Source organism: Amblyomma americanum, chromosome 1 (genome assembly GCF_052857255.1).
Source record: "Amblyomma americanum isolate KBUSLIRL-KWMA chromosome 1, ASM5285725v1, whole genome shotgun sequence".
In the NCBI taxonomy this organism is placed as follows: Eukaryota; Metazoa; Arthropoda; class Arachnida; order Ixodida; family Ixodidae; genus Amblyomma; species Amblyomma americanum.
Genome location: NC_135497.1, coordinates 157366036 through 157636994, shown reverse-complemented (window position 1 = coordinate 157636994; position 270959 = coordinate 157366036). Strand labels below are relative to the sequence as shown.

The 270959-nt window shown below is 47.2% G+C and overlaps 8 protein-coding genes, 2 non-coding genes and 1 pseudogene across 10 annotated transcripts; 5 read left to right on the top strand and 6 right to left on the bottom strand.

The window, feature by feature from the left end:
- Positions 1–13786: 13786 nt before the first annotated feature.
- On the bottom strand, positions 13787–20716 carry LOC144136599 (uncharacterized). Its single transcript, XM_077669076.1, has 2 exons — positions 20588–20716; positions 13787–14377 (listed from the first exon to the last, which is right to left on the bottom strand). The coding sequence occupies exons 1-2, from the start codon at positions 20648–20650 to the stop codon at positions 13967–13969; spliced, it is 474 nt and encodes a 157-aa protein (XP_077525202.1). The 5' UTR covers positions 20651–20716; the 3' UTR covers positions 13787–13966.
- Positions 20717–57147: 36431 nt separating this feature from the next.
- On the top strand, positions 57148–57296 carry LOC144116696 (U2 spliceosomal RNA; annotated as a pseudogene).
- An 18615-nt stretch (positions 57297–75911) lies between these two features.
- Positions 75912–75984, bottom strand: TRNAR-ACG (transfer RNA arginine (anticodon ACG)). Its single transcript has one exon. It is a non-coding gene; the product is annotated as a tRNA-Arg (tRNA).
- Positions 75985–79267: 3283 nt separating this feature from the next.
- On the top strand, positions 79268–79340 carry TRNAR-ACG (transfer RNA arginine (anticodon ACG)). The gene has a single exon. It is a non-coding gene; the product is annotated as a tRNA-Arg (tRNA).
- Positions 79341–86428: 7088 nt separating this feature from the next.
- Positions 86429–89061, bottom strand: LOC144136591 (uncharacterized). The gene is made up of 2 exons (XM_077669065.1): positions 88915–89061; positions 86429–88434 (listed from the first exon to the last, which is right to left on the bottom strand). The coding sequence occupies exons 1-2, from the start codon at positions 88924–88926 to the stop codon at positions 87259–87261; spliced, it is 1188 nt and encodes a 395-aa protein (XP_077525191.1). The 5' UTR covers positions 88927–89061; the 3' UTR covers positions 86429–87258.
- A 2558-nt stretch (positions 89062–91619) lies between these two features.
- On the bottom strand, positions 91620–95296 carry LOC144114435 (uncharacterized). The gene is made up of 2 exons (XM_077648178.1): positions 95075–95296; positions 91620–91954 (listed from the first exon to the last, which is right to left on the bottom strand). The coding sequence occupies exons 1-2, from the start codon at positions 95277–95279 to the stop codon at positions 91620–91622; spliced, it is 540 nt and encodes a 179-aa protein (XP_077504304.1). The 5' UTR covers positions 95280–95296.
- A 9504-nt stretch (positions 95297–104800) lies between these two features.
- Positions 104801–252977, top strand: LOC144136587 (uncharacterized). The gene is made up of 2 exons (XM_077669050.1): positions 104801–104863; positions 252321–252977. Exons 1-2 carry the CDS (start codon positions 104837–104839, stop codon positions 252819–252821), a joined length of 528 nt encoding a protein of 175 aa, XP_077525176.1. The 5' UTR covers positions 104801–104836; the 3' UTR covers positions 252822–252977.
- On the bottom strand, positions 116458–121404 carry LOC144114021 (uncharacterized). Its single transcript, XM_077647457.1, has 2 exons — positions 121256–121404; positions 116458–119847 (listed from the first exon to the last, which is right to left on the bottom strand). The coding sequence occupies exons 1-2, from the start codon at positions 121277–121279 to the stop codon at positions 116761–116763; spliced, it is 3111 nt and encodes a 1036-aa protein (XP_077503583.1). The 5' UTR covers positions 121280–121404; the 3' UTR covers positions 116458–116760.
- On the top strand, positions 143720–144624 carry LOC144116387 (uncharacterized). Its single transcript, XM_077651154.1, has one exon. The coding sequence runs from the start codon at positions 143767–143769 to the stop codon at positions 144622–144624; it is 858 nt and encodes a 285-aa protein (XP_077507280.1). The 5' UTR covers positions 143720–143766.
- Positions 191660–193396, bottom strand: LOC144136582 (uncharacterized). The gene is made up of 2 exons (XM_077669038.1): positions 193277–193396; positions 191660–192600 (listed from the first exon to the last, which is right to left on the bottom strand). Exons 1-2 carry the CDS (start codon positions 193286–193288, stop codon positions 191857–191859), a joined length of 756 nt encoding a protein of 251 aa, XP_077525164.1. The 5' UTR covers positions 193289–193396; the 3' UTR covers positions 191660–191856.
- Positions 252978–263217: 10240 nt separating the features above from the next.
- LOC144136576 (uncharacterized) lies at positions 263218–266049 on the top strand. Its single transcript, XM_077669025.1, has 2 exons — positions 263218–263388; positions 264445–266049. Exons 1-2 carry the CDS (start codon positions 263377–263379, stop codon positions 265771–265773), a joined length of 1341 nt encoding a protein of 446 aa, XP_077525151.1. The 5' UTR covers positions 263218–263376; the 3' UTR covers positions 265774–266049.
- The last annotated feature ends 4910 nt before the right edge of the window (positions 266050–270959 follow it).

The following is a 270959-nucleotide window of genomic DNA, read 5'->3' as shown; positions in this document are numbered from 1 at the left end:
CCTGCGGAAAAGCACGGCTGCGATTTTCAGTCACGACACCATGAAGTGCTTTGACGAAGTTTGTATGCAGGAACAAGAAAATGGTGGCCAAACTTGTTCCGCGGCTTTTAAAATGAGAGCAGAAGATATTTCGTGCTGAAGTCACATCGGACTTGCTGGACACTGCTTATAAGTAGTCACGTTCTCCGGGAAAAATCGCGAGGAAAGATAAAAATTCAGCCTGTACTGCCTTTGACTCTTACACGTAGGCGCCGCCCGTCCGCTAGCGGCCACTGACATCTCGACCTCAGAAGCAAGAAGCAGGCGTGAGAAAGCTGAGTGGCGTGCAGGCCATGTTGACAGCGATTTATTTGTGTGCATACCCTGATGGAGTTGAAGATTTCTAGTATAGCATCAAGAAACCCGCCGCAGTGACTCAATGAATGCTGCTTTCTGTTGCTGAGGGAAAGGTCGAAGGTTTGAAACCGGCGACGAAGGCCCAATTGCGACGAAGGCGATGTGCAAAACTTCCTTGTACTCAGACTTTGGTGCACACTGAAAAAAGCGCGTGGTCAGCAGGTTTCAGGAAGCCCAGCAAGTTAGTTTGCACCGGGAAACACCAATTGTTAATTTTCTTTAGGCCAGTATACAAAACGCACAAAGTGTCAGAATGTTTGGAAATTGTAACATCTAAAAACCCTTATGCGATACAGCGCGAGCAGAGACAAGGACGAAGAAAGACACGACACCACAGCCCTGTGGTGTCGTGTCTTTCTTCGTCCTTGTCTCTGTTCGCGCTGTATCGCATAATGAATTACCAACTAGCCTGACTGCCACTCTTGCTAAAAACCCTGATTTGTAAAATTAGCACCCGAGGGATTCTGAGGCCACATATGTTTTCGAAGATTCACATGCCGCTAGAACACCACAATAAGTTGATTTCTTTTTCAGGGGTGGTAACCTGTACCTACATAGCTCTGTCGAAGGACACGGTGTCAGGCTCACTGTTTTGAGAAATATTACTTACTGCGATGGCTAGTCAACATAAGAAAGAACCCTACTTGCAATATGTGGAAACTAAAAACGTCTTAAACAATATCACGGCTACCACTATAGCACACTCTGAGAAAAAGCTGCAAGTTCGACATGTACATTTTTTGTCAAAAGTATGCAGCCCAAGGGGTTTCCTTCCAAGCCGTATGGCGGGGCTCTTTAGCACATTTGGCAATCCTAAGCTTTGGACGGTTGAGGACTTAAATTTATCCTGCCTTCGTGAGATTAGGGTCCCTGAGTATGCGGAAGGAGCCGCACTGCAAGGCTCAGAAGCTGACCCCTTGGGCTGGATACATTTGACAAAGACTCTACACATAGCATCTGGTAAGGTCAAACACAGTCTGCTTATTGAAATGTACGAATGAAACCTGGAGTCTGTGTTATTATTATCATCATTATTTATAATCTCTTAAGGACTCTGGTATGGGCATAACAGAAGTGAGGGTGGATACAATAAAAACTGGCTCGTGGTCATAATAATATTTTAAAAAAAACACCGATAAAATCGCACAAAAGGCAGAGCGGGGTACCTACAGAGGACGAGGTGAGGACAGGACAAACGCCACCTATAGCAGCACCATGGCTGATCGATAGAGGGAATCCACTAAGCAAGGCCCAAACTGCAGGAAGGAGGATCTTGAAGCGGATGCAGAAAGAAGAAATCCTGGACTTTTTCCATGGCATTCCCTTTCGATTACATCTTATCCTGAACTACCAAAGTGCCATCGAAATCTTATAAGGTTCCAGGTAAACGAGTGTGATCTAAAGCCTAATTGAAGACAAGAGGGACAAAAAAGAACACCCGTGTATTTTCACGTGCGTAAGTGTTATCAAGGCATTCGATCGTGCGGGTACGTAGAGACCTGCGTGGCAAATAAAGTTATTCCTCTTTCTCAAAACAAACCGTTTTTAAAGCACGCTCAAGACAACACGATGTGCAAGCCCGTAGCAATCCGTGTAAGTGAGAGTAAGTAGTTGTTACAAAAATAAAACTAATGTTCGTGAATGCTGTAGCCCAGCAGAAGAGCCAGACGGCGTGGGCCAGAAGTCATCCCTTGAGGAGAGGTCGGGTTCGTCTTTTGTTTTAGCGGTTATGAATTCAATTCGATCACGATACGTTAAGTCAGAAATTGAGATTGCAGGTACTTCGCCCACAATACTGTATTAATATGAACACTGTCGTGCAAGTGTTTTGGTTTATGATTTGTGGAAGTTTAACGTCCCAAAGTGACTCAGGCTGAGAAGGACGCCTTAGTGAAGGGCTCCGGAAATTTCGACCACCTGGGGATCTTTAACGTGCACTGACATCGCACAGTACACGGGCCTCTAGCATTTCACCTCCATAGAAATTCTACCGCCTTGGCCGGGATCGAACCCGCGTCTTTTGGGTCAGCAGCCGAGCTCCATAACCACGGGGAAAAGCTCAGGAACACGAGTTATTTTAAAACGTTTTTTTTTACACTGTTTTTCATCTGCCACGTACTACACCATTGGGCTAGTCCCGTTAGATTGGGATGCAACTGCATCAGTGTTGCTAGTTATTTTTCAGTAGTTAATACAGTCTTCAGCGTAGCGACGCATTTACGAGGCGATCGGTGCTACTCATTTATGAATGTTAAATATATGAGCCCGAGCGCTCGTCTTTGCATGTAAGCCCAAGCACAGCAGTCGCCAGCAGCTGTCGTTCAGGCTCGTGCGCAAAGGGATGGTAGTGCGAAGTTTGCTGTGTTTTGTGCCAGCCCACGTGTATGCTTCCGTGGCATGCTTTCTTTGACGACGGCATCTGGTAAAACATTGCTGTTTTTCGGCAATGCACATGTCCCGCCTATTTCGTTGCTTTTTTTTTAGGCCGCCATGTTTATTTATGGTGGTGGGGGATTAATTAGCGCCGGGAAAGGCTCTCTGGTATCCGCGCTTACGAAAAGCGCGGGGTTTTCGACTGCGGGGGCGAGTTTACGATGGCTATTCGTTCGGTATAACCGAGTTGTGCGACTATGGTCTTTCTTTGTATCTGAGACGCAGTGCCATTCTCCTAATACATAAGTCGAAGGTAGAAACGAACGCTTTCGCAACAAACAAGCTTTTGTCATACCTGCGGCCGTTCTAAGTTGTTCGAGCTGTATTTTTGCGGTGAGAGGGGCCTCATTACCCTTGACCGGAAATTTCTTTTAAAACATAACCAGTATTCCCACACTTTCTGGACAGAATTCTTGTATGGCCGGAATTTCTTTGCAAGACCGTGTACCGGATTTCCCAGCTAACTTGAGCCAAGGGTTAAAAAATAAATTATTAGAGACAGGCGAGTGAAACCAATTGCATATTGCTGACAGGCATCTTGCGCACCACAGACATTGTTTTGTTGCGCAATTAATTAACAGCTTAATTAAGTTTAATTATCTAATTAATATTGACTTTACACAACTATTTACATTTTAAGAGTTAATTGTCGAGCACCTTCAGAAACTGCCATTCCATCATTTACGATAAGGAAACCCTCCAGCGTGTCTTTTTTTCCCACCTTCAAAGAAAACCCGCGAAATACAAAGTGAACCACGTGACTAACGCACTTGCGGGCCAAGAGCGTGCTGCTCTCAAGTGTGGTTTGAGCAAACGAAATCGCCTGCAGCCTTTACTCGACGGCACCGCCCCAGCGGGAGGCCGATATGTTGGCGGTGGTTTCTCGTCTGCGTCAGCCGGTGGCACACATGATGGTTCGAGCTGCACCATAAATTAAAGAAAAAAGATGGAAACATTTCCCTGTGCTCCTTGGTTTCGATGTCTGTTAGCTTCCTACCTATGTATGTCATAACGAGCACCTCATTTCACTTGTCTTGTATGATCGAAGGTACATGAAAGACGTCAATTTAAACATTTAAGATGCTTTAAACACTGCAGAGCACGCCATCGGTAGACGAGAGTAGGCCCAGAGATGGGGTAAAGCGCGAGCGCAGCTCTTTAGCCGGCACCCGCTGACAGCCAGGGCCACGGCTGAGTCGTCGTGTCTAACGGGAGGCGCGTTCCATCATGCGCGCTCCCACTGCCTCAGCGCCCGCGGCACGTGATGGGCGTGACGGCCTTCTTAAGGGGCGCTCACATTAGCGGGAAAACGCGCAACGCCGGGCGTTTCCCGCGTGCCGCTTCCCGCCCAAGCCGGTTTTTCTCCCGCGGACAGCCTGCTCTCCCGTCCCGCGGAGCGATGGGTTCGGTACCTATTTTTCCCGTGCCGCTGACGAGAACAGCCAATGGGCGCCGACCGTGAACCGTGACGTCGGTCCCAGTTCAGTGACCCCGTCGGCGGAGGCGGAGGCTGCGCGCGTCCGGCCGGCCGGCCCCGGCCGGCCGGGGCACTCGGCGGCTGCTTTGCCAGGGCGACGGGAGGGGAGCTAGCAGGGTGCGCTTTCCAGTCTTCTCTAGTGTCACGTGACTATCCCCTTCTCTTTCTGCTCGTTCGGGTCCTCCCTCAGCGCCTCCTCTCTCCACATTCCAAGACAACCGCAGCGAGAAAACGCGCGTAGTGTGAGCGTCATTCCGAGGAGCTGCGAGGCAGCGTCGACGTTGACGCTGTGCCGGCGCGGGAAGCTTCCCGCTAGTGTGAGCGCGCCTTTACCCAGCTGGAGCCCGTCGGAGATGAGGGGGGTGACCAGCAGCTGCCAGCCGGTTACCAATTTGGCTGGCCGAAGGCGAGACAGCCGCACGCGAGGTCCGCGGACGGGTCCCGCTGCCAGCGTGACGACGAGCGACCGCGTGCGGGGCCCGCGGGTGGCCGCCCCCGGCCCATTATTACGCAATGGGCCTCGCGTGCGTCGCACCGGCCAGCAAGCGAACGAGGCCAGGCATTCCGCCGTTCCGACTCGTAGAAGCGTGCCATCAAAACTGCCTTCCGCATATCAGCACCCCGCGGGTGCGCAGCCGCTGCTGGCAGCAGTACGCGCGTGGGAGCCCGGGCGCCGCCGTTCTCGGGAGCGGGCGTTTCTCTCCGCTTTTGTCGTTTTCATGTTCCGCGCGCACCGCCGGCGCGTCGCGAAGCAGGGAGCTCTCACTTGGCTGACGAGGGCGTCGCCGTTGTCGAATACTACTGACCGCGGAAAATGCGCGAGGGGCGTCGATCCGCACGCTTCTGCGTGTTGACTCCTTTACGCCCGTCGGTATTTTGTGATTTGGCTTTCTATGCAGACGAAGGGCTTTTAAGAAAAATAAAGCGGTGCCCGAGAAGTGCAAGGAAAATCTGACGCCTGCCAGTGGTCTGCAGTTCGCAGTTACAGTTAGCGTCTCCCTGCTTGCTGGTGATTAACACAAGCTTGTCACGGCTTCGGTGGTGAATTTGTGTCGCGCGGTGACCTGAAATGGGGGCGTTGGCATATCGTCGATGCAGCGATTTAGCTAGTTCTTGCGGACTGCTTCTGTCTGTTCGTTAATACGACGATCACAATGGTAAGCTAGTTGCTTCCGGCACAAGAAAGGGAGGAAAAAAAGGAGCCAATTCGCAAGTTTGCGTTAAAATGCATCGTGAGAAATGTGCAAATGTGTCATACGCCCCCAGTGTTCCAAGTTCCACATATCTGAGAGAAGCTTACGCTTGCAGCGGTCTGTAACGACAGATATATTAGAAAAAAAAACACTGTTATATTCAGAAGATCCTTCTCCAAGACAAACATTTTACTGAAGCCTATTTTGGGAGGCTATTAATATAAACTGTTGCTGGAGACTATAACTACTATAACAATAGCAACACCGGAAGTGGTTCGTTTCTTATCTCCACTTATTACGGTAGACGTCCTGTCTGGCCGTATGGGACTCATTAAACGGGTGTTGTAAAGGGCAGTCTTACTGTTAATTGCAACACCAGGGAACAGCTTAAAACATTGTGAACGAGCAGCGCACTCACGAGGCTGAGAGAAAATGAATTGGGCGAGTTTCTCGGCGCGTCTTGTTCAGCGATAAGGTGGTGGGTGGTGCCGACTGAACCAATCACTCTGCAAGGTTCTATAGTTTCATTGTGATCGCAACACAATACTGCCTCAAGTTCAGTAATATTTAATGATGCTTTTGGGTTCGCCATTGGCATTGAGGGCATTGTGTTATTGATCTCGTACCACCTTGCCGGGGTCTTATCATAAATTATTTTGTCGTGCCTTTCATAAACTCCGCCTTTCGGACACGACTGTTAATTACGGCTGTCCTTGGCGGTTTTATACGAGCGTCCATACGGCGCAAAAATTCGGCCTCTAGCGCGGTGAGGCTTTTACACAAGAACTAGATTCCATGGCTAATCCGTGCCACACCTGGATTACCCTATTGCATCCTATGCGGCAGGGTGTTTCTTTATGCAGTAGACGCCTTTTCGTGGCTCTTCCACCGAGGCCCATGTACACTTCGAGGCTCTCGTATACGCCTTGTAAATACTTGGGTGTCCCTCTGTTATCCAGCCGAGGTTCGACCTGCATTGGCGGGGGGTCTTGTTCTGAAGCACATGGTATTACAGCTCTGGGACGTTGGGCAGTGAAACACATTGACTAGCGCAAGCACAGACAGGAACCAAAGCAAGAGTAAGAGACAGGACACACGCTAGTGTCCTGTCTCTTACTCTTGCTTTGGTCCCTGTTTGTGTTTGCGCTAGTCAATATGTTTCACTGCACAAACAACTAGCCCAAATGAAAGCCTGGGACATTGGCCCGTTTTGCGACGTCCGGCATCTGCGTACGCTCACCTATTCATTACATAAGCAAAGTTGGTGCGCAGAATTTGATTTACCTTTGCACAGGTGTTCTTGTACGCTTGTGGAGTCGGACGAACAAATTAAGTGGACGCGGGACAGTCAAAATGCGACCATATAATGCTTTTCATGCAATAATAAAAAAAATATTGTTGCCTCTTCTGAACGTAAAAGTGTGGTATATACCTTACAGACCGATAGTCGAGTGTTTGACGAAATCCCGTTTGTCGGAAGGCCGGTATGCTTTCTTGCAGGGCAAGCACTTTTGCGAATGGTGCATGTGTTGTCTCGTAACATCCGTCCCGCTAGCAGCGTCTGCTAGCAGCATTACACTGTGGGCATTGCTTTCGTAAAAAAAAACGCGAAGACACCACGGTTCCTTTGGCTCGCCGCTTCTTCGCCAAGCAGCAGTGCCATTAAGGACCCTGGCACGCGACAAATATATTTCGGGTTACTGCAACTTCTCCAATTTGGCATTCGAGGTCCGCTACTGCACTTAAGATAATCAAGCAATTGCATCGCCATTTCGGCTCACAAATATGACTCCAAGCCAAAGAGGCATAAATCCCAAGGCCGGAAGCTTGGCATTCCAGCCTATACGCGCACTATAGGCGCTATTATTCCACAACGAGTATAGATGTAATTGTCCTCGATAGCAAATCAGCTTGAAATTCCAGCCAAGTGGGGATGTTCTCCTGGCAAGCGTCGACGTAACTCATGGACGGAAGTTGCGCAATGCCCTGGAGCTCTGGCGAGGCGTACTTGCGGTAAAGATCAGGAGGGGTGAAGGGCTACCAGTCTTATAGCGTGTTCTTCAACAAGCAAAGAAAGAACAAAAGTAAGCCTGTTTGGCATGATGTGGTAACTCACTGTAACCGTGTGCCCTTTCGCCACCTTTCACAAGTTAGAAGGTGTGCTCTGTTTTTTTCTTCATATTACCGGTTTCACATTTCGCAGGCACTTCCGCGAACGAATGAGTCCAAATGCTTTCGAAACAAACTGTGCACTTAATTACTGGATGGCGCGCTACGAAGGCTGCCGCTGCATGGTACGTGACGAGTGTCGTAAAGGTATACGCCCTGGTGTAGTTACGCAGGTAAGCTAGGCGAAACCCTGGACACTGCAGTTTCGGTTACTAGCTTAACATGATGCAGAAAGAGTCGGCTGGTTGCAAGAATCATAACTTACCAATCAGGAACATAGTCAGGGCGTAGGTTTCAACGCGATAGATTGAAGGCTCCCGTTCTGCAACAAATCCGGTGCCGTCGCGGCATTGTGAGCGAAAAAGCAGGTGGCCCACCTGCCACCTAGGTCACGTGACCTGATGACGTCATCACAACCTGCCCACCGTGGTAGGGGACAGTTAAATTAACGATTGGTCACGAGAGGTTGCTCGGGAAGGGCATTCTGGATCTCACAAGCTATTTGGAACAGCGCACCTGCCGAGGCAGTGGCGCATCGCTTGACCGCTGCACCACTGCGTCAGGCGGAGCACGAGGACTTCTCGCGTTCCGTCAATGTAAAGTAGAGAATGATTAATTCCGCATGTATGGTCATGCAGGCAAAACCTACGCGACAGAGAAGGAGTACCTGTGTGGGTGGGATCGTAGGATAAGTGTTATGCGATGGTGAAAGAATAGTATTCGTGTCTGCGAACTGATAGGCTAAGAGAGCCCCAGGCCGCTGAAGGGACGCCTTAGCGCTATCGCGGCATACTTTTAAGGAGGAGCTGAAGTGTCCCCTCAATATTTTTGCTTTACAGTTCTTGTCGTGCGCACTTCGTTGAAGATGCCACACTAAAGCTGCAGCGCATTCAAAGAGTGCGCGAAATAAGCTGTAGAAAGGGACATAGTGTGCAGGACATTGAAAGCAGGTATCGACTTATGGCAGTATTCACATCACCTCCAGTTAAGGAATGTCACAGGGAGGATTGTTGTATATAAGGGTTTGATCCTTATTAGTGATCAATTCACTAGTCTGTTTATTTTATTTCGATCTTCATTTTCATTTTTCGATTTCACATATTCTTGGGTCTTTGTTCTTCATAGTTCAGCAGGCAGTTATTTTTGCCCACAAATTTTGGCCATTATGGGCAGTTGCAAACATTTTCTTATAGCCTAAACGCTCTGGTTTCCTGCATGCGATATCAGTAGTTCCATTATAATTTATTTGGCGAATCACTCACGTGGGTTTACCGCAGCAAGCAGCCATGTTGTAATATAAAACTTCCTTGATGAAGACAGTCAAAGATGTTAGTTACAGTATCAACTATAAAGAGCGCATATAAACATTTACGCTCTAGTCCAGAGGCTGCCTGTATTGTTTTATTTCTCTCCCTGCCACTTGAATTATTAAAGTGTGCTAAACGCTGACCATGAATACCGGATGCAAAAATAACTTCTTTACTTCATCCATTGAACGCGGCTGGGCAGATGGGTTTTGCGCAAGCGAACCTGGTGAACTACTTCGAGTACGTGTGAAGCACGAGCATTTTCGGCAATTATCGGTAAGTGCATAAAAATCGGAACTCCTGTTGTATTCTGCACCGCTAGGTGTTAAGCCAGAGAAAAGGAAATATGTCAGGGCTGGAACAAAGAAAGGTGACTTGGTTACAGCTAATGAAATGTTAAGGAGTTAGGTTAAAGGAGTAATTACTCCTTAGCCCCCACCTGAGCGCAGCCCAATACTAAGAAGAAAAGTTGCACAGCTTTGTCAGAAATTTCTCAGTTTAAGAAAAGTCTTCCTTTGTCCGGGGTACAGATAGTGGGGAATCGCCAAATTTGTAGCAGATTAAAAAAAATAAATTCACTCCGCTAGGCACATTTCCCTAAATACTTAGAGCTAAGGAGTTCAGGCACGATGACTATGAGAGGACTTCGCATTTCATTGATAAGTCGCAATAAGGCGCTTCAGCTTGCGTCGGTAGCCAAAGGAGCGGTTTTAGCTGTTGGTAACGGAGCTGCCATCGGTGTGTCATCGTAAATTAACGATCACTTACGTGAGACCTAATGGCTGCCTAAGCCCTACAGCGATTACGGTAATTACGCAGTTGATTGCTAGGCTGCCATTGTGATCTAATCTGTAGAACTGCAGGTTTTTATCCATTTTCATTCCTCTCAGCGTGCAATCTTATTAGTCCCGGCAGCGAAAACGAGCTGCCCATCAATAAAAAGAGTAATCTGAGTGCTTGACGTAATCTAATATACGATGGCGATGCAATCGAGTATCACGACGAGTTTAATCGAACAAGCGCTGTAGCTTCGTCCTAAAAAGTATGCGCTCCGTTAGATTTAATAAATATCTACATGGCGATATAAGAATTAACGGAAAACTTTCATCAAGGTGCAAAGGTAAGCAAAAATTAACAATTTCAACGAGGCAGAATGTGAACGGGGAGCATAAAAGGTGAAGAAAAGAATTAAGAAAGCAATAGGGAGAAAAACTGTCTGTAATACGACACTATGTCTGACAAGCATAATACGAAAAAAAGCTTTGTGGTCACAATTTTAACTGATGTGGTTGTTGATAACCAACTTGACAACTAAATTCTGTTTGTAGCTGTCGTTTTGTCGAGACGGCGTTTAGGGAATTTTTTTCAGTATCTCTCTCGTAGGTGGCGCTATCTTGAACAGTTCACTGGAGCCAACGTTCTTTTTTTTTTATTCTTTTCACGGAATAACTTACTCATCTTCCTTAGCGCAGCGTGCTCCTCTGCTCGAGTATGCCGGGGTGCTCATTTTTAAGCCATCCTCTGCTGTGCTGTTGCACGAAAGATCATGCCCTAATAAACCTGAAGAAAAAGATATGACTGGGTGCGCAATTCACGGAGAAGCTGAAGAAGCCATCCTCCCTCTGGTTTTTGTTGAAAAGATGGACCGTAAAGACAAAGGAACAACACGCACCTGAGAAATAGTTTTGCTTGTTCGTTGTGGCTCCAAACAGCTGTAAGTAATGCTGCTACGTAGAGCTTTAAACCAAGTGGACGCTTTTTCAGTTTTTTAACGCTGTCATCATGCGGCATTGGAAATACAGTTGAAAAGGCGCTCTCTTTTGCAAATTGCTCAGCAAAATTAATTTGAACTAAACTGGCACCATTGGAAGAATTCTTTTATATCTTATATGCGAAAGAACGAGCTAGAAAGCTTCTCAGTGATATACACAAGATTAAAACTGGCTTTATATTTTTGTATTTGTAATCCTGCTGCGAACTGCATCCCCTCTACCTTACACACCACTCACTGAATCTTGTGCCTTCCAGTCTCACCCTTTCTTTGTCGGCGAATAAAGAAAGTCTATCTCGGAGATGTTTAGGTTACATTTTTTAAACTTTTAATTAGGTTAACTTTTTATATGTATATTTTCTCTTGTAATCCATAAAATGCATAATGTTCCTTGTAACTGGTCACTAGGTTTCTGAATCTTAAACGCAGCATGAAGTTGAATGCACACGTGTGCAGCGTTCTTAAAATTTGATCAAATAGCGTTAATATCAGACAAGGCGTGGCCGACTTTCTGGCTCCATCAAGAAATTCTTCAGGTTCTAACTCTAAATTCCCTACGATAGGCACACCGTAAGCAGAATGAAAGTCATGTACACGCGACATTTTAAAAGAACCAAAACAGTGTTGTGGTCGGATAACCACTCTACTACTTCGCATTAAATTTACCGAGAATATTACTTGCAAAAGGAGATTGAAATTAGATTGACTAGTACCTTGAATCGACATAAAATTTAAAATGTTTCATAAATATTAGGAAATAAAAGAATTGCCACTGTTGAACGCGCTGACGCAGTACCGATTTTAAAATAAAAGAGTACAGTGTTGACTGCTTTTGGCAGGAGGTTTTTTGGCGCGACATATTGCTTTTTGCTGTTTGATAGCTCCGATCGGTTTGGTCGTTCTAAGTGAAAACGTTCAGCTTTAATATGCCTGTTACGTCCAAGGAGAGGAAGTGTGTGTCATTTTTCCTTCTTAGTGCACCGAGGCGTTTTGCGTCTCCTGGATGTCATTAGAGTATGCGTTGACTGTTCATTTAAACCTAGGTATAAAAGTTATCCGTGGAATAAGTATAAGCGCCATTAACGAAATTTATATGCATACAGGTGTCGATCAAAAGCAGAAAAACCTCCTTTATTCACTAGGCAGCATTGCTTTCGTGCTTCAACAGCGAGAGTCGTCTAACCACGCAACTTTGGCATTTTAATGAGTTGTTCAAGCCAACTATATAACTGGGGTAGTTAAGGCAAGACAACTAAGCTTTAGCGTTCATTCACAAAGAGAGGAAGCTGCCATCCAAAATAAGGCAGAAATACGCGCTGGCCTGCCTAGTTCGTTGTGCCCTTCTTTCCATCCTGGTACGAACAATATTTGCGGATGCGGCACTACGGTGGATTCAGACGGCAGCAGCAGCTGATACACATTCAGGAAAATGCGTGTTGAAGTATGTCATACATTAAGTGGTAACCTACGCTCTACTTTGGGTTCCTGCAGCAAATATTTCGTGTTATGAAGGAACTCGCGGACCTTGCGAGCCATTGATGGAGCTCGTTCGGTAGCAGCCTGGTTGTCTGTAAAATCTGTCATCTGACTTGATTCCAAAATATTGACTTAAATTCAGGGACTCCAGAACTTTTTTTTTGAGGGGATGGGGGGGGGGGGCAAGGCTTAGAGATTATTTTGTTATTTATTTATAATGCACATTTACATAATAAATTTTATATTGTTTATTTTTTAATGTTTAAAGATTGATGAAAACTCTCACGCTGTGGTGACGGCAATCCTGCAGTCAGGAAGACAACGAAAAGGCTCCCAAAAGAAACTGTTTAAGAAGCTGACTCGCGCCCACTCAGAACTGAGTGACTGGGCGGCGGCGATAGCCACAAGCGTGCTCAGCGGTCATCAAACTGAATGCCTGCTATTCTTGGCCACGCTCAATTTAAAGCTCTCAAGGAACTTGGAGATAAACACCAAAAAGCAACTACAACAATCTGGAAAATTGTGGAAGCATTTGCACGTCGCCATCAATGTAGGTAAGTATGATCTCACCTCACCTTACAAAAGAGAATGATAAAGCCGCGTGCCGGCGGTTCTGATTGCGAACGAACAAACGGGGCAAATATATTCACGGCAAAATAAAACGAATTGAAATGGGAAGCTTTATAGATGGGAAGCTTTACACACGAGGAGCGACCAATTGCATTAAAAAGTTTGTGCATAGTTTTTTTTAATTCTGCTTATCATGATCATGTACACGGGTCAGACAGTCGACTTCGGTTGGGACATGACTGGTTTAGGTTACTCATATACGAAATGCTTTACAACTGGCTACGAAGCCAAGTAGCTCAGCCCCACTGTGTTTTGCATTAAGAGTCCTAGAACTGAAATGTTTCGAGTGTCAGAAATCTGACCCAAGTGCAAGCAATCAATGGAGACGGGAAAAGGGGAGGGGGCGCTGGCCCCTCTAGAAAAATGTTGGGGGGGGGAGGTGGGCGCCCCCCCCCCCCGCCCCTTCCCCCTCCCCTGTTCCAGGGTCCCTGCTGAAAATGGAAGCCATTTGGGGTGAAGTTGAGATGACACGTCTGCTTTAATATGTACGTCAGTAATGCCGGGAAAAAAATGAGGCACTTTGTAGATAGCATTTTTTGGGATCAGTTTTATTTTGAATATAATGAAGAATAAAGCCTGAACGAATGCGGGCAAAGTTCGTGTCACGCGTTTTTAATAACTTGAGTGCTCGCGCGTATTGAAGTGTAATGCAGTATACGAGTGTGATGCATGCAACAACAAAAAAAAGCGACGACACTTTCAACTTTCATTCCGGTGGATGGATTAAAAAAAATATCAGTGCATACTCTTGTGGTATAAACACGACTAGAAAAGAGGGAACTGCGCCTTCACTTGCTGCGCACTGCCCTAAGCGTTCAATACATGCTGAAGCCCCACACAGACCTATATAAACTCGTGCCACCTTTTCGTAAGGTTCTGCCACGGACGTGTGAAACAAATATGATAGAAATCAGCATGCGGCTCCCGTCCTGATAAACACACAATGGCTACGCGACGGCGACGACTCTGCGCTTGTCCCTTCCAGCCAGGCGCCGCGGCTCAGTTGTTTTAGTTCGGAGAGAGGTTGGCGTGCTGACGAAGATTAGTTGGCGAGGCAGTCCACTGTATACAGCAGTGCTCCTGTACGAGGGAGTGGCTCCGGAGAGCGAGTTCTTCACTTTTTCCAGCCGTATCCAGCTTTCAGGCCACCAGCCCCTGGTCCTACGCCAGCCAGAGGCACGTTGGAGCCAACCAGAACCTGGCTCATACTGACGTAAGGTCGTATGGTGTGGCTCACGGTGGCCACAGGGTGGTGAAGGTAGGTGACCACGGGCCGCGCCACGTAGCCGACCCGAACGAACGGCTGCCGCACGAAGGACACCGAAGCAGCCAGCGGTACGGCAAGGGGAGCTCCCGGGGCAGCAAGGCCCAGAAGACCCGCACCGGAGCCTCCGCCGAAGCCCAGCTGCTCTGCTCCGAAGCCACCCAGGGCCAGGTCCGCGGCACCAAAACCTCCAGGTCCCACGTCCCCGCAGCGGCCCAGCTGGACCGCGACGCACAGCACCGCAACGCCCACCACGAACAGCTGCGGCAGCGAGGAACGATTACTCTCAAATAGTCCCTGTCACGTTATTTTTCATTCATTGTAGCCATTCTCGTGGCTTATATGAGTCACAAAGTCTCAATTTGGGTCGCTTAAAATCAAAAGCCACCAGTTGCCCGGTGCCCAATATGAGCGAATGGCGTGTTGTTTAAAGTGTGTATGTAACACACACACACACACACACACACACACACACACACACACACACACACACACACACACACACACACACACACACACACACACACACACACACACACACACACACACACACACACACACACACACACACACACACACACACACACACACACACACACACACACACACACACACACACACACACACGCACGCACACACGCGCACGCACGCACACGCACAAGCACACACGCACGCACACACGCACACGCGCACACACACACACACACACACACGCACGCACACACGCGCACGCACGCACGCATGCACGCACGCGCACGCACACACACACACACACACACACGCACACGCACACGCACGCACGCACGCACACACACACGCACGCACGCGCACGCACACGCACGCACGCACGCACGCACGCACACGCACGCACGCACACACGCACACGCGCACACGCACACGCGCACGCACACACACACACACGGCTGAACACTGACGTACGGCTCTCCGACGATTGCTCTCCGTGCTGGGTCGAGGCATGTCTATATAGGTTCCAGTATAAATGTCGCTACAACGGTTCGAAAGAGAAAGCATCAGACCCCGAGAAGCGGCATCGTCCATGTAAAATGCTTTACAAAACCCTTTAAATACTTGTAAATAGGGAGGACCCCTCAGGTTGTCACTTGCGGAAGGATGTCTTGACAGTCCGTGCAGTTGGGCAAAATCTACAACGGAACTTTACATGCTGAAGCTGTACCTGGTCTGCGAGGGAGTGGAATACTACGTACTATTTTCGCCAACCTCGTGTTTCTTCAGGTTAACCGGAATATTTACGCGGAAGTTTCTGCATCCAGCTTTCATCGAAATGCGGCTCCTGCGGACAGGAATTGAGCCGGTGGCCTTGCGCTCAGCCGTACAGCGCCACAGATTGCAAGCGACCGCAGCGGGTATAGGGAAGCGACCGTTTTCAGAAGCGCAGAGCAGGAAATCGGCCTTCTCGCGAATGGATGGAACCGCTTCCTGATCTGAATATCTGGAAGGAGCAGGAAAAGGAAGGGGAAGAGCTGCGAAGCAAACATGAGCGAGAGTATTAGAGAGCCAAGCTGCAACGCACTACGCAAGTCTAAACTGATTCGACTGCTTCGCCTGAAAAATTTAGCAAAAGCGCGTAAAGGCCAGCACGGACTGCTTAAGGTTCTACAAAACAAGTAGATTTAGAATAACGTATACGAGCATGCGATGTTGAAAGTGTGGAGAACAGGAAGGTATTACACTGTCCGCGTCTCTGAACCTTTAGAACGTCGCGACGCGTCCTGTGTCACAAGTACAGGCGCAACCAGTAATGCCAGACGTTGAATAAAACAGAAGGAATGTGAAGAATAAAAATGAACTAGTTTCGATTTTCGAAAGGTTGGGTTTGTGCAGGCTGTTAGGCCAAAACTAAAGGATTGACCCGCTCGAGCAGTGCGCGTTGGTGTAATGTTTCATTTTTCTTTGAAAAGCAGACGCGCCTATTTTTATTCGTTCATCATTTGCATGTTTAACTTTTCGCTCTTTCTTTTGCTCTTCTTATTTAACTTCTAGGGCAGTACGGTCACATGTCACGACTTCTCGGTTGCTTCAAACAAACATAACCTTTAATTTTACTATCTTCCAAATGACTTCCTTTGACGAATAAGAGAAGTTACTAAAATATGATGTATTAGGAGGAACTGTTCTTTTTTTTTTTTTCGCCTGAACGGGAATGTTCACGACCCGATTTTGTTCGCAATACTTCTACGCTTTTTTTCCACAATACACCCCCCCCCCCTCACGATTGAATGAAATCCGTGCATAGAATTAATTTTTTCGTTTTATTTTTCAATGTATTCAATTTACAACAGGTTTCAGTCCGGCCTAATCTTTAGCGATATTATTTTAGTTTATAATGCTGGCTGAGCAACTAGGATGTCGTGTGTCATGTTCTTGGTTTACGGCGAAATTCCTATTGCTACAAATACTCACTACAGACGTACAGGAGCGGACAGAAGTAAACGGAGCACGCTATGGACTTGTGACACTCATTACACGCTTCCGTATGAAAATGTGCAGGTGCGGATTCTAATACGCACATGTTGAATTACTTCTGCTGCGACAGGCGCCACTGCACTGAGAACAGAATAGCGTGCTGCGTTTACTCATACACGCACCTGTAGGTCTTCGCAGTTAACAGGTGGGACAATCAATTCAGGAAGAGTGCAAAGCGACCAGTCGGAAACATGGTCTGGAAATTCTACTGGCTGGACATGGGACTTTTGCTTTCATTTTTAAACATGTAAGTTTTGATGTAGTTATCAAGTTTCATTTCATTTAGCTAAATAAAATTAATATGATGCCGGGCTACCTACTAGCCGAACAGTTAACTCTTTTGAATTTGTAGCTAATACGCTTAAATGCCGTAAATGTTCGCCTAAGTGAAAGCTGGCTGAAATTAAATAAACATGCAGTCACTGATTCTCATGAACCAAAGTAGATTTTAAAGTTTTATATAGCTCCAAAAGGCATTAATTTCATGTATTTTACTGTAATTAAAACTGCGCGCATGCATTCTGTGCTTGACACTTTTGATAAATGCAGTAATTTTCTGCTTAGCTTTCATATTCATTATTGGAAAAGTAAAATAGGCGGTCTCTTCTTTCCTTTAGTGCACTTTTTGGTTTGGTACAAATGCTTGCCGATCGGCAAAGGCTTTTAACCTCTATAGATACATTAGTGCCACTCTTGATGTAATTCGTGATGCATTTCCTTCGAAAGAAGGTTTTCCTCGACTCTTTCCTGAAACAGAAGAGGCAAGCTCGCTAGCCAGTACATTAGGCTATCGTTTTATAACCTTCTAGTAATGGACCCCTTCTATCTACAAGCCAGCTATGCAGCCATTTCAAAATAAAGCAGATATGGAATCCACAAGTTTGCAATTGAAAGTATGAGGCCACAAATTTTTACGAGCTCCGCAGCTTTTAAACTGCAGTGTCGGATGCTTCGGAGGCAAAAAGTGCTGGATGTTTGCCGGAAGGATGAACGCTTCCCAATCTGTTCGCTGAACTGAAAGTTGCAGGGAGGGGAAATTCGTTCAACTAAAACACATCCGCAGTGAACACATTCAAAGTTGCATCAGAGGATTTCGCAAGAGATCATGTGAGCGAAAAGTTCTTTTAAGTGACCTCCGTTCAAATTGTATTTTAGTATAGTAACATAGGCCCCTGTTTTTCCTTGATCCTGACAAAATGCGCCTTTTTTCACCCCTGGAAAAAGAGTACACTGTACCCATATCGTTCACCGAATGGTTCATCTCCAGGGTATCTAGACTGCCGTGCACCGCTTCTCAGAGGATGCGACGACACTTTTCGTACGATTCATGCTAACTATACCTCGTGTGCATGTGCGGGACCGAAACTCCTACTTCAACGTGTGCCAGTCGCGGCGTCCTCCGTGGTGAAGTGGCAGTGGCAGGCCAGACGGCCGGGGACATAACGACTACACATAGCCGCATTTCAACGCCCTCGTTTCCTCCTTTGTGAGAAAGGCCATCGATGAATGACAGCTGCTGCGCACTCCGTTGACAAGCACTCCATTCACTGCATAGAGGCCCCGCAGTGTTGGCCTTGGTTGGGTGGCGCTTTGCCGCTCCGACATCGGTCGCGCGGGGCACCATTACGTATGCAGTCCTCAAAGGAGACCCCGTGGCGCTCTTGTCCGGCCACCGTTATCATAATGAACTCATTCTTGCGCAACAACGGTCCACTAGCTCCTGACTTTAGCTCAAAGCGCGGCCACCTTTAAGTTTCGCAAAGGGGCCGGTGGGGAGCAATTTGTCTTAGCTCGTTCGCTCTATGCTTGTTTTCTTTTGCCTAATATGCTGAAGCAACGTTAGTGACGGTTCAAAAGCCGGTACGGATAGCCCAGTGGGAGGCCTGGCTGTTATGACCGGACGGGTTCGAATTCTTGCAGATCAAAGACGCCATTTGCATACTCGACTGAGAATTAGCGTGTCAATTATCCCGCCTCCTGCGTGGGAGACCGACAATTTAGCTCAGGGTCCCTCCGAGCAGAGCTTCTTTTGCTTGCTTTTAGTAGACACGTTTCTCGGTTTATTTTTTCGCGTCGGGAGGTTTCCAATTTGCTCTAATTACTTGTGTAGGCCGAACGTGTGTGATTGTCAGGTCACCTTGCTTTATCCACCGCCCTATCTGTCCTTGCGCCGCATGGGCCTACATCCTCAATAATGATGCCCTGGCGGGCCAGTCTTTCTCGCCTGCCCTCAGCCGATCGACCTCGGTGGACCCCTGGCAACGCGACTGAGGCAGGCCAACTGCAAGCAAAACGAAAAGATACGAGGCGCATGCAACTATGCTCGTTCCAAGCCAACACAAGCAAGACAAACAACGCAACACGCAAAGGAAGACAGAAAGTATATATCTGATATGCAACCGATTCCCTGTCATTTCCGCGAGCGCGCCGAGAATGCCCGGGTGGATAAGGCAACCTTCGGTACGCTTTCGTACTGACCGTTCCTTATCGAGCTAGGTGCAGAACTACATGGTCTGACGCGCACCGTCATCATTTCTGAGACTGGACCACAGACTCTTGAGCGTAGCCAAACATTTCAATACACGTCGGGGTCAGACTGTAACATTATCGTTCCGTGTAGCCCAGTTGCAAACTTAGAGCGCCCTCGCGAGCAGCAGAGTTGGCCCACCGCTGCGAACGCCAAGGCTGAGTAGGCGCGTTTCTCCTGGAATGCGTGGCCCGGTCAGCGCATAAGCGCGAGCAACGGCCGCTGTGGGCGACTGATCGCCGGCACTTCGAAGCGGTAGATATTAAAATGGACTCGTTATTTATGCGTTAATATATTCCCGACCTGGCCACACGCGATAGGAGCAAGGGGGGCTACCTGGCCGGAAACACGCGCTTGGCTGTGAACAGCAAGTTCGAACTATCTCACATAGCGTTGGTGCAGCATTGGTAGCCGATAACGGATGCAGCGAGGCGTAAACCAGGGACAGGGAGGGGCATTTCATTTTAGAGTGGTAGGCAAAGATGTCCTTCGAAATAAAAGCCTTGCGTACTTTTAAATGCGGCACATGAGTGAGTGAAACAAACAAAAGTGCTGAGTGGTTGTGTCAGTCGTCCACTCAGTGGCATAATCCTGCTGCTTTCTGTGCATAAACACTGCTCTTAGCGAAATAAATGGACCCCTTTCACGCTCAGATTCCCTGTCCACGTGTGTGGTTATGACCTTCCAAGGCCTTGTCGACGAGGCTGAAACTAACTACAGACTTTGCGCTTCGGGCTCGCGAGCTCATCTACAGACGCAAAACTGGGCAGGGAGTGATTAAATCAGGAAGTGCTGGTTCCAAGTCGTGAGCTGTGCCTTTACAGTAGTTGCTCAGAATTAAACAAAATGACAGAAAAAGAACTCATGGACACGGAAACCAGGAAAATGCGGAATTATTCAGGGTAGCCAGCCATTATCTCAAAGAATACGGAATCATAAAGGAGCAGCGCGTGACACGTCTACGGCTGGCCGAATATCAAAGAACGCGACCGGCGTCCTTCCGCCGCCTCTTTTGTGGAAAATACGTGCTGCTAGATCCAGCATGGATAACGCAAAGCTGGCGTAAAAAGCAGGTCGCGCTGTCGCTTAACTATACTTGTCGGCGCCTTTTCCGCTCATGCCTTATTTCCCCGCAACACCTGTGGTTACCTTACACGCGACAACCGGCGAACCGGCTAGTCCCACTCGCAGAGCCATACCTGCGTACCGGAAGAAAGGTTTTGCAACTATCTTTTCTTCTGGTCACAAGCACAGGTGCTCACCCACAGCTATGCCGTCGGGATCGTCACTTGGCTACCGATCCCCACCCGCTGTTCGCGGTTCCATCCAGCAGGTACAAGAGAACGACAGTAAGCGTGGCAACCGAAACCACGCTGCCACAAAAGTCACCCGTTCCGAGCATACGAGCGCGAAGAGGTGCAGCGGCGGCGTATACTCACGGTGTTCCTCATAGTGATCGGAAGGAAGCTTCGTGTGGAGGCTTCCCGGCGCGCTGTTCGCATTTATAGTGTCCCGCTGCGTGCGGTGGGCGGGCACTGCTGCGCCGACCCCTGGGCACGCTGGGGCGCTCGGGGAAAGTTCGAGCGCCACTTTTCCAAGGGCCCCGCGACCCGTCTTTTCTTTTCCCGGTGGCTTTATCGTTCCGCTCGCGGAAGTCGAGCATGACCGCCGGCAGAGCCCTCCCGAGTCGGTGCCGCAGACGGTCGTCCCCAACACGGCGACGTGTGGTGCATTGATTGCCTTCAATGTCACGTCGGCGGTGAGAGGTGGCCGCGCACCCAAACAGATAGGCATCGAGCGGTGCGATACGGGCGTATTTATAGTGGGAACTCTCGCATCGCGATCTGGTACGCGACAGGCCGTGTTTTTCTCTGCCACAACAGTTTGCGCGGCGCGTGCTTGTAAAGTTTCCCGTCAATTATTTGGGCTCTCAGTGTCCTGCTCCGATGCCCAGAGCCTCGCGATGCTGACGATATCTGTGAAATGGCGCGTCTCCTTCACCGGCACCTTCATTCGCATGCTTATGAACTTCTTGCTCCTCTGCCTAGAGAAGAAGGGTTCGTATCAATTTCGTTCCTTAATATCTGACAGCACAAGCTTATAGAACAAGTGGGGGTTCGTATTCGAACCGTGAACGAGAAAACTTCCCGTCCGTTTTGTAAGCCTGCAATACACGTATTCCAAGGAAGGTTAAAACTGACAGCAGAGTTAACTACATAACACGGTAGCATATGAGCTCATGTTTTGTTTTTATCCGTCGCATACACTACGCTAACTGAGCGCCTTATCTTCTTAAATCTTTTTATCTCGTGGCATTTCAGGTGAAATGAATATTTTAGGCCGAATTTGTGAGCCTTTATTACGTAAGAGAGCTTGGTTCGCTGGTTCTTGGTTCCCTGCGAAAGTATTAATTATGCCTGGTACTAAATACACTAATAAAACCCCTATGATTGTGAAATTATATAATTTGTCAGAAAGAACACAAGCAATGCAACAAAAGCCTGCGAACATTTTCTTCGGTGGACAGTCATGGACAAAAGCTTGCGGGATGCGGATCGACAGAAAAAAAAAAGTCAATATATCGGTGATCAGGTAATGTAAAAGAGCATCAATTGGTCGAAATTAACCCAGAGCACGCCAATAGGGCGCGTCTTATAACCCACAGTGTTGCTTTGGCATAAAACAACCCATCAACCTGTTGCCTAGACTTGAGCGTTTAGTTTCTTTTTCTATTCTGATGCTTTTTTATGCCAGTGGTACTCTTGCACTGCAGCGTGATAGCATGTTTTCAAAGGAATTATTGTTTGCGTTGCTGCGCAACGAATTGAGCGAGAATACGACCTTCGACATAGAAGTCGGGTGGTTTAAAAACGACACCAAATTCAAGCGAGGCGCCATCCACGCCGGACAAGATCGGAGTAGCTGTAAACGAGCAATATAATATACAACATAGTCGCCCCAAACTCTGCTAATGAAACCAGACTTGCTCCTTCAAGAAAATAAAAAAACCCAGGTAGCTGCGTAATTTGCGAGATGCATTTCCTCATCAAATAGGAAATAAAGAGTAAGACAGTGGGAGGAGAACAGGTTATTGAGGGAAACACAAAGGCATCATAAACGATGCATTGGAAGATTAAGGTGGTAGAGTAATGCGTCAAGCGCCAGTGCGTTGCTGGCGCTGGTTAATAATTGCCAGTAACCCCGCCCAACACAGGCATGGGCGTAAGGTACCCCGCATAACAGTTTGGCGGCAGCTGTCGGCGCACTGAAGGTCGCATGCCGATCTGGCTTCGACGTCGGAGACCCATTTGGCAGCCAGTCCCGCACCGCCCGTTAAAGGGCCTCTGACGGCGATACGTCGCACACCTAAGCTCGTGCGCGAGGAAATTTGGAGGTCACGAGTACGTTGCGGTGACGGAGGGGCCTTCGACAATGCACGCTTGCAGGGACTGATATCGGCATTTTCTCGTGAATAACATACGCGTTATACAACCGGTCCTTGGAATGACAGCTAAACGGGTCACCGGCATTCCCCGAGCCGAGTGCAGAACAGAAGGCTGCCCGAAATCGACAGTGCACATTACTGGCCAGTAACAGACTAACTGTCTCTGCCGAAAGGCGGGGCAGTGTTTATTGTACGCTGCCCTTCCCGGTATTTTCGCTCGCGGCATTTCGTCCCGTCCACAGGCTCGGGGACTCGCCACAATTCGCCGTGTCTCAGTAGCAGGTTCACGTGAGAAAAGCGTTAATGAGAGTGTCTTCTCGTCTTCACGACCTGCGTGTGTTTACGCTGAAAAGTTGCATCTCTGTATTGCCAACTCGCCCAAGCCGTCACGCTCCTCAAAACAAACGCTGTTACTCAGATGATCCCTCCAGCTCACTTACGCGTGAGGAAATTCGCATTACGTGCCAGGCGCAGTGCGGAACGTCCACCGAACAAAGCAACTGCGGCAATGATTGTGAGAAACAAAGAAATTTCTCAATTTTCTGGTTGCGCCAAGCGCGACGAAGAAAAGTTAGGCTTGTTTGCCCCTGCGCCAAAAAAAAAATATCGAAAAAGGAAAAAAGAAAACGGGGAAAGGCAGCAAGATTGAGAAGAAGAGCATCCGCGGATCGCTGCCGTGAAGAGGGGGTTGGATTTAAAGGGACACAAATATGACCAGGAGGCGAAAAAAATTGAATGGTCACATGCATGACTCACGTGAACTAAAGTTCTACAGGAAATATAGCACAGGCGCTCCAATCTTCCTACGCACATTATATTTGTAAGATTCGAACCTACACATAAGCCCTAAGGGCGCCGTGGTAGAGGTTTGCATTGGCTTATGGTTTATGGGGCTTTAACGTCCGAAAGCAGCTCGGGCTATGAAGGACGCCGTAGTGGAGCGTTCCATATAATTTCAACCACCTGGGGTTCTTTAACGTGCACTGACATCGCACAGTACACGAGACTCTAGCGTTTCGCCTCCATCGAAATTCGACCAGCGCGGTCGTGATCGAACCCGCGTCTTTCGGGTCACCAACCGTGCACCATAACCACTGAGCCACCGCGGTCACAGGTAGAGGTTTGTGTATTATTTAGACCGCCTGGGCTTCTTCACCACGCAAAATGTCAGTCCATAAATGTCTTTTCATTCTGTCTTCCCCGAAGTGCGGCTGCGGCAGCCTGGTGTCAAATCTGCGACCTCGCGATAAACAATGGTAGCCGCCAAGTGGCGGCGGCAGGTATATTTACAGCGATAGCTGTACGGTCTACGTTCTTCGGCACGCGCGTCGGCCGTCTGTCAAGAAAACCGAGGCGCCTCATAGCGGTCCCGCCGCGAAGCAGCAATGAGAATGGGCCTGCACAAACGTTGGCCTGCACTCTTGTGTGCGCGCGTCGGGAATAAAACTTAAAACAGCGAAAAAAGAAGGTATGGCGGCCAGAAAAAAATTCAGAGGGCTCCTAAGACTGCTTACGTGCTGTGGAGGCGGCATCATTACAGTGTGTCATCGTGAGCATTAGACCTGGACGCAGGATGCGCAGTGATAAATAAAACGAAGACGCGCCTCGGAACACTGATTCCACAAAACGCCGAATCCACAAAGGTCCGAGTGAAACACTAGGACAGTTGGTTCGAATGCCTGTCGCGAACTAGCCTCCAACCTGACTAAGAGACGTATGCTATATGCAACGAGAAATCGTATGACACCATCCGCGACGCTGTGCGACGAACGGTACGAAAATTGGGTTTTGAGGAACGGAAGTGGCGCAGTTGCTGTCTCACATCTCGGTGGACACTTCAACAGTTAACAGAAGAGGTAAAGAGTCTGGGATGGCATACAATTGAAGGTGCATAAGCTGACGGTTAAAATCCCTTTTGTAAGCTAGCCTTCACCTTGATTAGCATATGTAAGCTATATGCAACGAGAAATCGTATGACACCTCCCGGAACGCTGTGCGACGAACGGTCGCTCGCAGTCTCGGCACGAATGTAGTCGGGGGATACTAGCGCCACATTGAGGTCAGCCAGTGTGGGTATATATAGGCTAACGGAACGTATATGATTATCTGAAATGGCGGTGCTCAGCTTGCTGTGTGCCTAGTAAGGCTGCTTTATTTATTTATTTATTTATTTATTTATTTATTTATTTATTTATTTATTTATTTATTTATTTATTTATTTATTTATTTATTCAGAATGCCGCATCGCTGGAAGGCACACAATGATAAAAAGTTCTCCATAATGTACATGAATACATGACTTAACAACAACAAACACTAAAATCAAAATTACTGGAAAACGTACAGAGAGTGCAAGAGCAATGTAGAACAATACAAAAAGGAAAAATGTGAAAACAAAAGACACTCCAAGAAACTCAATGAATAAGGCAATATCAGGTGCATCCATCACTTCGTTCGGGAGCTGGTTTCAGTCGTTAAACGTGTTAGGAAAAAATGAATATTCGAACACATTATAATTTCTAACAGAAGGTCTAATCTTGTTAGCATTGTCTCTCCAGCCGCCGCGGTGGATCAGTGGTTATGGCACTCGGCTGCTGGCCCGAAAAACTAGATTCGATCCCGACTGCGGCGGTCGAATTTCGATGGAGGCGAAATTCTATAGGCCTGTGTGCTGTGCGATGTCAGTGCACGTTAAAGAACCTCAGGTGGTCGAAATTTCCGGAGCCCTTCACTACGGCGCCCCTCATAGCCTGAGACATTTGGGACGTTAAACTCACATAAACCAAACCAAACCATTGTCTCTCCTAGAAAGAGACGTTAACGCACACTTAACTTCCTAAAGCTAGGCCTAATGCTCGGCCTAATGCTCGGCCTAATGCTAGGCCTGATGCATGGCCTAATGCTAGTCAAATAGAGGTTTGATTTCAGTGATGAAGGAGAATGCTTAAAATTTAGCTGAAAAAAAGTGGAGGAGACGGTAAGCTTTGCCAGTAACTAAGTTAATATGATTGGGCCAGTCAAGAGTTTCAGTAACCGCAACTCTGAGGTATTTAACTTGTTCTGTGCTTTTAAGTGCAATATTATTTACGTTATATGCACTGGGGAATTTTATCTTTTTTCTTGGTAAAGTGCGCATGATAAAATTCTCGGGTATTCAAAGTCATCTGCCACTAAATCATTAATATAAACAAGAAATAAAAGCGGCCCAAATATAGGGCCTTGAGGCCCTCCCGATAGCACGTGCATTGGAGCCGATGTCACCCCGTTCAGAACAACCTGCTGTTTTCGCATGTGTAAATAATCCTTTAACCAGCCGATAGTATTTCAGGAATGCAGAAGGAAGATAATTTTCAGCAGAGCAGATTGAGCGGGACGACATCAAATGCTTTTCGAAAGTTTGTGAAAAGTGCATCTATTTGTTCACCATGGTCCAAACTGGATGCAATATTATGGGTAAATTCCGTTAGTCGCGTAACGCACGAGAAGATGGAGCGAAAACCATGCTGAACTGAGGCAAAAAAAATGTTTTCTTGAAAATGCTTCATAAGATTAGAGCAGAGGACATGTTCGAGCCTCTGACGGACGTTAAAGATACTGGCCTGTGATTGGGTGCATGTACACGATTACCCTCGTTAAATATGGGAGTCACGTTGGCTGTCTTCCAATTTTCAGGCAGTTTTTGGATTTCTAGAGATTTTCTGAATAATATTACTAATAAAGGAGCTACCTGTCTTGAACAGCGTTTAAAATTGAGATTTGAAATGCCGTCGGGTCCATGAGCTCAATGCGGACTCACAACAAGGCTTGCACTCCGGTCTCGCTCACGAGAATGCTTTCCATTTGCGGTAATCGTGTCTCTGAAATGGCAACGCTACAGGATTTTGTAAACACTGAACGAAAATACTTGTTGAAAAATTGGGCTTGAGTTCTGTCATCTCTGATATAGGTTTCCATAATTTACGATGGCTAGGATTCCAGTACTGTCCTTATTGCTCTTAATATACCACCAGGATTGGTTTTGATTTTATCTGTCAAGGCTGATAGATATGCATTCTTCGTAACCTTTAATTCCTTCTTAAGTTTTGTGTCTATTTCTCTTAGCCTTGTGGGCAAGTAAGGGTTTTTTGTCTTTCGGTATAATTTATAAATGCGAGATTTGATGCCATCATCCTATTATCCCAGCCGTTGCTGGGATTTTCTGTACCATCTGCGAGTACACACACTAACACACGCTGCCGGCTTTTCTCGTAATGCGACAAGTAATGCTTTCGCATTAATAGGAGGCGGGAGGAGCATTTTGTGTGTGCACACTGAGAATACACAGCAACCGACAGCACTTTTATGGCGAGGCCACGTGTTCCTAAGGAGCGTGAAAACACGCAGCGCGCTTTTATATGCCAGAAAAAAAAAAAAATCCCGCGTTTCGAGAGGTACCCGTGGCGGGGCGGAGTCACTAGCCTTTCGCCTCACTCGGCAATCGTCGCAAAGCTGTGCACGGCGCGTCTAGCCGGTAGTAGACCACATAAACCACGCCTCAGAAGCAGGCATGGCAGTAATTGAATTACTGTAATGATATTACAGTAATTCAATTACTTTTGTAGTGGCCTGTGATTAGTGAAAGGTCGGCTGCGGTGGTATTTCGCGGGATGACTGCCGAATATGTGCTTCGTGTTTGGAGAGAGGTTGCTGTTTTTTTTTTACTCTCGTAAGTAGATTTTTTGTATGCATGAAAACGAAAAGTAATTTGAAAGTAACCGCAATGTAATGGGGGGGGGGGGGGCAATACTTTTTGCGAGCAGTAATTCGTAGAATAATTCAAATACATTTGCGTGATTTTAGGAAATTAATCAGTTCAGCAATTTAATTCCTCTTCAGAAGTGTTTTTGCCATGTATGCTTACAAGGGGTGACGGGGGGGGGGGGGGGGGGGATACGCTGCGCTTGTCTCGCGAGTGAGTCTTCTGAACAATTTGCAAGCAAAACATTCCTACGCATATAAGCCAACCGGGTTTCCATCCTCAGTGTTTTCATATCTTCTCAATTTATTTGCCCTGTAGTAGCCACCGTTATTCCAGACATTCATATATGCCACAAATTGTTCCTTGTGTTTGTTTCCTTATTAGTGCAACTTTCGCCACGACCTATCACTCGCCTAAGACTGACTTTGCAATTCAACTGAGTACGTTTCCACTCAGCCAGCTGTAGCTATCGCGTCACTCCAGGTTTAACCAGAGCTAACCACCGCCAATTTTTTCACTTCTTCCTACATAAATAAACATACAGCTTTGGTTAAAAATATGAAGCCCAAGTTGTTTGCCTCCGTGCAATGTAGTGGGGCTGCATTTGCATCGTCATCGTTCCAAATTTCTCTGTCTCCAGCCCTACAAACCTTGGGACTTCAAGGGTGTCAGAGGGCATCCACTTGACGGCCTTGAAATAAAACCCTTGGACAACGTATTTTTGACTAAGGCTCTACCAATGTATTCATTAAACAGGTTTTACGCGAAGCATAATAACATCACCAGACACCGGAAACTAGAAACTGGAAGCCCGAAATTCGTTCGCGGTCACAGCACCACTGGGTGCGTTCCAATTATCTGGAGGTCTGACAAGACGTCTAGTGTGACGTCTAGGAAGCCGTCTACGTGTCCACATATTGGAACTTATCTACTGCTCATGCCGCCTCGCGGCATAAAAATGTAACTAAAGCTTATGAACAGTTATACAGTAATTTCTCTTAAACTTTGCAATGACGGTCATTAAAAACACGCTTTCAACAGTTTGCACATTTTTTGCTGCGATAATTTTGCACGTAAATCAGACTGGCGGCAGCGCCTATCGGTCGGTCTACCCGTAGCAGTCGGTAGTGCCCGCTCTCTGAAGACGACACTAAAATATGTCATTATTCTTTTATTATTGATGCTGTTGTTGTTGTTGTCCTGAAGAGGATAATGCTCCTCGAGCGTGCTCGTCCAGACGGCCCTGCAAACATAAAAAAGGAATGCGAAAGAAAGCAAACACAAAATTAATATGCGCGAAAGGTGATACTGCAACAGAAAAACAAATGCGTGCGTTTAAACCTGCTGCCTGCCGTACGTGGCACTCGGCGACGGCGAAAACCCTAAATGCAGCAGCGAGCTTTAATCCTGCACGGACTAAAATCAATTCGCAGCATGCCGGTGTTCAGAGACTGTAGAGATAAAAAAGAATGTGCACGAAAGAGTTGATGCAGCTAATACAGCAACAGAAAAACACATTTGTAAACCGTTACGCCAGCCGCCTTAACGCCGGCGAAGAACCCAACGACAGCGACGAGTTTTAATTCAAAAAATCAAGGCGCTAAGAGCCGGCATCGTCAGATTATAAACAGACCATGTAAACAGACCGGCAGCGTCCACTGCTGTAGCAAATCTCACAACCGCACGATTCTCTCCTGCGTGAATCACTGCTAGGATTCGCACGTCAACGAAGACTGCTTAATTATCCACTAGTTTGCATACCAATTAACTTAAAGGAATGACTCACACTTCAAAGACGGTGCCTATTCATACTCCGGCTGCAGTCCGACGCCCGCAACAGCACGACTCGCTCATCCGCGTACATCAGCTCCGCCATCTTTAGAGAGGAAGTTAGCCTGCCTGCATCGATGTAGACTTCGGCGAAGCAGTCATCTTGGACGGCTTCGTGAGAAATGGAACGCGTCCCAAGATGACGGCTGTCTGGCTAGACGTCTAAGCAGCCGTCTACTCGGAGGTATTGGAACGCGCCCATTGAGTCGCTAGAAACTGCTCGTGGCCACTCGGAGCTCGGAACCAATGAGCACTCGGTGCGCGCGCTCTTGCCAGCCTTCCTCTAATCTTAAGTGCTTCCCGACGTGTCATGAAACAAGAGCCAACTACGTCGCGGGATCTGACACCAGCGGAGAAGAAGAGTGTCGCGGCTGCTGAACGGAAGCGGCGGTCTCGTCAGAACCCTGCGATACAAGAACGTGACCTCGCAGCAAAGCGCCAAGCGCGACAGTGTGATCCCCCAGCGAATGCGAAGGACGCTGAGCGAATGCGACGGAAGCGGCAGGTAGACCAAGAGCTGCGACAGCGAAAGGCTGTGAAGCCAAACGCGCGAAGCGCTGCAGAGCTGAGGTGAGACGCGCGATTAAGTAGCAGTAACGTTCCTTATTCTATCGCTACACGTACGCCGAGAGGTTGCCTGTGCGTGGCTGCGAGTTTTTTTTTGCGTCATGTTTTGCTCAATATACGAAATAATCTGTTAGATGGTGAGAGCGAACTCAGCGTTGAGGCAGAGCATGCTGACAGGGGCATAGGTACGTGACACGAGGGACATGCGCACAGGGTGCATTCGCTCTAGTGACACTACTGGTGCTCGCAGCACTAGTGCTATAGAACATTGTTCGCTATAATTCGCTATAATTAGCTGTAGAACGTCCTGCGTAGTGGGTGCCATTTTTTTTTTCAGGGACCCATATGCCTTGGCATTAGCATATCATGCTTGTGCTTTCGTAAGGCTTTCTGACGGGCCTAGTTGGTACATAATCATTTCTGATAGGCTGTGCACTAAAAAAGCCGTTCACAGAAATAAAAGGGGTAGAGACGACAGGAAAGAAGCTCTGGCTTTTTTACTGAGTTAATGAGTGGCTACATCGACTAACGTAGAGGCTAAGGACCTCGGCCCATATTGCGTGCGCATGAGAATTATGCCACACTGTGCCAAATTAACTGGCAGGAATAATTGTTTTGGGTTCTTGCGGTTCGTGTAATGAATGCAAACTTCGATGCAAGTCTTCGGTCAATCCATATAAAATATCGGCACTCAGGGCTTTGCACATCTACAGAGAAGCGAATCTCACAGAAATCGGATTACGGCCTCTCGACGTGTGTTCGAATGAACACACCAGGCGAGTCCCGCTGGCTGTCATTGTCTGCTTTCTGGAATAACGTTGCTCAGTTCTTCTGGCGTAGAGAAATGCGAAGCTGCGCTTTCTAGCTTAGCGTCCATTCGTCCCTAAATGTGGCCTCCATCGCAAGTCATTTTGATTCGCAAACTTTCAACGACAGCTATAGTTATTCCCCTCCCCCGAAAAAAAAGAAGAGTTAATTTGCCCTTGGGGGACTGGAAACGACGGACTTTGTGGCATTGTCAGCAGGCACTGTATCCATGGCAATGATGTCATGTGCGACCTAACTGTACGCGCGCCAATCAGCGTGGCGCATTGCAGTGACGTATATGTCATGCGTGACGCCCCTTCATGTTGACCTATCAGTGTAGCCTGGTGTTACGCTGGCAACGACTACGATCACACGAAAAGGATTGTTTACCAACTCTGGAGATTGCACAATGCTGTCGGCCTACTGTATACTTTACCGCTTTAAGGGGGGGGGGGGGGGGCTTTTATGACGGGTTCCGAAGAAGATAGTCTCGCATATGTGTCACGCATCGGGGAAGCCAGCACATACAAATGTGGCAGAGGTACGCAAGAGTCCGGGTAAAAGAGAAGTTCCAGGTGATGCGTTTAATTACTCGCAACACTCGCTTTGCAAATTCTGGCCAACCAGCTCAGCATATGATCCTTTTCCCAAAGTGGCTGGCACGAATTGGCGCATTGCTGCTGAAAGCTTTTTTGTGCCCTGTGGTCGGAAGTGCGGGCTCGATGACTAAACATGGCATATGAGGTTTCCTATTTCATTTTCGGCCCAATAGTTCGTTGTTGTTAAAAGTTGTGTTTATGCACTAGTTACCGCGGTGTGTCCCTGCTCACGAAACAAGCAAAATACGACAAAAGAATCGCATATCTTTGACAAGCTGGGTCAAGAGTTTAAAGTAAGTATTTTTTTTACGCCGTACATTCATTTATCGCGACTTCTCGTGCGTGTATGCTTAGTCTGCGAAAAGGTTTTATGGGCTTGAAATATATATTCTTAAACCGGCTTGTCAGAACCCCAGATTACAGAACGTACGCAGCCTGCGGCGAATTATTTCAATAATGTGACTTCGAGGAAAGCGGAACTCCATTTTTATAGTGATAAAATGTTTCCCGAGCAGTCGCAGCACTCCAAGAAGAAAAAGAGGAAGGAAAAAGTGACAATGGTTTGCAGTTCTTAACAGAAGGCAATCACTCGCGAAGCGAAAAAAGTAGTTTAAAGCCAGAATAAAGTATTCTATTTGGTCTTCCTATATTTCGTCTCTAACGCTACAAACTTTTCCAACAACAAAAAATAGATAAAGAGGAACCTCTCTGCGGTTAGGACCTCAACTAATGTCACAATAACAGGCGATGCATGGTTGCACAGACGACGCGTCACGCGTTGCCGCTGCGCCGGATATGATTACGCAAAAGGCGCCACACCCATGCTTGCGTATACAGCTTAGACTTATCACGAAGTCGCCACTGAACCCAACATAACAGCACTCAACGTAAACTTCCGCCTGCCCGCATTCCGAAAAAAAAAAGACAAGGAGGAGGGGGCAGTTTTCGCACAAGCGTGGGAGAAAAACTAAAAACGTTTTTTTTTTTTTGCGCCCCAAGGCGACAACGCTCCCCGTTTTCTGGTTTATCGGGGCCGTGTAGCACATTCATTAACGAAGGACAATGGCAGCATTTACGAGGAGAAGCGTTCTGACTTGTATCTAAACGGGTGGCAAGTGCAGTGGCTATCTCAAGGCCATCTGCGTCTTGTTCTTGATGTTGCTGCAGTTAAGGTCTCTGTCCTTACAGGTGTTTTATCATACCGCTGAAGGCTGCTAGTTAACGACCACAGGAAGCAGTGCAGTGAGTTTCGCGCCTTCTGCGCGATCCAAGAAGTCTTTATTATTTTTTTTTTGTGTGCCCTCGGCTTGGCACCTTGCAGAATATTCAGTTTACATTTCGGCAGTCGTCGAGCAGTACTTCGGAGTATTTTCTGACGTTTGTGAGAATTTCTTGCTTGAATATAGGCTGAATTTTCTGTAATTGCTGAACACTGAGGCATTTGAATATGTCACAGGAGTACCGTAGGTATAGCAACAAAAGAGCCTGAAACATCGATTTTTGAACATCCTGGCTTTATCACGAATACTAATGTTATGGCACGTAGGTGGTAAAATCACTTCCCTGTCTGTAGTGGTGTGGTAAATTGTTGGTGACCGTGAAAATGAGAAGCAGAGTAAATAAACCTAAATAAAAGCTCACGTAGATGGAGCCAAGCCGCAACCATAATGTATCCACACTAATAAATACAAAAAAAGCTTCTAGAGGCCTGTGTACTGTGCGATGTCAGTGCACGTTAGAGAACCGCAGGTGGTCGAAATTTCCGCAGCCCTTCACTACGGCATCCCTCGTAGCCTAAGTCGCTTTCAGACGTTAACGTCCCCCCCCCCCCCCCCCTATAGAAAAACAAATAAAAAAGCACAATTCTTGCGTGCTAAAGCTTCACCTATGCATTGAGGAACGCTACTCCGTATTAATTTCGACTGCACGAGGTTCTTTAACGCACACCGAATACTCAGTATGCAAGCTTTTTTTTTCATTTCGCCTCCATCTAAATGCGGCCACAGTGACCAGGATCAAACACACCACATTGTTCCCCCGTAGAAGTAAAACTGGTATGGAACGGTATATCAGGTTTAATGTCCCAAAGTGAGAAATCGGCAATGATGGCCGCCGTAGTGGAGGGGTCCGGATTTATTTCGACCACCTATGGTTATTTTACGCGCACTGATATCACACAGCGCATGGGCGTCTTGCATTTCGAATTCATCGAAATGCGGCCGCCGCGGCCGGGATTGAGCCTGTGTACTCGGGCTCAGCAGCCGAGCGCTCTACCGCTGGGCCACCGCGGGTGGTTGGAGTAGACCTGTAAAGAATGACGTCAATGAGATAGAACGGCCTGGAGAGTTAAATCCGCTATTGGGTAGAGTTAAAAGTTTTCTGATTTTTTTAAATATGAATTCTGATGTCTTGTAATGCGCTGCTTATTTTCTTAACTTCGATATTCTCGCAGGCAACGCCAGAAATGCTTATAAGAACCATTAAGAAAGTCTATTAGTTGTCACGTCATCCAGTCACTCTAGCGCACATGGTAAAGAGATTCATTGCTACTGGCTTTTGTAATGAAGCTTTTTTTTGACGCGCGGTCTTGCTCCCCTCCCCCCCCCCCCCCCAAAAAAAACAGAAAAAAAAAACAGGCGTCGTACGTACAGGTATAAGTTCCCGGTAGTCCAAGCTTGCAACCATGAGTTGAGCGGTGTGCTGTTCACCTAATTCCACCACCAGCACTGTACACCCTTCAATGTCGGGCGTCGCGCCTGCAAGCGGCGAGAAAAATCAGCCTTTTTGTTCATTTCGTGTTCCTAAAACTTGTGCTTTCAACTGGAAGTCAGCCGCCTCTGCGCTGCTTTAAAAAAAGTAAACATAAACCTTTCACGCATTCAATGTGGTTTAGACGGAGAGCAAATAACCAACTGGGAAAGTAGGGCGCTTGTAATCATGTTGACAATCATCTGGCTGGCTACTTGCAGAACGAAAGAGGGAAGAGTGAACAATGGCAAGGCAACGAAAGAGAAGTAGGGTGGCAAGAACGCGCCACTACTTTGTAATTGCTTGGCGAAGCGTATTTGTGTTTGTGAGTGCCTGAATCTGTCTCGAAGGTGGTAGCCGAAAACAATGGCGCAGTTTATAATTGCCGCACGTGGAGGCGTGCCGCTGATGCCGGTCGCTACTGGCGCAATGGCGTGCCCGTCGCATGAGGCCTATGCGTTGGTTACGCAAGGTGATATAATCTTAGTGGTTCCTTGACGAATAAAACGAATATCAGCGGTGCATGCCAGTGTGTGTTACGTGCCAATGCGATAACTAGGCGTACTGAACAGCATAGTGAGCAAGCAGGCATTAGAACATGAAACACTTAAAATAGGCGATTGATGTGAAATATGTGCACCGTGATAGCACATCGCTTGCGCCCCTGAAATGAACTTGCCGTTTAATGTGCGCACGTAATCAACTTACTCAGAAGTATTTTGTGTTTCTACTCACTCTAAGTTCGGAAATAAGTGCATTTTATTTATCTTGATTGCCACCAGTAGCGCTCCCTTGCAAGTAAATACACGCGTAGCCCCTGCGGTCGCCTTCCGTCCCGACGTGCTTTCTTTCGTCGTCGCCGCTTGGAATGACGAATGCCTAGGTCGGGTTTTCCCATTCGTGCGCCAGTGCTTGCGGAACACAAGGAAACCCAAGCGCGTCCGTGTGCCGGATCCTTGAGAGACCGCCCGGCGGCCGCGCCCGGGGCGGCGCCAGCCCCTGAGCGCGTCTGTGATCGGAGTCGCTCGGCGCGTTTCTGCTTCGCGCGCTTCCGGAAAAGTGGCGCCCCGAGACCCCCTGTCCGCTGAAGGGAAGGCTAAAGAAGCGAACAAAATCCGAATTGGAGCGGCCGCTTAATGTCCCCGAGTAGGGTCGCTCGCCACCGGATCATACTGGAGGCGAAGTTTCGGGCTCTTCCGGTGCAATTAGCTTTTTGGCTTGCAATCAAACATACCCACCTTCCTTCTCCACAGCGCTGCCCCGGTCTCGCCTTTAGCATTCGTGCCAGCGCAGTGCTTGGGACTTCAGCTACCTATCTTATTTTCCCTCCTTCTCTCTCTTTGCTTTGCGCCGCTGCAGGCTCGTGCTAAGTGGAGCCTCATTTGCCGGGAATGAAGTGTCAATTCCGTTCATTATGCGGCCGGTGTCCTATATATGCGGACAAGGTCGAGAGTTTTCCCACTGATTGTCACTGGCCGCGGTGTTCCTTTGACCCAGCATTTTTCTTCGCTTCTCATTTCTTTCTTTCTCCAAGGACGGCGTGCAGGTAAATCAGCATCCAAGCAGGGTATTTCATCGCGTGCACTTTTTTTCGCACAAATATGACTGGTGAATGGCGTTGCTAGAAATATGACAGCCAGCTGGAACTCCTGTTGTGTTTTCGTTTTCATTTGCCATTGCCCTTACCCGCATTGCACCAGCCGCAACACGGAGGAAGCCCCAGAGGCAGAAAATGCTGTCTCTCCCGAAGACGTAAAAAGTAGAGACCTTAGTGATGCACAGTTCGCAGCATGGGGAAACTCACTGAGGCGCTTCTCGCCGGCTCTCGGAAAAGTGCTGGCGAGAAGCTCCTCGGGACCATGGAACCCGCATGATTTCTAAGTTTCGTCGACGAGCTGCTGGTTCTCTCTTTTTGCTTACAAACCCTCCTTTTAAACAAAACTTAGCAGTTGCTCGATCTGCAAAAATTAATAGTTTTGAAAGTCGCGCTGTATCAAGAACGTTGTCGTGTCGTTCAAGATCGCTTCATGCTGTAAACTGAGCCATGGCTCTATCTGTATGAAGCCAGCGTGTATGTTTAACTGTTCCTCGCGCGCCAACCAAACCTTGCCGCTGTAGTCAACGCCGTTAAATAACAGCCCATATTTTAAGATTGGGATGCTACCTGCCCGCTGTGGACTGCTAGCGAGCGGGAATCTGCACCTCTACAGGATTCAGTGAAATGCGAGTTCAATTCTCACGCCATGCATCACCCGTCACGTGCTGTCGGCGTTGAAGAAACCTAGGCGCAGCGTTATTTTTTTTTATCAGACACCCTTAGCATACCGTGTACCGTGTTACCGGTACCTGTACCGGAGTACCGGGAGTCCGCGCGCAGCCAATGCGCATGCGCAAGTTGCCTTGACTGCGCCCGGTACCCGGCAGCAGCGCGCGTCTGCAGTATCGAGAGTTCGAGACCAATCAGCGCGTGTTCGCCGGCGGTGGGCCGGCTCCCGGTAATCCCCTAACGGTAACGGTAACGTGGTACACGGTATGCTAAGGGTGTCCATTATTTCAGGGCGTCCCCGAATTCATTCGTTACTCATTCGCACACCTTCGTTAGTACGCTACTACTATGCACTGATAAACACTGATAAACACTGGTAAACATGTGCTCAAGACTGCTTTAGTAGTAATTTGTAATCTGTATTTCGCAAGAGAAATGAGGAGAGGAAGCAGATGAAGGAGAGGTAGGGATGTTAACCGGACAGAGACCCTGTTTTATAGGGTATGTAAAATATTTTTTCCGAGAGACTGACATTTATTTGTCCCGAGCATTTTTGCACCGCTCCTCCTCTACTTTTCTTCTTCTGCTCGAGGCGTTACACAGGGCAATTAGGAAAGGCGAAAAGGGGAGAAAGAAGAAAATAAGAAGCAGAGAGAGAGAGAGAGAGCGTAGAAATGATATAGCTCGCACAGAAAAGGCTGTGTGCGCACATACAGTAAACGGCTTCTCAGAAGATGATAAAAGTCAGGAAGGCCCCTGTATGTGAATACTCTAAGCTATAATGACTAGTGACAGAAAAGAAAGGAATAAACGGGGCACTAAGGAGGAGCAAGTGGAAAGGGTTAGTCGCTGAATACAGCCACAATAACGAGCGTCTAAAAGCCGATGTGAGGAACTCCAAGATCTCTGGAGAGCAGAACGTTGCTACTGACGCAGTGTAGTCGGTGAGAATAATGGCCAGTTGTGTGTGTCCGTGTGCGTGCGTGCGTGTGTGTGCGTGCGTGCGTGCGTGTGTGTGTGTGTGTGTGTGTGTGTGTGTGTGTGTGTGTGAGTGTGTGTGAGTGTGTGTGTGTGTGTGTGTGTGTGTGTGTGTGTGTGTGTGTGTGTGTGTGTGTGTGTGTGTGTGTGTGTGTGTGTGTGTGTGTGTGTGTGTGTGTGTGTGCGTGCGTGCGTGCGTGCGTGCGTGCGTGCGTGCGTGCGTGCGTGCGTGCGTGCGTGCGCGCGCGTTTGTAATTTACGTGTGCTGCCACGGCCGATTTTTTTTCTCGCATTATCATTATAGCTTTCAGTGCTTTACTCTGGACATTGATGGATCTTTGCTTTTTATTAGTGTTCCAGTTTCTCTCAACTGAACCATCTCCGCGGTTCATTTGGCCTTGGCGACTCAAGTGCAAGTGAATGAGAGGACAGGTACCCGAATGAATGAGAGAGTACATAATTAAATAAAACAAACCAACCAACAAAGAAGTAAGTAAATAAAACACAGCCAGCTAGAGACCGTCTTACTTGAGTTCATTTTTAAACATTAGAGAGCAAGAAAAGTAGTGGTCTAATCATGAACACAAGCTTTAGGTATTCGACTTGAAAAAAGAAACAGCCGCAGTATTGAGTAACTGGGCAAAATAAGAAGCTCGAACTGTATCCAAACATGTATTAAATGGCGAAGTTCGAAGAAAAAAAGCAGACATAAACGCGGAGCGCAGCAGTCCATTGCCACACGTGTAAATGAGATCGATGCGAGTGAAGGTAAACGCGATGAAAGGATAAAGCTGGAATGTGTCAGGCCGATACTCTGCGATAACTGCGAGTCCACTGAAGCCAAGTGCGCGCCAGCGCACTGTAATGCAGACAAGCCAAATGGAACGGGAGGGGGGGGAGCGATCCTGGCGCCGCGGCCCGTGCGAGGCCTGGCCTATTCCCGATGCTAGGCCTGATAGCCGGCACGCACCAGTTGGCAGCGGCACACTCTTTCGCGATCGAAGTCAGGAGAGGCACACGCTAGGCCAATGCTCCAGGGGCTTTTATTTGGGTTGGCTGCTTGTGTATGAACGAGAATCGGGGAAGCACGCAGTACGTGGCCCTCAGAGACAAGTATAATTATCACTTTTTTTTGCCCCCTTCCTCCCCCCAATTTTTTCGTGAACGAGCGGCTGAGAGCCAATTTCACACGTTGTGGTATCATTTCAATAACACCGAGGGAGAAATGGGTGCGGAAAATTTTCAAGGCCACATCGTACTGGTTTATGAACACAGTGTACCACAGAATCAGAGAGCACAGGACCTGTCTTGAACGGGTGAATCTTGTGCTGCTGTGCGAAGAAAGCGAAGCGCGAATACTGCAACCTAGACGTCACGCTAACATGAATACTCATGCCCTCAGTTCATGCACTGCTGTCAGATCTCGCTTCGTTTGCTTCCCTGCGAATCCCTCGTGCACTGCGCTGCCTGGCACGTATAGTGCTGGGGCGCTGTAGTCAACGAGTGTGCTGCATGCCTGCCTTGTAGTGATATGCAATGTTCTAAAGAGTCATGCCGATGGAGAGAGCCCGTCAGGCGTGTCGCGAGAAGAGTCGCGTGAGAACGGAGGCCTTAGTGTCAAACAACAGAAATTATCGTTTCAGTTGGTTGAGCCGCGCCAATCACTGCTAAGCTCGAAAGCCAACCTGCTTTGTCGGTTTGCATCCGCGTCACATTGTGCCATTGCAATTGTAACTTTGTGAAGTGTATCTGCTATTATCCTACCACGCGTCTCTAACTGCATGCTTGACAGCTGACGCTCTGTTTCAATATAGATGGCGCGTGCCGTTGGCACGGAGATGTGGTCTCAGCTAGAATGAATGAAGAATGAAACAAGCCAAGTAAAGGTGTCAACAATTTTATAAACTCACTGTAAACAGCGATGTCGGCGTCAAATTTCGTTCAGCTTCCAAAAGCTTCTTCCACGCGCGGTGCCAGCACTCCCGCACTCTCTTTTGAAAGGAGTAACTTCAAACATAAAACGTGGCACGAAGGCGTTCATTCCCAATACTGTAGCATGGCAGTATCTATAGACACACGGAAAAACTTCCTTATATTCTCAACACATTCTTAACGCAGCCTTCACAATGAAGCGAGTCCAACAGTAAACATGCTTTGCGATCCCATATACCGCACTGCCGCCAGCTTTTATCAGCAGTAGACACTAGAATATCCTCATTATAATGTTTGTTTCGGCATTTACTTGCCAATATGCGCCTATTGGAAGATTTATACTGCTTGATTATATATCCACTTCACTCATAATTATTATGGAATGACAAGAAAATTTTTCAATTTTCAGATTTTATGAGGAACATACATTCATTTCGCAGAAAAAAATTCCACCCATTCTGACAATTAGGCACGCAATTTCTGACATGTGTTCATATGTACAAATCGCGACTTTTCACTGCTTTACTCAGTTATCTTTCTTCTGGTACGTTTCTGTGAGAAAAAATAATTATGTAAACGTTTGAGCTTATTTGTAACCCTTTAAATTTACACGCAACACAAGCGAACAGAAGCCAAAACTTTTCGAAGCCACACCAGCACTTCCGTGAAACGACAGGTGTCCATTTTAAAAGGAGTTTTCTGCGTACATTTCGCATGCCCGGCTCGAGATTATTCCGCGAGGCTCCTTGCAAAAAGGTTTAAACTACAGGATCCCGCCATTCGCGGCACGTTATGTCCCAGCAGGGACCGTAAACGACACAAAACATGTTTTCTACACATTAGTGTACACCGTGATCGAAGCGGTTGTGATCGCATTGACTCTAGCTTGCCGCTTCTCACTTGGCTGTTAGAGCAGATTAGCCTGTATAGTGCTGATCGGCTCTGAGCGCAAGCGCATGCACTCAAAAACGCAAATCACCTTGGAGCCACAGTTTAAAGTTAAATTCTTCCTCTGATGTGCAGATCAGCTGAAAGGAAAGTAACCCCCATACGCTAAGTTTTTATATTCTGTCCTGCGCAGTCCGCGTAGGTTTTATAATTGCCCTCCATGGTTAGCGCTGCGTGAAACAAACCGGGTAATGCCGCGCTTTCCGTCAAGGGGCACAAACAAAGGCGCTGGGAGAGAGGAGCTAAGATCGTTGCGATTACACGGCCACTGGTGGCTGCAGTGACTTGTTCGCTTGTGCAACGCCCATTTAACTTTACGACGTGCGGTTCTTTCACCGTCTGACTCGTTCCATAACGAACCGTTTCTCCGCGGGGGTGTGTACAGCGCGGCGCGTGCGAGGACGCCTGTGAAGCGGCCACCACCACGGCCACGCTCTGACGCACGCCGGCGATGAATGTGTACGATACGGCAGTCCCGTGTCTCTACGCATTTTGTAACGACTCGGCTCGCTCTCTCTGTCTCTCACTCACTCACACTTTGTGTGTACGTTTTTGCTCAGGTTTTAGTTTCAACAAAGGGGATACGTGCAAGGTTGGTATTTATTCGGTTTGACGTTGTGGATCATTCGTCTTGAGGTCGAAAATCGGATGATGTAGTCGCGTTTACCAGCAAATACAAAACTTAATGCTTCGCTGCCGCGAATACAAGACTGCTTTGCCGCACCTCGAACGCTTGCGAATAATTATTTGCCTCGTGGAACTAAAACGATTGCTTCACTGGGAAAGTGATCTGGATACGGCTTTGTCCTGATTCTCGAGAACGTCATAAAGGCTAGAAAAAAAAAAACAGGAATATGGCAATGTGAGTTTCAAGAACTCGAACCGTTACTTCGGTGTTGTGCTGTCTTGTTTAGATTCAATATTTGCCTTTCCTTGCGAGTATGAAATTGTTTCAGCCCGGGAAATCCTAATTATGCACATCAGTACATAATCTGCACAGTGGTGCAAGCCCTCCGTGCTGCGACTATTACTTGACATTTCCATGACTACAGCGCAACGACCGGGACGTAGAAGAATTAAGGACACAGGCAGGGACACAGGCAGGGTTTTGTGTCCCTGCCTGTGTCCTGCTTCTACGTTCCGGAAGTTCGTTGCGCTGTAGACATTTAATATCGAAACCAACTCGCCCAACAACTTACCTTGACATTTCCATGGGTGACATATCAGGTCGTCAGAATAAAGTTTTTGCTGCTGTCCAGCTCTCTAGATTGTCTTTGCTCTATTCACAGACCAGCGTCTAACCGATCAAGCTCTCAGCCGTTCGGCGCTTGCAAGTTCGAACGCTGTGAAGCAGGCACGCATTCAGAGAGGAGGAGGGGGGGCATAGCGGACTTGTAGCTTTATATCTCACTAAACATTTCTTCTTTTGCACCGATGCTTTTAAATATATTGCGAAACGCTTGTCCAAGCACATATCCGCGTCGTAAACATTATAGAATGCGAAGAGGCTTTGCACCACCTCGTTTTTAACACGTGTGATTTTTACACCACCAGGGCTCGGCGGTTGCCAGTGGTGACCATTGAATGACGATAGACAATCTTTCTAGAACATCATCTACGTCTTTCTGCGGATTCACCTATACTAATGATTTTGATGGACTGCTGACATCAATGTTCCTCGCAGTAATTAGACGAAATGTAAAATTAAAGATTTTGATGAATTGGAAAACGACAGATTTTTCTGTCGCAGAAGGTTAATGTTGGAATCGAGCCTGGTAATTACAACACAGATGTCACGGACAGCAACCGGAGCAAAGGAACATTGCGAATAAATGGCCACCTTACCTTGCGCATTTATTCTCTCTTTGTACTGCTCTCTCCCGCTTTTGAGTATCGACAGCGAGCTGCAAGAAGCGAACGGGACATGCACACTTCAATTCGTGCACCCCCGCTCGTGCAGCACATGTGGCGCACCCTCGACGCTGAGAACAATGCAGTGTGTTTGGCTCTTTTTCTTGAGAACGCGTATTTGCTGCGCTCATGAACAGGTTCTGCTTTCTCCTTGGCCAATATATATCCGTGTCGCATAGGGTTATGGAAGAGACGGAACTTCTTGTGGCCTGTATAGAACAGCATTCGGTCATGAGGCAGACACTGCAGGTTATTTTCAATATTATCAACTCATCTATTGCGTACACGTGGTTTGAAAACAGGCGCGAGCCAGATGCATTTTACGTCGTGCCTGCTGAACACTTGGATTTGCTGGGCTCTGCGCAAAGCGTTACTGAAGCGTTTTGTGAAGTTTCTTAGAAGACGGCGCTACAGACAAGCGGAAAGCCTTCATCTTGTTCACAGTCGCCTTCCAGGAAGGCTATGCAAGTTTTGGACATTTGTGCTGTGGCGTGGCGTATTATCAGCTGGGAAAAGAAAGAAAAAAAAACGATACCTAACGTAAGGCGAACAGGAGAGAGCCGAATTTTTTGTTTGAAGTGCCAGATTCATCTCTCCCTCACGAAGTAAAAAAAAAACTGCTTTATAGTTCTCCATATTGCAAAATGAGACACTTTTTCGTTCACTTCATTGCAGCGAGTGTAGGTAACCGAGGCGGCCTCTTTCCGATTTTAAGCCCATTGAACCTTGATGTCCTATTTTCATGCCATACTTCTAAATATATGAATACTTGCATCACGAGCTCCAAGTTCTTGCTGCGTGATTATGGGGCCTTAGGCACTGAAAGAACACAGAGGGAAAAAATATGTGAGCAAAATAAACGCTCCAGCTGGGCCCGACAGGGTTAAATGCGAGAGTTGGAGCACAGATCTGTGATATAGCGAAGCTACGCCGCCGCGCACACAAATACCTACAGTAGTCCCGAAGCTGCTTTCCCATATGGAGTCCAAACCACTGTCTTATGGGGTCCAAACCAGTGAAGACCGGTTTCCACGCGGGTAAGCAATGTTTTAAAATGAAGCGTGTGGTGCTACTGTCCTTCGAGAGAAGCCAATAGGACACGCCCTTCCGCGTTACTATCAAAGCCGCACTTAAGATAATGTCCTACATCCCTCGTAAATCACATGAGGAACACAGCGATGGCAACGGCAGACTCGTATTATGCATTCACGCTGAGGTACGACGAGCAGAACCGGTGCGAATGTGGTGCAGCAGACTGTTTTGAAGTCTCTTTAGCCCCTTGGTCACACACTGTTGGTTGGGCGAGCACCAGAGGGATCTGTAGTGCTTGAGCGCAGTTAATTTCAAGAACTTGAAGAATGAACCAAGCGTGCATGGCTGTCCGCCACTTCGTTGTACAAGACACCTATGTGCGAAGGTACCCCGTGGAAGCGTATAGAGAAGCCTCTGCTGTGCAACTGCTGCGCCAAGTATAGAGAACTGATGGTCAGCGATTCATAGAAGAACCAACGCTCAAACCTCTGACGGCCAGATTTCCAATTTCGTAAGGATGACAACAGGTTGAGCCGGAAAGACTTCACCTTCCTTAGCTGTAGCTGTATGACGAACTTGCCCAAGGGTAAACGGCTTTGGCGTCGCCGTCTAGTATGTTCTAAAAAAAACTGCCGCGTTGATCTGCAGACCACTGAGAATACGATGGCCGCGTGATCCAAGTGCGATGGGGAGAATGGGAGCATGTAACGGTGCGGCTTTCACTATGACTTTTTCGCTTTCTGTGAGGGCAATTAGTAGGGCATTTTTAAATTTTACTCTGCGAAATTAAGGCAGTCATGCTAAAACGACCCATCACTCTGCTCGTGATATTGGGGACAGTTTGGTCTTAAGTTGGAAGAACTCTGAGTGGCTAACCTGTCCTTTTGCTTTATGTAAACCGAAAGCTGAATAACTTTACATGTTGAAAAATGTTACATCTTAAAAGGTGCTTACCGCTTTTCACGAATGGAATATGACATCATCAATGTGGTTCACATATCTGAAAAAAGTGTCGGATTCGTTATTTAAATTATGACTTCATTGGTACGGTAATCGGAACCATTGTTTCGAAACAAAAAGTACAAACACAATTTTTATTCCTTAATCAAATTGCTATTATGTCCTTTTCACAACAGAATTCGGCATGCATTACATGTAGCGCCGCGAAAACGATACACCAGTGATAAATCTAGTGATAAGTGGAGCCGCCGTGTATTCTCTTTTCCTTTGTGATGACGAGTCTGGGCCGTAGTGTTTGTGTTATGACATTGTAGCTCATTTGTATCTTCGTGCTGGTCGAGCAGTAGCAACTATGACAAAGACTAACCTCCGAAGGCGTTAACTACGGCTTTCTCTGGAAACCGCTTGGACCGCTGCGTTGAACCCCCGTGCACTTTTGTCGTATACTGCCGAATTTCCTCATCGTTTTGCGCAAATGCATGCGCGTACGTGCGTGCGTGAGTGCGTGCCCGTCCGGTAAGCACGTTCTTATCCGTTCGGATATGTGCAATTAGGGCCCGCACGAGTTTCTGCCAACAGGTCTTTACGCAATGAGTCCAGGCCGGTGGCCGCGTAATTGGCACTGCAGTGACTGGAAGTGTTTTCGTGACACGAGGCTTTACCAAAGCGAACGCCGTTAATGCGTGTCCACGCAGCGATGGAAAATTTCCTCACCTTGCCCAGCAGGAAGGGCGAGGCAGCGTCATGAACGCTGCTGTTTCCTTTCCTTGTATTTACATCGAGGCAACTGTGCCGTTAGTAGCGAACCAACGTTGCTTGGAGCCCGACGCGAATGTTTCGCAAGTTAATAAGCCCACCAGTGAGTAAATAAAAAGAACATACAATTCGAGAAGTTACAGGTAGTATGCACAACTAAAGGTTGTCTCCTGATTCTTAATGCTTTGCATTCATTTACCCTGTCCGTGCACGCCCCAGTAGAGGTTCTGAAGGAAGACCATCACTGGAGCGGATAGGGGCACATCGATAGCAGCCCAATACTCGCATGGTGTTGCTCGCAATTTACCAGAACCTGAACTTTATTCTATTTGCTGCCCAGTGCGATGCGGCTCATTCTTCGAAAGGGTTAAACTTTGCTCGCGTTGTTGTGTGCCGTCCCTTGTTCCGTCTTGGTTTCGCGCTGTTTATGTCGTGTAGAGGAGCAGGCCCCTTCGGCGTAGTTGCTCGTGGAGCAGCAAAAAAAAAAAAAACTCATCATGCGCTGCACGACGGGTCCTGCCTTAGATATCTCGGCTCTCGAACATGCGGTGATTCATTGAAGGCCGCCTCCTCGTACTCCAAGAAGTCGCCAGTGGCTTTTACTACCTGCGGCTTTGCAGCCTCCTTCACATTGGTTGAGTCGGGCGTGGTTGGGTGCTTTTGTCACATTTTCGAAGACTTATTGAGGGACACAGCCTGGTTCGTGTGAGTTCTGGTAACGCCCCATCCAGGCTGTGGTCGTTGGGCATACGGGGACACTGCAGGGCCCTATCTTCTCGGACCTCCTGTTCAATATAGCCATGTAAGCAGTGCTGTAACGCCTACCTATGGTAGGCTGGCACCGCACGTAAAAACTCTTTAGGCAGACGGCATTGTTCAGGGGTCTCTCTGCTAAGAGTAAGAAATCGTTTTTATGGCGATCAGACGCCCCTGACGCCTAGCTGCCCAAACGCGAACTGAGGTCTTCGCGCCAAGCCCTTTGTCGTGCATATGGAACCCGCAAAACATCGCAACGGCGGATTTACACTGGGCGGCACAAATATCTTTTTGCGGAGCTCTGTGCACAACCTGGGCTTCAATATTGGTCGTCGCACCACCTTCCTACCGTTAGTCGAAACCTCTAACAGCACTCCGCTCGAATAACAGTTGATGGGCGCAGGCTCACTGTGCACGTCCAGAATTGTCCCCAGGCGACCCAGGCTGCGCGCGCGCCACCGTTGGGTGCCTCTCTCCACACTCCTACTCTCGTACCCTCAGGTAACTTGAGTGGAAAAGCTCCAGCAACGAATCGCCCTTCGCGTGTGTCTCGCCCTGCCGGGCAATGTCCTGTTGATTGGTCGGCAAAGTAACGGATGATTCGAAGCGCATCGACCGCATGCACCGTGCAAGAGGCGGCGGTCCCTTCCGGCAGTGTATCGGGCAGAGCCGCTGTTCTCAAATAGGAGCCGCGTTGAAAAGGATATGCGCGGCTGACACGCGCCACGCCACGCCACCACATCGATTGCTTACCGTAGCCTATATAGTGCCGAAAGCCGTGGTTCGTATGGAAATTATGGCCATCCGGGCTAAGGCTAAGGCACCACCTAACTGCGCTATTGAGCAGTTAGCTGGAACAGGGTGCGCGAAGAGTTGAGTGGATACTTTATCGCGCAGACAACTCCGTAACATGAAACACAACTTCCTTGGCAGCCCTTAACGGGGTCCTGCGCTTCAACGCAGCCGTCAGCAACATGTGTACCCTACTTTGCCTCTTTAGCAACGCCGCTTCCATAATGAAATAGCCTAGTACTGGACCTACGGCTTGCATTGAAGCCACTATCTGGGAAGCGCGCTGTGGTGTGACTCTCGCGCCTCGTTTAGTCGCCTTCAGACAAAATGTCTCGCATCACCGATATGGTACTAGATTCGGGCTCAAAAGAACGAGCTTGTCGCAATGGTCACCTCCCCTTAGTAAGCACGCATTGGGGGCTGGGCCACTCTGACATCACTGACAACGAACGCGCCGACCAGCTCGCTGCTGGGGTTCGGAGAAAGCCGATTACCGAATTTTCGCACAGCGCGGAAAACAAGCCTGCTTGTATGTCAACATTTCACCTTGCCTCCCCGGACCCTGGCATTGCGCAGCGCGACTGCATTGCTGATCTCTGTGCGTTTGCGCTCTCTGACAGGGCAGCAGCCTGCCGGACTGCTTTCTCTCTCCATGCAGGCTGCGCACAGATATTGGGACACAAAGTTACCCTGAGGTTCATCATGTCAAACTTGCGTCGCGTTTGCGGAGGATCAGACATGCTCGAGCATTTGAGAATGACCCTGATTTGATGCTGAGAGCTGGGTTCGCTGCGTTCCGCAAGAGATTGTTGCTGCCATTCCACGAGCTCAGCCTTCTTGCTGATAGTGCGCAGACGCTGCTCTGGCCGAGCGGATCATCCCGAACGCATCGCAAAGCGTAGTGCAGCCTGGCGTATGCCTTCTTGAGGAATGCGTACCTGACACCAGACTGCTGGCCTCTGCGTAGCTTGTATGCTTAATGTGGCGGGCTGCCAGATTAGCAGGGGAATGTCCTGTATCCACCCATCTGTATATCTGAGCGCTCCGCCCTTTGCGGGAAGTTACCACGTCCGGAGGTGCTTTGGTTTCTCGTCTCGCCCCTTTTTCGTTCTGTCCACTTTCCTTGCCCTTTCTCCTTCGTGAATATGGTTAACAGTTTAATAATAATTGGTTTTTGGGGAAAGAAAATGGCGCAGTATCTGTCTCATATATCGTTGGACACCTGAACCGCGCCGTAAGGGAAGGGATTAAGGAGGGAGTCAAGCGGCCTTTTTCTTCTTGCTCGATCATTAAGCCCTCTGTATTTTTTCTATACCATTGTTGAGTTCGGTTATTACGTAGTTCTGGCAATAAGCTTTATAATTCTGCTCCGTAATTTTTATGTTACGTCGTAGCTTGCTCTCCTTGATAAAATCGGGTAAACATAACCAATATATGTATAGCTGATCTGCACTGACATGGCGCACTGCAATTAATTCTCGGAACTCGTGATCAGCTCCACCGAAATAATGTGTCGTGGTGTGTCTCACTGCCAGTGCTGTGTTTCCGCTCCAAACTTTTTAAAAGCGAGTCTTCATCTACCCCAACATTCAACACCTCACGCGGCCGTACGTTTAACTGCTGCCATAAGCGGGTCAGTGCTGCAAGTTTTCTTTCTGTCCCCGTTTGCCGTGACACCCGCGATGCGCAGCTGACGCCTTCAACCTTTCAACCTCCAATTTATGATGGAATCGCAAAGAAAAAATCATAACCTCCATCTTATGCCAGCAAAATTGCCCACATTCAAAAGCCAATGCTAAAAATTGGTTTGCGCAGAAGAAATGTGAGAAATCGGCATCGGAGGAATCCGCGACGTTAGACATTTGGTTCATTTTATGCAACCACTCTGAGCTGTGTAAAAGACCAACACGGAGACAATTATTCGTAATTAATGCAGTGCAAACAGTTGTTGTTGCTTACACAGACGTACAGACTGCATTTGTAGGACCGGAATCGGTCTGGCCATTGCGACGCAGTCGCTTTCTCCATGTTATTTTGCAATGATATTTTTTCGGGACAGTTTTCGAGAAGTTCTGGGGACGCGACCATTTCCGGCAAAACACGCGTGTTGTAGCTTACTGGACTCTTAAAGGTGCACTAAAGAGGAATCTGAACTCGTCTTTTTACTGCGGGAACTCTATCTACACGTTCCGGGCATTCTTAGAAACTCGGCATTATTGTCCTGTGCGGCCGATTGCCGTAATTAAATCGGATTAAACGTCCCGGCTCCGGCACTTTTTTTGAACTCAACGCGGTAGGTAGGAGGAGTTAACCAACACGTCAGCCAGTACCGTGGCGGCTTGTCGCTCTCCCATCGGCGGAGTGATACGTAAATCAAAGAGTCCACGTGTATTTTTATTGCCGTGGGCCTAATTTGCGGCTATATTGTCTGTGAGTGAAAACTTTTATTCACAGAAACCGAAAAACAAAATAAAAGCGAAAGCGAAGCCGCCATGGGACTGGCTGACGCGTTGGTTGACTCCGCCTACCTACCGCGTTGAGTTAAAAAAAAAAGGCTGGAGCCGGGACGTTTAATCTGATTTGATTAAGACTACCGGCCGCACAAGATAATAATTCGAAGTTTCTAAGATTGCTCGGAACGTGTAGATAGAGTTCCCGCTTTAAAAATACGAGTTCAGATTCCTCTTTAGTGCACCTTTAAAGGTGCACTGGTGCACTAAAGAGGAATCTGAACTCGCATTTTTACCGTGGGAACTCGATCTCTACGTTCAGAGCAATCTTATAAACTTCAAATTATGGTCCTGTGCGGCCGATTTTCCTAATTTAAATCGTATTAAACGTCCAGGCTCCCGCCTTTTTTTGAACTCAACGCTGAAGGTAGGAGGATTCAACCAACGCGTGGAGTGCCTTTCAGCCAGTCTCGGAGGCTTCGCTTTCGCTTCTGTTTTGGTTTTTAGCTTTCTGTGAATAAATAATTTCAGTCGACGACAACACAGCCGCTAATTAGGCCCAAGGAAATAAAAATACGCGTGGACTCTTTGATTTACGTATCACTCGGCCCATGGCAGATCGGCAAGCCGCCACAGGACTGGCTCCACGCGTTGGTTGACTTGGAGCTCCTACCTACCGTGTTCATTTAAAAAAAAAGAGGCAGGAACCAGAACGTTTAATCCAATTTAAACAGAAAAATTGGCCGCACAGGACAATGATTCGAAATTTCTAAGAATTCTCGAAACGTGCAGTTTGAGTTCCCGCCGTAAAAAGACGAGTTCAGATTCCTATTGAGTGCACCTTTAACAACTTTTAATACACTCCATGTGTCAAGAAATGTGCAGCAATATTCCCCAGTGCAATGTGTTTCCATATATTTGCTTCTACAGATACTAAGCGCTGCAAATGTAAATTGTCACGAATTCGTGTTATATCGCAAATTATTTGTTTATTCTTTATTTATTTAGTATACCATACAGGGCCTGAAATTGCATTGAATAACGGTAACAGAATGCGATTTATGTACAAAAGGGATAAATACAAAAATGCAACGCGGAATGCAAGGCAAAAAAAAAACAGCAAAAGGGAAAGGATAGTACAGAGGAACTATACACCTTACAGGAAATCAGTAAATTAATCACCAGAACGAAGCTGTTGAAGCGTCTGCATGGTTTTGACGCAAACAAGCCACGTATAAGGGCCCATGGCGGGTATAAAAAGTTTTATCCATGAAATTTGTACCTTCTCTTACCACTGGCCTGGAAGTCGAACATTCACGCCTTGTTTTCCTTGACACAGGTGGCGCCATACATTGGAGCCAAACATTTCGGTTAGAAAGCGTTGGCTACTGAGGGCATATTGACATCAAGCTTTGTATACAAGCTCCATGCAGAAATGAGTACACGGCGTACAATCTGTGTATCGGGAATTCTCTACACTGGCCTTTAAAGGGTTAAATAATTGATATATATTTTTAAGGTGGTAACATTAGAACCCTCATCTCGGAAAAATATGTCCGGCGCCTGGTGCAACCAACTGCCACCTGCAGGAGGCAGGTGGCAAGTGGTTCAGAATTCTTTAGTTTCTTTTGATCATTCCAAAACGACCTCTACGAATTTTTGCTGGTGCTGAATACCGTCGTTTTGAAGCTGCGAATAATTCACTTTAGACCTGGCTTGGAGGTGGCTTTATTCTCGAGTGACGACTGTGTGCCATGAGTAAGCGATCAGAGGCAGGTCTCTTCCTTATTCTTTTCAGCTTCTGCGGGTATCCCTTGCGTCTAATGGTTTCTACGCGCACCAAATGGCGGGTACCCAGGTGACTCGAAGATGTGGGCGTCAGTGGCAACGAACCCGATAGGCGTTTTCGTACACTAACAGTGCAGAGTCCCTGGCTGAAAATGGTGTGCATGGTAGCACCCCGACGATGCTCCTTGCTAATCGGTGCGGATACTGACAACCCGGTGGGCAGGTTGCCATCTGCCACAGTGGCCAGGTCGTGATGACGTCGCAAGGTGAGATGACTTCTTTCGACCAATCATTAATTTAGCTGACACCTGCCGCGGAGGGTAGTTTTCTCTCAGTCCGGTGGGCAGATGGCCACCTGTCCACCATGGCAGGTGATCCATCTGCTTTGCTCGATATATCCGCCAACAACGACGCCGGACCTTTTATTGAGCGGGGCTCTTAACTCTGTCGCGTTAAAACTGCTAGAGCTCTTGGGTTACTACGTCGGATTTGTTCTCGCCACATTCTATCAGTTTTAAGCGTCATTATCGAGGCTTATCAGTCTACTCCCCTGAGAAGGCGGTCAGAGGGCGGGCACTTCAATACGCTTCTTCGCGGTCGTGGCTAGCTTACTCGGCTCAAAATAAAAGAAAATGGACACTTTTCCGTCGGTTTTCAGCCCTGATATGCAGGCAGGAAAGCATAGACTCTCAGCTGCTCGTGAAACGGCTCTCCCTGCTGCCTGCACGTGCATATACGTCCTGTCAGCTGCTGTGTACGGCGTAGGGGGCGAACAGTACGCCTTGGTAGCACTGGTTGGAGTGTTTTGTGCACAGCACCGAACGCACTTATGCAGAGGCTTGCGCATGGTCGAAGGCTGGCGTCGTTTAAAAATAGAGCTACGGTAAGCAGAGCGGTTGGCGTTGGCATTCCTGGCGCGCGCGGAAGGAACCGAGGAGCCGCGCTTCCTCCAGAGACCGAGCTCGGGGCGTCGCGGGCTCATTGCGTGATATTCTAAAATAAAGCTCTGGCGCCCGGGAAGCGCCAGCCGCGCGATCGGCCAGATAGACTCCGCTTGCCGAAAAACAGAACGCGCGCTCTGCTCACCGGCCGAGAGGGTGCGCGGCCCGCGCTAGGAAAACGGCTCTTTGCCAGAGCGGGTTAGCATGCCACTGCGCTCCGCTGTCGCCGCCGCTGAACGCTCGTCGTTCGGAAAATTCGAAATTAGACGGAGACGCGGGAACGGTCGCACTGAAAGCGGCTCTTCTGTGTGTGTGTGTGTTTTTTTTCCCGGAGGAGTGCGCTCAGTCGAAGACTTCCAGTTAATTACGCCCGGGGAAGACGCGTTTCACATACTGTGGTCGCTGTTTACCTTTCAGGTGCAGGAACTTAGGACACGTGGTCATCATGCTGATGCGGGCATGGATGTGCGCTAGTCTTGGGCTCGCTTCGTATGCAGGAGCAGAAATTTTATACAGGCCCTTGCTATGAATAGCGGGTTCCACAAAGTTTTCTTAGGTTGTAGTTCGTGCCTTCTGTGACAGGTGAAGTTTACTGGCGGACCAATTTCGCATGCGGCATGGCTCCTCACTATAGGTCCATTTTTTTTTTGTAATTTCGAAAAAAGACGCACAGACTTCCGCTTCACTTGCTATCTTAGTCTTCAAAAACACTTGGTTCAGGTGCCTCTTAAAGACTTAAAATGTATAATAACGCAGCGCAAGGAATTTGAGATTTTTCTTTCATTACACCAATCTACAACTCAAGCAAGGTTTCTATATATGCTGCATATCCTTGAACGAGCGGCATGCGCTCTATAATGAATGCTTCCTGTGCGGTTAAATTTTACAAGAGGCTGTAGTAGAGGTTCCTGAAATTTGAAACGAAGGCCTCAGGGGTCTATTATTTGCCTGAATGTTACTTTGCATGGAATGCAGTGGACGCGGGTACATCGTCATGTCAATGATAAATTCAGCGCCCCTTTTCTTTGACCGCTTAATCTTCCAGGCGTGCAGGCGCAAATAAAAAAAGCAAACCGCGTAAATTCGCAGCTGCTATGTTTGTTCGTGTGTATGGAGAGGGAAAGCGGAACTGAACAGTGATAGCGAGGGCGAACACAGTTGCTATGTTATTGTGTTATTAATGTGCCCTGCTTCACCAGAAGCCAAACTAGAAAACAATAGTGTCCAAGCTAGAGTGGGCATCAGGTTATCTGGGATCGAATGCACGAAAAGTGGTTCGCATGAAGAACGATTCGTGGCTAGCCCGTGCCTCGTGTATCCTATTGCTGGCTATTGTGAATGGCCAGGACGCGAAGCCGACCACCTGCGTAATTGAATTATTTCAACAGGGCAGTACGTAGCTCCACATCTGGCCTGGTACCCTTCTTCAATCTTTCACCATTTCGATCGGTTTCAAAAAATCAGGATTTGTACTCAATCAGTGGCGTTCGTCGTTGCGGGGCCTGCACGCCGCTTAAGAAGTGCGAAGATGGTTGTAATCCATTATCAAAGACAATAGCGCGCGAAAGGCGCTAAGAAAATTTTGAAACGCAGGCGCCATGTGAGACCATAAAAAATGGCAACGAAAGGTTTCATTGATCCCGTAAAGGGGTACATAAAACGCCTGGACGTGGTGGAACTGAGAGGCATTGAATGAGCGCAGGCGAAACCTGTAAGCCTAAATAAGCTAGGCAAGAGAAGTACAGCCCTCAACACAGGCTGGCGCTCTCCATTTGCAAGGCGCAAGGTTAGAGTCTGTAAATAAGAACCACAACATCCGCATGACGAAAATGCCCTTCGCGGTAATTTTGTTGACACCATAAAAAAACATACGTTCATCGGTGCACTGTTAGGTTGCTAGTTCAACCGCTGACTTCATGCACGTGCCAAACCCAATGTATGCAGCGCACGTGTGCAGTTAATGTGTGACCTTAAGCGCCATCACTGCGGCAGTTATTTTGTTTTCCGCATTTGTGAACTACAGCTTATGCACCAGGCTGCTTTACTTAATCACTTCGTGTGTGAAACCGCAACCCCATATGAATGGGCCGAACTGTACTCGGCGCGCCCGTGGCACCACTTTCCAAATTTGGTTCACCGATCGGAAAGTCTGATACAACAGACCTGTTGGCTGCACGCACCATCGGGAGCAAGAAGTATCCCCGATGACGGTGTCTCCATCTAATGGCGAGCTCGAGAGGAACGCCACCGATTGGAAGAAGGAAAAGGAATGCCGCACAATGCGGAACACGGAGAGAGGCAAAGGACGGCCTGGCCGGGCGCGCAGCGGCAGCGTTGGGCGTATGTCGCAGGCGGCGGAGGCACGGGTGAGGCGCGACCGGCCGTTCAGTGGGAGCGGGCAAGCTAGTGGCGTCAACGGTTCAGCGCCACGTGGACCGTTAACGCCACGCTGAGGTCGCTCTCACGCACTCCCAATTTATTGCGGTGGCCGGGAGAGGCGAAGCCCCAAAGAGCAGCGACGGCCTTTGTTCGTATAACAACCGCAGTGTCGGTGTACACTTGCACTCGGAACTCGCAGGCTAGTGCCGGCGGTGTCTTCAGTCCTGGCTATTTCTATGCTGGGGCGATGCCTCTCTGATGTTAACGCAATGATCCGCTGGGTTGCTTCCGTCGCTGTGTTTTTCCTAAGCATTCTCGCTGCTTCGGGGTGCCCTCAATGTCCTGTCCACAACAGCGTTAGCTGAGTGATGAGCTTCCCAGCAATAACCATCATGACTGAAAATGCGTCTTATCGTACGGAAAACCGGCGCGCTTCAACGCGGAACGCGCACTTTTGAGGTAAGCGTACCACGATGTAGTCGCCTCGTGGTGTCACTCGTTCGGGGCACTGCTCCTAATATTTTTAGCATTTTAATTATGTAATTTCTATTTTACTGACCCTCTCCTACATTTACTGTCCCTTCCTTTCCATTTTTAAGGGGAAGAGCGAGTTTACTTTTCCGATAAAAGCTTTAAAAAATTGCAAGAAGCGTAAGGTCATTACCTTATAATTAATTATTGAAATCTAAGTTTCAGTGCAATGAGATACTTTTTAGGCCATCCTACACAGAAGAATTTCGCAGCCTGCAGAAGCTGTTATATGTTCTGTTTATAGTAAGTACAGCAGTGGCTTCCCCATCTGCTTTAATGGCAGCTAACCAAATAAGACCGCGTAATTTACGACAAAAATCGCGAACTTCTACGTTCGCTCATTCTTGGAAAATTATAAATCCCTCCTTCGACTTACGTAAAACCGTGTTTCACCCCTAACACTCGCCACAAACACATTTGACACATTATAGCCATTGTTTTCACACAGGAAAACGTTTAAAGCTTTTTCTTTCTACAAAATATAGTTGACTGTAGCAGCTTACTGGACAAGCTCAATTGTTCGCTATTACAGCTTTAAAAGTCTGAAACCTTTAGCAGTCTTTAAAAGTCGCTGACTTTTGCGTTAAATGTGTCCGTACCTATTATATCTTACACCGTGTACGTCCAGCTCTATTCACGCCCTACTCTATTCCCTGTACATTTGTTTCTATTTCAACTTTTTTTTGAGTAAGGAATTTTAAAGAAGCCCTATTGTTACCAATTTTTAAGTTCTTTATTGTGTGATTACTGTTTTGGCTATCTTTCTGCGCTCAGAAAAAAGCGTGCAGCATTGCCTAAGTGGCAGTAAAATTAATCGGACGATATGCTTGAAAACAGATGGTGGTGAAGGCACATTTGTTATCGGATATCCAGGATACTAGTGCGCATGCCTCATAGTGTCTTGGTTGGTTTACACTGCTAATGGTGACCTCCCTGTGCTAGTGCACTGAAACTGAGCGACTCAGATTAGGAACTCAATCCGCACCTTTGTACTAACTCGCAGAGGAAAAGAAAAAAAAAATGCGTGTCTCAGACTGTACACCACCAAGAAATTAATCGCAACAATGCGAGAGCAGTTACATGGGTGGTATGAACGAGCCGCGGAGAAGCATGAATGTTACTGAGGGCGGTCCAAACATGCGAGCTCCAGAGCCGCTCCTTGAGCTTCCCATCTGTGAAACGTTTTCCAGCACACCAACTCTTGACGCCTTTGTCAAAAATATACAGCCCAATGGGTTTGCTTCTTAACCGTGTTGTGAGACTCAAGCAGGGGATGCTCTCACCGTCGAGACTTGGAACGTTGACACGAGGTGCTGTATATTTTTGACAGAGGCTTTACCTTAAATCGTGTGCTCTCAGTATCTTTTTTTTTTATTGCGGCCTCTGGCAGAGGCGTTCGCATATTTTGCAAAAGCACACTGAACGCTCTTTTGTTTCAGCAGCAGTCTGAACTCAAGTGCTACTGAGCTCCAGCTTTTTAATATCACCATGTTCAACTTCAGACCTTTTCTTTATCCGTCTGAAGCATGACATGTAGGTCCAGGTCAAGCTTAGGGCGGTAGTACACAACCTAATGGGAGGCCCCTGTCTGTAAGAAGTTCTAGCTCAAGAGTAGACTGGTTGCCATTATTGCGTTAAAATTGCTAGCTTAGCCGCAGTATGAAAATAATGCCCTATTCGTATATTCGCAGAGGCAGACTGCAATGGAGCCATATTTCTCATATTAATTCTCTCCTCGATGTGCAAAATGGAAGCGTCCGTAACTCACGTTGATTGATTCGTAAGCGTCGAGAGTACTTCGCCTTCAAAAATTCGCGAAAATATATAGTTTTCGACGAATTATAACAAACCTGGGCAGAATGAAGTGTCCTCGAGCCCTTGAACGAATTAGAGTTAAAACAATGCTTAGTGCTCCGTCCTGGGGCTTCATATCTCACACGCATCCGAGTAGCAGCGCGTTGTTGACTCCAGCATGTCTCGAATGTGCTTTTGTGGTCCCATCACTGCGTTATCTGCGTTCGAACTTATCACTCCCTCCTGCATTCACTTGCGTCCTTTGATTCACAGCGCTGATTTTACAAATATATTATCTAAGGGATTAATTTTCTGCAGTGATTTTTCTTTCAAAGCCGGCGTGTAGGAGCAGTGGAAAAGAGACGAAACTGCGCCTAGTTTGATGCATTTATACGCCTATTTATGATATGAACGGCTTTCCAAAGGATTGTCTTAACGAGGCGTCCCAGTCTAGAATATCCCCTTCATGACAGGTCGCTTTGCAGGAAGGAGTAAGTGCAGAGAAACGAAGAGGCTGTCAACCCTCTCCTTTAATATTTGCTCATGAGAACGTTATTTTTACGTTTATTGAAAGGACTAAATTACATTTAGAGATCAGCGCAGCAGCTTCGTGACCCCAGGATGGCTTTTGGTAGCCCCATCTCGTCTCCTTAATACTACCACACCCATTCTCCTAACAATATAGCGTCCTTAAGTGTGACGCCGTCCCTTAAGTCACTGAAGTCTGACACCGTAACGTATAAAGACACTTCAGTGTCTTTGACTTTCATCAGGTAGTGTTGCGCAGTGCATGGTTTAAGTGTCGTCGTGCAGTGGCACCTGTCGTATCAAGTACCTGAGAACTATCATACAGAAAGTAACTACGTAAAAATGTAAACGTTGCTGTCCGCGAACTTTGTAAATACATAGAAAAAATAAAGAAATAAAGGGCCGTGGACATGTTAAACGTTACCCCCATAGCCCTTTTAATTTATAGCGCTGTACGTTGCTGTGCACTGTACTCCATGCACATCATTAGCGTGTCACACTATGATATGTTGCTCAGTGGAACATGTCCCCGATTGTCCGGACCAGTGCAGTATCTGTTACGGGTCCAAGTTGGACTTATTTTTGGAAATGTGGCGGAGAGTTTAAAGGATGCTTCACTCCCGCCCCCGGTTGGCCCGGTATTGCACTACCTCCGGGATCGGCCTTGTCTTTAGCGCGTCTTTACTATCCTGTCTTTCTATCCCCTCTTTCAACTCTCCTTCTATCTGCACGAGGTAGCGATTGTGGCACGGCTTGAGCCAGTGAGCAGGCCTGTGCACTTTCTTTCTTCCTGGCGGTAACAGACAGACAGATGGGGCCGCGCAGTAACGTGTGGCGCGCGCCTGGTGTATTATTGCGTGACGGTATGTGATGATGCGTGATACTCTGTAGTGCACCTTATTATCTAACAGTGGGCTAGAGACGTGTGTGGTGCAACGGAATCCTTCTCTGAGTCTATTGCTCGTGCTGTATGTCCGGCCGCAGTTTTCGCCTCGCCTTTGCCACAACTCCCTGCTTTGAATATCTTTGTGTTATTTTGCCGATTACTGTACAGATCTGTGTAGAACTCTTCGGCGACTTTAACTATCTTATCCATATTGGTAATGAAATTGCCCTCCTTGTCTTTAAACACATACATCTGTTTTGTGCTTATGCCTATTTTCCTCTTGACCGTTTTAGGCTCCCTCCGTTGCTTAGAGCATGCTCGATTTTCTCCATATTGTACTTCCTTATGTCAGTTACCTTGCGCTTATTAATTAGGTTTGATAGTTCGGCCAGTTCTATTCTGTTTGCGGGGTTAGAGGCGTTCATGCTCTGGCGCTTCTTAATCAGATATTTCGTCTCCTGAGAGAGCTTGCCGGTATCCTGTATAACCATCCTACCGCCTAATTCTACTGCGCACTCCGTAATGATCGCTGTGAGACTATCGTTCATTCCTTGAGCATTAATATCGTTGTCCTCGGTTAAAGCTGAATATTTGTTCTGTAGCCAGATCCTCAATTACTCTACTTTCCCTCTTACTCGTTGATGGCCGTCTTCCTGATTGGTTTCTTCCGTTCCCTCTTCATGTTTAGACTAATTCGAGACCTTACCATCCTATGGTCGATACATTGCACCTGTCCGAGTAACTCCACATCTTGTACGATACCAGTGTGGGCGCACAGTATGAAGTCTAACTTTTGTTTCACTATTGGGGCTCTTCCATGTCCACGTTCCTGTTCTCCCGTTTGCGGAAAAAGATATCTATGATCCGTAAATTATTTTTCTGTCCGAAATCCACTACTACCCCTTCCCTGCTATATCCAAAGCCTATCCCATAGTCCCCCACTCTCTGGTCTCGAGCCTGCTTCTTGCCTACCTTGTCATTGATATCGCCTATCAGTACAGTGTACTGTTCTTACTTTGCACATTGCCGATTATACGCCTTTATAGAAGCCTTCGGCGATCTTATCATCACGGCTGGATGTAGAAGCCTAGGCCTGCACCACATTCAGTATGTTCCTCTTATTAAGCCTAATTACGACAGCTATCAACCTCCCGTTAATACTACAGTATTTCTCTATGTTGCCAGCTATATCCTTATTAATGAGGAATCCCACACCTAGTTCTCGTCTGTCTGCTAATCCACGATAGTATAGTGCGTGTCCACCTTTAAGCACTCTATAAGCCTCAGCTGCCCTTCAAACATCACTAAGCCTTAAGACATCCCATTTAATACCCGCAATCTCCTCGAACAGCGCTGCTAGACTAGCCTCACTGAATAAGGTCTAGAGTTAAACGTTGCCACGTTCAGTTTCCAAATGTGGCCTGTTTGGTGCCAGAGATTCTTAGCACGTTGCGCTGGGTCACAGGTCTGACCACCGCCTTGGTCAGTTGCTCTGCAGCCGCTGGGGACTGAGATCTGAGGGTTAACTGGTGTATTCATATCGGAGGCTCTGGGTGAGCACTTCAAGAGGTTGGCCCAATTCTTTTCTGGTGGATTGCTTTGTTGGCTGTGGTCACCGAGACCAGGCCGCACCCCAGGCGTGGTTGTATAATTTCATAGACACGTGGATTTTCGTTATCCGGTGGAGAATTGTGCGGCATCGGGATTTTAACCATGGTCCCCTTGCACCCGAGGCGGATTCTCTAACTCTACGCCATCGCTACACCTCGCTGCGCAGGACACGGTTAACTAGAGAGATATGGGAGATGCCTTTGTCCTGCAGTGGGCGTAGTCAGGCAGCTGCTGCTGCTGCTGCTGCTGCTGCTGCTGCTGCTGCTGCTGCTGCTGCTGCTGCTGCTGCTGCTGCTGATGATGATGATGATGATGATGATGATGATCAATTCAACAATCCTGAAGGCAGGTACCTAGGCTATACGATCGCATTGTTCAACTAAAGACTAGTTTCTTGCAGATGGAGAAGCATTTATTATAGTTTCCTATATTTTGCTGCTGTCCGGACGTCATCGCACTCGCCTATCACTGTTTCCAACGCCGGATACATAAACTCAGTGTGTACACTCATAAAAAGATGTTATTAATTTTTATGACGCTTTATCAATTTTTTATGGCACTTCTGTAACAACCGTCGTGAGGTCTGATGCAATTTGAACGAAGAGCATGCCATTGGAGAAAAAAAAATGTCGTCGTTAAAGAAAAATTGTCGGTCCTTGTTTCGATTATCGGTCCATGTATAACATCCAGTATTCGAAACGTACTCAGGCACACTTCAGTCACGACGACAGTTTTGTACACGCATTGTAAGGTGGTATGAGAATGAGTAGATTTTGCTAAATATTATCTACTCAAACTTGTATGTTTGTAAATCTGCTCAATTGTTGCCATGTGTGTCGTTATGCATATCGCTGCTTCCCTGCCTGGCTGGCATTTTGAAACATTCTCATTATTTTCGAAGTGCTCCCGTTTCACAATGCCCTATAATGCTATTCCCTCACTACGCTCACTATTTGTCAGTGCTGTGGGTGGCCTGCGAGAACATTCCTGGCCGAAATTCCTTAGCCGAGCCAGCTGGCGTACTCCGCGCGAGTGTGGGTTCCACGCGTACGTTCTCGTTTAGGTGTAAATGAGAAAAGCCTTGTGCTGTAACTGTCCTCTTGCTTGATTCACAGGGAGGCACGACGAGAAACGACGTGACTACCGACGCCTCCTTTCCAGATCTGACAAGTGTACTTCCCGAGGCCAGACACGCCCAATTTTTCTTCTTGCACCTGCCCGGCTTCTCAATGTGCGGCGCCACACGACGGCGGCGACAGGGCATCGTTGTTCCGGCAAATCGAGCGCAGTATACAGGAACGCGGGCCTGCGGAGCCCACGCGCCAAGAAGCGGGACAACCTGCGCCGTGATTTACATGCTCGCGCGCTGCGGCCTTCCGTGACTCGCTCACTTCTCGTCGTTATCTCGCGCGAGAGGGAGGCGGTGTCCGCTGCACGCCGGCCAGCGGGAGCCGCGGTCCGGAGACCACGCAGAACGCGCCGCGACCTTGCGCCGGCCTCGACATGCCGGCGATAGCGCGCGCGCGCTCGCGGGGCGGCGAAGGGTTCTCGCCGCCAGTGGCGTGGCGCCCATTCTGGGCAGTCGCCATCGCGCGCAGTTCCACTGGCCTGTCTTCTGGAGCACGTCCTTGTGGCTTGCGGCTGGCGCTTGCGTGCGGTCCGTGGGCTCTTCGCGAGGACGCCGACTGGCGTAGAGCCCCCGCCTGCCTACACGGGTCGCTGAGCGCACTGACGGCAGCGCCCGACATGGTAAAGAAGGTCCCGCAAGGTGCTTGGCGTGCGCGAGGTACTGGCCAGCGGGCGGCCACTGGGTTTTTTTTTTTCGCTGATGCCCAGAGAAGGAAAGAGCTCGAAATATGCGGTCACCTAACTGCACCCCTCACCCTTTTTCTCCTCTTCATCCTGACTCGTATAATTTTCATGGTGGGCCAAATGGGGCCCGATGTTCATTTTGTTTCGCACTCTTCCATAAGAGAAGCCTTTGGACTCCTCGGTTTGTGTTGCGCATGCTCAGTGGTGCGTAATGCATGCGCGAGTCTGTTTATGTTCTGGGCTTTGTATGCATATCATCCTCAAGCAGTCAACATGTGTGCACGTTCGCACACGCACATTTAGCACAGATGCACTGCCACAGCGGATGGCATCGCTTAGCTGGTAAAGCGGCTTCCCTGGACAGGTGGTGGTCCCGGGTCCTCGTACCAGGACGAATTTTTCTTCAGTTACGAAGTTATTAGCATAGCTACTAGTGCCTTATTTCAGACTCTTCATGTAGTGTATGTTGTTGTCGTTGCCTCTGAAGAAATGGCTACACTGAGAAAGGATCAGCAGTGTGCTGATGTCAGTGTACTTTCGCGCCATTGTCATCGCTTACACTATTGCTCCAACTGTTTTCCTCTGGCTTCCCTGTCACAACTATTCCATTATACCAAATATCTGCGTCATTAACGGATCTTGCCATGTTTGCCAGTAGTTGAAGCCTCTTTTTAAATTCCCTGTTACAGGCTGTCAAAAATGTCGCTTTTAAGTCGGAAACATGAAGGGGCTCGCTTCTGGACTGTTTAAAATCCACGTTATCAGCGTTTTCAGGCGCCAGACATGCATATGCTGTAAAAAGTTTGCACTTACGGTTAATTAGTGGCAGTATTCGTACTGCGGTAACTTAGAGCACTGCTTATCAGAGCGCAGCAGTTGAGCAGGGCAAATGGGGTAAAGTTAGAGAATTGAAGAAACAGATGAAGTAACTATTGCTAACTATTGCTAACTATTGTATAAAGTTTTTCTTCTGTCTTTTTTTTATTTTGTGTTTTTTTTTGCGCTGTTCTCTAACTTCTATGTACTGCCCCACTCACTCAATGCTCCAATGTAAAGGAGCCTGTGAGTAACTTGAATAATAATAATAATAATAATAATCACTGAGGTGACTAGGGGTTAAGCAAAATATGCTTATAACTTTATGTGCAAACTTGTGTGAAGATAATACTAACCATGTTTAAATGTTCACGTTGCCGTATATCTTTTGTAGTACTGGTGTCTCTGAACGCATTGTCAACAGGTTGCGCCATCTTGGAACTAATGCTCAGTATTGAATTTGCGGGGCACAAAGATAACGCCTGGCTAAGCAATCCCTAAGTAACTGCACAAAATAATCTGCAGAATAATAAACACGTATATGTTTTGTACATTTCATTTGCGAGTCTACATGCACCCCTTCTGGAGCGGTGCAGTTGGTCGGTTTCCGCCAACGTGCTTATATGGTCGTGTGTTGCCGCGAGGGCCGCCAGAACGAATACCGCCCCGGCGGATGACATTGTCTTCGTCTATTATACCCTATGAGCTGACGTTGTGCTTGTACTCGACTAGCGCGAAACTGGCAATGCACAGAGCGAATAAACTGCATAAAATGCGCTAGTCCTCGTTGTCCTTTACTGCGTATTGTGCTTCGCTTCTAGCTTGTTCCACAACATTTGCCAGCTAATGGAGCGGTTGGCTGGTATATCAGTGATCACAACCCGTGACTGCCATCCGACACGAACACCTAAGGTATCAGTTGTATTTGTATGAAAAATTAAGAAAAAGTACAAGCGCGCCTTTTGAAATTGAAACATGTTACTTTTGCTTCCGCAACGTCCTTTTCTTTCGGCGCCGATTGAAGAACACTTCACCCTGAAGAAATGGAAAGTGCTATTTTTCGCTGGATGCCAAAGATCGCCGTAATTCGTCACCGTAAATCTATCGCTATATCAACCATGCTTGTCTGTATGGCATGTTCACAATGTCACTGTGCCTAATAATGCGTGAGCCCATCGTTAAAGAATGAGTGTTAACCCTTTAAGGCACCTTGCACACAACTGTGTTCATTGCAACGTCACAACTTTTTGAGACTAAGTGCAACCCCTAACGCTGATTTCTTTGTTGCACAGGAACCGAGAAGCATTCATATTGCCACTGCGGTGTATTCTACGTCATGCAGTCAACTGTGTAAATAATATTTCACAAAATGTCACCTTAGCCACACGTGCTTCAACATTGTAATGAAGGCTGATTTTAGCATATCATTTTAGATTTATTTCCAAAGTACAGCTGATGAAAAAAAAAATTACATGATTGCAACAGCCCATTTTTGCCCATTCTACAAAGCCGAGTAATGTATGTACAGTAAACGGCAACCTTTCAGCTCCAAAATTTGTGCATGCACACAAATTTGTTAAGGCACCTCGGTGGAACTGGATTTAATGCTTTCCACCACTGGATATCTCACTACACTCAGCAGTGCGTATGTGCGTTTAGGCTCACTTGCGATTTTTTCCAGAATACTTTTTCACATGTTTATCTTTAAAAAATTCGGTAGAGGAACTTAAGACTGCTTACGTGTGGGAATGTGAAAGCATTAGTTTTTGCGCGACCGAGTTTCTTTCAATAAAGTGTTCTTTCCGCGAGATGGTTCGCCTGCGTGGTTTGTTGAGCACGAAGACCGGCACAAGTTCGAAACTTCGGGTTGCACATTGCCTTGGCGGTGACATTCTCTCGCCACGGCCTCTCATCTATGCAGCGTGCTGTAGCGCGCTTGGCCTTGAAGGGTAGTTGCCGCGGTTCTGCCCAGGCGGCGCCATATGCTCCTCCTGTAGTGCGCTTGACCTTACGCGTGCGCCTCGTTCGGAGTCTGCGGGATGACGTCAACTTTTGGGAGCCATCTCGGCCTCAGCGACGGTCGCCGACGGAATTTCGTCAAATGGGGCTAGTAATGATGTCGCGTTAGAAATGCATTGCTGGGCAGAAAAGTATGCCCAAAACCCATTTAATGTTACATCGGGAACCATCTCGCGCGTTGCCTCCGGAGAAAATGGGAACGAATTAACGGAACGCTACGATTTGCTTAACCCACCTTTTAACACGCTACAGGGAAGAAGTGAATTAAGAGATGTATCTAGGACAATCTTGCTAAACCAAATGGTAAGGCAGTGCTGAATGATTAGAAATCGCCGCTAGCACTACTCCATCGACACGGGAGTAATCCGTGCGGCAGCCTGGCGTTAATACATATTAAAAAGCGCAGGCTACTTGCCGTATACTTGAAACCTTCCAAAGGGAATTCAGTCTTTTGGGGAAGGAGGGATTAGCCCGCCTACCCTCGCCAAAAGAGAGCCAGAATAATTAGCAATTCTATTTCAAGAATTCTATTCGCTCCTAGTCATTGGCTCAAGGTCTGCCATGCACTCGTTATAACTCGGGTCAGCCATTTGACGCAGAGAGTAATGATTAGAGTAAAATGGAATTGAATAAAAAAGGCTGTTATACTAGCCCTTGGCACAAACCTGCGACCATCAATTCTCTTTCCCAGATCTGTGTACATACCCGTAGAAAATATGTAATTTATGTTTTTGATTTGGAAGACAAGTTATATACCTTTCTTTGGACCTCCATAGGCTAATTATAGGCTAATTATTAAGGAAAAAATGACATCCTTGCGGGTAACAGCGTTATGTGGTTCGCTGTGCATCTCAAATAGAAGCAACAATACTAAATGTTCACTTGAACTAGATCTTAAAGGGGAAAATTGAAGCCTACAATAATTTGGTTGAAGACTTCAGAGTATGGTTCAAGAAATGGGTTCAGGAGACTTGCGCTGTCCGGAGCGGTAAATGTAACGCGCAGCGTCATCTGGTTTGAAAATGAGTATTCATATAACAGGACGGAGCAGACGAGCCGTTGGAGCGTGATTATCGTGATCGCCGGATCGTCAGCTTTCTGTCGCGGTCGTAGCCTTTCTACCTTTGTTTTACTTTTTCGAAAAGGAAGTATTTTTCGAGAATGGTTTGTCAACACGACTTGATCGCTGCAGTCATAGCTAATATACTGACTCAAGAATGAAAGCTACGCATTGAGCCCATGCAAGTCATTGGGCAACGCATGAGCGCCGCCGTGATCCAATGGTTTGTGCGCTGCCAGGTGTTTAGATGCTCACTAAATCTGGGCAAAGAACGGAGTTTGAAAATGGCAACGTAATTCGTGGTAAGATGGCTGCATGCAGTGTAGCTGTCGACTGCTGTAAGCATGTGGTAAACAAGTGCAAAATCGTTGCGTTTGGAGCATTTCTGATTGTATGTATGATGGTGGATTTCTGATGGTATACCTGCTGTAACTTCATATGGCTGCCTTGTTGCTTCTAAATTGTCATATGAAGGCCAGTACCGTGACTGTGACGCGCTTGGGGTTCGTTTCTTCCGTCGAGCACACGGAATCGTGCATGTCTCTCTTCCCAATTGTCGTGATACACGTCGGAAACTTGTTCGGCGCAAGAGGACGAACACAATACCCGAAGGAAATAGCACCGGTGTCACAGCAACGACTCTGCCCGGTTTATTTCGGACGCTCAGCGTTTTGTTATAGTAAATGTCGAATGTTTCTTGAACTGCCTCGGGACTCATCCTTATTGTTACCTTTTTCTTTAGCCGAGGACGACGGTGCTGTGTCTTTTTGGGCGCGAGACGAACTCATAATGATTGTTCGTCCACAACAACGCTCACAGCGTCATCACGAACAGTTGTAACGGCATTTTGTAGGTATCCATAGTTGCAGCTAAATGCACGAAAGACTGTTGCATTTACTTACAGCATGCATTACTGCTGGAAAGCGTACCCCGAAACGCATTTAAGCGCTATTGAGAACTCCTATTAATCTTTATAAGTAGCATAAATGTGCACTATGCACATTTCACGGCCGGTAAAACCTGTTGTGAATTGTACATACGTACCATTTTGCACGTTTGCTTACAGGTGATGCGAGAGGGCCGGTCGTTTTGGAGCTTTTGCCTTGCATACAACGCACGAAGAAGTTGCGGTGCAGAAGAGAGCGAGTGGCTCTTTGTCGTATGCGGATTTTTTTCTTTAAGTGTCTTAACCCCATAGCTTAATCCCCATAAGCAGTCCGAAACTACGCTCGAAAACACAAGTCTGAAACCGGAACTCCAGCAGTATTCGCTCGTGAACATCCTTCATAATTGTCCAAATTAAATCAAGGGACGCAACCAGTTTCCTAAACGTTGCGAAATATGTTTGAATACGTAGAATACCCGCGTAAGACTCACATATTGATTTTCCCTACCGCAGTTTTCCGGACTGAAGTTCAAACCTTTAACCAAGCTTAACTTGGCGAAAGAAAACTGTGCTGGTCACAACGATGTGTTGTAAGATGGCGACATAATGGTGCGGACCGCTTTGTTGGCTCAGCTTTACCACCTTGGCCGCGGTTGCTTGCCAGCGTCGCTAGCAGTACAATCCTTTTGAAGCTCTGCGGGAACCGTGCCGCCATTGATGCTGCACTACAAGTTTCGAAGTAAAACCCCTATATTTATCGCGTTTTTTTTACTCCTGGTTGCCAGAGAGTAGTGGAAGCAGTTGCGCAGCAGATAGCGTGTGCACTGGGGAAGAAACGCTGTCAAGGAAACAAGGCTTCGTGCCAATGCACTTTGTCAACATACGATTAGATTTTCTTGCACTATAAGCGCTACGCGCAATAAACGTGTTCAATACTTATTTTTTGTACTTTCGAAAAACTACGGCAGTACCTTAACCATACAAACATCTTTCCACTTGGGTTGCACTTCGCACCTCGTAATTTATAACGCTTGCAATATGCATGACGTTAAAGCAAAGTACACACATGTGGAGTGATACAAGTGCCTGTCCACAGGCCACGATAGGCGAGAAGCGTAGGGTCGCTCTTACGGTGCGGCCCATCCCGGCTAGACCGAAGGGAGCAGTGGCAAGATTCGTTTGGCTGGTTTCCGCCGGGGGCCGCCGGTGGGTGAGCGCTGGTGCTCGCCACCCCTGCATTTTTGGCGCCGACGTGATAAAGCGTTTTCGCGGTGAAAGGGGGCGCACTGGTCCAGAGGCGGCTCAAGGCATTCATACGACTGCAGCAATTCTCCAGCAATAACCAAGCAATGTTTTAATGCAATACTGGCTTAAATGTGTGATTTAATGCAATGTCGCCAGCCTTATTGTCCTATGGTTTCGGGTACTGTATTGTTTGTCTTATTGCACGTACTGTGTTGCCCTTTCGTTGTGTGCAGTGACACCCTTGTTATCATTCCTCGCTCTGTCTCATCGTAATATTTGTTCTATTCTGCCCCGTCTTGTTGCATTACTAGAACTATGTACAACGATTTCAGCTGACACGTATCATGTTAAGTGTAAATAACGTTTTTGGTTATAAAAATGTTGATGGGCTTTGACGTCCGTAAATATCCTTCTATGTAATCAGTATCTCTCCAATAATGAGGCGCACATTTGGGGGCGGTTACAAGCTGGAAATTACATCTGCCCAGTCTGGGTCTGGCCCCACCTGGCACAGAGCAGGGATAAAAAAGATTCAAAATGTAAATATTGTTGTGAAAAGGGCACTCTTCATCACATATTATGGTAATGCACCGATTCGCTGGGCGCCGGCTTAAACATCAACAGTAGAGAAGCCTGGGAAGTTTTGCTGCGGATCGAGGACCCCGCCATCCAGCAGCAAGCCACCCGCCTGGCGGCTGAGGCCGTGAAGAAGCAGCGTATCTTCACTAGTCTGCGGAGCATCTCCTACCCGCGTCCCAGGCCTGCGTGCCGGGACCAGGGATTGGGGGGTCCTTCTCGGTGGACAATAAAGTTTTCATTCATTCATTCATTTGATGTTCGGCTTCTGAACTGAAGATTTCGGGTTCAATCCCCGCCGCGGCAACCGTATTTCGATGGAGACGAAAAAAAAAAAAAGAGCGCCCATGTGCTGTGCGATGTCAGTGCACTTTAAAGAATCTCAGGTGATCTAAAATAATTCGGGACACTCCACTATACGATGTCCTTTATGGCCTCCGTGTCGCTTCGGGAGGTTAGTCCCCACAATTCTTTTAAGTGCCTGTCCATATTGTACTTCAACACATATATATACTAGCTTACCACCGTTTACGATTGGCATGCTATTGGTTTAACTGAAATTTCCACTCTTTATCTGTTCAAGAATAAAAGCAGGCGTGAGTTCCGCACTGCATATCACAATGCACTTGCAATGCTTGCTTTGGGGGCACTGCGAACACGACGTTGCTGACGGGATAAACTACGGTGATAAGCCAAGCCGTTGTACCCCGAGAAGAGGCAGTAACACGCAACACAACGACGACAAAGCCAACCCGCCGCAGCAAGAGCATTGTCCAGTATTCGTGCATAGAAAAGCAGTTCGTAAAAAAAAAGATAAAACACTAAAAGACAAAATAAAAAAAATGGGAGTCTACATGCGTATGCGATCAAATGAGAACTAGGCTCGCTGTAATTTCAGTTTTCGCTTCGGTTTCGACTCGAGGCTGGGGTTTCAAGGTCAAGCAGGCTTCAGACAAAGGTCGGTGAAATCGGACTTCAGCACCACTTTATGGATATGACACGATAGCTTTAATGGTTGTTTGTATATATATATAGCATTCCAATGAGTATAAGCTAATTACACTAATACTATCCCATTGATTTAAGCCACAAATTTTATAAATAAGGAACATTCCCCTACGCTGCCATCACCCTAGAAGCCCAGGAAGGGAAGCCCTCATAGCAGTAGGGGCCCCCTTCAGAGAAAGTATTTCTATCTCTCTTAATTTATCCTTTAGATAAACCTGTCTCTTAATTTTGCTTGGAGCCCCCTGCACTCATCGTACGCTTATATGAATGTGCGGCTTGCCAGTGAACGTACGCGGACGGCCGAGAAAACAACCTCTGGCATTTCGGTACCTCTAACGTCCGAGATGTCGCGGAAACTAATTGTGATATTCTGGAAACGTTTTTCAGTGACTCGAGGGAGTAACTTTTTGCGATGACATCAACTCTCAACACGGAATCACATTCCACCAAGAGGTTTCACACGAAATCATACCTAAATAAGTAGACATACGCGTTGTTTTAAGGCGTTGCACACAAGTTTACTTGACGTCATGGCTGGAACACCGATAATTCATTTCAACACTGTAAAGAGTGACTACTTTGCTACTTTGGCGCGAACAAGCACTAGCTATGTTGAATGCAGCGGAGTCAACTAACCTGCATCATCACAAGACTATCACGTTCCCTGTGCTCCACACAGAGAAGGAAAAACATGCATGCAGGAGTTTCGTACGAGACCATGCTGTCTAAGCTAAGAGATGCGGATACACTTTAATAAACCCAGCAGTTCCGCACAGCTACGACTTGCAACGTGAATATTTGAAAGGAGAAGTGGCTGTGTCAGTCTCCCTCAGAAGAACGAAGTGTCGTTTCAATCAAACGCGACCGCCACAACGGCCGCAAGCGGTGTGATTCTGACTGGCTCCGCGAGATGGCGACAGCCTTTGCGCTACGTGCTAATGTTGCGAGTTGCTTAAAATTAGAACAACTATCGTACACCAGCTGGCGCCACCATCATAAGTACACCCACACACAGCACTGCCGAGCGCGTTGTACAAATTTTTACCTCGGTCTGAGTTCCTCTTCCTGTCTTTTTTTTTTAGTTTAGTAAAGAAAACTGCTATTTTCCAGGAGATCAGTGGGCCCCGGGGGTGTTTTGCAGTCTGGTGGTAGCCAGTACCGGCCGCGCTAAGAAATGACTGGTGGCGTCGATGACTGGCGGTTGCATAGGGGCGACGTACGGTTTTGGAGAAAATAAAAGAAGGTATTTATTGATTTATTTGTTTATTTATTAACAATACCGCAGAGTCGTATGACTCCAAGCAAGAGTGAGCACAAAAAATTACATGCATTAAAAGTTACACCACACATCACACCACACCACACAATAAGCATTAGCTTCATCACATCAGGGCATATAAGTAAGTCGGTCTTCAAAATCGCATGTAACACGCGCTTTGTAAGCTGTAAACAAAATGTCCCGGAAAGTTTTACTTTGCTGTACTATACTCTATCACGAAATGGACACTCATGAGTGATGGCTCGGGAGATACCGTATTTATGCAAATTTAAGGCGAGTTTTTTTTTTTTATCGAAAATAGAAAACAAAGTTATCCCTAGCATTACGTGGAGACCAAAAAAATACACTATACTGTACGTATTCACTCGCACATTGGTAGATGGGTCGCTCAGGTTGGCCCTCAGCTTTGGAAAACGAAAAAAAAAATAAGATTATAATGCCGCATTGATCTGAGCCAGAAATACCGATCAACACATATTGGAGTGGCGGCCAAGCAGTCAGAAACTTCTCGCTGGAAAGGGCGCACTGGCGTACGGAGTGCGGATTCGACGCATTATTCCGAGGAAATGCGGTAGAATACGCGCGACTTGAAGACATCGTAAGGTATTCGTTTTGTTCTCTGTAAGTTCGGCAGATTCCATCAACGTTCGCAGAGCTGCCCATACCACACGATAATAGCAGTAATCCACTTCAGGTGCAGGGAGAGCTTGGCGTTTGCTATTGGACTCGAAAAGTCGCTGTCGCTACTTTCTTCGGCATCGCTTTAATAATTGTTCTAATAATTGTTTTTTTTTTGGGGGGGGGGGGGAATGGAAATGGCGCAGTATCTGTCTCATATATCGTTGAACACTTGAACCGCGCCGTAAGGGAAGGGATAAATGAGGAAGTGAAAGAAGAAAGGAAGAACGAGGTGCCGTAGTGGAGGGCTCCGGAATAATTTCGACCACCTGGGGATCTTTAACGTGCACTGACATCGCACAGCACACGGGCGCCTTGGCGTTTTGCCTCCATAAAAACGCAGCCGCCGCGGTCGGGTTCGAACCCGGGAACTCCGGATCAGTAGCCGAGCGCCCTAACCACTGAGCCACCGCGGCGGGTGGGCATCGCTTTGGAAGTTGGAAATTTGGTTTGTGAGGAAAAGAAATGGCGCTGTAACTGCCTCACATATCTCGGTTCCTGACGCATCTTTAGGCGACATCTAAGTCAGAATTTTCCGACGGCTGTGCGCAAGACGACGACTCGGTTTAAATGTTGCCAAGAACGTACGCCACCGACATTCGGGAGGCATGACTCGCCGCTCGGTTGAGCGACAGGGATAAGTTTCGTACTTACTACAGTGCGTCTAATGCGTCTAAAGCGCACGGTCGACGCCGAAGCGATGGCGACTCGGTGGGAGTGCAGTAATTATATTCGCATCGGTCTTATCTGGCAAATTTCTTGGCAGCTATCTTGAAAGAGAAGGAGCGCGTGAAAGGCATTGGTTGAAGCACTCTGCTCGTAAACTTCTACTAATCTGTCCATGTACTGCAGCATCATTCCTCACATTATGTTCCAGTAATTTCATTTTTCCCATTAGGCACCGCCGTGTTACAGTGGTGTTTTTTTTTCTCCCTATCACGCCCGCATAGTTACCCCTTGCGTTGCAATCGTGGTCGCGTTACCTTTAGGAAATACGGCAGGTTGTGGAGTGGTCCAATCTGCCCTAGAGCGGAGAGTGGCTTGCGTGCAGTAGCAGAGCAGTGTAGCCTGATGACAGTTAAAGTGACTGGAACGAGAAAAGTTCCCTGTTCGTTCTCTCTTCAGTCCCAACCCCGCTACGAAATTTTTTTTCGTACTGTCTTGCAGCGCCGACCAAGACTACCACCGGCGCCGGAAATCATTCTAGGTTTTTTTTTTGTCTGCAATGTATTTTTCCCGCTCCAAAAGACATTTCGGCGCGAACATTGCGAACCCGGGCTAGATTTTGTATCAACGCCCATGCACTTGGAGTCACATAACGCAAGGAGCCCCATCCGAGCCCAAAGTTTCAAGGGCGTTTCTATTGTGAGCAGGCTTGTCGCGGCCTATCGCGGCGGCCGTGAAATCTATATACGGAGCGCATGAATTTCCGTTCCGAAACCTAATTGGTATAAAGACCTCATAAACTTTGTCCTTTGGATAGTGAAGCAGCAAAAACCAATGCAAGTAAGAAGCTCTGTTCCTTTAGGTCCATAAACGCGTAATTATGAAAACGTATGACTGTTCATAAGCTTTTAATGACCACGTAAATTTTTGCCGTTTATTTTAACCGTTAGCACCATGATAAAAATTATCATGCGCATATGAAAATTGCGAGAACATCAATCACGAATTTCGACCGACCTTGCTCATTGAAACCCGGCCCACGCGGCGTTTCCCAAACAACGCACTCGGATATTGGGTACTTCAAGTTGCCGCTTCATCTATGGCTTTCGTTTGTCTTTTTCTTTCCGTTTTAGCTACCTGCTTTTACTTGATTTTTGAACCAAAGCAATGCCCTTCTTTAATTCTGGATGCAATATAATTGTTGTCGGTGTGCAGGCAGCTAAAATACACATTTTCTTATTGATTCCCGGATTCTTCCTCTATTGTTCATCCATATGGTGCTGTCGCGACCGCAGCATGGCCTAAGTACATGTCACGGTTTCTGGGATCATAGCTTTGTTCTTGCCTGGAGCGTCTGTCTGTCTATGCGCAGTTTCCTATCTATGATTGCGCAACATGCTTATTTGCCTTGTTTGACGCGCCTTGTTGACGCATTGTGTACACTGACTTTTGTTTAGACATGTAGATTGATTGGAGACTGATACGTATTCAAATATCTTGTTGCGAGGCTTTGGGCCATACGAATATTTTCTTTAATGAAAAAATACATAATTTACTTGTCTAGACAGTGCGTAGCGTTGAAGAATTCGTTTGCAGCATCTAATACACAATGGCATTGGCAATGTCTTTGCAGTTATTATTAAAGTATTTGATCCCTCGACAAACTCTGTAAGCAGGAGGCCGCGTTGCAACGTGAGCCCCCCCCCCTCCCCCCCCCCCCTCGGCTTTCCCCTCACAAAATTTCTGGTTACGCCACTGATGACAATGTTGCTTTCTTTTTGCGGAGCAACGTTAATGCGTTGCTGTTAATGTCCTTTCACTTTTACTAGTATTTCTGAAACGTTGCCAGTAAACGTTAGAATATACCTTCCCTACATGCACATTATGCAACTTTCGTTTAAATGTGGTGAAATAACCTTGCAAAACCAGAAATATTAGAGCACAGCGCTTAAATCATCACTTTTCAAGGGGTAATGAGGGCGACATTGGAGGACTACAAGACTAACAATATGGCGCAACTAATACACTCACTTTTGAACGGGTAACATGGGCTCCAAATTCATATATACCCACACATGAATGGTGCCCCATAAGGGATATCCGTGAATCGGTAATGAGAATTAGGGGAAGTGTACTTAATCTATAGCAGATAGAATTTAAGAGATTTAACGGCAGGTGTCAGCTAGTGAAAAAAAAAACAACATCGTTACTGACGATCGCTGGAAAAGGTCTGGGGCACAGTGGTTTAAAAACATTGTAATGCTGCTTTATAGTTACGATGTGACCACTATAACTATACTTAGAAGACAGCACTAGCATAATGCTGAGCGTCACTAGTCTTTGTGATGGTTATTAGTTATTTATTAACATCCGCATAACGTTCCAATCAATGTAACATGTAACGTTGCTGAAATTTACGCAATAACTTTATAACATGATTCTCATGTTTCTTGCTGCCTGGCCAGGTTGAAACGTTGTGGCAGTTATTTCTGTTGTCTCCGAAAGGTAGAAAAGTACAAGCGGTAGGGACGGAGAAGATGACGGTACACTTAAGCAGGCAAAGTTTTCTGAGGCCACGCTTTTAAATTTGGAACCTATACTTATGTATTACCTGTCGAATTTAACGACGACGATGCCGGTACTTGCTCTGCGAGTTTTTGCTGAAAGAGTTCCCCCCCCCCCCCCAACTCTTAGGCAGACCAAAACCTTCTTTCAGCGCCCGTGTGTGTGTCTTCCTTTCTTGGTCCCGTCTGCTGCGCTGTTTCCATGCAAAGAATGCTACGAAACCCGTTCTGCCTTCGTATTCCGCCGCGTCTGTGTAAACCACCTTCTGTATGTTGGATAGTATTTTCTGTAGTGCTTTCGCTCTGTCCTTTCCTCTACCCTCATGGTGTACCGGATGAATGTTCCTTGGGACTGGTGGGATTCTGATTTTTAAAGCGAAAGCTTCACTACGACAGCCAGCGAGCGATTTCGGGTCGTTGCGCCGTATGCCGTATGTAGGCAGCCGTATACCGTATGTGGTGGCGGACGAACGACCTTGAGCCGCCGTTGCCTAGCAACACCGCAGCCGCTCTCCAACAAATGGCGCCGCCGTCGACGCCGCTTGCCGTTCCCGCTCGGTCCACCAGGTGTGCCACGCTGGGGTAGAGGGAGAGGAGGAGGTGTTGTCTCGCGGGGTGTATATATATATGCGCTAGTATTTCAGCGCCCGTCCTGTCATGTCCGTCTGTCCTCATGTTGTCGTCTGAAATAAGTAGCCCTGAATCGCGTTTCTAGAAACGGTGTTGTCAGTAGGCGGCATTCTCAAATTTTAAATAAACTGATTACCAAGCTAATTCACGTATAAAATAGTTCTAATATGTCTAAGCAAGCACACAACACTGTAACTCCAGTTGCACTCTTGGAAAACATTTTGCTCGATAAAACATTCAAGTTACGTGAAGTGCTAGGTTTACTCTCTAGTTAAGAAGTTACACATGATTCGGCTGTTATTCGTGTCATTTAGGGGAAGTATAGCCGCATTTATGCGACGCGCATTCAGTGTTGGTTAGGTTCCTGCGCAGCGCGTGCAGAGCAGCGCCCTGCTTCTTGTTGCGGAACTTACCTGCTGACTCACTTAACAAATTAATTACGCGAGAACACTTGTGCGAATGAAAGCACTGTGTTTTCATATATATAGCCAAGTGGCCATTAAATTGTGCTCCCAACCATATAACACATTATAAGAGAACAATTGCTCATTAGCATTAAGCCAAGCAGATTCATATGCCAACAAGGAAAGTTACCTAACTTCTACATAAACTTATTAGTTGAAGACAAATTCGTCGTGTGTTCTATCCCGGGACCAGTGCCTTACCGGGACAGCAACTTTACCAACTGAGCTAACTGGGGCGGCTGGCGCATGGTAGTACGAGAGCGTGTTGATCAACAACTTTGCAGCCGTATGGCTACGTTTGTGTGGATGTTAATGACTAATAAAACTGGTGTTGTTGATCAGTTCGTTATCACCTTACCATATACTGCTGGTTAGCCCAGTTGCTAGGTCCACTGTTTCAATGAGTTTATGGTCCCGGGTTCGAACCTGGGACCAGGACGAATTTTTCTTCCATTACGGATTTTCTGTGGATGATGTGAAGCCTCGCTTTGTAGCCGTATACATGCGCTTAGTTGTGTGCTAATGAGTAATTACTCCCATATTGCAAATCTACTCCTCCTTGGGGGATTCCCGTAAACAATGGACCGATATCACCCCTCTTGGTTCATTTAAGGGACCTTTGAAGCATTACTGCTCGATCGAGCTCTAGAACACAAGTATTTAATCATAATGATCGAGGCTCGATGGTAAGGACGTTAGATCGCTTTTTTTACTTTCTTTGTTTATTATGCATACAATGTCATAAAACGCATCAAAAGCATCAAGCCAGTCATACGGTTTTTGGATGCACCCCTAACATCCCCGATTTTGAAATACAGGTATTTGTATTTGTACAGGGAAAGAAATTTCAGCTCGCCTATTTTTTTCTTGTGAAGCAGAATGCCCTTTATTCTTCCTAAGCGATGGTGCGCACGACGAGTCGCTGCGTAGACACGGAAGCGTTCTCTCCGAGCATGAAGATGTGAGTTCTAAGGGGAAGATTCCTCGACCTTCTGGGCTAGTCCGAACGTTGACGGGGAAACTTCGCACAAAAACCAGACCCGTCGGCACACGCGTCCATGCTTTGAAAGCATAAAGGAAACAGATGCAAGCCTGCCAGGATTCGAACCTGTAATCATCTGATCCGTAGTCAGACGCGTTATCCGCTGCGCCACAGGCCCACTTCACGCACCCGCAAAATCAGTTCAATTTCAAATATGGCAAAGCCAATATCTTTCATAAGCAGGCGACGGTATTGCGACCCCGTCTTAACACTTTAATTCTGTCGAATCTACGTTCGCCAAGAGGATGGAAAGGGCGCGCACGCGCTGAACGCATGCAAAATATCTGGACTTTGAAAATGCGCCGCATACGCTCTCCTCACCAAAGGCCACAGCTATCATCAAAGCCCAAAGTGCGACGCCGCATGGAAACCTATCACGCGGCCCTTCCAGAGTCTAACAGTCCTATCGACAATAAAAAACGCTACGTACTCGAGAGGCTGTTTAAAATCAGAAATCGAAGGTCGCATGGTGTGTTCTTTTGAGTTCGCTGGAGGATTTCAAAGAACACGATGCTGGGACACTAAACGAAGCAACAATACATTGTCTCTGGCTGATTATTTAAGCAGCAGTTCTCTGACCATGACACAAACGTCCCTAAAGCGCGCAGCAATGTTTTCACAGGTTATGTAAAAGCAAGTACCTTGAGAAAGAACGCTTGATTCCGTTTAGCAATCTCTTCCTTAATAAGATTGTCGAAACCTGGATGGAAGGAATAAGGACTGAGATTAAAACCTGTAACCTCTGCGTTCTCGAGAGGAGGTAAAAGTAATCCAAAGAAAACCGCTCAGTCAGGGAATGAAATTTGTCAGTAACTTCCGCAGGAAAGCCCCACACAGCTCCTTCATGGCTATAGCCAAATGTTGCTAAAATAAAAGTAAAAAAAGGAGTTATATATATAGCTGCTAGAAACAGCAGTATGGATTACCGATATGAACAAAAAAATCAGTGGGTCACAGGAACAGCCGCGGCCGGGGAGAAGTTGTGTCTGGTGTACTGACGTAAACGCACAGGGCTTTCTGACCACCACGTTGTTAACATTTTCATATCCCTTTAGCCGCTTTGTAAACAGAGAGGGTGTGAAGCAAGTTGTTTCAACGGCGTCACATGTGCCTCAACATATGGTTTAACACTAAAATATAGCGTTCCACATATGATGAACACGTGTGTTAACATGTGTTCCTCATATGTGGTACGCTATGTTTTAGTAGCCCGGTGGGCCAAAAAATTAACATGCAGAATACCAAAGTAATGTTCAACAGTCTAGCAAGGGAACAGCAGTTCACAATTGGCAGCAAGGAGCTGGAAGTGGTAAAGGAATTCGTCTACTTAGGGCAGGCAGTGACCGCTGATCCGGACCTTGAGAGGGGAATAACTAGAAGGATAAAAATGGGCTGGAACGCGTATGGCAGGTTCTCTCAGATCATGGATAGCAGTTTACCAATATCCCTAAAGAGAAAAGTTTACAACAGCTGTATCTTACCAGTACTCACCTACGGGGCAGAAAAGTGGAGGCTAACGAAAAGGCTTCAGCTTAAGTTAAGGACAACGCAGCGATCCATGGAAAGAAAAAAGATAGGTGTAACGTTAAGAGACCGGAAGAGGGCAGAGTGGGTGAGGGAACAAACGCGGGTTAATGACATACTAGTCCAAATCAAGAGGAAGAAATAGGCTTGGGCAGGGCATGTGATGTGAAGGCAAGATAACCTTAAGGGTAACGGAGTGGATTTCAAGAGAAGGCAAGCGCAGCACGGCGAGTCAGAAGGTTAGGTGGGCGGATGAGAGTAAGAACTTTGCAGGCATAGGATGGGCGCAGCTGGCAATGGACAAGGGTTAATTGGAGAGACACGGGAGAGCCCTTTGCCCTGCTGTGGGTGTATTCAGGCTGATGATGATGATGATGATGATGATGATAATGATGATGATGATGATGATGATGATGATGTTTTAGTGTTACAGCGATGGCTGTAAATGTGGGACTGTCTCTGAGGTTTAGGAATAACGCTGTATGCGGAAAGCAAAAAGATGCCTCGTCGGCTAAATCGTTGTCTTCCTTCGGCGCAAAACACGGCTCCGACAATTTCTCATCTTTTCTATTCCTTTCACTTCTTTTCCTGCTCTCCCTTTCCTGTCTGCACAAGGCTATGGTAGTGGCCCCGTTCCTTCCAGTGCACTGGCTCCTACTCGTTCCTTTTCATTTTCTGACAGCCACTTACTACTATTACTACTGCTTCTACTACACTACTATTACTCGCATGAGGGCAGCCAGCAGTCTCCGAAACCAAGATGCGTAGGGGATGTTTTTCTGTTATAATTCTTTTGAATTCGTGGTGGTCATCATCGGGATATTAATCAGGTGATTACTGTTTAAAGATAATTGATTATAAAGCAAAATAAAAACAACCACATGCTACTGGTGGGATACGAACCCACGACCTGCGAATATTGCGTCAGGTGCTCTACCAGCTGAGCTACGGCGACGGCTGTCAAGTGTTTATGTCAGTACACCAGACACATGTTTGTCAGTAGACCAGACACAATTTCTCCCCGGCCGTGGCTGTTCCTGTGACCTACTGATTTTTTTGTTCATGTCGGTAATCCATACTGCTGTTTCTAGCAGCTATATATCTAACTCCTTTTTTTACTTTTATTTTAGCAACATTTGGCCATGGCCATGAAGGAGCTGTGTGGGGCTTTCCTGCGGAAGTTACTGACACTTTTCATTCCCTGACTGAGCGGTTTTCCTCGGATTACTTTTACCTCCTCTCGAGAACGCAGAGGTTACAGGTTTCAATCTCAGTCCTTATTCCTTCCATCCAGGTTTCGACAATCTTATTAAGGAAGAGATTGCTAAACGGAATCAAGCGTTCTTTCTCAGGGTACTTGCTTTTACATAACCTGTGAAAACATTGCTGCGCGCTTTAGGGACGTTTGTGTCATGGTCAGATAACTGCTACTTAAATAATCAGCCAGAGACAATATATTGTTGCTTCGTTTAGTGTCCCAGCATCGTGTTCTTCGAAATCCTCCAGCGAACTCAAAAGAACACACCATGCGACCTTCGATTTCTGATTTTAAACAGCCTCTCGAGTACCTAGCGTTTTTTATTGTCGATAGGACTGTTCAGACTCTGGAATGGCCGCGTGATAGGTTTCCATGCGGCGCCGCACTTTGGGCTTTGATGATAGCTGTGGCCTTTGGTGAGGAGAGCGTGTGCGGTACAATTTCAAAGTCCAGATATTTTGCATGCGTTCAGCGCGCGCGCGCCCTTTCCATCCTCATGACGAACGCAGATTCGACAGAATTACAGTGTTAAGACGAGGTCGCAATACCGTCGCCTGCTTATTAAAGGTATTGGCTTTGCAATATTTGAAATTGAATTGATTTTGCGCGTGCGTCAACTGGGCCTGTGGCGCAATGGATAACGCGTCTGACTACGGATCAGAAGATTCCAGGTTCGAATCCTGGCAGGCTCGTATCTTTTTTCTTTCTTTTTTTCATAGCATGGACGCGTGTGCCGACGGGTCTGGTTTTTGTGCGAAGTTTCCCCGTCAACGCCCCGACTAGCCCAGAAGGTCGAGGAATTTTCCCCTTAGAACTCAAATCTACATGCTCGGAGAGAACGCTTCTGTGTCTACGCAGAGACTTGTCGTGCGCACCGTCGCTTAGGAAGAATTAAGTGAACTCTTCTTCACATGTAATAACTAGGCGAGCTGAAATTTCTTTCTCTGTAACACTTTTGATGCTTTTTATGTCATTGCATGCATAATAAACAAAGAAAAAGATTAAAAAGCGATCTAACGTCTTTACCATCGATCATCGATCATTATGAATAAATACTTGTGTTGTGGAGCTCGAGCGAGCAGTAATAATTCAAAGGTCTCTTAAATGAGCCAAGAGGGGTGATGTCGGTCCAATGTTTACGGGAATCCCCCAAGGTGGAGTAGTTTTGTAATATGGGAGTAATTACTCATTAGCACACAACCAAGCGCAGGTATACGGCTACAAAGCGAGGCTTCACATCATCCACAGAAAATCCCTAGTGGAAGAAAAATTCGTCCTGGTCCCAGGTTCGAACCCGGGACCATAAACTCATTGAAACAGTTTACCTAGCAACTGGGCTAACCAGCAGTATATGGTAAGGTGAAAACGAACTGATCAACAACACCAGTTTTATTAGTCATTAACATCCACACAAACGTAGCCATACGGCTGCAAAGTTCTTGATCAACACGCTCTCGTACTACCATGCGCCAGCCGCCCCAGTTAGCTCAGTTGGTAAAGTTGCTGTCCCGGTAAGGCGCTGGTCCCGGGATAGAACACACGACGAATATGTCTTGAACTATTAAGTTTATGTAGAAGTTTGGTAACTTTCCTTGTTGGCATATGGATCTGCTTGGGTTAATGCTAATGAGTAATTGTTCTCTTGTATTATGTTATATTGTTGGGAGCACAATTTCATGGCCACTTGGCTATATGTAAGAAAACACAGTGCTTTCATTCGCACAAGTGTTTTCGCGTAATTAATTTGTTAAGTGAGCCAGCAGGTAAGTTCCGCAACATGAAACAGGGCGCTGCTCTGCACGCGCTGCTCAGGAACATAACCAGCACTGAATGCGCGTCGCATAAATACGGCTATACTCCCCCTAAATGACACGCATAACAGCCGCATCATGTGTAACTTCTTAACTAGAGAGTAAACCAAGCACTTTACGTAACTTGAATGTTTTACCAAGCAAAACGTTTTCCAAGAGTGCCACTGGAGTTATATTGCTTTATGTTTGGTTAGACATATTAGAAGTATTTTATACGTGAATTAGCTTGGTGATTAGTTTATTTAAAATTAGAGATTGCCGCCCACTGACAACACCGTTTCTAGAAACGCGATTCAGGGCTACTTATTTTAGACGACCACATGTGCACGGTTCATGACAGGACGGGCGCTGAAATAAGTAGGGTGGAATTACTTTCCTAGAAACAATTCATCACCAACTAGCCCCGCAACGTGCATTATTAAGCGACAACACAGGTTCCGGGGATATCCCAGTCATCGTCACATATGCTCATCCCGACAAGTGCTTCCGAGGGATGATCTAGGGATGCCCTTGTTCTAGGTTTCCCGACAGGTTATCCGGCGGGTATCCCGTTCGGCATTATTAAACGCACTTGTACATCATATACCCTTCTTTCCTGTATCTCAGCACATACACGCGTGACATTTGCATTTAAAGTGTCTTTTATAGCAAAAAAATCGTAATATTTCAAGTCAGGCGTATCTTAAGGATGCGCTTCTCAAAACGCTATACAACCATGCTTGCAATATAAGATGCAAAACAGTGAAAGTTTCCTAGTACGCACTTTTCGACCCGATCGCACATTCCTTCATGCCCAATATACTCAAATATTTCATTGTTCTGTCACCGATTTTGTGGTTTGGAACTACGCTTGCATTTTTACAGTCAGGTGCTAAGCCTCCTTGTTCAAGACAATGGTGAACTAGAGTAGTCTAGTTCACTATATTCAAGAGTTTTCAAATAACAGTTTTTTTTTCGCTTCAGCCGCCATAAAATGTTGCGTATACAAGTGTTTAAGGCTGCATGCAAGTGCTTCAGAAATGCATCGCTATCGATTGGCACTTAGAAGTACCTGTATTACATTTAGACTATCCTCTCTATCATCTTCCAGCCACACCTGGATAGTATTGATAGCCCATCCTCCAACCATCTCAGCGATGTGGACTGCGCATCTAGTGGTTGCAGTTTCGGTTTAAATCGAAAAAAAGAAAACAATAAACGTATCGCGAAATTATTTTTTGAAATTCGGTTTTAAAGAGTGTAGACACCAAAATTCTGGTTGGCGTGTTCTTTGTTTCAAACGTTGCGTATTGCCTCAGCACGCGTGATACACGCTGAGCTATTCATATATGCGTGATAAATAATTTATTATTTCATTACTTATATTGCAAAAAGTGGTTTTTGAGGAAAGGAAATGACTCAGTAACTGTTCGATCTCGGTTTCAGTTTCCGAGTTCGATATCTGCTGCTCGCTTTTTGCTGCTACTTGCATACCCAACAATTCTGAACAAAAGACTTTTTGAACGGGATACTATGAACACACTTTGTTCATACAGTACAAGCTTTCACTATAACAATGAATAGATCCGCAGATCTCCCGTCAGCAGACTTGCTTTTTTTTGCGATTACCATTTCTGCAATCGTCGCAAGCGCTCCCCATTGGTTTTCTATGGCAGGCTTAACTGTTCCATGCGAGCTATATAAAAACCTTAAAAGAAAGATTTTACTACTCATTGAACTAATTGACCATTACATTCAATATTTCAATAACAGTACCTTAAGAATGTTGTACATGAGCAAACAGTCAGTGTATTCGCCAAATGAATGGTTCAAGATGATTCTACAGAATAAGGCATTTACCGCGCGAGTACATAACTCCCCCAGGAACGCTCACGTGACGACCATGCAGTGCACCTCGGCGTAACTTTTGTTTACATATCTGCATGCGTATACAGGCATCAGTTGTGCGTTCGTTGTTCATGAAATGCAAGCTACGTTCAACTTAGATTAAACAATCTCTTCTATTTTGCGTCGGTTGTGCGTTTGCCTTTTTACGCAATTCGATAACTCTGCAAGAATCGCCGACGAATGCGAGCGCCAGCATGGGGATGCTCCATAGCCAGGTGGTGACACCGCCTAGAACCGGCGTTTCTCGCTCGTAATAACTGCTTTTTTTTCGATTTGTCCCGCACATGACTTTTAATTGCTTTATCTAGAAGTATATTTGGTGCCAATCTGCAACAATCAAAATGGCTTAATCAGTAGTCCACAAGTGACGCCGACGACTACAATAGCTGCCGGGCGCCTGCAGCATTAGCCGGAAGTCTGGGTCACACCGCCTAGCAGGCGATTTCCGGTCGATGTGTTTGCTTCCTAAGATATAAGCAGTCGTCGATTTCAGGCTATTGTTGTCAAAACTAGGCTCGATGACCATTTGTATTCGCTTAAACTTCTGAACTCGCTCTCCACAATCGCCGACATCGCACATACGAACCCCGCGGACTCGGTAGGCCTATTCGTACCGCTGGTGAGTGTCGAAGGGTGAACATAAGAAATGTAGTCGCTCGTTTCGCTTACTTGTAATACGGTGAAGGTGTAGACAAGAACCACCAGTCAAAACGTCGTCGCATTCCTCCCCCGCCCCCCCCCCCTTCCGTACCCCCCGACCGTATCCCCGCAAACTTCTTAATCTCATCCGTCCACCTAACTTTATGCCGCTGCCTGCAACGCTTGCCTTCTCCTGAATTCCACTCCTTTACCCTTAAGGACCAGCGGCTATCTTGCCTTCGCATTACATTCTCTCTCTCTGATATCGTTCCCAAATTTCTACATCATTAACTATCGCTTTAGCGATGGGTCTCGATTGTGAGAAAGAACATTTATGTACTCTTTGGAGCTCAATTGAAATACATTTTAAGCGTTGGTTGCATCCAATACATGGCCGTGGGTTACCTTATATAAGCACCAAGCCCATAGCAAGCTTTTTATATCATCAAAATTTGGTGTCTCAACCATTTTAACACAAAAAAAGGCCGTTATCGTCCACACGTGCGGCATAGCTTGCTGGCTATTGAGTCTGAGTTACAATAGGTCACGAGAGTGAATGAACAAAGAGCGGAAGCCAGAAGTGCGGTGAGACAGATTGACCGTTGGATTAGGTAATGCAGTGTTACGTTATGATCCACTGCTCCACTACTTTTGACAGACGATGGCTGCAGACCGAGAGTCTCGACCACCTGTCCTGCTAGCGCAGCGCCCTCCCATCACAGACTGTCATAACGTTGTCAGAGTACTTACTTGGTTATGGAGCTTTCTGACGTCAAGTAAGGACACTGACCCCGTTTGTAACCGTAACAATCCCCGGACAATAAGTCGATACCATGCACAAGCGTCTTTTTGTGGCTTCCACGACTGTTCAGCGGAACTTTTATGGCTGCCATTGTCATGCGGACCGCGGGTTCTGGATTCTTGCTTCGGTCAGATTTTCTTTATATGTAATACGAAACTTCGCTGTTGTGAAGCGTTTTGGTTCTTTCACAGTTTGTTCTCTGAGTGAAGCAGAGAGCATTGCATCGCAAGAATACACTTCGAATTAAGCAGATGAAGTTTTTACAACGTGAAGGCGACTAGACAAAAAGGTCCGGTTCCACTTGCATAAGCGAAGTAAGTGTGTGTTGCTCCCCCGTACATTGTTTCCGATAACTTGTTTTTTAGTTTAGTTGTTGCGGAATTGTTCACATTGTGGAAGGGCCGCGTGATAGGTTTACATGAGGCGCCGCCTCGCGTGTTTTGGGCTTTGCTGACAGCTGTGGCCTTTGATGAGAAGAGCGTCTGCAGCGTTCGGATGCGGTCAGTGCATATGCGCGCTTTCCATTCTCACGGCGCAAACAGATTCGGCATAATTAAAACGTTATGGCGGAATCGCAATACCGTCTCCTGTTTATGAAAGGTATGGGCTTTGTCAGATTTGAAATATAAATATTTTTGTCGACGAGCTAAGTGGGCCTGTGGCGCAACGGATAACGTGTCCGACTATGGATCAGAAGATTCCAGGTTCGAAACCTGACAGGCTCGCATCCTTCTTTTCTGATTTATTTCATTCCTTTTACAATTGCTAAGTAAGCATAGGCTCCCATGCCGGCGGGTCTGGTTTTTGTGCTTAGTTTCCCAGACTGGTCCACAAGGTCGAGGAATCTTCCACTTACAACTTAAATTCACATAATCCAAGAGGCCGCCGCGGTGGCTCAGGGGTTATGCCGCTCTGCTGCTGTCCCAAAAGGCAGGAGTTCGATCCCGGCCACGGCGGCCTAATTTCGATGGAGGCGAAATGCTAGAGGCCCATGTACTGTGCGATGTCAGTGCACGTTAAAGAACCCCACGTTGTCGAAATCTCCGGAGCCCTTCACTACGGCGTCCCTAATAGCCCGAGTCCCTTTGCGACGTTAAACCATCATAAACATAATCGGAGATAACGCTTCTTTGTCCCCATAGTGACTCGTCGTGCGCATCGTCGCTTAGGAAGAATGAAGTGCATCCTTCTTCACAAGGAAAAAGTTAGGCAGGCTGAAATTTCCTTCACAGTACCATTTTTCAGTATTTTATGGACATTGCATGCACAATAACGAAAGAAAAAAGAAAGGAAGCGAGCTAACGACCTTACCACTGAGCTTCAGTCATGATTGATTGTGTTCTGGAGCTCGAAACGAGCAGTAATGCTTCAAAGGTCCATTAAACGAACTCAAACAACAGTGAGTACGTGCTCGATAAAAGTGGAATGTTTATGGGAAATACCTGGCGCTCTGGCGTGTCTGTTGCCTCGCTTATCGCAACAGACATATGGCGAAAGGCAACAGTCCCGAAACTAAGGATCACAAGGGAATGTTTCTATCTGCTTTTTTTAGTTTTTGGTGTCGATAAATGGTTAATTAATGGTCTAAGTATTTTATTGCTTTAAGATAATTGATTAGAAAGCGAAAGCAAAAACAACCGCGTGCCGCCGGTGACATCTGAACCCACGACCTCTGAATCTCGCGTGTGGTGCTCTCCCAACTGAACTACGGCGGTGGCTGTCCAATCTTCCGCTTTCGGGGGTATTTATGTTCGTGTGTGACTTAACCTTGAGAGCGTTCGCCAGCGCCACCCTCGTCCATAGCGGTGGACGTAGCACGTCCTGTATTACCGCGAGTGTGCCGTGGAACGCCATCTAACGGCGACGGCAGAAACTCTGCGAGAGACCTCTTATGCTACCTATGGCATCAAGACTACCAGAACCGAGACTCTCGTTAAGCTATTAGCAGACAAGGCAAGGGAAATGAGGGGCTCGTTTGACAAATATATGAAGGAAGCCAACAGTAACCGAAACAAAGGTGCATAGAGGAATGTTTATTTATTGGTTTTATGATTATTATTTGTAGTGTTGATTAGTGGGGAATAATAATTCGATTAATCTGTCGAATAAAGAAAACTACTCACAAAGCAGCAGAAAAAACAACCATGCCGCCGGTGGGACCCGAACCCACGACCTCCGAATATCGCGTCCGGTGCTCTACCAACTGAGCTACGGCGACAGCTGTCCAATCTGCTGCCCTCCTGGGTATTTATGTTAATCGCTTGTAAGCGAACCTTGAGAGTGTTCACCAGCGCCACCCTTGACTATAGCGGCGTACGTAGTACGTCCTGTATTACCGCGAGTGTCAAGTGGGACGTGATCGAACAGCGAGGGCAGAAGCTGTGCGAGAACCCTTTTATGCTACCTATGGCATCAAGCCTGCCAGAACCGAGGCCCTGGTTGTCTATGGGGTTAGATATATTAATATATTGACACTGGACAGCCTTTTAGATCATATTGCGTAGTCGTATTTACCTTGCATGTCTGGACACTAAGCAGATCGTTTTCTTCGGGCCATTCTGCGGCATTCTCTTCAGAGCTTGCCTTTCGAAATCTTGCATGTGGCACAATCACTCAGAGAAAATGGTACCAGCAGCTCCTTCTTTATTTTCTATCACGTACTAATACAGTGTTTATGCGGGTAAAACACCAGTTTTGATGATGGCATATATGCAGCAAGGGTTCGGTAATGGGATGATATACCTCTCAGACACACAGCCACTTTCCCCATACAAGCATTCAGTTGGAAGAACACTGTCAGTTCAACTGCTAGTGTCGTCCACTGTCGTGCGCACAATCTTCTTCACTCACGGCAATCTCGCTCACGCACTCGGCAAAAGAAATGGCATTCCACAGACAGACTTTGCTAGCGTGTCATCACTGGTTTGGTAACGTACTGTTATTGCAGTGATTTTTTTTCAAGATAAAAACGGATGTTTCTTACAGAGAAATGAATAACACATTCCGAAGTAAACGCTGCTTTCTGTTAAGCCACAGAGTAGCCGGAAAAAGCAAAAGTTTTTATCTCATGGACCATTCGCTGTCATTCTCTCTTACAGTCTGACCATCATGTGCCAAAACATGTGTTTACAGGTGCCCGGAGAAGTTTTCGTAACACGGAAACCACGAAAATGCTGAATTTTTTGGCAGCGAAAGCACGCAACCACGAATTGAAGGATGTGGTCATCGCTCCCCTGCACGATCGGCCCACTGTACGCTGCACCTAAAGGCAGTGACAAAATTCAGCCTTTTCTTGACTTCCGTGTTCCAGAACCTTCTGTGAGCACCTGGATAATGACAGTTAAAGACCCCTCCTTTCCCGCACACTCCAAAATGGGCACTTTAAATGTTTTCTTTGTTTCGTGAAGAATAAAATACTGTTTTTTTTTCATTCTTCTTGGACACAACTACATCATGCAAGAATATTTCCCCCTAATAAGGCTTTCCGCCCGATTTAACCGCCACACTTGGTGATAAATTGTGCGCCGTCCTGATAGCTGCAACAGCTCCGTCAATACCATCTGCTCCAAGAGCGCCCAGGAGAGTGGTACCGCCGTCACCGCCTGCCCCACCATTTCCTAGGCCGGCCTTAAAAGCAGGACCACCGTTGTAACCAATGCCGCCCAGCCCGATGCCGGCCAAAGCTGGATGACGCGCACCAAGACCCACAATTCCAGGTCCGCCGAGGCCTCCGAAGACAGGTCCAACTAGTCCATGGCCACCGACCCCTCCGAGGCCGTGCATTCCCAAGCCTTGCATGGCCAAACTGTGTAGTCCTAGAGCTCCCAGCCCCTGTCCTCCGAGTCCTGGTCCCCCGAGACCATGTCCCCCGAGACCATGTCCCCCGAGACCTGGTCCGCCGAGACCTGGTCCCCCGAGTCCTGGTCCACCAAGTCCTGGTCCACCGATTCCTGGTCCTCCAAGACCGGGACCTCCGATGCCGGGGCCGACGAGTGCGGGTCCGGGAAGCCCATGGCCGAGAAGACCATGCCCACCAAGGCCTTCGAAACCTCCGGCTTTGCCATTCACCGGCCCAGTCAGACTGTTTGCTGCAGCTGCCTGCGCTTTAATGGCGGCCGCTTTGACGTTATTCAGGCCGTTGAGTGCAGCCGCCCCACCGTTAAAGCCGCCTGCTCCACTGCCGAGTGCTGAGGTAAAGCCGGCAAGGCCGTGTCCGTTGAGACTAATTCCTCCGGCCGCCTGGCCCACACGAACGACCGGTCTGATGGCGTGATGAACAGTGGCCACCGGGTGCTTTACGTACTTGATGACCGGTTTCGTCACGTAACGCAGATTCACAACGGGCTGCTTCAGAAATGTCACCGACGCGATTGGTGTTGCCACCGGCGCGGGTACAGACACTCCTTGGCCATTCGGCGCTGCGATAATCGGTCCTCCAGCCCCCAACAATCCGGCTCCGAGACCGCCGTTGAATCCACCGCCAAGAGCGGCGGCAAGTCCCGCTCCTTGACCAGGCCCGAGACCGACGCCCACACCCTGGCCGCCGAGTGGGCCTGCACCTCCTCCGACGAAGTGACCTGGTACCCCTGCGCCGAGGGCACCAGCAGATGCCTTTCCCAGGAGCACGTACAGGACGACGGTGAACACCTGAGCCGCAAAGGTTGATGCAATCTCAGCAACTTTGCTCACGATGCGAACTCATATTTGCAGTAATTTCGCGTGGAATCCCTGTTAGACTGTTGCTTTGGACAGAATATAAGCTCATCTCATTGTTGCCTGTGTTTCCAGAGATTCCCATTCATTGAACATGCAAAAATTCCTATTAAGCATGCATGCTATGGTGGCAGTTTTGATGCCTGCACGAAGCTTGCATGAAAGCTGCCAAGACGACATAAAACAGAACTTTGCATCAACTCTCAATTTTCAGCGCCACAGTCTCCGAATGCGACTCGCTGCACTCGCTGCATTTATGAGCTATTTGCAGACACTGGCGCGCATTTTAAAACTTTTAAGGAGCTCTTCAACCGCACTGAGGACTGCGGTTGTAGAACTACCACAAGAGATCGCGCTGCCCGAAGCTGTCGTTGCGGCACAGTTAAACGCGCTCGGCACAGCACATGTACTTACGACTGCTCTCATGTTGGTATCCACGGCTGGCTCTCGGTTTCGTCTGATGGCGGTCTACGACGCAGGGTGCCCTTTATAGCGGTCTCAATGGTTCCCGCGTAGAGTTGACCTCCTGAACGCCCCGGGGAGCGTCGCGAGATCACTTTCCTCGGTCAATGTCTCACAGCGGCGCGGCCCAAACAACTGATAGCGTCTTTGCCACGTACGGCAGGGCTGAAAGCGAATTCTGTGTCAAGAGGCCCTCTAAACAGCGCTTTCTTTTCTAGAGGACGTTACTGGGTTTGAAGTGCAACTGGTTTTTTGGGATCAACGAGGAAATATCCATTTTGGCCAGCATCGTTCTACTGGTGTATAGCTGACTGTCGGCGCACGCGATAGACAGCTCTTGACGTGTTTGCGTTTATGCTTGCGAGGGCAGAGGATGAGAGTAATAGCGGGAGCCATGCTTGCCGGGCGAGCGAGAATGATCCGGTGTGCTCACCTTTCATCGGCGTTTGACCTTGCCAGGGCAACGGCTACATGCGAGTGCTCTCTCTATCCTCACAGACATGATCTGTTTTAGCTTTTTTTTTAAATTTTAACGTGCGCATTCCAGATTACGATGAGTACAAAATTTTTGTTGCGGGTCTGAAGAAGTTCCTGGCCGAAAATTTTGCGCTGCTTGCCTTATTTTGTTTTCAGTGCACAAATATTCGCGAGAATTCAGTAGAATTGCAATAGGCCTCTGGTCACAAGAGCTGCTTTCTGCCACGTTCCTGGAAGTGCCGGTTTGAGCACTGGAGCTTTATTTGAGTTTGCCATTATGGGAACGCAGTAAAGAGTAATGCTCACATTACATTTGTGTTTGCTGCTGTTCCGAATTATGTTCTCTGCAACCATAGAAATGCAAATGGCTATTAACGTAACGCTGGTCACAAGATGGTTTACATGCGCCTGCTTTGCTTTTCTTCGTCTTCGAAACGCAAATGAATGCTTTAGAGTCTTTTCTTGTTCATACTATGTTGACGTTTTCCGCACGGAATCAAAGCCATGACAGCTATCCTTGGAACTCTGCGTCGTCTATAAGGTGAAGGTTTTAGGCATCGAACTGATTTTAAACTGCTGGCATGTGTGCTGGTAGCATCCTCTGCGTTCTACTCAGTACTTGTTACCGTTCTTTTTGTCACACCAGTAATCTAATAAGGCATTTTCATCACCGTCGTCATCATCATCATCATCAGCCTCACCGTGCCCTCTGCAGGGCAAAGGTTTCTTCCAAATCTCTCCTAAACAATGCATTTTAAAGTCCCGCATTGAGGCCTGGCTCAGTAGGTACTGCGGCCATTTGGTTTAAACAGCTCTATACAAAGTCGGTATGTAGAGAACTACGCGGGCCACCGTCAGAGGCCTGGACCCAGCGCGGGCCCAAGACTCTAAGCTTAAGCCCGGGCCTTGTCCGCGACGTTATCCCTCTACTTGGCCCGACCCGACCCGTCAAGCTTGGCGTGAGGCCCGAGCTCGGTTCGAGCCGGGCCCAGGCTTGGCCCAGCCTCGGCTTAGGCCCCGTCCCGGATGACAATTTTCTTATTGTGTATGCATACAGATGCATACTACGCCAAGAAGTCTCGGACATAATCCAGTATACCTCTTGCCGAACGGTTACAAAAGAGCATCATTTTTTTCTTCCTGATTGTGGCAAAGCGTCGACATTGAAATGTAGCGAGAGAAATGCCAAGAAAATCTGTTCCCGGCAATAAGGAAAAATAAACCAAAAGAAGGAAACACAAAAGTTCCGTCCCTTATGGCTGTAAGGCTAACAGAGGCGCACTGAGCCCACCCGTCACTTATCTCCGCGTAGGAGAGAGCTCCGCCGCCGTGGAACAGTGGCGGAGGAGCTGGGTTTCTGAGCACTACGTCGGGGCATTCAGTCCTGACCATGGTAGCTGAATTTAGACTGGGGCGAAATGTAAAAACTCCTGCGTGCATCGCGCATGTTAAAGTACCAGTGGTGGTCCAAATTAATCCTGAACGCTCTACTGCGGCAAATTCTTAATAAAGCGCATGTGCAGCTTTGCCTCGTTAATGACCCCTAACAAGGCTAGGGCAACAAGCGAGGAATCGCGAGCCAGGCTAAGAAAACTTTTTGGCGTCCATTTTCACTGCCGACCCATGAGCCGTGGATACTGAATGTTTATTACGCACCGCAGGCCATTTCATCAAAGCAACACTGTATCGTACGTCTAAAGGGAATAGGCACACATTGCAGCAAGGTGCTGTGCCGACGAAGAAAAGAGCCCCTCGGCAGTTTATTCCTTTCCTTTTAAAGGCCACGAAACGAAAGAGGGGAAGGGGAACGAGGGAGGGAAAGATGCGGCCCGCCGTTCTCGGGCTGATAAGCTGCTATCTGATAATCTTCTCTTCTGTATAAAAACAAAAAACAAAAAGACAAACTACGATATTTGGCGGAAACTGCAGTCATAGTGAAGTCGTCGAGGTTCCGCACGTTGCCTGGTTGATTTCCGCGGACCTGACGAGGTGAGATCGTTTTCATGCGTAGCTGCTTTTGGATCTTCGATGTTCTGTCTGTGCCGTGGAGATTGTTCTTGCGAGATGTCGACGTCCCGGCCTGTCTCCTGAGCCGCGTGCGTCGGATGCACCATGTTTTGTCGGTCTGTATGTGCGTGTCCTCCCGGGCGGTCGATATCCTGGTCTTTGTCGCTGAGACACTATTTTCCCAGGCTGTCGACGTCCTGATCTCTCTGCATACTTTCATCGCTTCCGGGAATGTGCAGCAAGTGTTGCCTGTTTCGCCTCAAGAGCCGCTGGTTCTCAGTCTTCACCACGTACGACCTCGGTGCTGCTTTCTCGATTACTGTTGCTGTGCGTGACCAGTTGTCGCCGTGCACACGAACTGAACTGCCCTCTTTGAGAGGTGGCAGTACCTTTCCCCTCGAAGATTGGCAATGCTTTCGCACTGGGACACTGGAATCCTCGTTGTATTCAGGCAGGGAAGTGCGGAGGCGTCGGCCTTGCAGCAGTTCGCCCGGAGAGCGGCCATCTTCTAGGGGAGAAGAACGATAGGCTAAGAGACCCAACCAAAAGTCACCGCGTGACTCATTCGTCTTCTTAAGGATGCGCTTAATTATCTGAACCCCCTTTTCCGCAAGCCCATTTGACCTTGGGAATTCTGGACTCGATGTGATGTGCTGGAAGTCGTACTTCTGCGCAAACAAACGAAATTCTCGCGATGAAAACTGGGGCCCGTTGTCAGTCCACACTTGCACCGGGATGCCGTACCGTGAGAAAATGGCCGATATCTTGGCTATGACCTCTTTTGCCGCTGTGCCTCTTAGCTTCTCTACTTCAGGGAAATTTGAGTGGGCATCGTACACTACGACATAAGCGGCTCCACCAAACTGGCAGAGGTCAATTCCTACGCGGTACCATGGCCTATCCGGGGTGGGCTGCATGAGCAAGGATTCCCTCTGCTGGTTGTACGCATACTTTTGGCAAGTACTGCACACTCGCACGAACTCGTCAATGGCACTGTTGAGCGCAGGCCAGAATACCAATCTCCGCGCTCTGGCTTTGCATTTATTTAGTCCAAGGTGCCCCTCGTGAATCCTCTGAAGAATTTCTGCTCTCATAGATTTAGGTATGACAACTTTAGAGCCCTTGAGCAGTATTCCTTCTACCACAGACAGCTCTCTGGCAAACGGCTTCAGTTCACCGTCGATGGCAGCCCCTTGTGAAATTCGCTGTCTCACCTCGCTTAAGTACGGGTCATCCCTGATTTCCTTTTCCAGACGCTCTTTCATTGGCGTGCTTACGATGCTGGAGACGACCTGTACGGCATGGATGTCGCAGTCTGCTTCTGATGAGGCACTCGACGCCTGCGTTGGCACTGGTGCACGTGACAACATGTCCGCCAGCAGCAAGTCTTTGCCAGGAACGAACTGCAACGTATAATCATATTGTAGCAGCCTAATAAAAAAACGCTGCAATCGCGGAGGCATGTCTGCAATGTTCTTTTGGGAAATTGCAAGCAAGGGCCTATGGTCAGTTTCGATCAGTACCCTGCGGCCATAAACAAAATGATGGAACTTTTCGCATGCGAACACTACCGCAAGCGTTTCCTTTTCAATTTGCGAATAGCGGGTTTCGCTATCTGTTAGGGTCCTTGATGCGTACGACACTGGTCGCCAGTCACTGCCATATCGCTGCAGTAGTGCAGCGCCCAAACCAGTCCCCGAAGCGTCCGCAGTGATCTTGGTTTCCTTTGCTTCATCAAAAAGCGCGAGTAATGGAGGGTTTGTCAGTGCGTCGCAAATTTCTCTCCATTCACGCTGATGCGCCGCCGTCCATTCAAACATGACGTTTTCTTTTAAGAGTGTCCGCAGTAAGACTGTCTTATCACTCAGTGACGGGACGTACTTGCGAAAGTAGTTAACAACGCCCATCATTCTGCGCACTGAATGCCTATCTTGCGGCGCCGGCAGCGAAAGGACGCTTTCAACTAAGTTGCGACCGGGACGAACGCCTTGCTCACCTATTACGTCGCCCAAGAACGCAATTTCTTTCAACCCAAACACGCATTTCTGCCTGTTAAACGTCAAGCCCGCCTGTGCTGCCCGCGTTAGCACGGCATGGAGGCGCTCGTTATGCTGCTTCTCACTGTCACCCCACACTAGAATATCATCAATGTATATGCGGACGCCTTCCAGTCCCTCGAAGATTTCAGTTAGCGTTTTCTGGAAAACTTCGCTCGCTGATGAAATTCCAAAAGGAAGACGCAAAAATCGGTAACGCCCAAATGGTGTCGCAAAAGTACACACCCGCGATGTAGCTTCGTCTAATGGGATTTGATGGAAACCTGCATTTGCGTCTAGCCGGGAAAAAAACTTTGCACCCGACAGCTCTGCCTCAATCTCTTCCCTTGTTGGCATTGGATAGTGCTCGCGTTTGATGTTCTTGTTGATTTCCCTTGGATCCATGCAGACACGAAGCGCTCCATCTTTCTTACGCGCTATCACCAAAGGGCTTACCCATTCTGTGGACTCATCCACCTTTTTGATAATGGCAGCCTTTTCCATGCGCTCCAGTTCTTGTCGAAGAGGGTCCCGGAGGGCCAAAGGTACTCTTCGTGCTGGATGCACTACTGGGACAGCATCCGCCCGCAGGACCATCCGGTACTGCCGTCCAACACACCCCGTACCCTGGAACAAGTCTGGAAAGGCTTTCTCCGGTGCTGTCTCATTCCATTCCACCGAATCCACAGCTTTCGGCACTAGCCCAAACTGCTGACATGTCTGCAGCCCTAGTATGGCCTGCCGACCCTTCTTGACCACGAAGAAGGTCACAACGTGTGCCACACCGTTGAGAACAAGGATCTCTCTATCCACTCCGACATGCTTGATAGCACTGCCGTTGTACGCCTTCAGCACTGCAGTGCTTTTCTGGAGGCTCGCGGTGTTTTTCAAACGACGGTAAAGAGTTACAGGAACTATGTTTGCTTGTGAGCCTGTGTCAACTTTGAATCTAATTTCTTTGCCGCGTATGTTTCCGCTGACCGTCCAGTCTGCACCGGCCCCGTCGCTGATTCCGCACACTCCGATATCTAAAATATCGAACCCGTCCTCCATCTTATCTTCTTTTACTTCATTTACCTGTCTGCTCTGGCGGCGCCTGCAGCATACCGCAAAATGATTCGGCTTCTTGCAAGCATAACATATCTTTCCATACGCCGGGCAGGCTCCTTGCGCATGAGCCCTGTTGCATTGTCGACATCGAAAAGGTTTCCGGTCATGCTCCCGTTTGTGGGCGTAGTCTACTTGTAGGGTGTCATTCGACCAAGCAGCATTTTGCCGCGCCGAGACCTCGGCCGCTTCGCACATCTGCTCCGCCTTCTGTAAGGTTAGGTCCTTTTCTCGTAGCATTTTCTCCCTTATCTTCGGATTGTTAGTGCCGAAAACAACCTGATCTCTTATCATAGATTCTTCGAGCGTGCCGAAATTGCATAGCTTCGCCTGTTTCTTTAACTGCCGCAGATATTGCTCAAAAGGCTCTCCTTCATCCTGCACGCGGAGGCGAAAAACGTGTCTTTCGTAAACTTCGTTTCCTTCATCCACACAGTACGCCTCAAACTTGCGCAGCACTGTCTGGTAGTCTTCCTTGATCTCACCTGCTTCGAAGGAGAAGTTGTTATAGACGTCGAGAGCCTCTTCACCCGCGGCGCTGAGAAGGATTGCCGTCTTGGCGGCTTCCGATCTGGGCGGTGTAGTGGGCGTAGCCGTGAAGAAAAGCTCCAGTTTTTGCTTGAACGTGTGCCAGTTTCTTCGTAGGTTTCCGGAGAACTGTAGCGGCTCTGGAGGCTTGACAATATCCATATCGGCGGGGCTTCGGCACTTCTGACACTATGTATCGTACGTCTAAAGGGAATAGGCACACATTGCAGCAAGGTGCTGTGCCGACGAAGAAAAGAGCCCCTCGGCAGTTTATTCCTTTCCTTTTAAAGGCCACGAAACGAAAGAGGGGAAGGGGAACGAGGGAGGGAAAGATGCGGCCCGCCGTTCTCGGGCTGATAAGCTGCTATCTGATACAAACACCGAGCGGTATTACAGCGTTAGCTGCCACTGCGAAGGTTGTTGTTGTTCTCGGGCAAAGTGTATTGGTCGTCTCCGTCGTATTAGTACTAATAAAAACGTCCGTGCAGCTTAGCATGACAGGAAGGGGCCAGTGGTAGGCAGGCGGCAGGGAAGGGGGCGTGATCACGTGAAACCCCGCGCCCATAGCCCGTAGGTGCCTCGCGCCTCGCACTAACCTTCCCGAAGCAGAGCGAACGTTCCCAGGAAAGGCGTGTTCGTGTGCCTAAATCATTTCGCGTTTGTGTTGTTGTGGTGGAAAACATTTTTTCAAGGTCATTTACAGGAGAGCCTTCAGGGCCAGGCCCTTACAAATTCTAGGAGAGGTCCCTAGTCCGGGACCCTTGTGGCTTCTGCGGCAGCTCGTTTGTGTAGCCGAGCGTGACGGGGGAGAGGGGTGCAGGGACCCCGCATGGCTGCGTCTTTCTGTGCGTAATCATTATCGCATCACTTAGCACTAATTTTGACCATTACAACTTGTGTAGTTGCCATTCATTTTTTTCGGTACACTGAACCATTTTGCTTTCTTCGTGTGCAGCCCGCTGGCGACAAATACTGTATTATGAAGTGTCTCGCATCAGTTGCTTTATGATTTCACGGGTGATAAATACGTAACATGATAAATGTTACATGGATAGGTTTTTAACATATGCCAGCTTGAATTTTCTTGCTAACTAAGCTGTCGCATCTGTGAGCCGCTGAAGGGAAATATGCTTCCTCTCGCGAAAGCTCGGTACGCTCAAAGGTGATATACGCGCAGGGAACTTCTCTTTAGCTCCCGGCCTTGTTAGGAAAAGCGGGTATACCTCGAGAGAAGCTTCCACACGCTGCCTCGCATTGTCCAAGATTCCCACTGCTTTTTGTGCCGCTCGAGGAAGAGGAATTCGCGGCAAGCGAAGGGGTGCCTCTGCTTAGATGCTGTCGAATTGAGAGACCGGGTGGCCGTTTCTGACGACGTGCCGCAGCCACATCTAAGCGGTCAATGCTTGCCTGGCGTCATCGCCGAGTCGGAAGTGACTACTGATACGCGGCAACTACCAGTGCGCGCTCATGTGCTTCCTTTATGGTTTATGGTTCATGGGGGCTTAACGTCTCAAAGCGACTACAGTGTCCCTTTGGGACACTGTAGTGAAAGGCGCCGGAAATTTCTACCACCTGCGGTTCCTTAGCGTACACTGACATCGCACAGTACGCGGGCCTCTAGAATTTCGCCTGCATTGAAATTAAGCTGCCGCGGCTGGGATCGAACCTGCGTCTTTTGGGTGAGCAGCCGAGCGCCGTAACCACTGAGCTACCGCGGCGGCCGTGTGTTTCCGTTCGTTGTTTCCCTGATTTACGTGAACAAGACCTTGCTCGTCTCTGCGAGCGAAATGCTGTAATGCGTCACGCCACCCAACTGGAGATTTGCATGGTAGGCGGTTTCGCTGGGTGCCACTCCAAAAGGGTAGTCAATGCAGACAGATAAGGGACACGTGGTTTGGGGATAAGAGCGGCAGAATAAAGCATGACGCTGAATTTGGTCAGAGGAGAGCGAAGAGAGAGCTCAGTGCTAGCCCATGCAGCCACTGGGATGGCTGACAGAGATTCGTCATGTGCGAATATTAGCCTCTAAATCAAGGTACAACTCAATGCAGTGGCTGCCCTGGCCCATTTCTAATTGTTGGAGATAAACCGCATATTGTACTGTAAGAATAACGCCTCAGCGCTGCTTGCAACGTGTCGCTGAAAACTGGTGCCACCCACCGCCACGACATCAGTTTTTAACCAACGAGGACCGTCCTGGAACAAAAAGAAAAAAGCCTTCGAATGGACTGTAGGCAAGCTTGAGCTAAATAAACCAGGCTGTGCTATCTGAAGAAAAATTAACTACTAAAAAGACACGCGAACTTGGCGGACAAGGAAAAGAACGGAAAAACTAAGAGAAATAGATTCCGGAAAAAGAGCGATTTTTCATGACACCAGCACAAGTTTGATAAAATAACAGTCTACCAAACGGATATATTTTGTATTAAATGGCGTTCGTTGAATCGCGCGGAACGTTTCAGAGTGTGGGCGCGACGAGCACAACGTTTTTTTTCGGAGTGTGATATCCTATGGTGGAATTCCGTTCGCCGACGATCTACACAGTTCGCAACAGACACGCATTTCAGGCCTTGCGATGGCAGTTTTTCGTGTTCAGTCTTCAAATAAAATTTCTCCCACCCACCCGCATCCCGTTAACGTTCGTGGCCGATACTACATGCATTCATAACATCTTGAGCAATCTAAAAAAAATGAAAAGAAAAAAGGGCCAACGCAAGAGTTTATGTCGTCTTAATAATTCCTTTCCGCTTGGCACATTTGTGTAAGAGAGTGAGCGGGTATAAGGTACCCAAACGCACCAAAATTGCCATTCGCAAATATTTGCAAATTGTGATGACAACGTCGTCCGTACAAAAAGCTTTATTCCTTCACCGATGCCTGCATGGTCCTTCGTTCCGAGAGCAAAGTGCAATGCGTGCGTCCGAGATATCCCGCAGTCGGTAAACGCTCATTGACGCAATGGTGTGATACAAATAATCGACAAATCTTAATTCGGTTCTGTCTCAAATCATGCATAATAATGATCATGCATGATCTGTAGACATGGTTGTCGCTTCACATATATTTGAATGCACTAGAAATTGCAGTTGTCACTGGGGGTGTCAACGCATTTTTAGGCTTGTGCGGCAGCGCTCCAAGTTGGGCCCACAATCGGATGATCGATAATTGTTCCCCGCGCTGTCCTGACGACCCGGGGAACGCGCAGGCCTGCGAGGACGCGCCGATGCACGTGAATGGGTGCATGCCGTTGGACGCGTTTCAAGAGGGCGAGGACCGCTTTCTTTAACGTTTTCAGGTTGGTGATATGGGAGTGGTTGCGATGCAAATGACTCATGCATCTGCAATCTCCCTCGGTGATAATCGTACTCCATCTTTACGCGTCATTAAAGCAAGCGAAAAGAGCGCTGAAGCTGAAGACACAGAACCGACGGGAAAAAGCGCTGATTAGAAATGCTATGTTTTATTCTGACTTACCCCGGGTTATTATGTGGCACATTGTGGCCAGACACGAAAAGTAAAAGTAACATAGGTATAAACCAATCTAGAGCGTTCAGGAGAGACTATAACAGTTACCTGCCGAACAGCGCTGCCTATTCAACGCTGACGCAAATATCCTCGTCCTTATGTATTTTTTTATGAAGCCTTTATTAATTGGGCATATCTATCTCAACGTGTAACTTTGAGAATGCTTGCGAAAAAAGGCTTTTTCGAGCGCTTCGAGGGAGAAAGCATTATCTGAGGGGCCTTTTTTACTTTTCGAAAATAGCGTCTTCCTATAAGCTGTGAATTGCGCATTTGTTTTTTTAATTCCCTTCCTCTGTCTTCCCTCACTCGTTTCCCTTCTTGCGTCCCTGCAGACCCTCATGAAGTGTTAGACTACAATTTTTTTTACCTTCATAAAAAGCGAATCGGCGAAAAATATTCGCGGTATCGAACTAAGATAGCTGCTTCTAACTGAATGCTGCAAAATACGACGCATATAGACTTAAAATATTATTACATCCTTCAAGTAAAAGTGCGCGCTAGTTTCATTCTCATGATGCGTCTCTTATAAAAGCTGACGCATATCAGTAATTTCGCCACAGATTGGAAGAATGCTACACCGCTACCAGGCTTTTAGTATCTCTTTGTCTTAAGCTTTGCGTGGGCGGCATTGCCAGCTACTTTAGAGACAAATTAGAATGCCCCCTACAATTACTGCGTTTCAATTAAAAAACAATAGACAGAATTCGCGCACCATCGTAAGGGCGAGAAAGAAATTTTTCACTCCATGAGTCATTTTTTTTCCTTGTTATCAGCCATAAAGGAAAAATGCAAGAGATGAAGCAAGCGCGAAACACGTAACCTTGAACTTTAAGCACGATTCGAGGTCGACATAAGATTTCCGGGTTCGCCGAGTGTGTGTGCCTTTATTTTGTTAGAGGTCTCTACGGCTCGACTTGGCATTGCGAGGGCGTCGCTAAGACGTGCACGCACTGGTCACAGTTGGCGCTGCGACTTTTGCGATTTTTGTAGCGACATTTGGACCTTTCTGTTTCTCTTTCTTTGAAAGAAATTTCTGGTACAGCAGAGCAGCGATTCTGCGAGCAGTAATTCTTGAGCAGCTATGGCTTGATATGCATTAATGGACTGTCCAAATAAACTGCGAAATACCATCACTGCAGTCGTGGCACGTTCGTGCCAAACCTGCGAGACCTCGCGGCATTAATGCGCCCCCGTAAATGCTTGAATTCCGGGCCGTGCCAGCATTACACTGTCTGTGCGTGGTAGTCTGGAGGCGCGAGTGGCAGAAACGTGCACCCTGTGATGTCCGACCTTGTCATGCATAACGCATCGGTGGGGCACGTGTGTCGTGCTGTCTTTCTCAGTGGAAATCGCCACTAATGATGAAGCTCAGCCAGTTCCTTTTGTGAGACATAACACGACAAGCCAGTGATACGCGCGTCGTTTGGCGACTATCGTGTGCAGCTGCGAATCAAGGTTCTTGATTATTGCTATAGAAGATGTGGCCAATGCGGAGCATTCAAGACAATTCGATCAGAAAGCTGCCGCAGGTCACAAACGCTTAGTTATTCATAATCCAGCATAGACAGAACGCGAAGCGCAATTTGTACGTTGTGTTCTTGTTGTGGATGTTCGGCTCGCAGTAAGATTGTCGCTGAAGGGGTGAATCGAGTCGCTCGAGGCGCAGTGCATCCTCACCTAATACCGGTCCAAGGGCTCATAAGCCATCCGTTTACAAAAGCATCAGGCTTAGAATGTTCACAAATTTTTTTACGTTTAGAATCCTGTGAGACAAAGAGGTGCATAAAAAAAAGTTAGAAACCATTAAAGTCAGTTCGAATGAAACGTAGCAGAATTTAGAAGCTCTTGAGTTAAGGCGCATGACATGATTAAGGAGCCACGTTGGGCTTATTATAGTATTCGCTGAGCTTTTTCCTGCCTTATAAACTGAAATCGTCGAGAGTATAGTTGTAAACATGAAATGCATTGCGCGAAAGGACGTAAAACATTCATAGATGATGTTAGCCGCACTCATGTGTTGGCTGCTCGACGTGTAATTCTCTTCACCCGCTTTTATTCGTAGAGCTTGACAGCGCGTTCGACAATACTGGCTGATTTAGTGGCTTGGGGAACTGCCGCCATCAGCCGCCTCTTTTGCAGCTGCAAAGCCAGCTCGGGAAGCAACGTTCAGCCGCTTCTCTTATGTGTGGTGAGCAGCGTGCTGGACGTCGCTCATTGCTTTCGGTGGTTTACGCGCGGTAACACTCACCTCCTGTTCCTCGGCCGCCTTCTCACCTTCGCGTGCGGCTACATAAAACGAGTCTTAGTGACTCTCGATTGATCCGGCCCTATTGCAAGACCAAGGCGGTAGACGAGTACTTGGAAGCCCTAAGTGAACATATGAAGGATGCTGGCGACGACGGTGATGATGATCGTTACCATCATCCATGTTCTTCCGCTTTGTGTCAGTGTGGTGGCATAGACTATACTGGTGCTTTCACGCAGCAACTTCAAGTGAACTCTATGTGGTGCCATCTCTTACCCGCGCACGCCGATTTAGTCGCTAACAAGTGCTACTTACCAATTACAACACACAGCGCGAGGATATAGCGGCGCTGGTCTATTTTTTTTTTTTTTGGGGGGGGGGGGCGTAAAAAAATCAATTTTTTACAACCTGAACGCGCCCACCACACTCCGGGTGCTGGGATGTTTTTGTTGTTATTTTTTCAACTGCATACCAATCGGCCGGAAATTTTCGGAAAAATACGGCTTTAATTTTTGCGTTGGCATCACCGAGTTTGCCGAGAATGGGAGCTAAAAGCAGTACATGCTTATAGAAGAATTTCATGCAAATACTAACAGTCCCGGGGGCAGTTCTTTGACGCTGAATGCCACCTTAGCAGAGGCTTAGTGCAAATATTCTGCCGTTAGCCGTCGATATGCTGAATCATCGCATAATATTTGAACTAAGTTATTGCACTTTCGAGCGATGGTTGTGATGACGTGCGGTGTATTTCTGATAAAACGCACTGATGGACAAATGTGCGCGAAAAATTCGGACACATTGAGGTGCTTGCTGATGTTATAATCAGTGTATATGCAGGTGCGCAAACTTTGATGCCTCCCTGAGACACACGCACAAATAAGGAAACCTTGGGAAAGCAGACAGTTATCAAGTCGGTTTAGAGGCACTTTTCAGTGCTTCTCATGATGGCCGATGCGCTTTGTAGAGAAGCCCCCGTCGCATAGTTAAAAATTTCCTGTTTGGTTTTGACGCCGGCCAGCATTAGTGGAATAGCCAAAAGGCAGTCGAGTTATTGTGAAATCACTTGCTATTTTCTTGCAAGAAACCCATGGCACAAGAATGATGACAAAATGGGGAAATATGTATATATGACTACGTCGGTACAGCAGAGCTTGTAATTTTAAAAACTGTTTTCTACTAAACTCGCTGTGTAGCATAAATATGAGGTCATTTTCAAGATAAAGATGATTGATTTCAGTTGAAATTAACGAAGTCACTGCTATGCGCGAGACAGTGGAAAAAAAAGCTTCGTGTTCATTACGCACACAATTCTCTACATAAATACATAGCGTCCGAAAGTATTAAGCGATTGTCACCGACAGGTCGATTATGTAGAATTCTTTCTCGTGTGCGGCTCCCTCACCTGCGGTTGCGACGCTCTTTTTAGCTGCGCCGACTTCACGCAACTCCTTGCTTTGCACGAACTCACTGCCGAAGCCGTAATAAAGAAAAGAAAGAAATGAACAAAAATTTAACTCTCTTAGGGCCTGAAGGGGCACCGAAAAGAGCTGTACCTGGCTATTGACGGTACATAGTTGTTGTTGATATGTTAATAGTAGATATAGTAGTTCAGGCTCACATTCCCATTGGCCAGCGGATGACCGTGCGGGTCTTTCGTTGCGAAAATATTTGCTCCAATGATGCTGCCGCTGGAAAGACTGGGACAACGCGAAAGTCTCTCTCCTCTACCTTTATTTATTTTAGCTCTTGCTCCGCGATCTCCAGTGTGCTTCGCCTTCTTTCAAAGATGAAATAGGACAAGACAGAACGCCCTCTCGCGTGCCCGTTTTCCAAGAGTGGAGCTGCTTCTCTGCGATTAAAAAGAAAGTTATAGCAAGTTCAGTTCGCCGACATCCCTGCTAGTATAGAGCTTCTTTCTCTAGAGCGCTTGCCCACCGAGGCGAGCGTTTCAAAGACTGCCCTCACTTTTACTTCTTAGCACCCTACTCCCGAGGGTGCATACAGTCGCGTGCATAACGGGCGCGTAAAGCAATTTACGAGCGGGTGTAACCTACTTATGCCAGCTGCCTCAGATTACGAGGGGTGAGCAGTTGCCGAGAGCTGGCAGGATTAAGAGCTGCACTGCCGCGTCGCCACGCGATTCCTTGCCTTGCCTTCGCTAAGCTTAAGCCGCATTAGCCGAAGGATTGCGAAGAAAAGGAAGGAACAAGAAGCAGTAGCCATGGGGGCACGGTTGCAAAAAGAGAGTAGAGAAGGAGAGAAGGAAAGGGTGCGGCACTCGGAGCAGTGCTGTCTGGTTTGGTGGCTTCCAAACGCGGAAATAAAGCGGACGCTATCATCACAATGCTGCTTCACGTATGTATATAGATGCGGAAAGCCGTGGTTTATCGCGCTTAATGGTATTCTCGCCGTTCCTAGTAGGTTTGCAGAGGCGTGGTGCAGGTCATGTTTTTAATTTTGCAGCTGAGGTGATCACTCATGCTATCTCAGGTAACAAGAAAAGGCTGCTGTGCTACGCCACATTACGCGCGACAAGGCAAGTTTCTGAGGTGCAGATTTATTTTCTCCACCTAGCAAAGCGCAACCTTATTTAAGAGCAAAGATAAGGCATAGGAAATGTCTACTGTGTCTGAGTGCATTCAGCGATGTTTCATTTGTTTTTCACCCAGAAACAAATGATGTAGAAATGAGATGGTCTGCAGGTGCTGAATATAGGAGATGTTTCAGGAAAGCCGGCCACTAATATTTAAAAATAGGCTTTTTGCGTTATGGAAGGAGGCTTCTGAGGCAGAATAATACCAGTGTCGGCGGACATCAGAAAACGGGTGAATAAAGGTTACTAGTTAGCCGGCTAACTAATTTCTGATAATTAACTTTTTAACCATTGCAGCTAGACACCTGGATGAAATTAGAGGTTTTTAGCCGTCGTTTGTATAAGTCGTATCAGTTTTTAGAATTTCGAAAACCCATTACCCTTGGTACCGTGGCTGGGCAAAATCCGACTATTTCGACTGGTACATGCTGGAGGGGTTGCTTCGCCGCATGCTTCTTGAAAGCGCATCCATTCTGGCAACTATGTAGCCAAAATATTGGGGTCCATGGAACCGATATCACAGGATCGCGATTCCGCATGCCATGATGCGCGGTCAGAGCAAGGTGATAGGGAAGAGAAGAACTCGCATCCTGCTCGAATGGTGCGCAATGGAGGCGACGTGTTCCTAGCGCACTTTGTAATTTCGACCACCGACGTCCTGAGAGTCGGCGGCGTGGACACCAGTCTGCATCGCTTGCACGCCCAAGTAGAATGAAGCCAGCGGCGTTTCAGCCCCGTCCAGGGAGGTCCAGGGCAGAGGAAAGCGGGCTCGCGTTGCTGCGTGCGCTGCCGAGGACAATGTCCTGAGCGGCCGCGTGCGTCGGCGCTGAGACGCTCAGTGCAGCCTGTCGTCTATCGCGGTCGCATCTTCCACAGAGCTCGCGCGCGGATCGGCTGGCCCGCTCCCTGCCCAGCGAGTGTAGCGATAAGGGATGCCGAAAACGCGGTCGTCTGGGCGAGAGCGGATGAGATGGGGTCGGAGCGGGGGCTGCGAGAAAGTGGACTGAGGGTGAAACGCCCGGGACGGGCTGGCACCATGTGGATACGCACGCCGCCGACAAGCGCGTATCACCTTGGCGCGTTTCCTCTTCTGCTGCCGCTTGCGAGCAGCCGCCTTGGAGCAGTTGCGCGCCAGTATCGAAGCGAGAAGCGTTCCTTTTTTTCTTTCTCCGCACCTCTTCGGCTTCCTCTCAGTGCGTGAAGCGCAAAAGGCAGGTACACGCTGCGTCCTTGATGCGTCTGGGAGCCCGTCGGTATTCTCTGCGTTCACTTTATGCTCTCCAGGGAACGGCACTTTCCATTTCCCAAATTGATACTGCTGTTTCAACTGACGCGATCCCTCTTCCTGGCCGGTAAATGGATTCCATGTTTCATTTGCTGCACGTACGTCCCTGCCTTTCCTTTGTTGTAATCTTTTGTCATTAGATCTCTTTTCTGTGCCTAATATTAACACTTTGAGGAAGCACACGGTAGACACTCGGTGAAAAGCAGCCATGTGGTTTTTTCGAACATCTCCTCGACAAACGCTGCAGCTTCGGTAGAGTCCGCAAGTGTGGCAGTTCCCGTGCACTGTGGCCAAGTTTAGGTCCGGTAGCCTTGTAAGGTGCATCAGGATTCGGTCAATCGTAGGCAGACTCGGCTAAAGCTACAACCTTTCTGACAGCATATACTACTGGTACTTAGCATTTTGAACTTGTGGCAGAGAATATTTTTGTCGTGTGTTTTGTCTGCAGCTATTGTCCATTCCTTGCTATTTTTTCTTGAGCTTCATACCATGCATCACCTCTTCTTCTTTTTTTCTACTCTTTAGGCGCTTCCGTACAGCTGTTATTTTGAATGTGACATGTTCGACCGTTAGTTTGTGGTTTTTTCTTAAAAATTCTTTATTAGGTTACCGCCCTAAATGCTCAAGGAAGAATGATAGCTTCTCATTACAGTCCCCAATTAAGCTTGCGTGCAGGGCCAGATTTTTCGGGTCGTCAGGGAAAATCAACACCTTGCTGGAAGCAGGTGTTGATTCAGTGGAGTAGCAGACTTTCTGAAGCAGCATTATCAAGGTCCATTCTGAGAGACTCCCCGTTTCCATGACAACAAGGCATAGTGATATATTTGGTTCTAACTTCTGGACGTGAGTATTCACGAAAATGCTTCGTAAAGCTTTTGTCTCGCCGTCAGCTGTGCATCTACTCTGCCGACAGGCACTGGGCGCGCTTCCTTAGTTCTTTGAGCTTTCAAATTAGCGAAAAGGTTAGGAGTTAAAAGGAGTTGGCAAGTGTGACCTTCAAATGGAAGTCAACACAAAACAACGGAATCATGAGTCTTCAGGCGTATACAAGAATGCCAGCTGTCAGTAAAATGCGCATCGTAAAACCTGGAGTTTTGCTGCACGGAAAAAGGTAATTGACCTAATAAAATCGCCTGTTTGAAGAAAACAAAATCCACTATATCAGAGCTGCTTGGACCGCCACTGCTCTAGATTTTTAATGCCAGCATCAGCTCAAAGGTTATGACTGCGACATCGTTGTATCTAAGCATTAAGGGGTGCGTCAAAGCAGCGCATTTTTATGGGTACATTTAAACGTGATCTTTTATAGATATTTACCTCCGTGCTGCGGGAAAGCAAACGGCACGACGTCATTTTTTGCACCCGCATTTGACATGTGCAGCACTGCGAACTTAAACTGCGCATGAGCCACTTTTGATTTCTTCTTTTCTTCCGGCGAACTCCATTTGATTCGAGCCATACAAAACCGAGAAGCGTGGCTTCCTCTCAATACATGAGGCATCCTCAGCGCACTGAAACCGTCCACTGCTCCGCCGCGGATGATTTCACATATGGATAGCCAAGGGAAGATACGCATGTGTTGAATTGTTGCAAAGAAAGCGCGCAGTGCCATACTTTATTCAGTGTTGAAAACGCATGCTCGAAACGGTCCACCAACGGCAACGTATACATGAGCGTTTGGAATGCAAGCCCATTTTTGTGTTTGCATGCTTGTATCATCTGGAAACGGCGCAGAGAGCCGGGTGGCCAAGCTATTGCAAAGAGTACATATTATTCCACTTGCTGCGGTGATCCGCTGTTACATTGGCAGGCATGTCGAAATGTGCGCCTCGGTATTAGGCAAGAAAAAAGTGCTTGCCTCGAACGGTGCGTCTATATATATACATTAAAGCACGAAGCTTAGAAACGCCGTCTCCTCAAAAGATATTACTGGAGAATACAAGATCGAGCGACTCGATGTGAAGCCAACGGCGCCCTCAATACCCGAGCATCGTGTTGCGGAGCACCGTTTCTTTAAATGGCTTGGTTTGAGATTTTCGAGAGCGTCGAGCACTCCGAACGGAGTGGAGCTGCAGCTTCAGCGATGGGGTGCGATGAAACATGCGATAGAAACGTAGCTGAGGCTAGCAGGGTGAACTGTAAAGCAAATCCTGCTAAAAAGCGTAAACCTATTTGCTATAAAGAGAGGTTGCTGAAAGTGAAACCCCCGTGGGGTTAGGATACCCGATGCCCAGCGTCGGTGACATCGAGATACCCTACTGAAGTATGTTTAATACGAAGTATTGATTTGTTTTAATAGCATGTCTTGAACTTGATTACTGCATATTACAAATGCTTTCCATAATTAATAAACTATTTGCATAAAAGAATTACTATAAAAACATTAAAATTATGTGCTCAAACAACGAAATAAGATGTAGGGTTTATTTGCTGGTCTCTTTCTTGCTAGAGTTGGCCACATAATTCACGGTCCCACTTCAAGCACGCAGCCATCACCGACCGATTGTTTTAGACTGGATCTGATGTTTGCCATACCGGCCTATGTTAATTCGTTGCAAGATGTGAAAGATGCAGGCCACATTGATGGGACTATGAAGCTCGACAGTAACCTATGCAGCGCCCGCTAAGTTATCCCTTCGCAAGGTGCGAAGAACGTTCGTGGCGCCCGGTAGTCCTGCATAACTAACAGTTGGCGAAGCTGGAGAGCATTCATAGTTGGGTTGGGGGGGGGGGGGGCATTTAGGGCCAGGAAAAGCGCAACACAAACGGGGAAAAGCGCTCGACACGCGCTCTTTCACAACTTCAGTTTATAGTCGGAAAGCACGCATACTGCCGTGATGAAATACCAGAAACAAAAGTGAACAGAAACGCAAAAATAAACTACTAGAAAAGTGCACCTATGCACTGGCGAGCGGAACAGACCGCAACAAAACTTCCACGCGTCAGTGTTCTCGTTTAAATAGAAAAAATCAACGGCCTTTGTGTAGGTACATACAATGAAAACCTGACTGATGCGTGCAGTGCTCAGTTTGAGAGGGCCTTGGCTGCACGTCGTTGTGCGCACTTGGCTGTAGCTTCGCAGTGTGCCAGCTTTTATTACCAAGCTATTAAAGTGCAAAAAGATGCAAAGTGGTTCTATGGACCGTTTTCACGGCGAGATGGAAAACGATTTTGAGCGCGAGAAGGGTATGGCGGGAAGGGTGTAAAGAATGAGGGAATTCGGCTGGAGCTTTCCTCTTTGCTCTGATATTCTCAACGGTCTGCCTGTGCGCCTGCTAGACAGGAAGCGCCCGTTAAGTATAACAGGCATGCTTAATGGGGGCTTTCTTTTCTGCTAAAGCCACCGTTCGCCGCATATAAGCCTTTCGGAAGCGATATATTTTTGGACTATTCAACCAGTCCTTCATCTAAAGCAGGGCGTTGTCTCGACTGCGCCGCTTTGCTGAAGCGTCGCAACGGGTGGCCTGAGCCTTTTCACTTCATTCAGTTTGATTCGCGTATAGACAACATGAAGCACATCGCACTCCAGCTCAGCGGCCCTTAATGAAAGTTTCAAAATTTTGCATACTCCTTGCCTAATTTACGGAAGTAACGCGGAATATTCATGTATTCATGCCACTGCATTATGAAAACACTGCTTTCAACAAGATCTTAGTATAGCCTGATTGTTGACGATAGGAATTCAAGACATACGGCAGCAGCTGAAAAGGCGTAAAATATATTCGAACAAAAATGTATTAAAAGCTTATTATGCAGAACTTGTTCCAGCCGCAAGCAGCCGAAACGCCTGTCTCACTACTTTTGTGCCCCAGTTTATCGATTCCAGTATATCTACAGACTAAAAAATAAACAGAAATGTATTTCCTACATACAAAAACAAAACAAAATTTGTAATTTTATTATGCTTCCAAGTATAATAGGCATGTTTTTGCTTATTTTAGCACCTTCTGTCTGTATGTCTTTCGATACTCCCGTAGTGCCTCAAATTTTAGAGGCGTCGTTTGGCGGCACAAATGAAAAATTCATTAACAAAAGATTAGCCCTGTGCTTGACTGCCAAGAAATTCGTGAAACCCAGAGGGGATTATATCTATTTTTTAACAACTGAATGATATGTACCACCTCGCTTCGAAAACGAAATTCGCCTTGCGCCATTCGTTCCCTCCCTTTTACAGCTGCGGATACAGGCGATTACAATACTGTTTTTTTTTTTCACCACTATCTCTGGGTCTCCCTCCTGTTCATGTTAGCACCAGCTAAGAGCATTGCGACCGAGTTTTGATGAAAGAAAAGAAGATATTTCCAACAGCGCGCAGTCCGCCGTTCTCACCATGCTTTTTCTCCCAGCCTAGCTGTAATGAACATGTTGAACGGGAAGAGGCTGCAAGGTATGTCTGAGATTCTTTGTTGATGACATTATGGCCAGCTTGCCTATGAGGCAGAGTGCACGCTTTGCGGTAGGTGCTGTAGGTGTTAAGATAATGGCCGCCTTGTGAGGGGGCCGTCCTCCAAAACGTCTTCGTTTAATAAGTAGCCAATGATGTTGCATGCCGTATCCGAGAATTCCCTTAATTAGACCCGAAAATCCCTATTTGTGGCACCTTTTTTCTAGAGCAGTTTTAAAACTCCAGCAATTTAGAAAACTGGAGAAAATTTAGGCTCTTAAAATTCCATGAAAACACAAGAAAATTCTTTTTTTCGCCAAATTTGATTCCTAAAATTCTCTGAAAAATGAGATATTTTTATGAATTTAGCATCACACCGGGTAGCCCCCGCAATGGGACGAATATGTTTTGCTTCTAATCGTTGCTAACAATTAGCGGGACATCCAGGTCGAGTCCGGAAATTAGCAGCAGAGGGATGTTTTAAAGCAGTAGGTAAGCTAGCGACTGTGTCCATTCAGTTAGCTGCCATGCATTGCAACGTGCACCTGATAAAATCGCTGAAAGGAAACCATGTATACGGTATTGTGCTTTTTTTTTCACCGCTACAACGAAGCAGACAACGTTTATTCTGAGCGACCTGATTCATTGGCGACTGAAAATTTTATATGTGAAAGACGTACGAAAGATACTAGCCCAAGGCAAACCTACTGTCCAGGATGGCTTCCGTGCTACGCACAGGGTTTTTCACAGAAGGCGCCACATAAGTTGGGACGACCAGTCCTTAAGTCTGGCTCCACTGAATGAAGATATGTAGTGATTTAAGGAGAGGTGGAGAGAAAAATGAAGAGGAGAGAGAGAGAGAGAATGCGGCTGGCGGCCTTCTTTGCACAGAGTTTTATGCAAAGGGGAGAAATCATTTTTAATGGTCAATATTTGCTCAGTTTATGACAAAGACCTGAAACAAGCTCTCGCTACGCTCTGCCAGTGTGCTCGTTGTTGATGTGTAGCCTTGGAGCTGATTGGCCAGCTCTGGACTGACACTTAGTGTGAGGGCATGGGTTTCTTTTTTTCTCTGCATCCTTTTTGTGTAGTTCTGCCTACTTTTTATATTTTTCTGTCTTGGGTTTTAGAATCATGTTAATGTTGCTTAGTAAAGATCACAGTGAAATTTTTGAAATGATAAAGAAGAAACGTTCCGACCACCACTGAGAAGAATAATGACAAGAAGAAAAGCGCCATCGAAATTATTATGCTTTAACCCATGTGTCATTCCTTTCCGACTCACTTTGTACATTGTATTTTCTCTCATATAATACCCCTACTAAGGGCATTTGACCAGTAAGGCATGTTGCTGGGCTAGTTGGTTTAGCATTTTTTGAAACTTGGAGACTGTTATGGAGACCGTTGTCTTCTTTTTTCTTTTGTTTTGTCTTTGTGAATTTATTTGCGCCAAGGTGGATTTTTTTCCAATCTTCAAAAAAAAAAGGGCATTTGAGGTGTACAATAAATAAATAAATAAATAAATAAATAAATAAATAAATAAATAAATAAATAAATAAATAGATAAATAAATAAATAAATAAATAAATAAATAAATAAATAAATAAATAAATAAATAAATAAATAAATAAATAAAAATAGTTGCATGCTTAGGATTCATGCAGTGTGTACATTCTAACAACACGGGGGGTCAATATTGGTGGGGGGGCCTGAGACCCCCGATACCCCTCTGGCTTGCCCTGAAAGCTCTGGTGAAGACTGATTAAAGCTATTGTTCTTGCAAGGAAACGAGCCTCGACAAAATAAACACAAGAAAAGACATTATTGCGGAGTGCTACGAGTAGTTTTTTTTTTTACATCCAGGGGCTGCTATTGCAGTTTTCTTTTCGGGAGAATCCATACAGGCATAGCAGCGCGATCTGACGTCTGGCCCGATCCCAGCCGCCATGCTAGCATGTGCAACGGGCTGTAATGGGAACGTGGGAGCCAGAAGTGGCCGAGCTTTGCAGAAACTCGTGTAAAGGAAAACTGATAAAATGAGGCTTGGCTCTTTGGTTGAGTTGAACACAACTGAAGATATTTAGACCGGACGGAAGCAAAGAACCGGAGGTTATTGTCTCGCTTAATGCAGGCTCTGGCAGGCTTCGTAGTGGTATTTACCTTTCCAACCCTGAATATTTTTGTACTCTCGAGGAATCATTTCACTAGTTATTCAGCTTCTGTACCCGTCAGGGAGCAGAATATTATAATATCATTGGGCGCATGCGTAGATTCTGAAAAATGGCAGTGTATCCTCATATGACGACGCGAGGACTGAGGGACTGCAACAGTCATGAAATCAGTGCCTATCCTTTACCCCGCTCTCTCTCTGTGTAAACAAACTTTTATGCGACCAAAATAATATCTTGCTTAACATGAGCACAAGTAATGCTGAGGACAGCAATTAGCGCGCATGAAGCCTTGAACCAGTTTTTATTTTTTTTCCGCAAGCTCGGATCTGTACAGTTCCCTTGAATTGGTCCCGGGTTTCGCCCTTCAGTTTTCACGCTTGAAGAACTGTTATTTCTTGGCGACAAATAGGCACTGCCCGATTCCGCTGTAGCAAAAAATATTGTACGTACTCCGCCCAGAATAAAATTTAGGGGAGCTCTTAATTCACCTTACGTACATCAAGGCGAAAGCCTTTGTGTCGTCCTGTTGAGCTCTTTAGCTCAACACGATCGCCTCACGCTTCTAGAATTAGTTTCGGTTTCCAGTTACTGCATACTATAGCTTCGTTATATCTGGTGTGTTCGTTATATTCACACTTTCGTTATATCCGATGTGTTCGCTATATCTGGTTTCAAGTTACCACATGTGCCTTCTAAAACGCCCTCGTTCTGTCGGACTAGGTGGCCGGGTGGTTAAAGCGGTGGACTGCTAATCCATCGGGCTCTGCCCGTGAGGGTTTGAACCCCACCCTCATCGAAATTTATTTTTCTTTCATTTCGTTTGATTGACAGGTGGAGCGGACACTTGTACACGTTTCCTGCGGAAAGGTATTGCGCTCACTGATGGATCAGTGGCAAGAAAGGCTTTCGCCTTAAATGTTTAGCCTTTTGCGTGGGTACATTGGGGAACATGGTGGCCTTCTAAGTTAGTTATGTTGGAAGATAGTACAGTGCACTCGGGGTCAACGCGGGCAAGCGCAGTTGTTGGTGTTGTTGTCCTGAAGGAATAATTACCGCGTACCCACGGCGGGGGATTCACCAAGACAGTCGACAGTTTTCGTCTTTTCAGTATTCTGCCAGTTATCTTCTTCTTCTTCTTCTTCTTCTTAGTAAGCATGGCACATACCCACGCGGGGGGATTGGCCAAGGTTCAGTAGATAATCCCAATGAGGTATTTGCGTGGGGAAAAATAGGCGTGAGAAGACTAAATCAATATAAAAATTGGAAATGTCAAATGAATTAAAGAAATATGAATTACCAGGAATAGAATCGAGCATTTTTGGACATGCGAAAAAATTTTGTAAACAGCTAACAAGGTAATAGATCAGTTGCACTTATGTAATCATGAAGGTAGCCGCAGACACTGCTTAACGGGAATCCCTTTGCGCTCGCACCGAACGAAAGAATAACTGGAAGAGACAGAGGGAGTCCTAACCTCGAAAGAGGCACCTCCAAATACTGTTTTCCCTGAACTGCGAACCCCGGGCAAGAGAGGAGAAAATGATATATTGGTTCAATTTGCCCACATGATACACAAAGGTTTGTCGCAGCGAACCCACATCTGCATAAGTACAAATTTAAGTGAGGGATTCTGCATCGCAGAAGCGTCATTGACACCTCACAAAGCCTTGATTTACACCACCGGATATTCGATGGGAACTTTAAGTGGCTAAAATCCACGGTATTGAGCAACGGATCACTCAGGTTGACTGAAATACGTTTGAAGCGCTGGAAACGTGAAGTTTCTAACAGAATGCGGTGAGGGACGGGATAGATTACAGGAGCGCTGAGAGCTGACCTTGGCAATAAATCAGCCGCCTCGTTAAAATAGACGCCCGAATGCCCAGGTACCCAGACAAAGCGGATGTCACGCACTGTGCGCGGAACAAAAAACCTAAGCGAACGATTCAATAATGATTTTCCCTGATTTTGGAGAGAGACTAGAACTGAAAGGCAGTCTGCAACATGCCTACATGCCTAGGAAGTTTGAGAAGAGCCAAACCAATGGCCAGAAACTCTGCGAAGAATATAGGAGTATAATCTGGGATACGAACAGAATAGCTCCAAGCCAGCTCCTGCGAATATATCCCAACCTCCGCCTTCTCACAGCTGCCGGAGGCATCAGTGGAGATAACAGTATGAAGAGGAAAATTCTGTAGGTGTTCAGAAAGGAGACCATTTAGGATATTTGTGGGCATATGTTTCGCATGAAACGGGAAAATATGGTCATAATAGAAGACGGGGTCAGCCTGCTTATCTGCAACTTGTTGCAAGGGGATCAGATCAACCTGAAGCGGGGCTAACAGATTCTGCGTGAACCTAACTTGCGGAAGCCACTTATACCTTTAAATATTCGTCCTCTTTGACTCCTGGTTCTTCGTTTTCTACTTCTTCGGTTCTTCGTTTTCTACAAATCCATACCAGTACCTTTTACACACATAAATAAAGAGCAAAGGTACAACTTCACTGCTTTTAAAAAAGCGCAAGCAGTGTTACGAAGAAGCCCCTTCGAACTTAACTTGCGTGACACACTCATCCCTAAGGTCTGACGTTCTCAACTGACGACAAGCAATAAATACTATCGTGTGGTTAATGTCTTCAGTAATATTGAAAAAAAAATATATGAACTTCTCAGAGTGCTGAACATTGTATAGTTGGAAATTAACTTATAACATGAACACCCCGCTGCATCCTTTGTTTGTAAGACGTGTTATCTTTCTCGTCGTTTTCAACCTCAAGAAGAAGCACTAAAGCTTGAGAAAAGGACCAGATGTGAATAAGGAAGCCTTTTCTTAACAATTTCAATTGCGTTCTCAGCGAGTTTATTGAATATCGGGCGTGCAGAAAAATTGTTTTCCATAGACTTGGGAATCTGGAACACGGATTTCATATTGCGTACGGCAATGAGTCTTTCATACTGGACCCCGTCGGGTCACAATTAGTGGCAAGCGTTCACAAATTCAAGTCAAATCGTTCCATTGTTAGCTTCCTCCCCAAAGATGACACTCGGGATGGCAGGCCAACAAAAGAATTCGTTCAAGGCAGGCACAAGTATATTAACAGCGAAACGTTGACAGGGAGGCGTTGTTTCGCCTATTTGGAAGTGAACGGTCGACTCAGCCCATTCGCTCGAATGTTCTCAATGCTTTCTTTCTAAATTGTTTTGAGGGGCGACTTCACCAGAATTGTCTTGCCAGGGCAGCTCTGCCCGGTTCACTGAGAAATGCAGTTCTAAACCGCTGGATGATCCAGCTTGTGAAAGGGAATGTTAGCATTCACCAATGTTTTCGTGAGAGCGTAGTTTCATGCACGCTGGCGGTCGCAGAGGCTTTGTTCGTTTCGGAAAAATTCCTGAATATGTACAATTTTCTCAGAACTACTCTCTTCTTTTCTTCCCCTAATGAATTTTTGTTCCCATATGCTCTTGGATCGTGTTTCGTTTGCTGGGGTGATTTAAAAACTTCATACATACCCACGTCTCATCGGGTATTCGTCTTTTCTCATAATGCCTTCGTTTTCCCATTCTTTGAATCGTGCTTGCAGAGATGGCATACCATACATATGTCGGCAAAGAAGCAAAGCGTTTCAACATAATTGCCTTGTTCAAATAATTACGGAAGAACAGGAATCGTTCAACGTGCTTCCAAAGCATATTTCACGCTGATGGTGATAGCGCTGTTCGCCACAAGCCAGTGGTGCCACAAAAAGGAACATGGCGGAAAAACAGAACTTCTTCGTGTGGGAAGACTGATGATGTTGTGAAATTGCATCAGCCCGCTCTAAACACGCTGCCTGATGCAGTCAACCGTCTCTAGGTCAGTTTGACGAGCTCCGCGCAGTCTTCTGCTTTGAAGCCGAGGGCGGCGTTTATCGATGACAAGCGGGCGTTTGGGTAATTGTAATCATTTGTTTCTTCCAATGTTGCCTTCAGGGCGCAGATTGTATCAATGTTCGTGCTTTTGCAGCGACAAGCATGTGCGGCTAGCACGCTCTAATAGTGTCGAGCATTGGCTAGATGGAACCTCTCGCTTTCTTCTTATACAAATATACCCGGTGTTTCAAGGAAGGTGATAACTCGTGTTTAAAAATATGGTTTTTGAAGTAAACAGAAGCTTTTTCCGGCATAGTAATGCCAGCGTTGTGAGACGTCCAAAACAGATGAATCATCTCAACTAAGTCATTAACTAAACTTTAATAGTAGACTTTTTAACTATTACCAATAGACACCTGATTGCAATTAGAGATTTGTAGCCGGTTGTTAATAATAGCCATATTTAGTTTTTAGAATTTCGAAAACGGCATTACTCTCGCCGCTTTGCGCTTTCTAGGTCACCATGAAACCACAAGAAATACCGGCATTTACGTGACAAACGAAGGAAGAATACTCGAAAATATAAAGATATGTGCTTTCTCTTTGCTGGCTCCCAATGTATCTCACTGATATTCTGGTGTTCAAGAGGCTACAGTAGTGACATAAATACGAGGGTAAGAGCACCCAAAATAGCATAGAGGCGAAAAAACTAGGAGGAATACAAGCCACCAATTAATAAAGAACCGTACTACGGCACCATCGCAGCCAAGCCTATCCCGCATTCGAGTACCAAGCAAGTCTCAAACTACGACTATAAGTGTCGTAACAAGTGACGCCAGCATGACTGCTCGCGAGTACAGCACCTCGCAAAACATCATTCCTTGTTGACGTTGCGCAGGTTGTTAAAGATGTATGTTTGAACACATCTTCAGCTTGCAACAGTTTGCACATTTCAAACTCGCTCAGCACTCATGCAGATTCATAACAGTGCCGGATTTTAGCTTGGAACATTCTTGAAATTGTGTTTTGCCAATTCACAAAAATATCCCAGTGAAGAAATTGTACCAGTTGCAAGCCACCTACCCCGCTCATCTTTTGCATGCAGTCCACCCGCAAACCGTCAGCAAACTGTACAACTTGCGCCTTGAGAATAAACGTTTCATACTATATTGTAATCTATAGTAAGATACAACTAAAAAAAACAGCATTTCGTATCAATGAACTATGGTCCAGGCATGGCGTAGTTTATTACTCGCTGACCAATCGTAAGAGTAGACGAAATCAGCTTTCTGATGTTTGACAACTACTGACACAAGTCAGAGGCATCAAAATTTTTGAGTTTGTCTGGTGGTTAGCTTTTTGGTTAGGTAACCAGGAAAGCTTTAACAGCGAACTACTTATTGTCACCGAGGAATTCTGCGTGGCGGTCACGGCATATTTAAGTTGTATCCGATTATAGTACGCGGTAGCATGCGTATGCGCTATCACAAACAACACGTTGGGGCTGCGAATGCGTTTTATTTCGATGCAAAATGAGTTAAAGACGATGTCATGTACAAGGAGTTCTTAGAACCTATTTACAACAGTTTGCTAGGGATGAAGCCTCTTTATCTTTTTTGAGTATTCTACACCAAGCCCCAAGAACGGAATCCTGATTCCTAGACCAACACCAAAACCATGAACATTCTTGTGGGGATGTCCGTACACGTATCCGCTGTCAACGTGCTTTACTGAATGGCTGAGAGGTACGTCGGGTCCAAATGTATGTCCCAAATTAAGCAACGGATATTTGAAGTCCTTGCTTGTAGGCATACTGTCTGTGTATTTGTAGTAGTGGTAAGGATCATTCAGGGACTCCTTGCCAAATGGCCCCTTCTCTACAGTCACCGGCGTGGGAACAGCGCCTACAACCTCCGGTCCGTCGCCTGCATGACTAAGGCCTCCGTTCAGAGCTGCGCCCTCAGCAGCGAGACCTCCGAGCCCCAAGCCTCCAACGCCAAGGCCTCCTGCGCCCAGGTCACCGGCACCAGAGAAGCCGAGTCCACCGATACCAACTCCGGAACCCAATGCGTTTACGCCTAGTTCACCTAGTCCGGCAGGGCTCGCTGCAACTTCTGGTAGAACGACAACACTCTGTCCAACCTCTTGATTCATTTTCGCCATTTGCTCTGCTGCTTGGAAAGCTGCAAATCGCGCAAGACGAATTATTTGCGCTTGCCTCAGCTTTTCATCCCCTTCTAAGGACACAGAGACGTCATCACTGTCGTTGCTTTCTTTCCCTTTTCGATTTTTGCCGCCCTTTCCTCTCTTGCCAGAATTTCCAGAACTGCGGCCTTTCCGTCCTGTTTCACCACGGCCTTGTCCCTTATTTTCCCCGTACTCGCTAGAACCTCCGAGTGCGGCACCCTTTGCACTGCCAATGGTCTCAACATATCCTCCTGAAAGTCCTCCATATTGATAAGAAAGCATAGGAAGCCCGGTGTAACCACCCTGACCACCAGCGCCCTTTATGCTTTGGCCACCGTAACCGCCAGCTCCACTTCCTTTATATTCTTGGCCAGCATACACTTCTGCAAGCCCTGTTCCTCCACCATTGAATCCAGCAAGACCACCGTAGCCACCAGCGGCACCTCCTTTCAAGTATTGGCTTTCATAGAACTCTCTAAGCCCTCCACCTACGCCATTAAATCCAACAAGACCACCGTAGCTACCAGCTGCACTTCCTTTTAAGTCTTGGCTTACGTAGCCCCCTCCAATCCCTCCTCCTGCACCGTTGAATCCTGAAAGACTACCGTAGCCACCAGCTCCACCTCCTTTTAGGTTTTGGCTTCCATAGGCCCCTCCAAGCCCACCGCTTAGGCCATTCAGTCCAGCAAGACCACCGTAACCACCAGCTCCAACTTCTTTTAGGCCTTGGCTTCCAAAGCCCCCTCCAAGCCCTCCACCTGCACCATTCAATCCCGAAAGGCCGCCGTAGCCGCTGCCTTCACCTCCTTTAAGATTTTGGTTTCCATAGCCCCCTCCAAACCCTCCACTTGCACCATTATATCCAGAAAGACCACCATAACCACCAGCTCCGCTTTCTTTTACACCTTCGCCTCCATACCCCGGCCCAAACCCTCCGCCTACGCCATTAGCTCCAGCAAGACCCCCGTAGCTGTTAACTGCACCTCCTTTCACACCTTGACTTCTATAGCCTCCTCCAAAATCTCCGCCCGCGCCATTCAATCCAGAAAAACCACCATAGCCGTTAGCGCCACCAGCTTTTAGATCTTGGCTTCCATAGCTCTCTCCTAAACCGCCACCTGCGCCGTTCAACAGAGCAGCTCCACTGTAGCCTCTAGGTCCACTTCCTTTTAGGTCTTGACCTCCGTAGCTCCCATCAAAGGCTCCTCCTCCTCCGATGAACCCAGAAACTCCACCGTAGCCTCCAGCTCCACTACCTTTTAGTTCACCACCTCCGTAGCCTCCTTCTAGCCTTCCGCCTTCCCTAGGAAGCCCAGGAGAGCCGCTGTAGCCTCCACCTCCATCGGCTTTATACTTTTGTACACCGTAGGCTGCTTCCTGCCCTCCGCCACTTTGTCGGCTTGCTCCACCAGCTTTAGAGTCAATACCACCATATCCGCCATTAACACCCGCTCCAACGTAACCCCCCCTCCCGCCAGCTTTCATGCCGTAGCCATTGACTCCGCTTCCACCAACTAATTTGTCCCGTCCTCCCGCAGCTCCTATTCCAAGAGGCACGCCGTCCTTTTCCAAGCCCCCACGTCCGGCTAATCCACCTAATCCTCCAAGAAAGCCACCAACGCCTCCATATCCACCGTGTCCAAGTTTGTGCGGTCCACCGAAGGCACCAATTTCACCACCAAGACCATCAGGCCCGCCATTTCCACCGATGCCACTAGAGCCAAGATGTGCACCATGACCGCCAGGACCGCCTTGTCCACCAATGCCGCCTAGGCCACCAAGGTTAAGCAGGCCGCCGGAGCCACCCAGGCCACCTAGGAAACCCAAGCCACCATGGGCACCGAGGCCACCAGGGCCATACAGGCCATCGGGACCGTATGGACCACCTAGGCCCTCTGGGCCACCGGGTCCTCCTGGACCACCTAGGCCCTCTGGGCCACCGAGACCGCCTGGGCCAGCTAGGCCCTCTGGGCCACCGGGTCCGCCTGGACCAGCTAGGCCCTCTGGGCCACCGGGTCCTCCTGGGCCTCCGAATCCACCAGGGCCTCCGAAGTCACCTGGGCCTCCGAAGTCACCGGGCCCACCATGGCCAGGGCCTTCTAGCCCGCCGAAGCCGCCAGCACCTGCGGGTCCATCATGGCCGCCATGTTCTAGACCGACGTTTGGGCCCATCACTTGATTTGGTCCGCCAAGTGCATCGAAGCCACCGTAGCCACTGGCTGCTGCTGCTTCAGGCCCGCCGTAGCCTCCTTTGTCATCAATACCACCAGCAGGCCCTTCGCCTCCAAGGCCAACTGGGCCAGGTCCTTCGAAGTTGCCGCCATGCGGGCCTAGTTCTCCTGGGCCAGGGCCCCCGGGGCCACCAAAGGCCCCTAGCGGTAGACTGAGTCCTCCTAATCCGTCGAGGCCTTGATGCACGTCAGGCGGTCCACCATGGAAATGGCTGGCCTTTGCGGTGCTACAGATGATCGCCAGCACAAGGCCAGACACCTGCGGAACGAGTTGGAATGGAGGCGGAAACGTTAGTACATGTGCTCACCGCAAAGACTACAGCATTTTTCAACATTTTTACATTTCTGCACGCGAAACTTCCAGGTTGGATTCAAAATTTTAATTGTTTAATAGGTTTTATGCAGTAATTTTCTCACGAAATATACCAAACAAAGGCTGTTTTCATGCCTGCAAAGTAAAACTACGCACACAAAACGATTCTTAGGTAATATATAAATAACTGAGTTAGTCGTTGTCATGCATGCAAACAATGTAAAAGATACAAAGACAAAACGAAAGCAAGGGGTACTTTTGGAGCGGCAGTCCCTTCCAGTTTGTCAAGGATATAAGAAATTAAAGTGGACATTTTTGTTCCACAGCTCTAGTTTGGAGCTTATAATATATATATAACTAAGGCACGCCCGGCCCCTTAACATTTTGCCATCAGTATCAATCATGCCTATGCAGCTGTGTAGCGAACATGTCAGCAAAAAAAAGATGAGCCCAACACATCATGACGCATTCCTTGCGTCTATGATGTAATACTTTCTCCACTTGCCTGGCAAGACGAAAGCATCAGAATAAAACTAACACGCTACGGAGCTTACTGTCTATCGCTACTATAACGTTAATCTCAGTGAAAACTGTAACAGTAGTGAATGGAAGGTCAGAAAATAACGTGAGAGCCAGTTTACAGAGATTATTTAGAAACTGAGCACAAATAGAACCGAGGTCATAGGGTGCTCAGCTGTCGTAATAATCTTTGTAAGTCATATGTAGAAAGGAAGTGAGTTAAGAAAGGTCAAGAGAATTTTAAGCTAAGAACTAAAAAAAGCAAAGACGAAGGAAACAAACAAACAATAAGAGCAACTTCGCGTGTTCACAGGCATCACACTGAGGTCCTTACAGAAAAAAGCACGAAAGTTCGTTCACTTGCTCGCTAAAATATTCCTTGTCAGGCAGGAATCGTTCGCTTTCATTAGTTTTTCAGTAGTTTTCAAACCAAAAGACTTTGTGCGAGTGCACCTCACAGCTGCAATAAAGAACCCCGCTCTCAGCGAGAACTACATGTAATGAGCATGACTCTTCGGCAGCGCTTCTCGTTCAGAGAGCACCGACAGCACTTCAACGCGCAAACACTACCGGCAAACAGCCAACAGCGGCACTTTCGTTCACACTTTGGTGCGCAACACGTGCGCGAGCATAGCGCCCCAAAATCGAGCCTGAAGTTGAGGGAGGCGACCTTGACAAAGCTCTGCCGGCATCGCCCGCGCTTCAATTCAGCGCCTCGTTTCGGTGCGTCCCGCGTGCGCCAAACAGTGAGAGCCCGTGCCGTAGGCAGCGCCGTCTTCCCGGCCATCACTGGCCGGCGCACACAGTCGGAAAGGAGCGGAATCCAGGCACTTACGAGTTGACGCATGGCGATGTTCATTGCTCGCGCGCATTTGTTTATCCAGTGCGAGGCATTTCTCTCTGGCGCCCTTTTATATGACGCCAGGGGGAGGCGGAAAAGGCGGCGCCTCGCTTTCAGGAAAAACGGAAACAGGGAGGCCCCGCCGCGAGGCGCCACTCCCCAGCCGCGGCGGTTCCTCAGTGCCGACCATCGCGGCCACTCTCGCGTGAGCAAACGCGTCCGCGATAAACGCCGATGCCTTATCCCCGGCAGCAGCTGCCTTTCTTTTTCTTAGCGCCGGTGCTCCCGCGCGGCGGGTCTTTATTTAGCGTCCGTCCTTTCAAGGCAGTCGCGCGGCGCTCTTGGGCGGCACCTATTTTGAGTGGACGGAAGTCAAATTTTTAGTCCCCGAGCACAGTTTCGGCCGATTGGAAAAGTCCATTCCGAGTCGTTTGCATAGCGTAGATGAGAGATCGTCGGCGTCCGATTAGGCTTCCGCGCCGCTCAAATGAGCGCCGCGGGTGAATATTATCGCAATAAACTGTCCGCTTCGCGCTGCACGGCGTGGCTAGAGCTTGTTTTCGCAAAGTTGCGGTTCTCGTTTCTCGTAGTACATGGACAGCTTCGAGAGGTGGATGTGTTTATCGAAGGAGCCGAAAGCCGCGAGAAGATTGTTGCGCCTGTGGGTGCCGAGGAAAGCGGTGCGCGCAGAAATGATGAGGACGGACGAGATTACTCGCTTTCGACGTTTCCTGGCCTGTTTTACTGACGTGTTGATTAATAACGCGTACTGAATTTGGGCTGGTTGCAGGATGGTGCAAATATAATCATTCACCATTAACGTATTGGTGACGCTCGCAGGCATGACACCACTGCAAAAATTCAGGCAAGCGTTTATTGTTCCTTACTTAAGAGTCATTATCTACGCGTTACTCTCATTCTGCACCATCCAACCGATGTCTGCATGAAATCTTTGATTATTGCGCGTAGCTGCATGTCTTCATATGCAGTATTTTTTGTGAGAACATGTGCATAATATCTGTGATATCTGCCTCCTGCATTTCCTAAGGCATGCTCCAAAACGGCTGCCGTGATCGCGGAAAAAGCGGTCTTTCGGCGAAGAGGCGACGCTGTAGTCGCCAGCCGTCGTCGCCTACAAGCCTAACTTGCGTGTCGCGAACCCGCACCGTCGATATTCTTCTCTGGATGATAATTAGTTGGTTTGGTTTTATGGGTTTTAATGTCTGAAAGCGACTCAGGCTATGAGGGACGCTGGAGCGGAGGGATCCGGATAATTTCGACCACCTAACGTTCTGTTACGTGCATACTTTACTTTGCATTTAAAATAATAAACATCGTCAATAGTACCATTGCGTAAATTATCCTATACGGGCCACCTGTTGTGTTCATCCTTCTTTCTCTTTCTGTAAGACTTTCCGAAGCATGCTATACTTAGCGGCAGGCGCATAGGAAATTTATTTTTCATTCCTTGCTGGGCTGCTTCAACATGATACTTGTGTCACAATCTATGAATTGGTTTACAACACACTTTAACAACAGCATTTTCGGTAGTTTTTAAATAAACGTGATGTTGCAACGGTGAGAGCTTAAAAAGCGGGTGAAGAGCAAATGCGAAATGAATCGCTGCTGCTCAAGGATATCCTCAACTGGATTACAAGTATACGTATTGTGGGCGTCATACGACAAACGGCGTAAAACCCATGCAACAACAGCAAAGACAGAGATGTGGGCAAGCTGATATCCATTCCTAGCGCCAAGCAGCGCGAAACACCGCGCAAGACGGATAAACAGAGAGTACACAGCGCTGTGTCCTTGCTGCTTCCGCTTCGCATGTCCTCTTTAGCGCTGCACCGATTCCACAAATGCAGAAAACTGTACTGGTTCCTTGGCATAAATTTCTGAGCCGCACGTATCAACAGAAAAGGATGGGGTGCGTATAGTGGGAGCACACTTTGGGCATGAAGAAGAGTTAGGAAAAGAGTACCGCATGCTTCCGGCCGTAAAGTCAAATTAGCGCGGAAGTAAAAGGTACTCTGTGATCTTTACGATGCACTGCCATTAATTTCCCTCCTGAATTGCGAACTGCATTTTATTACATCTGAAGGCTATCGTACATGATGTCAGTAAAGCACTGCATAGCAGGGAGCGGAGGCTTACTAGGTTCAGGAGATATGTGGCCAGATAAAAAGGAAGCAGCAAACTGCCAGCTGTTTTCTTTGCTTCCCTTTGAAAGAGAGGACTCGAGAATCTAGGTCATTATAGAAACCTGTTAATGGGGACTAATCTAGGAATGGCCAAGACGCTGATGGCTGTCACTGCATGTGACCTAGAAAATAATAAAGAAGAAAGGTCGTTACCGCACTGTGGTCTACGTAAGCGGGGTGCACTTCGTTTAGTTCGGAAAAGGAGGAGATTTTCCGAGAGAAATTATCTTCATTCGATATACAGCAATTTGGTGCATAAGATTGCTACGCTATTGGCAAGGCTATTTGCATTCGCGTTTTATTTTGTCGTGGCAGTACAATGATAAACTTATATTTGTTACCCGGGATGGGGGGCTTAGTAAGCGAGAGGCTGTGCTGCTGAGCACGAGGCTACGGAGTCAATATCTGGCCCTGGTGTAGTTAAGCAGGTGGTCGTACCCTAAGGTGATAGTGAAAATTTACCTTGATGACTTACTAGGCGTCGTTTATGGTCAGTGCTATATAAGTGGGTTATTGAAGATTTTATATTTTTTTCTGACTGCTTTAAAAGTAAGAACAGTATCCATAGTTAATGGCCGTTCGTTGCAGTGGTGAAAAGCCCCTCAAAATTTCTCCCTCCTCTAGTGCGAAGTGAAAGTAACAGTTTTCCGCCCTCCCCTCTATTTCCGTTCTGTGCAAAACGCACCAGCGCATGTAGCCGCTGCCATGGCAGACAGCAAAAATGCAATTAATTCATGCCTCCGTTTGGTTCTTTGTTCAAGTAGTAGTAGTAGTAGTAGCAGTAGTAGTAGTAATAGTAGTAGTAGTAATAGTAGTAGTAGCAGTGGTAGTTGTAGTAGTAGAAGTAGTGATAGGAGTAGTACGGTTTTGTTAGAATAGAAAAAAAACGGAAGCATAATTACAGGGGTACTTAATTATCATTATGCGCTGACAATGTGTTAACATTAGTTCTCCTTGCTTTTAATTTCTTCTCTTATATTTGCCATCTTGTCTTCCTATTTCTTATTTAGGTTACATTTCCTTATATAAATATATATTATATTTTATTACTGATTATCAATTTTTCTGTCATTTTTTTTCTGGAGGGGCAGGCTCTTCCCGTGTCAGCCACCTTCAATCCTCTCCCTTCTCTCCCCGCTGACTCTCCTTTTGTAGGGGAGAGGGGGATTTTTCTCGTCACTTTGCCACCTGCAAACCTTGGCAGGTGGCTTTTCCGTGTGCCCTCCGGGACAGGTGGTGGTAGGTAGCAAGTGTACACAACACTACGCCGCTGGACGCCGGGCACTTTTTTTCCACGGCGGAGCTTCTATGCTAACACATTAAAAGATGTTGCCAGACGTGGCAATCGCTGTCTAAACCATTAAGCACCCGAGCTGCGGCTGGCGGGACTAAAGGGGTTGGGTAGAGGATGGCCAGGGGAGGGACTGAGGGGCGCGACAGTGAGAAATGATTAGGAAGAGCTATATATGTCACTACTCCTATTTACAAAATACAAAAAATAAACAAGTTTCCGCTGCTCGCACGGGAGTGTCCAGGCACATTTCGAAATAGTATTGCGTGTGAGCGACCTATGCAAATGTTCTAAGTAAAGCCTTTGTAGGAAAAATCTGCTTATTAGCATCCGCCTTCTTAAACTCTCATGGCCGGCGAAAACCGATGCCATTGCGATAAAAGCCCGTTAGATGAGAATGCATCTTGAAACCGCGCAAAAAAGACAAGGGACGAGAAAGAAACCAACAGGACTGAGAGCGGAGCTTCAACTGGTTTATTACAACAGTGCGTCACATTTATACAATCATCTAAATCCCATTGTAACATGACAAACGGTCATCACGTGACACCGGTGCGCAGGCGCGTACGGGACATCATGCTACCTAGATATGAATACTCCTTATCAGACAGGTTTACCGAGGTTTTGCTGACAAAGAGTATTCATATCTAGATAGCATGATGTCCCGTACACGCCTGCGCACCAGTGTCACGTGATGATCGTTTGTCATGTTACAATGTGATTTAGATGACTGTATAAATGTGACGCACTGTTGTAATAAACCAGTTGAAGTTCCGCGTTCTGTACTGTTGGTTTCTTCTTCGTCTCTTGTCTTTTTTGCGCGGTTTCAAGATGAATTCTACGAATAGTCACCCCCCCCAACTAGCCCATCTCTCTCTATTGTACCCGTTGGAGGAGATTAAGACCGCTTGCTATAGCAGCCGTATTATCATGTCTCCGCTCTCCTCCTGCTTTTTCAACACTTGTAACATCAATAGCGTCTTACGTGCTAACAAGGCAGCAAGCCGACTCTTTACTCAATGTGAGCCCGTGCATAAGAACACCACTGAAATATCACGGGAACACCTGAGCTAACAAGCACCGCGAGAACAGGCAAACCATTCCCATTTCACACACTTCTTTATCCCCTTCGCCCACCTGACGCTTTCGTCAAAGTCAACTCAATGTCCTGCTGACACCGGCATTCGCGTTCTTCTTACAGCATACTAGATCTTCCCCTGTATGCTATAACTGCCCTGAGCCATACTCCAGTTTGGCCCACTGCTTTCTAAAATCCGATACAGCCACTCAGATTCCTCATCTCTCCTTCCTCTCTTTCGTGGAGTGCCTGGCTCTCCTCAAAAAAAGCGGGAAGACCAGCTGGCTGTCGGGCGTCAGGCCCGCTACTTTCCTGGTGGTTGAATTTGAGCTACCAACTACTACTACTACTACTACTACTGCTACTACTACTAATACTAATACTAATACTACACTGCTACTACTAGTACTGCTACTACTATTGCTACTTGACCTGCGAAAGTCTTTGGCCAGATTAGATGAAAAATGGCGATCTATCTTTAAAGGAATTGCATATTTGGAGCTTTGCGTGGGATTGTGTTATCAAAAATATATTGCCGCACATTTTGCCTCTGAGGTTGTGTATTCATCTCTACCCTACTAACGGAAGAAACGATCGTTGTTGGTGCACTGGAATCCAGGCGTTGCGTCAGCCTTGCATTTTTCGATGTCAAAACCATCGACGAAGCATTGCCGATGCACCATTTTCATGTATTCAAGCATCAGAGACTGGGCCACTATTGATTTTCGGTATTGTTTGCATCAGGGCATGCTCAAATATAGTGGCAGACTTGGTAATGACCTGAGCCTCGTCAAACTAAATGCGCTTTTAGCGTAATGAAAACTTATAGTGCATGGTAAGCGGTAAGTACCATACGAAATTAAAAATGCGTGCTCGTCTGGGAAGTGTCAGGCATGTGCTCTCTTTGTATAACCCTAGCTACTTACTGAGAGGTTATTACTAAGAGCACAGGGCATGAAGAAAGAAAAGAGAAATAAATAATTTGTGTAGCTAGACATTAGTATCTTGAAATCAAGTGAGTGAAAATGTAGCTCCCTGCTCTTGCTGATGAACCAATGCTCAAGCTATAATTTTCCGCATGTGTTTACTGATTTCACAGACTTCTTAAAATAACTTTAATTCCTTTGACTCCTGTGCAATGTGACAGTTAGCAAGAGTACGATTGAAAGAATACAAATTAGCAATATTGGCAAGCGAAATTATGAAAGAATCCAAGGAAAAATAACATCTGGCACAGTTTGCGAGCCAGTGCACCACCAACAAACAACAACGTTGTTCTCTTTGTTTTTGCGCCTGCAGTTTGGGAAATCAATGCGCCGCCATTTAGCTGCATAGAGCATAATCTGGGTAAATATCGTGATTTCTACATGACTAACTCGGAGACCTTATTCTGGCAAAAAATTGTACATACATTGGTGATTATTCTTTAGACACAGGCACAAATTATATTATTAACAACGAAAATTTATTTCCCAGTTGCCAACCACTGTTTGCGCCGTGCCACTCTGGCATCGTGGCGACTTTCGAAGCACTCTTATTCTCTACTTCAGAGATTAATTCAAAGCGGAAACTCGGCTGTTATTGGCTTTTGTTGCCGTCGTTCCTATCCTCGCGTCTGTTGCTAGCCTCCGCATCCATAAACCCACCCGAGAGCGCACATAAACCATGGACCGTCACCGCACTTTCTGAAAATTACGCGTCCTCAGCCGATTAGACCCATAAATCCTTTCAGTATGCATTATCGGAAGAAAAGGCACAAATATTATCCAGCACAAGTGATATGCGCTCCTGAATAAAGTGGTACACATGCCCGTGGTCACGAATTATGAAGAAAAACAGAAAACAAAGCAGTATTTACCAAGAGCTTGCGTTTAGAACGCAGAATGTAATCTTTTAGGGAGCAGCAATGGAAAGCAATTTTTCTTGCCAGAAGCTTTCTCTCATTCTTTCGAAAATTATTTCGGCAAACTGACAAATGACGTCTAGCTTTGCACCGGCTTGCAGCTGCGTGTACATGCACTCCCCAGATTATTTCATCCAGATGTCTCAAAGTGGCGTCAAGCGATTTTATTTGAAACAGCTGCTGCCGGGAGCGCACATACTGACACCAAAAAATAACTGAGTCTACGAACGTGGCATAAACTTCATATGTCGTGAGCTAACGGCACTGGCTGCTAAAGGGTTAGGAACCTAAGGGCAACCGTGTTTCTAACGTACACGCGACTGTCACCTTCGTGTAAACTAGTTTGGTCGCAGTAAATCAAAACGCCCGAGGTTCCTTATTGCGTGCACTGAAAATGAGCTGTGGCTCCGTATGTAGTCATCATTCTTCTTAGTATTATTTCGTTACAAGGTTAAGGGGGGCAACCATCAAACAGCTCGAAATGAACTCCGCTGAAACACTGTCTCGCAAGCCATTTTTTAGCACTTTGGCAGGGCATCACTAACTGCCAACCTCGGCTATCTGCCGGGAATGTAGGGGCTTCTTGTGATTACAGTGGCGAAGTAGTGACTGGCGGGGCCACCCAATGGTTTTGTGCTGTACAGGCAGGCTAAAAGTGGCCGATAGTTTTTGTAGTTATCACGGCAAATGAAGACTTTACCGCATATCACAACAAGAACCATTGTTATTTTTCTGATGGTGGCTTTCTTTAGTTTTTATTTGTTCGTTTGGCGTCTGCGCGATGCATGTGCCCTTGTAGCTTGTTTAGCTGCTTGACGTTCACATGTGAACGTACGCGCCTTTACCCCCCCCCCCCCCCCCAACCACACACACAAAAAAAAACAAAAAAAAAAGCGCGCACGAGCATAGCGAAATAGGAAAATGAAAAACTCTGGTTTGGCATTTCTGCATCAGAAGTGTTAGAGAGTCAGCCGCTTCACGGGGCAAAAGGAGACGTCGTCGATGTTTGGAGTGTGAGTGATTCGCCAATAACAAGGTAGTAGCAAGACGACCACTGAGATAAGCGAAAAAAAATTACCGGTAGTTTTTATCTGGCTCTCGCCATACGATTGCTTCGTTATTTGTGTTTTTCTTTCTCTTGATTGAACAGGGCACACTAGCGCCTGGGGCGGCAGCACAGAAACTCATAGCAGGCTATACTGATACGTATTAAGCGTAGTGTCCCAGGCAGTTTCTATTGCTTTTTTAATTAATTCTATGTCGACACCGCAATTATAATATAGAAGGATTCTTCAAAGAGTTTTGCGTCCTGCATGGTAACTCCTTTGCCCAGTGATGAAACTAAGTCTTTGCAAGCAAATGATAGTTTGAAATGCCCTCTTTTCCTGGAGCACCTCGCTCTTTGTTGCGGACACAGCAACGACGATGCACTTCCGTCATCGGAGCGATAGTCTACCCACACCATTGTAGAAGACTGAAGGCGACTACTGATGACCCCAACGATGTACTGAATTCGCTGCGTCTTAGTCGGACGCAAGGAGCGCGCATCCCTCTGTGTTCATTCATTTTGGGAAACAGCCAGAAGTCCGGTGACGCGAAGTCGGGTTTGTTGTGAGGTGCTTGAAGCCCAGGAGGCCAAACTTACTAAACATCTCTTGTATTCCGCCACTTGTACATCACCGTTATATAAGTGCAGCCGTCAGCAGGAGTTTACGGGATGCGTGTGCTCGGGAACAAATCTACTGAGCGCTCGATCGTCTGACATTGATACCAGCGGGTCGGGCATTGCCATCCCATCATACCTGCAGGTGTTCTGGTCGATGGCCTGCGTGACTCAGTCGAAATATCTTTTTTTTTCGGGGCACGTACCCGCATCCCGTAAACTTCGTTTGGACTTCCACACTAACCCAAACACCTTGAGCAGCCTGATGCGACCTTGGAGCAGTGGGAGGGGAAGCTGGTCAGCGGCTCCCTGGACGGCCAGGAGGGGCTGCTCACCATCGCCAAGAAGTGAGAAGCAGCGACTGGGGCCCAGGACTAAGGGCCCCACCCGCAACAACTGCAGCTACCACCATGATCGAAACCAGCGCAAAAAAGCGCTTGTGGTGCTTCCCCCCTTGTCTTTGTGTTTCGTTCTTTTTTCGTTCCTCTTGGTGGAGATTCATCAGCCTGACAATGCCCACTGCAGGACAAAGGCCTCTCCCATATCTCTCAAATTAATCTGGTTATGGGCTAGCTGCGGCCATCTTATACCCGCAAATTCCCTGATCTCATCGGCGATCTAACCTTCTGCCGCCCCCTGCTATGCGCTTACCTTCGCTGGAAATCCAGTCGGTTAGCCTTAATGACCATCGGACATCTTGCATTCACATTACATGACCTGCCCATGTTATTCTACAATAAAAGTAATAAAGAATAAAGCTTTCATATTACTTTTTCAGATTTCAGATTACTTTCAGATAAGTTCAGATTATTCACTTTACACAAGCGCCACTACATTAAAGAATAAAGCTGGGATGAACACCTTAGTCTCTTAGCCGTAAAATTTTTCGTTTATCGCTTTCCGGATACTGCATCGCTTTCCTTCCCTTCATGATTAATTCTCTCAGTAGCCACCAATAATTTTCCACATCGTGACCATGCGTATGAAGTCAAACGAGTCAGCTGCTAGTCATTCCATTATACATTATCTTTCATCCCGCACACACGGACTGTAGCGCTTATCATCAGACATTGGCACAGAATTTTACCAAACTGAGTTTTACGAAATTATTCGCTCACGTATCACCGATTCATCTTATTTATTCTCAGTTGTACTTTGGTATGTTTTTTGCGCTTTGTTGTCTTTTACTTTATGGTTTTTATTGCGCTGATGTTTTTTTCTCTTACAATGTTTGCTTTGCAGTGTTTATAGTTTTACATTTGTTATCGTGTTGTATTAACTATTTTTACCGCTTATTAGTTTTGTGTTTCGTTTTTTTTTATTGTGATCTGTTATTTTAAACCAATGCCTGTGTCCCCCTTATTTCAATGAAGACCTGTGGGGATATTTCGAATAAAAAAATAAAAAATGCTGTGTGTTTGCAGCTTAGTCGAACTGATGGAGGCTGATGTATTTAAAAAAATCAATTCTCGGTTGCAGCAGCCGCATTTGGCTGGCCGATGAAGTGCGGAGAGTTCAATGCCAATAATATTTTCAGATGTTAACCAATCTAGAGGTCCCCAAACGGACACGTAAAGAAAACCGCAAGGAAGCAGGGCATGTACTCGCTTGTGGCGGGAAACTGTGCGCTTTCTCGATACCTTTGATCCAGAGCGCAGCAAAACGAGGCCAGAGACAAGAAAAAAGGAGACATATGTGGCTGTAACGGTACTCTGTCTTCTGCCGCTCTGACGCAACGGCGTCGGGTCTGACGCCCTAAATTCTTTTCCCCGGTCTTCTAGCTCCTTTGCAGAATCTATAGAACCGCCCCATCAGACCGACTACGAGCGGAACATCCTTTCTGTTTAAAAACGTTAGGAACATGTTCTACAGGTGAGAATTCTGAAACGAAAACCAGTGTATAACAAGAATTTCTTTCGTCTCATGCCTGTGCTTATGCGGTCTTGCGTTGAATAAGAGATCGGTGACGGTACTCAGTGAGATTCTCTACATCAAGAGCGCTACTTGACTGCATGGCCACCGCCGTAAAAAAGGCGTCCAATCCTGTTAGCCAACGAGCGAGGCGCCTACAAGTCGTGAAGAGCACTCATGTGAGGAATAGTTCTGTGTGTATGCACATAACACAGAACCTAAGTTTCCCTCCTGTCTGACCACTCACGATAATCTAAGAGGCAACAGTTAAGTCGTCTGCCGACCACTATGCCGACTTTATGCGCTAGAAGGTTTGCGAACTCGGCCTTAGGTAACTGTTGTAATTTATACATAAAAAGTGGACATACGGAAATTATTTCCAAGCCTTATTGCACGACAAGGATGCCGTTAAACGTTTGGTGCACTTCTGGACGTTTGGTGCTCCTGTGAAAATTGCGACAACATTGAAGCCCATCTCGCTGATAATTGTGTACGAAATACTTGCTCATCGGGGTCCTCAGCTGTTTCCCACCATGGATCAGGTCCATGAGAGGGAAAAGAGCCAGATGTGCCATTGTTCTGCAGACCTCCAGTATTGAAGAAGAAAAGGAACCGCAACTTGAGACAGGTCTTAGGACAGATAAGTGGGCGGCACAAGCGATACCGTTCGTTTGAACTGTCCACATCTCTTTCCTGAGTCCTATCCCCAGTAACGGTTCCTTTTTATTCTTCAACAAGTCGACCAACTAACCCAAAACTTTACCCTGTTGAACTTTATCGCCAAGTACAGTTCCCGGTAATATACATCGCCTCTTCTACTGCTTATCATTCAGAACTTATGGTTTTTAAGATGGCGTAGCCAAGTCTTTCCGATGCAGTGAGCAGTGAGCTGCACTCAGCGTCTGTTCGTTGCTTAGCCCCAAACGTGGTCGCACAAAAATACCAAGAGCAGACCGTAGCAAAAGGAAAAGGTTGAAATATTAGACGCGCGTCGCAGCCAGCGCGTGCGCTGAAGCGACGACTACGGCTACATGAAAGCCAGATGCTCTGAAATTAGCCACTTCTACGCCGGCCGACACCGCGCCTTCCGAGTGATATGTGGAGAGAGAATCGGCGTCACACACGCAATTCTACTCGTTGGCGGCGTCAACTATTCTTCGCCGTCCCTCGAGTACCTTCGACGGCCCGCACGACGCGCGTCCGCTCGTGACGGGCCGGCCCTTCGTCGTTCAGCAAGCTGCATACCATTGGGACGGAAAGTTTCACGAATTTCGTTCAGGCTCGGTGTGACGTTCGTCTCGAATCCAGGGTGATCATCACCTTTATTTGCCGAGAACGGAGCTAAAAGTATTTCATGCTTAAAAGATTAACTGGCGGGAGCCGAGACGTCCCAATATCAAACACGGTTGCGCCTGCTTTCATGGAGCAACTTGTGTCACTGTAAAGGAAGCTGTGAGGATGAGTAGACGCACTGTGTATGCGCGAAACCGCGTACATTGAACGTCATTCTAACCCACTGTAGATTAGGTTTAAAAAGGCTTTCATAAGCAACAGCGCTACGTGATCGGCTCGGCTATTGCGCCCTTGGCACAACGACTCATCTCTGCACGGGCACCTGCCAACTGGCAAACGAGCTCATGTTTGGACAACGCTTTTAATTCGGCCCCACATGCTGTGCTATGCTGGATTTACTCGTCTCTTTCAGTTTGCATTGAGCTGTGTGCTGCAAATTAACGTGCTCGGAGTGGCGTGGATAAAGATGCCAACAAAACACACGGGGTCTCCAACTAGCGCGCCATGACCGGCGCGTAAACTGCCGCGGCCACCTTGGCCGAGACGGCACAAGGGCGCTCTTGATTCAAGGGCCCGCGAGGCTCGATGCGGTGCAGATAGGCGTCTCCTCTACCGAGACACTTCCTCGTGCGCGACCGCGCGTGCCGCTTTCCGCCAAACGCGAACGGCCGGCGTCCGCTGCCTGGCCGCTCTCGCGTCTTGGCGTGCGGCGGCGCGAGCAACGACCGAGCCGGGCCATCCTCGCGTGCGCGCCGCTGTGTGCGCCAAAGTGCTATAACGCAGGCATAACAGAGGCTCGAGTTGGCCGCTTATAGCTTGTTCGCTTCCCACCCCGCCCTGCCGCTTTGCCGTCGGCCGCGGATCTGCGCCACGGGGTGAGCGCGAAATGAAGCCACGCGACCACCAAGTTCCCCCGTTGCATGCTCACTGTGAACACTTGCGCCGCTTGCACTGCGGGAAGTAAATGACGCAAAAACAAGGGCACTTAGAAGCGCTTCTTTGTTTATGTGGTGGCAAAGAGGGGTGGGGGAGATTCGAGCCTGGAAGCCGGTAACTTTGCGTCTCTATTTTCCTCGAGTGAGGAAGGACTAATCACACGTATACGTGGAAGTGAAATGCACGTGAGTGGCCTATCGCGTGTAGTGCTAGGAAAACGTGAGTCGCTTTTCTGCTTTTATCCACAGAGCATGCCTTATCCTGGAAAGTAGCAACATCGCTGGCCCTATACATGGCCGTGCTAGTATGCCACGACGGAAAGGGCTTCTGTATAGCGAGACAGAACTCCACTGCTTGCTGTCAGAGCGTTCTGAAATGATGAATTTGAATTGGGCAAGGAAAGTTGTTTTTATCCGTTGCACATTTTAGCACAACCCCTGTAGTGTCAGCGTTCGCGCTCATAGAGACTGAAACAATGCCGACCGCGTAATATAACAGCTGTGTGTGACTTCTTCTCATTACACCAAGTAAATATATTCTTCTTTTGGAAGTAGGAAATCCGCCCGGAAATTACACTTCTGGCCCCTCTTCTTGTGAGCGAAATTCCCACAGCCTTCGCGGTGCCCGCAAAGGAACTGAAAACAATCATGCCTAAAATAACATTTACTGAATCGCTACTGTCTTCTTAAGTTGCAGGAGCATGAGAGCACGCTACGTTTTAGTAATGTGTGAACCGCAGCGAGGAACAGAGACGAAATTCAGCACAGTGTTAATCTCGCTCCGTTTGTGCATGTCTTTTAACATACCCAACAATTCTGGACAAAACCGTATTTAAACGAGAAAGAATTAATGAATGCAATTTTTCGATATATTGGAAGATTTCACTCTAACAATCAATATATCTGTACATCTCCCTTCGGCAAGCTAGCATTTTTCTTGCTATAGCGTTTTTGCTATCGCCAAAAACATTCCCCGTTGGTTTTTTAAGGCAGTCTTAACTGCTCAATGCGGGCGACTGAAAAACTTTAAAAGAGAGATCTTGCTACGCACCTGATGAATGGACCATTACCTTCAATATTTCCCTAACAGAAGCTTACAATATTCTGAAATTCAAAAATTTTGTCCAAGAATGCTGGACATGAGACTGAAAATGGCGCACAAGCAGTTCCTCGTCCAGTCTGGGCTCAGAATGTCCTGTTTCTCTACTGTTTTACTTTATTTCAAAAATGCGAATGCCTAAGTATAGCATAATAGTCTTCAGAGACGACGGACAGGAAGAATTAAGTGAACGATCGCTATTTTATGCCTGAGATTAACGACCAGTTATAGCTGTAGTCGGCGGCCGCTCGAGAACGCGAGGAGGCCCTTAAATACAAGTTTCTACAGCCAGATATGCACACGACCTTCCAAAGCAAATGGAAGCCCAGGGACTACACTCTGTCGGCCTAGCCGATTTTAACGGCTGGAACTCAGAACACCACGTCCCTAACTGCGGATTCTGGTGTTCCGTACACCGAAGCCCCAGAGAAGCTCTCCCACCGAAATATTGGAAACGCGTTTTCCAAGCTCTAAAGTTCGGACTAAAACCAAGTATCACAAGATGACAATAGCTGCCAACAGCGCCACTTGCCTCGAGACTACATGTCTTAGTACCGGCGAGACGCCCTCACCTCCTCCCATTAACGTCCGGACAGACATGGATCTTCAGTCAGCAGTCGTTCATTTGTGTGCTGGGAGGCACAACTCGAGGTGATCAGCGTATGCTTTACTGGGTTCCCTTTCTCCCGGCTACGTTCTTCAATCTCCTGAAACATTAAACTATAATACCCAAAAGCCCCAAACGAGTGAGGTTGGTGGGGCTTGCAGGTGTGTCTACGTGCGATGATCGCAAAGTGGTTTCTTAACTTCCGCGTTCCCTGACAACCAGCATGGGAATGGTAAATTGAAGGGGTTAATGACTGCGCTAATGTAGTCGGTAGGGTGGGTGCCCTTGCTGCGGAAACTTTGCTAATACGCTGCACCAGTCACGGGCCTAGGTGCTCTGAGCACTTCAGAGGCACACTGAGCTCAAAAATAATTTAGCATTTAAACCTCTACACTAGCTGCCCGTAGCTAGTGAAAACTCTTGAAGCAGCCTAGCAGGTCTCACCCTCCAGCATCCAAAAATCTGGAATATCTCGCTGTTCACGATCAGGTTTAACAAAAATCTTGCCGAGAGGGTCACATCGAGAGACACACACACACTGGCTTTTTATAAGTGTGCCTTAATACATGCTCTCACAGACGCTCAATGGAATGCCAAGAAAAGAAATCAGTAGGGTACACAAGCGGGATCGTATAATCTACCATCTCACAAAGGCGTTCAGTTCACTGCGTCCATCAAGTGCTGTTCACGCTAGCTGCGATTTTTCTGCCGCTTCGGCGGCGCACTGCCACTTAAGGTAATCAAGTACAACACACGAAATGAATTGAAATTAAATCTTGATCCACATTTTTTTTTTCAGAAATCTTCATTTTCATTCATATTCACAGAGGCGCAGAGAAAACGCTCGCACTGGGGCTTGGTTGCGCGCCTGCGCCCCCGGGGTACAAGATTTCAAATATTGTTACATACCATTTATAACAACAACATAAAGAAATGCAACACATTTGAGGAAAATAAGCGAGAAACAAAGTACAGAAAAAGCATCAAAGAATAAAAGGTGAGACAAACATTTTAAAAACGTTTATGAGCTCGACACAAGTTATTTAGTAATGATAGCAATTAATAACTGAGCGTTTGGCTCTGTAATTACTGCGTATGTGGAGTTGTGGAGTTGCTTCTTTTACCCCGTTTCATTAAGATGCTATTATATTGCTGCGATATTGGAATTATATTCAAACATTTAAAAAGATTTAGCCGTGCCGTCGTGCGGAAAGTTAGAAATGCTGCTTATTGCTCTTTGCTGAACTATATTCAGCCTGTCTAGATTTGAGTGTTGCAGCCGCAGAGAGTAAAACAATAATTTACAGTAGACGTGAGCATTGCATTACACAGAATTAGTGCTATGTTTTGGGGTATAAAAAAGCGCAGTTACATACTATACCTGCTGTTTTTGATTACTAGAGCAGATAGCAGTCCTATCAGTATGTATTGTCCACGATAAATGTTTTTCAAAATAGACCTCCACAGGGGCAAGTTTTAAAGGCGCCAACTCAATCACAAGGGAAAGATCAGTATAGCTCAGTGATTAATTTCTTGGTCTAAAAGCTCTGCTTTTGTCTTTTTTATGTTTACAGCAAGTGAGTTTATGATGGACTAATTATTTAAAAGGCGTAGGCACTCCACTTCTTGCTCGCTAGGATCTTTAGGGCTACCGTTTAAGCTACTGCTCCCTTGTGTGGTTAACGACGACGCAGACAAATCGAGATTCCCTCCTTGCAATTCAAAAGCGGGCATGACGAGCTGTTGGGAAAATACAGTTATTGCGCAGCTGCCGGCCTTTGTTTAGGTCTTATGGAATATTAGAAATAAGTAAACTGCACACATACAAACTATGTCTCGAAATATTACGCCAGTACAAACTAGACAAAATAACCTTCGAAACCAACTATCACACTAAACTTAGCACATACGAATTTCGAAAACAATGTATGGAAACACCTCGTGTACGCACAAATTATGGTTTTCAGAGGTTAGGACGGCAAATTCCTGACTTAATTAACCAATACCCTAATATTCTGGATACTGCACGCACTACCCCCTCTATACGTAAATACAAAATGTTAATTAAAGCAATGCTCATAAATGAACCTTAAAGATAAAAACTTAACGTATACCTATCACTAGTGTATGTTTTGTAAATATTGCTATGGTCGAATTCTGGTTAATGTATGCTGTGTGTGTTTTGTAAAGCCAGTGTTTTGTAAAGATGTCTTAATATATTGTGTAAAATACTGAAAGTGTGTTCTATTATGTAATGCTCTTCTTGATTTTGTGTAGCCGGTGGTGCCGCCTGTCATCCGGGTGGCGTGGCCTCGTCAGGCAATGTATGCCTTTTGCCACGTCACCCTGGACAACCTCTTCGTTGTCTGAAATAAATTCTGAATGAATGAATGAATAAAAAAGAGATTCGTATCATCAGCATATAATACGAAAGTTTGGTGTCGTTCAATGAAAACGATGCCGTGTATAAATTATAAGAAGTAATAGCCCCAATTAGCTTCCGTGCGGAACTTGAGCTGAAACTGATTTTAGGCGAGATAATTCATTGTTTAATATAATTTGTCTGCGAGATGATAGATAGGAGATATAACAGATATATGATGACAGACAGAAAAATGTAAAAAATACACAGAGGCTGTAAAAGTAGAGTTTATCAACCACTGTTTTATGATTTCTGAAATTAAATGCCTTTGAGTTATCTAGAAATATATACTATAGCTATACACTGCTGCTCATAGTACATTAAGATTAGTAATTTTTGAATTAAACGCGTTGTTTTGACAAAAGGTCCGTTCTAAAACCGTGCTGATGGGGTGTCAGCAAGTTATATTTCGTTCAAAAGCTAACGATTCGTTTGTGCAGTAGTTTCTCAAGACATTTTGAAAACAATGAGCGTATTGTTGTAGGGTGATAGTTGGACAAATTGGCTCTGTCACCTCATTCAAAATTGACTGTCACCCTAGGAACAGGCATGGCTTAGGGAAAACTTCCTGCAGAAAGCAAAGGTTGAAGATATATTCTGAAACAGCGCAAATAAGGTAGATCATTTACGTCCGGTGAAATGCTGCTTCGAAGAGCACAAAAACAGCTTTCAATTTCATTATGGTTCGTTGGAGACAACAAAACAGTAGAATAATTTTCTAATTTGAGATAACTCATGGAACCAGGATTACGGTCACTCTTAGATAATAAGCACACGAAGTAATTATTGAAAACATCTGCCACGTTTTTCCTCCGAGAGTTTCGAATCTTGTGCTAAAATTTCTAGCTGATCGGATTCTGCACACTAAGTTTTATAATTCGATTTATTTGTTTCCATGTGAAGTTGGTTCAGTTTGAGGTATTGCGAGTGAGCAGTTTATCGCTTATTCTTTCTTTGTCGAAGGAATGGATTCATACGTATTTAACATTGGCTAAATCGTCGGCGGGCCTAGTTTAAAACAACTGCTCAGTAGGATAGTATTTATTTTGTATCATATTAAACATAATCTATTCACTTAGCGGGCCTCTTGGTGGTTTGTTAAGGGAAGCATTTAACGCATAAACATTTTAATGGGCCAATATATGCGCCATACGCTTTTTGGGATCGGTGGTGTTGCATATGTAATTCCAGTCTGCATTTCTTGTTTTATTTCGGAAGTTCTCTACAGTGTGTTTTTTGTTATGCGCAAATATGCCGTAAAACGAGACTTTCAACTCTGAGAGACCATTGGCCACACGACACACAGAAAAACTCGCAAATGATCGCTAACTTGTGCCAGCACCGCTCCAGAATTGGTAAGTTGTGCTGGTACATTAGTAGGGAAAACATCAATTGATGTGTGATCCGCCGCTGTGGCTCAGTGGCTTTTGCGTTTGGCTGCTTTTCCTAAGGTCGCGAGTTCAATCCCGACCATGTCGGCCGTATTTCAACGGAGGCGAAGTACAAAACGTATGCTGTGCGTTGTCAACACGCGTTAACGTACACCAAAGGGTACAAATTAATCCGGAGCCCTTCACTATGCCGTCCCTCTTTGCTCACGGGTCACTGCGAAACATTAAACCATATAATTTATAATCTACAATCAATTGATGTCAACTTTTGCGATCGCATTGGATTTTTGTGTTGTTGGTAAGGCTCTAACATTCGAACGACATGTTTATTTTTGTTTCTCGCAGATGAAGAAAGAGAAGTTGAAATTAATGTCACCGCGCAGCATTACACTGTACGTGTTTTTTTGTCCTTTCAGGAGGAACGAAGACCGGTACTCTCCGGAGACGAAGTTTAGTCAACGAAAAGCCTAACTACAGGACGAAGCAGCCCTCTGCAGATTTTAAGGAGTAAAAGTTCAGCCGGCGGTAGAAAAGACACGAACTTTAGGATGAACGACATCATTTTTAGTCCCCTCTCTGTTGCTCTGTTCTTCTCTAGGTCATCACATTTTCTGCTTATGAAATTGCGGATTTTTGTAGTCGAAGAACCCGAGATTACGCGTTAACACCTCTTTTTGGGCTAGTTGGTGCATACTTGAATTGTTGAAAAAATAGCGCCAAACCATGCAAACAACTAAGGAAGACCGAAGCGCCTGTGTCTCGTCTCGTCTTCGTTCTTTCTTGTCGTTTGCATGGTTTGGCGCTATTTTTTCAACAATTCGAGAGTACGCAAGGAGTAAAAAAACTAATGAGGCAAGGTCGTTCATGAAGAATAACCTTGTGGCTATCCAAGCGGATACCAAAACTGCTGCTTCAATAAAGAAATGCCCAGTGGCGTCAGAATCATTGGCTGAGAATGCGGTCATATGTATACGACGCTTTTCTAAACACGTATTAGGGTGAGTTGCGTGGTGACTTAAATAATATCATCATCATCAACAGCCCACCGCAAGACAAAAGTCTCTCCCATATCTATCCAATTAACCCTGTCCTGTACCAGCTTCTGCCACTCTATCCCCGCAAACTCATCTACTACGCCCATCTAACTTTCTGCCGCCCCCTGCTATGCTTGCCTTGTCTTGGAATCCATTCCATTGCCCCAAGGGACCATCGGTTATCTATGTTGCCTTCGCATTACATGCCCTGCCCAAGCCCATTTCTTTTTTCTTTATTTCGACTAGGATGTCAAAAACCCGCGTTTGTTCCTTGACTCACTATGCTCTCTTCCTGTCTCTTACGTTGCACATGTCATTAGACACTTTTAATTGGACGTACGCAGTGAGCTTGCGCACGCAACGACACTGCGGGTAACAAATGAGCATTCGCAGAACGTAACGTATCTAGCCGCGCATTGCGGACGCCCGCCCGCTAAAAAGCATAGCGTAGCGTGCGCAACGTGGGACGCTACGTGCTGCGTAGAGAACATGGCGGCGACCATCCCGCCCGCTTCGGAATAAATACTGTCGCCGCTTGATTCTCTTACGCAATAGCTCACTGAAATGGTAGCGGTTCGCTTTTATTTCCCCTACTCTTGCCCACACGTACCGGTATAAGCGATAACTAGCCCCTGTTTTCCAGATAATTTGGCGATTTTCAAGCTCCTAGGCCTAACTAAATGCGGTGTGTTTTCCTCGTAGCAACGACACCTGGTGAAGCAGTTTTCTAGCTTTTACTCAGTTCTTACATTTTCTTCGGTTTGCATAGTTTTTATTCATAGGAACAAAAAGAAGGCTCGCAATTCACTCACCCTAGTTATCAGTAATCACATATGAAAATTTCTTCAACTAAGCGTTGAAGTGCTTTGACGTCTTGTCACTAGATGACGCTACTGTTTACGCGTTCGCGTGGGGGACGCTACGGCACGGCCAACTAAATGTTTCGTGTTTACGCTATTAACAGCGTACGCAACGCAGTAAGAGATGCGTACGCAAGCTTACTGCGTACGCCCCAACTAAAAGTGTCGATTTTCCTTTCCATAGCTCGCCGCGGTGTCCTCAAGTTGAACCGTTTTCATTAGCCTCCACGTTAGTACAGGTAAGATACTGCTGTAGTATATCTTTCTGCTGACGGATAGTGGCAAACTGCCATTCATCTGAGAGTAGCCGCCAAATGCGTTGCGCTCCAATCCTATTTCTCTAATGGATATGCGCTTTTAGTATATCGTTTCATGCTGTTTGGTAGCGATGCGGTGCCCTGTAGCAAACGTCCCGTTGTCGTCGCGGCACCGTGAACTCCGCACCGCCCGGCGCAATGAGCCAGTAAGCAATTTTTTATCGCCATTCTCAGCAGAAAGACGAGACCATACACGAGGGGCGGTGGCCGAGAGGAAAGAAAACCGCGTTGAGACGGCGCCAGAAGGCATCGAGTGGATTTTGCCACGATCACGGCAGCGCCGGCGGCGAAGCACTCTGCGTCGATACACACGCGGCTCATTCACATTTTTTTGCACGAACAACGCCGTTATAAGCGCTTTGTCTAATTTGTAAGACTTATGAAAGCCTTCTGCTGATGCGTATGACATTTATACATCCCTACATTGCACGAATTATAGCAATACGGTCGATAAATCGCCAGTTGGCCACACATACCTTTTCCATGCTTCATATGCCTATAACCCACGTATTCGGAAGGCTGGATAGGCTGCAGCGCCAAGCTTTCATGTGACGCTGTCAGTGGGAGCCGCATGTTTCTTGGCAACTTGTTTCTTCCTTTACAGTGCGATGGAGTGGGCCTCGTTCATTTATGTGAGCGTCAACTTGGGTCACGTTTTTTTTAAATTAGAAAAATTCTTGTTTTTGGTAGCTGTGCTTATTAGGCATTCTAGTGCTCATTTTCTTTATCTATTCACACTGACTTGAGGATTCCATGAGAAAGTTGCCGATACCTTTAGTTTTCTCACTGTGCGCTTTTCTTTACATTACTTGTATGGCCTCGCCGGAAGGAAGATGACTCGGGTTCTTAATAAATCTTTATTCTCAATACCGTTGTATCTGCAACGTGTTATGTGAATGTGTAATAAATCTGCTGCAAAAGCGTTATTTTTTGAATTTAACTCATCGACCCTTCCTGTAAAGGCATGGCTTCAATCAAGCTAAGGAGATGTTTGTGCCATGGACAGTGAATTACGGCCTCTGCAATTCGCCAGAGACTATTGATAATTGTTTCGTTCTGGGCCATGATGATATGTTCTGCTGAGCATATTGCAACGAACGCCTAAAAGGACGTTAAAATAACACTGTATAATATTATATTTTGCCAGTTGAGGAAAACTGTGCTGGGCAATGTGATCTCTCTGTCTTGGTGGGACGATTCAGTCTTTGCAAGAGCCGAATGATGGACCGATACGCCAAATCACCACGATCATCGAAGTCAGGATTCCGAGAGTAGTGAGCTTAGGTCCGGGAATCATATACTGCGCTGGAAGATCTTCCTAGCTGGCTACCCATCTAGATGCATGTGTGTGCCTCCCAGAATTTTGATTTTTGTGATGGTGGTGAACTGTAAGGGGGTGCGGCAAGCTCGTATTATGCAGCCCAGCGATTTGAGGCTCGAGTATGTTGGTTTTTTTCCCTTCTTTAGCAGTTTTTACATGTAAGAAAAAAAGCGGTTGTCCAAGTAAAGAAAAAAAACGTTTCGGTTTTCTAGTGGATCGCGCGCCTGGCTGTCAACCGAGGAGGCAGCGGTTCGATCCCCACCGCGGTAACGAAGATTGTTTTCTTCCTGAAGCTGTTGATCTATTTTGATGAACAGTTGCACCCATAGTTGCAACCCGCGGGATAATTCGTAGCAGAATATCAGTTAATCCGTTTAAAGAAAGATCAAATGATGGTGGCAGTGCGGTTCGTCTCCAAAAGAACCAACCTTTTGTCTGAAAGGACGAAAGGTCGCCCAGGGTGTAGGTTTAAATATTTTCCTTTACCCAAAACAGGATTTTATCTACAAATTACAAAAAAGCAAAACATTGTTTCACATTGGACAGGGTATACAGCTGAAAATACGTGACGGCCAGATTTAAGAAACTTTTCCTGTAATTTTCGTGTGTTTTTCAGAATTATGGACTGAGGCAGCGCTAGAAGCATTTCTTTCTAGATATGAACACCCCACCCCGTAGCGTACCAGTTTCCGTGGCTCAGTATCTTTTCTATACCACGTTTTAGATATCATAATAACGTCGAAGGACGAACTTCGAGCGTCGAGCATCAGAAGATTGCAGGTTCGGGTCCTGTCGCGGACGCCAGGTGGGCTCGGTGACTGCACCTCAGCGCAGCCATCTAATCCGCTGATCTTTGCGAAGCAGACGATCAACCAGCTGTTCGTCAGCCTACTGTTGCCGACCTTGGCAAGCCTTCTTTCGGGTGCGTCGTTTGACTGCGCACCACCATGCTCCAGTGACGAGCCGGGACGCTACCGCTTGCCGCTCGTCAGCTGCCCGCCCCGGATGACTGCTGCCACAACGGAGGAACAGTGGCTGCCGGCGCCGAAGGAATCTTGGACGGCCGCATCATCACGGACATCAACAGCTTCCCCCCATATAAAAGCACCCCCGGCACCGTTCTGTGGGCTCGGTGACTGCACCTCAGCGCAGCCATCTAATCCGCTGATCTTTGCGATGCAGGTTAGTAAATCATATACCTTATTTGCCAAAAGATCAAGCAATTATATTCTGGTGCAGTTCCCGAGCCCACAGTGCTGTGTTGCCATTGCCGCCGAGTGTGTCACTGTTGTTCATTCTTTGCTATTGGTATCAGGAGATATCGAAACTAACCCTGGTCCTAACGACAGCAGTGCAGTACTCGCGGAACTCCAGAAACTAACCGCAGGCCAAACCCAACTAATAGCCGAAGTACAAGGTCTGAAATCCCAGCTCACTACTACGGATAAGACAATAACTGATTTAAGCAATCGTATGACCGACCTGGAAACACACTACCAAGCACTACTTCCCCTTCGAAACGACATTGAAAAGATGCAGGCTGACACAAGCAACGTGGCGCGTATAATCCAGGAACTAGAAACCCGCATAGAGGACGCTGAAAACAGGTCACGCCGTAACAATCTCATATTCTATGGTATCCCTGACACTACTGATAGCGAAACGTGGGCAGAATCTGAAAAACTAATCATTGATGTTTGCCGTAATAACCTTCAAATAACTGTGGAACCTCACGAAATAGAAAGAGCTCATCGCCTCGGTCGTCACTCCCAAGATAAAAATCGTCCCATAATCGTGAAATTCACAAGTAGCAAAACTAAAGAATCCATCCTATCAAATGGGCAAAATCTGAAAGACACGGTTTATAGTGTTGGAGAGGACTTCGCGCATGCCGTTCGTCACGCGCGAAAACAACTTGTTGCATTTGCTAAAGCCAGGTCTGCCAAATTTTTCTTGCGATTTAAAACACTTCACATCGGCTTGAACCGTTATATTTTTGACACTTCATCTAACACCGTCAAGCAAATCGCGTAGCAATCGTCCCTTCACCCTACACCAATAAAACGCCAGCGTGCGACACCCTCAAATGTTCCCTCAAATGTACTCTCGTTTTCCGTGATATTCACTAACATCCGCAGCTTCCTGCCAAAGCGTGAACTCATATCCAATGTAATTTTGTCATCCAGGAGCAATATACTTATACTAACTGAAACTTGGTTAAACAGTAACGTGTCCGACGCTGAAGTTTTAACTGACTTACCCGAATTCAACGTCTACCGAAACGATCGAAAAAACTCACGGGGGGGGCGGTGTTCTTGTTGCAATTCACCGAGGTATATCATGCTCTATTGCACACGCCACATCTGATATGGAATCATTATGGCTAATTATTCGCACTCCCCCTGTAACAGTACTTCTCGGCGTTTGTTATAGGCCCCCGCAGTCAAATCCAAACTTCTGTCGACATCTGAATGATACTATAAATCATCTTGTTGTTAAATACCCAAATGCGCGCATTCTCTTTTTCGGGGACTTCAATTATCCGGACATTGATTGGCAGAGTTTAGGCACTTCCTCATTAACATGCAATACAGAGGCCAAGAACTTCATTGATGTCTGTTTAAATTTTAACCTTGCACAGTTAGTCTCGGAACCTACTCGCACCACGCATGCAACCGCAAACACACTTGCCCTAATACTAACTAATAGCCTTGAGTACCTATCATCCATTAGTTATCTTCCAGAAATCAGCGACCATAAAATCTTACATGCTCTATTTTCATTTACCCCAGCTCAGAAGCACCCATCCAGAAAAACAATAAATCTTTACGATAAAGGGAATTACGATGCAATAACTGAAGACATTAACATGTTTTTTTCAGAGTACCAATCCACATTCGACACTCACTCTGTTCACGAAAACTGGTTGATATTCAAAAATAAGTTAAATATGCTCTCTAATATGTTTATCCCCAGGGTATCTTTCCAAAATAACCGCAATAAATCATGGTTTACTAAGCATCTAAAACGTCTAGAAAACAAGAAGAAACGCCTGTTTCGTACAGCCAAACACACTGATAATCAAGCCACTTGGGAAAAATACCTTGCATCTGAGAAATCATACTTACTTGCAGTTCGTAGCGCCAGGCGCTCATTTTATCACACTGACTTACCGAAACTACTAATCAGCAATCCTAGACAATTCTGGCGGGTATTAAATCCTAAGCACACTCATGATATTACACTGACTAGCGACTTGCACGAAGCGGTTACTGACCATGAATGCGCAGAAATATTTAATAACGCCTTTGTATCTGTTTTCACGAGTGAATTTGACATGCCTTCACAGTTACCATCGCTCAACACAGAAGCCATCATGCCAGCTATCACATTATTCACAGATGGTATCGCTTCCATAATTGATAACATGAAACTCTCATCATCAGCTGGTATGGACATGATTAATACAAAACTGCTTAAAAATGTGAAATCAACATGTGCAGCCTACTTATCTTTGATCTTTTCGCAATTGCTCTCTTCAGGGATCATTCCAGATGACTGGAAAACAGGGAAGGTCGTTCCAGTCCACAAATCAGGTAACAGAGACTCCCCCATGAATTATCGCCCCATTTCACTAACTAGCGTACCCTGCAAAATCATGGAACATGTCATCTACTCTCAAATTATAAATTTCTTAGACTCAAATGATTTCTTCCATTCTTCACAACATGGGTTTCGTAAGGGCCTCTCTTGTGAAACCCAATTAGCGTTGTTCCTTCACGACTTGCACTAATCTTGACCGTAACAGACTGATGCCATATTTCTAGATTTTGCGAAAGCTTTTGATAAAATTCCCCACCGTCGTTTACTAGTAAAACTTGCACAGCTGAACTTACATCCTAACATACTACAGTGGATTGAGCAGTTTCTCACTAATCGTTCTCAATCAGTGTTTGCTAACGATCACCTGTCTAACAGCCTCCCGGTTACTTCGGGCGCTCCGCAAGGATCTGTACTCGGTCCATTACTCTTTTTAATATATATTAATGATTTACCTGACAACGTTTCCTGTAGTATTCGAATGTTTGCTGACGACTGTGTTATTTACCGCACTATTAATAACTCTCGCGATCAACTTAGTCTTCAAACTGATCTTAACAGCGTACTTAATTGGTGTAACAACTGGCTCATGTCCCTAAATCCTAATAAATGCAAACTCTTATCCTTCTCTCGTCGCCATAGCCCGCATCGCTTCCAATATTCCATTTCTAACACCTCGATTGATTCAATATCATCTTATAAGTATCTAGGAGTCACCTTGTCTTATGATTTATCTTGGCGCACACATATTGGCAACATCATTTCAGCATCGAATAAAACACTTGGTTTTCTCAAGCGCCATCTCCGCCTTGCCCCTCAACACGTAAAATTACTCGCATATAAATCGCTCATCAGACCAAAATTAGAATATGCCTCTGCCATATGGAGCCCGTACCAAACTTATTTAATTAATGCATTAGAAGCTGTCCAAAACCGTGCCACTCGATTCATCCACTCTTCATACTCATATGACGTCAGCATTTCTTCATTGAAAGCATTATCAGGACTACCGCCCCTTCCCTTCCGTCGTCGCATTTCAAGTCTCACCCTTTATCACAAATTATTTCATTCTTCCCTCAATCGGTCACCGTATATCACAACTGCCGCACGCATATCTCACCGCACCAGTCATCCCCTACAAGTTGCCCGGCCGCCATCGCATACTGCCACCTTTTCTGCTTCATTTTTCTTTCGAGCAGCAACGGACTGGAACGGCCTACCCCGTGACATCAACATCGCTTCATCCTCTACTTTTCAAGAACATGTAACCGATCACCTTCAGTGCTAAATAATATTCGCTGTTTTGTTTGCTCATTTCATTAAAATCATACCCCTTATGTAATACCCCCGATACAAGGGGGCCTTTAAGGTAAATAAACTGAACTGACAACTTGATCGTCTTGGTTAACTAGGGATAGTGCGTTTAGATGAATGGCGGAGCGTTCTTGTTCTTTGCTTACAGAGAAGAATTATCATTCGATGAAAAGAAATTCTAGAATATCGAAAAAAAGACAAACACGAAAAGCGTGAGTGCCTAAACCACTTCATCGAGCTCTTTCAGGCAAACAGTCTTGACCAATTGCAAAGTTTCATCCGTTATAGCTAGAATTTGGCCATTTCATGCGCAGACAAACTTTCAGCGTTTTTCTTTTTTACACGAAATTGCCATTCCGAGGAGTTGTTCTGGGGTGCGCGGCACAACTTCTCGTTTATGCAGACAAGAGTTTGTTCACAGCAATGATAAAGGTATTTTGCAGTAATTTCAGTTCGTTTCGTTTTTATTAGAGCGGTGTCCCGTTCCGAGCGATTGCGAAGGCTGCGCGATGCGGTCCGGGGTAGTTGTGTTCTTAACAGGAACACGGTGACAAGCATCAATGTCATCGAGCATTGTAGACTCATTTATTGCAACACCAACCTTTTGCAATGTGCCCTGAAGGTACTCAGTTTTCGTTTCTGTAACACCGTTAATCTCAGAATTCTTTATCCTGCAATATTTATCTAAACCAGTGCACCGCTTTTCAGAATGTGCCGGAAGTCTTTTCAACGCATCTCATTCGGAAGGCAGTGCAGCGTTTTTCAGTTTTGACAGCCTTACTGTCTTCCTTCAGGTCGGAAAACTCAGAACCTATGCCATCAAATATTTTGCAGCAAAACTCAGCACTGTAGTAGATAATTCTGCAACCTATCTGAAAGCCCCTTTCGACTGAGATACGCAATGCCACAATTTTTTTGAACTCATTTCGAAGTTTTTCACGTAGCTTCTCAATACCACTAGGCATAATTCACAGGAAGCTTCAATATGGCAGCGACAGCGGCAAGAATACAAAGGTTACGACAAAAATAAAATGACGCAGAAGCAGCAAAACGACACTAATTGGCGAGAAAAAGTTCTGCTGGGTAACGATCTGCTCCGCTGCCACTGTCGTTCCCAAGTGAATTGGGCGCTGGTCCCTGGGGTTTATCGACGCGATAGCCTCTGGTGGTGGTTCTTTGCAGATGCAGCTCTCTGATGCAACGACCGGATGCATTCGCGACATACTTGGGACCGCTTTGCAGTAACGACTCAAAAATGTTTTTTGCGAGAGGTGACACAGTTTTTAGTAGGCCCTATAGCGCGCACTTTATTTAAGAAAATCGAGTTTTGAAATGACATGACCGTTACAACACGACATAAAACCCAAACTTCCTACGAGCAACCCCACCGTCAATGGCATCACATCATGGCAGTCAAGCCTTTCTGTGTTGCCGTTTGGCATGACTGACATTTTGGAAACGGTTCATTGCCGTATAACGTCGACCTTTATGTTACAAAAAGGGTGGGGATCGACCTATACGAGGAGCGCGCGAAGCCAACATATTTAGGTGGCATAAGGTAGTTTCGGTCGAGCCGTGGGTAGCACGCACGCCGTGCAGGTGCCCGTTCGCGCCAGGATGCATGGAGTTGAATGAGCAAAAAATATAAACTAAATAAATTTCAACCAAATCGGTTCCGCTAACAAAAACTCGAACAGCGATCCGGTTCCCCGGTTCGTCCGCGCTGTCCATCACTTTCACAGAAGAGCGGTATGTAGCGCGAGGGCAAATTTTCGGTTAACGACAACTTCCGTTAACTTCCGACGCATGCGTCGCTCCGGAATCCGAAACTAAAGGCCCGCTGGTGGTTCGGCATGCCACTCCTTCTCTTTCTGTTTATTATTACTGTTATCGTTATTGTTATTAAATATATGAAACCACTACTACTACTACTACGCTGGCCAGCCGGGCCCCACGCAAGTTTGAGAGGCGTAGAAGGTGCTCTGTGTTACCGCCTTTCATCTCCTTTCGCCTCTGACTGCTGGCCTTGCAGCGCCGTTGTTGCGCGTCCGTTACTTTTAGAGGGGCATGTCACGATGGCAGCGATGAACCGCTCAGAGAGCGACGACAGGTAAAGCGGACGCACTTATGAACGTCACCTCATGCTTGCACCAACAGCAAGTTTTTAATTTTCGCTAACATGAAACTCGACTGCGCGTTAAGATCGGGTAATTACCGTAATCGTCGCACATGGATTTCAGCGCAGCATGGGAGAGTGGTGATGATATCTGTGGGTGACAAGAAATGCGGGCTCGGTCAAGATGAGCCCCACCGCCACTATCACTGCTAATTGAAGGGGTCGCTGGTCCACCGGCGCTGATGCAGACGATGACTTGTGGTGGTATAGTTTCCTGACGCGACTACTGTGTGAACTCGCTAACCACTTTGGCGCCGCAGGCGTTGCAGCGATGTCAAAAAAAAAGTTCTTTACAAAAGGTGGTAATTACTGCACGTGGATTTCGGCACAACATGGCAGACCGGCGACGATATCTGTGGGCGACAAGAAATGCGTGCTCGGTCCGGATCTGCACCGCTACCACTGGCACTTCCACGGTTTGTTAAAATCGCAGCTAGGATAATATGGGCAAAGTCAGCGATGACCGGCAGCTCAGTGCAAGCATCCAGGGCCGAACGTCCTCCCATTCTGCGCAGACTTAAAATTGTCACGGCGTTTTTACTCCCGGCTGCACGTGTGGACAGGACCTCGCAGCGGAGTGGTTCATCTACTTCGGAAGCCGTGTCACCCCTCCCCCTGTAATGTACGCGTGCGGCCAGCAGTGGTTCTAAGCTCAAGCATACGAATCTAATCATATGGCGGAAGCAGCTTCACCATCTCCACCGCCGCATACGTCACTTCGGTCAGGTGTCTATATATACCATGCGGTTGCGCCCCCGAAGCGTTTGAAGAGATTTATTTGCCTAGCCATGGTCAGCGTCTGCAGCATTGCGTAGTATACGCGCGATGTTATGCGCCGTCCTTGTTGCTTCTCCGTGCGCTCAATTCCTTTTTCAACAACGTGGTCTTGCGTAAACCCCTGTTATGTGTCTGAGGTCCACGTAGACAAGGTGCCGTTTCAGCTCCGCTGATATCCGTAAACGATATCGGCAGGTTTCCTGTTGAAAGCGCTGACAACCCGTAGAGTGCTCCTGTTTCAGTGTACTGATATGCGCTAGTCGACGCCATGGCCTACGCCAGCCGTAAAAGTTTCCTTTAGGTTACCTTCTCGGTTACGCATATGGGCCAACCTTGTTTCCGGGGTTCAGTGCTCACACTAAATGCAATGTCTTTTACATATGATGCTAAAACAGCGTAACGCTGCTCTCTTCCCATAATTGTGCCTGGCGACGTGACATGCGCTGCCACAGTGTTAGCTGTCATTTCTGCACCGCCTACAGCGTCACAGTGGTTACTCAGTGCTTCCTAAACTGCCCATGGCTGACTTAGAAAGTTGCTCGTATTTTGTGCCTTTCCTCCAGTGCCCCTCCGTTCGGCGTTGGCCCTTGTGTCCCAAAAGGCGTGAGGCGCCTTGAGTTAGTTTGTGTCTTCTTCCAGTCATTACGATAACGGTCACATGAGAATGGATGGGTCTCCGTCACATGACAATCGCGGCTGCCGACACAGCAGGGCCGACGAGTCATGCGCAGCAGTAATTAAGGCATCGTCGGCATTCAGAGTGGCTACACGAATACAATGACCTTGGCTGAACGAATCAGTTTTCCCTCCTGGCAGAACATCCCGTGTTTGCTTCGCAACTCTTCTGAGCAATATAATAAGTTCATATACGACATTTTGATCTCTAATATCCACCTGTAAGCTATTGCTCAGCGATGATTGTTAATTTCTCTCCACACACGGATGCATGCTCAATCTAGGTGATTTGCCAGTACTTCCCTGGTCACTCTGCGTGTCACTGTCGTTACTGTTGATGCCCGATAGGGGTGCGTGATCGTCCACTTACACTGACTAACTTTTTCGCATAATTCTTCTCAGTTTCCTTATCGTTTCGTGTTAAATTTCTAATTTGGCCTCTGGATATCACAGCAGCGCATCGACTATCTCATTTTAGCACCCTTTCCTTCTTCCGCAAGTCCTCAGCTGATAAAGAACAGCGAATGTAATGCAGTTCAGGATTATTCTAGGCTGTAAAACAACTGAAGTGTGCAGGAAATGGCAATGATGAGAGAATTTACTCAGTTGAGGCGCTAATGCCCAAAGCCATTTGCTCCGTGCTCGCCGATGACTGCTACGGATAACGTACCGGCCATTTTGCACAGAACGACCTACGTTCTGCTGGAACGATATCGGCCTCTACGCTCACCGCCTACGCAGCTGAAGCTTCCCACTGGAGTCGATCGGAGGTCAGGGCTTAAGTTCGTGCACCTGCCTACAGTCTTTATTAGCGCCTGCACGGCAGATTCTGTCTACACGCGCTGACCTAGAATTGGTAGTCGTCAACGTCCCGATGGCGCTTCAACACAGCAGGCCTGCCGGCTGCGACAGTAATGCCATGCAGGGTACGGGGTGATTGTCTGATGACTGGTGCTGCTTTGCTGAAATGACCAGACGCTAGAAAACTTGAGCAAACCCGACTTTGCATGCAACTTTTTGCAGGCACACAACCAATATTTTCAGGAAATCTTGCAAGCAAAACGAAAACTTGGGCACTATCCTCTATCAGCCTAGCAGGCCTTAACGTGTCTCCTTCGCGACGTAGACATATAAGAATCGAGCCGATCCAAAGGTAAGCGAGGACAAAAAAAGGTGAGACAGGAGGGGGATGACGGCAGACATCTTGTTTCGCACGAACATCTCAAAGTCTTGCTCTCGACCTCGATTGGCAGTCAGATCAAGAATGGCAGCTCGGAACTTTTATTGGCAGTTGGCTGCACTGATTTCGCCTTGCGGGTGGGGGACATTTTCTAGGTGAATTTTATAATCCGCTGCACAGCTCAAGAACGAAGCGTGCACTTGCCAGAGTGTACTCGCGAGAGGCCGTGACAGGTGTAAGGTCTTTCAGCGGGACATGATAACAAAGAGCTGCCATCGTTTTATGGGCCTCTTTTGATGGGAATTTCCCACTCTATATTGAGTCATATTTTTCAAGAGCTTTAAAAGGTTCCCAACGCACTTGAGAAGCACCGAGACACACACACACAAAAAATGGCGTTTAAAGACGCTTGTTAGTTGGCGCCAGCGCAAGACCTGCTGATCGACAGCCTATCAGGTCTACAATACAGACAAAATTAAAGCAACAGCAACATTATTGACAACTCCCATTTTTCTGTGTGCTGCAGCTCAGCGTAAAGGACTGAAACTCTAATTTGAAGTCTGCCGTCTTGCTTCGCAGCACCTCTGCCACATTCCTTTTGTCTTTGCAGGTAGTGATCCACGGAAGAGAAATGCTTGAAAGACGCAGAATGAATGCCCAAATAACCGTGCCTTACTGCTATATTAAAATAGGTCTGGCGTAGATATGTGCGAGCCTTTGTACATAAATATTTCCGATTTCATTAATATCACATTTACCCAGTGACTGTTCTGGTTGCATCCGGAGTCATGCTGAAATAGCATGATCAAACAAATCAATTATCTTGGTGGAGGTTTGCTGGCTAGCGCACCCCATGCCCAGGACCCCTCCAGGAAGCCGGGACTCCAGCCCGCTTGAATCCTTGAAAGTCGAAGTTACGCCCACCCACCAAGGTAGCCGGCGGCTGCAAGGACTGCAACCAGAGTTCGGGCCTCTGCAGTCTCGTCCGACCGTCAGAACACTGACCTCCGATTCAGCGCGACCATCAGTGCCCACGCAAACCCCGGTCTGCATGCCGGATGCCATTCCTTCGCCGTCCATCGTGCAGCAGCAGCCACGCGAGACACCCACCTTTCAAGGTTTTGCAGGCGAGGACCCGGAGAACTGACTCGAAAAGTTCGAGCACGTAGCTCAATACGACAGGTGGGCTGACGACTCGAAGCTGCAGCACGTGTTTTTTTTTTCGCTGGAGGGTGCAGCGCGTACTTGGTTTGAGAACCGAGAGGCCACAACAACAACGTGGGGTTCCTTCAAGACTCAGTTTTTGCAGGCTTTTACCACCGTCTTCCGGAAAGTACGTTCCGAGCTGCTCCTCCAGACACGCGTCCAACTACCAAACGAGAGCTTCGTTTACTGCGAGGACATGGCGAAGCTCTTCCGCCGAGCTGATCCCAATGTGTCCGAAGAGAAGAAGCTGCCTTTTCTTATGAGGGGCATCAAGGAGCAGATCTTCGCTGGGTTAGTTCGAAGCCCGCCCAGAACAGTCGCCGAATTCGTTTCCGAAGCCACTACGATGGAAAAGATGCTCGACATGCGATCCAGACAGTACGAGCGTCCACCGTCACTGATGGCTACCAGCGGTGTCGATGCTTCCAGCCACGACGTCCTTCGAGAGACCATCCGGACCGTCGTACGCGAAGAGCTTTAAAAGCTCTTTTCAGCCCCGCAGCCGCCGCAGGTTTCTTCCATTTCGGACATTATTCGTGAAGAGGTCCAACAGGCGCTCACGCCGCCAGACCCTCTTCAACCGTACACAACACCCAAGATGATGACATACGCCGCAGCCGTTCGCCGTCCACCGTTGCCTCCAAGTCGCCCCGATACACCTATCCACATTCGCCGCCAGCCACTCATTCCTCACCCTTCTCAGGTCCCTTCTCAGCGACGTCTGGCATACTGCCGATCATCGCCCTCTGTGCTATCACTGCGGTGGGCCCGGTCACGTCTACCGCAACTGTCATTACCGACGTATGGGTCTGCAGTGATATAGTGCCGATGCTCCCCGACCGCAGCGTGGTGAATGGCCTCGAAAAATAAGCGATTACCTGGGCGCGGCACCCGAAGCACCATACTGTTATGCTCGGTCGCCGTCTCCACGTCGTTTCTCGTCTCCCCGACGTTATTCCGCCATTTCGCGCGGAAGGTCTCCTAGTCCCCGTCGGGAAAACTAGAAGCGGCAACCTTTGGGCGTAAGGTTGCTCACCGGCGACACGTCCAAGATCCTCCACCGCTGCACAGACATGACCGACCGCTTCTACCGTACCGACGATCACCAGCCCGATAACACGCCTCGCCGCATCAATTCTCCACTGCAACGAAACCGCCTGGCGCCGCACCGCAGCCGTGACCGGACTCCGCGACGTTCCCGTACACCTACGGCTACAACTGGTGATCTGAACATTTCAATCGACGGTACCGATCTCACCACACGCCAACTACTCGGTAATCAGTATACCTTTTGCCGCGACTCTGGACAAGGTGACCACACCTTGAACGGGCCCACAGCTTCGTACTGCCGGGGGCCATTTGATGACCCCAGCTGGCAAGTGCACGTCACGAGTGACCATCGAAGAGGACACGTACCTGGCTACCTTCACCGTACTCGACCAGTGTTCCCGGGACGTAATCCTCGGAATTAATTTTTTTGACAGAAAATACGCGGTCATTGACCATAAATCAAAGTTAGTGACGTTCTCCACCGAGAACGCAATCCACAGTGCTTCCAAACGTCCCGCGGCTCTTTACATCATTGATGACTTCACCAATCCCCATCGTTCGAGCGTTGTGGTATCTGTCGGCGCGAAGACGCTGCGGAAGTTTGAAGGTGTCGTCGAAAGCCAACTAATTATGGTTTTCAACCGCTGTCTTTCTGTCGCCGGAGGACTCGTTTGCCTCGAAAAAGGAGAAACCGAAGTATACTGCTTACGAATTTTGGAGGTGAGCACCAACATCTGAGCCTTGGGACCACAGTGGCCCACATTCATGGTATCGCCGACATTCGACGAGCGCCCAGCCTTACCATGGTGTCGTCAACAGAAGTTCACACCAATTTTCCCGACTTCCAGTACATTAACCCCGCGCTTTCGTCGCAGCGGCGAGGCCAAGTAGAAAATCTCATCTAGCGCTACGGCGATACCTTCTCGACTTCTTCCCGCGTCGGAAGAACACACTTGGCCAAGCATCGGATAATTACGGATGACGCCGTGCACCCTCTCTGACAGTCACCTTACCGTGTGTCTTCCACTGAACGCGCCGCAATCAGCCGTCAAATTAAGGCGATGCTTCGAGACGTCATTCAGCCCTCCCGCAGTCCCTGGGCGGCATCTGTCGTCCTCGTGAAGAGAAAAGATGGTAAACTGCGGTTTTGTGTTGCCTACCACCGCCTAAACAAAGTAACTAAAAAAGATGTTTATCCCCTTCCTCGAATCGACGATGCTCTCGATCGCCTTTGCTATTCAAAATGTTTCTCATGCACGGACCTCAAATCAGGATATTGGCAAATCGAGGTAGATGAACGGGACTGAGAAAAAACCGCATTTATTACTCCGGACAGGCTCTATGAGTTTAAGGCAGTGTCATTTGGTTTGTGCTCTGCACCCGCAACGTTCCAATGGCTGATGGACACAGTTATGGCAGACCTGAAGTGGCAGACATGCCTCGTCTACCTTGATGACGTTGTTGTGTTCGCCTCAACGTTCGAGGAACACCTTCGACGCCTCAAAGTTGTGCTGCAAGCCATAAATTTTTCTGGGCTAACGTTAAAAAATGAGAAATGCCACTTTGCTTACACTAAGCTAAAGTTCTTTGGTCACGTCGTCAGTTACAAGGGAGTTCGGCCGGACTCAGAGAAAACCAAATCTAGTGCAAATTTCCCTCCACCGCAGGACCAAACGACAGTCAGCCGCTTTCTAGGATTATGTTCCTACTACCGTCGCTTTGTGAAAGATTTAACTCGAATCGCCGAGCCCCTGACGCGTTTGACGAGGACAGACACGCCTTTCACGTGGGACTCCCCTCAAGCAAAAGCATTTGAAACTCTTCAACGCCACCTGCAAGCACCTCAAGTTCTGGCTGACCTCGACGAAAACGCAGATACGGAGCTTCATACTGACGCAAACAACGTCGGCCTGGGTGCCGTTCTGCTTCAAATCCACAGCAGTCGAGAACGAGTCATCGCTTACGCCAGCCGCTCTTTGTCTCACGATGAAGCTAACTACTCAGCAACTGAGAAAGGGCGTCTAGCGATAGTGTGGGCGACGTCGAAATTTTGACCCTACCTTTATAGAAAACATTTTACTGTAGTTACGGAGCATCATGCGTTGTGTTGGCTCGCGACCCTCAGAGATCCGTCAGCCTGCCTTGTAAGATGGAGTCTGCGCCTCCAAGAATGCGACATGACAGTGGCGCGCAAGTCCGGCTGGAAGCACTCGGACGGCGATCGCCTCTCGCGCGCCCGGGTCGAATCCCCAACGGAGGACGGTAACTACGACGACGACGTCACCTCAAATGCGATCAGTGCCACGAGCCTCGCTGAAAAACAATACGCCGACCCGGAACTTCGGCACCTCCTGGAGTTTCTTAACTGTACCCGCCCGACTGTTCCGAAGGCTTTCAAGCGCTCGGTAGCGTCACTCTGCGTTTGCCGTGGTGTCCTTGTGAAGAAAAATTTCGCAGCAAACAATCAGCAATAGCTTATTGTCATACCGACGAGCCTACGTGACGAAATCCTTCAAGCTTCACACGATGAACCAACTTCTGGACATTTGGGTGCAGCCCGCACGCTTGCAAGGATCAAAGAGAAGACTTATTGGCCGTGCCTTCAGTCGGACGCTGCACACTATACGTCATAACGTGCCGAGGCTGTCAGCGTCGCAAAGTGCCCTCAACAAAACCAGCTGGATTCTTCAAGCCTATAGCATCACCATCACGACCTTTCCAGCAGGAGTCGGGATGGACATGCTGGGCCCATTCCCCCTTTCTCATTCGGTAAGCAAGTGGATCATCGTGGCAATTGACTACCTGACACGATACGCGGAAACATAAGCTGCCAAGCGCCACAGCCCTTTGACGTAACAAAATTTTTCATCCATCAGATCGTTTTTCGTCACCGTGCACTGGAGATCCTAATCACCGACATGGGTACAGCATTTATGGCTAACCTCCTGCAGCAGATTTGACGCCACAGTCATACAGACCACTGAAAGACGACATCCTACCACCCTCAGACGAACGGTTTAATGGAACGATTAAACAAAACGCTAGGTGACATGCTCACACCAAGCGTCAGCAATCAAGCTCGGATACTGAACGTCATCATCGAACCGCCCCCTTTCCCAAGCCATGGATTCGTGACGTCACCGGCCATAACCCCTATAAAGACTGTCCCGCACCCGAGGACCTTCAGTGGGCACGGCGAAAGCGCTTGGCGCAGGTCGTTCACCGTGCGCCTCATCTTCTTTGTACAGGTTGGTCACAACTGTTCGTTTCATAGTGACAATAGGTTTTTAGTTGTTCTGCCGTGCCCTCAACTTTATATAAGTATAGCCTATGATTGTTTTTGCTTCTGCAAACTGATGTTGTGTGGCGATGTTGAGGAAAATCCTGGGCCAACAGTTGAAGAAATGTTTCAATCCTTGATAGAAGGACAACAGGCAATAAGAAATGATATCGCGGACTTGAAAATGCGCCTTGAAAATACAGAAAAAGCGGTCGATTGTTTTGACAAGCGTTTGACTCAGTTGGAAGAAGACGTACAAGAAAATACGAGCACAGCTGCTACCGTGGTCACAACTGTATGTAAAATGGAAGAGATACTAAAATCACAGAAAGCCAAGATGATCGACCTAGAAGATCGAAGTAGGCGATTAAATCTGATAGTTTTTGGCGTTCCGGAAATTTCCAATGAAACTTTGTCACTCTTACGTGACAAGGTATTAAACGACGTCTTTCTGAATAAATTGGGCTTGAGCTGTTCGTCGGTGGCAAGAATACATAGGCTTGGGAGGAGTTCAGATGGCAAGCCGATTATCGTGTATTTCCAGGACTACACGGAAAAACATTCAGTCATGCAGAACGCATTTAAGCTAAAAGGTTCAAACATTTCTATTCAGAATGATTACTGCACTGACACGCGGCGCAAACGCAAACTGCTTTGGACTAGTGCGAAGGCAGACAAAGATAGCGGAAAAAAGGTTCAGCTGATTCACGATAAGCTGCGAATTGATGACCAGTATTTTTCTTGGGATGATGCCTCCAACTCCCGTAAACAGATTTCTGGAACTGATAGTACACCGAGCCGCAAACAAAATTCTAGAACGAACAGCTCAACGTCCGAAAGCTAGCTCTTGCAGGCGCACCAGCTCCGGCTTCTCTCATTCAATGCCAGAAGTATTGTAAATAAAACGGATAAGCTGGAAGATTTGCTTTTGTTATATGACCTCCATGTCTGCATCTTTCGGAAACTTGGTTGCACGAAGCCATTCGCGACGACGAAATAGTTCCGCCGAACTATCATCTGTACAGAAAAGACAGGGGTTCTCGCGGTGGCGGTATTGCAGTCATAACAAAATCCAGTGTTCATGTAACAGTTGCAGATCAAATCAAGGAACACGAAAGTTTACTCTTGAAGGTATCTATCTGGGGAATGTCGTTTTTTTGTGCTCTGTATATCGGGCCCCAGGGGCTGATGACTCTTTTATGCATCAGTTGTATGATCATCTTCTGAAACTAAAGGGAAAAAACTTAATAATAGCAGGTGACTTTAATCTACCGTGTCTAAACTGGAATCGTTTAAACTATGGTTCATCGGTTTCTGGTGACTTGGTGATAGATATTATGTTCAGCCTGGGCCTCCAGCAGGCAGTGTATAGTGATACCCGTGGAAATAATATTCTCGATCTTCTATTCCTGAGCGAAGTATTTTCTGATGGAACAACAACGGTCGAGCCTGGTATATCAGATCACAAGCTGATATCTTTTTGCTGGAAAGTTCCTGCGCAGAAGCACCAAGATCATAGAACAGTTAAAACAATTAGAGATTTCACTAAGGCAGATGATGTTGCGATTATAGATTATTTAGATACACAACTTGATATAATCGAAAATAATGTTGAACTTTCATGGCAACGTTTTGAGGAGACTGTAAAGTACTGTACGGAGCACTGTGTCCTTTTAAAAGTAGTTCGAAAACAGCGCCTAAATCCTTGGATAAATCGAGATATTACTAAGACCAAGCGTAAAATAAAAAGGCTGAGAAAGAGGAACAAAGCGACAACCCCGCAGATTACGCAGCTGAAACAAGACTTACTACGAAAGGTAAATTCGGCTAGAGATGAGTTCTACAGCTTGAATCTTGAAGAATTTATTTCTAGCGATCCTAAAAAGTTCTGGCTGCATCTAAGCCAGAGAAAACAACAGATACAAAGCATTAACGTCAACGGAATTGAAATAGAGGATGCGCACTGCATTGATGAATACTTCAATGTATATTTTCAAAGTGTGTTTACAGAATGTGATCAGTGTGAACTTTCCAGTACAAGTAGCCCATCGGTAGATAATATTTTAATCAGTCGCGAAGGTGTCCTGGCATTGCTTCTAAATATAAATACTAAGAAGTCAGCTGGGCCCGATAACATTCCTAATGCTTTCTTGAGGCTATATTCTGAGAAATTATCTGAATTCATTTCTAATCTTTTTCAGTTATCCTTAAAATTAGGTGCAATACAATCAGTCTGGAGTAAAGCACGTGTTGTGCCGGTACACAAGAAAGGAGACCGCCAAACTGTTTCAAATTACCGTCCTATATCTATTACTAGCTCGTGTTGTAAGCTATTGGAACATATTGTCGCTGGTTTTATACAAGAGTTTTTGAAAGATCATAGCATACTATCACCTTTTCAGCATGGTTTCAGGAAAGGACTCTCCACTTTAACTCAACTCGTAACAACCGTACATGAGCTATCCCGCATACTTGATTTATCTGGACAAATAGATGTGCTCTTTCTGGACTTCAGCAAAGCTTTTGATAAAGTTCCCCATGCAAAGCTATTACATAAATTAGATAAAATTGAACTCCCATTTGGTATCATACAGTGGATATGTGCTTATCTCAAAAACAGAAAACAGTTTGTTGATATTAGGAATTGTACTTCCAGAGCTCGTCAGGTCACCTCAGGAGTCCCTCAGGGCAGTGTCCTAGGACCATTGTTATTTTTAATTTATGTTAATGACTTGATTGATGTTATTCCTGGTAATGTGTCCATTCGGTTATACGCGGATGATTGTGTTATCTTCAAGGAAATTGTGTCTTATGATGATTATTATGTGTTGCAAAGATGCCTTGCTGAAATCATTGACTGGTGTTCCAATTGGGGAATGGAGCTCAATGCGGAAAAAACTGTACCTTTACGCGTAACAAGAAAAAAATCTGCTAGCATTTTTCCGTACCAACTTGGAAATAGAACAGTCCTCGAAGTCGACAAATACAAATACCTTGGCGTTACCCTCAACAATAAGCTTACATGGTCAACTCATATCTCGGATGTTTGCTCAGCTGCGCTAAAAAAATTGTGGTTCATAAAAAGAAAGCTTAAAAACGCGCCTGTAAGGACTAAAATGTTAGCCTACAATGCAATAGTGAGATAAAAGTTAGAATATGCTTCCGAACTCTGGGACCCGCATACCATGAAAGACACAAAAGAACTTGAGCGAGTACAGAGAAAAGCAGTGAGATTTATTTACGGGAAATATGCCAGGAAGGATTCGCCGTCCTCAATAATGTTAGAAAATAGATTACAGAGACTCGAAATACGCATAAAAATTAATCGTCTTGTACTACTACATAACACTCTTTCTGTAAAAAATAATATGACGCTACCAGCTTCCGTATGTCGGCCTTCTACGAGGAGAACACGACACAGTCATGAGTATTTGCTTGCACCGATCTTCGCGAAAACAAACGCTTACAAGTACAGTTTTTTCCCTCGAACGGTGAACGATTGGAATTCACTTCCCATTAGTGTATTTCGGTCTAACGACTTCATGGCTGCATTGCAAAATCATTTTTGTGCAAGTTAGCGATGTTGACATTATCATTTGTGCTTCTTTTAGTGCATTATGTTCATTTCATGTTGCATTGTATACGCTTTTCTGTGTTTTCTTGTTTGTGATATGCCCCTCCTGCTTGGGCCAAAGTATTGGCCTGCAGTATTAATAAATAAATAATAAAAATAAATAAAATGTATGTCGACGTTCAGCACAGAACTTGGGACGAAGTGCTCCCATACGTCACCTTCGCATACAATACGGCCGAGCAGGAAACGACAAACATGCCACCGTTCCGTCTCGTTTACGGCCGCGACGTGACCACGATCCTGGATGCCATGTTACCGGATGTGGACGACATTGACCCGAATGCGGATCTTCACACCTTCCTGCACCTCGCTGAAGAGGCTCGTAAGCTGGCCAGAGTGCAGATTCTTGACCAACAATGCCGCGATGTCCAACACTATAACCTCCGACGTCGCGATGCTCGGTACACATCAGGAGACCGTGTGTGGGTCTGGTTTTCCATTCGCCGACGCGGACTTCGCGAAAAGCTCCTCTGCCGGTATTTTGGACCCTACAAAGTGATCAGGCCAATTGGAGACCTCAACTATGAGGTCGTTCCTGACGGCTTTCAGAATTTTAGGGCGATCCCTGCACCCTGAGGTGGTACACATAGTCCGTCTCAAGCCTTACTACGAGCGGTAGCGGTAGAGCTGGACTTTCGCTCGCACATCATGCTAACCCTAGTGAACTTTTTTAAACACACAGGCTACGCATTGGGACGATGTTCTTTCTTTAGGGGGCCAGTGACACGGTGCCTTCCGCATGTTCGCTTAGCGCTGACCTGAAGCACGCACCGCCTCAAAAAGAAGAAGAAGAAGAAGAAGAACAAGAAGAACAAGAAGCGATCTGGAGCTGTGGTCAAGACGTTCGTGGAAGCCCGCCGCTGTCTCTTGTGATCAGTGATGTCCCGCATTCACGCGTGACAATATACAATGGGTTTTTCAGGCACAAAGCACACAGCACAGCACGACACAAAGCAGAAAGCTCAGAACGGCGTTCACAGACAGTCAGCGGTTCCAGCAGTACCAACCCGAAGCACGCGCTCGCCGAGAGCAGTTTCGCTGCCGCGCGGGCACTTCGTCATCGTTACAATGGCCCCTGGCGGAGCAGGAGCCATCCTGGCGACTCAGGGTGTGGTGCACATCACGGGTTCGTGGTGAGGCTTCAGGCGGCTAATGTGAACGGTTTCACGGCCATGGCGGCGGTGGTCAGAGGAGGGTGTCAACGGTTCCACAGCGTTGTTCACGGGAGAACTCTGAGAGACAACACGGTAAGGGCCGTGATATTTGGCGAGGAACTTGGACGACAGGCCAGTAGAGCCAGAAGGGGCCTAGAGCCAAACAAGGGAGCCGGCAGGTAGGCGGGTAAAGGGTCGACTAGAATCACTGCGTTCTTTCTGTCGATGTTGATCGTGGCGCGTGACGGATCGGGCTAGTTGGCAGCATTCTTCGGTATACTGACCGATTTCAGAACAAGGCGAGCAGTGAGAGGCATCAGGATGGTAAGGAAGAATGGTGTCAAGCAAGCAGGTAGGTTCGCGTCCGTAAAGGAGGATGAATGGCAAAACCCAGTAATAGACTGGACGGCGGTATTAGAGGCGTATGTGACAAATGGGAGTACGAGGTTCCAGTTAGAGTGGTCGGGAGTGACATACATCGTGAGCATGTAACCGAGACTCCGATTAATTTTTTCGGTCAGCCTGTTTGTCTGAGGATGGTACGCCGTGCTTGTTCTGTAAACTACGCGGCATTCTTGTAGGAGCGCCTGGACAATATTTGATAAGAACACGCGGCCGCGGTCACTAAGAATCCATCGGGGAGCACCGTTGCGAAGAACGAGGTGACGAAGAATAAAGAAAGCTTCTTCGCTGGCTGTAGCCGCTGAAAGAGCGGACGTCTCGGCATAGCGCGTAAGATGGTCGACGGCGACGACAATCCAGTGGTGACCAGAAGTAAAAGGCGGCAGAGGCCCATAAAGGTCGATGCCCACACGATCAAACGGACGGGCAGGGCAAGGTAAAGGCTGCAATGAGCCGGGAAGGCGCGCTGCAGTAGTTGACTTGCGGAGTTGGTAGTGAAAGCATGAGGGAATGTGCTGTTGTAGAAAGGTGTACATGCCGCGCCAGTGAGGCGCTGCGAGCGCGCGGCCGCGTTGGACGTGCAGCGCATCGACTCCGCCAACTTTCCGCAGGAGCCGCGGAAATATTGCTGTGATTCCCAAACCAATGTGCTCATTGCAACTGTGAACACATCCGGCATCTGGAGACATCATTCTCATCCAGGTGGGTCCAATTTTCGCCGTTGTACGAGTGTTTCTTCGTCTGCTATGTGGACGCGGATCTAAGCCTGACGGCTCCAGCTCCCCGGGCGCTGGCAGCGGAGGACGCTCGGCGCACCTGTGACAACATGGCCACCGAAATTCTTCACGGATACGACGCTACAACTCTGTCGTGGGCAAATATCCCCGCAAGTCACCTTGCGGCCCCAGTGGAAGGACTTTCACCTTCGCAAGAGGCCGCGTTCCAAGTTATGCAGCGACGCCGTCGCCAACAAGGCAAGGATGGGACCACGGCTTCAGGCTCCACACTTAACTCGCCGAAAGGGGAGAATCGCGCTTTCTCCCCCAAGAAGCCTACGAAGAAACAACAGACACCGGCATCTTCGTGGGTGCCCAAACCAGGTGTGCGCATGCAACCAGGGGACTATGTCGTAGTAGTCAAACCTACAACGACGGTCTATCTAAAAACAGCCTTCCAAGCCGGTGAGTTGGGCGCTGCCCTCACTCATCACGCTCGACCAACTCAGCCCAACGCCCTAACTATCTCCCCTAGTTGGGAACAGAACCTAGTGGTCTGTGGCACGCAAGAAGAAGAGGTATTCCGACGCCTGCTCACAGACTTTCATCTCCCCTCTGGTCAGGGCCTCATTGCCATGCGTGGACATGGAAAACTGACTGGTGATGTGTGTCGTGGGGTTATCACGGTGCACAACCGTGAAACTAGCGAATCACTTCAAACCAAAATCCAGTGGCGTGGTGGTGAACTTGTAGCCATCCGCAAGCTGGGAACCACCAACGTAGCCATGCTCACTTTTGGGGGCTCCACTGTCCCCCGTTTCGTGCACTACAACTGGGAGCTTACCCCAGTTCGTCAATACAAACGTACAATCCCAGCATGCTACCGGTATGGCGAACTGGGCCATTGAGTCGACATCTGTCCGGCTCCAGTACGCGAACGCTGTGGCCTATGCGGCCAAAATGTCGGCGCCATTGAAGAGGGAATGGCACCGCACGACCGCAAGCCAATCTGCTTTGTTTGCGGGGGTAGTCACCTCACCAGCTCCCGTGAATGTAAAGGCAAATTCCGAAAACTTCATTCACCTGGCGGGCCCACTAAGCGGGCTAAAGGACCACCACCACCAAGACGCTCGGACAAGGCAGCGAACACGCCACCCGGCGGTGCCAATCAACACGCGCAACGAGGGGATCGCGCCAACACCTCCAAGCAAGACAACGACAAGGAACGCCAGCAACTGGCACCATCACAACCCAAGAAGGCCGCGCCATCAAGCGGCGGCACCGGGAACCCAGCGCCCGGTCCACGTCAGCAAAAAGGCGTCGTCGATCGCGCCCCACTGCGGGAGCCAAAACAATCACAGGTGGGCAGTTGGGGCAAGTCGAGTGGCCTCCCAGTCCTCCCCGTCTTCACTTCCCTCTCCCACTTCCACTAACCCCCCTTCGCCCCTCGAAGCTGAACTTAAACGAGAGCTTGCTCTTCTCCGGGCACAGAATGAGAAGCTCGAAGCCAGACTTAACGCTCTGGCCACTCAAAACTCTTCTCCTATGCCCTCCCTTACGAAGGATGACGGTAACATAACTGAACGGGTACCCTCGCCACCGACTGAAACGCACCATCATGCCCTGGAGGCCCGAGTGGCGGCTATCGAAATCATTGCTGCACAGCTTCCTCAACTCATAAATGCTGCCATTACTGCCCAGATGGATAGCATAACTGCCCGCATCACGCGCTCGGTATCAGTCTTAACCCAGAAATGGATTCTCGAAAACCCACGTCTCTCTAAACGCGTAGGACCCCGTAGGGTTCCCACACGCCCCACAAAACACTCTCGTCGTAATGAAGATTCCGATAACGAGGAATGCGTCCTCCGCACGGCTTCGGGCTGCAGTGGATCGAACCTCTTTAACACAGCAGCATCCTTCACCCCCTCAACCTGTGATCATGGCCCCCAATCCTAGATCGCGAGCACCGACACAAACACATCCCTTCACAGTAACCCAGTGGAATTGCAGGGGCTTCAAGGACCGGTGGAAGCGAGCCTACTTTCGCCTTTACCTTGAGACCTTTGAGTTCCTCGTGGCCGTGGTCGCCCTTCAGGAGCCCGGAGCCAACACCAAACTCACTAACTATCAGACTTTCCAGAGGGACACACAAACCTGCATCCTAGTTCACAAAGACTATACAGCACAAGACGTCACCCTCCCATCGACCCCTGAATACTCCTATGTCATGGTCACGGTTTTACATTTGCGAAGCAAAGACCCCTCGATTCATGTGCTTAATATATACTGCCCCCCAAAACTTAAAGACGTAACTTTTTCTAAGCTCTTTACAGAAGCAATGCGCGTGGCTGGACGCGACCCCCCGTTCATTGTAGGAGATTTCAACGCTCCATGTCGGCAATGGGGCTACCTTAGGGAGGAACCCCGAGGCAGAAAATTGGCGGAACTAATTTCGACTCTCGGTGCAACCCTCCATACCGATCCGGCCAACCCCACTCACATGGGCAACTCTGTAACTAGGAATACATGCCCAGATTTCACCCTTACCCGCAATATTCGTCACGCAGACTGGCTTAACACCCAACACACCCTTGGCAGTGACCGCTGCATCATTAATACGACCATTTACACAAGGCCCCTCAAACGCCGCACAACGCAAGCCCATATTCCCGATTGGACTAAGTTCCGCTCGACACTTCCCTCTGTCGACATCGTTCACTCGGGATATCAAGAATGGGTGACCTCTCTAATGACAACTCTCCGCAAAAACGAACAATATATTCAGCTCACTGATTCCACCCCTGAAGTAGACAACCATCTTCTCCATCTCTGGGAAGCCCGCTGCAGTCTCACTTAACGATGGAGAAAGCAGAAACACAACAAGAAACTCAGACACCGCATTCTTGAACTCACCCACAAGGCTGCCGACTATGCCGCTCAGTTAGCCGACATTAACTGGGTAGATCGATGCAACACTGCTGCACGCCAGATGTCTGGCCGCAACACATGGCGTATGTTTCGTGTACTTATTGACCCCAATCAAACGCGTGCAGAAACGCCGCGGCACCTACAACGTGCAATGCATAACTTTCCCGGTACTACAACACAACTGGCCCGAACATTGTGTGACAGATATCTCTGTACCACGGTGAACCCTCGCCTTTCTCAATGCTCATACATAGGGCAAACAAATCTGGAGCTGGACGCCCCCTTCAAGCTCCATGATTTGAAGGAGGCCCTAGCCAAAATGAAACGTGGTACTGCACCAGGCCGGGACAGGGTTACCGTCAAACTTCTGGCGAACCTTCCGGATGCAGCCTACCGTACCCTCCTCGAATTCATCAACCATATCTGGCTTGGAGAGATTCCTCTCCCCCCGGATTGGAAAACAGCCTTAGTGACGTTTATTCCTAAGGCAGGCAAGACAATTGGTGTGGAGCACCTGCGCCCTATCTCCCTCACATCTTGTGTCGGTAAACTGATGGAGACTATGGTGCGAGACAGGTTGTCCACTTACCTGGAAACACATCACACTTTTGCAGACACTATGTTTGGTTTCCGACCACAGAAATCCGCACAGGGCATCCTTCTACAACTCCATCATGACATATTAGAGCCCAAAGAACTCCCTCACAATGACAAAGTAGTCCTGGCCTTGGATTTGAAAGGAGCCTTTGATAATGTAAAACATGAAGTAATACTTAACCACCTCCAAGATACCAACTGTGGTCAGAATACATACCGATTCATCTGGCAATTTCTCACGAATCGACAGGCCTACATTCGAATTCAAGACAAGGAGCACGGACCCTATACCATCGGATCCCGGGGTACACCACAGGGTGCGGTTTTATCTCCCCTCCTCTTCACCTCGCATTGAAAGACCTGCCCGCAAAATTAAGCTCTATGCCTGGCATCCGATATGCCCTATATGCGGATGATATCTCTATCTGGGCAACAGAAGGCAATCTCGGGCACATGGAGACCTGCCTACAACAGGCAGCGGAGGCAGTGGACACTTACGCTGCATACTGTGGTCTCCAGTGTGCTCCCACCAAATCTGAATTTGTCCATATTCGATCCTCTCCTCGGACGACACTTCAATTCACCTCACACTGCCTTCGGGTCCGATTAGAGAGGTCAAGAAGATCCGCATCCTCGGTCTCTTTATTCACCAACAACGCAGGCCGGACACAACACTCGCAAAACTCCGCATGTATGGTGATCAGGTGGGCCGTATGGTACACCGAGTCTCCAACAAGCATGGGCGGTTACGAGGCAAAGATGCCTTGCGGCTGGCACATGCCTTTGTAACGAGCAGAATTCTCTAATCAACCCCCTACCTTCACATGCGCAAACACGACGAGGACCAACTCGAGGTCATGCACCGCAAAGTCATCAAACGGGCTCTTGACCTTCCCATTACCACATCCAACCAGCGTTTGTTGGACCTGGGGGTGGTCAACACCTATCGGGAACTCCGAGACGCCCATCTCGTCAACCAATATACGCGCCTATCAGAAACGCCATCCGGTCGCCGCATTCTTGACCGACTCCACATCCAACACACCATCACCTTTGAGGAACAGGTACGAGCGCCAGAACCCTGGAGACGCGCCCTCAGGGTCCGACCCATTCCCCGCAACATGTCACACTCTGACCACAATGGCCGTCGCCAGGCGCGTGCGGAAGCACTGGAGCGACATTTATGGTCGACAACAACACGTGTACTACGTGGACATTGTGCCGGTCCCCACCGTGGGGGGTGGTTCACCGCAGCAGTGGTCCACGACAACACCACAGTGGCAGGACTCACTTTCCGCGCCTACAGCGCAACACACGCGGAGGAAATCGCGATTGCGCTCGCACTCTCTCTCCCACAAGTGAAACACATCATTACCGACTCGAAGGGGGCCTGTCGGAACTATGAGCTGGGTTGGATACCTCCTCTCGCCTGGCGCATCCTACAAAATTGCTTTCGGTCCAGCGACCCTCCAAACTGTAACCTCATCTGGGCTCCCGGCCACCAGGGACTCCAGGGCAATGAGTTAGCCGATCAGGCGGCCCGCGCGCTCTCTCCCCGGGCACTCACACTTGATCAGGAAGCCTATTACGAGCCTACCCAATATCTAATTACATTCAAAGACATCACTACATATTATAAGGACAGTAATCGTCGCTTTCTAGAACCCTGTAAGGATCTCCGGAGAGCAGACGAACGGCTTCTTCTCAAAATTTTTACAAATACAATGCAGTGCCCGGCAGTATTGAAACACTTCAATTCAGAATTTGATGGTGGCTGCAGGCTGTGCGGAGCGACGCTCTCGGACGTTTTCCATATGGTCTGGGCCTGCCCTTTCAATTCCCACCCTTCCCAATCCTTCATCTCCCACCCTTCTAGGGAGGCCTGAGAGGCGGCGCTGCTCAACTGCCATGACCTGCTGTCCCAACGGACCTTGGTCGCCAGGGCGCGAGCGGCGCTAGACGCCATTGGGGCTCCGGAGTAGGGGCTCCACCTAGATTTGTGAGGACCTGGGCCATAGGGCCTGGACCCAAACACCTCCTTGTAAATAATAAATGTTTACCACCACCACCGCGCCAGTAGTACCGGTGCCGAAGTCGCGTGTATGTTTTTAAAAGACCAGCATGCGCGTTCTGGAGTTCGGCATGAAAAGATGCTCAGACATCAGCGCGCAAGTGGCGAGGTATGACTAGTAGCCACCTTCGACCATCTGGCATATAATTCCGGCGATAAAGACCATCTTGCAGAGTGAAGTGGCGGGCTTGGCGACGAAGCGAGCGGGAGGGCGTTGGCGTAGTGCGGCCGGAAAGGAGGTCCTCGAGAGAGGTTATCCAGGCTTCTTTACGCTGCTGCAGAAGCATATTGGAGGGCGTAATGAAGAGAGCAGAGGGTCAGTGCTAGAGAGGGTCGCATCGTCGGCAAGTAGCGGTGACCGGGAGAGGGCATCGGCGTCAGAGTACTTGCGTCCGGAACGGTAGACGACTCGAATGTCGTACTGAAGTCGCAGTGCCCAACGACCAAGTCGGCAGGATGGATCCTTCAAGGACGACAGCCGGCATAAAACATGGCGGTCGGTGACTACGTCAAACGAGGGGCTGTAGAAGCATGGTCGAAATTTGGTTATGGCTCACAAAATGGCCAAACATTCTTTTTCAGACACGGAGTAATTTATAACGGCTTTAGCGTGCGGCTGGCATAGGCGACAACATATTCCTGAAATCCAGGCTTCCGTTGTGAAAGCACAGCACCAATGCCGATGCCACTAGCATCCGTGTGGATCTCGGTTGGAGCGTTCGGGTCGTAATGGCGAAGTATGGGCGGTGAAGTAAGGAGCTGGCGCAGTATAGCGAAAGCATCATCGCATCTAGAGCAGCATCACGAAAAGAAATTTTGGGCTTGAAGTAACGTCAAAGGTGAGTTGATGGTGGCGAAATTCCGGATGAAGTGCTGAAAATATGAGCATAGGCCGATTAAACTCCGCAGTTCTTTGGGCGTGGACGGCTTCGGAAACTCAGCGACCGCACGAAGTTTTGCGGGATCCGGAAGGATGCCGTATTTAGAGATGACGTGACTGAGGATGTTCAATTGGCGAGCTCCGAAATGGCATTTTTTCACATTTGATTGCAGCCCTGCGGTGGTGAGGCAAGTCAGCGCTTGGCGCAGACGCATCAGATGTGTCGAGAAGTCGGCCGAAAACACGACGAAGTTGTCAAGGTAGCAGAGACACGTCTTAGTGCGTAGGCCACGCTGGACATTATCCATCATTCTTTCTAATGTAGCAGCAGCAATGCAAAGCCCAAATGGCATTACGTTAAACTCATTTAACCCAGCAGGGGTGAAGAATGCTGTTTTTTCGCGGTCATCTTCGGTCATGGGTATTTGCCAATATTCAGATCCCAGATCGAGCGACGAAAAAAATTCGGCTCCTTGTAGGCAGTCGAGGGCGTCATCTATGCGTGGCAGAGGATAGACGTCTCTCCGGGTTACAGTGTTCAGCCGTCGATAATCCACGCAAAATTGGATACAGCCGTCTTTCTTTCGAACGAGCACGACCGGGGAGAACCATGGGCTCTTCGAGGGCTGTATAATCCCGCTCTCTAACATGTCGTCCACTTGCTCGCTGATGACGCAGCGCTACAGAGCTGACACGCGATATAGTCGCTGGCGCAGAGGAGGACGGGTGCTAGTTTAGACGGCATGTGTGACAGCCGACACACGGCCGAGTGGAGTTTGGCGCGCATAAAAGACGAACGAAATTCGCATAAAAGGGCGAACAGCTGGTAACAGCACGTCGAATGAAGGTCTCGATCGATAGCACTGTACAGGACATCAGAGGGTGGGCGGTGTGACAGGGAAGCCGGGGTGACAGCATCGAGCGACAGTGTAGGAATAGCTTCGATGTCGTCGACGACTTGTAGGAGTTCAGCCGATGCTACGTATCAAATGCATTCATTAAGAAGCAGAGTCACAGGAGAGGGTAGATGATTGCTGATGAGCATGGTTGTTGTTCCGGAGGTCAACGTGAGGACAGCGAAGGGAAGCGGTAGGTTCCTGCGGCGAACGAACAATTCTGAGGGAGTAAAGAGTACAGGTGTGTCGGGTGGGTCGGCTGGAGAGAAACACGACAGGGAGACTACAACGGACGGGGAAGCAGGAATTTCGACATCGCGGGAAAGAAGAAGTTTCTACGTATATTCAGGACTTTCGGCTGTGGAGTCGTCGGGTAGGACAGTGAGGGTGACTTCAGGGCGAGCGCAGTCGACGACAGCAGAGTGTTCCAACAGAAAGTCCCACCCGAGAATGACGTCATGCGAGCAGGAGGAGAGTACCACGAACTCAATTGGTGTAGATGACGTCATAGATAACAACTCGTGCAGTGCAAGCGGCGAGTGGCTGAATTTGTGGGGCGTCAGCAGTAAGGAGTAGCAGTACGGAGTAAAAGTCCAGAAAATGGCGTCAGAACTTTCCTGATGCGGCGACAAAATTTCGCGTCCATAACTGATACAGCTGCTCCTGTGTCAATCAGGGCACACGTAGCAACGCCGTATACGACCACATCAACGACTTTGGCGGAGGACGTCAGAGGCCTTGTAAAGTTCGCCGAAGGCGCAGCTCTTGCCTCGGGAAGTGCGCTCACTAGTTTTCCGCTTCGTTGGGGCTGTCGCGGCGGCGCATCGGGGAGATGGAACGGCGCCGCGGAGAAGGGGAGCGGCGCGGCGTTGCAGACTGGCTGTCAGTCGTGAACGATGGTGGCGGACAAGGCTGCATGTGGTGGTGCTGCGTGTAAGATCCGTATGCAGATGGCGTCATGACGTCAGCAGGCAGGTAGGGCTGATTGCGGCAGTAGGGAGCGACATGTCCGGCAATGCCACATGCAAAACAAATGGGCCTGTTGTCGCGAGTGCGCCATGGGCGACCGTAGGCAAGGGGCGCCGGCGCCATGTGCGGCAACGATGGTGGTGCGGGTGCCTGATACAGCCAACAGGTCGCGGCGCCAAAGGCAGCGGAGCTGCAGTGGCGCCGGAGAAATTGCCCGAGGGATGAGGAGCCGGGCGGGACAGGACGGCGGCGTAGGTAAGCGGGGCAGCCACTGCCTGCTGAGGGACGGGCGGCACAGCATCTGCAGGGCGTCCGCGACCTGTGCCTGGGTGGTCTGCTGAAAGGCTGGAGAAAGTGCTGGTGACAGAGCTGGAGCCCCATGCACAAGCGCAAGATGACGGGCGCCTTATTCACGGATGAACCGGTTTACCTCCTGCATGAACTGGGGTTCTCCGGCGACCACGGCATCAGCGGATCGTTCCTCGGCCTGTCGTATGGAGCGACGAGCAGGACGTGTTGCTTGCGGCGCTCCTCGTAGCTCTGGCACAAACTGATGACGGAGGCAAAGGTGTCCGGCTGCCTGGCAAGAAGCATTTGAAAGGCGTCCTCGTCGATTCCTTTCACAATGTGCCCGATCTTAGCGGCCTCAGACATTTGAGAGTTTACGCGCTTGCACAGGTCCATCACGTCTTCCACGTAGCTGGTAAACGTCTCACCCGGCTGCTGCGCCCGCTCACGCAAGCACTGTTCAGCGCGCAACATTCGCAGACTAGGACGGCCAAATACCTCGGCGAAATTCGTCTTGAAAGCCGACCAGGTGGTGATGTCCGCTTCATGCTTGACGAACCAGAGGTTGGCGACGTCAGCGAGGTAGAAGATTACATTATTTAGCTTCATTGTGTCGTCCTAGCGGTTGTGCGTACTTACCCTCTCGTAGGACGCAAGCCAGTCCTCGACATTATTGTCGCCGGTGCCGCTGAAGACAGCTGGGTCCCGCTGCCGTGGCATGCCGGCGCAGATAACAGGTGCTGGCGGCGGCGGTGGTGGCTGTGCGGTGTCTCTCGGCATTTGGGTTTTAACAGTGCCGTTTCTCAGCTCCGGAACGGGATCAGAGTCCACCTCCACCACTTGCAATGGGTTTTTCGGGCACAAAGCACAGAGTACAGCACGGCACAAGGCAAAAACCGCAGAACGGCGTTCACAGACGTCACAGGTTCCAGCAGCATCAGCCCGAAGCACGCGCTCGCCGAGAGCAGTATCGCTGCCGCGCGGGCACTTCGTCGTTACAAATACAACATAATTTACTTTTTTTTTGCCTTCGTCTTGCACGTCGGAAATGGTACAGCAAAGGTTTCTTTGACTTGGGGCTATTCTTTTCTTATCTCTATGTGTATAATAGAATACGAAGGAATAAAAAGCTATACTGGCTTCAATGGGTGCTTGCGCTTACAGCCTTTTTGTCCTGTGTGAAATTCGTGTTGTAGTGACTTACTCCTTAATTAAGAACATGTCCCAGAGCATTATTGGTAATGATATTTTATTGGTTCCTCTTTCAGTCAGACAGAACATGGAAGATCTGATTACAATGCACTTTTTATGCAAATCTATATCGCATTCATAATCTAATCACTGTTTTTGCACATAATCATTAATCGTAATGACTACCGCCATATTACTTTTATTTTGTTTTTTACTACTTTTATTCACCAATCGTGAGGGTCATCAGTTGGAAAGAAACCATACTGATATCTCGACGTATTCTCCATAAGGACATTCACCAAAATAACAGCGATGCATGGGACACAACTCACTATTACGCGTGCTGCCAATCGAAACACTTTTTTTTTACTGCGGCTCGCAACTTTATGAACAAGAAAATTAGCACACATATAGAGAAACCACTCAAATATGTAGAACTTTTTCGGCAGCAGTCTGTACGTACACACGCTACTATCCCTAAGAGAATATCCAGAATAGAGACTAAAACTAATTAAATAACACAAAGATCTGATATTAGCTAACCGACAGCAAGTCTCGTATAATATTCTGCAATTTGCGCACTACAGTACGCATCCGGTGTATAGTCCGCATGGTTCAACTTTCACTGAAAATTTTTTTTCAGTCACTGAAAAATTTATGCAGCCTCACAACCCGTCATTATTAACGTTATCCAGGCTGCAGAAGGAAGAAATGGTTATTATTTCTATATTAAAAAACGTATCGTAGTCTGTCTTAACCGCTTTTCATCGCTCTGTGTCTTCATCGCTTCACCGCTTGCGATGCCAGCCAGGCTACGCGCATGCCTCATGAAGCCAAACGCCAGTGAGCAGCCACGAGCTCTATTTTCAATGTAGGTTTTAGGCAGAAGACGTATGATATTTTTAGAATTAAGAATAATCTCCTATTTCAGTAATCACGAGCAAAACTAGTTAACTGCACGATAGCAGCGTAAATATAGCGCTAGTTTGACAGACAAAAACCTCGAGATAGCGAGAGCTGCGCTGGGCTTGAAATGTTATAACAGATGATTCTGAAAACAAAGCTACTGTACGGTTTGCACCTGTCGATAGCCCACACCGCGTAAAATTTTACACGCAGACAGACATAGTCTGCGGATGCCAGAAAATGCGGTAAAGGGATTTCTGATCTGTTCACAGCCTGTGAGGTTGAAGAAAGGAGCACGGCAGGTCTGCGAAGATAAGGATTTAAAACTGCCGTAGGCCGGAATTCGCTTCCCCCCCCCCTCCACACACAGCTAAACAGTCTCAGAAATGTAGCTTAGTAAACACTGCCAGACATCAAGGGTTACGGAGCGCAGCAAATATGCCGCGAAACGGAACACGTCCTTATCGAACGTTTGCTTTCAGTAAAAGTTTCCTTTTACCACGCACTATCCTTGGACGTGAGGCTTTTTCCTTGCGTCCAGACCCTGTATAAACCAAAGCATCAAGCAGTGCAAGGGCTTCCGTATTCACCTTAGTCGCACTTATAGGACGTGTAGTCGACTTCCTCTCGCTCATTTTCCTCTGCTGCACCTCGGCATCCTCGTAACAGGATGCAGTGGCACAGCTGCTCCGGTTTCTCCATCAACCTGCACACTCGTACAGAAGCGCAAAAAATCCGCGCACTTCCCGTTATCACACTGTCTGCCGGCGCATTGTTGCTTCTGGCAGCGTTCCAGTTCAGCACTGCAGGAAGCTGACACCCTAGCTTAGCTAACTAATCTCTTCGGAAATGCATCAGAGGAATGCCGCCACTGACCTGCTCAGAGACGAAGGAAAGCGACGCGGCTGGCGCTGAGTCGGCCTGGGACACTTCTGAAGCTTCACGGTGAACCGACCAGGAAGACTAGCCCGCCACGACACAGTTCTGAAGACACGTCGCAGATCACCGTACGATATGGCGCTCGCCTCATCTCTATAGGGTGGCTGCTTTTGTGAAGTGCCCGCCCCTCACCTTCAGCGTATCGCTAAAACAGCGCTCCCGCCACTTCCGAAAGTGAAGGGTGTTATTCCTCATCCTCTTCGATTTCTTCCTTTTGTCTTCCGCTACTGTCGTTTCTTCATGCTTCTCCGGCATGAATGTGGACAGGTTCCGAAAGATGACATGATCACGCATAAAAGCTGAGAGAGTTTGAGCATGAGTTACATTAGCCATTCGGCATGTATTCTCTGCGTTCAAATGTTAACAACAAAGAGGAAATGCAGTTTTATACGAATGGCACTTCGACGCAATCGCGTCATCTATCAGAGAAATGTTCCGAGTGGAAAAAGGCACCTCTTTGTTCCCCTTCCGTAACTGCATTCTATATTCGGCTGAGCACATTCAGGGAGACTCCTATTAAAAGTTCATCCACTTATTTTTAACGGCTGACATGCCTATATTTTATTCACGGTGCACTTTGCTGCACGGATCGTTGCTAATCCGAACTACAGCGGCTGATGACATGACTGAATTTATTTGAATGTATTGGAAAGGTTGGTAGCTAATGTTGCCGGCACCTGCACGCTATAATGCCGTGTTGATGGTTATATGATATATCAAGAAAAATATGAGAGAAAATAAAGGCTCATATAAAGGCGAAATTATTTTCAGTCTACGAAACTACACACACACGTTCATGTTTTAAGGGTTGACTTGAACAGGGAAGGATTTTTAATAATTGGTTAACTGATTGATGCTTACCTCTAACTAGATTATTATTTTTTTAAATTTAAGTCCCCCGCTATAAGTACGAACCGGCCCACATGTGTCGACAGAAAAATGAAAAACAAGAAACACAGCATCGACGCGTTTTATAAAATAAGCCAAAGCTCGGATCAAGACAAAAAACTTTAAAAAGCCTCTTTGTGTCAAAACGGGAAACTGAAGCAAAGCTGCCACAGGTGCCTTGCCCTCACTTGCTCGGAAATTCCTCGATCTGGGATCCTCGTACCTTCTCCCTGCGTACACCGGTGCACCTAATGAAGAGATGAACCAAGACGAAACGGTTGAGTAACTGAGGGCGGAGCTTGACGTCATGCGTAAGAACACCGCTCCTGGACCGGACCAGATAAACACCAAGATACTCTTTAATATGGATGACATCTCTTTAAGAAAATTAGTGAAATACTTCAACACGCAGTGCTGGCACAAGGGCCAGATCCCCGACTCCTGGAAATTGGCTTCAGTGCGATTTATTCCCAAGCCCAATAAGCCATGCGATATTGATCATTTACGACCGATCTCCCTGACGTCGTGTCTGGGTAAACTGTTCGAGAGGGTCGTGAACGCCCGACTGAAACGACTCCTGAGGAAGACTGATATCCTCCCTGACACGCTGTACGGGTTTAGAGAAAAGCTGTCCACACAGGATATTCTCCTCCGTATCAGAGAGGATATTCTGGACAACCCCGGCAGATGTCAGGTAAAGGCCATCCTTGCGCTCGATTTAAAAGGGGCTTTTGACAATGTCAACCACCACGGAATACTGGATGAGCTTAACAGCATCAACTGTGGTGACCGCACATATAATTACGTGAGGGACTTTCTCTCGAATAGAAAAGCGTCAATAAGTATTGGTGATCGGACCTCCTCTCCGTTCAAACTAGGTTCCAAGGGCACCCCGCAGGGAGCGGTATTGTCTCCGCTTCTCTTCAACCTGGCCATGCGTGGGCTACCAGAGAAGCTAGACCGCATCCAAGGCATTGAGCACGCTATATACGCCGACGACATTACGATCTGGTGTTTCAGCGGTAATGAAGAGGAAATTCAAGGCCGGCTTCAGGAAGCAGCGAATGTCGTGTGCCAGCATGCGGCGAGGCATGGGTTAACATGCTCTCCCGAGAAATCAGCGTTACTCCTGATCGACCGTGGCAAGAGGCAGAATACGGGGCTTTTGCCGTCCACTCCCTCTGTCGCCATTACGGTCCAGGGTATGAGCCTTCCGATCAAGAAAGAGATCAAGATCCTGGGAGCCATCATACCCAGCGGCAACACTAACACCACTACAATCAGACAGCTCCAAGCCTATTCCGAACAAGTCTCTAGAAAGCTACGCCGGGTAATCAAGAAAAGAAATGGGCTAAGAGAGAAGGAGGCCCTAAGATTAGTTCAGGCTTTCATTCTCTCTAAACTAACATACGCCACCCCGTACTTACGGCTTAGCAAAAAGGAGAAAGACCAACTAGGTGTTGTTATTCGAAAGGCAGTTAAGACGGCGTTGGGACTCCCTTTATGCACATCCACTAAGCGCTTACTACAGCTGGGGATCCATAACACCATCGACGAACTAATAGAGGCCCACCGTGTAAATCAAATTATCAGGCTCTCAACAGCTAAGCCTGGCAGGAAAATATTACAGAAGCTGAGAATCAGTCCACCCCGGGAAGTCGCTGGCAAGATCGACATGCCCATGGAGATGAGATCACACATTACGACTCACCCCATACCAAAACACATGGGTGAGGAATATAACAGAGGACGGAGACTAGCCAGAGCTAGACATCTCTCTAAGCGCTGGGATGGAAACAAGGACACGATCTACGTCGATGCGACTGGACCCGTTAACGGAGTCGCGGCAATTGCAGCAGTTTCACCCCGGGGGGATATCATTGCAAGCAGCCTTATCCAAGCGGTGGATACCACATCGGCTGAAGAAGCAGCTATCGCACTAGCGATATCAAAGAACAGCGAGGCAACAGTTATGTCCGACTCACAAGCAGCGGTACGCAATTACCTCAGAGGCCGCGTTGGCGCTCCGTGTTGGGAAATTTTGGAAAGGTCTAATCCTTCCAACATCCAGATCTTCTGGACGCCAGGGCACCTCTCAACGACGGGCAATGAGGCGGCCAACACAGCTGCTCGAGCTCTCCTCCTCCGAGCATCTGGCACGCAGCCTCTCTCTGACATAGTTGACAACCCCTCACCCTTACTAAGCTACGCAGAAATTACGGAGTACTATAAGATCACAAGAAGGAAATATCCTCTTCCTCACAAAACCCTAAGTAAATATGAAGAGCACATAATCAGGCGACTACAAACTAATACTCTGCCCAACCCTTACCTAATGAGTAAATGGTACCCAGAAACCTACCATTCGTCCTGCCCCTTCTGTGGAGCAGTTGGCACACTCTTTCACGCGGTTTGGGAATGTCAAGAAAACCCAGACTTGGGCAGCAATCCCGATCCGACTCACGAGCGCTGGGAGGCTACCCTTCATAGCCACAGCCCACTCGACCAGAAATCACTGGTTGAGAGGGGCCGGATTGTGATGATGACCAATGGGTTCTCGTACTTAACCCACCCAGTTTTTGTGCTCTGAATAAATGTTTTTCCTCCTCCTCCTCACTGATTTAATTTCCATCTTGCGAAGATTCCGCTGTCAAGCTTATTTCTGGCGCTCGCAAAAAACTGCGTGAAATAGAAACCTGTAGAAGACCCGTTATCCTTTCAGCGAAGAACTGTATATAGATTGTAAATAGTGAGGTTTAGCGCTCCAAAACGACACATGGAATATGAGTTACGCCGTAGTGGAGGACTCGCGGATTAATTTTAACCACCTGGGGTTCTTTAACGTTCTCTGGCATCGCACAGCACGCTGACATTTTTGTATGTCGCCTCCATCGGAATGCGGTCGCCGCGGCCAGGATCGAACACACTCCTTGGGATCAGAAGCCGAGTGCCAAAGCCACCAACAATGAGATTAAAAAATGAAGCATGCTGGCGTCATCTGTCGTTCGTTAGCGCTTCTCCTAGTTTTCCCGAGGTATTGCTGACCGCAGGTTAGTGGAACATTGCAGTTAAGCGCAGGGCCCGTAACGTCCTTCACGTGTTCTCCTGCACTCGTTTATTTTTTCCAGACGAGGATCCAGTGGTACTAACGTCAATTTTTTTTTTAAAGCAAGGCAAAGAAAGCAGGACAAACGATTTTTTTTTAATTCGCACGATTTTAGTTTGCAAGGCTGCCACCACTTGCCGCGTGGCGCTGAACACTCAAAAACACTAGTGTTCCTGTATATGCCCCCGCAGGGAGCAGAGTTGCGCGAAGGTCCGCCATTTTGTTCCAGGCTGTGCGGGAAAGCAGCTCCTCGAGCGCACAGGCGCTGGGATCATGACGGGGCTGGCGTTGTGGAGCAGTTCGCCTTTTTTTTTGAAAAGCTTACAAACGGCGCTGGATTGCGGGCATCTTTTTTTCCTTTTACTGTCTCAGTGCTCAGGGATCGATGCTAAGCCCATCATACATCGCTGAAAAAAGCGCCAAAAAATAATCTGATTTGCCGAAAATATCATACAGCATGACAGAAAGATCATGGAATGACAGCGATAGCTCGCAGTACGGACATTAATGGCGCAGAAATGCTTGAAAAAGAAAAACTTGCGTGAGTTGTGCGATGAAGAGAAGTGCGGTATTGCATCTCCCTGCAGAGCCACATTAAAATACATTATTCTATAGGGTTGCGATCGCCGATGTTGCACGAGGCTTGTGAAACCACGCTGCATACGATGTGAATGCGGGCAGTCTAAAACAATGCATTTTGCACGCAAGTAAATCTAGCCAACCAAAGGCGCAGATATCGCAAACTCGCGCGCTTATCTTTCACAAAATATACGTATCATTTGTTGCTCTGACTTCTAGCCCTCCATTGTATTTTTCCTCTGCCATGGTCATCTTTTCAAGCCAAACACATCACGTGCCGTACTTCTTTAATAGATTCCAAGGATCTCGAAAAGTGATGCGTATCTCTTTCTGGTGCTGTTATTTGCTCGTTCTTCCCTCAGCACTATTGCGTTTTCTCTTGACCTACTTGAAATAAATGTATCTTCACTGCATTCTGAAATATCTTTGTTTTGGACTTTTCCATGCTTTTACTCAAGGAAAAATAATTATCTGAATATCCAATTTTGCTTTCAAGTATTTCATGCTATTTTTGTTCTCCTCTCCTCCAGTGTTAACATCCTTGTCAGTGGAACCTTAAGGGTATTCTTAACAAATAAAATAGTTAAAAATGGCCTGGTTTAGCTTATGGTTAAGCCTAGGATGCGAAGCATACGTCGCTTGGCAAGCCGTACTTCTCGTTCTTCTCCCGTTTCCGTGGCTCTTTGTAACTTGCGCTTTGCGGTCTGGCGAGCCGCCCTCTCCCTGGCCGACATCTCGCTGCTCAACTGACTCAACGAGTGCGTCGCCTTTTATACAATTGCGTGACGTCAGTACCTCCTAGCGGTAGGAGCGGGAGTTAGGCCGCCGGCAGAGGCTGCGCGTCCGCAAGCGAGCGCACGAGTTGAGCCCCAGCTTTCACAGCTGTTGTGACGTCATATCACGTGGTGCGCCGATGTTGGTCAAGTGGTAGCTACGCGGCCGCGCGTGGCGCAGCAAGGAAGAGCTCGGTTGTGCGGCTAGTATGCTTCGCATAAAAGCCTAGGCAAAGCTTGTTCTCATGCTGAGAGACTGCCCTCCCATTTCTGTGTAGTAGACTGGGACTAGAACAAAATTTCACATACAGTTTGCTTGTCAAACATTCTTTATTTCACGAAACAAACCATTTCTGCAAAATGCTGGAGGTGGCAGCAGAATAAGCAGACAGGCTGGCAGCGGCTGCACATGAGAAATGCTCTGTCACGTACAGTTTGGTTAGGAACAAAACCTTTGTTCACATTTTCATTTGGAACTTGTAGCGCTGCAGGAAAAATGAAGATAATTTGTTGATGGCAAACATGAGTCGCCGCATGGACTTTGAGCGTGCCTGCTGAACAATTTAAAATTTATATTGAACTGTAATTTCTATCAGACTAGGCTGCCGTCACTGCACACTATCAAAGTATATACAACTGGAGCGCACGGAAAAGGCGGGAACACACCGCAGCCGACTGCAGCGGACGCGTCCGATCACGATGGCAGGCGAGAGGGTACTGGGGTGGCGAGGAACCGGCGTTGCGCCTGGAAAGTCGGCTCCTCCACTTCAAAATGGAACAAACGTCGTCAGCGGAATCACGTGACGGCCGCTCGGCGAATGGCGTCAACAGCGGCGCGAGGAAAACAGTCGCGCAACTCTGCTCCCTGCGGGAGCATACAGAAGAACACTAAAAATCACCGCGGCAATTTCGAATATACGATAAATCCCACTGGCTTTCTATCACCGTCAGAACAAGTCGGTGTGAGCATAGGAAGCACTTTATAGGCCATATTTTACAGCGAGGAGGAAGAATCGACCAGGATAATATCATGTTTACGCAGAATCTCGCAGCTGTCTCAAGTTTTCTTAAAAATTACAAGTTAAGGATATCCCCGTTGAGCTACGTAGTGTTCGCTACTGGCGACCAACAGGTGACGCTAGTTGGTCATGTGGGATAGCTGAGCAATATTGCAAGGAATTCGGAAAACAAGGTGAGCACCAAACTTCGCTGCGACTTTCCTCGGGATGTGCGGCAATTTATGCACATATATAGGGCATAACATCGAAAGGATTTTTTTTCTGCAGTAAATCTGTGTTTCAGGCGTTGACTTCGAAAGTTCATTAACAGGCACTCTGCTAGAGTTTTCAGCAGCGCAACGGAGAACCGCACATCATCAAGATATTGAAAATGCAGAGCTTGAAGGCTTTCTCAGCCGTGTGCTGTTGAGATTTAGTCAGGGCTCAGGTAAACTTAGAGTGAACTATGCCAAGTTTTGCTTTATTCGAATGAGATGAAGCAGTGGGCAGGATTTCTCTCCTGGACATGGGCATCACTGGACAACAGATGTGCTTGTTACGTATAAAAAACAACCGAAAGACGAGGGAATTAAAAGCGCCTTGTCATTCGCCACATTATCGGAAGAGTTGAGAGAAGCGGAATGGAGGCTAAGGGAAACTCCGGCGTTTTTTGTACCCCACGGATTTTACTGAAACTTTCAGGGTAAATTAACCGCAGTTTCCTGGTAATATGTGCAAAATTTTGTAGCCGGGTGACATCTTGATGCAGCGCAAATTAATTTTAAAGCTTTCAATTTAGTGGCTTCAATCGGGGCGATTTCTACGGGCAACCTCGCGAGTGTGGCGTCACAGGTTGGCACGTTCGTTGATATTCGCTCCGCATTTGCTGAAGGATAAAACTTCGCGCTTGATTTTGGTCAATTTATACAAATAATAACCCAAGCTGTCACTTACCGTCGCCATTTTAGACAATTAGCGAGCACACTATAATTTTTGGCACAGTGTCCGCAACGTCATGGGTTCGATGTCGCGGCGTCATAGTTTAGACGAAACCCAGTTTCATTTGCCGTTTCCTAGTTTTTGCCGTTTTAAAATTGTAACGACCAAGTCACGCAAGAACAGAATGAACCTTTATTGATAGCAGCTGCTCGGTTTTATAGGGCAGGTCGATGTAGGCACGTGTTCGCGTCAACGGCAGCGGTCGGTTCGGGATGGGCTGGCACGCACAGCGCATGCGTATCATGTACGATACATCTTCCTTTGTTTATTGAATCTTGGGAATGCGTCACGAATTCACTTGGTTAAAGTTGCGATCGTAGTAAAGCCTGTTTGGCGGCCTCCTGTTTCTGGTGGACCGCCTCACCGCTGGTGTAGTGTGTCCGTCCATAGATGGCGCAGCAGCTACTCTTCTTGGACTGGGCCCCTGCTCGTCGACGAGCTCGCACTCACTCTCGGACTCCTCACTTCCGAGTGCGTTGCTCTCGAAGGGTTCCAACGTCGCACTTAGATGCTTGCGGTTGCGGCGAAGCAGCTTGTTATCTTCGGTAAGCACCTGGTATGACCGCGGCGCTACCGGCCCCAGTACTTGCGCTTTGCGAGTCCACTGTTTGTGACGGATCCTAACCACTTCTCCTTTCCGGAGGGCCGGTAGGGATTTTGCGCCGGTGTCGAGCGGCTGGCGTTTGAAGACTTGTTTTTGGCTGTTGGCTGAAGTCGGGAAGTCGCGTACGCAGTCTTCTGCCTTGCAGGAGCTCACCCGGCGAACGACTATCCTCCAACGGAGTCGAACGGTAGGAAAGCAGTCCAAGCCAGAAGTCTTCCCGTGTCTCTTGCGTTTTTTTCAGGATTTTCTTTACGATTTGAACACCCTTCTCGGAAAGTCCATTAGACTGTGGAAATGCAGGGCTGGACGTAATGTGCTTGAACTCGTACCTGGATGCAAAAACAGCAAATTCGTGAGAGGAGAACTGGGGACCGTTGTCGCTGCAAACTTCCACAGGGATCCCGTAACGGGCGAAGATCCCACTCAATTTGTCAATGACAGTGCGGGCTGTTGTGTCGCTGAGTCGTTCAACCTCTGGGAAGTTCGATAGGGCATCATACACGCACAAGTAGGAACTACCGCCGTGCTGGAAGATGTCGACGCCGACTCTGTACCACGCGTAATGTGGTGTTGGGCGCATCAGAAATGGCTCGCGTTGAAGTTGGTACGCATATTTCCGGCAGACTGTGCAACCTTTTAACATCATTTCGATATCGGAGTTGAGTCCGGGCCAGAACACTAGCTGTCGAGCTCTTGCTTTACACTTATTCAGGCCCAAATGTCCCTCATGTATTCGTTGAAGCATTTCCGCCCTCATACACTTTGGGATGACTACTTTAGTGCCTTTAAACACAATGCCTTCAATCAGGGACAATTCCGCCGCAAATGATTTCATGCTGCCACCCAGGTTACCGCCGGCTGTTATGTACCGTATAACCGACTGTAGATCCGGATCGTTTGCCGTGGCCTCCACAAGTCGATTAAGTGTTTTTCTGCTCACCATGTCCGTGACCGCTCCAACCGCATGAACTTCTACTTCGTCTTCGGAGGCTGTGATGTCCAGTGGTTTCTTGGGTGACGCCCTTGACAGCATATCGGCCAGCAGCAGCTCTTTCCCTGGTACGAATTGAAGGGAATAATCGTACTTGCACAAGCGCAAGAAAAACCGCTGAAGCCGTGGTGGCATATCGCCGATTCCTTTCGACGCAATTGCTAGGAGGGGGCGGTGGTCCGTCTCGATAACAATTCTTCGGCCGTAAACGAAATAGTGAAATTTTTCACACCCAAAAGTTATTCCCATTGTTTCTTTCTCTATTTGTGAGTACCTTTGCTCAGTCTCACTCATGACGCGTGATGCGTAGGCGACAGGTCGCCAGCTATCTCCGTGTCGCTGCAACAGTGCGGCTCCTAGCCCATTTTTTGATGCATCAGAGCTAATTTTTGTCTCTCTTGCTGGATCAAAAATTGCCAGCACCGGTGCGCTGCTTAGAAGTGCGCAAATAGCTGCCCACTCAGCGGCATGCTTGTCTGTCCACTCGAAGACTGTTTCTTTTTTTATAATACCTCGTAACAACTTGGTCTTTTCAGCAAGATGCGGGATATACTTCCCAAAATAATTGGCCACACCAAGCATTCGCTGACCCGCGGTCTTATCAGCCGGTTGCGGCATTTCAGCAATCGATGCACTGAATGAAAGATTCGGCTTTATCCCGTCTTGGCTGATGAGGTCGCCCAAGAACTCAACCTCGGTGCACGCAAACTTGCATTTGGCTGGATTGAACGTCAAGCCTGCTTGCTTTGCTAGTTCCAGCGCTCTACGAAGGCGCTTCTCGTGTTCTTCCCGGGTAGCACCCCATATCAGGACGTCATCGACATACACGCGCACGCCTGGTGCTCGATCAAAAATTGAGCTCAACGTTCTTTGAAACACTTCAGGCGCTGACGCAATCCCAAACGGCAGTCTCAAAAAACGATAACGCCCAAAAGGTGTCGCGAACGTGCAAATGGTTGATGTGGCCTGATCCAATGGAATCTGATGAAACCCTGAGTTTGCATCAAGGCGCGAGAAGTATTTAGCGCCTGCCAGCTCTGCCTCAATATCGTCACGTTTAGGCATCTGATAGTGCTCCCGTTTCAGGCATTCGTTAATGTTTCTAGGATCCATGCAGACCCGAAGTTTGCCATCCTTTTTCCTGACAATGACCAGCGGACTCACCCATTCTGTTGGTTCATTGACCCTTTCAATGATATGGGCCTCTTCCATGCGCTGCAGCTCCTCTCGCAGTGGTTCTCGCAGTGCCAAGGGGACGCGTCGCGCCGGCTGTATCACTGGTATGGCGTCTTCGCGCAGGACCATCCGGTATGGGCGGGCTACACAGCCGGTACCTTGAAAAAGCGGCGAGAATTCTTGCAATATTTTGTCAGACTCTGCTGTATCCACTGCGTTGACTGAACGAACTACGAGTCCCTGCGCCTCCGTTGCATGTAGTCCAAGTATCGCCTGTTTGCTTTTCTTCACTATGAAGAAGGTGAAGGTGCCGGACTTGTCGTTAATGACCACTGGTAGGGTCGCCACGCCGAAGTGCTTAATTACGTCACCACTGTAAGACCGAAGAACGGAGCTGCTTGGAGTCAGGCATGGCGTAGCTTTGAACTTGCGAAAGACTGAATAAGGCAGCAAGTTTGCCTGGGACCCAGTGTCTACTTTAAAAACAACATTCTGGTTCGACACCTTGGCTTCAACTGTCCAGTCAGCGGTCCTATCGACTGTGCATACCCTTACATTGAGGATGTCGAAGTTGTCCTCGTCGTGAACGACTGCACTGACTGCAGGCTCTTTCTGGCAGCAGGCCGCGAAATGATTGGCCCCTTTGCACGCAAAACATCTCTTCCCGAACGCCGGACACTTGTTCCGCTCGTGCAATCGGTTGCATCGGCTGCATCTGAATCGTTCACGCCGTTTTACCGACGCCACTTGCCTTTCCATTTGGCCCCAGGTCTCATTTTGGTGAGCCGACACTTCGGCAGCTTTGCAGCTCTGTTCTGCTTTAAAGCAGCGTTAGGTTTCCAACTTTGAGCAGTTTCTCCCGTAGCTTCGGATTATTTGTGCCGAACACAATCTGGTCACGGATCATTCCGTCGCTCAGTGTTGAGAAGTTGCAACTCTGGGCTAGCTTTCGCAGGTCGCGTAGAAATTGTTCAAAAGGTTCGCCTTCCGCTTGAATCCTTGAGCGAAACACGTACCTCTCGTAGACCTCATTCTGCTGCTCCTGACAGTACGCTTCAAACTTGCTCACAACCGTTGCATAGTCATTCTTGCTTTCTTCCGCCGAAAAAGTGAAGTTATTAAATACCTCAAGAGCGTCATCGCCGGCAACACTTAGCAGCAGCGCAGTCTTAGCAGCTTCCGTCCTTGGCTCCTTGGTCGATGCTGATGCTTCCAAAAAGAGGTCGAACTTCTGCTTAAACAACGCCCACTTCTTCGCGATGTTCCCGGTCAGAAGTAGCTGGTCGGGCGGCTTGAGTAGCTCCATTTTTCCTGGCTTGTAGGCGACGCCTTCGCGTTTCTTGTTCAAGCCACTGCTTGAGAGGCAGACAGTGATCCCACTTCTGACACCATGTAACGACCAAGTCATGCAAGAACAGAATGAACCTTTATTGATAGCAGCTGCTCGGTTTTATAGGGCAGGTCGATGTAGGCACGTGTTCGCGTCAACGGCAGCGGTCGGTTCGGGATGGGCTGGCACGCACAGCGCATGCGTATCATGTACGATACAAAAATAGTTCTACTCAGTATTTGGAAAACGAAAAAAAAACTTTTTTTTGTACCGAAAAGTGGGGACTTTAAACAATGCTATTCGATTATAAACTCAATGTTAAAAAAACCCGCAGTAGTGCGCGGTAGTGCTAATCGGTTAGTGACCATACATGCGGAATAGGTCATTCTCTACTCTACATTCATAGACCGCGGGGAGTCCTCATACCCCTCCTGGCTCAGTGGTGCAGTTGTTAAGCCACGTGCCACTGCCCCCCGCAAGTGGCTATTTCAAACACAGCCACTGGCGGAGCTTTTGAGGCCCAGGTTGCTTTTCCCGAGCAACCTTTCCCGACCAATAATCAACTTAACTGCTGCCTGTCACGGTGGGCACATTTCTCACAATCCGATGGGCAGCGTGTGATGAAGTAACAAGGTCACGTTACCTAGGTGGCTCACCTTACCTTAGGTGGGCCACCTGGGTTGGTTTTCAGGGGATTTTTCAGTCACGCCGCCGCCGGCGACGACGACACTAGGTTTTCCGGAGTGCATTATTTTCCGGCATCTATGCTCAGTCTATGTAGACTACTGTTTAGTTCATATTTTAATGCGATAGCACCAGGAGGGCCGTGAAGGCGAAAAATGTCCGGTGGCGTCTGTGTGAAGCCTCTACCCGCCAGGTGGTGTTTAGGGGGATTTGCCTCTCTCCACCTGCCACCTCTCGACAGTTTCCATCATCTTCCCCTCTTCACTTGCAGGACAGTGGAGGGAGATGTCGGACGAGGAATGACTCAGCAAAAACGAAAATGGCTCGAAAGAAAATAACTCGGACAACAGTACGCCTATGTGCAAAACATACAGCCTTCCAAATAACTATGTCTGCAAAAATGATGCTTAAGGAGCTGTCCCTTCTCATATGGCTCGAGACCTGAGTCTCACCCCGGGGGGAGCTTTATTTAAAAAAAAAATGACCTGTCAGTGCAATGCGAACAGCTTAAACGCTGCGCCGGTAGCGGTATATGAACTCGCCGCTATCGAACAAGGTGACTCATTTTGCGCAGTCGGAATTGGAATACAATCGGAACTGGAGTAGGTGGGCGAGTGAAAAACAATGGAGGCATAATTGGAATAGAGTGATAAGTGGAGCAGAATCAGAAATGAAATAGATTGGCGAGTGAAAGAAAAATGCTATCGTATTTCCCCCGCATCAATCCAATTGATCACCCCTAATTTTTTAGAGCGCAGCTATAGGCGCCCGTTCGTGAGTTGAACCGCGTCGCCGTTGAAGGCGTAACCGAGCGCGAGGGGAGCAAGGGCAGAAGTGCGAGGTGAGCGCACTCCTCTCCAGACAGGCCCTGCGGAGCGAACGAAAGTACCACCTCTCGGTCATAGATGGGGTCAGAGTGGTGAGCGCCGTAAAACGGCTCGCCGTCTTTCATCACCACTGCATGAGCGGTGGTCGGACGGCTAGGGGAGGGGAGGTTTTCTCCGGCAGCACGCGCCCACGCGCTGCCACCTCGCAGTCGGGCCATACTCCGCAATGTGAGCGGGCGGTGCTGTGAAACGTGCTGCGCGATAAACCCGTTGTCGTCATTGGTGGCGGCGGCGGTGGCATGAGCAAAAAATCCCCATAGAAGCAACCCAGGTAGCACTTAGGCCACCTAGGTGACCACCTTGTGACTTCAACACTACCTTCCCACCGGGTTGGGAGCAAATTGCCCACCGTGGCAGGTAGCAGTTAAGTTAATGATTGGTCATGAGAAATTGCTCGGGAAGAGCAACCTGGCTATCACAATTCCCACCGGTGGCAGCGCCTGCTATCGCATCGCTTAATCGATGCACCACTGCGCCAAGAGTGGTATGAGGGCCCCCGTGATCTATTAATGCAAAATAGAGTGTGACCAATTCTGTAAATATGGGCTAATCTAATGACGCTATCGTGTCGTACATTTACGCCGGAGCTTAACTGTCCACTCCAGTTTTTTTCTTCTTTCTGCTACCGATTTTTTTCGCTCGGGTATATATCAAGCGGCAAAATGGTCGACTACAGGCGCGTAGTCAGTCAGTAATTTTATTCCGGAGGGGACGAGGGTAATTTCTTGTTTCGAGCGAGGTGAACGAGACCCCCCTCCGTTACGTGCCTGGCTGGACGACGACATCACGGCGATAAACCTTATTTGTATACAAGTTGAAAGTTGCGCACGTCATGTAGTGAACCTACTGTCTTATTTCGAGAGCCAAGAGACCGCATATGAGTGCCATTTCGAGAGTGCATATGAGTGCCATGTATGGGTAACACCCCCAAGCCCGGCAGAAAATCCCCAGCCATTTCATGCATTGTAGATCCCAAATATTGCGGGAATATTGTGTGTAACGGCTGATTAAATAACTCGTTGCGGACAAATTTCTTGACTGCTGCATAAGCAGCTTTGCTATGGTGTCGTCCTTCAAAAGAAGAAAAAAAATGTTTAAGAAGGCTTTGAAACGAAGGCAAAAAAAATGTGGAAGTTAATCGAGGTTTTAGGAAGCTTTCGTAGTTTTAACAGCTGCCTATGTTATAAAAACTATTATGCATGGGGAACTTCAAAATAGGAGCAAAAAGGTGCGGAAAAATTTATTATTATTGTAGAAAAATTTATTATTAAAATAACGCTGTGGCAGGAAAAGGGTGTTATCGAATTTAGCGCCCGAGGTTCTCGCACTGACACAGGCGACGTCTCGCGGAAGTCGCGAGGCTGTGCGATTGATCGTCTCTGCGCTCTACAAGGAAAAGGCGTAGCCGATATTTCAAAATGAAAGACGGCGTGGAATTGTCGCTCCTTCGCGAGGCTCACGCTGAATAGAAGCGGTCAGAAAAAAAAATGATGCGGCTGCGTTCCTCTGCCCTCTGCGGGGGAATATGAAGCAGTACTATTTATAGTGCAAACAAACACTAGTCAAAGGCTTTGTGGCAGCGTCGCCAGTTAAAGTGGCTGAGATCGCTTATAAAGTAAAACTTGTTCAGGGACAAAAATTTGTATTACCCCATTTTTGAGGCAAGTGATACTGCGAAAGAAAAGAGGGTTCACCACGCAGTGTGGCACACGTCGCATCTCGTTCATTTGGTTTAACCTGTGCACTCAACGCACTTATTATTGTCACTCCTTGGCGACCCGTAACTGGTCGTTGCTAGGCAAACATGATGAAAAACTCATTATAAATTGTCGCTCACTCAACTCTGAAACTTAATGCGGCGGGGTTATGTACAAAACAAAGATATTTGATTCGCCAGCGCTGCGGCTATTAGCTCATTGGCTATAGTGATTAACCAGCCCAAGGGCACCGGTTGCTCACAAACCAAGGCTGCGAATGAACGTCTTTGTTAACGCGGCCCTTGTTTCTTTTCCTGCAGGGGCCCAGACGAAAGTGCAGCACCTGCACTGCATACGGACACTTGCTTTCTTGTTTATTTCACGTGAATTAGGGTTGGCCGGTATAATGTAAGAATTCCTTTTTACTCGCTTCTATTCCATTTTTCTAATCCACCACGGTGGCTGGCTGGCACCGATTGTTAACGAAAGCGTGGAGGCGTGTCAGCGAATGACGATGGGTGAAAATGGATGGAATCGTAATCGAATTGCTAAACTATGCCGACCGTGGCCTGTTTCTTAATTTTCAGCTGGCATTCATTTATTACACACACAACATAAAATTGTCATAGTATTATCGCGTTAGCGGTTATACTTTTCCGAATAAGACACAGCGTTATACATCCTGTGCGTACTAATCAGTTTAAATAACGTATAGGAATCGTCAAACTTAAAATCAGACCTTGTTATCAACATCAATGACAGTTATTTCGCTTTGCAGGATTAAATATGTGCTGCTTTTTTTGTGAATTATAAGGCGCGCCTTTCATTAGTTTTCCTATTTCAGAAGTTCGCCTCAAAATGCTTGCGGAACGAACTTACTCTAATGCATATCAAACTTCTTCACAGAAAACAATAGCCTTTGAAGATAATTTAATAACTATAAAACTAAAAGTGCTACGGCAATCTTCGGATTTGATGTTTATCGTTAGAGAAGTTAATCAACTTGCCTGACATTGAATCGAAATTTAGAGATGGACTTGTACCATGTTGCTTTTCATGCCTTTGACCGAATTATCCGTGGCTCTGAAGTTTATTATAGCTATATTGCACGCTACGATACGGTCGCACTGTATTTATGTCGGCGCGTCGCAAAAACGGCCCTGTTTGTTGACACAATCGTGTGCGGAGAGGTTGCCTGGATGCAACTTGCAATGAGCCTAGTTCTGATTTCGCGCTGCCTTCTGTAGAATCAGTCATGCCACACACAAGTTCGCGCCTTACCGAAAATCGTAGCGCCTTACGCTGGCCCTAAGGTAGCGAGGGGCTTATAATAAGTGCGGTGTAGACTACAACGTGCTCGAAGGCGCAGGCGGACTGTTGATGCCCGACCAGGCATAATACCTTGCTCATACGGTAAGTCTTGCTTGTGCGGTCACACAGATAAAAACATTTTATTCACAGAAGATAAGGAACATTTCCCGAAGCGGTAAGATGAAGCATTTTTCAAGCACATAAAGTTATAAGATATCAGCTGCCACTTTAACACTTTCTCAGAAAGTTGAATTTCTTTGTACATTGCAACAGCATAAGAACAATTGTGCTATACAAACGTTACTAGTCGGCAGGCATTGTTCGACACCACCGGCGGAAGACTCAGCAACAGTCCGGTCTCGAACGCATCAACTTTGGTCCATTCACTTTCAACTCTGGATACTACACTCATTATGACTTCAGATGCTTGGCTTTGATCACTACTGCATTTCCGGCGCCACCAAGGCCCAACCCTCCAGCACCAAGTCCGAGGCCTCCTCCTCCGAGCCCTGCACCTCCCAGGCCTGCCCCGCCGAGGCCGACACCTCCGAGGCCACCAAGACCCACGCCACCCAGGCCGCCGACGAGAGCTGGACCACCGAAGGCTCCCAGCACGACGGGCGCAGCGGCCACTGCTGGCGTGGCCGCTATGGCCGGCGCTGCGACGGCGTGCGTCACGTGCACCACGGGCCTAATGGCGTGGTGGACAGTGGCGACAGGCTGCTGCACGTAGCTCACCACCGGCTTGGTCACGTACTTGAGGTGGATAACGGGCTGCTTGAGGAAAGACACGGTTGCCACGGGAGTGGCCACAGGCGCTGGAATGGACACAGTACGGCTCACGGCTACTGGAGCGCCAACGGACACTGGACCTGTGGCGACTGCGGGGCCCACTATGCCACCAACACCGCCTAGCCCGCCACCAAGACCTGCGCCGAGCGCTCCTCCAAGACCTCCGCCCAGGCCGCCACCGAGACCTCCTCCAAGGCCGTCACCAAGGCCTCCGCTCCCGAGCCCAGGACCGAGACCAGCACCTCCTCCGTTAAGACCTTGGCCGCCGGGCCCTCCTGCAGCGCCGCCCAAGTCACCAGCGCCGCCGCCGCCCCCGAGGTTTCCAGCGTGGGTGCTAGCGGCCAGCCAGGCCAACAAAATGACCTGCATTGGAACCGATAAGCATGAGATGCAATAAAAAAGTAAAGATTATGCTACGCGGTATACGCGAGGATGAAACGGTTCACGTTGTCTTCACAATGTTTTCGTCCTATATTTCTCTTTTTTTACTGCCTTAGACTTGTACTAAGCGATGTGTCTTCGAATCGTAGTTTTTTTTTTTATTTACATGCACCATGCGGTGCAGACAAACTGTATCTCATGTGTGTCTCAGCTTGAACCATTTCGTGTTACGAAACTGGTGCACTGCGGACTTCAGGACGTAAGTTTGGAGCGAAAAGTTTAGCAGAAAAGCTTTTCTTACTTGCGTAAGCAGCACGCAATTGCCAACACGAAAAACGATTACATTGAAGACTGCTCTTTCTTCTTTAATATTCGGATTTATAATGTAGTGCACGTGTGCGCTGCGCTAACTAGGGCAACGGCTTTATCTGTGCAGGTTAATGGAGAAATGGTGCCCGTTAAAGAGCGTCCTTTAGAATAGGTATACGTATTGAAGGATTAGCCGGCCAGTGACACGAGACAGTACGAAAGGCGGTAAAAACGGCGTCAGCGACCTTTTTTACTGCCTTCGGACACCAACTTCGCTAGTCAGTAGACCCCATGCCTTTTAAAGGAAAGCGTTAGTTGTCCGTACAGCACGTTCGCGTTGTTTGCTTACGAGTGCGCTCATGGCCGATGACCGCTGCTGTATGTCGCCGCAGATGTCGACAGACTCATACTCTCCCGCGCTTCGGCTACATATTTATACCGTCGTCTGGTGAGGAGAAACTCTCTCGCCTGCACGGAGGTCCTGGGCCACATCTGACGACAGTTCTCTCCTTTGGTCTTCCTTTCTCGATGTTTTGTTCTGCTGAACTTCGGCTTCTCTAGGGGAGGAGTTCCGATAGCGTCCGGAGACAAGTGTTTTACGTGTTTTGAATAACAGTCGCCGCATCCCGGGCTAGTTCCTGCAAACTGAAACTCTGTGAGCTGTTGGAAGTCTGGTGTGGCCGGCGCTTGCCCAGCGGCGCTGACGGTGTCGATATCCGATGACTTCGGCGCGGATCCCAGCTTGTATAAAGCTATAAACTCTGCCACACAGAAGAAACAAGAGAGGGCGAATTACAGGAGGATTGGAGAGCGGAGCACGCGGAACGAGGAAGGTACGTTGTCCGCGCGCCTCTCCTAAACGACCCGACTGTTCTCCGCGCGGACGCGATTTCATCGCCGCTCGGGGAAGCGCTAGAAGGTCGCCGCGGGCGCCCAGCGCCGTCTACCTGTGGTGGCAGCGGCGCGACATTCGTTGGGTACAGCACACTTGCCATGTCGTTTCTGTGATTTCAGCCAGGAACCCGGGTCCTCTGGCGGAAGGTGCTCGTGCTGAAACGAGTGCGGCCGTTATAAAAATAAAGCCTCCTGTTTTTCTCGATGGTCTTGAGCAGTGCACCGAGTGGATCTTCTATTTTGTGCCGGCCACGTTGATAACGCTGCGAGGTGGACGCGTCTCCCCGGAATCCACTATGAATATCTGCCGCCTGAGTGTTCGAGAAGGGGCTTTGGATAAAAGAACTACGAGACTAAACAACGGCCAGAAATACGCGAGAACGTGGGAAAATGTGGCCCGACGGAAATAGAGATTGAGCGTCGTGGTATCAAGGTCTGGACGTGTGTGCGGGCTTTCTTTCATTTTTTTTTCTTCTCGCATGCCGCACAGGCGGAAAAGAACCAGGACTACGCTGAGCACTACACGAAGCCTTCGAGCGGTCGTCTTCCTGAGCCGATTGTTTTGATGCTCGACAAATGGGGCTTTCGAAGTTGGCCAGTTGTTTATGCGTACAAGGTCTAGGTGGCCTAGACTTCCAGCTGATTTCTTTGCTGCACTGTTACAAGAGAGGGCACGTGCTGACATAGAAACCAGCGCGCTTGAGTGACCCTCGATTGTGCTGCGACAGTTTGAGTGTATGTCTGAAAGAACGCGCATGAAAAATACGAGGCCTGACTATATGACAATCCATAGCTGTGCTGCCATACATCAGAATTTTTTGCAGCATTTCTCACTCCTGAGTTACAAAGTTTAATACGTTTACACGTAAATAAACCATGGCAAATATAGGTGCTCCTGGCGCACAAGCCTGTATGCACAAGTTTGGCCTTGCCACCACCGCGAATTCCAAAAAAAGAAGAACAAAGGTGGCATAACGTTTCTGTCATAAAATAGGCACATAACAAGTTTCACCAGACAGTGAGGTAATCTCTCCTTGACACCATGACCAAACGAAATTAATATGGATGCATCATTTAAAAAGCTGCATACGTGCCTTAGAATACGGTTTATTTTTAAGTCCCTATTTCGCATTAGATATCCATCCGTATGTAAAGCAAAATCTGAGAAATGGATTATCAAACAGTGCAGTCATAAATAGACTAGCCTCCTTATGTAGCTCAAATGCTATTTTATATCATAGCCTGGAAATAATTAAATTACGCCGCAATCGCATGTGCTAAATTCGATACTCTCCGAGTACAGTTTCTTTGCTTGAGAACTAGAATTAAAGTATGTGGCGTTTTCGAAGGCAACTAAGTGAAGTGCAGTAATGAATAATTTTTTTTTGTAGCTGTAAGGCGTAATCAGGCATAGATATGACCATACAACTTTAGTTTACAGCGACAGCTGTTACTGGCCCCTTCCCTGGGTTTAGCGTCAATGTAGTAGTAGTAGTAGTAGTAGTAGTAGTAGTAGTAGTAGTAGTAGTAGTAGTAGTAGTAGTAGTAGTAGTAGTTGTAGTAGTAGTAGTAGTAGTAGCAGCCGCAGCAGCAGTAGCAATAGTAGTAGTAGTCGGCGTTAGTGGACACTGGAAACCCCAAGGAAGGAGGATTGCCCGGGTTGCGCTGACGTCACTGGAAAGCGCCAAGGCAACGCATCCCGCTGCATGGTCCGAACCGCGTGACGTCGAGTGTGACAATGTTGTTCTTCTCCCTCGTAACTCCTATGTGCCTTGACGGCCTCCCGAAATACACGCAAATGACTTCGCGTTTCAAAATCAGGCACTGGTCCAACACCTCGGACGCATATCGTTCCACTTCTCAGATCTTAAAGCTCCCTCCATGACTACCAAGGACTGGGATACAAGTGAATCGTGAAGAGCGAGTACATCTGAAAAATAAGAAGAGTGGTCGATTATTGTGCATATAGGCATATCGCTCACAAATCCTTTTGCCTCTATATGTCGCGTAATGAAAATTGGAGGAGACACTTAAGCTCCACCTTAAGGTGTGACGTGATAGCGTAAGGAGTGAATTCACATATATGCAGAAGGTCATTCTGTACTCTACATTCATAATATCATTGGGAGTCCTCATCCCCCTCCTGGCGCAGTGGTGCAGCGGTTAAGCGGTGCGCCACTACCCTGCGACGGCAAGTGCTCCCAGCGGTGGGCCTTGTGCGGCCCAGTTTGCTCTACCGGGCGGCCAATCATTAATTTTGGGCAGTTTGCTCACTATCCGGTAGGCAGGTTGCGATGACGACGCAAAGTCACGTGACCTTACTGGGCCACCTGCCTCCTAGGTTCCTCTCTGGAGACTGCCTGCAGAGTCCTGCCCGCGATTTTTCGCTCACAATGCCGACCTTGACAACGCCGACGCCGGATTTTCTGTAAAACGGGACATTTATCGCTATCGCGTCAAAATACCTCAGCAGCCGTCTCTGAGTCTCGTGTTACACAGTAGTAACCATCCTATCAGATTTTTTTTCCCTAGAGAGCACCCAGATGTTGCACAATTTCACGAGCACTGACTCAGCACACTGACACAGGGGAGCCCGTACCTCGCTAAGCAGGCGCCTTACCTGCATTTCACAATAACGGTATGTTCTGCCTGCAAAAGCTCTGTCGCACGAAACAGGAAGCAATATATATATAAAGGTATGGTATGGTATGGTACGGTACGCGTCGGTAAGGTATGTTATGGTATATAAACGCTTTACCTGCTTACAACTTCATTGAGCGCAATTCTATTTCACGCTTTACCACGCATGCGCAGTAAGCTCCTTCTATAGAATCTTCCAATGGGAACGCTGCTACCACAGCACAGTGGAAATATGGCTGCTCCCAGAAGGCCACATTTAAAGAGGTGTATACGTTGCCTTTAACGTGCCGAAGCTGCACGTGGGCAGACAGTCACCGTATTTCAGTTGTCTGGTATATTTTCGGTCTCCTGGGGTTATTTAACGTGCACTGGGATCGCGCAGCATACGAGCGCGTTACGCTCTCTTCCAAATGCCGCCACAGCGACTGGAATTTTGTCTCTAAACTTCGTGCTCAACAACGAGCGCCTTAGCCGTCTGGCCACCGCGGCGAGTGCTGACATGCGATAAGTTTATTAGCGGTAAAATGTATAACATGGCTGGGGTTTTGATACTTTTAGTGATGTAATATGACCGTGCTACTCAGCATAAGCAAACATCAGCCCCTCTTATGTTAGTAAAGCTTATCAAGTGTGTGTTTCGAATTTGTACTCAAAATGTAGTCCAATTTTCAGTTAATAGCTATAGCGCCGGAAGAATAAAAATTGTTTTTGTGGTGAACTCATGAGTGCCAAATGTGCCTTGGGATTACGTGTGGCCCAATTTTCTCGCCCTCAGTGCTAAAGATAGCATCGTGATTGTAATTTGTGAACAGAAATGCTATCAGTTCCGGTGAAGACGCTGATCCTGGAATCCCGATTTCCTTATGATAACACTGGAATTAGCAGTGGAAAACGATATTTCACCTCCTGTGTTAATCCTCACATTGGAAAACTGGCAACGCTTCCTTACTGTTATCAGTGTGCTACCGGAAGTTGCCCTTCGTGGAAAAGTCAGAGGAGAAGGGGTGGGAGCGATGAATATTTCAGTGTATGTACTAGGTAGACCTATATTACCAGCGAAAAAAATGCATTGCCTGCGAAGGGCAAGGAAGGAAAATGGAGCCGCAAGTAACCAGAGGACGGCCGACCTCTCTTCTAACAAGAACAATTGAAACAAAGATGCCGAATGCTATTTCCATCCAGAACATGTACGTCTTCGTCGGTAGTGTGAAAGCATGAACATATCCTTGCTACCAGCACTAGTTTGTCTAGTTTAGTCTGTCTTGTTAAATAAAAACGGCAAAATGCATTAAAAAAAAAAAACGAAAATCAAGCGAGGCTGCTTCACCACCGTCACCTATCCTTTTCTGCGCACGTTGCCCACACTAGAATATTTGTATTCGTAATCAGGTGACATGTATTAATTAAAGAAGACAACAGTCACCGAAACCAAGAAAACATAGGGGAGTGTTTCTATGCTTTTTATGTTATTTTTAAACTTTTTAAAATATTTGTTAGGCCGCAACATGGAGAGAAAAATGGAGCACGTAGCAAGAATACAAGAAACTTTGCTGCAAGTGCAAAGGATATGCACCCTGGTTTTATATGACAATGATCATAGGTAGGAACAATAATGAGATCACGAGAGAGATTGTGGAAACAAAATCCATCAAATAAGACAGAGACAGGTTCGTCAGCGCAGCTTCTATATCGCTCCTTGTTAACGAACTTGGTTTCCGTCAGGCGACATGTTCACGCGCATATAGGTATTAGATTTGCAGAATGGATCCTTCAGTTTTACCTTTGTTTTTAAGATGTAATATTGCAGGGTTTTAGCAACGGAAGCCTCTGTAGATCTTAACTCTGCTCAGTCACTTTGTTTACTTTCGTGTTTTAGTTTTTGCACGTCGACAGTGTACATATAATCTCGTTTTAGATTGCACGTGCCATTTGAAGTTTGACTTCGACTGTATCAGGTGACCTTCTAGCTTCTTATATATGTTTTCACTTTCCGAATAAAGTGCAATTGCAAGACGGCGCTGTGTCTGCCTACCTTACTGTCAGTCCTTACCTTTGTGCGCAGCCAGAACCAGCAAAAATTGAACACAAACTAGCGCAACAAAAGACAATTCTCAAATGAGGGGCACCTTGCGGGGCCCCACAGGTGAGTATGCGTGCGCTTTAAGAAAGCGCGCGCGAGGACGCAGCAGTTTCGCTTGAAAACTTAGCTCATTGATACAGAACGTTGCTCCATACCGAAGCCATAGAATTCAAACCGGTCAAGGCGAGCGCGTTCTTACGATATACGGTGATCGCCCGCATACCCCATAGGTATAGTACACAACACTCGCGCCTTCCGGCTAAGTACGTATACTTCCAAGCTAAATGAGCTCCGCTGTACGGCGTGTTATATCGTTCGATCTCACCGACTAACAGGCCCAAAGTAAAGGACGTCCACGAATTTAATTTCAATGTCATGAATTTTCTTAGCAGCAGCTGCAGCCTTCAGGCTGTGTCCAAGCCCACAAATGAGAAGTAATTATAAAACAAAGGGGAGGGGGGGGGGAATAGGCTGGAATCAAGCTCTAGCCTCTGATCACAACACAATAACAGATAGCAGCTTAAAAAAGGCACGCACCGACGGTCTGTTGTTTCCATAATCAAGATACGCAGTTGCATGATGTGATTTCATTATTGCAATGCCTCTGCGGGCAAGGATGTTGAGACGGACAGAAACGCATCGGTTCGCTCATACCAACTAACCACGATTCGTTTCCGACTGGCCTTTTGCAGCGCACGGTAGACACTCCCGAGGGCTCAATAAAGAGCAAAGAGTGCAGGGCAGAAATTATGAACAGTTTATTTGTACGCTTTCTACAACGAACTAATTGTCGGAAATGTTTGCAAGTAACGTCTACCGCTCCAACACGATCGGGGTATCTTCTAGACAGAGCGAAAGTAAAATGTAAAAAACATGGCTTTTTCCAAGCACGCTTCATGTTTCTGCTCGCCAGGTATATTTTCGCAACGTGTAGGGAAGTTGATGCAGCGCTCAGAAACTGCTAAGTCGAACCAACGCACTCAAAAGTTTCCTTTTTTGCCATGATATTGTCGTAATTTGCACAGTCTGAAAAAGTGCACGGAAGAGCTTCCGTGCGAAATATTGTGGGGGAATTTTATGCTACTATTAGTGAATACGGTGAATGTTGTTACAACGCGTGTGGCATTCGACGCCGAGGGCCATGCCACGCGTGTGGCAACGCAAAGGATATATCTGCGAATGAACTTCTAATGAACTGCATATTTGAAGAAAGTACAGGCTTGACCCAGTTTGGTCGACGTAGATTATATTCTTTTCGCGAAACGTAAAAGATTGATTTCTGTCCTCCTCCTCGTCAACGCTCATTGCGCTGAGCAGTAGTGCTGGTCCGGCGCGACGCAAAATATTTGTTGTTATTGCCCGACATAAGATAAAGACGGGAAATAAAAATAAAAATTAGTCGCTTGTAGGGCCGCCGCGGTGGCTCAGTGGTTATGGCGCTCGACTGCTGACCTGAAAGACGCGGGTTGGATCCCGGCCGCGGCGGCCTAATTTCGATTGAGGCAAAATTCTAGTGGCCTGTGAACTGTGCGATGTCAGCGTGCGTTAATGAACCCCAGGTGGTCAAGATTTCCAGAGCCCTTCACTACGGCCTCCCTCATAGCCTGAGTCGCTTTGGGACGTTAAACCTCCTTAAACAATAAACCGTTTCGAGCATATATCCTTGAAGGCGTCACGTTATCACATGTTATCACATTACCAACGCATAATGAAAGTAGGTATTCACGTGAGTGTGTTTTTATAGACATTCATGAGATCAAAAGCTGACTCCCATCCAGCACTTCTTTTTGTTGTTTTCAGGCATCTTTCATAAAGGTCCCAGCCAACGTCGTATAACTTGTACCGTATCCAGCTGTCGCTGGCTGCTACTTATTGCCAATATTTCCGTTTGTACTTTTTACGCAAGTTATACTGGCTCACCATTTTCGGTAAAATGATAAAACATTTAATCGAGTTCTCCTCACATTGTGCAGATGATTATTTCTGTTGCACTTAACCTCAAAATCGCAGAATATAGCAGAGCCGCAGCATCTTTTCACGTTATATTCGCACGCGCATCTAAGGCACCTAAGCCAGGCTGCTACCGCTGCACTGATTCTCATTCGTGTTAGGCTCACAGTCATGATCGCAGATACTAAACGTGCTCATACCCGAAATAGCTAGCTCATGGACAAATAGGTGTATTTTTACTATGGAGCTTCTGTTTCACAGTTCACGTGAATTATACAGTCAGTCATACTCCAGATTCAATTCAAGCGGCGTATCCTTACACGTTACTTAGTTCTTCGAAAGCGCTAGTGATTTCAAAGTGCCAGAGGGTGCGCTAACGTCGGAAAGCAGTCCAATCGACTCGGGTAGCGCTCTCAGAAGCTTCACCACCCACCACTGTCAATCGCACCTCAGTCATCACATTTTGAAGATGCCACTGCATTGCAGAAGCCAAGGTAACCAAGCTGACAAGATGGCGTGTAATCAGCGTCCTTGGCTCCAGTGCATGCACAAATAGCGTCTTCGTGGTCCTGCCGGCAGCGGCAAGTTCGAGAACTACCCCGGCTTTCGTTTGCAGTCGAATTCATTACACCGAGCTATGAAAATGCACTTGTCTCCTTGATATTGATTAACTGAGATTTTATACAGACCAACATAGTCCGAGAAGGCAGGAAAAAAGCAAACAGTTTTTTCCTGAGGGTGTCCCGCCACCCGTATATGATTCAGCAAGCTGACATAATGGCGCACTTGCGAATACAACGCGTACACTCTGCACAAAAATAAGCAATGATACACGAGCCAGGAAAGCAGACAGCGCCACAGTATACTTAGGCATCACTGCTAGATAAGAAAAGGAAGAAGTCGAGACAATAACACCACATAAAACAAGCAAGAATGCAAGGTATATTTCTGCAGGACAAAATGCACAAAGTGTTTCTGTGGGAGATGGAGACAAGTGGTACTTCTTACTGAAATTCTTATAGGTAATTCGTATAGCATCGCAGCCCTGCGCAACAGTTAGGAAAAGTTTTAACATTTTTCTCGCAATAATTAAAACGGCCATGTTTGATGCTTGTGACTTCGCCGATACTTCTGGCGCCAACGAACGGAACATGCGGAAGCAGCACTGCTGCGCTGCTCTAAGCTCTTGAATCTCTAAGCTCAAAGCCTCCCTAGAAGAATTCTGGTAGCCAATGCCATTACAAAATACGAGTTAAGACATGATATCTACGGATTTGCCGCCGTGGTATTCGACGTAATAGACTAATTCCTTGAGCACACCATTCGTATACACCCAAACAACAGCGTTCCGTAAGAGTACAACATCCTCCCAGACTAGTTAATAAGTTGGTTCTTTCTGTAGGCGAAATTCTTTGCTTTATTCTCTTAGAGAACAGAGATCGTATCCACAAAAATATAGTGCGTAAGGCCACCTTATGACTTGCCCCTAGCGCGACCTTCACCATCATTTTTCAGTCGCAGAGAGCTTGCACGCGGGCGCAGCCGAAGCACTAACCATTGGCAAATACGAGCGGTTTTGTGATAAATGGCCAGGTGCGCGAAAGTGTTTCTAAGCTTCGTGATTGGAATACAGCCGCGCACTATGCTGTCCCGATAGCCGACGACACGATAGCCGGGACACCAAGCAATCACGAAAAGATCGTTTGTCCCCTAGGCTAAACGCCTATCGAGCCCCACCAAAGCGGCTTTCTCTTCCTCACGTCCTACCTGTGCGTATTCTTTTCACATAGGCGAACTGGGCCGCTTCACCACCGTGTCCTCGCGCCATACTCTATAGTCCCCACCTGCACGAAAAATATCCCATGTGCGAGGCACGACAGCGGCCGCTAGGCTTTCCCAGGCTCCTGTGCTGTCCTCCAGGACGCCCTCGTCTCTCAGTCTTCACAATCATGCCACGGCGGTCTCATAGTTTTTCACTCACTCGCATAACAGCCAAAACCGCTAGCTGGGCCTGTTGGCGCGTTTAACAAAAGATACGCGTACACATTCCCGGGTATTTTCTCAAGAGGAGAGCCGGCGCTGAGCCTAATAATTCGCTGTTTCTCTGTTTGCTGTTCTCGTCATTTTGGCGCAACTACGAAAGTTGCCATACTTAGATTGGTTGCTTAAACAATTAACTCCTTCCTGTGTTAGCATACAAGAGGTGTATACAGCTCTCGTAAAAGAAATCAAAAAGTGCGTGGCGAAGGATGGCTGCAGGACAGGCATATTGTAGCCGTGACGTTATCGACGAATCAACACTCACAGGCCGCGCTGGGCGGGTGGTGGTCTAGTTGGTGACAGCGGCCAACGCTACGGCAAAAAAAAAGGAAAGGAGAATGCATGGACATGTTTTTTTGCTCATCAGTAAGTGGACGCCCATCGCTGCTGTTTGTGTCATTTTCTGGCAAGGATGGAACCATAGCTAACCCCCGAAGTTTGCATTGAAATGAGTAGCCTTCGACAGCCGGTGACCAGTTTTAATGCTTCAGCATTAGAAGGGTCTGTGCAAGCTAAAATAGCGACCGCTGTCTGTCAGTAGCCAGTGGAAAGCAGGTTTCCCACAACCCCGTGGCCAGGTTGCCACCTCCCACCATGACAGGTAGCAGTATGGCACCTCGGATATAACGAGCTTTAGTGTGTTAACCTCGGATATACTGAACCTCAGATATGTCACCTCGGATTAACGAACTTTAATGTGTCAAAATCAGATAAAACAAGTCTGGCTGGTATTGCATTTAAATGATCCACAAAGTATGGCTTAAGGATATTTCATCACCGCAGCGTCGGCTGTTGTTACGAAACCGCTGACGTATTCGCTGAACTCTTCTTTGAGAAGGTCGGCGCACACGATGCTAATTACGGGAGCCCCGTTCCGGTTGTGCATGAGCTCGTCGGCTTAGTCGTGTTATCATAAGATGGTGCTAACGCCGCCATTGGCAATGGCAACGAGCTGCTTTAAGCATGGGCTCTGCGCATAACGTGGATCGAGCAGAGAAGATGCTCCTTTTCCTATTTATAATCTGAAATATATGTACTCACGCAGAAATTATGCAAAGCGTGTAAATTTTAGTACCCCGCCGCGGTGGCTCAGTGGTTAGGGCGCTCAACTACTGATCCGGAGTTCCCGGGTTCGAACCCGACCGCGGCGGCTGCGTTTTTATGGAGGAAAAACGCTAAGGCGCCCGTGTGCTGTGCGATGTCAGTGCACGTTAAAGACCCCCAGGTGGTCGAAATTATTCCGGAGCCCTCCACTACGGCACCTCATTCTTCCTTTCTTCTTTCACTCCCTCCTTATCCCTTCCCTTACGGCGCGGTTCAGGTGTCCAACGATATATGAGACAGATACTGCGCCATTTCCTTTCCCCCCAAAAAACCAATTATTATTATTATTATTATTAAATTTTAGAGTTAAGCCTTAGAGTTGGCGTCAGTTAACCAGAAAGAACATACCGGCGCGCGGTGATGCTTTGCGACTACAACCGTAGAATATCTCATGAGAGGCGATCCCAGAATTTAGAGACACGCTGGTTCATTGCGCACGAATAAAACGGGAGCAGCATTGCCAGTGGCCCCTTAGAGTTGGCGGGTTTGCTATTTCATCACGTGCTAATTCTTCCTGCCAATTCTGGTAAGAGCAAAACGTTTTCGGAGAACGAAAGCACGTAAACTGCAATTAGAAGGCTCCCTAGAGAAAAAGAAAACGACAACTTTTCGTAGTGGTAGTAGCTTCATTGTGACAGAGTTTTGTACGCTTTAATCAAAGCGCCAAATAGCCGCCGCGCTGGCTGAGCGGTTATGTCGCTCGGTTGCTGGCCCGAGAGACGCGGGTTTGATCCTGGCCGCGGTTGTCAAATTTCGATGGAGGCGAAGTTCTAGAGGCCCGTGTGCTGTGCGATGTCAGTACACGTTAAATATTCCCAGGTGGTCGAAATTTCCGGAGCCCTTCACTACGGCGTCCCGCATAGCTTGAGTCGCTTTGGGACGTTAAACCCCCATAGACTATCAAAGCGCCAAATACGAAGGAGTGCGTTGCGGGGGTGTACGTTTTGAACGTTCCGCGCGTTGCAGCGATCCTCTGCTGGCTGTTCACACAACGGGCCCCAGTCGGCGCAGATGCCGTCGTAATCAGCGCACGCGAACGGCGGCAGCCTTGTGCTCTTTCTGGGACTCCTCGCGTTCCCTTCGGGGCCTGGAAAGAAACGCGACGAATAAACTTAAGCCAACAGAAATGGAGCCACTAGAGGTTTATTTTCAGCTTTAGTCAACCGAAATCAAGTTAAATAATGCGTACAAAACAAGCACGTATTGCCGTCTCAGCCGTCGGGGGTGCTTGTCGTTCTTTTGGCTGCTTCGCAATGGTGGAATGTGTCGACAGCGAGGATTCCATCTGAAATGAGACAGCTGGTTTGAAAGGCCAATGCAGCCATTCTGCCGTTATTTTTTCGGCTGTTACGTCATTTATACTGCAAACAAATTTCACACGGTTGAGCGTCAAAAGCTAACGACAATACAAGGCGGAAATTGTGGAGCAGTCATGCCTTCCTTTGCAAAAACGGCAGTTTACACGTCTGTTTAACAAATATCGCAAGAAATGAAACCTATTTATTTAACCCCATAGCTCACGTGTGTCTCGCTAGGTAGGTACGAGACAAATAAACGCACTGCATTTGCGTACGGTGCATGTTCGCTAACCAGCCCAGCTACGAAAGCTGCTGAAGTAAACACGAGTCTCGTGCCTTTAATCTTTTTCTCATTTTGTCCAGTTTCAGTATTATGCGCTAGAAAAAACGCAAGGGCAAAATGTATAGCAACACACGTGCCCTCAAAAACGGGATTAACAGTTCCGCAATGTGTTTTCTGTAAGCGCAAAATATCGATATGGTCATCCTTAAACGGGCATGTTGCCAACGGGTTGTTTCCCACGAACAGTATCAGTTTGTATTGGCCTTCAAGCTTACATTATACTCATCTAGCTTGTGCCCCGGTACAAATCTGCTGTTTGTTGCGAGTAGCTGTTAAACAGCTGTTCCACCGAATGAAATTCAGCAGTCCGTCGCTCCTCGGAGTGGTCACGTGACCACCATATAATTGGTTTTTAATAATTGTTTTTTTTTGGGTGGGGGGAAGGAAACAGCACAGTATCTGTCTCATATATCGCTGCACACCTGAACCGCGCCGTAAGGGAAGGAATAAAAGAGGGAGTGAAAGAAGAAAGGAAGAGAGAGGTGCCATAGAGGAGGGCTCCGGAATAATTTCGACCACCTAGGGATCTTTAACGTGCTCTGACATCGCACAGCACACGGGCGCCTTAGCGTTTTGCCGCCATAAAAACGTAGCTGCCGTGGTCTGGTTCGAACCCGGGAACTCCGGATCAGTAGCCGAGCGCCCTATCCACTGAGCCACCGCGGCGGGTACGTGACCATCGTATCGCACCGCCCCCCGGGAGAACCCCCGCGTGCAACCTTCGCGATCAGCCACGCCTTCCCGCATCTGGCGCCGCGTGCTTCGGCGCAGTGGATTAGCCGTGTGGCGGCGCTGCACGCCCATAAATATTAGACTTACTGCACAGGCTACCTACGTAGGAGCCTATATGGTAACTAATAAATATAAATTTACGATGAGCAACTAAGTGAGCATATTATTATAGCCTGTTTTTCGTAGTGGTCCCGGAACCGTCTGAGCAGCCGTCCGCAGCCACTGGCAAACGTGCTCGTGACTGGGGGCGGCAGCGCGAGCGGTAAGATGCAGCTGTGCATGACGCCAAGCGCGACTTGGAGGCAGTCATCTACTTACTGAGTTGTTCGTGTAAAGCCGCACGCATAACCGGGGCTGTTTTGTTTTTTTACAAACCCCCAATAGGTCTGAGCTACACTTGATCCTCCTCCACCGCAGGTTGAGGCGCCTGTTCCCTGCTTCTCATTTTCCAGAGAGAGAAGTTCCTGGTGGAAATATATATAAAATACAGAGACAAGCTTTACATGTCATTCAACTGGTACAGCATTGGCATTTTTACAGGAACCTTTCTCCGCAGTAACAGTGCGTTCACGTGTTGCTCTATTTTTCCCCTCTTTCTTTTCACTGTGACTGCCCTTCGTGGTGTTATAAGCGCGATGACGCCTCGCACAGAAATAAATCCTCGCACTCCTGGCATAACCAGAGCGCTTCTTGAGTAAACCGTCTGCTTGCAGCGGCGCTATGTTGGATAACACGGTTTTCTGTAAGGATTGCGGCCTCCAGTGAGATCAGCGCTGTGCGGTCAGCTACATTTAGACCACCCCGGGGGCTAACACTTTTTGAGGAAACGACCGGCCCACGGAACAGCCGGAAATTCGGAGGAGCTCACGCATTCCGAGTGAGTACGTGATTGCGTTGCGGGAACTTTTTATGTGCTTCACGTTGTGTGGTCATTATTTCGTTGTTTTTTATGCGCTTCACGTTGTGTGGTCATTATTTCGTTGTTTTATTTTATTTCATGCGTGGTTAACCAGAACGCTTTAGTGCAGGACGTCGTTCTCGTACGTCGTCGGCTGTGTGGTATATTTATGTTGCTTGATCAAGGTGGAACCGAAAGACCTAATCGATTTTCATTTGTTACGGACTTTCTAACCCGCCGTGGACCCTGCACGATAAAAAAAAAAAACATCTGCCTCTTTCTGCTTGTTTTTTTCAGGCTCCTATCACGTGATTGGAAACGCCTTGCCGAACACCCAAATAGAACCATTTTCGGGAAAATAGAGACCTGAAGGCTGCTGCGGTAGTCTTGAGCAAGAATTTTTTTTTTCAGTTATGGGACGTTTGGTATCCATGATCTGAGTAGCATATCGTGTTTAAAGTGTGGTTCAATGAAAGGATTGGCCATTCACTTCACTGACTGACGGGCCAGCTCCGGTAGTGCTCTGCTGAATCGCGCTATAGGGCTTTTAGATTTACTCCTGAGGCCATTTTCGATTGCGGCCTTTCTCTCTCTCTTCATTAACCTGCATTATTTTTCACCGGTACTGTCGTCGCTTTATATCGGTGTTGGCCTGTGTAGACGCTCAAGCCCTGTTTCTATTAGGAAAGGCGACTGTTTACAGCTCTGCATAAGACCCCTCAATACGGCATGCTAGGCAAAGCCTCTGATGCCGAAGCGTAATTCTCACTCTACAAATGGACATCGCTAAAAGCTATTTTTCACATAGATTTCGTATTCACCGCAAATATTGACGAAATTTTTAACAGCACTTGTGTTGCATTTTTTATGCAAACTTGTTGGGTGGAGCCCTTATGGATACAATCTAACCTAACAGAATAAACAGATGTTGTTAATTTTAGCGGGCATTTCATCTGGCAGGTTGAGCCATTACGAAACAACTTCAAGACACGCCCAATACACCTCGTATCCAGATATTGTGCACACAATAATGTTAGAGCGGTCTTTTCTGTTTCTTTACTCTATAAAAAGGCATAATTCACTCCATACGAACACTTCCCCTTGATGGACAAAACTAGCCCCATTCAGCGTATGTTTTATAGCGTAAGGAAAGGTTCGTGTTAAAAAAAAAGCTCACGAAAACATTTTCGGTCATGGCATGGCATGTAAACGTCATTACCGTGGCAGAAAATTTGAGATGTAAATCCGCAATAAGCAGTCAAGATATTCATCTGACCTCAGCTGTACCAACCAGTACTATATGAAGGAGCACTTAGTTGAAAAACCGTTCGAAGTGCGAGAGCTCACATATGGTGCGGCGCTTTCCGATGGGATTGAACGCCATTGGTGGTTTTTTTCCACGCTGCAAAGAAGACGCGCAGAATGCCGATGACGCCCCCGATTCCGGCGCTCATACGACTGCAGCTGCTTGCGCCGAAAGAGCTTGGAGGCAAAGGCCAATATCAAACGCCCGCAGGCGAACTACTCGCTAGTAAAAGATTAAAACCAGACATTGCTTCGCGCGACTGTTTTTTTTATGCGTTTGGCCAATAACAAAACGTGAAAAATTGTTTATCTTAGCCTCACAGTTGGATGCTCAACTCAATGGTGTTCAGCGTTCTAGTTCAGTGCCTTCGTTCAACGCCAACGCTAAGCATATGTTTTCTAATTCCTCTTGTCTAATCTTTCCCTAATCAGAGCGCGAAATCAGGACCTTCTCATACCAACTGCAGAAATTGTGCTTCCTCTTCTGGGTGGAGTAGCATAGCCATTTTCTTCATGGTTTGTCGGCTCTTTGCACGACATCAATTATACCGCCATCATCAGTAACAACAGCATAGAATATCAATTGCTACTTTAACTGCTTGTGCAGTCCTTCTGCTTTGCAGAAGGCGGCATACGTAACTTAATTCTTCGAATTCATCTTCAAACCGCGAGACTGCTTGCGTTTCCTGGAGACACAGGTTCTCCAGGTTTTGTCTCGTTGAGACTCGTTTGTAGGGAATAAGAAAGATAGCTACCTGCAGTGAAATTGCCCTGAGAGTGGTGCACAGCGTTGTTCTTTTGCTAACAAGAATCTACGTGACCATCTACCTGTCGCAACTCGCTACGTTGTTGCGAAACGCTGGCATAAAAAGTTTTACCTGTTGATCACCAACCATCCTTTGGGCATTAGCATTAATTCTGGGCACGTACAGCGCTCTCACCGGCACTGCCTCTTACACGTGTGCCACGCGCTTGTCTGATTCAGACCACCCAGCCCAGATATGCGGCCACCCTGTTAGTCTGTTCTTTTACCTCCTTGAATACATTAAAAGTGTTCCGGGTGAGATACCGAGGTCTGGTGGTTGACCGCTCCCATTCTGCCTAGTGCACCTAACGACGCTACCTTTAGCGGCTGAAGTTCAAACTGGTTGCTGAAGATCGCGGCCGCAGGTCCGCTTGTGCTTTTAATGAAGTCTTAATTTTCTAATCTGGTAATAGTTTCTCAGGCAGCGGTGCGCCTCGCTGCCTCATACGATGTGCGTGGCTGATTACCAGTGCCTAAAACGTTTTTGTTTACCAATGATTGAGTTCAGTGCTCGGCCCTTTCTGTTTAGGGGTTCCTCAGGATTCTTAATTAGGGCTCTTCGTTTTCAGGTTTTATATTTAAGGGCTAAAGAAGTGCCGGCCTCATAACCTTGAAAATGCCGGTGTGTGGTGAATACGCTGAAATTTGTCACGTGATGCCGGAAATGGCGAGAAATAAACGAGACTTTAAATGAGATTGGCCTTGGCCAACCTGAGGAAATAAAATAAATACCGCCGCGACTGGTTTCCGAGCCCGCGCCGCCTAGAACAGATCGGCTTCACTGGCCACTGCACGAAAGCACTAGGCTATCTCCGCAGCCGATCACGCCTCGTGTTAAACTGCAACACACTCTCGCGCTGTGCAGTGCACGTCTTCGTCTTCACCAACTTCCATTTGTACGCAACTCACGAAACGAAAGGAAATACTCTTTCAATCGCGCTTTTAGCTACGTGGCGTTGTTGCCCACCTGCAAAAGCTGCTTCCGCCCAATATTTCGTGGATAGCAATGCTAAACCGTGGATAGCAATGCTAAACCAGAGAAGGAAAAATGTGCGTTATTATTTTTGTGCTTAAATTCCGCTACAAATAGGGTTCTTCACAAAAAGAGTTCCATCATTCCTATCTTTTCATACCCAGAAATTCTGGACAAAAGCATTTTTTCAACGGGAAGTTATTTATGGTCGCAATTTTTCTCGGCTATCATAAGACTGCACGATAACAAGCAGTATATCCGCAGATGCCTCCGCAGGACGCTTGTAGTTTCCTGCTATTTATTGTCCTATTATTTATTAGTCTTTTATGACAGCCTTAACTACTCGCTGAACAAACTTTAAAAGTGAGATTTTGGTACTCATCGGAAGATTAGACCATTCCCACCAATATGTTCATAACAGTATCTTACAGTATTCCACAGCTGCCTCCCAATTAGAAGTGATGCTCAAGAAAGCTGCACTTGTCGGGTTATTTATTTCTGGCCAAGCAACTGAATATTATCGCTGGTTTTAATGTGGCGTCAAAAATACTTTATCTTTTTAAATTTTATCAGTAAACCAAAAATTAAAAGTAGAACACAGAAGCAGTTTACCTCAAATTTTTTTTCATTTACATTTATTTATTTATTTACAATGCCCTCAATCGCCGAGGCATTGCAGAGGGGATTGGGGTGAACATTTGCAGTGAACATTTGTGACAAATCTTGGTTGAAGAGGAGCAAGTTGTATATAGCAGGTTTTAGGAGAAAACGGTATTAGTAACCAAACTGCAAAAACATTAGAGTAAACAGTAACAAACCATTAAAAGCCCAATATAATATTAGCAACACACAACTAAACATGAAAAAAATGTAGATAACAAAAACACAGCTCAAATTGGTTCTTTCACGAGTACGAAGGCATAAGGGAAGACAACCATGGAAAAAAAAAGAGGAAAAGAAATTAAAAGCCGACTTCTTAAGCATATAATTTTTATGAAGTTACAGGTTTGCAAAGAAGTTAAAAATGTCATGGCTTCATTTGAGCAAAATGAAAAATTATTGCAACACTTAGGCCACGTCATCAACAAACATTAAAGCGGATAAACCTTTCCTGAAAAGGGCATAATCATTGATGCATGCGATATCAGCCGGGAGGTGGTTCCAGTCGCCGCATGTACGTGGTAAATATGAGTAAGAAAATTTGTATGTGTTACAACGAATATGTCCAACCTTGTGTTTGTGGTCGACTCGTGACGAGCGATAAGCGGGTTCTAGAATGAGCTGCTGTCCTAAAGTTGAATGATGGTATTCTTTGAAAAAGAGGCATAAACGAAAGAAATTTCTACGCAGATACAAACAGGGTAGTGAAAGACTGTTCTTCATACTTGTTACGCTTGATGTGCGATGATAGTTAGATAAAATGAAACGAGCCGCATTGTTCTGTGCAAGCTCAATAGACTGACACAAGTTAGCTTGGTTAGGGTCCCATATGGAAGCGGCGTATTATAGTTTGGATCGTACAAGTGGCTTATAAAGAAGTATTTTTAATGAAACTGAGGCCTTGCTGTAATTTCGACAAAGATACCCGAGCATGCGATTACGTTGCAAATTATTGACTCAATGTGTAGTTGCCCCGATAATGTTGAGGTTATGAGCAGACCTAAGTACCGATATGATGATATGGCTTCCAGTCCAGTGTAATTAAGGTGGTACTATGGAGTATGAGTGGAGCGATGTGATACATGCATTAATTTGCATTTTTGGTGTTAAGATCCATTTTCCACATTTTACACCAATTTGCAATGCTGTCAATGTCCGACTGTAAAATTTCTATATCAGCTTCGCTGCAAACTTCCCGATAAACAACGCAGCCGTCAGCGTAAAGATGCACGGAAGATGTCACATAATTAGGAAGGTCATTAACAAATATGAGGAAAAGCAACGAGCCTAAAACAGAACCCTGAGGGACACCAGATGTTACATTAGTTAGGTTTGAATCAAAGCCGTCAAGGGTTACGTATTGACAGCGGTTAGTAAGAAAACACTCAATCCAAAAAAGAAGTTTAAAACAGGGAGCTTAAACATTAGTAGCTTACGGTTAACCTCATCAAAAGCTTTGGAGAAGTCAAGGAAAATAGTATCGATATCGCAGTGTTTGTCAAAAATAGCATGCAAACAATGTGTAAAGACCAGCAACTGCGTTTCGCAGGAAAATGAACTTCTGAAGCCATGTGGCGCATGTGTGAAAAATGAGTTCTCTTCCAAGAAGTTGAAGATTTGCGAATACAGCACGTGCTCCAACATTTTGCAAGGAATGCTTGTTAATGATATGGGTCTGTAATTAAGAGGTGAATGTCTGTTACCTGATTTGTACAACGGAACCACCTTCCCGGTCTTCCATTGCAAGGGTAGTTCACCGCATTCAAGAGACTGCTGAAAAATTTTTGCCAAAAAAATAGATGACCACACTTTTGTTTGCTTCAGAAATTTTGAATTTATGTCATCAGGCTCTAAAGAGGATGTGATTTTCAAGGCATCAATTACTTTTGCGATGCCACCCGGATCAATGAATACTGGGAACATCGGAGAACACTTGAAATCTGGAAAATCATCCGGAACGTATTCTGCAAACACGGACGAAAAAGCATTCGAGAATACAATGTTCAGAACACAAGGGGACTCGTCAGGCGGAATTGGCTCTCCAGAATCATCGTGAAGACAAATTGCTCTATTATCTTTCATGTTTACAGTGGACCAAAACTTCTTTGGGTTGTTTATTAACATGTTTGTCAACGTGCTGTTAAAGAAGTGATCCTTGGCATCCAGGATTGCATCAGCGTACTGTTTTGAAACTGAGAAGTAGGCATTCCATCGATTATGCGTGTTACGAGCTTTAGCTAGACGAAACAGCCTCTTTTTTTTGATAATGAGTTATTTGCATACATTGCCATTTAATACTTACAGAGGAGCTAGACTTGGCTGCGTTTTTTGCGCTACGAAAACATTCTGCATTATAGCGACCATTTTAAACTCGCAAGTGTTTTTGAGCAGGGCGCTGTTATTGGTATGCTTCCTAATAGTGTTATGATCCTGATATGCCGTCCTGCGAGTGCTTCGTTCTGACTTATCACTTATAAACCTAATTTTTCGAACTTATCTCCAGATTAAACCGCTCATTAGGATAACAATTGTTCAAACAGTATTTACGATCATAAACAATTAACGGTAAATACTGCTCCACAATAAGCGCAAGACGTTTGAAGTAACGGAACGTAGCCGGTGAGTAGTGGCAGAACAAAGAACGTTTATTGCTGGGTGTTGCTGGCTTATAAACACCGCAAAGGTCACATGACACATGACTGGCACGATACGCGGCACGTGTGAAACAGTCTTGGCTCAAGCTATACATCAGCCTGCGTGCTTGATAACTTATCACGCGTACTTGATAATACTACAACGTTCGCCGTAGTTTCCGTTCGGTGCCTTGAGCTTGACTTTGTGCACTGCAAGCTACATTTTCTTTAAGGCGCATTTTAAATAATAAATCGGGTTTACCCCGATGTTTATGAAATATGCTCGCAGTTGATACCAGGTGAAACCAGGTTTGACCTGAAAATGTAGCACGCATTTAATGCAGCATGTCACTAAAGTACTGTGTGTCCCTAAAGCTGCGGTTATAGAGTCAGCATATTATTGTTCGCAGTGTCCAACCTTATCTAATAAAAAAAATTTAGGTGCGATCATTGGATTGATGCGGAGGAAATGAGAGAGCATTCGTCTCTACCTTCCCTTTCCTGGTGCTATCGCTCTGCAGCCTAGAGTATGAACTGTACCACTACGACCACTACTGCTACTTGTAACTTCACTAAGTTACTATCATCAAAAGAACCCAATCACTATCATCTGTCACTGAAGTCTCCTTACCAAGACTCTGTTGGTGTTTTATTATAGCCAGTCTTTCATTACAGCTGGTGTTTCAGTATAGCCAGTGTTTTATTATAGCCGATGTTTCATTACAGCCAGTGTTTCATTATAGCCGGTTTTTTCATTATATCCGGTGTTATAGCATGAGGCAGGTGGAAGCTTTACACCGACACCGACGCTGGACACCGACTCCGGAGAGTTTTCACCGTCATGTCCCTCCCAGTGCTCTCTCTTTAAAATACTCACAGAGGATCATTGCGATTGATGCTGAGGGGAATGCGCTAGCACTGTGAGTCCGACTGCGAGATCGATTTGTGTTGACGAAATGAATTCTCTCGTACCAATAAGAATTAAAGTTGCGCATTTAACAGTTAATTTTTTATCATGTTGTTCGATTCGTTCCAATCTCATGATCTAGCGATCAATTTTCCTCTTCGGTGGTGATTCGGAGCTTTGCACTCTTACACGGAGGCTTCAAACCGCCTTCGGCTCTGGGTTTTGCCCATAATGACACTGCTAATGCTAGTACTGACCCCAACAAAAGCATACAGCCCAGAGGTTTGCTTGTGGGGCCTGCAGCGTACTGTTTTTTTTTTTCATCCGACCGTAATCTCTGGAAAGATGAATGGCTTCGCGTCCTCATTGCTCCCAAGCTTCGGGCTGCCAGACGTGCTAGGGAGCCTCGCTAAACAGCTAGGAAGCAAATACCTTGGGTTGTATACTTTTGACGGGGACTATACATTAAAGCTCCAATCTCCTATTCACTTTTCTCATCGCCACTCTCTCCTCCTCACTCTCTTACGCTCCACAACGGCGCCTTTCTCTCTTCCACCATTCTTTCCGTCCTTCATCCTACCCCTTACGGCGGGGTTGAGGTTTCAACCGACCAATGAGATAGCCACAGCGCCTCTCCTTTCCTTTTCAGTTTTTAACTCTTTTACATTGAGGTTTCAAACAGCCAACGACGCCGGGTTTCGACCATAATGACGCTACTAATGCTACCTCATCAAAAATAAAACAGATTATTCGTGACTACCTGGCACCTGTGATCTCAGCCGTCATGAAAAATCAGCGTAAGATAGTCAAAGCAACAGCAAATGTCGGATCAATCTAACATGCGTAGTTTTAAAAACTTTTTCGCTGGTCTGCTGAAGCCATGTGCAGAATCTACAATGCTACAATATTTTAGGGAGGCCAGGTACGGGAAAGATAGAGTCAGAAAGAAGCAGTGGAAGGTAGTACTGTTTGCGGCTTTTTACCGTGGTAGAATAAAACATCAAGGGCGTGAACTGGTTGTTTTGGTGCACCGTCGCCGTGCATATCAAGCTCATGAGAGAAGATAACATTTCAAGGCATCACAAGGTTAGGCCGGCGACCTCACAACAGGTATGCTATCTTCACACATCTCTACACAGAGATAGTTTGATAAGTAAAAATCTAAGTTAAATACCATTATTTTTTCTTGAAATAACGCCATGTTTGCCGCATTGTAGCTCAAATATCAGCGTTTGTGGGTGTAGAACTTCAATTCAGTGAGTTTGACAGTCGAAAACGCCTCTTGCAGCGTACAGTGGCAAGCCACAGATAATCACAGTCAGAGCAACGCTGACTAAACTGGTTGTCCCGGAGTTGTTTGTGAAACGCCGTGGCCCGTTAGGCTTTCGCTTGCTTCCGACACATCCTAGCTTCGGCTTACACGGCACGCATTGGGGAGGTCTTCACGCTGAAGTCACCTTGCCGCAGCTTCAGGAGCACGCATTGCGGTGTCTTGACGCCGATGAACGCTAGCCTCGCATTCTTGGATTCACGAAGCGCAGGGTGTCTAGAGCGTCGTAACGGTTGTGGAGCAGCAGGGTCAGTTATCGCCGCCTTTCTCATCGCAGGTTTAGGAGAGGGAGTGGTACGCAGCCGGATAGACTGCTAACTCATGTTGCCGCTAGCCAGCACGTGCTCTGCCTTTAAAATCGGGCGCGCAAAAATGAGCGTGGCTATACTCTCGCATCTGCATGTGATGAGGAAACTGTCGACACCGGTTTGGTTTATCGGTTTATGGGTTATTAACGCCCCGAAGTGACTCAGGCTATGGGGACGCTGTAGTGAAGGGCTCCGGAAATTTCGATCACCTGGGGTTCTTTAACGTGTACTGACATCGCACAGTACACGGGACTCTAGAATTTCCCCTCCATCGAAATTCGACCGCCGCGGCCGGGATCGAACGCGCGTCTTTCGAGCCAGCAGCCGAGCGTCATAACCACTCAGCCACCGCGGCGGCTCTCTGCTGACACCGGGATTTTCCGTTTTACACCCTTGGCTGTGGTCGCTTTAAAAATTTTAGTTCTTCACATAGTTTCCATTTAAGGCTACACATTTGGCCCACAGAGGAGCTTCCGACTGTTTAATCCCTGCGGGAAAAGTTGACATTGTCAAGAGCACTGAAGTACACATTGATGGAGGCGATGGCATCTTCCTTGTGGTGAACGAATTTCCCACACAGCCAGAGAGAAATCAGAAGGGGCCATATAAAGAGAGGGGAGGTGGGGGGTGGGGGCGGATTTATTTCAAAGCTTAATTCGCACAGTTTAGCCATTGCAAATGTCAAATCGATGTCAAATCGTGGGGCGTCGCGTTGCCTTGGAGAAAGAGCACTTTATTGTGCGCAGTCTGAACAGTTTTTGTTTCATCTCTATAAAATATTTCATTAACATTCTTTGTTATAGTCTCCCCTTTCTTCAAGAAGCCAATAAGGGTGATTCTTTGGTCGCCCCAGGAAACTGTCCATTCGATAGAATGGCCTTTAATTCCTTTCGGAGCGCTTTCACACGCTGTCCGCTATCTAGACGGCTGATTCGACTGCGGGTGAACTGATGAACCCGTGTTTCGCCCACAATCACGAATGAAATTGAGATATATAGTATCTCCAAACATCACATGTAAATGCTCTTTCACGAACATTTATGTCGGCACGAAATTATCGCGTGCCCATCGTGTGCACAACTTTTGCAAGCAAGTCTTCCTGAAGGATTCTTTAAGCTGAATTCACCTGATATACCGAAAGTACGAACGATTTCGTGCGCTTTCAGTATGCTGGCCGCCTTATCGATGTCTTCAATTTTTACACGATATCTTGAGTAGTGACCTCTATATCGAGGTGCAGAGAACGCTTCGAATTAAGTGTATGCCTGTCAGCATTTAAATTATCTCATAAAAATAAAGAAAGAGTCTCTTCAGTGCTGGTGCGCCATCCCCATGATCCTCAACTCAGCTCTCACCCCCAGTGTCATCTGGTCCTCCAAAGGGGCACTAAGACGAAACTGAAGTTGGTCTGTATCGATACATTACCGCGTTATAATGACAAAGGCGCTACTTTAACTGGAAACGGAGCTGTTATATATGAGCTACAAAAGGTCAAGAAATTAAATACAGATGTCGCCAGCACCAGCCTTCGAGAGAGATCACGTGACCTTGTGACAACCTGCCCACCGGATTGAGAGCAACCTAGCCTCTAGAAGCTATCGCATTGCACTCTTACGGTGACTTATAAACTTCCTCATAGTTTTTCAGGGGCCCGGCGAGCCCAATAAAGTCGAACTCAATCACCACCGAAGCCGCACTGAGTCCACACGCACATACAGAGCTCAATGATCAATGCGCACTGTCCGACTTCTGCTATTTGAACACAGTCGGAGCACGCAGACTCTGATGGAATTATCCGCAGTAAGCACATAAGGATGCTACACCAACATAGGAAGATTCACTAACTTCAAATACGAGATCATTGGGATGGCTGCCATTATCTCAGCTCGAATGCACTCACCACGCGAGCAGTTTCACAATACCGACACACTAGGAAGATTGACAGCATTGTCTTCTTACACGAAGATCCGCTTTGTAAGTTGAACGTGAAGTGTAGCTACGACTTATCCGCGATTGGCCGTGGCTCCTGGAAATCTTCGGCGACGCCATCACCGCTGTTGTCTCACTAAAGCGTTGCAACGTTTTAGAAGCTAAAGCTTGCAAATCCATTCTCTACTGAAGAATACGTGAGTGGCCAGGGCTCCTCTTCGTGCTGTTCACCCACGGTTGCCAAGAACACGACACCAGTTATCTCATTGCCGTTGCTTTCCCCCCTAAAATATTTGTAAATCCGGGCTGCTTACTAACTGATGCCACACGCAGCTTACACCACGCTGCACGGTATTATATATAGAGAAAGTTATCTTTCTTTTCTGTACGTGCTATTTTTCCTTCCTCAGCAACGCTTTCCTCCGCTCCATCGCATTCCACTTGCGTCGCTTTCCCTTTGTGGTTGGTTGCCGATGGGTGCGCCAGATGGCGCGCTGAAAGCGTACCAAGTTGAATCGGACATAGTCCCTTGGCACAAGCTCCGGTAGTTTCCATGCTAGTCATCTTCATGGGCACCCACCTAGAATATCAAATATGGTGCAAATAAAGTAAAACACAGTAAATCCTCGCTGCAGTGAAACACATTCAATAACGCAATAATGGATATAATAAAGGAATATATATTGCTTTGGAAGCTCCCATCGAAGTCCGTGTGTTTGATACCTCGTATTTACACAGTACGATTGTCCTGAAAAGGAGTGTAACAAACCCCATACCAATCCCGCTGGGCATTTCACGCCGAGGATATTGATTTGTAATTTCGCGCTGCAGTGACATACCTATTTGATGCGGCAAATTGAAATTACCGCGCATAGCCCGCTCTGTGAGCAGCGCTCAGAACACGCCCAAAACTTTCGAGTGGGGGGGGGGGGGGGGGGGGCGCAGAATCAAGCGTTCCCGGGAACAATTCGTTGCAATCGGCTTCGGCGGGACAAAGTTTTGACGCTGGCGCACCCATGCTCGCCTAAACTCCGCCAGCCCGTATAAGCCCCATGCTGGGCGATGTCATGTAGCGCGATGCGCACTGCCCATGTTCGGATTGACAGAGCCACCGAGGTCGCCGCTGCTCGTCTGTTCTCCAACCACCTCGTGGCACCCGCCCCTCTGCCGGCGCGCTGTACTTCGCAGGTGCCACGCACACTTCAGATTCCCTTTTCGCGACGTCGTCACGGGATTAGACCGTTTAGCGGTATCGACCTGCAGCTGGTTTCACAAGGCCACTGTTAGTGACAGCGGCTGAAAACGAAAGCGCAGGACGATTTCCATTCACCAAAAGGGTGGAGGCTAGTGTTGTAACCAGCGTGCTCGTGCGTCATGCGGTAAAGCCAACCAAAAAGAACACTTGCGACCGAATCGCCACAGCGCGCCCGCTCCAACTGCGCTTCGCATGGTCTTCAGCGCAAAAAAGAAAAAAAATGGGGCTAAGTATCCGGAATAGGTCTCTGCCTGACCTCTGCGACATTAATCCGCCAAGGTTCATTTTCTAGGCGCGCTAAAGCCAATGTGGTTTGCGGAAAAATCTGGAGCACATTATACACGCTGGCGTACTCGGTTGGTGCGACCGAATCGGTGGCTCTCGGTGCAGATGTTGTAGTTCCCTTGGAGGAGTAATGTTGTAGAAAGTAGGAAGAGATGTCTTCCGAACCTTTAGCCCTATTTTTTAGACGCTGAAGCGGATACTAAACGAGATAAAAGAAGGCGCGTGGTTCACTAGAATCTGTTCTGGATGGCTTCCCCGAACGAGTCACAAGCGCTCTGGCCGCAGTGACGCCAGCACACATCGGCGGTATCTTGTCGTTGGTCAACACAGTGGTAGGTAAGCCTGGTGGCATGTGACAGACGCGGGCAGGATGGCCGATGACTATAACGAAGCAATGGCTATAAGGAGGAAATACTGGGGCTCCTTCGACTTGGTTAAACGAGGTTAAAATGTGCAAATTAACACATGTCTTACTGACGATTACAGGCCGCACATGCATCCACAGCAAAACCCACAAGGTCTAAGTTATAAGGATTACATTTTCCAAACGTCTGAAGGCGCACCGTTAATTTCATGTTGCCTCATCAGCTTGACTTCTCAAATGCATCTGGCGACTGCATGTTTAGGAGCCCTTGTCAGAATCACAGCATGTACCATCGGGGGCAAAAGTAACAGGCCCCCCACCCTCCAAGTTCCGGCCCGTGCCACTCTGCGTAAGGGCGCCACCTGACAAACCACTTCTGGTGTCGAAATGGGCCCACAGTGTCGGTATAGACAACAGAAGTGTTTTGGGAGGTGGCGCCCCCACAGAGAGCGGCACGGATCGGAAGTTGAAGGGGGGTCTGTTACTTTTGCCTCCGATGGTACATGTACTTTTTTTTTAACCCATTCCTGTTATAGCGCATATTAGCGCTGTAGCATGTATAAATAAATAAATCGCAGCAGCAATATTGCGACGTTTTTTTTTCCCTTGCCATATGGTTCGCTTACTGTTGCTTGTGCTGTTCTCTGCCATGCAGAAGAGAAAAAGAGGAACTACGCTCTCTCTTACTTAAACGACCAATAAATGTAGAAGCCAAGTCTGAGGGTGAAAATAAGGGTCAAAACGACACACACCTGTGGAACAAAGATCTGGGCACACTTTTGGCTCGCTTACTGTTGATAAAACGAGTGTGAGAGCAAAGGACAAAGACGTGGCGGAGTCCTATTGCATTAAGGATGGTTGCCGGGCCAGTTGGTACATGATGTCGCCGAACAACAGCGCGCTTACACGGGACGAAGAAAGAAGACACGCACAAACACAGCGCTGTGTTTGTGCGTGTCTTCTTTCTTTGTCCCGTGTAAGCGCGCTGTCGTTCGATGAGAGTCCTATTGCAAATAAGAAGCTTTAAATTCTTAGCGACTAGGGATCGATTTGCTACACGCTAACCGGCGCATAACAAACATTTCGAGTTTGACTCGTCTACGTCGTTCAGCTTTTCCTGGACGAGGAAAGATTTTTGCGTTGGAAAAACTTCGCATGAACATGCCAAATGAACTTTCGGAAAACAGAAGCGGACATCACAAAGGTCAGACTCATGAATGTCCACTCCTGTCTTTCTCGTGCGCTTTCCAAAGAACAAAAGATAGTGTCATTGGCCTCATCCTGTAGGGCTCCTACGATGATGGCTACCGATTTGGTCAGAACCGGGACTGCCAAGTTAATAATCTCCAATACTAAATGGAACACTTTTCAGATTTCACAAACACAGATGGGCTGTATAATCGCTCAGCGTGCCTTCCCTGAAAGACCCTGCCAGACTGCCGCATGCGAACCGTAAACAGTTTTTGTCACATCTCAGCATTGCTCTATCCGGCGTGCCGTCAACCCGCACAGCTAATAAGCGGTGCAGTGCAGAACGCGAAAAAGAAGGCAGAAAGCCTTATGGGACTGGCTAACAAGGACGCCTCACACCCAATCAATAACTTCATTCCGGGATTCAAGACAAAACAGCTTAAGATGTTTATGCTTCAACATCCTATTTGTTTCCGAGCGTTTCTCGCACGAGGAATATAGTTGTATTCGCTACTATGCAGTTCCGCATTTCCTTATTCGAGGGCAGCGGACGGCTACGCGGGCCCAGCGAGAAACACTGCTCGAGAATTTGATCGCATCTATTCGTCGCTCAGCGCAGAGGATCCGGCTAGGGTACGCGGCAGCACCGTCGATCCGCGAGGTGCTGGACTAGCGCAGTAACGCTACGGGGGGACAAAATTAGCGCGCTCAAGTCGGCTAGCGCTCAAACTCGGAAGCGAACGGAGCAGCGCCGCCATCGCTGTGATACTTTGTGCGCGAAGGGTCTTTCGAAAGGCGGAGCTCTGCTACAAGCGCCGCACGCAGTGTCCCGATCGAATACGCTCGGACGGCGGCCACATGCACGGCCTTTTTTATATACGCCGCCGGGAACTAGGTCTCCCCCTCCGTATAATGCAGTCCACGCGACGCCCGCTAGCCGCTTATCGAGATCCCGGAGGCAACGGTCTCTATCGTTGCGCCGACGTCACGGATCTGTACGCGGTGCACGAAGCCGGTGTCGGCACGGGGCTGGCGCCAATTCGGACACCCGCTGCGCCCGCTCGCTGCGTGGAACGGCATCCACTTCATCGCCACTCAGTGCGCAGTCATGCAGGGAAGGGTTTTGTCATCGGGTGGCGTAAGTGTACTCGCATTTGTAAATGTGGCCACGGCCGGCCTGCTGCCGAAAAAGGCGTCCCCGTGCCAGGCTTTTCCTTTTAACGCTGGAGACGTTGGTTCTTAGTCTATCGGGTTTCCGGTAAGAGCTATTTGTGGACACGCCATAGAGCATAGGGTAATTAGGAAAAAAATCCTAGGTAGGCACTCATCTGCTTGATTATTTCTTGGTTTTTTGCTCACCCACATACTGTAGCTACCGGCTACGTCATCTAAATTGATAGCTAGTAAGTGATCTAAGGCGCCTGCTCCGGCACCAAAGATGGTGGTGATTTATGGCCCAGAGGCCTCAGATTGAGTTTTAAACGAGGCTCTTTCACACTCAGCACGCTTTTCGTGAGCTGTGTGAACGCCAGTGCCAGAATATCAGTTCCGGTAAGGAGCCGTTTCGACCGCGAGTGTGGCATAGAGATTGGAGATTGGCGAGGAAATGGTGCGAAGGACACTGATAGCTTTTTCATGGCAGCGTTACAGAAGAGCTTGTCCCCGCTTGCTGAGAAATCATTCCAGTGCGCCCACTTCACTGGCTAAAACGCTAGTACTACGACACTTCACATATTATGGTAATAAAATGACTCGCGCATGAATTAGCGTTTGCTTTGAAAGGCGGCAGTTTGGCCGCTTATTCTATATATATATAGCACGCTGTATATAGCAGCCGAAAATTAACGTGAGTTTTTTTAGCACCCCCACTGACTCGCTCCGGACATAGAAAAACATGGCAGCCATTGATTTATCTTCAGCGCCAAGATTCAGTGAGCTCTTGGCACTCTCCGTATCTAGTCTTTGAAGCCCACGCTGATCTGTCAGGGCATTATTTTAGCTATGTTTTTTTTTTCTCCTCCACATTAAAGAAAAAAATACAGGAGTTGAGAACGGGTCTTCGAGTTTCTCAGTATCCCTTTTTCGAAAGAGCTTAAGCAATCTTCGCTTTCCTCTCTACAGCTTTTCATGCGCTGCTCTTACAGCTCGCTCCTCCAAAGGAGCCCACGTACTGTACATTGGTGTTTGTTCCTTCCTGCTTTCCATGAAGCGCAAACATATATGCACTGCCCACACACAAAAAATCAGGCCCTATTGCAACTCATTTCGTTATTTTGGACCATGTTAGATGGAAACACTTGCAATACATTGAGAAAGGCTCCCTTGTTCACTGCCCAAGCTCAGAGTATTCAACACTTTTGGCTACCGGCACCCCCTTCATGCGCGAGACAGCTTCGTGCAGAGACACAGAGCTTTTGCTTGGGAGCGTTTCTGTGACTTCGATCAGAGTTGCAGGGAGCTGTGACTGCGAATATTTCGGTCTTCTTTTTGAAAGTGACTGAGTTCGCGACCGGAACTGAACAGTTAGACGGCCCACCGGAGAGCCGAATTCCGGTCGTAAGAACGTTCATGACTCCGGTAGTGAGGCTCGCGAGGATTAGAGCACGGTACCAAAAGAAATAAAACAAATAAACAGCATTAAATACAATGTTCAAAGACTCAAACTGGCTAAATATAACAATTGAAACATGATGAAGTTAAATTTGCAACCAGCTTAAAAAAAACTTATGACAGAAAAAAGCTGATGCACAAAACAATCAGCAGGCTATCACGCGCTACAGCAGAAAAAAGCCTCGATTGAACAATAAAACAAAAAGCAACAAGAAAAGGAAGAATGTGCAGATGCCACGACTCTCTGCGCTTAAAGCGACAAAAAGGTTAATTACAGCAGACTTAAAAGCAGAATGATCGTATATTTCGACGACAGATTAAGGAAAGTGATTCCAACCCGCCGACGTCTTGGGGATGAATGAATTCTAAAAATGTTTTGATCGGCATATAGTAATGGCAACTTTGTGCCAACTGGTGGAAAACGCTCAAAAGCTCAACCAGTTTTCAGTTTTTTCCCGCCAGAATGGCTCTCGTCGAAATGCACACTCGCGCTTGTGAAAACGCACAGAACACCAAGGAAAGATAAAAATGTACTTTATGGTTTCTTTCATATTTCGGTAGTATTCACCACACAAAATTATAGTACGTAGGCGCATTGTTTTCTCTTTGTGCGCTCATGAGGAAAGTGGGACACATGCGCCCACCTGTCCTGCAGGGCTGAATTATCTATTTTGTTGACTAAGCTCCAAATTTGCCTGCGTTTATTAATTAAAATGAACGCTAAAGTAGCATTAAAAATGAACCCTTACTATACTTGAGTGCTACTTAGTATTCAATAGCTGCAGCCTGATAAAAAAATTCAACGTTCCTGTGAAACGGTTAGTTTTGCGGAGCGGTACAACCGTTTCTTCCTCTTACATAGCCTTTTTAATGCTTGACTAAACCACGGTCACTGCCGGTTAGAAGTGATGAGTATCCGTGAAGTATATGATTCGGATAGCGCAATAACTTGAGCTTTAAATACATTACAGTTAGCATTAAAGCCTGGTCATGAAAACTCGGTAAGTAATCATCCAGAAAAACAGGGAATTCATATTTAATAGTATCGCAATCTGTTTTTATAAACATGGATGTGTTTAGCGCAATTACTTTGATGAAACACAGTGCAGGTCAGGTCAAAGAGGAATGAGAAATTGGAGATGCCAACCAAAAACAAAATGTCGTTTCGGCTCACTTACGCGAGCCTTATTCGCAATGAAAAGAGAAGCGATGATGCGAGCTTGAAAAGGGGGCGCAGAGAGTGTGCGCAAGCCGCTATCAGATTTCTACAGTTCCGGTTTAACGTGTTATTGGTTATTTGTATCGTCAAAGATTCCCGGTGAAGGCGAGAGAATATCTTTTCAGTTGCAAGAACACGTGTCTTGGAATAATGCAGTAAACGATCTCTTAAAGATCGCATGCAAGATATGGGGTGCCAAAGGTCAACTGATACCAGTATACAAGAAACAGTAGACGTAATTCTAATTGGCTGCATTACAAGCCGGAACAAGTTTAAATCACTTTGCAAATTAGAAAAAAACTATCACGTTCATTTGACAAACGGTTACAATAAGAACGTATATTCGATCATACCATACTGGCATAATTAAAGTTGCCTAGTAAAACTAAATGAATATTTAAGTAACGGGCTGCAATTGTATGGATTGCATCACAAAAATTGTCAGCGAAGGTGGAGAAACAGGATGATGATAGATAGCACACACCTAATATCAATTTCTTAGCGCAGGTGCGAGCTTCAAGCAAAAAAAGATTTAATGGGCTTACAAAGTGAATAGGAAAAAAACATAACTGCATCAGTGGCGGCCACGAGCGCGCCTCCACCAAATCGAGCACCCCTGTCGGGTCGGTAACTGTTGCAGTGCTTTTTTGTTTTTTTGCTGTCAAACAATTCACTGCTGTCAATCTTCGGTGATAGCCAGGTTTCAGCGAGACAAACTACGTGATTATCGAAAGCGCAGATAACAGAACAAATATAGTCCGACTGAATTTAGGAATCACACTTCCAATATTAGTTAAAAAAAAGCAGAAAGTTAATTAATGACCGCGGACTTCAATCTATTTCCCCTCGCGCTCTGCTATTCGGAAGCATATTCGGTAGGTGGCGTGAAGTTGCCTAAAATTTCATGCACGGAATCATTTGAAGGATTGAAGGCGTAGCCCTTGAACTGACGTAAAGCTTATTTTACCGAAGCTTGTAGACTGAATATTTTGTTTTGACAAATTTGAATAGCTGTGTTTTTGGCATGACGGGTAGCGGGAGTGTAATCTTCGCTAACCGTAATGCCTTTGTCCTTGAGCTTAGAACGGCTAAGCAGAATTTTCTGTTTGGTTTTAAAAGATGAGAATCGGGCAATAATAAACCTGCATTTATTCTACGTGAATGAACCGAGTCTTCATACTCTTTCGATGAAAATTTCGGTGGATGACAATTTCAGGTAGTATCAAAGAGCACTTGCTAGTTTTTTTTTCTCCCTCGTCCCAAGACTCAGGACGGGTGTCTGATGCACCGTCGATAAAGGTGGTTACCTTGCCGCCGCCTGCCTTTAAGTTCAGCCTGGCTTGCAGGCAGTTGAGTGCTTTCGCCAGAACGTTTGCCAACTGACTCTTGAAGATGCTGTACCTCGTGCTCAACCCCCGCCAATCTTTTTTTCAATCTCAGTTAGGTTTTCTTCAATTTGCTCCCGTGTTTTCTTTACATCGTTAGCAGACTTGATTAAATCTATCTGGTATTTATTCATTTTTGCCGTTCGCATGTTAACGTTTCCAACATTACAAGCATACTGCCAGATTATTTCAGCTGGGAGTCAGACAAAGGATATTGCTCATGGGCTTTCCTGCTAGGCCCATGGGGCGGCTTTGCACAGACTGAACCATGAATATAAACTCTGGGCGCATAAAAAATAGAATGAAATGTGCGCTCAGATTTGAGTAATGTGAAAGTTTTCTTGTTTTTCAAACGGTGAAATGGAAATGGAAGCGGCCCAAAAAGAAATGTTAACTTGTAAAAATAAGCAGCGCAAGGAACAGCACAGCAAGCAAGGCTGAAATCGCAATACAGCTGTGAATACCGCAAACCGTGTAATGCCACCAGACATTAAACCAATTTAAACCGCTGAATCCGAGTCGGTTCCGACATCTGCGAGTGATTCGCTTCTAGAACCGTAGTCTGAACTCAGAATGACGCGCAAGGATGCAGAATTAGAATACACAGAGGCATTTATACGCTGCCTACATTACGTTGCACTAGTATTACTACATAGTGCTTGCGTGCATAACAATATGTACGCGGTCTTCACTGAGCTTTGCATACGCGCGCGTAACGCAGGCCTTCGCCGCCCACATCCATACGCTGTTAAGTCATATCCCACAGAGCACAGCCCACATCTTTATATGTCAGCAGTTCACAGTTCACATTGTTGTGCTTTGTCACAAAGCACTACTAAGAGCTTCAGAGAAGTAGATTTAGTCGATTCCGCACCGACTTTGGCGAACGCGATAGGCATTACGAGAAGAGCCGCGCTCTTCGCCAGAGGCAAAGTTCGGCCCGTTTACCGCAGCCACACTCATATGGGGATGAAAAAAAAAATGAACGTCGCTTCTTTGCGGACCAAAGCTGTGTAGGAGCGCCGTTTTTCTTTTCCGGCAATGCATAGAATGCATCAGGCCTGAAATGGCAGGCTGCATGTGTTTCGTAGCAATAACAGGTTTGCAAGGTGCAGCCTTTGTCAAAAATATACAGCACACCTGTTTTGCTTCTGTGCTATGCAGTACGGCTTGGTTTTCATCGTCAGCGTTCTTGCAAAAGCAAAGGGAACGCTCGTTCTCACCCCTCAGAAGCTTTGGTGTTCCTTGGATGGCCTCGAAGCTAGCCCTTTGGGTTGTATATTTTTGACAAAGGCTGTACCAAGCGACCCTTCTACGTTTGCTGTTTCAAGAATATCTTCCGGAAACAGCTTGGTAAGTTTTTGGCGTCATTTAGGTCGGCATAAAAGGCCGAGGGCACCAGATGAAGACATTAAACATGAACGGTTAAAATCACCTTGAACTGCAACGGCAAAGCAGTAATCCTATGGCGCGCTTGTCTTACTTCGGGTGAACACGTGGCGGAATCCTGTGTAGGCGGCAATCGTTTAAGAATGAACAGTCAAGTGCCTTCACGGCAGACTGGAACCAAGAGGATGGGAATAAAAATTACTCTTTCTGGAATTCTCTTCGTGTGGTGAGGAAAGAATGCGGCCACTCTCGGTATAGGGAAAAGAAATGAGTCGTAAAACCTCCCACTTGCTGTTCGAAACGTATTCACACGACGTAGCGGCTTCGCGCTTTTGTATACTTGTCGCCTTTTAGGCTTTCTTTTTATGCGCATTTACCTCTGCCTCTTCCTTTCATCCTCGCCCAATTTTTTTTTCTACCAGGAGGGAAAAAAAGTATCATCCGGGAGTACGTGACGCGGAGGCTGCAAGAGACCAGCTGCAGTTCTCTCTCACAAATATCGCGACGTGCATCGTGTGGATGACCCTGTTTCGAGAGCTCCTATTCGCAGGTGGAAAGAAAAGTGGAAAAGAAACTGTTGCGCGCCTCCGAAGGATCCGTTCACCTCAGTGCGCGTGTTTGCTTGATAACTGCACAAGCGTTTAACTTCCTCTTAATTACAGTTCAGGCTAAGCTGGCTAACCGCGTTGTCATTTAGCCCCGAAATGTTCCATTACGTGTTGAACAGAGCGATTGGATCGCCGCTTACACTACGCAGAAAAGGTGCAGATGTGTGACGGTCTAGATCCGTACAAGCTGCAACCGGGAGTCGACACGACGATGGACGTTGATGTGTTCCCTGAAGTTGCCCGCGGGCATATCGTGTCAGCTATCGAGTTTACATCTCCAACTTTGTGACGTCGGAAGAAATAAAAGCCTTCATATCATTGGGGGCACACAACTATTTCACCAGCGGGTGGGTGAGCAGCCTGTCTCCGATGCGTCAACGAGACGAAAAGCTCGGCCTCGGCACGCCGCGTTCTCTGCCGTGGTTGCTGCGATCCGAACCAGTTTGCCTAGTGCTGTAGGGAAGATGCAGTCAAGGTTTGCGTTATCAAAGAAATCGGATGGCGTCTCTGCAAATAAAAAAAAGCATTCACTTGCTCAGAGTGTTGACCTTGCTTCCCATGTTTTTGCAAACATTAAGTTGACGGCACAAGCCTTTTACCTGTCACGAAGTGCGCTCCGCACAGACGTAAATTGGGGTTCGGGGTCCAGACCGGCTCGCTTAATGCGAGCCAGCAACAAACCGCGCCGATTCGTACTGAGCGTGTTGGAACGCTCGCACTTGCCTACAATGATCACAGGAACAAGGAAGAAGTTCGTGCTAGTCGGCTTCTTCTTTAGCCTGGAAATGTCGTTACGGTTAGAGCAGCCAAGGATAGCACACAAAGCCATATTGGATTGGCTGCGGATTGACTCGAACCAAAAGGATGCGAGCTAAGAGAGACGGCGGTAAGCTAGAGGCGGTCTGGCGGTGGTTCGGCAGTATGGCCGACTAGCATCCCGCGATCACCGGATGTGACGTCGGTGCAATCCATGTATAAAGTAAGAGGAAGCGAAGAAGAAGAAGACAGAAGCGGAGAGAGAAGAAAAGGAAGATAAATGAGACGAGACAAAAGATGAAAAAGAAGAGAGAGAAGGAAGCCGTAGCCTAGTTTAGCCAGCTTTATTTTTTTTTTCAAGTTTCTAAACCGTTCGTATGAAGTCAGGTAGATGTCCACATGTTCAAACTCCTTTTTTTGCCATTTGATGGACGTCGCTGTTCGCTCTCAGCTGGCGCGCGATTTTCGAATGGCGCGAGAAATGGCCCTAATTTGTTGAGCCAAGGCGGCGCGCGCATCTCAGTAAATAAGCAGCCTAACAGTAATGATTAAAAGGTAACTGTTCAGTATTAGTTAACCAGCCTGCTAGTTTGTACCCCTTAGCTGTATTCACATGCACTACACCGCTGACAATGTCATGCCGAAAAAAGCGCTCTTCTAACTCAAAACACCATTTAAAAAAAACTTGCTGATAGTATTAGGTGAAAAACACTGCAGTGATGAATAGGAGAGATTCTCGTCACAATATATTACGGCGAAACTTTTCATAATAGAGAAAGTGTCATTTATAGTTACCGCTGCAGAAGTAATATCAGGAATACTTAAGAATAGAATTAATATATCTAAAAAAAACCTTGCGACAAAACATCCAATAAAAAGTAAGTAAAGAAACAAAGCGTCCATTCAACGAAGCCTGAAAAGGAGCTATGCAGAGGTGTTTGGTGCAACGTTAAAACTCACACCTAATTGTAGTTCTGAACAAGATTTTACCTGGTCGCAAGCCTACTTTTGAAAAGAATTACAACTGAAGAGCAGGGTGCCGTGTCAGCGTTAATAATTGTTTTCTTTGCGTTCTGCGTTCTCAGCATAGTTTCTAAAAGCTGCAGTGAAAGTTGTGCATGATAGGTGGTTTTCGTCGAAGGTTTCTGACGTGTAAACCAGGCAATCGATTTCAAAATGAAGTGTTTCTCTCCTCGGATATCAGCGTATGGTTACATACCGCATTCTGTGATGCGACGAGAAAGAACGGGAGACACAAGACCTTTATTTGGCTTGGGCGTCTTCATGGGTGGAGCCCCTTGCCCAGGACTCCTTCGAAACAAGGCAACAAAAGCATAATTGTGGAGCGCGAAGGACGAAGACGAAAAGAACAGGGCGAGACAAACACAATCGAACAAACTCGCCCAACTCTCTGTCCTCCAGAGGGCAACAAATCCTGATTGTCATTATTAAACTAATTGGTTGTATTATTTCACAATACCCCTAAAGGTCCTTGCGCGAGGGTATTACATACATACGCGTAAAGGTATAAACATTCGTAAGGCACAGTGAGAAACCACATTAAAAATGCAGCGCAGGCGCGTTGAGGCGCTTTAATTGCATATTAAAATGGAAAACATAAAAAGAAAGCACACACAGAGAGCAGTTACTCAGTACTCTCTTAATGAGCATAACAAAATGGGCATAACGTTTCTACATACATTTCGAAATCGGCCAATTCACACTAATTCTCTTCCCTCCGTTCTCTCCTTTGGCCTTGTGTTACTGCACTGTTTCGTAACCATCACACTAATTTTATGCAAAAGATGTTGAAACTACGATAAGTTTTCTTCAGTGGAAATATGTGATGGCAGTTTGTTCCATTCCATCATTGTGCGAAGAATTAATGATCTTGTGTAAGACGATGAGAGGCACTTGGTACGTTTTACTTTGTTATCGCGGCCAAGGCGCGAGAAAATTGCAGGGAATAGCGGAAAGAAGCCATCGTGGAGCGAGTCATCATGATATACTGTGGAATACCGTTAGGCGAGTGAACCTGCGTCGACGTAATAGTGGCTCTAGCTCGGCACAATGTTTTGATGTTGTCACGCTCATGTCCAGCATTTTTCGGCAAAAATATTGATTATTGAAATATTGCCAGCTACTGGTATGGAAATATTGAAAGTAATGGTCCATTCTTCCGAGGCGTAACAAAACCTTTCTTGCAAAGTTTTTCCATCGCTCGCATCGAGCAATTTAGACTGCCATAAAAACTAATGGGGAACGTTTTTGACGACAGCAAAAACGTTAATAGCGAAAAAGCCTGCTCACGGGAGATCTTCAGATATATTGATTGTTATAGTTAAATCTTACAAGATATTCAAGATTTGCGTTCATAAACTCTTTCCGGTTGAAAAATGCTTTTGTCGAGAATTGTTTGCTATGAGTGGAACGTGAATAATCGGGAAAAAAAATGAAAATAACAGCATAATTTTTCAGTGAATCAATCTTCACAGCGTATGAAGTTAGCTTGTTTGTGATCCTATATTTATTTCCATAAACGATCAAAGGAGGGGGGAGGGGAGGGGGGGGAGGGGCGAGGCAAGAAGTTGCGGCAGCAGCTTGAGAAGCCCTTGTCTCCTATAAGGTGTTTATAGTTATAGGAGTTTATAGCCAAAGGATGTGCGATTTTCGGGTGGATTAGGGTGAAATAAACAGGTTTCTTTAGATGTGTAGGTGCATGCTTGAGGTTGCGTCTAACGAGACCGAGTGAGCGATTACCTGATGCTAAAATTGTGTTGATATGATAATGCTGTGATAAGCCAAACTGAAACTTAAGTCCAATGTGCCGAATTTGCCATTAGTAGGCAAGAAATGAGGTTTGTTTTTGGCCGTGCAGCATAGCATTATGGCCTCCCCTTAGGCTCGCAATCAGTACAAGGTAAGGAGTACCCTTGTCCTCACCTTTCGATACCTTTTTGTCTTTAGAGGTGTCCAAAGGGCTGCACCATACAGCTCAGAAGCAAACCTCGTTGCTTGGCTACTTCTGGCAAATACGTTACTTGCGAGTAGTCGTAAGTTCTACGCTGGTGTTATTAAACGTCTTGGATACGTTCGATGCAAAAGAAAACTGATATTTTGCAAATAAGTGCACAATATCCTGACTGCCTCCCATTACAAAAACAGTAAATAAAAACCCTGTGCTAGAGCCGCTCCAACCGTCCTACCGCCGGTGGCATACCTTTTGAGAGTCTACACTGCGTGGCCCACGTGGCCTAGGGCCAACTTTTCAAAATAACAAAAAGCGAAAGAACCAGCGATGAAAAGCATGCATATTCCAGGCAGGGACGAATGTAAGGGGAAGGGGGCCGGCCATGCGACAAATATTGGCCAATATTCGTTTCTGTTCATAGGATGCTCTATAAACCTGAAAAATTTCTGAGCATAATAGTTTGATTTAAAGGAAAAACGGTAAGAGATGCGGTGTGTACATTCAGGAGAACGTGACTTCATACGATAAGGAGCTTCATTGAGTAATTAAGTATGCGGCCAAAAAAGAACGGTAATCGTTATGTATGACACGTGAATGGAAATATTGAGGTGCGGAAACCTGAGGGTTGCACGAGCCATTTGTGTGAAGGGCACCAAGGATCTCGACCAACTGCAGCGAACACGTAGTTCTACTGGACACATGAACTAAAAGCTGTCGCGTTGGGGTTATTACATTTGTAAAACGCATCGATCGAAACGTCTGATAGTATGTCACAAATAAGGTTTCGTTTCCTAGAAGAGCGTCGGTTTGCATTATTTTCTTCCCAGGCTGACCGAAGCTTGGTGCACGAATGGCGAAGATGCGTTCAGGCTAGAAAATTACAAAACATTTCAAATCAATAGAATCGATTCCCGAGGGGGCAGTATTGCTAGGGGGTTTCCACAAATTGTCGACTATAATCGATCGTTAATATGTAATAACGACTGAAATTGAATTTCTTACACTGTATACGGACAGTATAGTATTTTCTTCCTGCTGCCATCCTCCAAATCGCAGCATTTCTAAGTTCCTAGAGTTTTGTGACCCTTTTCTAACATTCATTACTGAAAATAATCACATACTGGTCGCAGGCAAGCACCCTGACATTGACCTAATGGCCAGTATGGAAGTCATTTAAGTACTCTTGTTGCTTGGAATCGATTTAAAAATGTAATCTCTGAACGCACTAGAATCTCTACTCAGTGCAAATCTACGTTCAACTTTTTTATCACAGACTCACTATTCTCCAGAATGAAACCTGCATTGATATTGTACCATAGTAAGCTATTAGAATATAACGCCTTCGGAATTTCAGAATATTCAGGAAATAGTAAGTACGGACTGGACAAATGCAAACCAGATGACAGACGCAAACAAGATTTATTGTACGTTTAGTTAGTGGTTTATAAATTTATATTCCTCCCACTTTCTTCTAAAACCGCGCTGACGAGCCGTTGTTTAGACCAGAATTATTGCAATAACGGAAAATACTAGACCAGCTGTACCAAGGGTTCTTAATAAACAAGGACCCGACCACTTAGGTATTTTTAAACAATTAAGAAACGCATGTTGACCAAAAAATTGAAATGCGCGCGAAGAGAGCATCACCTTTCTTTTCTAAATGTTAAACTTGACCGATATGATATGCATGAGTCAGTCAGAAATAGACAAAAAAATTGTTCAAACGACCCATGTCCTGCTCCGTGTTCTTCAGGGAGAGGGAGTTAAGTTTGCTCCCCGAAGACGGTGAGCAGATGTTGTGGGAGACTGTCCTATGAAGAGGCCGTTTTGTGAAGATGGACAACGAAGGCCTCACACGTGGGTATATTGCGAGAGAGTGAGTGAAGTTGCGTGGTGTTAGCTCTTGGGCAGTTCTTATGCTAATATGCGTGTGCAAGTGTCGATATGGATGAGTGAGGTAAAACACGCTGCAACATCCTCACAACTCCCATACCCCTTCTCTCAAACTTCAAGTCAATGGCCAAGAATTATCTAGAAACGAACCGGCAGACACGTTTAAAGCTTTATTCTCTGATACTGCTACGAGAAGAGCCTTCCCCAGTGCCTCAAGATAAATGTACATTCCAAGTAGAGACTCTATAATCCCCCAACATCTAACTGCGCAAGAAGCAGCTCATGTCGCGATAATGACCCTCCAGATAAAGCCTGTGAGTTACATATAGTATTTTCTGGTACACAGTGCGCACCTGGTATATAGTTCGCCTGGCTCAATTTCTGCTGAAAAACAAATTATTTAACTAGACTGTCCGCACACGGTACATATCCCGCAGTAGCAAGCTATGCAACCAACTAAAATATATGTGCACACGCAGCGCAAGTATCACAAAACCTCGTAATACAACAAGCATTGAAAATTTCACGCCATATTCAACAATACTAAAAAAATACTGTATTGTCTGCACCTGTAGCTAGTCCGCAATGGGCAAAGTTTCACCTTGTAAACTTGTATAATACGCGAACTGTATACTGCAAAAAACGGTAGTTGATATCGCCCCTGCTCCTACCAACATTTTTAACACGTGTATAGCAGCACCTGTTGTTCATACTAAAATGCTGACAGCGAAGGGCACAGGATTACATTTAAAAAAAAATCGGAATGATTTGGCCCACGTCAGTGGGCAGACGCGATGAACTCTTCGGGCCACTGACGTCATCGATGTAGCGGACTCGCGGTGAGGTGTGTCGCCCTAATCGGTTGCGAGCTACTGCGAGCAGTGACTTTTAAAAATGTTCTTTTTTAATTATGGGGTTCATGCAGAGCTTTCAAATTTGACTCGAATACCCACAAAGACCACCTCTACAAATCTGTTGCACTAGAATGTGCCCGTCGAAATCATGTCAGGGTCCCTTTAAAGCATGTGCTGTGAACTGACTGTTAAAAATTTATTATGAATTGTTTCAAACTTTTTCTTGGAAATACGTACCATTATTGCAAGTTTTAGTATCAAATTTGTTTAGGTTCCTAAAATATTCATTTACCGTCATAATTTAGTTAGAAAGTTCCCCGTAAGCTCTGCCATTCCCTACATGCCTCATATCGCCATAATCTCCGCAAGTTCCGGTCGTTACCGGAACGAGTCGTAGAATTCCTTATAGGTTCCGACTTTGCCGCAATTTCTAGCATTTCTGATTTCAGTTGGGAATATACATTATTAGTAGTAGTAGTAGTAGTAGTAGTAGTAGTAGTAGTAGTAGTAGTAGTAGTAGTAGTAGTAGTAGTAGTAGTGGTGGTAGTAGTAGTAGTAGTAGTAGTAGCAGTAGTAGTAGTAGTAGTAGTAGTAGTAGCAGTAGTAGTAGTAGTAGCAGTAGTAGTAGTAGTAGTAGTAGTAGTAGTAGTAACAGCAGCAGCAGTAGCAGAGGTGCAAAGTTTGCCGAGTGAGAGTCCTATCACAGTGTTTATGGCCCCGTTTCAAGGAATGAAAGAACGCGTTTTAAACTAGTTAGTTTTTTCTGCATCGGCGTCGTACAGAATCTGGAGAAGTGAGCCACTAACACTTTCGCTTTAAAAAAAGGAGAAAAAACGAAGCAACGAGTCAGTATTTTTAGGTAAGGCTAATTAGTTACTTGAATGAGATAATAAAATATTTGACAAAAATAGAGCTGAGGCAAGCCATAAGAGAATAACCAGAAGGTCCGATTAGAACACAGCGGTAGCACTGGGAACTACTTCCATCTCCAGATAAGGCCCGATTTAGTAGCGATTTGTTCTCCTTTTTAATTATTTATTTATCTACAATACCCACAATCGCCGAAGCATTGCAGAGGGGAGTGGGATTGAAATGGTATTACATCCAAAGAAAATGAATACGCGGCGACGTATGCTACAGCAGTGAACACTTCTGAGGCATCGTGGTCATAGAGTAGCAAGTTGTATACAGAAGAATTTACGAAACAGTATTAATACCCAAACTGCAACAAGCCTGGAGTAAACAATAACAAACCATTAAAAAGCATGGCATAATATTAGCGACAAACTCTTAAGAATGAAAAAAAAAATGTAACAAAACGGACAGCTCAAATTCGTTGTTTCACAAGTACGAAAATATTCTTTTCGTCTGAATGATATACTACAGTTCCCACCTGTGACGTCACGGTATATAGCAAGCCACTGATGTCATTTACTGGCTGCGGCATGAGAAAAATGCAAACGAACAGGGAAAAGGGTCGTTCTATCGCTTCACTACACTTGACAAAGGAGCGCGCGGCTGTCAGCTGCAGTTCACGTCGCGTCGGATACTGGCCCGCATGATTATCTCGTCCATGCAGGCGGGCTGCTGGGCGTGAGTGCACCAATCTGCATTTGCGTGCTTCTTGATTCTACGGCTGCTCCGAGCCTCCCTTGCTTGAACTGGGCATCCTCGTCTCTGCAGCGTTTCGTCCTCCAGCGTTTCCTGGATTTGATGAATCCGAGTGCCGACACCACGTGGGACTTAGAACGGCTATCGTCGCTTGAAAAAGGAGAGGCCTGCTGACAGCAGCTGCATGCAGCTGGCCACGCATCGGACAATCACACTTGTGATTCTCCGTCGCTGCCGGTTCACAGCAGCCTTGCAACTGTGCCTTTATGTTCGGGGCGCCACAAAAACTACCAAGCCGCAGGGTCTGCTTTTGAGCCGTGTAGTGGGGCGTTTACGACCTCCCCCAACCACCTCAATATAAACGCACAGGGTAGAATAAGCATAATTTTCACCTCTGGGAACCTTGGTAGCTTCGTGGGCATATTATTTGCCAGAATATACGTTTAAAAAACACAGCCTGTAGCCTGGGAAATTTTGACGCGCCCTGCACTTTTTCCGTGCAACAGTTGCCAGTACGTTTTCCGTGCGTCAGACATGGCGACATGTTTTTGGTTCCTGTGTCTGACGCGCAGTGTGCCGACTGTGGTAAGCATTCCTGTGGTAACGGCGCATGGTTTTTAGAATGTTGCATCTGTTAGTTCGGGTTTGATGCAGTGAATGAATGTTCCGGTTTGGCTGAGGCTGCGTTCAACTCAATGACTTTTAACAAACGGGCCAAGTTGCGGTGTAGGCTATGCAATTCAGTGCCCATATCGGAAACAGACATGGGCTCGATTGCTGTGGCGTTGGCTGCAGTAAGCAAAAAACAAACTGAAATTGAGTCTATTAAGAAACTAGTTGCCTTTATTTCCTTGTTACAGATGAATATTAACGAGCTCCTTGCCTGAAGGCCAGAACTTGAAAAAAAAGGTAGGATTTTAACATAGTTACATCGCGTAGACGTGCAAAAAGCACGTGTTTAGCCTTCTTGGCTCTAGGTTTTTCTTTGCTGGGTCGTCGACACGTCTGGCGAGGATATTAGTTTGATATTAGTGTTAGTTGATAAAGAGGACGATGTTCAACCCATAGAGCCAGATTGTGTATGTTAGTATGATAGTAGTATTACTGCTCCTCTTTTCTGTTAAAAGTTGATGAAGACCATGTGCAATGGACACCGTGGGAGTGTGTTGCAGTTTAACACGAGACGTGATCGGCTGAGGCGATAGCGTAGTTCTCTCGTGCACAGTGGTCAGCAAACCTGATCTGTTCGCACCACTCTGGGTTCGAATGCTAGTCGCGGCAATATTTATTTTATTTATGATTTTGACAAGGCCACCTTCGAAGGTCAAGCTTCACACAATATCGGAGAGCCGGTTAGGCCTTCTGAAGTAGTGCTTTCGCATTAAAATTGAAGACTGTTGTCCAAGACCCTTAGCAGACACTCAGCTTTCTTTCTGCAAAGTACAACACGCTATTCGAGCAGGCATCTGAACGCGATGCAGCTCATCACAAAATCACCACAAACGTGGCAACACTTCAGACCCTTATTTTTTCTCAGGACTCAATCATTCAGAGTTAGGTCAGAGTTAAATGAAGCGGAAAAATACAGTAGATGTTCAAATATGGAAATCCACGACCTTCCTGTAAATCAGGATGAGAATTTGGTGGCAATTCTTGTCTGACCTAGCTGGCAAGATTAACGTCCCTTCTTTCGTTTCCAACCAAGTCATCGAGGCGCACATATTGCATGTGAGCGAAAAAAAACACAATCTTGATTAGATTTCTAACGGTCACTGTTCGCAATGCTTGGCTGACTGCTCATGCAAGGATTCGTTCGTTGACCCAAAAAGGTAACTTCCTAAAAATATTCTTCCCGCAAAAGTTCTCAAAGGAAATCAGATAACTGTTTTTGGCTGCTAGGACAAAGGCCAAGGAACTAGTTTTTCAAGTTCAGCCGGTTCAGGAACGGTAGAATCTTCCTGAGACAGTGATCCCGCCGTACGTGTCACGAGGCCTTCTGATATGGTCAGCCTGCTATAACTGCGCCTAAGGCTAGTCTTTAAATTTCATGGCTTGCGATACACTCCAATTCCGTGACTTTCCAGCTTTGCGAAAAGCACTTCGAGCAAGAAATAATGGCAGTTTTACGGCCCTGCTCGTGACCATTAAGGGAATTTGAAGGCACTGGTCTAAGTTTGAGTCGTTGGCATCCTGAAAATCATGATTGATGTCCTTGCGTTAACCAAAATAAGCATTGAGCATGAACTGAAGAGCAATTTAAAATGGAAGGTTGTCACCTATACTTTTTGCTCGTGAGACTCGTCTAGGTAGAATTGCTCTTTTCACAAAGGAGACCACGATTTCATCAGGTTTGAGCCCCTCCCCCCCCCCCCCCCCCAATCAGATTTCTGTATTTCATCAGGTTTCATGTATTGAGCCGTTCGCTGTACAGATACACTGTGATTCATTTGTGACTCTGACTCGATGCTTGCTGTTCATTAGCCGGCATGGCAAAATTCATGTAAATTTAAAGAGGAATAAGGTGCAGTTTCTTTTCCATGTGGACTAATATGTTTCGACGAAAAAGGTTAATATTGTTCTATTAAAAAATAAAACACCAATAGTTTTAGTACGTAATCCACCTGCCGATTTCGGTACTCAGGCAGATGTAAATCGCCCTACCCGAATTTAATTTCTCGCGGGTAATTTGGTTTCTTCGTGTCGAACCATGTTAATATTCGTGCTTAACAGAACAATGCGTTTTCCTTTGTCGTCGCTTAAAAAATATCACATAACTTTTTGTTGTTTTTCGCATGAAAATAAAATGGGGACATCGCAATTGATATCGTCCATGAGCCGTAGGTTGACCGGCCGGTTAAAAATTATGAGTGCAATCCCTTTTTAGTGTCCGTCGATGCCGGCAAAGTGTACGATTCTTTTGTCACTGTGCTGTCAACAAATCAGGGTTCTTGCCAAAAGGCTATTAGGGTGCAGCAGCGTAAGACAGGCTGCCGTTGGATAATTAGGGACACTCTTTCATCAGTACCAGGAAGAGATAAAATATGAACGAGTTGGTCAGTATTCATTTGTGCGTCAACAGCGGAAACAGATTCTCTCTCTCTCTCTCTCTCTCTCTCTCTCTCTCTCTCTCTCTCTCTCTCTCTCTCTCTCTCTCTCGATGATGATGATGATGAGAAACATTTTATTTATTATCAGCTGCGGGTTCCCTGAACTGGGAGGCGCCCGGCTTCTATGACCTTAGCTGTTTGCTGCGCCCGGTGAAGCAGCTGTCTTTAGTCCTCTAAGCTTGAGCCGGAGAGAGCGGCCTCCCACAGCTCAGGATTTGGGTTTGGGATTTTCGGGGCTGCCTGCATGGTTTGGCGAACCCATCTAGTGTGATACAATATGGGGCATTCCACGCATAGCGAGCATGTGTTGGAGCACTTTTCAGCTCTACGGTATCTAGACTGCCTTTGACACTGATTTTTTGCCTCGGTGCACTCAGGATGACCTTGGATATATTTTATTTGGTTTCAAGAGTCCTGAGTCTCCGTGCACTGACGGAATATTCGTTGACGTCCTTTTTAGGAACTTGAAGCAATGGTGTTCTGCTACCTATTAGATGCTTTTAGCATACACGAAGACGCATTAGCGGAGACGCATACCGGTTCAGCGGACCCCTCCTGAGCACGCACAGTGGCGTGGGTGGGCCCAGGCGGTGCCACTGCGCGTGCGCAGGAGAGGTCCGCTGAACCGGTATACGTCTGCACTAATACATCTCTGGTGTGATAAAAACGTCAGTTATCAATAATATAAAGTAAATGTAAGCATTAAATGTACCACAGGCGAGGCATATCACGTTCTTAGGACGGCTCATAGATTGTTGTAGATGCACTCGATCGAGCTGAGGAGCTTCCCTCATCAGCCACTTATTTCTAAGGGAGAGACAGCAGACTCGGCTCCCTTCTCTGCTTTTGCTGTGTGGCGATCCGCGTGACCAGCGCTGATCACGTGTCGAAGAAGAGGTGGCGCCAGCACGGGCTGCAGACGCCACCGCCGCCGCTCTGTCGATAAACACGTCGGCACAAATGCAATAAATGTGAACACGGTCGTGCAGTCTATTTATTGATTTATAAAGTTTTGCCAGCCTCAGCTGAGGCTTTAAGTAGGAGTGGGAGATATGGACAACGGAACTAGGTAATGCTCGCGTAAAAAAAAAACACAAAGACAAGATTGTGCTTCCACGAACCGAGATAAACAACCGACGAAAGGCACTAACGATTAGCAAAGCAGCACAGGCTCTGTGCAAAAAAAAAAAGTAAGGCACACGTAGCAGCGTTTAAAGCACTGACGAGCACAATTCAAGGGCTTTTACAAATAACTCAGTAGTTAGGTATTCCTCAATGCTGGCTAGTAGCCGGTTCCATTCCCGAATAGCCTTCGGACAGAATTTTCTGACGTGTCAGTATTGCAGGAATAATCTCTTAATCTTTTATTATGAAGAGATATGGTAGTTCACCACTTTGGCTCTGTGTGCACTTGTTTGCGCATAGCAAGTTCTTCGTGGAACTGCAAGTGCATGCGCTATTGCGATTTTTAGCACATGCTGGCGCCACCTGCTCTTCTACAGCACGTTTCTGGCGCTGGTCACGCAGATTGTTGCAGTTGCTTCATGTGGCCTTGCATTCAGCCGCTTCTCTTTTCGTATTAGGCACCGCTGTAAACGTATCTCACTGCATTCATAAGGACCCTCTAGCTTGTAGCAGTGCCACCCTTTCGCCATCGACGGGTATCGTTTGGTTGAGATGAGGGGACGAGGCAAAACGTTCGAAGAGGTTCGCGACATGATAGTTGCCGAAGAATTTTTGCACAACTGCCACGCGAGACTTGCAATATTCATTCGCGAGCGTGACTGTAAGACAGTCAACGAGATCGCGGTAGCCGTGGATAATTTTCTGGAGGCCCAGCGGCAAACTAACTTGCTCATTTTCAAGGATAAGTTGGAACGAAACAGCCCAAAGGCGAAGGACAGTACTCCAGAATCTCATTCACGGGTGCGATGCTTTCTGTGCGATAAGGCGGGACACAAAGCGTCGGACTGCCGGACGCGGCCGAAACAACCGTACTGCACGATCTGCCGCAAGCAAGGGCACGGAGCACAGTCTTGCAGGCGCAAGAACCCAGGAGACCGCGAGGCGTCAGCCTGTTTTATGCATCCTGCCAGTCCTCTGGTTGAAGTGCGGCCTGAACTCACCATTGTGGATGCCGGTTACCGGCCAGCGGGCTTCAGTGTCGGCATGCCTGTGCAGGAAGGCGAGATGTTTGGGCAGCCGGTTTCTGTTTAGCGGGATACCGGTACCAACAGTATCGTGGTGCGTAGGGACCTGGTTCCTGAAGCAGCTTTTACTGGTGATAGAGCTACTCTGCTCCTGGCGGATAGCAGCAGTTTGGAGGTCCCAGAGGCGGAAGTTCTGTTCTCGTCGCCATATTTTTCGGGCAAGTCCATAGCTCGGTGCTTGAAGACTCCACTGTACGACGTCATCATTGGAAATGTACCAGGCGCCAAGGAGTCATTTTCTATCAACCGGACGGTGCCACCGAGACATCTGACTCTCCCAGATGGGACGGGAGAGACTGAAGGCTCTGCCACGCTGGGGACGGCGAAGGTTCCTATGGCGTGCAGGGACGCGTCCTTCAGCGCGTTGGAGGTGTCGAGACCCACATTCCGAAGGAAACAAGAGGAGGACGCAACATTGAATGTGTGCCGGAACAAAGTCGGTGAGACTTATCAAGGCAAGAACAACACCGCCTATACGTTTCACTTCGAAGACGGAATTCTATTCCGATCATACCAAGTGTGTCCCGGCCAGGTGATCGAGCAAGCAGTGGTACCGAAGTGCTTGCGCAGTCACGTCCTCACGCTAGCGTATGAGAGTGCACCCTCCGGCCATCATCAACATGGCCATCGCGGTGCCATGTTTCCATGCAGCCGAAATGCAACAGACACCTGTGTGCTGTGTGATGTCAGCGCACGTTAAGAAATCCCAGACGGTTTAAGTTAATCCGGAACCCTCAACTATGACAATTTTTTCCCTCTTGCTGCTTTCACACCCTTCTTCATCTCTTCCGACACAGTGCGTTTGACGCGTACGCCAGGAAGTGAGACAGCTACTGCTCATTGCCTTTCCTTAAAGGCAATTTCTCTCTTAGCGGCCTTCGCAAACATTCGCGGCGCAGAAAAAAGTGATGAAAGATCGATGAGGACGACGATATCGAAATCAGAGCGTGAGAGGCTACCAGTCATGCACGCGGCGTGAGTGGCGCTTCTTAAAAGCAATGGAACGTCAGTCAGTCACGTCAGCCACAGTGCTTCTGAAAATTCTAGTGTATGTGTTGCATGCTATTGATGGCTAAGACGATAAAAGAAGCAGTGATGGCCGAGTGGTCTCATGGATGCGAAGGGGTCTGTCTGCACCGCCGGCGGCTCGATTCCCGCTGGGGGCTTAAGTTTTTTCTGCCGAATACCATTCGGAAGGAAATTTTTGGAACATTTCAGATAAGTTTGCCCTCCCGTGAGCCTTCAGCTTCCGCCTCATTGTTCGTCTTCGGGTTCGCCCTCACGTGAAAGGCAGCTAAAAGCTTCGTTATCATCATCAGCATGCCTACGCCCACTGCAGGACAAAGGACTCTCCCATATCTCTCCAATCAACCCTGTCCTGTGCCAGCCGCGGCCACCTCAAACTGCTATTGGTGTATTCGTATCGGAGGTTGTGGTAAGTATTTTACCAGGGTGATAATAATAATAATTGGTTTTGGGGGAAAGTAAATGGCGCAGTATCTGTCTCATATATCGTTGGACACCTGAACCGCGCCGTAAGGGAAGGGACAAGGGAGGGAGTGAAAGAAGAAAGGAAGAAGGAGGTGCCCTAGTGGAGGGCTCCGGAATAATTTCGACTACCTGGGGATCTTTAACATGCACTGACATCGCACAGCACACGCGCGCCTTAGCGTTTTTCCTCCATAAAAACGCAGCAGCCGCGGTCTGGTACCGCGGCCAAATCCGGTTCTGGTGCATTGTCAGCCGTAATCACCGGAATGAGGCCGCACCAGCCTGGTTATGCAATTCCATCCACATAAGGACTTTTTTTTTCCCCGTGGAGAATTGTGCGGCACCAGGATTCGAACTGCGGTTCTATTGAACGCAATGCGGATGCTCTACCTGTACCTGTTTCGTGCTTAGTATCATATCCAAAGAAACTGTGCTTCTCGGTCTGAAAAAATCCGGTGTTATTCCGCGTGGTAAAAAACGTGGTAAGAAAAAATCCTGAGGAAGATTACGATACTCTCTACTGCGGAATTTGAGCGCCGCTATGTAGGTGTCTCAGGCTCTGTAGGCTCAATTTCTTGCTTTGCTAGGGCGTCAGCATGTCTGGCGACGATATTAGATCGATAGTTGTATTAGTTGACGAAGACGACGGTGTGCAAGGCTCAGCGCGAGAGTGCGTTGCAGTTTAACACGAGGCGTGATCGGCTGCGGTGATACCCTGTGCTCTCGTACAGTGGCCAGCGAAGCTGCTTTGTTCCCTGCGGCGCCGGTTTGAATCCAGTCACGGCTGTGTTTATTTATTTATTTATTTATTTATTTATTTATTTATTTATTTATTTATTTATTTATTTATTTATTTATTTATTTATTTATTTATTTATTTATTTGTTTGTTTGTTTGTTTGTTTGTTTATTGTTCGGCTCGGTTACACCGACGGCGGCGACGCGGCTCAACCCGCGAACGGGCGCTTAACAGCAGCGCTCTAAAACCAAAGTTTAAAGCAATAGCGGTATCTGGCCACTGCTGTCTATTGTTCTTATATTGGAATGTGCACAATCATCTCTAAGTTTATTCAAGACCGTGAACCTCTCTACAACAATCAGTACGGTTTAATGGCTGGCATGGGCACTTTACAAACAATAAACGCCGTTCGGAGTTTCATAAACAGTATATCAATACAAAACCAGGTAGCGTATGCATTATATTTAGACGTCATAAAAGCGTTCGACTGAGTGAGTTATGACGCTTTAGGGTATAAGCGGTGTAACTAAGAATTTCGTGCTTCTTTGCAGTCACTTTTATGCAACTGCCTACGTAACAGCGCCCAACGTATACCAGAAATTAAAACTGGTGTTACGCAGGGTTCACTTTTAGCACCTGTGTAATTTAACTTGTATGCCAACAATCTTGGAAGCTGTGTATCTTATTGTCGCGTTTTTCAACACGCTGATGACTCGCTGTTAGTGTCGCTTCATCAGGAATGTAGTCTTGCACTTCTTAGCTTTTTGCAAGTCTTTTTCTGCAGTTAATGAATTGATTTTAAAATAAATTCATTGAAATTAATATCAGAAACACAATTAGTGTGACTTCACAGCCTTGATAACGCATTGCGCTTACCACCCCGTCGTTCCTTCATTCATCTACTTGTAATAATATCAGCTGTTCGCCTGTTGGCTATGTTCCGATGCTAAGGTATCTAGGTGTATATACTTTAAAGTTGGCATACTTTAGAACAGCCGCCTTGCTTTTGTTTGTGAAGAACTCCGTAAAATTGGATCTTTAACGTTTCCTATCAAAGCAATGTGTTCAACGACAATACGCAGATACTCTATGCACTGGCATTCGCTGTTTACGTTATGGTATTAGCCGTTTTCGTTTCAGAGCATTGGTTTTTATCGGCTCGTTCCTCTATTTTGCGCCGTCGTCGTCTTCGGCGTAGGGTCCGGCTCCGGCGTCGGCAGCGCCACCTGCCACGGTTGGCATGTGGCAAATAGGAGAGAGAGAGAGAAAAACTCTCTCCACATATGACATACTTTAGAACAACCACTTTGCTTTTGCTTGGGAAAAACTCCATAAAATTCCATTTCTGATGTATAAAGTGTTTTATTTTCGTCTCAACATATATTGGAGAGGAGGGATAGATAAATGGGAGAAGGAATAGTATTAGTGGGTGGGAGGCAACGGTCGATAACGTGGAGAGGTAGAAAGCACTCTCTCCACTTTTGGAGGAGAGGAAGTTAGAGAGAGATGGGAAGCGACGGGTTGCCTAGCGGCTTGAGTGTCCGCCTCGGCTGCACGAGGTGGTTGGTTCGAACCCTACCGCCGGACAAGGATGGAAACAAGCATCCCTCGGCCCGGCTCAATTTTTTTGCTGTCACAGCGCAGCTAACGCTCGAACAATCGCGTTACACACTCCTAACCGCAATCTGATTTTTTGTGATGTTTTTTTCGGCGCAGCATAGTTGATAGCACTGCAAAGCTTATTTTAGCCTCCTTTATTGCTACTGTTGCACTCAAATGAGTGTGATCCAAAGACTTTAGTATTTCGTATGTGCCTGGACGAGCTCTAAATCCACGTGAATAGTTCGGTGCGCCTCGGGAGTCCACTAACAGCGGTGAACGCACTGCATCCTCCTGTGTGCTACTAACGCTAATAAATTGCTGAATGGGATGTTCTTATTCCATTTTCGTAAAGAAATCAAAGAACTATTGTTTTAAGTTGCACACTCCATTGCAAAACTTCATGCCTTGTGCCCGTTTAACTGTGTGTTCAGTTGTTCTTTTTATTTTAGTGCAGTTACGAAGGAGTATGTCTCTCGATGCTCTCAACAGCCGTACGCTGCCCTTCAAGCCCCTGTTAGCTTTGGCAGGCCCGTAAAGTTTACTTTGTACGATAGATAAAGATGTAATTTCGAATACAAAAGATGGCGTCTGATCACCCTTTGTTCAAAAAAAATTATACATGAATGACTTTGCCGATGTTTGCGTGTTGTTCCGAGACATGCAGTGGTGCTAAAAAGTCTGAAGAACTCTTTGGATAGGCTGAAAGGTAGCGATGCGACAAGAAAGACGGCAGTAGTCACACGCAGAGCTATAGAAATGGCAGCATAGATCATCCCAGAACAAACTTTATGCGGATGGGGCATCGAGTTCAAATAAAAAATAAGATGTGGGTATGGCCGACATATCTAATACTGCAAAAGACACGTTAAAAATTCAACAAAAATATGCTAGCTTGGTGGGCAGTGAAGAGCGTAAGGGTAAGCAAAAGAAGGCAGAGAACCCTGGAGATGGGATAGATAAGATTGAGGCGCATTCAATTGACGGGGCACATTGAAGTGACGACAGCAAAAATATTTCTCGCGACATTGCCACTCTTGTAAATGCTATTATAAGTCATCTTCGACCATGTGATAATAGCGGCAAAGCTGTGCCAATGAAATCGTGCCGCGTAATGAGGCTCACAAGCTTGTAGAATTTTCTTAGTACACTGATAGCTGTGTCTAGGACAGGCTGCACTTTTTTTTTTCATACGACTAGCTAACCACCTCCGCATGGAAGACGCGGCAGGTTGTGAATTACAATAAAAAAAGTCCTGCTAACAGTTCAAGATTCTTGACCATTAATTTTAATTGTGAACCGACTGTGGAATATTGTAAGGTACTCTTATGAAAATATAGAATGTAGTGGTGGTCAATTCTTCTGTTGCATGGCAAAATCTTTTTTTTTTAAGTTTGTCCATCACTCCCATCGAGTGATTAAGACTCCTATAGAAAACCAATTGGCCACTCTTTTGATAACAGCAAAAGCATTAACAGCAAAAAAATACAAGCCTGCAGAAGGGAGATATGCGGATATATTGACTCTTTTAGTGGAATCTTACAATATACGAAAAAAATGCGATCATAAAGAACTTCCCGTTGAAAAATATGTTTGTCCAGAATTTCCGCAAAAAACCTGACGTTTTCCCGTATATTCCTTTTTCTGGAAACAAATCACCTCTCCCGTAACTATATGCCAAGTATACCACTGTAACCGAAGAATACATTTGCGTCAACAAAGCTCAACAAAGCCTCTCTAGCTACCGTAAGCTATACAGCGAACGGGATCGGATGAAGGATGACGACGACGCTTTCAGAGTTCAATGTTATCCACATTCCAACTTGAAATCGACTGCTCCACGATAGACTTCATTGTTGTGAGTATGCTCGCCCACGAGATCGCCAAGGATAAGCACCTATTACCTGCCATGGTAGCACTCATGCATTATGGCTGACACCGCTAGCAACAATAGAGTTTATTTCCTTGCCAGTGTAAGTATGGTATGTGTGGCTTACCTTCCCAAAGTGGCGTATGGACTACAAGAGACGCTTTATTGAAGGGCTCCTGATCAATTTTCGTCCACCTAGGGTTATTTAGCCTGCACTGGCATCGCACAGCCCAAGGAAGTTTTTGCATTGCGCCTCCACCGAAATGCGCCCGCCGCGGCCGGGATCCTATTCAGAGTCCTTGGGCTGAGCAGCCGTACACCATAGCCACTAAGCCACCGCAGTGCGTTCCTGACCATGTAAACATATTCACATCTGCATTTAAATTGTGACCACCGGCTATGCGTTTTTTTTTGTTTTTTTACACAAGTTATTGTCTATCTCACATGGGACTCGTTATTTTAATTTACTTTTGTATTTAATTTGATAGTCTTTCATAGCTATGATTTCAGATTTTCATATTAGTTCACAAGTGAATACGCGTCCTAGTTGTAACCAAGTTTGACATGTACACATCTCTGCTATGTATTTATGCTAATATGCGTTTTTATATGTATGTTTCAATAGCTTGAATCGTATGCCCTGCATTGAAGTGCATGGGGTCGTAGACATCGTACGTCAAGCTGAAAATAGCAGCTTTTAGCCCAGCCAGCCCACCAGAATATTTCTGGAGAAATAAGGGAGCTGAACTGAATCTGCAGTGAACCGCGGCCTGTCATGAGTTTGACGTCTTAGTGAGCTGCAGTTTCTAATTAGTTGGTTAATTGTGTTAGACGTAAAAGAAACAGTTTGAACACCCGCAATGGCCACATGCATTTTTGTACCCAGGATGGCAAAAATAAATATGGAAAATTGGTAGCGTAAGTGCAATAAATTAGGACGCTACCATTATGAGCAAGAAGCAGGCGCTACGAACCGGTCAAAGGAGACGGCCGACGAAGCCTTGAGAACCTTTTCAGTGATGTTCCGAAGATTACCTCAAGTAGACCCACGAATCCACATTTCAGGCCCTTTTTTTAACTGCAGCAGCTTGAAAACTACGTCAATTTAGAAAAAGTGGGAAAATTTTCTTTTCGCCATATTTTATCTCCCAAGTTTCTTGAAAAAGAAAAAAAATTATTCGAGAATGGAACGTCACTTACCTCCACTTCATCCCTGATGGCTTTGCTTCTGGGTGTACCGGCTCAGCTCATTAAGACGAGCGCGTTGCACAGGACAACCGACGGGGGTGCTCACGATCACAAAGGTGGGCTTATGCGGTCGCGTAGTCCATGCGAAAAATTGGCAGCTTCTATACCAGTATTCTTCATTACCCCATACTGTACCAAAGCAGCGCCGAACGAGTAAGTTTGAACTATGTCAGGCAATTTCTGTGGCTCCAGGATCATCTACTTGCTGTAATTACCTCCAACCACCCTGCCTTCACCGAAATCACAACCGCAGATGCCTGCAAAGTGCTACTGTTCAAGTATGCTGAGGAAGCAGCCCCCAGAGGCAGAGAGTCTCTGCCATTTGTGTTTACTGGCATATGAATTTTTTCTGTATTTATCTCTTGAATTTCAGCAATTAGTGGCTTTTTTTCCCACTGACACCACGACACCAAGCATTTATAAGTTGTTTTTACTTTGTGTTACCCTCGGCTTGCTAGAATTTGTTCAGTTATTTATTCTGCTCTTTATGGTTGTTTCTTGTCTAGTTAAACGCGAGGTCATTCACCCAGCTTTTAAAGCAGAGCAAACAAACCTCGGAAATATCTGCCAAAGTTGAGCATGCCACAGCAACTGCTACGCGTACTCTATAGCAGATCCTCCAGCCAACCCCCCAACGGGCGTCAGGTCACTATCCTGAGCGAACAAAAAGGCATCTCTACCTTTCCTCTCCTGCGAGAACAGGACCTCTTCGAGATGCATTAAAGATTTCGCGTAGCCGCGATGTAACAGGCTGCCCTCAATGTTCAGCAATTAATGCGGTTCACCGAACAGGGTCGATAATGACTAGCTTACGTAATGCGATGAGAACGAATGGGAGCGCAAGCTCACATTGATGTCAAACGAGGAAAGAATTGTCCGGCAGCGTTGCTCTCATTTCATGCTATTATCAACCGCCAAAGACTTTCAGAAGCCGGCGTGTGCGAAATTGTAAATTTTTTGACGCTGAAGTGCCAAGGTAACCCGTGCCAAGTGTCCTTTCGTTCACCGGGAAACTCTTGGTCTAGGAGAGCATCCGAGTGAACCCGACAATGCACTCTTTCACGTACACCAAGGGCGATGTTACGTCATAAGGGGGCATTTCCTTTTAATGTTTTTCGTTCGTAATGAGGTGACAAGCCGCGAGAATTAATGACCGATATTAGTAAGGTGGCCAGTCTAGTTAACTGAGCATATTACATACACGGATTTACAACAGATGTAAAGCCCACTTTGCACAATAAACTGTGATAAATCTTTCAGTCTTTTCAATCTGTACAGTTTTATTTTGTATCACTGGAGAAGTTGTCGCGACAAAGCCTCCGTGTGTCTCTTTTCAAAGCAAGCAATATGTTTACTTTGCTTTTTTTCCCAAAATTAATGAAATAACTGGCCTACATCATATCACAGGCAAAATATATTGGTTCTTTGCGGCGCGAGTGTTGTTTGCAATGATACTTGTCACGAATATGCACAGTACAGAACTCATTACAAAATTCGTGAATACGAACTTTTAGTGGCCGCATGAACACATTCCCGTCCACTTTTTTGAAGCATTTAGAAAAGAGACAGACTCCAAATATTACGAAGGAAGGCGCCTGTCTAGATTTTATTTCTGTGCAGCGCATAGGAACTGCTGTGTCTCTGCGTCGGGCTTCTGCTTCAGGGAGTCAATATGGCAAGCCTTTCAGCCTTGTTTCTTTTTAGTAACCACGCAGTGAAGGTTTGGCAGTCCATCGCTGCGCTGCTCGTATTCAAACTGGGGAAGATGTCACTCACCATCCTCCAGAGCCAGGTACACCAGGGAGGTGGGGTTTTTCGGCCCCAGCCAGGCGGCGAGGTCTCCTCACCGCAAGGTGGCCTCCATCAGCAGGCGCAGCTGCGCACTGCCTTTCCCCCTCGCCCCGGATGCGCGCTCATGACGGTGGCCAAGTGGATCTCTACACCCAAGTCGTCCTTGAACAGCATGACATGTTCTGGCCAGCACAGCCTATAAATGCGCTCTGTCTCGCCGTGTAGGGCAGACGTAGCTCACTCCCCGAGTCCGGACTTAACACCATGAACGCCTTCGTGAGTACTGCCTCTGTGCGAACTTGACGGGGCGATGTAGTAGCCGGTTTCACTATATGGCGGCCGCTCGCTTTCGGTACGGTCAGTGCGTGCACAGCGGGTGGGGTCATTTCGCCGTAGTGGTGCTTGTTTGTTGCAGTGTTTGCATATGTTTGTCTTAAGCAATAAGCACACGGTGACCATTTGGCTCATTTGCAGAAATATTGCGTCAGATAAGGTTTCAGGGATTACAAGTAATATGTGGTACGTCGTTTCGGAAAGCGGATTTGTGCCCGACAGCGTACAAATACGCTTGGCCGAACGTTGATACTTCACTCGGTGCATTTAGTGCATCTCGGCCATTTCAGGGTGCAGAAAAAATTATGAAGACACTTGCCGCGAACGCTAGCAACAACTTTCTCCTTAGAGCATGTGCAATGTTTTCACATGCACGCACGAAACGCACATGACGTGTTCAGCGCAGGTTTTTCCTTCGTTTTTTCAACGCTGCTGACCTAAACGCAGATGTACCACGTAAGTGAGGGTCCTCTTCTCCCCGGCTTGCGTTGCCGGCATTGTCTTCTGGGTGATGAACGAACACAGCGCCCTCATTTCTCACTCGCTGAAGATCACAGCTGATTTGCCAGAGCTTGTACGTCAGCTTACTTTTGTTACCGTGATGGTTCATAGCAAGCGTCGCATTTATCGTTTGACTGCAAACGTTTAACCCGATGCTGTTCAGAGCTTTTCTTGCCTAACAGGCTTCAAGCAGCATCCGAGGAATGCCAGTGGGTGCGCACGAACGAAACTAAAGTATACATTGCGACTTTTCGCTGTGGTGTATGAGTCAGATGTATTGGAATATTTGTGCAGCTCCGTTTTGAAGCGTAATGCATGGAAATTTGCAACCTTTCTCTATTTCTGCAGCTCGCATGTCATGATCTGTCGTCTCCCTCCGTCTCTCTCCCGCCCCCCTCCACCCCAACCCCCCTTACTCAGCACGCACACTCTCTCAAAAAGAGGTTCTGTTCAAAAGGTGTGAACCCTGGAAACTTGCACTAAATTTGGCGGCTGTTCGTTCGAAGGCGTTTCGCCAAGCTTGACGTATTTCGAAGTTTGATTCTAAAATAAGTCAGAATATGTTTACTACAATACTCCTTGTCTTCTTTTCCGCACTTGATTTACCTTCTTTCTGAGGTTCTTGTCGCTTTTGCGAAAATTGTAAACGGTTTCATTTTGAGAATCAGCGCATTCTTTCAGAGCCCGTTTCTTCAGCAGGATGCCAGAAAGGGAGCTGATTGCGGCTTATGATTCTAGTAGTTAGCTATTTTACCTCTAGGAGCTCGTAGTACGCTTTGTGGAAACAGAGGTGGCTCGCCCGTGACTGAAACGAGGATACTAATTACGTCGCATAGCGTTCTACAATTAGCTAATGGTGAGAAACATTAAGTACCTCTGGCGAGGTAACTATCTGGTCAGTAGGCTGCCGAAGAAAGCGTTAACTGGCATCCAAAAGCCAAGTACACTTGAGCATTCGGCATTCTACCGTTCATATAGATTTCCTCACTACGTCAATGTAACCGAACAGGTGTTTTCCGGGAAAATGTGAGCAAATGAGGAACCTTAATGGCCAGTCGAGCTCACATTGCGAGGTGGGTGGGCGTTCGCTTCAACAAACCTTCGATTTAGTCGCTCGCGGGTAGCCCTGGTCTCTGAGACAGCGCTTATACTCCCAAGAGCTCAGCAGTCCAAGTACAACAGGAGCAAAAAAGGGAGAGAAGACAGGACTGGGTGTAGCTGCCATAGCGATAGCAAAAGCCATGCGACACAAATCGCATAAACATGGATTTCGCGGCCCACGCAGGTTGTCATCTTCTCCGCTCTCGTGGCTTGCGCATCGGCCGGCTTCCTCGGTGGCCTGGGTGGCCTTGGCGGTGCCGGCCTGGGTGGCCTCGGTCTCGGTGGTGGCTCCGGTCTCGGTGGTGGCTCCGGTCTCGGTGGTGGTGCTGGCCTCGGCGGCCTTGGCCTGGGGGGCGGCTTCGCCCACCTGGGCAGCGCTCTTGGCTCCGCGTCCGCTCACCCTGTGGCCACCCTGGGCGTTGTCAAGCAGCCCATCATCAACTACGGTGTGGTGGCCAAGCCGGTCGTCAGCTACGTGGCTCAGCCTGTCGCTAGCATCTCGCACGCCGTCAAGCCCTTCATCAGCTACCACGGTGGACACGGCGCTGGTCTCGGAGGCCTGGGCGGTGGTCTTGGCGGTGCTGGACTTGGCGGTCTCAGCCTCGGTGGTCTCGGCGGTCTTGGTGGTCTTGGCGGTCTCGGAGGTCTCGGCGGACTCGGCCTCAAGGGCCTGAAGGCTTGGTAGACGGAAAAGCCCAGTGCTGGGCAAAATGTTGCAGACCTCTTAGTACAAATAAGACAGTCTCAGTACCATTAGCCTCAATATCAAAAACGTTGAGACAAAAATTTTGGCGGCTCCAGAGCATGGTTTGTTCAAGGAGCCGTACCTTCATTTGTAATATACGGCGACATGAATAAAGCACACATTTGGTAAATACTATTCGCCTACGTGTTGTCAGTAGGACGTTGAAAAAACTACTCCATGAGAGAGCACGAACGTTGTGACAAACAGACTGTGCCAGAAGTAACGATCACCGTACAACTATATTTCGTGGCGTTTCGTATTAAATTTCAGCAGACGAAACATACACGTTATTATTAACTACTTTCTGGGGCAACTCAGAGTTCAGCAAGGAGGCCGAAACATTATAAATGCCTGCAGCACCGATAAGAGCCCCACCCGTTATCCGAGCTGCCGACATTCCACTTTTATTGTTTCACCACCACCAGCACCGATAACACATTAACAAAGTAGAAGTCGTTCGACTCAGAAGAGAAAGAAGCGGAAACTTGCTCATCGAGTACATCCTGAATTATGAGGTTGAGTAAACGAATTTAGAAAAGAACTGGAGGGGACACTTAAGCACCTCTTTAACGGTATGACGCGATAACGTTAATGGGTTAATGCCCATATATGGAGAACTGGTAACTCTTGACTTTCCATTCATAGATCACTGGGAGTCCTCATACCACTCCTGGCGCAGTGGTGCAGCGGTTAAGCGCTGAACCAGCGATGACAGGTGCTGGCACCGGTGGGGCTTGTGAGACCCGAGTTGGTCTTCTCAAGTAACCTGTCACGGCCAATCAATAATTTAATTGTCACCTGCCACTGTGGTCACTTTGCTCACAATCCGGTGGGCAGGTTGTGATGACGCCGTATGGTCATGTGACCGATGTGGCCGACCAATACGTTGCTTTTCCGGTGTGGGAAGGGTTCTCCTCTCTCCTCCTCTTTCTCAATGCATCGTATACCATCTGCGTGCGTACCATACCATCTGCGTGCGTACTGCATACAACCATAGTGTTCAAAGGCGAGTGTCAGGGAAGAGCTCTGCAGCGAACGAGGTGTGATTGGCTGCTCGTTGTCTGAGCAGAACATTCTCCGCTATCGTCCTGTGCCGGCCTCCAGAGAAAAAGTGCAGTGGAGACCCTGCTAGAGGGCATCAAGCGAACACTAGTTTAGTCTTTATTTATTTTTGGTTGCATCTCGGCCGCGGAGGTCGAATTTCGATGGAGGCGAGATTCTAGGGGTCCATGTACTGTGCGATGTCAGTGCACGTTAAAGAACCCAAAGGTGGTCGAAATTTTCGGTGCCCTCCACTACGGTGTCCCTCATAGCCTGAGTCGGTTTGGGAAGTTACACATCCATAAGCCATAAACCATTTTTGGTTACCCACGCCACGATGCGCTCGGACCTCCTTGATAGCTTCTTTCTCCCAATCCTTGATGATTCTCCTCAGAAGTAACTAATAGTTGCTGTGGCCGAACTTCTTGGTTGGTATTTTCAATGTTCCTTTTATCTCGTTCTCACCGTCTCCAACCTCTGCGTACCAGTGTTAACGTAGCGCTTATTGTGAGTGTGCATGCGTGCAATTGGACCGTTTAAAATTAATAGACCGTAGCCACCCTGCGGATCGGGCGGCGACTTCCATCTGTCGAGATGCTTGGAACTGTGGCTGCGCTGAAAGTAAATCGAGGAGTTTTCTTCAGTTCAAGCAGGCAGATGAGCGTGGATACCAGCATGAGTAGCCCATAGAGAGCACAAAATTTTCATGGTGCAGGAAGGTTTTCACGAAGCGTACGCGTAACGTTACTTCGCGCAAGAAAACTGCGACGCGGGAATGAGCGTGCGCGGAGTGCCGAGCAGCGCTTCACGCATGAGGGAGCCTTTGGGCTCAAAATTCCGCAGCGTACGCGCCACAGCTTTGGCGCATGAGCTCTACTCAACCTTCGTTTTAGCAGACTGCGTTGCAATGTCGCAAGAGCTGCTGAGTTCCTTGGTTTGCTTGCCGTCCACGCCCTAGGGGCACCTCATTTTTCTTCTTCCTTGCCTTGACCCTCAGGCTTCTATCTGCGTCTCTTCAGAAGCCCCCTAGTTCCCGACCCGGAATATGAGGGTGAGTGATAAACCACGCAAGTGGCTCACAGCAGCAGGTGCGAAGCCCTGACTCCGGCGTTTATATATGCCAAGTGTTTCAGGGAAGCCGGCTACTAATTTTTAAAATTTAAATAGGGTTTTTGAGGTAAAGAGAACTTTTTTGCGGCATAACGTAATACCAATTTTTACGGACGTCTAAAAACAGGCGAATCATGTTAACTAGTAAAGTTATTAACTAAATTATAATAGTCAACTTTTTAACTACTACAGTAAAACGTCTTTTTGGGCTAGTTGGTGCATTTTGAACCTAGGAAAAGGTGCAGCGCAAAAGTATGCAACCACACAAGAAGAAAGGACAAGACACAAGCGCTGACTGACAACTGAATTTTATTGAAGGAAGGCACGCCTTAAATAAGGTGGGCAACAGAGGTGAAAAGGAGGAGAGCGAACAATCTAGAAAGATAGCAGCAAGCCCAAGCAAGCATCAAGACATGAGAAAATCAAACGTTGGCTGCTTCTAAAAAGTCTACCTCTCCTGAAAAAATTAATAATGAGGGAGTGCTTATGCAAGTGTCGCCATATCTCTTAATATAGTACTATATAGCGCTTTCCTAGCTTGATTTTTGGAAACCTCATATGTGTCAGTCATAGCGATGACGAAGATCACGATAGTGTCATTGCAGAAATTCCCGTAGTTTGAAGATTGCGTAATAGTTTTAGGCAGCCGCACCTCAAGGGCTTCTCAACAGTTTATTCTGAACATGCTTAACAATTTCAGGACAGGGCAGCAGAGTGTGGCCGCATGCTTCTTGGAACTAGTTGGCTGCGTTTATTCGTGTGAGCCTACTTTAGGCAGTTGGAACTTCATGACTGCGTCAGTCCGCAAAAATCGCAGACTGTAGTGCAACTTAAAAAATAGGAAAGTTTCGTTTTAATATAAATGACTGAAACCCTGCATGACATTAACCGATGCACACGTGGGATACTTGTCAATGCTACAGCGCTGTTACTTCAAGCTTCTCTGCAATCTTTCCTTATCTCCCGCGCTTTCTGTTTCCCCTGTACAGGATAACCAATTAGAATCCTTGTCTGGTGAACCTCCCCGCCTTATCTTTTGCTTCTTTCCCTCTTTTAATATGGACCAGGAGCTCGCAACCATGTAGAATGCTAACACGTGAACAGATTTATGGCGACAGCTGTACAGAGCATACTGGATAAAGTTAAAGCATCGTCGGCGTCGTCAGCGCCCCCCCTCCCCCCCTTTTCTCTCCCCCTGGCCGTAAGTTTTTTTCATCTTTATTTTGGTTTGTATAAAAACCGAGGGAGAGCAGGCAAAAGGTGTATCAACACCTGACGAAGGCTTACCCACTGTGTAAAGAAACTGTTTACAAAAATAAATGCAAAATGCATCGCATGAAGATATAAATTGTGCAATACAATATACAAGATACACTGTATGAAATATGCATGAAAGCATACACTGGAAAACAGGCTATGTATAATACATATCTCTGAGAATTCAAATGTATAGGATATAACAACATATCACTCTAAAAAGAAAGAATGAAATTCACAGAGGGGATGCTTATATGAATATAAGGCATCAAAGGGACAAACGTCTGAAAAAAAAAAAGTCTTGAGAAAGTGCGGGTGAAGAGCTACTTTTAGGTTTCTAGAAGTAAGCTGACCATGCATTTTTGAAATTCATGATCGTTACAGTTTTCGAGGGCTAAATCTAAGTTTTGTGGGTAGGTGTGTAACAAGCTAGGTATGAAGTATGTCAGTTTCTGAAAGCCGTAGTTGGTTCGAACATTCGGGACGTTGTATTTCATGTAACGTAGACTATAACTGGAGTGAGCTAAAAAGGTATCTTCAAAATTTTGTCTGTTTGCTTTAATGAGCATGCGTACATGATTTGCGAGCCTTTTCTTGTCTGTTCAATGGAAAGAAGGCTCCATTTCAGGAAATACTCTTTTGTGCTCTCTTTCATGGGTATGTTCGCTATAGCGCGTATAGCTCTTTTTTACAGTAAAAATATTTTTGTTTTGCTCGTTTGTATTGTGGTTCCCGATACCAGTAATTCATAATGAATGTGTGGGTAAACAAGTGAATAGTAAAGCTGTATATTGAATTTCACTGGTAGCAGCGTTCTAAACTTCCTGCCTGTGGCAAGCGCAGCGAGCCGTGACAGTGCCCTGCGCGTGAGCGACGGATACCTACCCTATGCACTCCTACCTATACACTCCTATGAAATCGACTTCATACTGTGCGCTCAACCTGGCATAGTTCAGGGAGTCGACGTCCTCGGAAAAGTGCGCTGTAGCGACCACAGAATGGTAATCTCTCGAATTAGCTTCGACTTGAAGAGGGAACGGAAGAAGCTAGTGAAAAGGAAGTCCATTAACGGGTTAGCGGTAAGAGGAAAAATACAGGAATTCAGGGTATCGCTGCAGAACAGATATTTGGGTTTTACTGAGGGAGACGATCTTTATGTTCATAAAATGAACTATAATCTGACAGCTATCATTACGGAGTGCGCAATAGAAGTAGGCAGTAGGACGGTTCAACAGTATACCTGCAAGCCATCTCAGGAGACGAAAGATCTGATTAAGAAACGCCAAAGCATGAGGGCGTCTAACCCTACCGACAGAACAGAACTGGCAGAGCTGTCGAAGTTAATAAATAAGCGCAAGGTAGCCGACATAAGGAAGTTTAATATGGAGACAATCGAGCATGCTCTCAAGAACGGAGGTAGCCTGAAAGCGGGGAGAGGCAACTAGACATAGGTAAAAACCAGATGTATGGGTTAAGAGACATGCAGGGCAATGTCATTAGCAATATGAGTAAGGTAGTTAAAGTAGCCGAAGAGTTCTACACTAATCTATACAGTAGCCAATGTAATCGTGGCGTTAAAAAGAGAGACAGTAGCGCACCGCAATGCGTCAACCCGCCACTAACGAGACAGCAAGTAAAAAAAAGCCTTAGCAAAAATGCAAAGGGAAAAAGCAGCTGGTGAGGATCAGGTAACAGCAGATCTATTGAAGGATGGAGGGGAAATTGTGCTAGAAAAACTAGCCACCCTGAATACGAAATGCCTTATGACCTCGACCGTACCAGAAACTTGGAAGAACGCAGACATTATCTTAATTCATAAGAAAGGAGACGCCAAGGACTTGAAAAATTACAGACCGATTAGCTTACTGTCTGTTGCCTACAAGGTATTTACTAAGGTAATAGCTAATCGAGTCAGGGCAACCTTATCGACTTTAATAAATGAAATGATCAGGCAGGCTTTCGTAAAAGATTTTCCACAATAAATCTTATTCACGCTATCAATCAGGTGATAGAGAAACGCGCTGAATATAACCAACCCCCATATATAGCCTTCACTGATTACGAGAAAGCGTTCGACTCAGCGGAAACATCAGCAGTCATAGAGGCATTGCGGAATCAGTGTGTAGAAGAGCCTTATATCAAAATACTGGAAGATATATATAAACTGCACAGCTAGCATAGTCCTCCATAAGGTCAGCAATATAATTCTAATAAGCAAGGGCGTCAGGCAAGGAGGCACGATCTCGCCAATGCTATTTATTCACTCCCTGTTTACAGGAGGTATTCCGAGGCCTGAATTGGGAACAGCTGGAGATCAGAGTTAATGAAGAATACCTAAGTAATCTGCGACTCGCTGATGGCATTGCCTTGCTGAGTCACTCAGGAGATGAATTACAAAGCATGATCAATAATTTGGACAGGCAGAGCAGAACAGTGGGTCCAAAAATTAACATGCCGAAAACCAAAGTAATGTTCAACAGTCAAGCAAGAGAACAGCAGTTCACTATTGGAAGCGAGGTTCTGTAAGTGGTAAAGGAATACGTCTACTTAGGGCAGGTAGTGAAAGCTGATCCGGATTATGAGTGGGAGATAACTAGAAGGATAAGAATGGGGTGAAGCGCATATGGCAAATTCTCGCAGATCATGAGTGGCAGTTTACCAATTTCCCTCAAGAGAAAAGTGTACAACAGCTGTATCTTACCGGTACTCACCTACGGGGCAGAAACGTGGAGGCTAACGAAAAGAGTTCAGCTTAAGTTAAGGACAACGCAGCGAGCGATGGAAAGGAAAATGATAGGTGTAACGTTAAGAGACGGGAAGCGGGCAGAGTTGGTGAGGGAACAAACGCGGGTTAATGGCATCCTAGTCGAAATCAAGAGAAAGAGATGGGCTTGGGCAGGGAATGTAATGCGAAGGCAAGATAACTACTGGTCCTTAAGGGTAACGGAGGGGATTCCAAGAGAAGGCAAGCGTAGCAGGGGGCGGCAGAAGGTTAGGTGGGCGGATGAAATTAAGGGTGGGTGCAGCTGGCAAAGGACAGGGTTAATTGGAGACACATGGGAGAGGTCTTTGCCCTGCAGTGGGTGCAGTCAGGCTGATGATGATGTTGACACACCTACCCGCGAACTCTGTGACTAATTAAAGCAGCCAAAGAGAGAGCTAGAACGAGAAACCCTTTAATAAAAAGCAGAGAATTTAGCCGGCGTTTAAAAATCGCTGGCATGCTACTCTGCGTGGGGAAGGAAATTTTGGAGATGAAGACGGAAGGAGGGCGGAGCGGAAAAGGTAAAATTAAAAAAAAAAGGAGAACATTGCGGCATTAAATGCGTACTAAGGTGCATCGGAGAGAAAAGAAGTAACATATGAAATGATGAAATGCATAGTCCGACAAATGGGCTAACAAAGTTCACGAGTGACGAATGCATGACGGTAACATGCAAGGTGAAATTGGAGCCTGTCAAGATGTCCAATGTCATTTAAATATGCAAACAAAAAAATTCGCAGTGGCTTAGCTCGGCTATGCCAAGGATATACGTAGCGATAGGTACGTTTCCCTAGCTGAGCTTGTGGTCACTGTATGTTTAACAATGAGAGGCATATAGGCTCCATCTCGGCGGCTATGCGCCGTCTATTACGCTCGGCAGTCTGGCATCTCCGTTTGGCAAGCCGTTCCTAGCTCTGTTCGGGCGTCTCCGCTGCTGTCTTCACCTTCGTACGCTCATATTTTCTTTGCTGAGTAGCCAACCTCCAGGCGACAACCTCACGATCGGAAGAGTTAATGTTCTCTTGTATACACCGCCGTTTAACCGCGGTTGGGCTCTCCTTCTCTGCATCCATGTGAAACGTTCTTATAGAGCCGCCCATTACATATCCGCCTCTTATACGCAATGCTGCGCATGCGACGACGCGCGGTTCGGGTGATAGAGCGGCGTGTGGTAAAGCGGCGACGAAGCGCGCGGCGCGCTCTGTTCCGACGGTAGAGCGGGCGCGTGGCCGCGGCGACGGCGAAGCGCACGCCGCACCTGCTGCTCCTCTCCGGTTGCCATGGTAACGGCACATGAGCACAACTTTCCTCTCCCAGCCACCGCGAAATGCTCGACTGGTGGCCCAGTGTAGCTCTCGCTACAAAAGTTCATTGCATGTCTCAGTTGCCTAAGGCAGACAACAGAGACATGCAATGAACTCTTTGTTTGCAGCCAGCTACTCCAAGATTATCTGAAAGACACGTTCACTAGACCTTATCCGTAGTGCTAATGCAAGAGCAGGCGCATAAATGCGACATCACGCACCCCTGCCCAGAGTTTTTAAACACCCCGACTGGCCTCAGCATTTAGCACCAGCCTAGCTGTCGCTGAGGTTCACATTTGTAATCCAGTTAACAATGTGAGCTTCATTTTAGCAATATTAGTTTCGATCTTGGAACACCAAGTTATTTCTTAAATCGCCGAAAAGATAATTTGCTTCGAACGATTCCATACTCCTCACGCATGCACGCATGCTGTATCAAGTCGGTGCATTTAGTATGACATCAATGCCAATTAGGCATATACTATCGTCACGGCTTCCTTCAAACCAGATGCGTCGATTATTCGACCACCCTAAGTCCAACATAGAAAGTTAGTGCGTAAATACAAGTTATTCCCCCTGATATCAGTGGAAGCGGACAGGGCAGTCGGTTGGCTTGACGTCTTTAAATGCTCGCACTAACGTCCTGAGCGCAAGACACGTATCCGTCACTTGCAACCTGAGCGTGATGTTTCGCTTTTATTCTGGCTTAGAGGTCACTTGCTTCTCCCAATAAACTTTCGGGAAATAGCTAGAGGTCACAAAACCGGAGTTCAGCAGTACAGGGTTTCACACAGACCACTGCCTGTAAAATTTGCTCGTGCAGATCAAGGTTGGGATTCCCCTCAAAATCATTTTTCTCTCACTCCTCCGTCAGAAAGAAAGTGGAACCTTACAAGGGAGAAATTTTACTCTCTCTTCTCGATGTTCTTCGAAACTCTGACCCACCTTTGTCACGCACACACGCCGTTCTTCCTCACCTCGTAGCCTTGTTTGTCTTCTTTTTTTTGCTTTATCGTTCACTGATACGCAGAGTGGACGCGAGACGGGGCATGAGGGCCACGGCGGCCATTTTCGCTCGAGGCGCGCCCACACTATTCGTCAGCGCAACAGAGGAACCTCTGTCGGCTGATAAATTTCTTTACTCGCCAACAGCGACTTATCGCTCCCGTCGTGCGCATCTGCAGGAACGAATAGGGGAGTTCCGGGTCGCTGAGTCCAGGCCGTCGATGACATCATTTTGATTGTGTGCTTGAAGAGCGCCCGAAGCTCGCCCCTCAAGTGTGCTCGTTGGCTTCCGCTTCCTCCTGCAGCTATCGCTCGATGGAGCGAGCGTCAACGGCTTCAATTTCTTGTCACGCCGTACTACAAAAAGAGCTCGCCAGACTGCCCGAGACGCTTTAAGTGTCCACCTGCACCTCACAGAACACCGTCTCTCGCGCTCACTAAACCCTACGTGGATATTGGTCTTGGAAGGCAGATTCGATTGCACTATTTGGCGTCGGCAGTTGCTCAGAGAGTATGCTTTGCACCATGCAAAATCTGAATGGCGTGAGGCCAAATTCGCTTTCAGTTATGGTATACAAAACGATATTCGCTAATTCAGCTAAGCATTCCGGTTATTCAGGGAAAAAAGGTAGAATTTGACACTGAAAGCATTTTTCGCAGTTTTAAAAAGGCCTCCTGACCGCTCAGTATTTCTTCCTTTGGGGAGAAGCTCTAAGTATACCTTTTTTAGGGTATAATTCACGGGCGCAAATAAGTTGGTATTAATATAATACGAAGGCGTAATTTTTGTGACCCGTGTTGCTGCAGGAAGCCAAGTCGAGCGAAAGCCGACTCTCCCGTTAGGAACGTGAATGATGTTAAAACCCAGATAACATCACGTCCGTGTGAACGACAGGCGGCGATAGTGTGGTGCTAAACAGCACGGAGGAGTGTACCCTGCTGGAGGTGCGAGAAGCAGCAAGCGCCGCCACGCGGGCGGGACACAGAATGTCACGCGGCACCTGCGCCACGAAGTGCTGTGTACAGATGGATGTCGCTGTGAAAGCACCACAGTCGCGCGTTATTCGAATCACGTATGAAATCACCAAATTTTGTTGATCCACTGCGCCAATAGTGATCGCCTCTTTGGAAATGATAAAAACAGATAGGGTGGTTACTAATGGCCAGCTAAAAAACCAGTAAAGGAAACCAGGCGCATATCAGTAATAGTTAAAACGTTATCATTTAGAATTTCAAACATAGTTCACCAACTTACCAGTTAACATGGGTCATCCTTTTCCTGACATCCGCCAACACTGATATTATCAGCCTCAAAAGCCATCTCTGCCTAAAAAAGCCCATTTCTAAAAATTAGAGACGGGCTTCCCTGAAACACCTGGTATGTGTTTGCAATGCCTGCGATACTGTGCAAGAAGGTCGTTGGAATGAGGGACAACCCGAGTGACATTAAAAGTTCTCTTTTGTTTAGCAGTAGGTATCAGAATGTAAATTCGCAGCTCCAGTTGCATCGTTAAAGTTTTCAAGCTCGCATGCTTCTTTACATCTTACGAGATAGGCCGTGAGTTATCGCACATTTGCGGTGACATTAACTGATAAACGAGCTTGCATCACGATAATGGAAGGAGTTTTGTTCTCTGAGCGAAATAAGAGAGGTTGCAAGAAAGTTACTTTATTTCCAGAGGCGAACATCGGCCAGCCTTGAGGAAGAGCCACGATAAGGTCGCCGACGAGAACTCGTTTAGGCAGTGAGCGCATCAGCAGTGAAAACACGGACACGATGAGAATAAAATGAAGGCGGTGTTCGTTTGGGATGGCGGTGTGATAGCCTAGAAGCCGGGTGGCATAAGTTACGCCGGCACGGTAAGCGCCCGCAGCACGACCGCCCCGTTGCCCGCGATCTGGGAAATCCGTGTCGTTCTCACCCAAACCCTCTCGCTGAGGGGTATAAAGAGAGGCAAGGTAGGACGGCCATTGAGCGAGGCTAGCTTGTCTTCTGCCTCGTCTGAGCCGCATCATGCGTCTCGCCGTGAGTACCGCTTCCAAGAAAAATCTTGGTCTTTTTTTGTATGTGGAACTTCCCCAGCCTGCGGCGTGACCTGACTCAACTTTCTGTGCCCGCAAACGAGCTTCCGGCGGCGGGTCAAAATCATGGCCAGTTGGATTGAGAAATTCCTTCCCTTGCATAATAACAGCCCAGTGCTGATTGCCTGTTTGTGCGGCAACCTCTTTCAGAGACACGGATACGGGTACCGATGAGGCCTAACCAATATTGTCTGCCTCATGGTATGAGATGGCGTTATGCTTGCACGTGTACATCTGTTTATTGCGAAAACGATTATACTGTTTCTCCGTAGTACATTTTTGCAAGTGCTCGCAGATCTGGAAAAAGCTGCTAGGGAACTACGTCGCGATGAAGAAGCGAAACAGCAGCGAAATCATATCTATGGTTCGCGAGTATTCATTCCTTAATTCATGCACACTGGTGACTAGCTTCCTTTATCCGCATTGATAGGCGCCTGTCAATTCGTTATTCACATATGCACCGATTTAAACTCACCTGCAGTCGCGTCCTGAAATCGCGCGCTCAGTTCTCGCTTGCCAGGCTGTGTCATACTTTTCGTAAGTACATCAGCCTGCAGTTTCTGTCAGACCTCGTAGAAACATCAGGCTGCTGTGCGAACTTATTGAGTTTAAAAGCAAGAGCTTATGCTTACTTGCTTTATAAAACTTTTGACATGGATTCTCCTGCCTATCTGTTATTTTCTCTTGGGCTTTCTGCAGGAGAAATTCTTCCGATCTCGAATATCTCCTCAATTTTAGCCCGAACACTTGACTGAGTTTTTTTCTGAACGTTGTTCTGGTCAACAGTTGACATTAACAGGCTGCACCACAACAGCACGAACCTCAAGGACAAAATGTCCTAGTAATTGTAACGGGCATCGAATTTTCATTTGTTCTTCACGTGGACGTTTCCAGAGGCAGTCGGGAGCCACGAAGACACTTGTTGGCAGCCTTTCACAACACTCGTTATTGGTACCGTGGTTCTGTCGGAAGCGCAACCGAGAGCTTCTCTGTGACCCAGGTGCTGCTGTCCGCCCTGGTGGCATCCGCGTCGGCCGGTGCACTGGGTGGTGCCTCACTCGGCGCCGGCTCTTTGGGAGGTGCTGCGCTCCTCGGCGGCGGCCTCGGCTCGCACGCTCTCGTCGGGGACGCCGCAGCTCTGACAGGCCTCAGCAGCCTGGTCGGCCTCGGCGGTCTTGGCAGCCTAGGAGCTGGTGGCCTGGGTGCTGGTGGACTTGGTGCCGTCGGCCTGGGTGCCGGTGGCCTGGGTGCCGGTGGCCTGGGTGATGGCGCCCTGGGTGCTGGCGGCTTGGGGGCTGCCGGCCTGGGCTTAGGTGGCCTCGGAGGCGGAGGAGCAGTCGTGGCCGCCGGGCCAACAGTGGTAGGCGTGACCACTCCGGTGGCAGTGGCTGCAGGTCCGGCAACTGTGGGCGGCCCGGTGAGCGTCTCGGCACCCGTCTCAATACCGGGTCCAGTGGCCACGCCCGTGGCGTCGGTGACGTACGTCAAGCAGCCCGTTATAAAGCTCCGCTATGTCACCAGGCCCGTCACCACCTACGTGAGGCAGCCTGTCGCAACTGTCACGCACACCATCAAGAAGATTGTAAATTACAACAACGCTGGTGCCCTGTTGGGACTCGACGGCGCAGGCGACGCTGGTCTCGACGGCGCTCTAGGAGGAGGTAACGGCTTCGGCGGCGGTAACGGCAACGGCGGGGGTGGTGGATTTGGTGATGGCAACGGCGGTGGCTTCGGAGGCGGTAACGGCGGTGGCGCTGGCGGGGGCTACGCTGGAGGCAACGGTGGAGGCAACGGTGGAGTCAACGGTGGTGGAGGAGGCTTCACCGGTGGACCCAGTGGTGGCGCTGGCTTTTCCGGAGGGCACGGTGGCGGCGCCGGCTTTTCCGGAGGACCCGGAGCTGGTGGCTTGTCGGGCGGGCACGGCGGTGGTGGTTTTGGTGGAAACGGAGGAGCCGGTGGCTTCAGTGGAAACGGAGGAGGTGGTGGATTCGGTGGAAACGGAGGAGGTGGTGGATTCGGTGGAAACGGAGGAGCCGGTGGCTACGGTGGACATGGAGGCGGTGGCGGATTCGGAGGAAACGGAGGATCCGGTGGATTCGGTGGAAACGGAGGCGGTGGTGGATTCAGAAGAAGCGGAGGCGGTGGCTACGGTGGCGGTGCCGGTGGGGGTGGCTTTGGAGGCCCCAGCAGCGGTGGCTATGGAGGCCCCAGTAGTGGTAGCTATGGCGGCCCCAGCGCTAGTAGGTTCAGTGGTGGCAATGGTTTCAAGCCCGTGCGGGTTAGCGGACGAGGACCATCATTTAACGTGTACAAAAAGCACCATTACTGAGCCCCCATGGGTTGCACGTCACACATGTAGGCACAAGTGCTTGCAATCTTCGTCTGCGTGCCCGCTGGTTCTGAAAAGGTTGGTCCAAAGTAATTAGTTTAAAAGTCATTCACCAGTAGCCAAGCATATTCAGGAACTTGTGCATCCCGGCGTGTTGTGTGGTTCCATAATCTGTACAGCACCTCTCTCGCGCCCCTCATCCACAGCTGCCATTGTTGTCGTTAAACATACATTTTATTGTATAAAGCACTCAAATAAAATCGTCACTGACACTTTTACGATGATTTCTTGTTTTGTTGGCGGTTGTGTTGAATTTTATGTTTGTCACAACAACACCGTGAGCAGTCAACTAATACTTCGCTAGCAATAAGAGACGTTTTGTTACCTGGATGATATTTATTGCATGCTGCACTATAATTCGCCCCATTCGCAGAAGATTACCGTAACTGTTTTTACAAATAGCTGCGCACTCTGTTCAGGAAAGCATGATAACGCTCTGTCTAGTCAATTTTTTATCATTTGCGCATCGTTTCATATGACATCGTTGAAGAAATTGATGAAAAATGTTCTTCTGTAATGTGCGAACCATTCCGTTGCCAAAACTTTCAGCTTCGCTATTTTGTATCAGTAATTCTAAAATTTGCCGATAACCGAGATACTTCAACCATCTTCTGTTTAGAATGCGACCTTCGGAATTTTATTGAGCAAAGTTCAAACTTAGTTGCCGAATTCTGAAAGCACCCCCCCCCCCCCCCCTATTAGGTGTTAGTATCATCAAAATTACATTACCGACCAATGAACATTGCCATATTGGTTAACTAAGAAAAACAATTTTAATCGTAAATTTACTAACAAATGCCAGCCTCAAGTGTGGCGTAGCATCACTTTCTCCTTTTTAAATACTAGAAATATACAGAACGAAAAAAACGGAGGCAACGCTTCTTACAGGCTTTGGCCTTCGATCGAACTTCATTTTAGCACATGACGTATACATATAATTAGGGCTAGGCTCAAAACCAACCCACGAAGCACATTTGCATTCAAAGAGTTAAGGCTAAATAAAGCTAAGGTGTTAACTTTTTATGCGTCAGCGGTACAGCGATGTCCCGCCTGCAGGACTTGACTATATGTATGTTTGGACAGCTACTGCGATAACAATTATTCCGATAGGAGTGGACGCATACCATATGAACGTTGTAAACTATAAATATTATCTTTTGATTTCATGAGGTCGCTAAAGTAGTATAAGCTGTTGAGATTTTCTTTGTTTCTGAAGAGCAATGTTTCCGGGCTGCATTTTTCGGAGCGACACATCCTTGATCAGGAATGTCAAATAAGTTTGTTTTAATGTTCCGCGTGTCGGTAGGGCTGCTTGGAAAATAATTTAGTAACTGAAATTATATCGTTTAGTTTCATGTTAGAAAGTGTGGACCCCTGTTTTGTTAGGCTTAACAGTGGCTCTAATAATACTTCATCTCACAAGTTGTGTGCAGCGCTGTGAAGGCTGCGGTGATTTGAGGCAATCAGGAAATCATGCGCTACAAAGCGTGTTTCTCTACGCCCCTCACCCCAGCGACTGGTGGCTCCATCCCTCGGAAGGAAAGAACACTAGTGTTGAACAGCTGCGCGCAGCACACTCGGTAGATTCGGCGGACGCCATGCTTAAAGATGGCGGCGCTCCACTTCGCAGCAAGCCTCCGCAGTGCTGTTTGTGCGGACTTCCTCTGATAATTTAACCAGTGAATGAAAAACCCGCTTTACTTTCAAAACACCATCCCGAACTACATTTACAATTACTGCAATAACTGGTTGAAAAATAGTCGCAACGCTGCTCAAATATTTCAGGGGCTACGTATTTGTGGTCTTGGCCCTGAATGAACGAGAGAGCTCTACCTTTAACAGGGCTGAAAATAACTTGTGAAATGAAGTTTATGGTTAGACTATTTAAAAAAGACTGAAAAATAGAAGTTTCCACGCCCGAGCCACTAATTGTAACGGCTTAATTCAATTAGAAGTTGAAAATAATAGATTAAAAGAGTCATAGCAGAGAAGAAAAGAAAACAAGAAAAAAATATTACAAAACGCACTGGCACTATTGGAGCCACAACCATTGCAAGGACTGTTAAAAAGAGTTACTGTATGAGGAACTTTGTAATAATGATTAAATATTTTCTTGCTAGGCTGGCTTAGCAACTGAAAATTCAAAGCTGTAATAAGGATGATGGCCCTACCCGCAAATGTTTTCTTCGGTATTGCGTTCACATATTGACCGAATGTGGTTCTGTTTTTAGTAGGAATGAGGCCACCGCCGAAGTGGCCTTAGAACAGCTTGTCAGCCTTGTGGACTACGCCGGAATTTAGGCATCGAGTGACTCGAGTGATGGTTTACCAGCTCTCTTCACTTCTTCATTACTTCCTGCAGAAGCATCAGAAAGTGGCGATTGTGCGAAACCAACTCCAAAGAGGCCGCAAACAACACACACCCGGAGAAAGCGAGCTTAACGTTTGGCGTGCTTAACCTGCGCGCCGTCGATGATAGGGAGAAAGACAAGGAAAGCAATCCGTCGTCAACGGAATGGACTGTTTTAAGACGTACTGACATTTCTGTGAGCGTCACTGATCAACCACCAACGTACCTAAATATCTCAATGAGGCTTCTGCGCAAAGGAAATGCCTTGCGGGGAAAAAAAAGAAAAATTCGGTTTGCATCGGAGCCATCAAGGAATATCAGTCTTGATCTCCTGCGTGCGTTATGCATTTCCCGTTTCATTTCGCAATTCCTTTTTGTTTTTTCTTCCTTCCTCAGCATTCATTTCAGTTTCGTCCAGGAAATATTGATCTTAAAAACTCTCTGTGCCCCCCAATTCTTGGCCAATCCCCCAATGTGGGCATGTGCCATTGTATGAGGGTAACAACAACAACAATATGTCCGTTGCATGGGCCGCTTCGGCCGCTTTCATCAGCAACGAAATGCCTTTCCCGTACATAGGCGGTCAAAGGAGGGCTGACATCTAATTTTCTGAGACGGTGAATGACGGCGAGTGTGACAGACTGAGACGGTGACGGTGTAGAAATGCATGCGGGAACTACGTCGCTATGGATGTTGATTGCGGGTATGCCAGGAGTGACGGCTAGCGAGCCGAGCACCTTGTCCCAACTGTGCAGAAACTGGCCGCCTACGCCACAAAGACGCTCTTGAAGCGAGGAAAGCAGCAGCTTTCCTGCATACACTGCTAGCCCACCAGGTGCTGTACGCTGTACGTCCACCGTCACACTTAATCCGAACACGCTCGGTGCAATTCTATTCTTGGTTCAGGTTTGCTGACTGAAAAATTTACCACCGACTTCCTTCGTTAAACTAAATGCAGCGTAGGTGTGCTAGCACAATATGTATAGACCCTTCGCATAGGTTACTTAGACGGTTTTAGAGAAACCACGAGCGGCAGCGGTCTCAGCGCCGTCTCTGCCTTGCCACTGTTGCAGCTGCCGCGAAACCGGTTAGCCTCCTTTCCACCAGGTTGCAGCAGGCGCGCTACCCTCTGTTTCACTTCGCTGCAGCTGTCGTGCACGGGTTTCGTCCTTTCCGCGTGGCTGCAGCTGGCGCGAAGCCAGTTTTTCCTCCTTCATCAGGATAAAACCAGGCTTCACGAGGACACATAACGGCTTCTTCGCTAGTGACCCGCCTAGTGCTAGCACACGAAAAGGAAAGGGAGATTTTCCTCTCTCCGCTTTGCCATCCCGCAACCGGTCGCCTGTCACCCTCTTTTCGTCTTCCCTCTCCCACTTTCATTTCGCTCTCCTCTAAAAGTGCAGGGGGATTTTATTCCCTATACTTCGCCACCTGCCAGCCGTGGCAGGTGGAGGCTTCACCTGCAGACAGGACGGCTTTTTATCTAGCGAGGCCTCAAGTGCTATTAACAACTCCGAAAAAAGGTACCAGTCAGGCTAACGTGTGCATATCACAGGCACCAAAAAAGCAAGCCCTTTTAGCAACAGTAAAAGAAAGGTGCCTGAGGACTGACGGAATCAATACAGCGGCCAACTCCCAATAACTGCTATGCTTGATAGGCTGGGCAGTGAAAGGGAAATTTGGATCGTAACACACCACAAGAGTTGGCCGCACTATTAATGATAAAAAAACTTTTTTTAACCGAGAGTAGTTAGCATAACGGCATATCTATCTGTATCGAGAAAAAAAATAGAAGGGTTGCATGATCATCAGGCAGGCTGCACTACTGCCTCTCAGGTACATAAGAGTTCAAACGCAAGCGCCCCTTGACATGGCACTATGCCCAATCCTTTCATAGGAGTGTGCAAATATCAAAATTTTCTCAAATGAATTGAATACGCATACGTTGAGTTCAATGTAGAAAGGAATATTGAATAATGAAGCGCAAGCTCATTTATGCACAATAATATTTTCATTTTCACCTAATGTCATATTTATTTTCTTGGCCCTTTAAGCATTAATGCTAAATGAGTGGTTGGGATAGGTAAGGCCAAAGGGTGAGACATAGTCTGCCTTTACGAAAACACCATGATTATTTCCTCAGGACCGCAGCTGTAGTGAATAAAAATTCAATCCAGGATGGAGCACCATATTACGTTAAAAATATCAGGAAATACTAGCTTGCCCAGGCAACAAAAACCTGCCTAAAAATATCATACATAGCAATTTTAAAAGTTTACAGCTTGCTTTGTGTAGAAAAGGTAGAGAAGGTCTTTTTGATCGCTTATCTGCTACACAAGTCATCAAATAGATCAACGATGCTAGCAGCACAATTGTTCAGAGAGAGAGGGGGTTTACTGAAGGGAAAGGCAAAGAGGTTGTCGGGAAAAATAAATATCTCTCCTGCTACTCTGCACTGGGGAACGGGAAGAGTAGAGATTTCTACAGAGCTGAGTGTGAACAGCTTTATAAAACCACTGTATTTGACAACACTGTGAGGTTGCACACCAGCGCCACGATAGTGGTCATTGTGTTTCTTAGCTCTCACGACCTGTTATCTCACAGGAGTTCCGTAAAGCACAAAAAACGACATGCTCAGTCGCTCGCGTCAGAGTATTGCCAATACTTTCTTAACGCTTTCGGGCTGTGCGTCGGCGGTTCGTTCTTGTGCTTCAATAGCATTTCAGCGCATCTTACGAGTCCTCCGTGACTGCAGCGGGCGATGTACTGCAAAACT

Excerpts from the sequence above, each read along its gene's own strand:
- LOC144136599 (XM_077669076.1), bottom strand. The coding sequence starts at position 20,650 with ATGCGAACAGCGCGCCGGGAAGCCTCCACACGAAGCTTCCTTCCGATC. Across the intron at positions 14,378-20,587 it reads CGATCACTATGAGGAACACC|CTGTTCGTGGTGGGCGTTGC; the intron begins GTGAGTATACGC and ends TCGCTGCCGCAG.
- LOC144114435 (XM_077648178.1), bottom strand. The coding sequence starts at position 95,279 with ATGGATATTGTCAAGCCTCCAGAGCCGCTACAGTTCTCCGGAAACCTA. Across the intron at positions 91,955-95,074 it reads CAACTTCTCCTTCGAAGCAG|AAGATGGCCGCTCTCCGGGC; the intron begins GTGAGATCAAGG and ends CTTCTCCCCTAG.
- LOC144136587 (XM_077669050.1), top strand. The coding sequence starts at position 104,837 with ATGGATTCCATGTTTCATTTGCTGCAC. Across the intron at positions 104,864-252,320 it reads CCATGTTTCATTTGCTGCAC|GTTGTCATCTTCTCCGCTCT; the intron begins GTACGTCCCTGC and ends CGGCCCACGCAG.
- LOC144114021 (XM_077647457.1), bottom strand. The coding sequence starts at position 121,279 with ATGAACATCGCCATGCGTCAACTC. Across the intron at positions 119,848-121,255 it reads ACATCGCCATGCGTCAACTC|GTGTCTGGCCTTGTGCTGGC; the intron begins GTAAGTGCCTGG and ends CTCGTTCCGCAG.
- LOC144116387 (XM_077651154.1), top strand. The coding sequence starts at position 143,767 with ATGCAGGTTAGTAAATCATATACCTTATTTGCCAAAAGATCAAGCAAT.